The following is a 227641-nucleotide window of genomic DNA, read 5'->3' as shown; positions in this document are numbered from 1 at the left end:
AAAGTATTAATGCAAGGGGGCCGAATAATATTGCACACCCCACTTTTCAGGTTTTTATTTGTGAAAAAAGTTTAAAATATCCAATAAATTTCGTTCCACTTTACGATTGTGTCCCACTTGTTGTTGATTCTTGACAAAAATTACAATTTTATATCTTTATGTTTGAAGCCTGAAATGTGGCGAAAGGTTGAAAAGTTCAAGGGGGCCGAATACTTTCACAACGCACTATATCTGCAGAATTGCTCAGGCTCCATAATAGAACTTCATAAATTGACAATACAGAGTGATTCTCTGCTAGTTATGACTACATGCGAAATACTGAAATTGTCCCTTACAAGGAACTATTGTCTGCTCAGCGTCGTGTATCACAGACCTGCAGTCCAATGCTGTAGAATAAAAGTTATTAAAAGAAACTGAGTTTGTAGTTGCTAGAAAAAAATGTAATCTTCACACATTTTTCCAAAAATAAATCGGTGTGATCTTGGAGTATTGTATGTTTACATAGTTCCACATGTTAAACCAAAATGGATATAATAGGGGGAAAAAAAAGTATAATCCCTTTCATAACAAAAAAAAAAATCCAATTTGAACATATTCCCTTTTTGTAATTCACGCTTCCATCCAGTAGAGGGCAGTAAGGGTCAAGGAATATTACCAAACATAGGCACCAATATAAGTGCACAGAGCCCTGGGTGGAGTAGGGACCTGCACCTGTGGGAGGATTACTGATCTGGCAGAGAATATGGTGTTAGTGAATGAGCTACAACTGACTGAGATGTCCCTTTTTACAAGCCATCTAAGGATCGTCAGCCCAGGTAAGTGGACAAGTGTGAGCACGCATGTTGCTTCCACTCAAGTTCAGACAAGATGTATCAAATACTGGCAATGTTCAGGGTTTTTAATTTTATGTTCAATTCTCAAAACAAACAGTGCAGATTAATGGTATTATAATGCGTCGGTTCATACTCGGTGCAAATATTGACAAAAAGCGGCTACGCGTGGACGAGTGTACAGAGGAGCCAGGCCCATTCAACAGTGGATAAGAAATTGTTTATTTGACTTGAACATAATTACAAGGAAACCAAACAGTCTGCAACATTCTAGCTTCAGTGGGAATCGCTCTAAGTGAATCACACTCAACACAGTAGGTCATCTCAAACTGCTTTTATTACATCTTAAATAACAGTACATTTTAATATAGTTTCTATCTTGCATCCAGCTTTCGGTTGTACACTGACTGACTTTAAAATTAAATACAAAAGGTGAAACGGGAACAGTGGGGGTGCAGAGCTCTACAGTTATTTGATGGAGAAAGAGAGAAAAGGAAAGGGAATTTAATTAATTTTTAATATTTTTTATTTCGTTTTATTTTTTGCCAACTCCAGGCCTAACGCACAATTACAGCACATTTTTTTTGTACAGAATGTCGCAGAGAAAAAACAGAATGGAAAAAATGTCACTACTGCTAAAGAAAGAGCGTCTCTGTTTACAAGGAGAAGGGAACAACAGAAAATTCTGCCATTCAGATGCTGCAAGATTTTTTTTTTTCATTTTTAATAAAGGACAGAAAAAAACCTGTTATAAAATGTTTCTTTGTAAATGGAATTTTGTTTGCTACAGAAGGAATGAAAATTTATTTGTTCCATTAGAGATTGTGTATGTTTAGGTGAATGAATGTACGTATGCATGTGTGTACAATTTAAACATTTACGTTACTTCTTAATTTTGTGGAATCCCTCCCAAGTATGGACCAAGGAACCAGTTATGTTGCAGGGTTTGCTTCTCGAGTGCATAGCTTTGACATTTAGTTGAATCATGTATGCACGGAGTAGCCAAAAACAAAAAGGAAAAAAAAAAGAAACAAGATAAAAGAAAATATAAATACCATCGTATTGATATATTCAACAGGTTATTTTCTTAAAGAAAAACATCAAAAGGACTTAATTCCATATGCACCTTTTAAGCAATTCTACAGCATGCGATTCTAAGAGATAACCCACCCATGGCAGACAACCAAAATCTTTTTTTTTCGTTTTTAACTTAAAAAGTTTCAATATCATTATTTTCAAACATTGATTTATACAACATGTCATTCACAGAGTAGTAACTGCATTTCCAAGCACGGAATGGGCACCTCTGTTAAAAGAGAAATGTCCGGATTGCAACCGGGCTAAAGTGGAGGTACTCCCTACCCGACCAATTCACATCACCGGTCCCAACCACGGGCAACAGAAACAAGGGAAAACTAAAGGAGAAACAAACAAACCAAAAAAAAGAATAGAAAAGGGTGGGGTGGATTATGATCCAATGGGTTAATCTTCATTTAATTATTCTACATTGTTGCCAGACAAAAGGTGTAAGAATGGTTAAAATGGTTGGTTTTTTTTTGTTGTTTTTCGTTTTAAAAACGAGCATTCATTATCATAAACAGCATGTGCTTGGTTAGTTAACTTTTTTCTTTAGACATTATTCTATATATGCAAAGTTTAATTTTTGTGCAAACAAAGATTTGTGGACTACACTGGAAAAAAGAAACAGTAAAAGTATCATGGGGCTAAATATACAGAAGGGCCAGAAGTGGCTTGAGGACTCCCTGTTGAAGCTGAATTCTCTCGCTTTGTTCTCCAGTGGAATAAAGCTGGATTTAAAATGGCGCGATCTGGAGGTTCTCTTCTTTTTCAACTTAAAAACATTCTCTAAAATGTGTAAAGACTAGGAAATAAAACAAAGCTTTGATCCTCATTTTAAACATTAACCGACAGTTCACTGATCTACCTCTGTTCAACAAAGTATAATAATGAAAACAACAAAGAAAGAAAAATAAACATGGCCAAAAAGCTATTAAGAGTTAGATCACTGTCATGTAATAACCTTCACTCAGACCTGTGCATAATGAGGACCCAGGACATATTTGCTTGGTGGCAGCAGCAGTGGGTTTTTTGTATTTTCACTTATTACAATACCAGACCATGGTCGTGGGAGGAATGCACAATTTTCTCCCTCCGTTCCACTTTAAAACCACTGAATTCCTCAAGCTTTTTTGTCTTTTTTCTTTTCTGTTGTAGCTGAATGAGTGACAGATAATTGTGCTCTTTTAAATGAGAAGGAGAGAAAGAGAGAGAGAATTTTTGCCCTTGATAGTTTTTTGGGGGTGTTTGGAGTCAGTATCATGGTGTTTTCGAAAAGATTGGATATGCAATAAAATTGAACATCGTGATGTTGGAATGCTCTTCCACTCAACTTTTGGAGTCCGGATGCCATCTGGAAGAAACAAACAAGAAAAACTCATTATTTCACTATTATTATTCAGCAACATTACTCAGACAACTGTAAAATTATTACATCATGAATTGGTGTCCAAATTTGATTTGAAATGTGTGTAATTTCATAATCCTATAAAATGACAACAACTTTCAGATGCAGGTCACGGTAAATTTAAAAAACAAAACATCACACTGGATGAAGAATCCTGTTTTCAATGGAGAAGACAGTAAATACAAATTCCAGATAAGGCATGATATAGCTGCTGCTGACACTCGGTCACTTCATCAGCTATCAGTTACTGCACATCAGAAGATGTCCCTCTCAGATCACCGTTTACCTTCAGACTCTAGTTCCAGATCTTGAGGAAGCTGTCCCAGGACCCTGTTGCCACTGCCATGCCGTCATCGGTCACACCCAAGCAGCTCACCCGGTTATCGTGACCAGCCAGTACACCTGCAGCAGCGACAGCAGAGACTGAGACACAGCAACAACCTGCCTTATCTGACGGATGCCACATGCTATGGCAGACTTGCATACGAGGACACAAAACATGGTGAAAAAAGGTTTCAAACCACAAAGAGCAGCACAGGTAATAGCTTAGCTTTAACTCTTTATTCAAGACTGATACTGACCCAAAAGGCTAACAACCAATAGTCCATCCACCAATGGATCAAATAAGTGTGTGTGAGCCTATTTGAAAATGTCTGCTCAGATGTGTGCCTGCTCTGATCCCTCTCCCACTATTCAGTCAATAAGTGTAAAGTATTCATGCCTCAACAGGGGCCCTGCTGTTGACGGATGATTGTATATATGCAGTACTGTTGACACAGTACTGCATATATACAATCATACAAGGACCTGTATATTGCATTATGTCCACATAAGTGGCACAGAGTGAACGTCTGGCTCTTTGGTGAGGGTCCATCTAAGTGGCTGTTTGTGGGGTGATGTGTATGGCACAATGTGAATCCCAAAGCCTCCTGTAATGTGTGTTCAAGTAGGGGCACTTCATAAAGAATGTTCAGAAAAATACAAATGAAAAACAAGAAAAATGGCAATATTCTTAGACTCACATTTTACCAGTTTAAAAAGGAACGTTACCATCTTAAGTTTAACCTATAAAAGTAGTAATTCCTCCAAAGTTGCTCCTGTATCTCCAGATCTCAATGAATATTTCTCAATATTTATTTTAACCCTGAAAAACTACACAAAACAAAACACCCTCCTAAATTCCACTGTTTATCAGATTCACAACCTGCAAAATAAATAAATAAATAAGGTTGGACATGTTTATTCCATTCTCCCATTCCAAAACTCAAACCTTGTTCCTGTCTCGGTATTTATCCAACATAATCCAGATGTGGTCTTTCATGATGACTTCATGCTGAACTAATCTGTACGTTTTCATGCAAATCTTATCTTACCCTGCAGTAAAGCTAATTTCTGCAACAAAATGCTCTTGTGCTTATCAATCTGTGATGGGGAATGCAATGAGTTCTTCTGTCATCAACATTTTGGGGCACACAATTTTCCTCAACACCCCCACTTTCATCAGATAGCAGTTTTCTACTCATCTAACAAAAACATCTTAGGACATTAAGATCTGTTATTAGGCTGGGAGTAAAGGCTGACGTGTACCTTAGTTTATCATACTGTGCTATCTGACAGTCTGAATAGAGTAAAAAGCTGCTTCAAGCTGAGTTCTGGTGTGAGAGCAGTGGACATGGTCATGCTTTTCACATTCTCGGAGCAGGGCTTGACTAAGAAAAAGATTTGGATGAAGGGTGGCTGAGATTTGTTTGTAGTCACAATATGTACTATAAGTCAATGCATTAACTATTTATTTTTGGTATGTAACATTGTTTGTGCTTTGGTGTGGATTTTTGCTAAAGTAGCTCCAAATTCACCTTGGTGAGGTAGCTCAGTCAGCTTACCTGCACGGTCGGCCTTCAAAGTGTCCCAGACATTGCAGTTGAAGTCATCATAGCCAGCCAGCAGTAGGCGGCCGCTCTTGGAGAATGCAACGGAGGTGATACCGCAGATGATATTATCATGTGAATAAACCATCAGCTCCTGGTCAGCACGCAGGTCAAACAGCCGGCAGGTAGCGTCGTCTGAGCCCGTGGCAAAGGCGTTGCCGTTAGGGAAGAACTGCAAAAAAGGGTCAAGGGAGAATTTTAGGGGGTTCATAATTCTGTTTATACATCCACTACCTAATTATTATGCAGATGTGGCAATGTATTCAATGAGCTAAAATTGGAACTGCACTGAACTTGTCAAGGTTAACTGTACTCTGTACGACTGTCATCTCTGTAAAAGCAAAGTCTGCGGTAAACTATTTTAGTTACAATTATCTAATATGCAAACTCATTATTTCTTTTAAAAGGAAATTGCAATAATTCCATTCAAATGCATCTCAGTTATGTGAGAAACACTGTAAACAAAACTTTGAATTAAAAAAAAAACTTTCAAATGTAGCGTCACCGCAGTGTCACCATCTAAAGGGCACATGATGTGAATCTTGACTTGCAATTTCCTAGTGAAACGTATATCCAAGGACCTACAGCTTTTTCTGGCAGACTTGTCTTGGACATGCCTCGGATAAGTTGAGGCTCTATTAAGATTGGCATGCTAACAAGTCACAGTATGTCTGTGTGTGTCCGTACGCAGATGGCGTTGATGTCTGACTCGTGGCCAGTGAAGGTCTGTCGGCACATTCCTTCTCGGATGTCCCAGAGCTTGGCTGAGGCATCGCAGGCTCCAGACACAAACAGCCGGGTGTCGGGCGCCAGAGAGAGACTCATGACATCACCGGTGTGACCAGCAAATGTAGTTGTCTGCTGACCAGTCTCAATGTCCCACAGAGCGCTGCAAGAAAGAAGAGAAAACATTGTCATTTTACTGCTGGTATACACAAGAAAACAAAAACATCTAGAACACTTTTAAATTCTTCAGTAGAGTAGAACTTTATCCCCAAGTGGTGACTGCGGATTTAAATAGGTGACCTGACAAACAGGCATGGCTTTAGTGTTTTCATAAATATTGTTGGAATCAATAAAAATCTGATAACTAGCAGGGACAATTTGCAGTAAAATGCTAAGAAATATGATAACCCTGTGGCTAATGCAATATTTTAGGCTTCTCAATATTCAAACTTTGATGAAACACTGTTAAAAAGTCATTTTTAAGGTTCTAATTTGTGGTAGAGTTGTACTGGATCGTATTGGGTGCAATTTCACAACTCACCAGGTGGTGTCTCCAGAGCTGGTGACAATTTGGTTGTCATCCAGGAAGCGACAGCAGGACAGGTATCCTGAAAGGAATGAAACACACTGATTGAATAATTTGTTTAATGTGACTCTCCTTTCTATAAGAACAAACAGGTGCAGGTGTTTCCTCCTTACTCTCTGCACACAGGAAAAAAAAAAAAAAAAAAATCTTACTCCAAATAATGTTCACATGCCAAAAGAATCCTAGCTGAGCTAGATGTGAGGGAGATGAACTGACTAATTCATGACCAAACTGAGGGAAAAAAAGCTGTGAGGCATCTCCTGCTTCATGACTTGCTTCCATAATTCATCCTTTACTAGCCGGCAGTGTGTACATACCCCTCCCTATAGCAAGGGAACTGGAACTAAAATGCTGACACACTTCCTGCATCATGTGACACTGATCAGATGAATGCTCCTTGCCCAAGAGCTCAACACTTTCATTAGTTTCAGCTCATACATTGCTCGACCACCTTCTGTTTTCAACAGAGAGACACACATAGTATGTGGTTGGCATCTTTTGCATAAAAATATTTTTTTTAAACCACTTTGTGGTTCAGTTAAAACAGCCATATATCATGTGTCAACAAACAACAGATAAATGACTTATGTTTGACTATCTGTAGGAGGATTCGTAAAGTACACCTCTTAGTGTTCCATGCTCACTACCTGATGCAAGCTCAAATAAGACAATTTTCAAAATTATGATGGATATGATCTCCTCTAGATTCAAAGAAAGGCAGAAATTGTAACTTGATTGTAAAATGCAAACAGTTTACAAAAATGCAGCAGTTGGTGTTTTACCATGACACGATTATCACAATGATATTGTATACCACTGTTCTACTTTAGACAATTTTTTTAGTCAAAAGCAATTCACAGCAGTTGGGGGAACATGAACTTGCCAACTGTGTATTGATGTTTCACATAATCCAGTTATTTCTTACTGCAATTAGAGGAAGCTAATATGTCCAATGTGTCATACAGCACATTTAACACAAATCCATTAAAATCAAAAAATCTTGAGTAAATAGTATGATAAGTTCATATCAGCAGTGACAAGTGACCAATCTTAATGCAGGAACAGTCAAAGTTGTTGTTGCTGTTTTGTTGAGCGCTCTCTTCTCCAGCTTGTGATGCTCAATCCTGACAGTGCTACATTTTGTTTTGTAGCTGACCACAGGTCAAGTTACACTGTACAGAACGCTAAGTGAACTTTCTAACAATGTCCTCATGCTCCTTATACCTTTCTATGACCTTGAAAAACATTCCTTTCACTGATGCGTAAATAAGTACATGCTATTGGAAATGTCAAACCTACCTGTGTGTCCAGCCAGCTCACGGCTGACACGCACATTTCCTTCACGGGTCTTCAGGTTGTAGATGGAGCAGATGTTGTCCAGACCACCACAGGCAACGTAGTTCCCAGAAGGGGCATAGGCGCACGTCATCACCCAGGAGGAGCGCAACGGGATAGCATGGACCTGGAAGAGAGGAGGAAGATTTAATATTAGATAGCATACAGTGACAGATGGAAGAGAGCGAGGGGAGGGTTTGTGACAAAGTCTGTCTGCAATATTAACTTAACCTTTCAAGGGCACAATACCCACTATAAATAGCATTACTTGGCTCTGTCAAACACTTGTAAAATGCATTATAATGAACTTTTTCTCAATCTAAATGAAACTAGCTGCTGGAAATCTGGGGGTAATGATCACCGCTGATTTAAGTGTTGATAAGCAGTAAAGACAATGATTCACTGGAGAACCACTTATCAAACCCTGTATTTGGAAAGTTGGTTAACTATACACATCTTTTCATGTTTAGACAATCTAAACTCATTACTTTAGTCTCAACTGAGTCACATATCTCTACTGTGCTTCATATTTTTGAAGTTGTACAAAAAGACATCTGATATCTCCTGTCCTCAGTTGAAGACTGACTGTAATATATTTTAATTTCATCAGTTGACATAAATTTTGCCCCTTGGCAAGCTAACCAACCAAGTGAAATTTTATGATGTCATCTTATCACTTTATTTGACCCCATCTTGGTGCAAACGTTTCCATTTATTATTCCACTGGCACCTTACTTACTGTTCACTAACGAAAAACAGACAGAGGAGAATTCATAATGTTTGTGTTTGTACATTCAAGCACATGAATGCCAGGAATGCTGTTCTAAACTCAGGAAACATACTAGCAATGCATATGAAAACTAACTGTATGCAATAGCTTTTACACCCAAAGACCAAAAAAGCACCAAATTTACAGACAATTGCAATAGTTTCATTTATTTGAACATGATGCTGCATTTACCTTGTTCGTGGTGTAGCTGTCCCAAATAATGAGTTTGCCATCCTGGGAGGCACTGACCAAAAGCCTGATAAGAAGAAAGACAAGATTACTTAAACTATGCGACAGAAAATGATTAGTACCTACAAACAAAGAAAGAGCTGTATGTCCGTTTGAAACTGCAGAGAAATATAGCTGGGGTTGGTTGGTTTGCTGTTGTGATAATTAAACATGTATACAGTCATGTTGTGCACACTATTAAAATCTTCTGTTGTTGCATTCTATAGATGGCTCCAAGGTACATCGGTGACTACTGCTATCTGGGTGAATTGAACAAGTGTAACCACAGTAATGGTCCCAATGCACAGAGGAACAGGAGAAGCAGTGAACACACCAAGGACTGCTGGGACTATGCAAATCTTAACTACCGTTTTGACGGAAATGCACTCACATGCGTGTGCCAGTAGATAATAAGCCAGGGACAAGAGAAAACTCCTCATCAGCTTTCTGGCCGTAAAATTAACACATTAAATGCGACAAAAATCTTTGGAGTCTGAGATAATGTCAGAAGCACAGAGATGTATTAACTTCAGATCAGACTAAATCAAGTTCCTGTGAACTGTGAGAGTAAGTGTGTCAGCTGGGACAATGATGCAAAGCTTTGAGGTGCTCACCCTCTAAAAAGCAGCATTAATGTTTTGAAAGATGAACAGGTCAATCTATATTTTTTGTATTTATTCACCGCTCTCCATTGAAAATTTTCTTAAGTGTACAAAAGTCCAATTCTGAATTCACAATCAAACTGTGTTTCACAGTATTGATCAGATTTGTTTACGTAACTTGGAGGCTATCAAGTGACAGCCAAGTGCAGAAAGCAGTGTGCGTCTTTTTAAGATCTAATAAAAAGCAGCATAACAAGACAGAGAAGCATAATATGAAGTCACACTTTCCTTTAAAGTCTACTATGCAAATGTACACAGCTTCCACAAAAGTGCACTCGGATACCCACACTTTATTTACATAAATTGTACAATCTTTCGATGAATTAGGCCTTTGTGGAATACAATTTTGGAGGTCATGGGGAAAATTAAAATTTTGAGCTTAGTGGGTAGCATTAAGAGACGGCCAAATGTTTTTCTCCAAAAGTCAATCTTTAACTGTAGGTAAATTTTTAGTCCGTCAAACATGGTACTTCTGGTGCAATGCAAAAGCTATATATGAAGAATGGAAAGCCAGAAAATAGAAGTAAAAAGTAAAGTAACCGGGACTGATTTGGAAAGTTATGGCAACTGTAACAACTCTTTTACTAGGAGTGTCACAGAACAACAACAACAACAAAAGACAAACAACTGCTGGATCACGTGGTGACTGAAGAAATCTTTTCATGTGGGACATGAGTTATGACTCACTGAATTGAAGTCAATACAAAGTGCTATTGTAACAAAGTTTTGGAAAAACAAACAAAGCAAACAAACAAGTTTTTTCCCTATAAATAAAAAAATGTTTAGAACTCTGATGTACATTAGAAAAAAATAAAATAAAGAATTAGCTCTTTCCTTAATAAGTTAGGACTACTATAATAATGGGAACAGTGATTTGCTGACAGTTACTAATTTTCAGTGCAAAGCTGTTGAACCCAAACCTGTCGAAAGTCATATTAGTGAGGTGATGACGTAAGAGTGGTCAACAGCTGAGATGCTACACTAGGATGATCAGCAGTAACAATACATTTAAGTAATACTATAATAATTGTTAAAATTCATATGAAAAACCCTGCCAAAAATGTTTCTATCCATTCTCCATCTCTGCATTTGATACATGACTGACATTTTGCTTGACAGATTCTTGCTTTGGAAGCGGATTTAATGAAAAGGTTTCTTTCTCAAACTGCTATAGAGCTATCTGGTCTGAATTCAAGTAGTGTCTCCATATGGCTAAAAATAGCAGACCTAGCCTAGACTCTGGGTCAAAACATCTTTATGTGACCTTCTCTCTGGGTGGCTGGATCCCAGCAGGTAGTCTAATGCAGTGGTTCTCAACCCTGTTCCTCAGAACCCACTGTCCTGCATGGTTTAGATGCTTCCCTGCTCCAACACACCTGACTCAAATGATCAGCTCGTCATCAGGCTTCTTCAGAGGCTTGCTGACGAGCTGATCATTTGAATGAGGTGTGTTGGAGCAGGGAAACATCTAAAACATGCAGGACATGGGGTCCTGAGGAACAGGGTTGAGAACCACTGGTCTAATGAAAACTCTTCTGGAAGGTAAAACATTAACAGGTGCAACAAACAAATAGTAAGAGCGGACATTGGGTAAATATAGTGGGTAGATTTTCGTATTTATATGACTAGCAGGATGATGAGGTGACTGAGCAGTTTGCAATGGTGTCTCTGTGGACTGACATAGTGATTAGCTTGTTTGCTGAGGTGAGAGGTGTCTACAACTCTTGGGAAAAGGCTTCATATGAAGGGCTTCACTCTGCCGTGGCTATCAGCCTCAGCACTCGCTTTGACAAAGGCTGACTCCATTTTGAATATTTTCCCTACCCACATATCCAACCCCCAATACACACAAACACACAACACAGTAGACACACTCAAAGACCGAGTCTCTGATGCATGTCCAACAAGCATTCACAGTAAAAAAATGCATTAACTATTGTGCATGTACACAAACATCCGACTGTTCAACTGATAGGACACTGAGTATATATGAAAAGGACAGGTCACTTTGGACAGATCTAAAGAAAGAACTGTTTGGAGATGCAGAGTAGAGTGAGCTATTGTGACATTTATTGACTTGAGACCCTCAGGAAGAGGTAACTAGCACAAAGCCAGTTAAGGAAGCTTTTATATCCATTTCATGCATTTAGGAAAGGGGGGCTGGGCTGACAGGAAGAAATATTTAGTTATGGACCAAGGAGTTGAACGAAATTACCTTGAGTCAGTGCCCCAGTGCATGGCATAGATTTTAGCCAGATGCCCCCTCAGTGTTCGTCTAGTGCGCATCTGAATTCGGCCAACGGGGTCAATGTTAGCTGTGATCTAAATAGGATTTAGATGATAGAGAAAAAACATAAATCACATTGACACTGCTCTATATTGTTCCACTGTTTGCTCTCAAACCTCACGCAGCCAAGTGAAAAACAACAACAACAAAAAATATCGAACAAATAACAGTCTTCAAAATTAAACTCGGAAGCAGATTTAGCGTATTCTAAAACATATTTACTCCTATTTTAATTAGCAATAATGTTGAATCCAGACTATGGCATAAATATATTTCTTACCTGAGACAGAGTAGCATCCGCACACGCTTTCCTGGCATCCTGAAACAACAACTCAGTCAATTTCCACATCATACTTCAGTTTAACAGTCAGTGGGGTTTGTATTATATTTAACAATGAGCGTCACTCCATTGACAGTATCACATCTCTGGGGTCCTCCATCACTACAGCGCTATGTGACAGTTACATAATTGTGATATAAATGTGTGACGTCAGCTGAATTGCATTGTGGAAAATATAATAACTATTTCAATAATAATAAAAGTCATTGTTCAATTATGGTGCACCACAGGTGAAAAAAAATGGCAAGATACAAACTCTGCATTATAACATTTGAGTTATATTCAAGCTCAGTTGCATATGATTACAATGATGCCACTGTCGAGCCCGTACGGGTTTTAGTAGATAGCTTTGACTGAAAGTCGCAGCACTTATCTGAAATGTAGTACAGTGGCTCATAAAGGAATGCTGTCATGCCATGACTGTCTTTGATGGCTGATACACAGTATTGTAGGCAGCAGTTGTAAGAAATTGATAATTCAGACTTATGACATTATGTATGAACTTACTGTCACTGGCTACGAAACCTGTAAAAATATTTACACTTCTGAAACATTTAATTGAGACAGACCTCTGTTCAGACGCATAAAACATTTTTTGTATCCAGCAGGCTAACACTGAAAAATGACCTACTTTCCACTTGATCTTTATAATGTCAATATTAATAGAGAAGCACAAAAATAGGAAGCATTTTTAGTCTCCTTTCATCAGTGCGAGTCTGAGATCTGGAATACAAACCTTAACTGACAAAATTTCAATGAATTATTTCCAACTTAAAAGGGAAAAAAACAAACAAAAATAGGCTAACTTGAGGACAGTAAAGGACTTACTCTGATCTGGTTCTTGAGCTGCTCAGCCTCCTGGCGTAGCTGATCCAGTTCACTCATTTTCCTCTACTAATGGTGTGCTTCGCTCCGCCGCCTAGACTCTTGCTGATCTAGAAGAGACACAGAATGAAACGTTCAGCATACATACCACATGCTCCTGATTTCATGTTGGCAGTAATATATAAAATGTGAATAAGGCAATTCATACGGTTGCCTTTTACTATGAACTCTAGTGCCCAATTTACATGTATGATATTAACCATAGTGAAGGGATGCTCTCTCTTTGGTAAAAAAATTATGGACATGGCTACTTCAACAAAATGCAGCTAAGAATCCCATAGTGTCTCTTAAATCAATCTGTGAAGCCCAGACAAAATCGCAGGGAATCACTTTCTAGACAGCTCTAGACTTGTCCTTGCCAGCTTGAAACTGTAACCTAGCAACAAGCACTAGGCAGCTACTTTAGGCTTAAGATAACAATTTTGAGGGTGATGTTGAATTTGTTCTCTCTCCTTTCTTCCCTCACAAACAACTGCAAAATCATGGGCAAACATCTGGCCAAAATGAGCAGCTAATAACCTTTTCTCAACAAGTCAAGACAAAATGTAACTAAAAAAGTTTTAAAAAAACATTGGCCACAGAGGACCAAAACATACACCTACTGACTGTAAAAATGAAGCAAGGGTTAAGACTCCAGATATCAAGAAAAGAGAGCGGCAAAGAGACCCCTAGGTAGTCAGATGATAGGCAAGGTTTTGACAAAGGTATCAATGCTCTGGCCTCTGGACTCTAAACTGTTCTCCAATGTCATCCCCGTAATCCTGGGACACAGTTGATTCAGCTTCTCCAGCCAAATCCGGTTAAGACAAAACCTGCTGATGATCCTAAAAGCAGTGGCTATCCCGCTGACCCCAATCCTCCGGTTGACGCTCTTAACACCGATACTTTCATTATCTACACACAGACGACAAATTCTACCGAAAAGAAAAATACAATTTTAACAATTGTGAAGTCTGGTTTAGAGGTCTGAAAGCATGTTGGCCATTGATGACGACACAATGGAAGAGGTACAATTATTACTACTGTGTCAGAATAAGACACGGAAAGCCGGGAGATAAAACTTTCCAAAACAGCTCTGCATTGAAATGATCTTCACATGATCACATCTAGCCAAGTAAATTTGAAAAGAATATCTCTCTCCTCTCACCAAATATTACAATTCCAAGGACCATTTGCACTCACTTTATAAAATCACATTTCCTTTAAGGACATACTGCAAGTAACATCACTGCCTATCTGTCAAATACAAGCTCACAACAGCACCATTTGCACTTCAACACATCTTACCTCCCTGTTTCTCTGGGTTTCGATTTAGATCCTTTGTCCTGGAGAGAGTTGACACCTTCTGAATGAACACCTCATCCTTCATGTCCCTGACATCTTAGCAGCTACCTGTCACCTGATTGGCCAGTGCTGCTAAATGGGTCTGCATCCTAGCAAGGCGCCTTAGCCTCCTAATCTTGGTGATAAAAATGTCTCACGGTAATATCACTGGCTAATTCTTGTCTTCCCTGCAATAACCCTCTGTATACTGGGTAAAGAAACACAATGTTGGACTTTGCAACAAACTTTTCATACCAAACTGTAACACTTGAACATGGGAAAGAGCTGAGCTCGGCTAAGGATACTGGCAGATGAAGTCTAGGGTAGTGCGTTAAAAAGAAAGCACTAAGAAAAAATACTCCGTGTCAATTTAGTTTTTTTTACAAACATTCCAGCCAAAGTAACCCATTTCTTAAGACTGACTACAATCTAAAAAGTTTGTCATCACTGTCTATACACCAGTCTGCCACGATATTAAAACCACCTGTCAAGGTCTCCATTTGTGCGTCCAAAATAACTCTCATCCATTGAGGCATGAACTTCACAGATCTCTGGGGGTGCTCTGTAGTATCAGACACCAAGACCTTAGCAGCAGTTCCTGTAAGTCCTGCAAGTTTTGAGATGGGGTATCCATGAACCAGACTAATTTTTCTAGCACATCTCAGAGATGCTCTATCAGATGGATTTCTGGGTACTTTGGAAGTCACAATACCACCATGTACTCTTTGTCATGCTACCAAAACCATCCCTCACTGCCTACTGGGAACACCTGACAAGGCCTGCTGATTCGGTGATGCCACAACCCAGTCATCTAGCTCTCACAATTTGGACTTTGACAGCTACCTGGATTCTTACGCTGCCAATTTTTCCTGCTTCCAACACTTCAAGAATTGACTTCACATGCCAGTGTTTCCCCTCCTATATAACCGACGAGGCAGCCCGCCTCGCTGGAATAGGCCATCGCCTCATTAAAATTTTGCCGACACTGCCGCCTCACTGGTCCGCACCCAAAAAAAAAAAGTAATGCTAAATATTAGAAAGCATTGACATATAAGTCCGGTATATTCGCCGCTGAAATCAACAGAATGGCAGCCTTTTCTCGCCGTGGGTGAAGACAGCAGGCACATCCCTGTTGGTCGATAACACTCAGTTCTCGTATGACATCCCGCGAGTTTGTGTGTCAAATGTCGGTCGTTCCGATTAGCGAACAACGAGCATGGCAGACAAGAAGCGGCAGCGCTCCATCGTTTCGTTTCTCAGGGCTAAAAGCAGGTGTGTATCACAGGCATATGTCAAATTAAGTATCAAAACTATCGCATGTCATCAAAATAAAGTGAGCAACGCAGTGCAGGCATCGATCTCGCTTCCTTTACTGAGTTTGCTTACTGTTTTGCTGTCCGCGGCGATACGAATTGACAGTGACTGCAAAAATGGCTCCACATTTAGGCACGACAAAACCCGTTCTCACGAACGAAACAAATGATTTCAACGGAATATAAAGTTCCTAGTTTCTTTTGATAAAATGATTTATAGAGTGCCCGAAATTATATCATTCAATGGCAAAACAAATTCTGTCTTCAAATTCTAGTTCTGTGTTCAAAAAGGTAACAGTTTTGAAAACAGAACCAACTCCTTCAGAAAACCAGTTGTTAACCCAGAGTAAAATGAAGGTCATGACATAACCTTTTTATTATAAATAAAAATGAAGTGGGAATTTGGTACCTAACATGTAGTTGTTTTTAGAAAAAAAGTAAGTCACCACTTGATTCCAGATTCAAGTCCTTTGTCATCTTTTTCAAATTTGTAATAAGAACTGATGTGACATTTTGGAATGGCTTGTGGAAATCTGACCAGAATATAATAGACTGGACTAGTTGACATGTTTTGATCGCAAGGACAAGTGGGTTTATATTTGTCATATTTTCTCCCTATCATTAATTTTTAGAAAAGAAACATGAAAATTTTATTTAATTTAGTTTTTGGAAATGGCTACAAATACAACAAAATGTGCTCCAAATTGTGGCAGAATGCCCCATTTTGCATCTTGATTTTCAAAATTTTTACGGGGGGGCATATCCCCCGGACCCCCGAGTTGCTTCGTGCCTCCGGCGCAACCCACCCCCTCGCAGCCATTTCAACCCAGGGGAAACACTGCATGCCATCTAAGGGCTACTGTAATAAGATCTGTTAATCATGTCACCTGAAATTGGTTTTGATGTTGTGTATGATTGCTGTACATTTGTACATTTTTAGGACTGGCCCGAACAGCAATTTCTGGGATATACGGCCCCAATTAAAGACGAATATCCGAATTTTCAGATTGGTTTGTAACGTCCAAGGAGGAGGAGGGGGCAGAGAGACAAAGTAATGCGCCGAAAATTAGGATCGGTTTGTAACGTCCAACCGGAGGGGTTGGACGAAGAGATGAGTCAAATACCAAATATTTGGATGTTTGGATACAGCCCTACATATTTCATTCCATGTTTTTAATACTTTTACAATTGCTACTGAAGGTCAGAATTCCATTCTGCTCCCATCCTGGTGAAGCATGGTGGTCAATGGGGTGACTTTTTGCCAAATATAGAGCTTGAAATCTGGGCACTGCTGTTTATTTTTTCTTTCATAATATTAGTAATCTACTGTGTCTCTTATGCTGTCAATCTGAAAGTCTGTGTATGTACTTCTTTGTCACTCTGAAATGTTCATCCTGCTTTACAGTGAAACAATGCAAATGGACCGATCCTGATCCTAAAACATACATAGCTCTGCATTCCCATTGCTCAGGAACTTTGGGGTCGGTGGCTGTTCACACAAACCTTGTGGCTGCTACAACATGTGAACAGTATTCATTCTGCCTACAAACAAACACCGGCTGCCCTGATTTTAAATGACTGAAGGACAGAAGACATAACTCAGTCCCTCCAGGAATTTGCGATGTTGCGATTGTGCGAATTCACGCAAAATCAACAAATCTCCGTGAATTTTGCACGGCCTTGCAATTTTGTCCAATCACCGCAACTTTCCCACAATTTTGGCCCACCTCCCGTGAGTTCCACCAATCATAGCAGCTCCCAGCACAAACGTAATGCGCGTACGTCACCGAATTCACTTCCTTGTTTATGGTCTGAAGATGCAGACGTGCGATACTAATGTCTCTTATTTAACAAAAATGATTGCTGAAGACCGTGATAAACAATTAATTCACTGATGTTCTTCACCAAAGCGGAGCTAAACTGTTTTATACTAGGGATGTGCGCGACGAGTCGTTTAATCGTTTAACCGCCTACTCATTTATTAACCCTTTACGCTTCAGTGTGTCGTAGGTGTACCGCCGGCGGTACACCTACTAATTTGCATAGGAATTTCAAGAATGTCCGACGGCTGCAAACCCGATTATACAAACACTACACACCGATGGAAAGCTTAGATTCTCATGAATCCGCCGGTATAAACCACTTTCAGATGTGATTACCACAGCGGGTGAGAAAAACACATTTGTCCGACAAAAACGAATATTCATCCATCCGTTCTCTGTACACGGCTTCAACGCACACAGCGCGACTCACATTTCCGGGTTTATTATTACACACAGAAAAAAAGATTCCACAAAAAACGACCAAAATCCAACCTTTTACATCCAGACAACACAAGCCAGTAAACTATTTTATCCAAAACATGTCCTGAAGTCGGTATAAAATCCACGAATCGGTCGTTTTCAAGGAAATGCACCTCGCGATGTGTGTCCAATACTCCCTGTATTTTTCGTAATTTTTTTTATTTAAAAATAGAATATTAGCGATTTTTTGTACTGAAAACGGCTGGAATTGACTGAAGCTTAAAGGGTTAAACTTTTAGTATTTTACTAGTCGGTTAAGCGCTGCATTAAGCATCATGCACCTTGTTCTTTGTACGACTGCCTCGGCTTCTTTGGAAACAGGCAGAGCAGCCAGGGAGAGAATTGCTCCTCCTCCCCTCCCCTCACATGCACACGTAGCGGAGGGCAGGGATACAAAGTTTGGGGACGAAAGTTTGGAAAGGTAATGTGGGAAGATGGCGACGCTCCCGCGTAAGAAAATCAGCACCGTTTGGCAGTATTTTGACGCAGCAGATGACAACAAGGTCGCCTGTTGGCTGTGTAAGCAGAAACCAGTGTTGCCAACTTAGCGACTTTCTCGCTAAATCTAGCGACTTTCCAAAGCGTCCTAGCAACTTTTTTTGTCAAAAGCGACTAGCCACAAATCTAGCGACTTTTTCTGCCGTTTTGGAGACTGACAGGAAAACTCGGATCATTCTGCAGTTACTGTCTTCAACAAGCAGTAGCTGCTGCTGTGAGCTTCTCCCCGTCCTGAAGCACAGGCTGTCAGTCAAGTAATCCCGCAGCAGTCCCAGTGTCTGAGTGAGTAGGGGAGACAGATATCACGCCGTGGCCAGACGGCAGATGAATCGCGCATGTGCAAAGTCACTACAGATCCCATCCAGACTTACGGAGCGGAATATAAATGAAAATGTTTCTTCACTGTCATTATGTGGCTTTATAGACTAGTCGCAAAAATTTTTTTAGACTAGTCGGTTAGGAAATTAGTCGAAATTCCCATCCCTGTTTTATACTGTGCAATATTGTGGTGGAATACAAAAAAAAACAAAAAAAAAAATCGATTGATACACACTTTTTAAAAAACACTAAACATATTAGAATGGCTGAAATGAGCAGACAGCAGACCAGAAAAATCACCATGATGGAAACTATTGCATCCAGATCAGTTAGAGCACTCAAAGAATGAGGTAAATTAGATTAATTATTCCACCAAGGAACACGGCGGAGTTATGTGATGATCAGCGTGTGTGAAACATTCCTCTGTTACCAACATCACTCAAAAACTGACTCAGGGACTTGAATGAAATTTTCAGGGTCGGTCAGAAATGACACAAAGACCAAATGATTCGACTTCGGCGGTGATAGGGCTTAAAGTTTGGATCCACGGATTTGTTAAGGATTCATAGCGGCACGGCGTCTGATAGCGGCACGATAACCATGGCTACAAGTGAACGCGACCTCAGCGGCCTGCTGACGATCACATCATTGTGATCCTCCAACAAATCTACCACTGTGGACGTAGTGGAAATGACACAAAGAACAACTGATTAAATTGTGGGGGTGATTCGGAGTCCCATCAATTCCTGTCGCCCCCTGCATAGTTAGGTCACGTCATATTAAACCAGTATCTGGCTGCTGCTAATGTCCCACCATGGTGTGCCAGCTTTTGTGGAAATGGGTTGGAACGTTAAATAATTAATTTCGGAATAAATATTGTCAATTAGTGTTGAAACATGATCTACAAGCTGGAAAAATATGCAGCTTTTTAGCAATTGTCACGTCTCCCGCAATTTCATCACAACAAATAAGCTTAAAATATCGCAACTTCTATCGCAATTTTTAGAAAAGCTGCCGCGAATTCAGGCATTTTCGGCGGCAATAATCACGAAAAACGCCAACGACTGATACAGCCACTGCAGCCCTTTGTGAGGCAGCAAATTTTTCTATGTTCATGTTTCACATAAAATACACTTTGCAATTATACCTGCACAAATCACAAAAAGATGAAATGTGATTAAAATGCTTTCTTTCTTACAGGTTTCGTCTACGGTTCACTTTTAGATGATTCAACACATACTGAATTATTTCATTTTGGTATCTTTTTTTCTATAATTATTGTGCTTCATTAGATTTCAATAATCTACGTGCAGTCTTTAGACTCTGGTGTAAAAGAAAAAAAAACAAACACCCACTTTATTTATTCAAAGTGCAGTCCGTGCACAGTGTATAGTTTTAGTGGCTAAAGCATAATATATTATTTTGTACAGCACATCATGCATTTGGTTGAAAAATCTCGGCAATCAAAAACTGCCAGAATGTCACAATCCCCAACATAAACAAAAATTTGACATCTTTCCTGGTGATATTGTGCCATGCCTGGATTACAGCCATTTTAATTTTTTTATTATTTTAGAAGCTTTTTATTTTGCTATTGGTTGAAAAAAAAAATGCTCATGCTCATGTATCTGGAGATCAGATGACTGATGCAGCCATCAGGAATTCCACTGTTTGATCTGCAAAAACCTTGCAAAAAATGAATCCCAAGTTTTTACTCATCAGCCCCCGTGCTCCAAAATAACCCTCAAAAGTCCTCAAAAATGCAAAAAATTTCAGGAGCAGATCAATTTCAATTGGTTGAAAATTAAGAAGCTCTACTGACAAGAACAGAAAATAAGGCAGTACTCTTTACTGGTGATTAGTATTTGCATAAGAGGTGTGATTCAGAGAACTCTTTCCTTTTTGCTGGCGGTGGGAGTGTTGAAACCACAGGCAGCCCTACAGATAGAGCCTCGACTTTGCTGCCTTCTCTTTCTGCCAGCTATTTTTAGTGAGGTGGTGGGGGAGGAGGAGAAAGAGGAGGAGGGAAGCAGACTTCACATTTTCCAGCCACTCCTATCAGCTCCGACATCTCGAGCACAACACAGTGACAAGGAGAGAGGAAGTGTAATTTGACTCCACACACGGACACACACACTCTTCATTGGTATTTTTTCTTCCCATAAGGCAATGTACCATCCATTTTTACATACATATACAAATTTTATTACATTTTATTATAGAATTTTTATTATTCTGCAGTTGTTTGTTTAAATGGGGAATAATGTGTGTGTGTGTGTATATATATATATACACACACACACACACACACACACACACACACACACACACATCTCTCAAGAAGAACAGCATATTTGTCTCTTTAACCTTCAAACAAATATTTTACTTTTGAATATGCAGTATTAAAGAAAAAGTACAAAAAAATTTGTTATGTGACATTATGTCCTATTGGAGTACTCTATGTATCCTGCACTGCTGATTTTACTTGAACAAATAAGTGCACAGTTAACTAGAAGACAGACACTTAATTCCCTGGTATTTATTCATTTTTATTAAACGATTTGTCCTAAAAAAGAATTTATTTTATTTTCACATGAAAGCTAAAGAGAAACATGGAGGCATATGAGCTACAGAATGGTATAGTCGGGTTTGGCAGTAGATTTTTGGGGGAGACAAGAGGCGTCACCCTGATGACATAAGGAGTGGAGTAGGCAGCGAGATGTTCTGGTGCACAAGAGGATAGAGTCGAGAGAGGCAAGCTGGAGGACAGAGAGAGATTAAACTAATGAGAGTGAACAAGCAGAGGACAATTGAGAGGGTAGCGGCTAATTAACCCCTTGGTAAAGAGGCACAAGGTTTGGTAAGCCTCCCAGCATTTAAGACTGAAAATACAGCATACAAAAAAAGGGGGTGGGGGGGTGGGGGGGCTGGTGGTGGTGGTGGTGGCTAGTGGCGGAGACGGCCCGAATATTCGGATCCGTTCGTCTGGTCTCCCGGGTCCAAATTTTGCCTTTGTTTTGTCTTCAGTTAAACTGAAGAATTCCCAAACAGAGGAGGTCTTCGGCATCTTGTCTTGTGTTTATGCAACGAAGTGAAGCGTGACGTCAGAGTTGGAAGCCACCCGGCCATTCGGGTGGTGGTAAACAAACACTAATGGATGAGCCGAGATGAGCCGAAGTGGGCCGAAGGTCAAGGGAAGAGGCGAGCTCCGAATATTTTCGTCTGGGGGGGAGGAAGGAGTGATCACATAGACATATGTGTATATGTCATAGACATATGTGTATATGTTTATGTGATCACACGACGGGACGAGCCGATATGAGCCGAAGGCGGGGGGGGGTGTTTGGGCGAATATTCGGATACCGCTGTAGGATATTCGGGTCCAGCCCTACTGACATGTACAGTGATGTCACAATGGTCAGTGATCGGGTATTTTCCAAGAGGAGCTGTTGTCCTTAAAGCTCGTGTCCGGAGTTTCCGTTTGTTTTCAATTTATGTATCATTGTTTAACCCTTTAAGCTTCAGTCAATTCCAGCCGTTTTCAGTACAAAAAAATCGCTAATATTCTATTTTTAAATAAAAAAATTATGAAAAATACAGGGAATATTGGACGCATATCGCGAGGTACATTTCCTTGAAAACGACCGATTCGTGGATTTTATACTGACTTCAGGACATGTTTTGGACAAAATAGTTTACTGGCTTGTGTCATCTGGATGTAAAAGGTTGGATTATGGCCGTTTTTTGTGGAATCTTTTTTTCTGTGTGTAATAATGAACCCGGAAATGTGAGTCGCGCTGTGTGCGTTGAAGTCGTGTACAGAGAACGGATGGATGAATATTCGTTTTTGTCGGACAAAAGTGTTTTTCTCACCCGTTGTGGTAATCACATCTGAAAGTGGTTTATACCGGCGGATTCATGAGAATCTAAGCTTTCCATCGGCGTATAGTGTTTGTATAATCGGGTTTGCAGCCGTCGGACATTCTTGAAATTCCTATGCAAATTAGTAGGTGTACCACCGGCGGTACACCTACGACGCACTGAAGCGTAAAGGGTTAACAAAGCTTAAATGTGTTAGTCTAGCTCGATACTATAATATAATGTTAGTATGACGCGATATGAAAATTTATTCCTGAGCTCCGCCTTCCTCTCATAGACCCCCATGTTATTCCAAAAAGCGCCGGTCGCTGCCGACCAATCAAGTTCGAGCTTCAGTTTTGTCATGCTGTCAATCAACGGTTACGCGCACAGCAAGCAAGCCCATGTAGAGGTGGGGAAGCTACGCACTACGCAACCGCGAGCACATTTGTTTTGCTTGTGGAGGAGCTGAGAGAGCATCAGGGATCAGCAACTTCCAGAAAAGTTACCAATCCCACGGCTTGTCAGGCCAACAGACTGCAGGACGTTTTTTGGCTCGGGGTGCTCGCGTCGCTCACCGACCACGGCCTCCATAGCCCGCCTGACAGCTTCGTTTAGATGCCCGACCTCTGGAGGAAGATGTTGGGGCGTCTGGGACATACTCTTCGTCAGAGGAGTCATGCAATTCTGAACTCTAGATAGAAATAAATAAACAATGTAACACATATACATGCATAAATGCACTAAGTTTGATAAACAACGTCATCGAGAGGGATACACGAGTGTAATCACATATTGACACTTTACTCGTTCGTCCTAGCAGATTCATGTTATTTTGGTATTAGGACAAGATAGACACAATACAGAATTCTGACGTAATTCCTTTATTATTTACTAAATGTAGAGGAGTGGAAAACAGCAAAACAGGAAAGATGCTGCAGCACTCCGGGCACTCCTGTCAGGTACTGCGCACGTGCACAAATAAAGGGGCGAAATCAGAGGGAGGGTGGGACCAACAGTGTTTTGGGAGACGCTGCGATTCAAACTCCGGACACGAGCTTTAATTTTTAGGATTGACATGGTTGAAGATTGTCCTACAACTTACACTGAAATTGAGACTTTGACTGTCTCTTTCTCTGACCAGCCTAAAAGTGAAAATGCTATTTATTTTTCAAGTGTTGGCCCTCTGTTCAGACACAGCTGTGCCTGCCAACTGTGGGCAGAATGTGAATTCTATGATGCACCTAATCTTAGCTGGCAACTGAAGTAGAATCAAAGTTGGGCGAAAACTGTACATTCTTCAAAACAATTAAACTTCAAAACATTTTGGGGTGCCCCCTTTGACAGAATTTATTTACAAATGAAATGTAGATCAGTTACTAATAGATTCTTAAGAACTGGAAGCTTTGCTGTGTCTGAAATCACTCCACTGCTCACTGTTGCCTGTATTATAAATTCAACTACAATACAGTTTCCATTCATCCACTGGAAGTTTTAAGAGCAGGGTTTTAGTGATTATATGTTATATTTTAAATACACACAAATAAAATGGTGAAAATTAAAAAGCGCACAAGTGCACTTTTAAGAATCTCAATTAGTTTGAAAAGCCAAAGACTGGCCTTCAATAGACTTCACACACTAAAGACAAAAAGGATGCTGAAGCAACCATAAGGACACAGAATTAAATATTATGGACTCATTGCGAGTTTGAGGGTAAAATGTGTATGACCAATATTTGCAGTCTTCAATATTACTATTATTATTGTATTTTTTCCATTTTACCAAGCTATGACAGCCACACAGTCATGTATTAAGCACAAGGAAGTGTTCTAGAGGTGGGTTAAAGATGATGGCCTTAATAATTTACACCCTCCTGCTTGGATACCAGCTGCCCCACCCCTTTCCTTGTTGAGAGCTGCATCCCCTCTCACTCATCTGATTGTTCCTGCTGACTTGCCTCTCTGTGGGATCTTATATTCTCGTGCCACTTAGGCTGAGGTTGATGGGCTGCTTCTAGAAACAAATGAGCTGTAGCAGAGTATAGATGGGTTTGGTCTACATAGCAAGTCAGTGAGGAGCTGGCTTTGGCAGCGCCTGAGCCTCTGATCAACAGTGTCAGCATGCTGCCTCCACCTTAATACGAGAGCACAGATTCTCTAAGCAGGCGTTTCCTTTTTAAGGGTGTTTCCCTAGCTGTGCTCGTCTCTCTCTCTTCCCTTTGTCAAAACATTCAGCGGATGTGGCGACAGCGCACAGACACACTTTACAAATATACTTGCTCTGTGGTTTCTTCTACAACCATTGCACTTGCCAATGTCCATCCAGGCTGCATACCAGGCTTTGCAATCAATTGCATTACTGTAACAGGTTACACAGGACATCCTGACAGGCACGTTTATGACAACAGATAACTGAGGGGACAAAAAAACAAAGAGACAGAGGGGAGAGTGGATGATCGGCAGGAGGCAGTGTGTGTGTGTGTGTGTGTGTGTGTGTGTGTGTGTGTGTGTGTGTGTGTGTGTGTGTGTGTGTGTGTGTGTGTGTGTGTGTGTGTGTGTGTGTGTGTGTGTGTGTGTGTGTGTGTGTGTGTGGTGGACCACCAGAGGACAGGCTAGCACCTCATACAAAATTAGGTCAGTCTGACTTAGATTAGGCCTAGTCCATGCTGGTAAACAAATAATCAAGACTGACTGAATGCAAGAAGCTGAGTATACTAAGTGAGGATGCCATGAGACACTCTGTTGACACACTGGGACTACATTTTTACGCAGCAGTATTCACAATTACCCAGATACCTTGTAGAATTATGAACTAGTGTTTTTTACACTGAAGTTGATTTTGTTCAGTGAATAAAGGTGCAATTACTCAATTATTGTGAATATGATAATGCTTTAAGTACAGCATTCAAACTGTAAAGAGATCGGTTGTGAATTTGAGAAAAAGCAGAGAAATACATTTTGTATTTGTAAAATATAACCTAGTTAATATTTGTTTAAAGACTGTTTTTTGAAAAAAAAAGTCAGTTTTTTGAAATTGCAACATTTTCATTCCACCTTGTGGGTAGAGTAAATCTAGTACCATTAATGCTTTCTGCCTCACCAGTGTGGTCAGTACATGTCGCCATTACTCTAACAGAATTGGTCTGCAGCGTTAACTAGCGATATAAGTGGATATAGCTCGGCTTTGGATGTATAGGTCTAATTATTAAAGTAGTATCTGGTGACAACGAGTCGGCTATTTAGTGTAGTTTTGCCATATTTGTTTTCTCTACAGAACCTGCAGCTGATGGGAATATTGTTTTTCCTTTAACAATCTTTTGCCATGGCTTTACGTTTTCTGTGGTGACTGTGTCACACTACGGGAAGTTTTTGACAGCAATCTGCTCCGCAACACTCCATGTGTGTCTGCACCTGGTGTGATTTTGATTTCAAAAAATTACCAGAAAATGCAGACTGTAAGAGCATGTGTCTGTTACATTACAATATGTGTGTAAAGCAGATCTAAATCCATCCATATACTTAGCCTCTTGAGCACAAAGTTTGGTGTTTTTTTGATCCTACTCTGATTTAAACAACAAAAACAACGTTACATTGCTTTTTTTCAAATGTCAATTTGTATTTGAAGAATAAGATCTATAGCAGATAGGTTGAAGCAAGAACCGTGAAATGGCAAATGGCTCTGGATTCCCTGTTCCGAGGTATATTGGGATGTGCTTTCAGGTGGTGATGCAACAGGAATTGCTTTTAGTAAACCACTCTGAAGAGAAGCAACCTCATTTCATCTGCAGTTCAGCCATCCAGTGGAAGAAAAGTGCAATATTTAAAAGCATTCTCCCATCCCTCCCTTTCACTTCAGAGTTAGGCAAATCACTTTTCACACAGACATTCAACAATATGGAGCAAGCAATTTATAGCAGTTGTCCCAATCCAAATTCTCCACCATGTTTGCTGAACTGTATTGGTACTACAAACTCCAATCCTGTCCTAGTTCTTGTAAGCTGGACCTCACCTCTCAATCCCTGATACTGGCATAAAACTTTATGCTGGGAAAGAAAAGATGTGCAACTACTGCCTCAACCTTACTACAACATCATGATGCTTTAGTAACTTATATCCATCTTTAAGTCTAAATGTGTACTGCAAGGCTGAATGGTGTAGAAAACTACAATAATTCAGAATATACTCACCATTCAGTTGATATGAGAATTGTGCATAAATATATACCTAAAAATATTACCCAAAGTCTGATTTCTACTCCATGGTTAGATGATTGCACTAGCGTAAAACAGAAGCAAAGTGATACTGTAAGTGTGTGTGTGTGTGTGTGTGTGTGTGTGTGTGTGTGTGTGTGTGTGTGTGTGTGGTTCCCCCCTCTTTTGGTCTGGTTGGTGGGTGAGGGCCTGTGTAAGTGGTACGGCCAAGTGATGCATGGTAATTGTAGCTGAAACACAACCAGGTCACAGCCAAGGCAGGAACAAGGGGGTTGATGATGCAGTAAGAGAAGACAGAAGGGGATTGCTCCTGGACATTTTTTTTTTAAAGCCCCATCCAGTCCAACTCCCATGTCATTCTCACACATACTCCACACACACATACACACACTTTCTGTGGCTCGCTTTTTTCATACCAAATGCGAGGATAGAAGGCAACTACAGTGTTGTGGAAGACAAGGTGAATCCTTACTCCCTTTGTCCAGCGAGCATCAGTATGAATTAACGCAATTTTTTTTTTTTTGCTTTATGCTGGTTCCCTCAAAACGGTAATAATAAAAAAATGTTTTTGTGGAACATTTGCATTAAAATTAATAATCCACTGAAACCAAACTTGCAGGGCTGGTTTACTGGACGATTAAAGATCATGCTGACACAATAAGAGTGGAAGGTAAAGACAAAGTCACCTGAAATGAGCGACTCCACTGAATGCTTAACGTATGCGGACTGTTCAGAGGATAAGTTGACATCTACAGACTATGGTTAAGTGGTTAAGAAATGGTTAAGTGACTAAAAAAATACTACATTCAGAACAAACACCAACCTTAGCTCTGCTTATAAAGGGAAAAAAAAATGGGAAAACTACTGCTTTTTATGTTAGTGCTACTAAATTCCCTGCATGAGAGCAATTTTAGATGTTTCTGAGTGGATTCCCAGACAATGATGCCAAGATGAAGACAGTGCCTTGTACTGGATGCTCCTCATAATGATAAAAACTAGGCAGTGACCAAATATGAACAAATGTGGATTATTTTTTGAATCACTATCTGAGGAGAATGTGGATTTCAAATCCTTATGAGTCTCAAGAAGAATGGTTAAACTGAAAATGAATGGCCTCAGGCCCCATAACCCATTTTGCGCCATTGAAAGTAGAGCAAAATCCTGGGGCTACAAATGAGTATGCATAAGCTGACACAGTTCTGATCGTGATGTTCCATTCAGTTTAGGTGCAAAATTAACGTGGCAGAAACATAATCAAGAACAGCAAGCACTACACTTGAAGAGACCTTTGTGCAAGTAGTTTTGGAATTGTACTTGATCAATGTTTCCACTTTCCAACAATTCACATCAAATCAACATTTAGTCACTAAAAATATCCATACTGGACATTATGGGGACAGAAAAATGACATTTGCATCAACAAAATACTTACAAAATATACAAAATATCGAAGTTCACCAAAGCCTCTTTGGACAGTAGGTGAGAAGGGCTGGCTTTAGAAAAAAAGCTCATTTTACAGAACGCATTTGGGTTACATGCATGACACAAAAACCTTTCCACATCAGCACACTTGGAGCCGGGGGCAAGAAGCATATGACGAAACTCTTGCATTTCCTGGACAACGGTCACACTACGTACATGCTTAGGAAAACAAAGGTAAAGACACATCTTGCTTCTGGTACTTAAGTACGGTAATGAATGCAATGTTAAATCCTCTGTGTGTTCCCCACCTACTACTGCCCAGTTAGAGTTGGAAAAGGTTCCAGCCCCTTGCAACCATGCACTGCTTAAACAGGTATCAAAAATGTATGGCTTTATGAAATGACTGGATTTTATGATTTCATGAGGATGTTATGAGCTGCATTAAATCTGTACAATATTGCTTTTATAACTAGCATTTATTACTATAAAAAACACTTTACATGTGGCTTTTGTAAATGTATAGCTTGGCAATAAAACATGTCAGAGCTTCCTGAAAAAGGGTACATTTTTTACATTGCAGCACTGAAAATGATGCATCTTCAAAATGCTACCAAGAATGTCCACCATTTCATGTGGTCTTGCGCACATCTTTTGGTTAACATGCCAAAGAAGTACTTTGTTAAATGTATGCAAGCACACACAGGCCTGTGTATTTCGATAGTTTTAAAACCATACCTGGAACCAGAGCTGAGTATCTAATCTCTATTTAGCAGCAAAATTAGCATGATTTATTAAACCCAAAGCAGCTCCTGTCACATTGGTTGCTAACACACACACAGACATGATTAGCCAAAGCTGTTGCCTGTTTTTAACAGAACTTGATTGGGCTTTACAAAAGTAATGACAAAAAACATGGACTCTGCTAAAAGCCATTTTGTTTTCTGATTATTCATCTACATAGTCAATTTTTTTTTTTTTTTTTTAAATCTGTGAACTGTCCCTTTAACTGGACAAAATTTTGTATGCATGCTCCCTGAGTGTGGCTGCTCCTGTTAGTAATGTCTGATGATAGGGGACATAACATCAATGGGACTGACAGTAGAGTTTAATTGATTGATTAGTAAAACATTCCATGATGCTGTGTGCTCTTACTAGCCAGAGAGCAGTGCTGATAGAAATAGCAGGCACTTGAAAACTGTAGAATAAAGTAGTCTTGAAAGGTAAAAATAGCTTCAATAAAACAAATAATTCAAAATAAGCCGATCTGTAATATATTCCTGATCTTCACGACACAAAGAAAAAACTAAATCTGAACACAAGGTTGAAGCCAGGCATCTTTTAGCTGCTATTGCTTATGTTGAGCAATTTTTACCTCCGCCAAGGAGGTTATGTGACATAAACATCATAGTTTAGTGTGTCGTCCAAAATGTGACAAAAACGTCAGTTTAGTATGCCGTCCAAAAAATGACAAAAACATCAGTTTATTTTTTAGTATGTCATCCAAAAATGTTCTAAATCGTACATAAATGTATGTGAATACAATGTTCCATGTGAATGTCAATATCCTTAGCGGAGGTCTGCGCTCTGAGTGCTTTTCTAGTCTGTAAATGTCACTGCATGAAAACAATTGAGAAATTTGAGTTGAAAAGGGAAAAAAAGGGTCACATACATTAACAATGATATGTTTTGTGCTAGAGATAGCTACACAGCCATCTTTTCATGCAGGGAAATGAATGAGTTAGATTAAAAAAGGAAAGAAAAAAAGGGAAAGGAAGGTCAGGCTAGCCCAAAGCCAAAAGCATGACTTTATTTAAAACATAAAATATACTCCTTTGATTGCATTAATAATCATACCCCTCCCCCCGTGCTTTCTCCCCAAGCTTCCAAGAGAGAAACAAGTGTGTGTGAAGAGTCACATGACAGCTACCCCAGTCTTCTGCTCAAGTGACTGTGGCCTTTCTTGCTTTAAAGAGGAAGAAAATTCACTAATAGTTTGTCTTCACCCGTCATCTCTGGATTCAGGTTGGGTCACATTTTCTCTGGAGCAGTCAAATGTGAGGGTTAGAATGTAAATAGACAGCAAGACAGTCTTTATTCAAACCAGAGTAGGGGTTGATTTGCACATGCAAAACACTGTCAGGAGTGGTGATGTGCTTGCGGTAGGGTTACAGTATATGAGTGGTGACAGGCCTGCGTGTGGGTCACTAAGCGGTCCTGGTGCCATTACTTTGACTATTCAAAACAGTGGCCAAGTCTGCTTGGCTAGTGGTGACAAGCTATGCATGCATAACAGCACCTACAGCGAAACTACACACAAGTCTCCATAGTGGAAAGATGTAGGTAGAAGTTTTCTTGTAATGCTGACCCTGGGAGAAGCTTGGGGCAAAAAAAAGAACAATCAAAACAAAACAGGTAAGCATGCTGTGGATTGAAGAACACAAATCTTCAGTGTGTTACTTCACAAAAATACAAAAAACAAGTTAAAGTGAGATCAAAAATCAAACAGAATATATATCTGGTAGGACTTGCCGCATTGATGTGGAAAGGTTCCCAACTCTTGCAACTTGTCCATGGCAAACACTATTTAATATTTCCAATGCCTGTCATTTAACAGACTACCATCAATGCAACTCGACTGATACTCATTTGTCATTCTGAAGTCTACATGGCAACCTGTGTCAAGGGCTACATTAGCACCAAAGTTGACCTGAGTCAGACCTTCAACCCTGTTCATGAGGACTTTGGTGAAGGAAATGCGAAAGTTTTAAGTGTTTGACCAGTAGCACTGTGTAAATCTTTATGGGGCATAAAATACACAGAAATTCCGCAAAACTTTTGAAACATTAAAAAGCATCCGTATTGGCGGCATCCTGTATCTTACACTACCCACCTCAGGGCTCCTGACTAACCTTTTTACTGCTGGCGCCGGAGCGACCGGCTTTCTCATTTAGTCACACCTCTCACCTTGTCACAGGCAAAACACATCACTTGCCGAACATTTTCCTATTGAACATTCACCAATGTTCCCTGAACGCCTGACAGTACAGGCTGCGGTAGCTGCTGCTTGGTAGCTGTGGTGTGTTCAGACACGTGTATGACCAAAAATTATTGTGGAATAAAGAGTTAAACTAAGGTGTTCTAATATCAGATTCATCCAACATGAAATGGAGCGATTTTTTTCTACATGCAGCCTTTATTATGAGTGAAAAAAACAGCGTATATAAGTGCGCTCCACATTTCGCGAGAAGACCACATTGTAAATAGGAAATACCGCACTACACCAAAGTTATACAAGTACTACATTACACCATTGTGGTTAACAAAGTAACTGCCTGTACCGGTTAGAGTGACACCAATACAGCTTAATGATCATTATGCACTAGCACAATGCTACCACTTGAAATCTGAACTAGCACACTCTTAAAAAAAGGCTGCAAAAGCGACCACCTTGGTCGCAACTTTATAAACTGCAATTGCCAAATGACAAAGGGTTCAATTTTGAATACAAGATGTGTGGCTATTAATTAATGAGACTCATGTTGTAACGTGTGTTTAATTTGAGCAAACTGAATCGTACAGGGCTTGTTTATGCCCATTGATCAATGTATACTATGTACTTAGGATATGCATATAATGGTTTGATTGACATGAGTCCAGTTGTACATTTGGCTGTAAATTTGATCCACTGTTTAAATTGAAGCTTGAATTTAAAAAAAAAAATCTGTTACATATCATCGTATCTGTCAAAACTCCTAATTAGGCTTTTTCCTACAATCGTTGAGTCAAAGTGCACACAAATGCTGGTCACATGTCATCTGCACTACAAAACATTAGTTTTGAAGACATTACGTGTTTATAGAAATTTGGATATCTCATTGTTTACCAGTTCGGAGCAATACCATTGCTGAAGGGTTTGCTCAACAGCAGGCCAACATCCACAGTAAAACCAGCAGTACACTACATCCAAAGGCACCAGTTCATAAACTTTCTGGAATGCAATGAGAACTAAAACACAGTCATTCACCAGCCCACTCAAAACTGACACTTGTTAACATGTCATATGATTGAATGTGCATCCATATGTTTCCAATTTACCTGCTAGTGTGCTTGTGGTGGACCAGCTGTGACATGACAAAATTAATGCAAGACAAGTCAATTCTCAGTTCAATCGACCATGCTTTTTTGCCAAGTGTACAAATAGAATTTCACAGGTGATGCAAAAGTTACACGTTTCATGCAGTCATTGTAGTTTTGTGTACTGATTTAACTCAATCTGCACAAAACATTCATGAACACTTGTATATTTTTAAGGTAAACATGGAAGGACGATTGTATGCATCAATCGGATTAATCATGGCTATATCTTTAGATCAACAGCCTGATGAAACCAGAATAACTGAACTTACACAGTCAGTAGCTTTTAGAACACTGACAGCAGTACAGGACAGTAAAGTAACAACTACAGAATATAAAACCCTACTTAGTGTCTGAAAGACATTAAATAGATCATGTCACAATAATGTTGTTCGTTTTATCTAGAACCTTCTTTTGCTTGTGTTAACATAATTTTTAGTAGATCTAAAGCTTTGTTTGTGATTTCACTGTTGGGACTACTACAACCGTGCAACAAGTCCTCCAATTCATACGACCACACAGGTCGTATGTAACGTGCACCGGAATACGACCCATGAGAGCGTATTTATGTTAGCGCCCCTATGGGGAAAAGGAACGCATTACGGGATTTAATTCGCGAAACAGCTTTTTCCTCACTTTCCCAACACGGGTTTAGGGTTGGGTTAGGGTTAGGATTTAGGATTAGACAATTGTCTGTTACATGGCACGGGCCTACCAAACCCAAATAAAGGTTGCCCCTCCATAAAGGAGAGGCAAATAATGGAATAGGGGCCTGCCCCTATCATGTCCAGTCCTCTCCCAGTCCAGACAACCCAAAAAGAAAACCAAAAAGAAACCTCAGAAAAAAAATCATCTGTGCACTCCAGGGAAGATTACACTACCTTTGTGTGGTTTTGAACCCAGGGTCCTCAGCTTGAGAGTCCAGGTTCAAACCAGTGAGCTATAATCTGTTTGTTCTAATTTTAACATAAGAGGCCTAAATAGTTAAGGTTAGGGTTAAAAAGGGGAAAGACACACAACCTAAGGCCCAGACACTCATCACTAATCCAGCTATCCTCATGAGGTTTTGAAGTTGAAGTTGTGTGGTTTTGAACCCTGAGTCCTGAGTCCTCAGCTTGAGAGTCAGGGTTCCAACCAGTGAGCTATAATCTGTTTGTTCTAATTTCACCCTGAGAGGCCTAAATAGTTAAGGTTAGGGTTAAAAAGGGGGAAAGACACATCTTAAGGCCCAGACACCCATCACTAATCCAGCTATCCTCATGAGGTTTTGAACCCAGAGTCCTCAGCTTGAGAGTCCGGGTTCAAATCAGTAAGCTATAATCCGTTAGTTCTAATTTTAACATGAGAGGCCTAAATAGTTAAGGTTAGTGTTAAAAAGGGGGGAAAAAAGACAACATCTTAAGACCCAAACCCCCATCACTAATCCAGCTATCCTCACAGGGTTTTGAACCTAGAGTTCTCCACCTAAACGTAGAGATTCAAACCATTACACTAACAGTTTTTTGCTTCAATTTAAACTTTTCACAGGCTCCAATTAATTAAGATTAGGATACAAAAAAAAGGTAAGGAATAGAATGCACAGTGAAGAAATAAAAAAGTAAGAGAAAAAAAACTTATTTTAATCAGGAGCGGGACTTAATCGAAGAACTAGGTATTGTTCTGTGGTAAAGATTCATAAAAGTGTCTTTTATGAGTGGGCCCTTATTGGGCCCCAACCCCGTCAAAGAAAAGGTAAGATGGGGTTCCAACACGGGTTTAGGGTTATGGTTAGGGTTAGTGTTAGATAAAAGTTTGTTCATGGGGACGTTTCACCTGTGACACCAGAGTGTCGATATTTACTCAACTGCTAGAGGTCACATAACGTCAAAATGTAACACTCGGTCGTAATACGGGCATGTACAGATGACCTGTGTGGTTTTTTGTTTGAGGACAGGCTCCAACCATGACTACACCTTGTTCCGGTGTAACGTGAAAGATCTCATGTTGTTGTAAATGTGCTGGCATTTGTCATATTTGACCATCTTTGTTAATGCTTTTAAAATGTGATTTTGTAAGTTGTATACTGGAACCTTGAGCCTGCCAGAGGGGCAAACAAGTGCGTGCATACAGTGAGCACAGCTATACTGATGACTGGCACAACTAATAACAGGTCAAACTGAAATGAAAGTGGGTATTTTTAATGAACGCCTTAACTTCTAAAGGTTTTATGATAAACTAGCCTGTAGCAACAGAAAGCTAAAATTTTACAATCTTTGGCCTCACATTTGCCTATTAATGTCCAACACTCTGACAAAACCATTCCACTCATGTTCCATAGGAAGCTTACTGAGTGAAGAAGAAAAAGGATTTGGATTGCTAAACCACAAAAGCTAAGAGTAAGGTAATGGAAGCCATAATGCAGAGGCCATCACTAATGGTCTAGTTAAATTCAATACAAGAATAGCTGGGTTGATGAAGCCACCATTTTGAATGAAGAGAGCTGCATGTTTAAGAGCATGGATAATAAGATAATAATGGACAAGCAAAGGCCCATGTATTGTCAGATATAGTGTCCTGGATGTTTTTCTGCGATGCTGTCAGGCACCAGGCAACAGACGTTTGACAAAAAATTGAATGCTGATACATTTAGCCTGTAATGGAATGTAAGTATGGGCGAAGCCTGCAGAACTGGCTCATGTCCACTGCACTGCTGTAGTGAGATGAACAACTGGGAGGGGTTGTGATAATGGGGGGAATGTGTGGTACAGGTGCACAAGGAGGTGCACCCACATTTTCTTTAATTATTATATGGTACTGTGTAAAAGTATAACTGCAATTGTTTTAATTGCCTAGCATTTAATGACAAATAAATAACTGAGAAATATATTCAGCAGACTGATAAGACTTTTCCCCCTCTCTCTATCCCAGGTGGACTTTATGATGGTGATGTTTGCCGAGCTTGGAGAAACATCTCATGAACCAGTTCTCCACCTGCTGCAGGTTCTCGGAGAGGTCCTCCATCTAGTAATAAATCTCCCGGAGAGCAGAACGACGACGAACATCACCCACTTTAGTCAAAGACAGTGGAGCTCCAGTCTGTCTGGAGAGGCACCTGAATGACAGTGAAACAGGACTGTTGTTCTCTTGGGTGAATAACAAATGATAAAACCTGCTCAGATGATTTTTTCAAATATACTCTGGGGAATCATGATGCTTGGCTCAACAGTTTTCCTCTATAAAAAGGTTTTAGAGTAGAACTTTTAAAGGTGCCAGTGTTCAATATGTTTTAAAATGGATAAGATCACTGCAGTGTCCTCCAAACTTCTGCATTTTTGGAATGGTTTTAAGTTGGATAAGACTGTTTTAAGTGAAACAACAAATCTGCTATTCCATAGGAGCATTTTTGCCAGACAATGTCCGTTGTGGCAAGTTAAAACACAGGGTTTTTTACTTAAAGAATTTCAGAGTTCAATACTGCAAAAGTACTCAGAGAGTGCAGACCTCCGCCAAGGATAGAGAGGAAAACAGGAAACCCATGCAGTAAAGGATCATGAGCTGGAATTGAACCTGCGTCTCGGACACAGTTCTGTTTATGAATCACCTTCTTAACCAGTTGAGCTATCTGGACACCTTGCTCCAATTTGTTGGATGACATACTAACCTATGACGTTTTTGTCATATTTTGGACCACATACTAAAACATACTAAAAAATTCAAAGTGATCCAGAATCCAGGATCCTTTCCTGATTGCCACCAAAATTAAATCAGCTCTTCCTCTTACCATAGTCTACATCCCCTCAAAATTACATCTGAATCTGCCCAGGCATTTTTGAGTTATCTTGCTAACAGACAGACAGACAAGACACACATGCCGGGTGTCACATAACCTCCTTGGCGGAGGTAATAAACTTGCAGTTGCGGGGTGATAGTCTCAGATAGTGTGGCGTAACAAGAAAAACCACTGCAACTTAAGGGAATATAATCGTGTCAAAAAATGATGAATATGCACATTTTTTGGTTAATGTTTAGGTGGAATTTGTCACTAGTGTTCTTACTAGGGATGGGAATTTCGACTAATTTCCGAACCGACTAGTCGCTAATTTTATTGGCGACTAGTCGGTTCAGAAAACTTGCAATTTAACCCTTTAAGGACCAAAGTCACAATATTGCGACAAGCAACATTGCTGAACATAACAAGCCATAGCTTCAAATATACTGCCTCATGTGCCTCATGTACTGTACACCAGGAGATGGCGGACATCTGGAACTTCAATCTGAGCATCAGTTGTGGGCGTGTTTTCATTCAAAGTTTTGGAGTTTACGGAGTTTGAAAACCGAGGAGACGAGACTCACCGTCGGAGCGTATCTGAGCACAAGACGGCACATTTTAAAGTGAGAAAACTCACCATACCGAGAGGTCTGGTCAACGCTGACAAAGTACTTTGTCAAGTAATGACTTACTCATATTCTGAAGAGGAATATTCACCCTCTGATGAAGATGTTCAGTTGTCCACTGAGACAGAAAGTGCCGCTGCGTCTGTGCGTAATGGCAGCGGGTCGGTGTGCCATGACAGTCCACGAGCAGCACATACTGAAGCCGATGCTTTGCTTCGGGGTGGTAGGAAGGGACGTGGTGGGTGTAGCTGGAGTGGTCAAAACACCGCTAATGATGAGGGGGATAGCAGGGGTTGAAAAAAGAGACAAGCATATGCTATTGGCAGGATCAACCAGGTAGCCCAGACGGGACGAGCGTGCGGCGCACGGCCGAGCGTAGAGCTGCATGACGGCACCCGGTTGGGGTGGGGGGGGCACACTAGCGTTTAACCGACCAGTAAAATACTAAACGTTTAATAAATGAGTAGGCGGTTAAACGATTAAACGACTAGTCCGCACATCCCTAGTTCTTACCCACAAAACTATGTGTATGTGAAAAACATCACAGAACCAGTCAGTTCCATCTCACTGTACTTACACCCCATGTTCTCTCCTTGTTGCTGTTGCCTACCTGAAGTTAACAACACACCAATGTGTTCTTGCGGCATAACACACGTTAGGGTGACTGTCAAAAATGCTGGAAATCTTGGACAATGCTTACGTAGTCACACAATATTACCCGATTTAGGTTGAACAATAACAGTTTTCTTAACTCCAATATTTTTATCAAATGCAAAATATCTTAAATAAAAGGCTTAACTGCAGGAAGGTTTTGTGGATAAACTGGACACCCAGACATAATAGCTGTGGTAGTACTTTGGCTACTTGTAGTACATTTGGTCACAGAAATCAGAACTAAACTAGTAAATGAGACTAAAGTAAGTATGTCGTGTCATTGCCAATAAAGACAGCAAGATTATCAACTGAAGCTACACCATCAAATATTGCACGAAAAGAGAAATAAAGTCAAACACCAACCTATGGACTCATCTGCTAGAAAAAGCAACAAACATGCTCAAAGAAACACTGCAATCTTGATTTTCTGATGTTAATGGACACATCACACATTCTGCTATTTTTGTTTTGTTTTTTAACCAGCAAAAGATATGATGCAGATAATGTACGACTTAAAGTACAAAAATTTAACCAACAAAAGATGACTGACTGAAGTAAATGGTCAGTCAGTGAGAGCCTTTTACTTCAGTCTTGTTGTGAAACAAGCATACTACTTTACATTGTGAACTACCAACCAGATATGTTGACAGAAATATCTGCTGTTCTCTCGGAGCGGCTGGGGACTCTCGCAGTCGACGCTGTTAAATGGTTAGTTATATGTCAGGGCTGCCACTGAAATTACATTGTACATTACAATGTATAGATTCAAGACAGTACTGCATTTAAAATCAAATACGCATGTACTTTTACACTCTTCTGACTAGCTTTTACATCATTACATAGTTTCTCATCAGGTGCTAGTTCGCAAAGTCTCTCCAGACTTCCCTGCTCTTTACAATAGATGTACAGTTAAACACAAGGAGTGTCATGTCAGAGGGGATGAAAAATCAGCACTATCACTGACCAAAGCCGCATAATCCAAAAATGTGAAATCCACAGACTAAGAATTTAATCCTATTCATATCCTGCACTCCTAGATTAAAAAAAGAAAAAAATACACATAAACGGATGATAATCCTTGTTTAATAACAAAGACCCTCTCCCAGTGCAAAAGGATAATTACTCAGGTTTCAGCACATGGTCATTATCTTATGGTGACACTTATCCTACTGACAAGCTCTACTGTGCACAAATGCAGTCTCAGATAATGCAATAAAGGTTTTCAGACAGGCTGTCATAAATGACTTGTTTCCACATATAAGCATCAACAAATGTTTTAGAAATGTCCACAGACTATGCCATCACTGTCCACCAGGGCCACACGACAGTGTAGAATGCATTCAGGGAGTCAGTATAGTGTGTGTCACATCTAGGTCACACAAGCTGATCAACACTAAATGAAGCTTTTATAATGCTTAGTTTGATAACTAGATGATCTCTGATGTGCAAACAGGTTGCTCTCAAACCGAAAACCGTTGCTGACAAAACTTTAACCACCATCATTGTCCAGTACTATGCGTACACACATCTTATATAGTCATTGGTTTACAAGGTGTGCACATAAAGTCATGAAGTGCTGGGCCACTTTTTACACAAACTAATAACACGATTAATCACAGCAAAATCTTAAATTTCCTTGAAACTGAAACATTACAGAGGCAGAAGTTAGATGGCTGTCTTGTGGTGGTTTTTGTTCTGCATTAATAATATTGAATCAACACTTGATAAGTGCATGGTGCCACTGCAAATATGCAAAATGTAAATGAACAAAAGTACAAATGCACACAATCAAATCCACATGACACTGGCAAGAAGCACTGAGGCTGGTCTGTAAGGCACAAAGGAGAATTAAAAATATGGAAGGCTTTGAGCAAAAGTCATATCTATTCGAATAAAGTATTCTGACAAAAGAAACAGTGGAAAAAACTAACTGCAATCAAAACTTGAAGAATTGCCATCACTGGAGCTCTTTTTAATTTTTGATGCGTTTTTCTTTATCTGTTCATTCACATTTAGTTGCTAATTCTTGTCCCAATTTAGAAAAATACATCCAATATCTCTGAGGTGTGGTTATAGATGTTTCAAATCAGACATTAAGTTTAAAATCAACATTTGTAAATCATATGTGTATTTCTTACAAATCAAGTCATACAACTATTTACTTTAGTTGCCATGTTCGCAGGTATTCAGGTACACTGTCAAGATGTACAATACCCCTTTCCCACCATGTTGTCCTGTATCTTAGGAGGTGCACATACAGGATTAATCGGACCAGTAATTCTATCAGCCTTAAAACGTTGCAATGCATATGCGTTCTATACATTTTTAAGATAAAGGTAATGAAATACATCTAGCTTGCCAAGCCTGAACCCATCCGATGCTCGGCAGCTGCCTCTTTCTGTCTGAGAAAAAGCGGTGATGAAAAAGGCTTTGAACGCCATCTTGTTCATTGCAGCTGCTTGGGCCCTGAATACAGGAACCCATTCATTCGAGGAGGCGGAGGGAGGGGGCACACTGGCAAAATGAATTCATCTTTGTGAAACAGTAAATACGACTATCTCGTTTAGAAAATACGGAGAATTCCCCGGAACAATTACAAATCAAAAATATGCATCAGCGGATACTTTAAACATAGCGTGTCAACACTGCTGGCCGATAAGTTGGTAAAGGCGGCAGGCTACATATATCTCGCCTCGGTGCTGGAGGAGGCGCTCGGCGCGGCTTCCTGCGACAGCACGTCTAACTCGCTGCTAACCCATCCTGAGAAATATTTACCACTAAATAACAATCTTCGGTTTCGTTTCTTGTTATTTAACACCTTACGATAGTGTAACGACAAGAATTTGATTCTTCAAAGTGGAGAAAGCGTGCCCTTTTTCCGGACTAGAGCTCGAAATACTATGGAGCACCGCGGCCCGATGGGGCATGGTTACTGTAGCTGCTAACAACTTGCCCTGCGACAGCCCAGTGATCAGGATAAACAGATTGTCAAAATCCAATTAGACAATCTCGTTTCCATATCATTAAAACAAGAAGTTCAAATTAAGGTCGAGTTGTGTGTTCGCAAACTGACGCTGGTTTAGCACTCATGGCTATTTCCACAGCCGTGCTCGTCATTTCTCCTCCCGACTATTACAGCTGTAGTTCCACCTGGTAATCGATGCAAATTTGTATCATATCAAGGAACCGCGTATTGTAAGAAAAACGAAACAATCTAACGAATGAGCTCTTTGCTTTTTTACTGTGTCAGTGGATGGATGGCTCTGAAGACTAAACGTGGGAATGGGAACATATCGATGTAATATACAGTAGCCATAATCCATGACGGTTTCGATTCATTCAATTTAGTGCCAATGGTTCAACTAAACGGTTTAAACAAAACTTGCCCAATAAGTGTCCACAGCTCGGAATTTGGGCATTACCTAAATAATGTACCGATGACAAATATTAACGTTTCATTACAGAGTTGTAGATAAAAGCGGTACTCAAAAACCCTGTTCATATTTACTACAAATAGAGGAATGCTGTTCTGGCTACCATATTTGTAATATACAGACCCAGATCTGCCATACCAGGCTGCAAACGTAGGCTGTAGCCACTGCTGGCTAACTTGTATGGACTGGCTACGGAATAGTGGGGGTGGTAGTGATTCTGTTGGCGAAGTAGCCATTTTTAGACTCCCTTCGTTGTCAATTCCATGATGCTAGAGATTTTCAATATGTGTGGAAGTAAATCCAAACTGTGTTCACATTTCTTTCAGTTATGCAAGTTTAAGAAGTTGCCACCAAGTGGTATTATCTTGAACAGCTTGTCTAGGTTTAGCCAACAGTAATCTGAAAATAGCAAATATGCGAGCAATTAGCTTACCATGTAATCACTTGCTATCTATCGAGCAAAAAATGTGGGCCGCCAGGCAGCTCCAATATGCTGGCGATTCTAGAAATATGCACGGTGTTTAATGCACCGTGGATTTAAAAATTGTTCGAGTAAATGAAGTGCTGAAGCAACAGTGACACAGTTTAACGCAGACAGCTAATATTTCAAGAGAGGGAGAAAGACACCCGGACGTTGGAGATGGGGTGCTAGCTAACCTAACGAACTGTCACAAACTACCCCGCTAATTAACGTTAGCACAGGCCATTAACCCCCACCCTGCCGGGCAGAACAATTACATGTAAATATCGTTCTGATTAACGGACAACTATGTGAATGCAGTGCGCCGAGTTTCTGTAACAGTGACCCCCACCCACCGTCTTGGCAGAGACTAGCTAGCGGCAGGCTAACGGCAGCTAACTACGGAGGAGCCACTCAACCCAGTTTAACCCTTTTCGTTCATCTTCACTGCTCGACAGGCTAGCCAACTTGCACAGACACTTTATGCATTTCCTGAAGCGCAATTTCAAATATAAATACATGCCCTTACCCGCTTTCAGTCGAGAGTATCCGTTGTTTATATCACATTGACTGGAAACGGCAAAATCTTGACTCTCCTCTCTCCGCCCAGGCGCTCAGATTTAGCTAGTTTAGCCACCGAGGAGCGGCACTCCCCGAACCCAGTTTTTGACCCGCCGAGGGGGGAGACACACCGGCACAGAGGCGCAGAGACAAGGCGCTGTTCACCCAGACAGACGTGTCAGAGTCCTGTTTGAGCGCTCCTCCGTTTCAACACAAATTCCAACTCAAAGCAAAAATCCCTTCTTGTCTTTCCCACCGTCGTCGTCCCTCTTTATCTTCCTTCACGCCAGGATCTCAGTCGCTTCTTCCTCCGGCCATCAAACAGCAGAGATGGGCGCGGTAACCCTGCATTCAGGTCTGGGAAACCCCACGTTACGGCAGCGTCACAACGCACGGCGAAGGGTCGGCGACCACTCCGACAGATCAGGAAATACTGCCATCTTTGGTAACACCAACACACCTAGACAGCACTTACCTGGCAGAACACAGCGGCTAATCCTACAAATTAGTTCATTTAAAGATTTGAAATTAAATACGATCCGAGATCTGGCGAGCCAAAGTCAGCTGCAACACTGATTTCCAACCACGGGAGACTTCAGCAGTTGCCAAATGAGGCATGAAAAGATTGTACTGGAACGAAAAGTAGCATTTCAGTTTTGTTTATTAAAAAAAATACGCTTGTATTTTGAGTCAGGTCACTAAAACATTTTAGAGCTACATTTTAGGATTATGGTTTAAAAACAGCAAGGGACTGAACAGGGAAAAAGAACGAAAACAAATGAGCTACACCTTTAAAAGTAGCCTTTAAAAATAAGACAAACTGTTGCTGTATTTGTTAAATAGCTAATGGTCAAAACTGATACTTCATAGAAATAAACAGTAAATTGTTTAAGTAACAACAGATAATTGATACATGGTTTAAATCCTCCCTGGTAACTGATACATTTAAGAGATAAATGGTGGACGAGTCTAGCCTCTGCCTTTCTCAGTGCTGGAAATACAAACTGAAAGAAACCGTTTCCAACATTAACAATGTTACAATAATGTTTATACCACAGGTTGCTGGCCTGCACAGTTTTGCGGCTTGTGGAGGGAGTGCTTTCACTACAATTTACCACATACTATTCATTTAAAACAAATAATAACAGAAATGGCTGTTGTATATTCAAGTTTCATTAACATGATTTTATCTTACCATCAGACATTCTAAAATATCAACTGAATATGCTCCGAGTATCTCAAAAGCTGGATACTTGTCTAAGAGAGGCTTTACTTACAGAAAGTCTGACTTTCATGTCAGTACACAACTACTACTTCAAACCAAAAACACTGGCTCATTCTCAAAACAGATGAATGTGATTCATAGCTACCAGCATACATGATTAAACACACAAACACATACGACGTGTGCTGCTGATATAAAAGTTTTAATTTGACTTGTAGTTCAGTTACAAAAACTATAAATCAGTAGGCTAATTACTCATGAAATCATTATTTAAACTCTACCTCTGTCAACAGAAGTTTGATCCATTTAAGCTATTGTTGAACAATTTGTTGACAAATTCAGTTCTTTGGATATTACCTTTTGCCATATTTTATGCAGTGATGCCCATGGGCTCTAGTTCAAGTTAAGGAATCAGTAGGGATTTGCTTCCTATGCTGAGTGTTTGTGGGTGGATCGTCACTGCAGCACAGAGATGGCTTGATCATTATCACCAGTAGTCTAGGTATAGTGCTCAGAGGAGGGTTAATGCTCAGCGGGTTAAGGCGTTACTTGGAGACATGGAACACTTTGCCGTCCTCTGAGACAACAAAGTGTACATGGGCTTGGTCTGACGGGGGACACAACAGCATCATCGGCTTTGGTTTGAGAGAAGAATGCTCCTGAGAGAGTGCTGCTCTGTCTGTTTGTGTCAGATCTGTTAGGTACTGTCTTTTTAACAGTCGCCTTTTAAACTGATGGCCATTTTTGTGGTTTGGTTTAACTTGAATTTATTTACTCAGGAGAAGCCTGATTGGAATGGAGTGTGAGATGGACAGCAGTCAGCATGTATCATGATCAATTTGAATTCTGATATATACTTTTATATATGCACATAATCATTTATTTGAATGCAGTGATTAGTGAGAAATTCCAATAATGCTAATTATTGGACCCAAAAAGCATTAAAAGTAAGAGTAAATGTGCTCTCTGTAGGTGTCCCTCCCACTTCTGTAAACATTAAACCTGTAGGAGGAAACTGGACAGCTGAATTGTATAGAGAATCCTCTCCACCTTAGTGCATTAGTAGACCTATGATTAGAAGTATTTCCAGAGTAAATGTACAGCATTGTATCATGAGTGCATATGCATGTGAGATAAAGCCTCCCATAACTCATTCACTCATTTTTGTAGGTGTACCTACAGGTGTAATTCTTTAAAAAAAAATATTATGGTTATGGATTATATATCATACTTTAGGTGTCTTTTTATGTATTTAAAAATCAGTGTTACATAGACAAAGTACAGTTTATCAGATAGTGTTCTGGGTGTTTGTTTCCACTGGGACTCATCTGCCCAAGTTAATGCTGCTGAGATTTAGTTGCCCCTGGATACACCCCTGCCTGTCTGCATATATGTGTTGTGAAGCTTCTTTAGCAGAGCTTCAGTGCACCCAGGGGAGAAAGCATGTTGTCTGCATTCAGCCATTTGATGAGGACAGAGAAACAAGAGCAGTCCACACCTTGATGTGAGGGTAAAGTATTAGAATAAACTCTAATTTAGCTATGATAAATAGGATATGATAAACTGTGTGGGTTACTTTCATGATTTTATTCTGCATTTTGTTTAGTAACAAACATTCAGTTATTTTTAGAACGTATAACATTCAGTGTATGATGATGACATATACATCAGCCTATAAAGACTGCAGGTTAACATGGTTGCAAAGGGTTTGCCAAATTTTGTTCATTTTTGAAATAATTAGTGTATTACAGAGGTAGCTGCTGATGAAGTCAGAATTAACTGGAAAATGGTGTGTTCAAATACAGTGTAAATATAATTTATGGACATGAGCTTCAAGAAAGTCAACTTTTGAAGCATTCACTCTCCTGCATTTATTTAGTGTAGTCACATTTGCTAGCCACTCAAATACCAAGAAAGACAAACCAACACTACCCGTCAGCAGAGCAGAGTCTGTAAGTAGCGCTATCTCACAGTATTAGTGAGAGATCAGCAGATAAATCAGATTAGAAAAAGAGATGAAATAGCAACATAAATATTGGCTAATATCATCTTATACATTTCATAAAACGAGTGACATTACATGAGGCTAAGCTCATAATGACCTTGCTTTTTATAGGCAGGTTGGTGTCCAGTAATCTGATTTAGCATAATCTCCTGCAATCTCTGATAAATGCTTACGGCATGTATCTCTGAGAGAGGCCAGATCCTGCTGGTCCACTGTGAGGCATTACTGACATCTGCTGTTAACACACGCAGGCCCGAGTTCACAGGGTGGGACGGCTCTTGTAGTTCAATAAGTGAGGATTTGATTGAACTGCAGGAGTAAAGCTGGAAAAAAAATCAGTCCTGACTGTTGTTAGAACATGTCAAACATCCTACCGCACTGATGACTCTCAAGTTATTAAAGAAACTGTTTAACTGTGTGCACAGCAGTTAATGTAATTAGAACTCGCCTCTATGCAGGTCAAATATTTACTTCTGTCTCATATATTAATTAGAAAGCTCCAAGGATTTATATGTGTTTTACTTACATGCCATCCATATATATTAGATATGGAGTATGTAAATGTTTAGTGGGGAAGAGGCTGCTTAATAATTAGCTTTACTGGAATCTACTAGACTATTGACTCATCTTGAGATTCACAGGCCACTGAAGCTGAACTTGTTCTTGAGTTTCTATTTTACAAACTGGAACTGACTCTGAATTCCGTCTACATTCAGAAAAGGAACAAGAATGGGTTATCGTCCAACTAGGCCTGCGAACAGCATAGAATAGACATACATAGTGAGAGAAATTTATATATTAGTTTAGTATATATAATGTACAAACAGTATACACCGTCTCTGACAGTAGTGGACAGGATGAAGGGAGACAAACATAGGCAGGGTTGAACCTTAAGTCACCGTACGGTTCCCAGTGTGTCTTTTAAACCTCTTTCACACCAAAAGTACAACTTGTGTTTTCCATTTGTGTGTCTGGATCAACGTATCTGAACCAGGTCCTCTGCTTTCCTCTGCTGACTGGCCTAAAGACTGTTGGGCTTTGAAGAATCTACCACACTGGCTGAAGCACAAACCATAAACCTTCTGCTCCGCTAATGAGCTAGATATTAAACATATATATATATATATATATATATATAAATATATAATACAACACCACAGCTACAACCTACACACCACTGAATTTTATGTGTGTGTATATATATATATATATATATATATATATATATATATATATATATATATATATATATATATATATAAATATATATTTGATCACAATACCCACCTATAATCACCAAAACTCTGTCATATGTTACATGTTGCCAATAAGACCACATGAAAACAACAGGCAGATGAAATATCCATCCATTATCTATACACTGCTTTGTCCTATGTAGGGTTGTAGGGGGCTGGAGCCTATTTCAGCTGACTGAGAGTGAAGGCAGATTACACCCTGGACAGGTAACCAGTCCATGACAGGGCCACAGAGAAAGACAGACAACCAAGCACACTCACATCCACACCTATGGACTATTTAGAATCACCAATTAACCTCAGCATGTTATTGGACTGTGGGAGGAAGCCGGACAACCTGGAGAAAACCCACGCATGCACAGGGAGAATGTGCAAACTCCATGCAGATAGAGCCCAGGTCCAGGCTGGGATGTGAACCAGGGATTTTCTAACTGTAGGGTGGCAGTGCTAACCACCAAGACACTGTGCAGCACCACCTTTTCCCCTTCAAATTCATGAAACCCAGAAAACTTAAACACCTCAATTCAGTAGCAAACACAAGCTGCTATTTGTGGAGATGTAGTCTGGGATACTCACATCCCGTCTTTTAACTGAAGTTCATATTGTACCGAAAAGAAAACAGGTGACCCAATTTCTGAGGGATCAGGTGCTTTCATAGAACACACAGAGATATGCAAATAAGCTACATTTAGCTAAAGGATGAAATCACTGACCACCGACAGTTTCTGAAAGGTGACGGTGATACTACTACTTGGATTGATGCTGCTACTAGCTAATATTTGGACCACAAGCTTCTATCACTGTTATTAGTACCACCGCTATAACAGTTCCATCAATAAATAAGCTCACAGCTGGAAATACAAATACATCAACATGCTAGTATAGTATGTCTGAGTAACAGGTTTTACTTTCATATGTAGGTTTTACACCAAACCACTGTTTTTCATCACAGAGATTAATCTTTCAACTGCTCCTTGTTTGACCTCACTGTGAACTCGGCCTCCTTTCAATTCACAAGCCCAGTACCAGCAGTGCTATAGTATCCATCTGCTGGCTTACATCAGTTGACACGCCCTGGACTGTGGTGGTTAAAATACTGCTGCTTACTTGGCCTCACCTTCACCCCCTGGTGGTGTAACTATGTTCTACAGGCAGGGCCTTCAGTAAATTACAAATGGACTACAAAGGGTGGACAAGGTATGTTCTGGGTTTAACTGTTCAGTTTTTCGCTTAAGTATTGTGTTGGGGAAAGTGTTGGGCCTACTTTGAACATAAGGACCGTTGTTGTTACCCTTCCTCTGATTTGGAAGTCCCATTAGTCTGTATCTGCAAATCCACTTGTGTATTTCAAGGAAATAACAAACCACCCAGGTTATGTCCCCAGATACATGGTCATTGTAGACTACCAGGTTTTTCTAGTCTTATCAGAATAATAGCTATTGTAAATAACAATACAGAACTGTTGATTGATTTGACCAATTTTTTCAACATGTTAAGGCGAAGAACCCAAACGGGCTCAATTAAATTCTAGCTGTATTCCGCCATCCATCATAAATCACATGTTTATTTGTAGACAAAGAGAATAATAAATCAATGCAACATGTCTGCAAAATGTTCTCATTTCCTGTACACTGTTACGAATGTGAGTACTGCAATTCCTTGTCTTCCTTTTGTTGTAATGTGATGAATCTCTGTTACAGTATTGCCAAATGTTTTTACTGTTTCCTGTGCAAAGTTGCACGTGGCTAAAATCTAATGCTTGGAAACTGATGACAAGGCAGTCACGGTTGTCACTTCACCTCTTATAAAGTCTGTGCAGGCTGTATATTTTGCCTCATTGTGTTTGTATGAATGTATCTGTCCAGTAGTAAATGACCACTACAAACTTGATTTATGTGGGGATTTTGTTACTGCTGGACAACAAAATTAGATGACAACTTCATTTGAAAATGAAATAATGGTGAAAATTTATAATAAACAATAAGTATGTTACCATTTTGTATGTAATAAAAAATTTTGAACCCAAAATTAAGCCAGCAGCTTTTTTATTTTTAAAGTTTTGCACATGGTGGGAAAACTGAGCACAGCAAAGGCAAACTTTTGCAATGCATAGCGTGTATTTACAGTATAAATAAGAATGCAGGCCCTACAGTAGAAACTCAGTGCAACAGAAGTCAATGCATGTTTCATTATCAGCATTCAAATCTTTCATTCTTATCATATCCTGTATGTCCACCAGACACCCTACCCTCCAGTTTTGCCTCAGTGATTACAGTGTTTTCAATTTTGTGTCAGTGATCACAGATGCATTAGTGGTGTAGTAGGAGGTGAAGTCATTTCAGTTGTATACTTTATTGTGTGTGTGTGTGTGTGTGTGTGTGTGTATTTACAAATATCAAAGTATGTGGATGTCAAATAAGATCCTCAGACAAAACATTTAATAAAGAATACGTGTATTTGTTGATGTTGGTTATACACAATATATCACATGCTTTTATGTATTTTGTCTGTGTACGTGAGAGTAGACTTCCCACTGGCCACAGTCCAGGCATTGTAGAGGTCAGTCAGCACACATGGACACTGAAGCCATCAGGGTGACTCTGTAAACATTCGTCTCGTCGCCCTTTACAGCGAGAGGCACACACAACTGCACCACCTCATAGGGCTGTAACACACACAGACATACACGCTCATCAGGGCAGTGCACGTACAGAAATGCCTGAAGTACAAGTGAAGTTCAAAAATTAGGACACATGACTTAAAGGACTGATGGTGATGTTGATGTTAAAGCTGCTGATACAAGATATTTTATGCCAGTACTATAACCTTCAAATGTTCTCAGTACAAAATTTGACCAGGCGCCAGTGCTTTTACCATATTTTTTTATTGTTATGGTTACAGAGGCTGAGAAAAGATGAAACAGACATTACTAGAATGCGAAAACACTGAGGTAATAACATTTACTTGCAGCTTGTGATAAAGCTATATGTCAGTGTAGGAAAGTAGGGGATCCTCATATCTGTTGTAGATTTCATCAGAGCAACTATCACAGACGTATCTATAGGCTATTACTGATTTGTGAAAAGCTATGTAGCCTCTTCTGTGAAAAAAATGTGCAGCTGACTGCATAACAACAGTAAAAATGATGTCCTGCTCACCTTATATCCACTGTGAGGAGTCCATGTGATGGTGATGGTGCGTTTGTGGCTTGCCTCCACGTTGCCTTTGCAGGGCTCCACAGTGAAGCCATGCTGCTGCAGGGATGTCATGTTATCCCAGTAAAACTCCCCACTCTGAGAAAACCAGACAAAAGACGATTTGTTCAAAAAGACAAGACTGTTTTTTCAACCTCTGTAGGGATAACACAGGGGAACACTTTTTCAGTAACTTTGAGTTGCATTGGATATTTTAACTGATTCTGAAGGAGTTTTAGGCGCTGATTTCAAATCTGAAATTAGTTTTTCTCTACAAGCTCTAGTTTGTATGCAATTTGAGGTTAATGAAATTGTACAAATGTGAACTTGCGTAAACCTCTTCCCCAGGCTGAACTGAATGATTTAGTGCGGGATTTAGGTCTTTCAAAGAAAGCAGCAGAACTTTTGGCATCAAGATTACAAGGCAGAAATCTTGTTGATCACTCTGTTAAAGTATCATATTTCAGAAAGCGTGACCAGCTTTTTGTGACCTTCTTTTCAGAAGACAGACAGTTTGCTTACTGCCATGACATCCCAGGGCTTCTCAAAGAACTGGGTGTACCTTACTATAGTCCTGCTGAATGGAGACTCTTTTTAGACAGTTCAAAATGCCATCTAAAGTGTGTTCTTTTACATTAAAAAATAAATAAAAATGTCAAATTGCATAAAATCTGTAGCTTGCAGTCAAAAACTGACTTCAGATTTGAAATCAGCACACTCAAATTGACTATAGAAAAGTCTTTTTTTAAATGCAACAAAATGAGTGTTCCCCAGTGTAATTGTTCAATAATTATATTTAACATTATAACGTTAGTATGACAAATCCCTGCTTCAGTGAAGTTTTTTACTTTCCCATGAAGAATTACAGTAATAAAACACGATGCAGCAACTAATTGCATTATTTGAACCTGATGTTTCAGTGTCGATATCTGATGTCATCACAGTACCTTCTTAGTGGACTGAGTGGAGCGGATGCAGCCCACCTGCAGCTCCCTGACTGCAGGTGTGATGACACCTGCACAGTAGTTAGCCTGCAGGGTCACCAGCAAAGGGATACTGGGCCTCTCCACCGCTTCTGACTCTGCTAGATACATCAGAGTTTTGCAGGTTTTTAATCATTTTACAACAGAGTATAAATCTTTGCTACTTTTTACTGGAATCTGGCGACACGGTTCATTTACACCACAGCTATCCATTTTAGAAAACAGTGCTAGAGCATTGTAAAAATCTGATGTTTTTTATAAAGCACTAGTGGCAGATCAAATTTTGCAATTGTCCAAAACTATAAAACATTTGGATTTTTTTGGGCCTTTATTAAAGTGAACAGTGAGACGGGAAATATGGGGAGAAGACTCGGGGAAGGACATGCAGCAAATGGCTGTGGGTTGGACTCAAACTCATGGCCGCTGTGTTGGGGACTATAGCCTCTGTTTATGGGTCTCCCGTTCAACCCATTGAGCTGCCAAAGCACCACACTCGTGTTTACAACACCTACAAAACTAATCACATTCTGATCTTCACAGACAAGCTGGTCTGTCAAAAGTCTTCTTGGTTACATTCTAGATATACATTGGCTTCCATTCAGTTATTGCATTAAACTGATCCTATAAATATAACTATGAAACAGTTTTGCGGATTGTTTTTGAATGCTTTCTACACATTTTTACATTATTGCAGTGCAGAGGAGTCAAATTCAATCAACTCTTAAATAAAGTTGTCAGTCCAGAAATAAGCATACAACTCTGTTAAGACTAAACTGAGTGACATTTTTGGAACGTTTGGGTCCTGTGGACATACATTTGGTGCTGCACACAAACCCTTGCATACATGGGCACATGACATGGGCATTACACAGACCCTTGCAACCTTGGCAATATCGAAGCTATAAATTGGAATTATGTGCATTATCAATCAATGGGAATAAGACATTAACATTTGAGAAGTTTGAAGACTGCTAACTGATTTTCTTACAATGGTTTAATAGAAAGCGTACATAGCACACATTGCAAAATTGTAATCAAGCACACAGAGTTATGATCCTTTGATACTTGCCTAAAAATATGCAAATTTTAACAATGCAGATTTTACCAGAAGTGAATGGGAACTCTGCTTCTGGGACATAATCAGACCAAAGCTTCAGGTGCTGTCCAATGGCTGATGGTGCTTTAATGCATTGATACCTCCTTGATTTAGCAAATTTACTAAACCCTCATCTAGGAGGGGTGCTTAGTTTCACAAATGGATTTTGTGGTGAAATATGATCTGACTGCTGGTGAGAAGCACGTGGGCTGACAGCATGCTATGATTACCATGAATTAATTCATTACATATGCTGCCCTTACTCACATAAATCATGGAATCTGTCTGGATGATATTACTCATCTCTACAGTGTTGATCACATAATTTCCTGCCTCGCTAGAGTCTTCAGTACCGTTTGAGTACGCTTTGACTTGATTCCACGGATCATTTTCACAGATGAACAGTGCAGAATAGATCTGCTACACACTGACTATGCATTCCCAGGGTTTTTTCCTGGTTCATCATGTGCTACTGTGAGGTGACTGCACATGACAGCACGCATCACTGGTTCACATACAGTAAAGGAAATAAGTCAGTGTTACCTTTTATGGCAGTAATCGATGTATTTTTCTGTTTTTGGACCACTGGATAACTAGAAATGTCCAATATGCTTTAGAAAATGAAACAGAATTAACAAAGCTTTTTGTCACTGGTGATGTTCTCTTACATCCTGATTAAAATCTCTCTGGGGGGGTGTTAAAACCTCTTTTTGGAGGGTGCCAAAATCCCTCGATGCAGGTAAAACCCTAATTTTATTTGGCTACATTGTTTCCATCACACCAGAAATAATAATGCTGATGAGGAGATGAAGGCGGAGGCTTTGTTACCTGTGAGCTGAGGTTGATCTGTTATTAGCGAAGGGAGGAGGGACTCAATAGGCACAGTCAGCAGGTCTCCTCCAGATACATACATGTTATGTAAAGAGGCCGCACCTTTCAGATCCAGCACACACACTTTACTCTGGGAGAGAGGGATGGCAAAGGGTTAATGTTGTTACATCACGGAGGCCAAAGTGAGAAGAGGACATGCGGAGTGAAGTCGATCGGAATAACGTGACTGTATTGAGGGCAGCACTATGCAGGGACCGGGTGATCCCTTTTACAACCAGTGATTCAAGGCAAGGACATAAAGACAAGTGTTCCAGGGCCAAAGTGTGTGTGTGTGTGTGTGTGTGTGTGTGTGTGTGTGTGTGTGTGTGTGTGTGTGTGTGTGTGTGTGTGCGTGCATGTGTTCTCATGTGTGCCATTGAGCTGACCTTATTCTTGAGCATTATAGTGAGTTTGTCAGAATAGTTGACAGACAGGTGGTCTGGCTGGAAGGTGATGGTAATGTCTTGGCTCTGTCCTGGAGCAATGCTGCCCTCTCCTGGCACCACACTGAACACACTCAGCCCACTGTAGTTTTGGCTCCCTGTACAGGATACAGAGTATAATGCCGTGACTGTACCAGTTAAAGTTACATCTGCTGTTACTACTGCTGTTAAAACAATACAGTTCTGAAAATCATAAAAATTTGAAGTATCTTCTTGCAGAAACAGATGAATCATCCATCCATCCATTCTCTATACACCGCTTTATCCTCACTAGGGTCACGGGGGGGCGCTGGAGCCTATCCCAGCTGACTCGGGCGAAGGCAGGAGACACCCTGGACAGGTCGCCAGTCTGTCGCAGGGCTACAGATGAATCAGTGATTAAGAAATATGTGTATTTAATACACATTGTGAGATCTGTTTTTGTTCAGTGATTCTTTTTCATGAGGTTGTAAAAATATCAGCTGCAGTAAAAGCATGTTGCTGTCACTGTATATTACAACAGAAAGCGGTTCTTAACACATGCTGCTGATTATTGAACTCAGAATTGTCAATTTACTTCTCATTACAGCATTTTTTGCGCATTATATAGTAAAAAATAAACATTTTAATATAATGGTTTGAACTTGATCTAATCTGTGTACTATTGAAGTATATGAAATACATAAACAGAAAGATTAACCATTTTTACTAACGCAAATGCATTAGTCTTTTTGATGAGGTAGTGAAGCTGTGGTAATTAACTGGATAACTGTAACATTAAGGAATGCTCTATATGCATAGTTTTCTCATCTAAACACTTAAGCTGTGTCTAAAACTGTGTCTTAGTAAAATTTTGGAGCAGCCTTCAGAACAGCTTCAGTGCTGTATGTATAGATTCTCCAGTCTGTGGAACTCTAGTGGAGAGATGACAGCCATTGTTAAATGTCTTTCCTGGCTTGAGATCCTACAACTATCGAGTCCATAGCAAATCATTCCAATTATTTTCTCACTTTTCCAACCATTCGGTGAGCCTACGTGTTCTGGAGGTGTTTGCAGTTGTTGTTTTTCCACAACTTCATTCAACTTTATCCTTTAATTTGTTAATAATATTTCAAGTCTTTGGTCAAAACCATGGTTACAGTATATAGTAGAAAAGATGTATGAGAGCTAAAGCAGCAACAAATTGCTGAAAGGACAACCTATGCTCTGTCTTTACTTTTGGAGGTCTAGCAGTCAAAGCTGCCAGGATTCCAAGTGAAACATGCGTTGTTTATTCCATCTTACCTACAGGAGACTGGTCCCGAGAGTCTACGTATCTGTCTAACAGCAGGGCCACCCTGTCAGCTCCACCACAAGGCCTGGAAGGAGAAAGACTAGCCAGCAGCACCCTGAAACCCACGGCTAAAGGTGAGTCGTTCTGTAACTGCAGGAAAAACAGGGCTGAATGCCTCTGCCAAGACAGCCACGTCTCCAAAAACATCATATCAACAGCCAAGACACTTTCTCATCTCAGTTGGACTTTTTACAAAATGGACCTGAATGAAAAACGGAAATATTCAAAGCCAACAAGATCTAATTTTTTTTAACACTGCTGACTGACCTTCACAACTTGTGAGGTTGTCTCTTTTTCCAACACATAGCCAAAGTCAAGGAGACCTCCAGTGTGGGACGAGATGACAGCAGGGACAACGCCTTCCCCACGCAGAGTCATTTCCAACGTCATCTTCTGGCTTTGCACCTCCAGCATTTCAAGGTACTAGAGAAGAGTAAAGGTCAGGTAGGGCAGGTATTTCTCAACATTCAGTATGCCATTAGTTACTAAATAAATGTTTATGAGGTTTCTCATTTGATTATTTTCAAGTTGAGATTTACAGTGAGAAATCAGAGGAATAACAGCTCTGGTTACCTATTTGTCAGTCACATACATCCTACGAAAATGCCACTGTTTCACAGGAAAATACGCTGTTAACCCACCTTTTTGTCCAGAGTGGGACTGAAGGCCAGTATTAAAGTATGTTTTTCTCCAGGTCTTATGCATCTGAGAGCACTGAGAAGGGAAAAAGGACCTTGCGTGTCCAATACTGATGACCTCAGCTTGGAAATGGTTAAAGAAAAGCCGCAATAAACAGAAAGTATTATTATTTGTTTTCAGTGTTTTAGTAGCAGAAGCAATTCAACTTTGTGATATTTGATTTCTGGACAAGAAAGTAATTTGTGTAATGAGATGTCACTGATCAAATATGAACTGCATAAAACATGAAGGTAAATCTGTCAGAAAAATGTCTGGATTAACCTCACAAGTTTGCATCCAAAGAAAGTAGGTATTTGTTTGTACCTTATCATGAAAAGATTTAAAAAACAAAAGCTTTTACCATGTTACTATTTCATGCAGTTATTGAAGAGAAGACAGCAGAGACAGATGGGAAATATAATGAAGGGTATGATACGATGTGCAACATAAAGCCACAGCCTGAAGTGAACTGTGGATGTTGCATTCAAGAGTTAGAAACCACCACAGAAGCCTGCTTCCATCTCAGACCAAAAAAGGTGAACAGAATTTCATTTACGGGGCTCACATCATTCAGAATTTGTATTTAATATTGTCAGAGACAACATCAATCTACAAGTAAATCAATCAATCTAATAGTTAATATGGATAATTCACAGTGCACAATAAACACCTTCAAGCCCACACACAGTTGACATACTGACAACTATAACTGTAAGCACGAAAATATATCTGTGTAGCAGTATCATCTATTTATAAAACTCTGTATTTTTGATTAAAAAAAAACTTTGTGGAGAAAGGATACATCCAGTGATTCCTTTGAAATGTTCTGAACTGTTAACTTTTTAATTGCTTTCTCTCCTACAAATGGAAGACACAAATACAACACAATAATAAGCATGAAAAGTTGTTAAGTGCTACGATCAGTTATACACGAAGAACTTAAATTAAGTTTTAAAAAAAAAAAACTCACCCACTGCCACCTGCTGGAAGTCTATGATATTGTGTCCATTGTTGGAGGTCACCACTAGAGGGGGCTGTACAGCAGCACACTGGAGCTTCATGTAGAGTGTATTGATGGGACTGAGGAGATCAGATTAAATCAAATCAAATCAAATCAAATCAAATCAAATCAGATCAAATCAGATCAGATCAGATCAGATCAAACTTTACTGTCATTTTTTCTGTACATACAACAGTAGTGCAGGCAAGATGAGAGAGTGTTTCTCAGGATCCAATAACTTAAAGCAAGGCACCAACACTTATGCAGTTACACACCCGCCCACACACATACACACATCCCTAAGATGGAATTTTTACAAAATTGGCAGTTGAGTTGTTATTCAGCATCCATAGCAGCAGCCTGTGATATAAAGTGTACAACAGTTAAAGTGACCTTGTGGACTGATAAATAATTTTAAATCCTGAAACTAAAACCGAAAATATTAGAATTGGTAAGGTGCAGAAGTGTGTGCATATCTGGATCAGCAGTTCAGCATTCTGACAGCTTGTGGAATGAAGCTGTTGATCAGTCTGGAGATACTAGACAAGCTATGAAACAAGGACTGTGAGTAAGAGCTCTCACTGTTTTAACCAGAACACACAATCAGCAACTCTTTTCAAAGGTACAGTCTGATGCATACATGTGAGTTGTAAGTGAAGTTGAATAACTTCAGAAGGGTTACGATCATCATTCCTCGTAACACCTAAAGAATAATTCATTCTTGTCATTAGTGACCTCATAATGAATACCAAAGAGCACAACATTTGTTTGAAAGTGTGCCACAGGTTTCAGACTGTACTCTCTGAGAAAAGAGAGAATTTTAATGTCTTCATGGAGCCCTCTTTGAATTTTAATAAATGGGTCAGAAGCATTGGGATTGGCAGCTTTTGTCATTTCAGAAGCATCACCCATTTAAAACTGATTTTATCTCAGAAGGATCTGGAAACCGTTATCTATGCTCTTATTAGTTTGCGGCTGGACTTTAATATTTTCTGAATATGTAGTTGACACAGTCCACCCTTAGACGATTGCAGTTATCATCCTGGTTGTCACTCATTTGCCTTGGTTCTCAGTGAAATACAGAACTCCACAATACATTATCGACATGTTAACTCAGTTTTCTGCCCACAGACCACTCACTCTCAACTAAGAATCATGTTCTGGAACAGTCACCTATCCCACTATTTCAAATCTAAATTAAAATCTCACCTTATTTCCCTTGCTTTTAGTCATTCCTGAACCTGCCAGTCATGCCCACTCTTATTTTATTTATTTATTTATTTATTTATCACTGCTGTTTTGTTTTGTTTTGATCAGTTGACTGATTTCACTTCTTTTCTTTTGTGTTGCTATGATTTTTTTAATCACTCTACCTTGTTTTTAATGAGCCATTATGCTTTACCGTGGCTATCCTGTTCATATGGTTGTTTTTCACATGTGCTCATACTTGTGTTTTCTTTGATTCTTGTCAGTCCCTTCATGCACTTCTGTGCACTGACGGATGGTATTACTCCGCCAAGAAGGCAGAGCCTAAGCAGGGTTATGTGACGACTGGCGTCTGTCTGTCTGTCTGTCTGTCAGCAACATTTCTCAAAAATGGATTTGGGTGAAATTTTCAGGGAAGGTGAGAAATTACACAATGACCAATATGCTGCTCAATATGTGTCTTTGAATTCATTTTCTATGTGTTGAAGTACATAACATCGTACATCCTGAACATTATCATGTAAGTTAGTTGGGTTAACTTGAGTTATACAGTGTCCCTAAAGTCTGGACACATAGGAAATGTCATTAACCACAGATTAAATATGGCTTCATTAGAAAAAGAAAGGGCTGCACAGTGGAGTAGTAGTTAGCACTTTTGCCTTGCAGCAAGAAGATCCCCGGTTCAAATCCTGGGGTGGGCCTGGGATCTTTCTGCATGGACTTTGCATGTTCTCTCTGTGCATGCGTGAGTTTTCTCCGGGTACTCCGGCTTCCTCCCACAGTCCAAAAATATGCTGAGGTTAACTGGATACTGTAAATTGCCCGTAGGTGTGAGTGTGAGTGATTGTTTGTCTGTATATATATAGCCCTGCGACAGACTGGCGACCTGTCCAGGGTGTCCCCTGCCTTTGCCCGAGTCAGCTGGGATAGGCTCCAGCACCCCCCCCGCGACCCTAGTAAGGATACAGCGGTGTATAGAGGATGAATGGATGGATGAATTATAGCCATGATCAATTCTTTAGTTTGTCCATGACACCGCCCGTTTCTTTAAACTTTTTAACCAGCTTTGCCACCATGGAAAAGCCAAGTGGAATCCTCCTTGGATGACGTTCATTAAATTAATTTGCTGTCTTTTGATATGTCCATCTTTCATTTCCACTGAGAAGTACCAATTCAACTCTGTCTTTTAAAAAAAAAAAAAGCCATATCAATCTGTGGAGGCAAAAAAATTATAGTTAATGAGACTTCCTGTGTCCAGACTTCAGGGACACCCTGTACATAATATTGTAGGACCTTAACCTTAAAGCTTGTGTCCGGAGTTTGAATCGCAGCATCTCCCAAAACACTGTTGGTCCCACCCTCCCTCTGATTTCGCGAGATACCTAGTGACGCCCCTTTATTTGTGCACGCTTGTGATTACACTCGTGTATCCCTCTCGATGACGTTGTTTATCAAACTTAGTGCATTTACGCGTGTATATGTGTTACATTGTTTATTTATTTCTATCTAGAGTTCAGAATTGCATGACTCCTCTGACGAAGAGTATGTCCCAGACGCCCCAACATCTTCCTCCAGAGGTCGGGCATCTAAACGAAGCCGTCAGGCGGGCTATGGAGGCCGTGGTCGGGGAGCGACGCGAGCACCCCGAGCCAAAAAACGTCCTGCCGTCTCTTGGCCTGACAAGCCGTGGGATTGGTAACTTTTCTGGAAGTTGCTGATCCCTGATGCTCTCTCCTCCACGAGCAAAACAAATGTGCGCGCGGTTGCGTAGTGCGTAGCTCGCCCACCTCTGCATGGGCTTGCTTGCTGTGCGCGTAACCGTTGATTGACAGCATGACAAACGGAAGCTTGAAGTTGATTGGCTAGCTGCCGACCGGCGCTTTTTGGAATAACATGGGGGTCTATGAGAGGAAGGCGGAGCTCATGAATAAATTTTCATATCGTGTCATACTAACATTATATTATAGTATCGAACTAGACTAACACATTTAAGCTTTGTTAAACAATGATACATAAATTGAAAACAAACGGAAACTCCGGACACGAGCTTTAATATTAAATTTGCTGAAATATTTTTTAGGGGTTTGACAATACCATTTACATTGCACAGGTGCACTTACATAATAAATAACATTGTAGAGTCTTAGCCTTGATATTTACATAAACTTAATATTTGTTGGGTAAATTTGCAACTGCAGTTGTCTTCAATAGAAAAACACCTTGGATCAACGGCTGTTGTTTTATGTGTGTCAAATAAATGGCTTGACTTGACTTTTCTCGCATTCTGTGATATTTAATTCTATGAGGTATGTTGGTTTGCTTTAAAAATGAAATAAAGAGATTGTAGATCTGTATTTCATTTGATAAAGATTTCAATTTTCAAAATAAAAATAATTGAAATAAAATATCCTCAGGTTTACTATAAGTTGAATAGTCCTAGCAAATGTCCTCCCTAATACACCTCTCTAAACCTACATTCTGTCAGATGCTATTTCTGAATTGTTTGGAGCCACTGGACAAAACCATGACTGACAAAGGGGAGAAAAAGACTGGAAGTTGTGAGCAACAACTTTGTATGAAGTCTTAACTCTTTTCAACTGTAAACTTTCCACAACTGATGTGTAAAACTATTTCTGAATTTTATAATGACCACTGCGGTGATATTTTTCTGTTCACTGGCTACACATAAATATAAACACTACTGTGTTCCATAAATAGCAGAAATCTTGAGTTTTGGATAAAGTAAGAACATAAGCTCTGGAGACACTTATTTAATAGCAAGAAGAAAGCTAATGCTGATAAAAAATGACAGAGCGTTGAAATTTACAGATGAGCTCAAGATCGCTAACTAAGCAAATCAGGTAAGAAGCAGACCCTCAGAGTACTCAGAGTTTACTGAAGGACAATGGATTTTGTTTCAAAGTACAGAATGTTCATCTGAAAATTATTGAGTAAAATGATTAGAGCCTTGAGATGAAGCTTGGATTGTTACAGTACCTGATCCTGACGCTCTATCTTGTAGTAATATTTGTCTACTATTTAAATGTGATATAACCTCAAAAGTGCATGCAAGAAACGGTGAGACAACAGACAGCTTGTCAACTACAGACCATCTTCTCTATATTGAATAGTGTGTTGTACACATGTGCATAGACCGTTACCTCCATGTCGGCTGGGCCTGCCTGTCTTCCTCTGGAGGGTCTCCATCTGACACAAAGCAGGGGATGGTGTACTCTCTGTAGCGTCGACTGAAAGAGTACAACAGAGAGTCCTTTGCCTCCTCATACTGCTCGGACCTTGAAAAGAAAAGATTTGCAATTAATGAAGTAAAAAAACTGAATCCTTTTCATCATTTCATTAAGATTATTTAGGTCCAATGAGATCATACTATTTTTGATGTGATCAGTGCAAGTTAAAAGAAAATGGAACACTGAAGAAATCGATTAATCAGCGGACGAAAAGGGAATGTTCAAGTAACAGCTTTGAGCGCAATTTATATTTCAGCATGCTGTTGGATCCCAGATTCCTTCACAAAATTATTAACTGGGGTTAGCCTACTTTCCTAAAAAAATAAAATAAATACAGGCTTTCATGGAGAATGTGAAAGAAATTTCCTAAAGAATAATTCATTCTCAGCTGCACAGTGGAATAGTGGTTAGCACTTTCGCCTTGCAGCAAGAAGATCCCCGGTTCAAATCCCGGCCTGGGCCTGGGATCTTTCTGCATGGAGTTTGCATGTTCTCCCTGTGCATGCGTGGGTTTTCTCCAAGTACTCCGGCTTCCTCCCACAGTCCAAAAATATGCTGAGGTTAATTGGTTACTCTAAATTGCCTGTAGGTGTGAATGTGAGTGTGATTGTTTGTCTGTATATGTAGCCCTGTGACAGACTGGCGACCTGTCCAGGGTGTCCCCTGCCTTTGCCTGAGTCAGCTGGGATAGGCTCCAGCACCCCCGCGACCCCAGTGAGGATAAAAACGGTGTATAGAGAATGAATGGATGGATGGATAATTCATTCTCTTTTGGCAATGCTACTCCTTTATTGTATTTATTTATGGATTTACTTCACTGGCATTTAAGTCTAGCAAACATGACGTTTGATGACAATAAGTAAATATTCTCTGTGAAAGGGAAACTTACCCTGGCTGTATATTTGCAGAATCTGGTGATTCAGGTAGTTTGTCTGTCTTTGGGTCACCGGACATCTTGCTGTTCTTGGGATTCACAGATGCCTTTTTCCCTTTACTGGGTTCCACTGGGATCTCTTTTTGAGTCTTAAAACACACGCGAATGATGCATTTATAAAAATGAAAGATGTGGCTATATACAGTGTAAACACCGGTATGGTTCTGAAAATAAATAATCTGCAAGCTGCTAAAGATGTGATCACATTAAAAATTCCTGGCACTAGCAGAAGGTGAGTATAGTAGGGAGGTGGGCGTGCAGTTGTACCTCAGCATGCTTGTTTCTCTCCAGCTCCTTCTCACGGAGCAACTTGGCTCGGTGAAGGCGATGCAGTGCCTCTTCTTTGATCTCCTTGTCCAACAGAGTGGGACTAAATATCACCTGGACTAGACATCTCTAAGACAGAGAAGAGACAGTATTGTGTGGACTTGTTTGTTTGGTATACGTTGACTGTTTTTAATGTAAATCTCCACTGCGTATTATGATGTGGAAGTTTAAATTAGTTTTGGGCAGTATCCTGTTTTGGGGTTTCTCTGGTGTGAAATAACTCAAGTGGACTGAGGATGATAATCCCTCTGTTTTCCAATTGCAGGCTATTTACTGAATTCTCCCAGTGGGCCTCTGTTTTACACACACGCACGCACGCACACCAACAGACACGCACACAGACACAGACACAGACACACGCACACACACACACACACACACACACACACACACACACACACACACACACACACACACACACACACACACACACACACACACACACACACACACACAAATGAATACGAAATGGATTAATTTTTTCTGTATTGAGCGTCCTGAAAAAGGTGTTCCACTGCCAGCTGATTGAAAGTAGGTACTTTAAATTCAACTGTCACTATCAGCAACGATAATCTGCAATGATTGCCAAAATGTGGTGAAACATAAATTAACATTAAGAGTCACTGCTTTTTGTCTTATGTACTAAAAATAGTGCAAAAAAAGTGTTCAGTCAGTTCCATTAGGTTTCCAGCAGAGTGCATCATTACACTACCAAGCCGTCGGCTGTGACCCAGCAGCAGCTCCGATGGCTGTGCATCTCTCTGTAATTGTGAAAAACTGCACTGAGCTGAATTGTGGATGAAAGATGTTGTCCGAGATCCATGATGATGTCCTGATTGCAAATGATCATAACGACAAATACTGACATCCTAGTCGCAGGATTAGTTTTCTCATATAGAGAAATAAAAGGTTACATTCAGAAGCTTAACTCATACAATTCTAATTAAAGCTCAAATGAGATGTTGACATAAAAATGATCACATTCCTTACCAAACAAGAGCTAGGTATATCTCTGTATTTTCAAGTACAATGGAGTTGTAAATCTGGTGTCTGTGGCAACATCCCATACCATACACCGATAGTGATGATGCCAGCCAGCAATGATTAATTTGCAATAGGGCTGAATGATTTGGAAAAAAATATGTTATGCCGATATTTCTGACAGATATTGCAATTGTAATTTGAAATTCATTTTTTTAAAGTTAGGCCTCAGTCAGTATTTACTGTGCCTTAGATTTAAATCATTCCATGGAGCGTTATCATATGAGATACCATCAAAAGCAAGACTAGCACACAAAGAGGGAGCTGTGAATTCTTAAAAGGTGTGCGATAACTGGGCAGCAAAAAAACCTGAAATGCAATTGCAGCATTAGTGTCATTTAATTGCCACACCTTGCATATCCTAAATTGCAGCCATGATGTTAACTGCATTGTTTCATTGCTAGGACTATGCTGGAGTATATCAGCATCCAAAGAAAGTTCCTGATGCTCCAGATAAAAAAGAAACTTACTGTTCAGAGGAAGGATTACAAGCTTAAAAAGAAAGTAATCTATGGCGATGACATAAGCATATGTCAACAGCGTTTGTGTTATTATTGTGACTGCAGGGTTGAGATTACAAATAGAACTAAGATTTGCATTATTATGTTTTTAGTAAAAGGTGCTATGGAAAGACATTAGCAATGTATAAAATATTAAACACAATCTCTGGATCTTGATATCCAGAGGATTACTATGACTATGGAAACTGATAAAGGGGTTCAACTGGTCCTGACACAAAATGCAAAAAACATGTTGGATTTGACCAGATTTTAAAACAAATAATAAAGTATAGTATAGTATTTTACTCGGCAAAGTTGGGGAGCCATGACAGACTCAAAAAAAGAATTATCTAAATCAATGAAAGTCACAAATTCTGAATTTTAGCCTCCTGTATGGGTCCTTTCCCTTTGTGCATGAAATTTCACTCTTGGAAATGTAGCAGCCTGAAGATAAATCTTACCATATGCAGAACATAAGCATGCCAGATTTTCCCAGAGTTCTTTGCTGCATGTTATGGTCTTCATCAGCTGATAGCTTCCAACCACAACGCAATGTGTTTAGAATAAGCTAAGCAGAACAGTTGAACATTGTTGTTGCATTGATGTTAAAAACAGGATTTTGTCTGCATGGTGAAGCTTTGTAGTATCCAACCCAAGGAATTGTCAAAGCTCCTTCAGAGCTACAGAAGACATTGTACAGTTGCTCTTATTCCTCCAGGCAAGTAATTGACTCTTTACGTGTAAAACTAGTGGAGTGCCCTTTGACATGACTGTGAATATAAGAGGTGTGTTACTTCACCTCTCCGGGGAGAAGCCGTCCTGCAAGTGGAGTGATGGTGATGTCGGAATTCTCTGGTAGGGCAAAAGAAAACAGCCTGTGTACTGCAGGAGCCATGCTGTCTTTGCCCACTGGTTGTTTGGACTGGAAACGGTCAGTGTGATGGTTGGTCAGGTAAACTGTGGCAGTGGCGTGGTCACCTACTGCTGTGGCTCCAAACTGGACCAGGGAATGGGAGAGCTCCAGTGGCGGGTGGACGCCCACTGCTCGGCAAGGCAGCAGAAAATCTCTGATGACAACAGAAAGCAAAAAGTTATTAGTCAATTAATATTAGATTCGATCAAATAAACTGAATCATATCCATCATATAAGGTGTGGTGTCATGAAATCAAGCCCCATCATTAAAATCAAAGCCCTACAAATCAACAAATCCATTTACAATACATGACCTTTATTTACATGCAGAGTAGGATTACACATTAACCTGTTCATTCCAGACTTGCAGTTGAGTTGGAAATGGTATTTTTTGGCCATTTTAGCGCTGAAAATCAGATCAATCTCCAGGGTTTCTTGTGGAAGCAGAGTACCAAATCCATCATTGGGCTTGATCTCAATAAACTGTAGTTTGAGAAAAGATAAACATTTTTCAATGGCATTTATTAATAAATTCTAATTGCCTAAATTTCTAACTAAATTTTATAACCCTGAAGATTTTCAGGAAATCAAACTCAGATTCTGACACATTTGTGGTCGACATTCTTTCTGCAATAATCACTGATTGTATCTAGGGTTCATTTATTTTTATTTATATACTCTATTGATCTCACCAGGGGAAATGCTCTTTTCGTATATTCCTAACCCACCATTATCTCTTTGTATATATAATAGCTTTAATTGGTGGCAGTGGAATCCACCATTTCTCCACACTGAATTCAGATTGCAGACTCACAGGAAACAATTTATCAACTTAAAATGAGTTTGGGGGTATACTAGAAATGTTCACAACACACATTATTTTTATTTTATTATTATTTTTTAATTTTTATACTATTGGTTAAGTATTCATATTTTACTCTCTGTACCGACGCAGGTTTGTCCTGTAACCTAAGATCTATGAGTTCAGGCAGAGAGATGTGGTCCTCACAGAAGCAGCTCTAGTGAGAAAAAAAGGGCTGGATTGCTCATTTCTGCTCATGTCCTGTTTCAGGGTGTGGCCAAATTAGCATTACGCAAATATGCTACATGGTGACGTAGATGAGGAACCGAAAGGAAAACTTGGATTTCAAACAAGGCATTTCAGGCAGGTAAGAAGCAGAGTTATCTGTGGGAGAGAACAACTTCTTCTAGTATGGATTTTGAGCTTTGTACGTTAGGAAACCTTTGGCATACACACTAAAGGAGAAAGAGAACCCCTCAAAAATATGGCCTCTTTAATGCTCATTCTCTTTCATCTATATAATAGTTTTATTAAATTACTGTTGCAGTGCAAACTGAACAATTCCCATGTAAGTCTCCTAGACATCTAACATTATATAGAAAGACAACACTACCTATAGCATTGCTTCTAGTAACTTATATTTTATCCATGCCACTGTAGTTCACAAATACAGAAACATTTAATACAGGAGAAAGTATTCATGGTATTCATGCAGTACCTCTGGGACACCCACAAAGCCAAAGTCTTGTGGTAGGAGGGATATATTGCTAAGATGAATGCTGCTCTTGACCGACTGGTAAATGGAACAGTAGCCAAAGTCCACCTCAGTCTGGTCAAACTGCAGGTCTGAGGAGGTCACAACTGCGTGGACTGTGAAATGGGCAGGCTGCACCTGCACAAACATCAAGTACATTCACACATTTGTTTTTCTTAATTGGGTACATTTTCATAAACAGTGATGAACAGCAAAGAAAACATTTCTTTCATATATGCATATCCCCCTTTGTCCTTTATGTACAACAATCCTTTTGATCTGGATTCTCTTTATTTAATTTTACCATCACAAGAATGTTATCCTGTCTCAGGACAGTTTGATTTATAGAATAGAAACTGAGTGGCTGTCCTAAAATCTGTGATTCTGGTACAATCTTTTAAATCTTAACTCCTTTATGCCCGAATTTATCTACAATAAACGAAAAACATTTTTTATGTGTGTGTTTTTGCTTTCCAGTAGATGCTAAAATAAGTGGAGATTGTTAATTTATCTATTACACATAGAACATAGATATATAATAATAACAGATATATAATCATTAGATCCCACTCCAACTGGTCCTACGAGAAACCAGTGCTTGCAAATGGTTCCGAGGTACGTATTGAAAATGCACAGACCGGCATTGGGGGAATGGATACGCTATCTTGGCTACAGTCTGAATGAAAATGGTATGTTGCAAATTCACGACAATGGGCGTCAAGGGGTTAATTATGCATTTCAATATTCTGAAAGGGTTGCACAGTAGCTCAGTGGTTAGCAGTGTCGCCTCACAGCTAGAAGATCCCTGTCTTGCTTCTCAGCCTGGGCCTGGGATCTTTCTGCATGGAGTTTGCATGTTCTCCCTGTGTCTGTGTGGGTTTTCACTGGGCTCTCCGGCTTCCTCCAGTCCAAAGATATGCTGAGGTGAATTGGTGATTCTAAATTGTCCTTAGGTGTGAATGTGAGTGTGATTCTTTGTCTCTTTGTGTAGCCCTGTCATACGCTGGTGACCTGTCCAGGGTGTCTTCTGCCTTCAACCTGAGTCAGCTGGGATAGACTCCAGCCCCCCCATGACCCTAATGAGGATTAAGCACTATGCAGATAATGGATGGATATTCTGAAGTACAAAAGGGAAAACATGAGTAAATTATGGACGAAAGTTGTTTTTCTTTTCTTTAAATATGCCTTCTGACATCTGTGATTTCACATATACAAGCATACTTGCACTTGAAGAATCAAATGACTGAAATCCATGTTAAACTTTAGAATCCTTGCAGAAGTAGAACAATGCATTTAAGCAAATAGTCACACTTGATCACTGAACAGCCACAAGATAAAACAGAGTTCTGGCTCAAAGTGAGTTGTAGAAATGGAAATCTCGGCATTAACCCAACTAACTTCTTTTCAGTGACATCCCCTTTCTTCCCTTGGCTGCTGTTTTTCAGTTTAGTTTTCTTAAGCAGGACATGTACAGTACATTTGAGGGAGACTATTTAAAGCAGAGAATTAATACACATTTCATGCTTCAGTGAATATTTATGGAGGCAGGAAGATGAGTCTGGGACTGACTCAAAATAAACTGCTGTGGCCATGTTCACGGTAATGAATCAACATGTCACCCAGTGCAACAATGAGGTTCAACATTGTGCTGTTAATAGTTTTTGATGAACAATGGAACACTGTAACATAGAAGAATAAGCTACATCAGGCTTTGGCAATGAAGTTAACACTTTTAAAACTCAATTCATCGTGGCTTTGGTCCTTTCATTGGGTTTGCTGACAATCAGAAAAACACTGCCAGCCTTATCCTTTCACATTCCTTTATGTTGAATATATGTGAATGGCATGCTACTAGAATAGAAAAATAATCTCTGTAAGCAGCTAATCTTGTGATTTCATCAGCAGTGTTTTGTTTATTTTTCTGTTTGTTTAGAAGACGTTTTCTTGAGTTATGTCAGTGTTGAGCAGATGAGCTTGTTTAATGGTCTCTGTACCTTTGCTTTCCAGGCTGCTGTGGTGTCTGGTGACAGAACCTTGTGTGTATGAACATGTATGTGTTTTCATGGTTTAATGCCAGGAGCTCAGGGTCTGGGGGCAACAGCTTTGATGCTTCACAGGAACATCCTGATTTTGTCTTTGGCTCCTAGTCAGGATCCAGAGCCCTCTCCTCTCCTTGCCCTGGTAGAGACTAGAGGGAATAGTGGCTGGTTGGGGAGGGAGAGCGAGGTGACAATTTGGCAAGGGGACTGACCAGATTTAGATTTACTGAAAAAAGAGAACTGGCAACAATGCAACACAAATGTCTAAGCAGCTGCTCTGTGTGTTTTTTTTTAGTAAAGACTGCTGATGATGAGTTGAAGGAATCCACTTCAAAGACTTTCTAATGGACTGAACTTGAGAAAAAGGATATGTAGATTTGAGCCTCTTGTGAGAAATAACACTGAACAGCCTATCATGTCTTTGTAAATGTTCTTTGCATTGAACTTAATATGCAGTAAGTGCATTGAATGACATGATAGTACAATATGTGCTCCAAATTTCATAAGCCAAAGTAACATAAAAAAAACTCATTGTGTGTATAGCTTACAATCAATTGGGACTAAAAGACAATTTTGGCAATAACAGAAAATTACTAGTGGATGTTATAATAGAGATGGAATCCATATACTTGATGCCAGAATGGATCTATTACTACTAAGTGTTGTAAACATAAAGTAACCAGAAGTGGAAATATGTTTTTTATTCTTCCTTTCAAGGGACTAATTCTGAGTATCCCAGTTACATATGTACTTCTGAAGTATCACAGTATCAGAAACCTGAGGCCTGTACTATGAATCAGGCTTTGTGGTTAGTGAGGTAAACTCAGGTTTAACCGTGGATTTTCAGGATCACGGGGTGGTTAACTTCTTATTGGGATAAATCACCATGGCAACCTATGCTGCATACCCAACCTGCTGTGGAATAGATTATGTTCCAGATAACAGATCAACATGCTGCCTGCTTAGGCGTTTCAGAAAAAGGCATCACCCTTCCTAGAAGCTCCTGTAGAGCTGGATGTGCAGGTAGTGAGAGGGTCTCTCAGAGATTTTTAGAGGTGCAGGTAATTTCAAAGTCATTCAGTGTTCCATATGCTGATGCATAGAGATATAATCCTAAACAGAGAGGGATTAAAACACTAAAATGTTGAACTTGTTAACCTCAGAAGATTTGCAGTAAGCCTACTTACTGCTTTGAATTATATTTTAATATTTGTTGTTTACTTGCTCCCAAGACAGTTTCACACTGCCAGGGTTGCAGCTGAAAAAATGAGGCTTGAACAGTTTTTCACACCATAAGAATATATCTATGCAACACATTGATTTACCTGAACACACAACTGTAATTTTAGTCCGGTCCAGTCCTAACTTCTATATTGATAAGCCTAACTAAGTTTCACACAGTCAGCAGTTTTCTTGCCACTTTTCATTCTTGCCCTGGATGCATCAGCTGTGTTGCTTTTAGCTTGTATATATACTGATCAGCCACAACATTATGACCACTGACAGGTGAAGTGAATAACATTGACCATATTGGTACTATGCCGTGTTCTGCTGGAAAACCTTGGATTCTGGCATTCGAGTTGATGAGACTTAGACACTCAAATAAATGTTGGCCCAGAACAAGCACACTCCTTCATGCAAATGGAAATTCCAAATGTCACTGGAACTCTAGGCCTTTGCACGTGCAGTGCTGCTTATGACATAAAATGGCCTCTTATATACCCTGGGAGTACAATTACACTTAAAGCTCGTGTCTGGAGTTTGAATCGCAGCGTCTCCCAAAACACTGTTGGTCCCACCCTCCCTCTGATTTCGCCCCTTTATTTGTGCACGCGCGCAGTACCTGAGAGGAGTGCCCGGAGTGCTGCAGCATCTCGCCTGTTTTGTTGTTTTCCACTCCTCTACATTTAGTACATTTAGTAAATAATAAAGGAATTATGTTAGAATTCTGTACTGAGTCTAACTTGTCCTAATACCAAAATAACATGAATCTGCTAGGACGAACGAGTAAAGTTTCAATATGTGATTACACTCGTGTATCCCTCTCGATGACGTTGTTTATCAAACTTAGTGCATTTACGCGTGTATATGTGTTACATTGTTTATTTATTTCTATCTAGAGTTCAGAATTGCATGACTCCTCTGACGAAGAGTATGTCCCAGATGCCCCAACATCTTCCTCCAGAGGTCGGGCATCTAAACGAAGCCGTCAGGTGGGCTATGGAGGCCGTGGTCGGGGAGCGACGCGAGCACCCCGAGCCAAAAAACGTCCTGCCGTCTCTTGGCCTGACAAGCCGTGGGATTGGTAACTTTTCTGGAAGTTGCTGATCCCTGATGCTCTCTCCTCCACGAGCAAAACAAATGTGCGCGCGGTTGCGTAGTGCGTAGCTCGCCCACCTCTGCATGGGCTTGCTTGCTGTGCACGTAACCGTTGATTGACAGCATGACAAACGGAAGCTCGAAGTTGATTGGCTAGCTGCCGACCGGCGCTTTTTGAAATAACATGGGGGTCTATGAGAGGAAGGCGGAGCTCATGAATAAATTTTCATATCGCGTCATACTAACATTAGAATCGAACTAGACTAACACATTTAAGCTTTGTTAAACAATGATACATAAATTGAAAACAAACGGAAACTCTGGACACGAGCTTTAAGCATGTCAAATAGGACATAAAGTATTATGGAATCAGCTGCATTTTTTGTCATGTTCTTTGTATTCTTCAGGTAATATACCTTTAGTGACACAAGGCATCGAAATGAACATATACAAATTGTGATCCTACTACAAATCGACCGTTGTGGACTTATCAGGACTTATCCATCGGAAATAATACAAGGAACCAATGATTAAATTGTGAGAGTGTTTCTGAGTCCCATCAATTCCTGCCACCCGCTACATATTTAGGTCATGCAATCTAGTATCTGTACATAACGTACACATGCATAACACACGCCTGTGCTCAGCGCAAAGTCATTTTGTTTGAGGGTACATCCATATTAAAGGACCACATTCTATGTTGCTGTGATTTCTGATCATCAATGACTAATAAAAAAATGCTGCATTTCTACAAAAATATGCTGCATTTCTGACAATGCCAAATGGGGGAATGAACAGCCTCGGCGAAGTACTATGCTCTCTGAGTGCTTTTGTTGTGAATGCAATGTTAAGTTCACTGAAGCCAGATAATGAAAAGATATCATGGGTATGTTGAAAAATGCTTTGTAGCACAGGCTGCTGGATGAGTCTTTATCCTTTTTTTTTTTTTTTTAGAAACTTCAATATACCAACTATACAAAAGAAACAAGGATACATGTGATCCAGGTTTCTGAACCTGTGCAGGTGCAGCTTGTGCAGGTGCAGCTAAACTGCAGAAACAAAACCCTCTCACTTTCTGTGCAGTGAGGGAACACTGTACGGTACTGTACTATACTGTATGTACTGTTTGTTAAACTGTATGAGAAGGTACTATGAAACTGCTTTCTGTTTTCAGTATGAGATTGTATAGCATGAAATGCAATGCAAAAATAATTACATCAGCAAATCAATCACTTAATTAATACATTTGCTAAATTTAACACACAAGAAGTTCTCCATGGTAACACAAAAGAATAGATACATTTGTTTCCTGGTTTGTCGGTTTGCGCTACAGGAGACATTTTGAGTAAAACAGTATGGAATAACCTTTATGCTTGGCTTATTAGCTAACTGGGCCTTGGGGGTGGGAGATAATTTTAGCTTGTTACCAGCAAAATAGGTTACAACCTTCAGTGGCTCTGCTTCTGTTTAGGACAAAGTAGGACACAAGCACTGCACTGCACAATAAGTATACTGCTTTTAGGATCATAGAGATGCTTACTGTAAATAATGCATGTGGCATATGGATGTACACAGCATTATAATATAATACAAACCTGGTCTGCCACTTGCACTGTCATTGGAACCTCCAGAACTCCCGTATCACTATCAAAAAATTTCTTGGCATCTGTGGATAGGGAACGTCTGTGAGAGGGCAAAAAGAGAGTAGTGTGAAAAACACACACTTCGATGCACCCTTTAATTAAAACAGGTTAATTTTCATGTACAGGAGCAGAACAGAGCAAAGACACCAGCTAAGGGTTTCAAACAAACATGCAGCTGCAACAATGATTTTAACAAACATTCTTTTCAGATACATGACTGTTAAAAGCCACAAGTCACTGTCGAGCTTTTCAAAGAAAGATAAATTCAGACGGTGAAGAAACCCTTACTGTACTTTAACCCACGACTGTAGGATTGGCTCGCCAGGGAAAGCAGGAGAGAGATGTAGAGCGCGCCTCCACACTACTGTAGGTTGTAGCCATGGTGATGGGAGACGTAAGTATGATTCAAAGAGGACCAATAGTCATGCACAGGCTTATGTAAAACTCCAGTCCCTCAATAGCCCCGATGTCAAGAGCTGCTCTTGTGAAAACATACATAAGCAGTGCATATATGTACGTATGTCTAATTCATGACAGTGGTCAAATGTCAAATACAGTTTGTGCCTTCTATCCACCCACCAACTCTCACTTTCTCTTTTCCCCTCCCAACATTCTCATTACTTCCCTGCAATTCCTTTCTTCTGTTTCTCTCCTATCAGCTGTCTTCTCTGTCTTTCCCTCTTTACTCTTTTAATGCCTGTTGAAGGCTGGAGAGCTAATGCTGTAAATGTCAGTGGTTTTAAGGCTCTCCAGATGCCAGTGTGTTTTTTTTCAGTGTGCTAAAACCAAGTCGTGCCTTAGACAAATTTGTCAGCTTCAGATTTGAGGACAAGTTAGTGTTTTGTACTTTTAAGACCTCCTAGCTGCATGCCACTGCTGTAAACATGTTGTTTTACAGCAGCACCTTTCATGACTCAAAGCCAGAAAGGTCATTTCCTCAGCTGTCAAAATTAAATCTCTGCATTTACAAAGTAATTTTTTTCCCCTCCAGAGCTTGACCAATGAGCACAGAGGGTGTATTTAAGGAAGCACTCTTGTTCTGCCTGCTAATAGAATCGCTGCTGGAGAGTCACTCTTGAAATAGCTTGGCAGGGCAAAGTGGAAAAGCCTGGTGGGGCGTCGCCAGGCCCATATGCTCGGGAGAATTTTGTGGATGGATGGTGTTTCAGATTTGTCAGTGTCCTGCACAGATTTACTTGTGTACTTTTCCTCTCTGTAGCCAGATTATCCACAGTCCAAAAGTAATTCTCCTCCACAGTCTTTAATGGTACTTCTGAGATCAGTTGAGGACACAGTAGATAGTTGTTTTAACTTTGGAGCTGCAATCCATATGTATTTCACAAAAGAAATAAGTGAGCAGAACAGAATCCACTTTATTCTTTTGACTCATATGCATATACCTTCCTGAAAAAAACAGCACAATCCAAGAAGTGGTAATCGTGATGACCATCTATAATCCATGATGCAAAGCTGAATAAACTTAAGAGATGGATTTATGGACTTTAAGAGCTTAGGATTTCAGGATCGCGCTCCCTTTTACCTGATGGGAGCAAAAACAATATATTTATAACATATACATTGCTTTCCAGTGTGGACTCCGGCTTGGATTTTATTTCACCATTAAAAAAAGTGATTATGAAAAGGATTACAAAACGGATTAAGAGGCTTAAGGATTTTTCAATATGGGAAAATGGATGGGCAGAAATTACAGAAAATAACCATGAAGGAAATCTTAAAAGTCATGTTAATCAAACAGGTTATTTTGTTTGTTTTGTTTACTTGTAGCCTATTGCATCATTAAAGCTTCTGACACTGGCGTGAGTGGTGTACAAGCAGTAAAAGTACTGGTAGAGCTGTTCAGTGTAATCTGTCGTTAATCATTCTTGTAATCTCCCTTTTATCAGCTGGAACTGTCATGGGAGAACCCATTCCAGGCTTTTCAGAGATTACACCTAAAACCACTCATTCAAGCTATCCTGTTTTAATGATCCTGTTGTCAGGCTGACACAGAAAAAAATAAGGACGGAAAATTTCTTACAGTCTTTTTGATTGAAATTCTCTACATGCAGAATTGACCGTGACGCACGACTTATGATTTTCCAAACTATGTGTATTCCTGTTGTTTGGAAAGTGTTGAAGCCAGAATTCCATGACTGAGGGAGGCAGGTCACATTGCTTGGTAATACAGCTCACACCAAACACATAAATATGGCAGTTTGAAAGGTCTCTAGTTTCTTCATCTGGGTTAACTGTTTCACCAATTTGGAGAAACAACTGATAATTAATTAAAATCCCTCTCTAATCATCGACTAAGCCCCTAAACACTCAGTGTATCAAAGATGCATATGTACAAGAAAATAATCCATTCCTGCCTTAAAATGGCTTAGATGTATTTTTACACCATTGCCTTCTTTAGAAGATACAGATCTATTAAACCTTCACCTGTTTCTGCACCTATCCCTTGACCACTCGTTGCAACTCAAGCACACCAGCTCACCTATGACTTTGCTCAAACCCTGTAAAAACTGATCTGCGCTACAAAATGTCAAGTCCTAATACTGGAGTAATTCAGGTAACCAGAAACTGATTCTGAAGAAGAATGATGATACACAGAATGCCTCATCCAGCAAGCTGACAGGATTGATTTGCTCCTTGTTACCCAGGAAGTCTGGATCTGTGTTTTTCAGACGGTCATCAGTACACTGCAGTTTCGAGAAAAATTGAAAATGCTGCCAAGGTGTTGACTGCTTTTTACAGTTATTATGTGTCTTCCAGCATATATAAAACACCATATGGACATGTTCATGACCTAACAGAGACCTTCATCTAAGGGGATCTTTAAGATTAAAGGGGAACTTTGATTTTTTTCAACCTGGGGTCTCTTTCCATATGCCATTTCATACATGTGAGTGGTGGAGAAATGAATTTTTCGACATAGCTCCAGTAGTTAGCCAGGCAGGCAGCTTAGCAGCTCAGCTAGCAGCTCGGCTAGCGAAAAGTATGGGGCAGCTGGCCCCCCCGCGTCAAAGTCCGCCCTAACGTGATTTTTGCCCCACACTGACCGGCTCAGATAGTCTCAATGAGTGTCCCACAACATACTAGAGATGAGAAGTGAACGAAAACTAGCTCGCGCCAAAACACCGGTTTCAGAACGAGATTTGCTTTCTAGCGTCCTGAGATTTGGATACAGACCACAACAAAGAGCAATCGCCAGGTAATGTGGATCGCCAGGAATAATCACCTGCCATTGCCAAAACAAACAACAACAACAACAACATGGACTAGCAACAAGACTAGCGAGCTGCACAGACTCCTGCTAGCCACAGAGTCGCAAGTCACAGAAATAACAATACTTAAATTAGCAAATTTCTTCAATCACTGTGAAAAACTTTTCCAAGAAACTGCTATGACAACTTCTGCAAAACAATGCTAAAATGAAATAAGAAAATCCTTCTCTGCCAATCATAAATTGGTTAACAATAATGTAATTGAAAACAATGTCATACAGAATGAATGACATGACACACAATGGCATTTTAGTATCTCCTGCTGCTGTCCATCTGATTTCAAATGAGCAGCAATCCTCTTAGCCGAACAGGATCACAAACATGTGAACCAGTGGCCTTGGTATTGTACAGACAGGATTATGCAGTGTACCGAACAAAGCTGTGGATATCTTGAGGGAAGAGTGTGGGCTGCATGGTGACAAATGAAGGTGGAGGAAGACGAGCAGAGAGGGATGAGGCAAGGGAAATGATGTAGGCAGGTTGAGCGCAATCCTTTAGAGCAAGAAGCAAGAATGTGTTCACCCTCTCCCGAAAGCCTGTGGAGGGAAGGCAAGAAGCAAACACCTGTGCAAAGAATGAAAGCTATGAGTCACAGCAGAATCCAGATTTAACAGTACATGAGTGTGTGCGTGGATGAGACAGTGAGCGAAAGCAGTGCTGCTAATGAGGATTTGGAAATTCAATCACAGGCTCCGGCTGCAAGAATTGGCAGTGCCATTTTAAATGACACACTGCCACTGCATAAAACAATAACAAACCTACCAAAAATCAACAGATTGGAAGGCAAGATCCAACCATGACAGAGATGACACATACAGGGACACAGCTTGCTGATGAGCTGGAAACATAATTATTTTCCATTGCCAGGCTGAATTGTGTGAATTTCCGTTGTGGGTGGTGGACACTCTTTCGTACCTTAGGGCATCTTAAGTAATGTTGGTTGTGCTTTTTATAGGTTTAGGTATCATTTCAGTGTGTACTCACACTCATGTTGCCCCAGTTTGTGCGTTTTTGTCAAAATTATCAGTATGTTTAAATCAAAGAGCAAAGCCTTCATTTCTGTCAAAGATAAATGCAACCAACTACCTAAAAACCCCGAAGGTTGTTTAACAAGACTTAGAGACTCCTTAAAAAAAATTTGCAGACTCTCAAATGATAAAAAATAGACTAATGAAAGGGAGAAAGAGCCGCAATTCAGGTCATCAGTATACTGATAGACTTATGTTTTAGTCATGTCACTATGTCCCCATATCTTAGCATTCAACTTGGTGAGTTCAGTGTCATCATAATTGACAGAACTAGAACAAATTGTTCAAACCTACAAATATAATCCAAATTCTAATAAACTTTGTTATCATCTAAGAACATCATTGATGCCAGTGAGGTCACAGGGAACTGGGTCTGATGTCCTAGGTTATGTAAGCAAAGCCAGGGCCGGCATATAAGCAGTGGTGGATGGATAGAGCAATGAGAATGGTTTGATAATAACAGAGAAAGGCAGAATGGATGTTGAGTTAGAGGGGAAGTGAAGGAGCACAGAGACAGAGGACTGCAAAGAGAGAGAAACCCAAAGAGAAAGAAGTATAGTTAAACACAGAGGTGAGAGGCCAAGAAAAAGAGAAGTATGTGTGAGAGAGTGGGAGAAAACAGCACAGAAGCGAAAGAGAGATCCAGAGAGAAAAAGTGTGATACAGAGGGAGTAGGGAGGGGGTGGAAGCTGTTAGTGCTTGTGTACGATGCACCATCTCAGCAGCAGCACAAGTAAAGCTGTACTCTAATCCTCACATTAAAACCTCTGCTGATTCACTAAGGCAGATTAGTGACATTTTCCCACTTTCCTCTCTTGTCCCCCTACTGTACGATGACCAGCCATGTCCTTAACCTTTGTCATGGGCCAAGAAAAAATACCCACCTGTTATTTTTTTTCACTATCATTAAGCAATGCTGCTGAACTGTGAAGGGAAAAAAAGAGGGTGGGCAGAAGAATTCTAGTGCCCACGCTGAGTTTTTACATTCTGCACGCCTCTCACATTTGCCCTGGGGTTCCCCTGTCCGCTCTCCTGGCATTCACACTGCAGTTCAACTCCTGCCTCTCCATCTAAATATAGAGTCTGTATTGTTGTTGAAAGAATTACCATGCCCTTCAAAGTCATTAGAAACCATTATCAGAAGCCTTCATGGCTTTGCGCTCACAGTACGGGTGTGTGGAAGCAACTCTTTTATACCCACTGTCTATAGATTTTCTCCACAGCGCACTGTCACCAAAAACTGAAGTTAACACATAAGCACTGATGTAAACTAGTCACTGATTTCACAACAGACGTATGCAGTTGCTACTACATACATGGACTAATACTCCCACATTTCTGAATACCTCTATAGTCAGCTAGCCTTTTGCTAGTCTCCCAAACCCAGATCCTCCTGTATCTCATCATCATTCATTATAATGGAAAAAAACACACTGTGGCTTGTTAGTATTAAAAACTTATCACAGCAGTAGAGCTAAGCAAAGGATGCAACAACATGCTCCCTCAAAGCAGTGATGAGTGGAGTTGTTTGGGCAGAACATTTGCAAGCCAGAAGGTAAGCAATGACATTAAAATGTCTAATTTACATAGTAGTAGTAGTAGTAGTAGTAATAATAATAATAATAATAATAGTAGCAAAACTTAATATTTTTAGTGTGGTAGGTTGCATCTCAGAGGTTGTTGTTTCCATAGTGAAGAGGATTTTGATTGAGGTAACACTTAGATAGCAGAAGGAAAGGAGAAAGCAGTGGTAAATACGCAGCCAATGACAGCCTTATATCATGATCTAAACTCAGTGAATCTGATTGAACTACCCTTTTGTCAATGTAAAGACTGCTACTGTTAGCTCCAAAAAAGCTGTGTTTATATGGGCCTTGTGGTTGAATCTTAGGCGACTGTTTTTATTGACTATGACAGCACTGCATTCATCAAAAGAACTGCTGAGACCTGGGAGCACATTGAGCAAGTCCAAAAGGACACAAAACGCAAGTTGTTGAATGAAAGCTACATTATCCAAGAACTTTATTAAAGGTAAACACTTTCTGGGGTTACAACTATTCCTTAAAATTGACCCTGGTGTAATAGTGGGTTGGTTTACTGCTCACTACTACCACCTATATCTGTTTCAGCGAACCCAGAATACTTTGAGTGCAGTGTGGACAACTTTCAGGAAAGCTGTAGGTCTCTGCTTTGTTGAAGAAGCAGACGCTGGTCACAAAACTGTCAGCCATCCTCAGTACGTACAACGAATCTCCTCTGGAGTGAAACAGTTTGCACTTTGATAGAAGGCTGATAGAATCTTAACAAGCTTAGTCTAAAATAAGATTATCACTGCTCCAGTGATTCCATTATCATTGCATGCACTGTGTGTCCTTCCTTACCTCGGCATGAACTTCAGCTGGGCATTAAAGCTTGATTGAGCCTGGATGAAGCCAGTCTTTGGTAGGATCTCCATGTGTTTCCTCATTTCTGGGCATACTTCAAAGGTCAGTTTCATAGCTGTGCTGGCTCTGTTATGTCAGGGACATAATTTCATTAGTTCAATGCCAACACACCAAGTGCATTCATGAAATAATGGGGTCATTCCATGCAATCTCTACAGTTATAAATAGTGCACAGGTGATAAGACGGGCCAAAATGCATGGGAAAAATGGAACCTGCCGAATAGGGTGCAGGGTCTGCTCCCCTAATTCAAGATGCTTACTTTCCTAACACTTACTTTCCAACATGAAGGGGACACTGCTTGCTGTACTGCATGGTGTCTGATGTAAGTCTCACCCCAACCAGTAGACAGCCACCCAACCTGAGTTGGGCTCTGTTGAAGGCTTCTTTCTGATAAAAGGGAAATTTTCTTCCACAGTTTCATCAAGTGCTTGTTCAAGGTCGATTTGTTTGGTTTCTCTCCATAATACTCGGCCTTGATGTTGGTATTTTCAAGTGCCTTAAGATGGCTTATGTTATGATTTGGCACTATACAAACAAACTGTAATTGAATAGAAATCCTCTGTTGCAGATTCATTGAGTGGCCGAGTCTAATGAGGTACCTGTATGGTTAATTTCATAGCCTGTGGGTTTAGGTGTCTCAGGCTCCTCCTACACTAAATTCCATTCCTTTATAGCTCAGTCGGGTCGAAAAAACAGAAGTAACCACAAAAATGATCTATTCCAACAGGACAAACCTACTATCCCTCAACAACTCTGCAAGGACAGATAAAAGACTTTTTTTTTAGTGACACCAACAGAAATTGCCTTGTATGGAGTAATGTATCCCAAGATCCAATCATTTAAGTGACCCATTTTCTAGGAGCTCCAACAGATGGTCGTGCCTGTGGCTACAAGCTTCAGTTATAGCTGAGACATGTGATATAAATGACTCTTCACCTTGGGAATTCTCCAACAAATCCAACCACAGCCCACACCTTCAAAAAATGATGACAGTACAAACATGTAGGGGAAAAAAATTTGCTGGGGGTGATACGTATATACAGTGATAGCATTTTGTAGTGTCTACTTTCATCTTCAAAGCTACAAAGGTGATCCATGAGTGGGCTATGGTCAAATAGACTGAGGGACACTCCATTTTTCGATTCTCCTCTCAAATGAAATGACCCACTTTGAACAGTGAGGTCAACCAGATGGTTGTTTCCCCGAGGCAAGGACTCAGAGGGACACTGAATGGATATTAAGTTGCTGTCTTTTTCCAGCTAAATGATAACCTTTAAATCACTCTCGGAGGAATATTCATGGATACATAATCATTTAGTGCAATTAGGCATTCACATTAACAAGGGCATTTAGCTGATCCTGTCTCTTTTTGCAGGTGAACTGTGACCAGTTTATTTCTGAAGCAGTGTTTAATGATTTAAAGGTGAATTTACAGTAATTCACAATGCTTCCTTCCTATCGATAATATGTATGCTTTATTGGTAGTAAAGTTACATACGAAACTAAATGCTGATTCCTGTAATTTAGCAAAACAATTCTATAAAGACATAGATGAGAGATTACATATAGATATACACTCACTGGTCACTTTTTTAGATGCACCTTGCTAGTAAAACATTGGACTCCCTTTTGCCTTCAGATCTTCCTAAATTCTTGGTGTCATACTTTCAACCAGGTATTGGTAACATTCCTCAGAGATTTTTGGTCCGTATTGACATGATAACATCATGCAGTTGCTGCAGATTTGTCGGCTGTACATCCACGATGTGAATCTCTTGTTCCACCACATCCCAAAAGTGCTCTATTGGACTGTGATCTGGTGACTGTGGAGGCCATTGGAGTGCAGTGAACTCATTGTCATGTTCAAGTAGCCAGTTTGAGATGATTTGAGCTTTGTGACATGGTGAATTATTCTGCTGAAAGTAGCCATCAGAAGATGGGTACACTGTGCTCATAAAAGGATGGACATGGTCAACAACAATGCTCATGTAGGTTGTGGCATTTAAACGATGCTCAGTTGGTACTAAAGGGCCCAAAGTGTGCCAAGAAATTATCCCCCCTACAATTAAATCACCACCAGCAGCCTGAACTGTTGATACAATGCAGGATGGATCCATGCTTTCATGTTGTTTACGCCAAATTCTGACCATCTGAATGTAGCACATGAAATCAAGACTCATCAGACCAGCCAATGTTTTTCCAGTCTTCTATTGTCCAATTTTGGTGAGTCAGTGTGAATTGTAGCCTTAGTTTCCTGGAGTGCTACCCGGTGTGATCTTCTGCTGCCATAACCCATCTTCTTCAAGGTTCGACATATTGTGTGTCCAGAGATGGTATTCTGCGTTCTTTGGTTGTAACGAGTGATTACTCTATTTAAGTTACTGTTGCCTTTTTATCATCGCCAACCAGTCTGCCCATTCTCCTCTGACCTTTCACATCAAAAAGACATCTTCATTTTTGTGGGCCATTCTCTGTAGACCCTGGAGATGGTTGTGTGTGCAAATCCCAGAAGATCAGCAGTTATCTGAAATACTCAGACCAGCCCATCTGGCACCAACAGCCATGCCACGTTCAAAGTCATTTAAACCCCTTTTCTTCCCCATTCTGATGCTCGGTTTGAACTTCAGCAAGTTCTCTTGACCACATCTACATGCCTAAATGCATTGAGTTGAAGCCATGTAATTGGCTGATTATCTATTAATCTTACCAAGCAATTGAACAGGTGTACCTAATAAAGTGGAGGGTGGGTGTATATAGATATAACCAAGAAAAAAAATGCCATATGAACACTAGAGTCTCGACTATAGGCCAAAATTATGTAAACATCCTGCCTACATACATTCCGGCTGGGGCTTTTTAATTTTTTTAAAAAATGGTTTAAACCCTGGCCAGCTAATTTCAATTTAGGGGAATTTTAGTGCTACAGAATACAATGATATTGTACACAATGCTGTTTTCAAATTTGTGTTTGAATTTAAGTTTGAAGAGTCTTTAATGTTTCAACATGAAAATGGGTGTGGGAACAAATCAAAGTTCTGACTGAAATTGTTTTCTGAAGTTGATGTGAAAGGTCCTCACCGACCAGTACAGAGTCCTGATTACCATCTCATTAAATAGTGCAAAGTGTGAGCCAGGTCTTATTGCCCAGTAGCAGTCATTACTGGACAGCAACTGGTGGTAGTTGGCAGTCACACTAATGTTATTAAGGCTGAATGTCAGTGAACACCCGCATTGAGGTTACAAAATCTTATAGAAAACCCTCCCATAAGAATGGAGACTGTTGCAGCAACAGATCAATACTTATGATTTTGAAACAGGTGTAATCTTTGGGTGTCTGTATTATTTTGATGATGCAGTCTGGCGCCTAAAATTGTAGCAAAACCGTGGGTATTTCTTTTAATGTGTTAGAAGAACAAATGCAGCAAATAGCTTCTTCTGAAGTTAGGAAATGGTCCAATGAGCTCACGTCTCTATCAAGAATAATGTAATAAAGAGAGACAGAACAACAACCCAGCCTTTCACTGCTTTTGTAACACACAGAAACCTCAATGGGCTCTGTAAGGTAAAACAGTATCGTGGAGGACTTCAAAATTAGTGAAGATAAATCTCTCACTGTGGCCCTTTGGAGATGACATAGTCATATTCCCATTTACTTTATTTATTCATTTATTTGATCAGGGACCATGGAATTATCATAGAACACATCTGATATATTACATATAGAGTGTAGCATTAAGCTAATTTTCAACTCCCATCCCTAGTTGGGGTTTTCAGTAAAAGTAGTCAGAGGACCAACAACGGCAATAAAAACAGCACAGACAACATTATAAACCTATAACACTCATCCACCCACACACACACACAAACACACACAATGACACAATCCACAGTCAGTCGGACCTTATAGATGTCATAGGTGTGTACATTCTTGTTTTTAAAATGTAAAAAAATTTATATTTCACAGTGACACTACCAGCGGTGCTCATAACAAACACAGCAATCATGTCACTGTTTTTTGTGATCTCTGTCGAATGAGCAGAACAGAGTTCATAAGAACTTACAGTAAGTATTTACTTATAAATCAATACACAACATGGCAGAATGTGACAATATAGAGATGCTAATATACAATATAGAGATCTTCTTTTTTTTTTTACAATAGCTATGTTGCAAAGAAGTTGCTCATGCAAGGTCTACAAACAGCTGAATATGTGAGTGCCTGGACTTCTAGAGCTCACGGCTACGGCAGTGCCTGTGCCCTTTCTTAAAAGGGCCAGGTGGCTGTGCTTGTGCACTTCACATGTATTCCAAAGCCCCATGGGATACCAAGCCATCATGGCAAACGCTCTCGGCAACTGTCCCCATAATGCAGCACTGTCTGCTTACAGCACTAAAGTATATTTTTTTAAAAACAACTGAAAGAGCAGATTTTTCATAACATCCACGTTTCTATTTTCCCCCAAAGAAAAACTCAGCTCTAATATCAACAACACACATTCCTCAGATCAAATAAAACAGGATTCATGGTTGCACTGAGATGAGGTACAGTAATCACAGAAATACAGTAAACAGAGAAAGAGGTTGGTTGTGTTTTCGTGACCTGGGTTTGGGCAGGAGTGCTCAACTCCCCAGCTGGAGCCAGTGGAGGAGGGTTTGAAAGTCCAGACTCAATGTTTGAAATGTAGAAAAAGAAAACTCTGCCAACTGTGTTCAGAATATTTCGATCATTGGCTCATAAGCCAAAGTCAAACACTACATTTTAAAGCCTCTTAAAAATTCTTTCAATTAGTAGGAGTGAAATTCAAATCACTGGCTCACAGACAAGATGGACATATTCAATTATTCTTTGTGCTTTTCTCTCAAAAAATCGGTCACACACTAAGGAGGACTTGTGGGATATCTACAATCTTCTCAAAGGGAAAGCTGACAAATTGTATGATGAAAGCAGCAGCTCTCGCATTGTTTTCCTCAAAAGCCTGCCAAGCTATTTTGTGTTCAAATTATTGTCTTGGAAGCAGAGTGACACATTGCATGGTTTGCTGGTGCAAGCATTAGCATTTTTTTTTTTACTTTAAAAGCCGCAGTTCACACTGACGCTGTCATCGTCATATTGTCACATGTGCTTGTATGCCAGCACACCAGATGGCAGTTGTCACAAATCTCCCCCGCCCCCACACATACACTCCCTCCCCCACATGATGTGAAACAATGACTGGCTAGGTGATGGACCACACTCCTGCAAATGTCACTGCCCCTGGTGTGTTCTTAACCTTGGGTGTGCATCATAATATATCACATCCATAATCAAAAAGGATTTACTCTAGTTCTGTATGACTGTATAGATGAAAGAGAATCATCAGGATGTGCTGCTTGGTCCCTTACATCATCCATTGTGTAGTAACATTTATCAGCGAATACATCTATATTTTACTATATCCGCACATTGGTTGAATATCTCAATACGCTGTTTGGCGCTGAGCATAGTTGGGGGGGGGAGTTTTATATTGGGCTGAAAAGTAAGCAGGCGCTGTCAATTTTAAGGGATTTCCATGAGCCGTTTTTCTGTGAAAATGCCTGTTTTGGCAGAGACTGAGAGTGTGAGGGAGTTTTAGTATTGCATTCAGCAGATAAGCCAGCATGCTACATCAGCAGTCCATGCCACTTTCCAAACTCTATTTCAAGGATATTTCTTAGCATGACAACAAATAAAATGGAAATATGACATGCACCACTCAATTCAGTGGTCATCTCATTGAGCCAAGGGTTTATGCAAACTCCTATAATTCCTACAGTTTCATATAATTCTGCAACAATATATCAGATACAATGAATTGGGAATATACTATTTATGTTTTTGAGATTTAAGGTTTTCTAAAAACCTGGGAATGCCTCGCTTGTCTCATTTGTGCATGTATTTCCACTCTCATAGTTTTGTTTTACAGTGACTTTTATCTTGTAGTCTTGTAGGTCAGCATGACTCAGTTTTGAAAATGGGCTAATGAGGTATTAAGTAAATTATTTGTAGGGCTTTTTTGGCCTTCTAACTTACTTCAGGGTAAATAATTCTTATTCTTATCTTATGTTGTTTATGTGTGGGGATTTTTTTTTTTTTTTTACCTGATGAGACAAACAGAAGTAGTACATCAGCAACAGTGTAATACTGTATTTTAATGTGATACAGCAGTTAAACCAGGATTTACCTTAGACCCTCTTGCATAATCAGTTGATCAGAACTTATTAGTATAATTATACACACTAAACTCACTCAGCACTCAGCACTCAGAGAAGTGACAAAGTTATTACCTCCTCAGGCTTTGGGACCCACCTGCTTTGGACCACAATAGTGTCTTGAAAAAGACGATCAAATGTGCAGATCTTCAGGTCAATATTGGGCTCAACTACCCACACAGGGATGCTGACTGCCACACCCCTCACCTGGATGGATATCTGTTTGAACCAGATCTCAGTCACACATAGTAAACATACAATTTTATTCATGATGTGAGTAGAACTATGTGTGTTATCTATGGCTTTTTAAATCTGTATCCCATCTTCTACCTGTGACGTATGACAAGATTATCAACGTGTTGTGTCTTACTGGTGTGGTGGTTATGTCAGAGAATTTGATGTGAAAATCCAGTTTGTTGTCTCCTGGGACGGTTGGCGTGAATACAATCTCCAGTTTGATGCTTTCAAATGGTCTGACCTCTCCCTCTCTCACCTAAACAAACACATGTCCAACAGGTTAAAGTGTGATTTTTAAGTCAGCCTTACAAATGTAACATAGGCTTTCAATAGTACTGCAAACATAATTTTACTGGGCTGAAGTGTGGCACACACAGAACACAGCGTAGTTTTACCATGTTTTTCGAGAGACACAACCATTTTTATGCAGTTGTGCAACTTTAAATGAAATGCTACTAAATGTCTACAAAGCATCAAGGTGGTGAGAGCAAATAAAAAAACAAACTAAAGAGAGGAGTGAGCCATTGAAGCAGCATGCGACTCCACATTATGGAAACATGATGGTTTGATAGATAATCTGCCATTTAAGACACCAGCCTTCAACCATGCAATGTGAAAGTATCAGTCAAAATGACAATGATCGAGCCCAGGGCATGCAGGCAGGATGCAACACGCACAGTCACAATAAGCGCAGAGGGAGAGGTGATGCACCATTAGCCCCCCACCAGAGAGACATAATGAACCCTAAAAAACTCTGGAACTTCTCATGGGCCACAAGGCACACACAGCATCATTACTAAAAACAAAACAGAGAGGCAGAGGGTTCCACAGACAGATGATAGTCATAAAATGTCTCACAATGTTTCATAATTTGATAGGAAGATTACTTTTGATAAAAGCACACTAGAAATACACCCCTCTCCTGCCCCTCTCTAAAATTAGATATAAGAGTCAAAATTTCAACTTTACGGGACCAATCAGCATTATTACTCTACAAGGTGATCAATCTTCTTGGGTGAAATAGCCCCATAGCATTTCGATGTCTTAGAACACCCTCAAGACAAACATAATTAGTCTTGCTAAGAAGAGTCAATTGTATGCTTTTAGTCCGTTCTATATAACATGCTTTATACAATGAAACCTCTGGGAAGCCCAAAACAGTTAGACAAAACTGTCCAGTTGTAGTGTCATTTAGCCAGCCAATTCTGTAGTACATAGCACATAATGGGCTGAATGTGTCACACTATGATTCTGCTATAGAAGATAAACCCTCAGGCTCCAGCTTCGGTGTTCCCTTGAAACAGTGACGGGTGGAATTCTCGTTGTGGCGAGGGAGAAAAGAGTACTGTGAATAAAATGGAAAATTCACTGAATTTTTTTCACAAACTAGCAGAGCTGCCTGATTGCACAATCCAAATCCTCAGCAAAACTTTCTCAGTCTAGTAGGTAGCTGCTCGTACACTGTTGAGGGGCCAAGAAAATAGTGGAGAATGGAGGGAATGCCTACTTAAATGACCAGCAAATGGCAGGCTTTTACGTGCAACCTCTCAAAAACTAAGTTATTTCTGCATTGACGAGGAGAGTATTTAGTCTTAAAAACACTAAAATACTTTGTAAGGACTACATTGAAAATACGGGTCACTAAACAACAAAAGTATTTACACCTGTGATCTGTGACACACAAGTTAGAAAACCTGTGATCACTGAAACAAAACTGAGGGCGGCTGTGATTTCCAAAGAGCCTAACTGCATGAACATGATTATACACTGAACTGTAAAGACCAGAACTTTCTCAGTTTTGAGCATGTGGGCTGTGTCTACCTGCATGTCTGCATCGTTGCTGGAAAAGAATTGCCAAATTCTGGTGGTACTCAGGAGGTATAGAACCAGCCATAGTTCCACTAATCAGAGCTGCAGTGGTGGTGCTCTTAAAATGATGCCATGGACAGAGTGCTATTGGCAAAATCAACCTCAGGAAAAACAGATGGGTAAGTCCTTCAGAATTGGCACGGGAGTTATCAAAAGAAAGTTTCTATGACAGTTCAGAGAGTGTGACAGACAATTCACAATGTGAACCTCTATGGACAGCATCCCAGAAATAAAAACATTTGCTTGCTCTTCGGCAAAAAAATGCAAGACGAAACTTTGCAAAAGAACATAGGAACCTGATAAATACTGGGGGCATTTTCTTCAGTTAGATGACACCAAGATAAATCTAAATTTGGCACAAGTATTTTAGTGTATTGATCCACAGTACACTGCCAGAAACAGACAAGTGTTTTTAATGCAAAAAAGATGAAAACTCATTTTTCATGTGACATACTTGTCCAGATCATATCTTGAGAAGTATGCCCCTGACTTGAATCCAATAGAACATCTTAGGTGTCCTAATGTGAGAGGAAGAGCAACTCAACCACGGAAAGAAAGAGTCTCACGGGAATGGCAGGACTTCTGTCTAGAAATCTGGTATCCTCCATGCCAAAGAGAACTGAATCTGTTATCAAAAATAAAAGTGAATTTATGTAGTACTAAAATAATAAAATATGGAAACTAAAATGTTAATTTCTAAATTTGCACAAGAACAAATACCCTGCTGTTAAAATGAAATATAATATGAATAATGCAATTCTGAATCATCAAATGATATCAAACAGGCATGTACTTATTTCTACTGTATACTGTAAGTGTTTAAGTAGTGCCCAATACTTACATTTCCTAGTCTTATGTCACTGGAGTCTGAGGGGCTCTGGTCTGTCTGGATGTTGACATGTGAGGGCAGGTAAGCCTCTGGAACTGCTTCCGGGCACGTCACTGAAGCCTCTGATGCTGCCACATACAGATATAGAGACTCTCACGGTGCAAAACCTGATCATAAGTCTTTTCAAGTGTTGAGTGGTTAGATGGTCAACATGGCAGCTTTTCAAACAAAACTAAATGAAAACATAATAAACCTGGGTGGGTAAATGAAAGAAAAGTACAGAACAACCAAGATTCGGTCTTACGATGGATGGCACTAAGGTAAATCTCCGAAGGATGATAACGGTGAACTTGTTGAGAATATTGAGTACAATCAGTAAGACATGAGCAGATAGACCATTAAAATTCCATCAGTTAGGCCACTAAAAATTAAGCACCACTTCTTTCTCCTGCGAGCATAAATGGCAAATTGTAAGCCAATATACAATCTGACTATAACTTAAAAAAACATTTGTCTCATTAAAAATGGCAGAAATTTCTGAATCCTGCCAGCTTCAGTTCAAAAAGCAACTTCAACATCCTTAAAATCTGTGAACTATCAGAGGACCTTTCACGACAATAATCAATTAAATTAAGAAAGCAAAAGAAACAGTCAAGTCAAAGCAAAATTTCCACAGCCAGCAAAGGAGAGACTCAGTACTGTGACGCTTATCAAATCATCAGCAGTGGAAAGTGCTGAGTGCAGCGATGAAGACTTCCCATCAGAACATTGAAGAGAAGATGCTTCCCTGTCGTCAGCTCTGAGAGCAAGGTGAACCCTCGGCTTTCTGTGTGTGTTCTTTCATTTTTGTTCTTACAAGGACCAAATGTCCTAACAGGAACAGAAAGTAGAGGAGAATCATCCCCAGTGAGGAGATTTTGTCAGTCATCATTTCCTGTATTTCAGACAGTTGTAGGGAACACTGTTTCCTTAATGTTCTGTTCAAACACAACTGTGCTGCACTGTGATGCTGTATTTAGGCACAGCAGTGCTTTGAGCTACATGCTCTTGTCAAAATGCTGCTATACTCTTGATGTTTAGCAGGTATATATATTTTTTTACTGTGTTCACAATGTCATCAGTAGTGTCGATATATAGTCATAAACTATATACCATACCATACCATACCATACCATACCATACCATACCATACCATACCATACCATACCATACCATACCATACCATACCATACCTATATTGGAGGAAATATAGGCTTCATATTAAATATTTTTTTGATAGTTAATGAATGTCTCACATGTTCCCAAAACACATATTTCAAGTTTCTGCTCAAAGTACTCCACAGAACACCATGCCTATAATACATCTGATTGTAGCGCTGTTCTAGAAAGTTTTTTTTAGTGTGTGTAGCTTTATATTCAACCGAGCCACCTCTGCCCACACCCCTTCCAGGGATATTTCTACATCTCTGTACATACCACCAACATGTAGCATAACAACAGGCTGCAAACCTGAACGGCTCATTCAAAGACACATTTTCTAATCCATACACAAGGGAGAGAAATGAGGGTTTGATCTTTTCTCATATTTTGTGAGGCTCAAGACATACTGGGAACATGTAATTATGTTCAAAAATGGAATTTTACATAATATGGCCACTTTAAGATTTTGACCTGATAATGACACCACACAAATTTAAACAATAAAGTTAATAAACAAACTTCCTGTATTTTCCACAAATACACACGTGGACAAAATTGTTGGTACCCCTCAGTTAAAGAAGGAAAAACCCACAATTCTCACTGAAATCACTTGAAACTCACAAAAGTAACAATAAATAAAAATTTATTGAAAATTAAATAATCAAAAACAGCCATTACTTTTGAATTGTTGATTAACATAATTATTTTAAAAAACAAACTAATGAAACAGGCCTGGACAAAAATGATGGTACCTCTATAAAAGATTGAAAACTATTTGACCAGAGTGACATGATTAACTCAGGTGTGTCATTTAATTGACATCACAGGTGTTTCCAAACTCATAATCAGTCAGTCTGCCTATTTAAAGGGAGACAAGTAGTCACCCTGCTGTTTGGTGAAAAGGTGTGTACCACACTGAACATGGACAACAGAAAGCGAAGGAGAGAATTGTCCCAGGACATCCGAAAAAAATTATAGACAAACATCTTAAAGGTAAAGGCTATAAGACCATCTCTAAACAGCTTGAAGTTCCTGTGACAACAGTGGCTCATATTATTCAGAAGTTCAAGACCCACGGGACAGTAGCCAACCTCCCTGGACGTGGCCGCAAGAGGAAAATTGATGACAAATTGAAGAGACGGATCGTTCGAATTGTATCCAAAGAGCCCAGAGCAACCTCCAAAGAAATTAAAGGTGAACTCCAAGGCCAAGGTACATCAGTGTCAGATCGCACCATTCGTCGTTGTTTGAGCCAAAGTGGACTTCATGGGAGACGACCAAGGAGGACACCACTGCTGAAAAAAACTCATAAAAAAGCCAGACTGGAATTTGCAAAAATGCATGTTGACAAGCCACAAAGCTTCTGGGAGAATGTCCTTTGGACAGATGAGACCAAACTGGAGCTTTTTGGTAAGGCACATCAACTCTATGTTCATAGACTCAAAAACCAAGCATACGAAGAAAAGAACACTGTCCCTACGGTGAAACATGGAGGAGGCTCAGTAATGTTTTGGGGCTGCTTTGCTGCATCTGGCACAGGGTGTCTTGAAAGTGTGCAAGGTACGATGAAATCTGAAGACTATCAAGGCATTCTGGAGAGAAATGTGCTGCCTCGTGTCAGAAAGCTTGGTCTCAGTCGCAGGTCATGGGTCTTCCAACAGGACAACGATCCAAAACACACAGCCAAAAACACCCAAGAATGGCTGAGAGAAAAGCGTTGGACTGTTCTAAAGTGGCCTTCGATGAGCCCAGATCTGAATCCCATTGAACATATGTGGAAGGAGCTGAAGCATGCCATTTGGAGAAGACACCCATCAAACCTGAGACAACTGGAGCTGTTTGCTCATGAGGAGTGGGCCAAAATACCTGTTGACAGCTGCAGAACGCTCATTGACAAATACAGAAATCGTTTAATTGCAGTGATTGCCTCAAAAGGTTGTGCAACAAAATATTAAGTTATGGGTACCATCATTTTTGTCCAGCCCTATTTCATTAGTTTGTTTTTTTTAATAATTATGTTAATCAACAATTCAAAAGTGATGGCTGATTTTGATTATTTAATTTTCAATAAATTTTTATTTATTGTTACTTTTGTGAGTTTCAAGTGATTTCAGTGAGAATTGTGGGTTTTTCCTTCTTTAACTGAGGGGTACCAACAATTTTGTCCACGTGTGTACTGCCAGTATCCATGTATTTCAGTTTGAGGTCCTTACAGAACTCTAGATGAGGGCAAAAACTGTTTTATTGAATTATACTGTGCATGTGCTCATATGTACAATAGTTTTACCTGTTTGCTCCTCCTGTACTGTCTCAGAGAGCTCCTCACTCTGTTGCTTTGGTTGGATTTCTGCAGCGTCCTTGTAGTTATTAGATGCCGTGCTCTGACTGCATGTCACCTATCAGTGAACAACACAATCCTAAATTGGATTTTACATGTAATTGTTCATATGCACATTGTCAGACCTGGATTTCTAACTATCAAAATTCAGAAGTGTTAGAATCCTCTTATACATATGTATTCCTTCAATATTTTTACCAGTTGTATCAGTTTTGCCTGTCAGTCTTAGCACCAGTTCCAGCACTACAGCACACGGTTGGGCAGAAAAACGGCAATAAAACATATAATGTAAAAGAAAGAGTAAATTGAGCCATTTATGATAGCTGGAATAAAATGTCTCCATCGGGGTAATTGAGGCACAGAAACTCTTGAGGTCCACATTGATGTCTGACCTGGCAGGTTTTGGCTGAGACCTGGGATGGCATCTGGACATCTCGAGTTTCTGGACTGAGACACGGGGACGTGTCCAGGCTGAAGAGGGTGGCCAGTGCACCCTTGTTGGTCAAGGTGATAGTCCGTGAAACAGTCTGGCCCACGACGTGCGACCCAAAGTCAATGAACTGGCTGTCAACCTTCAGCTAGAAAAAGGATATATTCACATGCTGTAATTAGCATGAGCAAGTGAAAAGCTGCCAGTTTGAGTACATACTTTTACATACATTAATACATACATAAATTGATTAGATAGTCCACTGAGCATATGAAGACTGTTATATAGAGATAGATAGACAGTGTTGTTTCTATGTGGTGTCAGGGTTCAGTGTGATACACTGAATTATTCCTTTTTTCCACATAATAATTATCATTGCCACATTATTAGGTCTAAAGAATGCAAAAACAAAAAAAACACAAGACAGAACTGTATGAGTTAATCACAAGCAAAATTCCAATGAACAATATGTCTAATTGTTTTCTGTAGGTTAACTAAACTACTCACGTTACATTTCTTTATAGTGCATCTGATGGGCACAGAGAAGGGACCAACTGCTGATGCAAACTGGATCTCTCCTTCTAAGTCCTTGTTGATCTGCAGGGATCAGATAATGGCACAATGTGTTGCTGTGACTCCAAATAAACTGTTGATAAAACTACCGATATTTGATTTTGCCCTATTTACCCCCATAAATGATGTGCAATCAAATCTTAAACTAGAAACGCACTTAGAGAGTGCAGATCTCTGCCAAGGATAGAGAGGAAAACAGGAAACCCATGCAGTAAAGGATCATGAGCTGGAATTGAACCTGCGTGTCTGACACAGTTCTGTTTACGAATCATCTTCTTAACCAGTTGAGCTATCTGGACACCTTGCTCCAATTTGTTGGATGACATACTAACCTATGACGTTTTTGTCCTATTCTGGACCACATACTAAAACATACTAAAAAATTCAAAGTGATCCAGATTCCAGGATCCTTTCCAAATTGCCACCAATTAAATTAGCTCTTCCTCTTACCATAGTCTACATCTCCTCAAAATTTCATGTGAATCTGCCCAGGCGTTTTTGAGTTATCTTGCTAACAGACAGACAGACAGACGGACACACAAACGCCGGGTGTCACATAACCTCCTTGTCGGAGGTAATAACATGACTTCCTTTGACATAAAAACTCTACATTTTAGGAAATGCACTTATCCATCCATCCATTCTCTATACACCGCTTTATCCTCATTAGGGTTGCGGGGGGAGCTGGAGTCTATCCCAGCTGACTCGGCGAAGGCAGGGGACACCCTGGACAGGTCGCCAGTCTGTCGCAGGGCTACATATACTGACAAACAATCACACCTACGGGCAATTTAGAGTAATCAATTAACCTCAGCATATTTTTGGACTGTGGGAGGAAGTCGGAGTACCCGGAGAAAACCCATGCATGCACAGGAAGAACATGCAAACTCCATGCAGAAAGATCCCAGGCTCAGGCCGGGATTTGAACCAGGGATCATCTTGCTGCAAGGCAAAAGTGCTAACCACTATTTCACTGGAAATGCACTTATATTAATCTTAAATATAAGAATACAGCTAGCTTGATCTGACCAAAGGTAATAAAACCAGCCTACAGTCCCTCCAAAGCTCATTATTTAACATATTGTGATTTGCTGAAACCCTGTGAAAAACGAGGGATTTCAGGAAGGGACTACTGAGAGCCAAGAAACAGTCTCACAGTGAACTGTCATCTTTACACGTAGAATTGCGCAGATTAAGCAAGAAAAAAAAAATCTGACATGCAGTAAATGGTGAGCAGCTTAAGACAAGTCAACTTGACCAACAGTGGCTTGGTGGTTCGCATTTTTGCCTTGCAGCCAGAAGATTCAAGGTTTGCGTCCTGGCTTTCCCAGAATCTTTCTGCATGGAGTTTGCATGTTCTCCCTTTGCATACTTGGGTTTTCTCCGGGTACTCCAGCTTCCTTCCACAGTCCGAAACATGCTGAGGTTAACTGATGATTCTAATTTCCATAGGTGTGAATGTGAGTGTGACTGTTTGTCTCTCTGTGTAGCCCTGTGATAGACTGGTGACCTGTCCAAGTTGTCTCCTGCCTTCAACCTAAGTCAGCTGGAATAGACTCCAGTCCCCCACGACCCTAATGAGGATTGAGCAGTGCAAAGATAATGGGTGGATGGATGGATGACTTATTTAGGTTGATTGTGTAGTTAGTCCTGGGTGTAAAATTAATTGCCTCTCAAGGCATAAGCAATCTAAACATTATAAGATATTGGTGTCTAAAAGAAGTGGTAATATTACTAACCATTGGTTGGAAAACAACCTGTAGATCACAAGCCATCCCAGTAGCCAGGGAACCAGGAGGCTCAAAGCTGAAACACAAACAAGTGAGTTATAAATAGAACAATATGTGAATAAGACCTTTATATACAATGCAAGTGGCATTACCACAGAGACTCTAAATGGTTATCGCGCTGCATATTGCTGTACACAGTTACTGGCCGTACACAATGTGGTTGCCTATTTTTAAATGTATGACAGCAATAACATAAAAAAGACATAACAAAAACATGTCAAACCAACACAGAATGCAAATGCTCTTTAGAAGGATATCCAATGTATCCAGCAAAAGATCAGTCACTTAAAATGAAATACTGAACAATGATGAATCTAGTGAGAGTGGAGCAGATAAGCAGAAGACATAGCTGAGGTCAAAAGTCAACCCGATGCTCAGTTTGCACACCACAGAAAACAAAGAGAAGAAAAAGACTGCTGTTTTAAATGAAGGCACTGCAATATGGAACAGAAGGGTCAGGCATTGTTTCACAGTTAATTCTCATTACATCATGCTATAAACCATACAAGAAGGCAAAAGTTCATTTCCAGACGAGAAAAGAAGCATGAGGACTGTGAGTCATTTCAAAGCAACATGTGTATCTCACAGCACATGTTTAGACCAATCCTAATGCTGCCCCAAGGAGCTTGATGACTTGCCACCCTTCCAGAGATACAAGAGGGCGATCAATATAAATACAGCAGGCAGGCAGCCAGAGAAGCAGCAAAATTCAATGAATATACAAAAAGTTAGAAACATTCAACTATGAGCACAATTCAGAATCAGCTACATTTACAGAAAATGATGGGCTACCTTGTTTTTAGGTTTTTGAAATAGTATTATCCTGTTCCAAAGATAGAAAATTTGAGTCTGAGCACAACCATGCAGCTGTCATTGTTTGTAAATGAGATACATTTTGTGCCAAGTTGAGGATTTTTCCTGAAAAGACAAAGCTGAGCATCATAGCAGTTATTTTTAGTTTGTCCATTTGCTAACTCTTTAAAGAAGCAGAATGAATATTACATTTTTTAAATAATAATTTGGCAAAAAAAAAACTAAGTATGAAATGCTGTAGCAAAACAAATGCATGCAGCATATAGCAAGCAAATAAGTGAATAAGGGATTTCCATCTTTAATGTTACTATTCTTCTTCCTTGCTTAAAACAGGTTGTATGAAAAGACATGAGAAGGAAAATAGAACAGTTCACTTGGGATTAAATGCTGAGTGAGGCTGTGTTTGAAAAAGCCTGCCACAGCCAGATATAAACTGCTGCAAATGAGGCCATACTGTACAGTATATATCCATAGCAGAGCAGTAATGTGATGATGCTGAAATCGTGGTTGTACAGTTTTATTCTAACTATACTGTGTGTTAATTTATACATTCTTGTCATTTCCCATCAACTTCTCCTGCAGTTAATTTCTTAATTCAGGTCAGCAGAGCTAAAACACTCTTACACTCACCCACCTCTGAAGCAATCTACAGTGAAGAATCACATCTCTGGCTGATGCGTGTGAATATTAATTAATCTTGTTCTCTTTGAATCTGGTACCAATAATAAAATGTATATTTTTATGTTTGCAGTTGAAGAAAATAGATGAAAGATCTTTCTAAGAGCAACTTTATAGGATGATTTATTTCAATATTTAGATTTTTCCCTTAGTTTTTTTTTTTGGGGCAGAGGACGGATGTTCCCATCAAATATTATTTATAGACAGAAACAGACAGAAGATTAATAAAACAACTAACTCAGCTAAGTGCGGTATGTCACCAAAATAAACCCTGACAGATTTCAAGCACTTGTGGATATAAAACGAACCTCGTCAACTTGCTGATTTCAAGAAGACACAGTCAAAAAACTGATGTATATAAGAGGCTGTCAAGGTTTCATCTATTTCACAGTCACAAAATCTTCTGGACAAATTAAAAGGGTACTTAAAAGTTCCATCTAACAAGATGAAATGGGACTTCTGACCTCATTTACAGTGTGCATGCAAGGCCAACCGACAAAATGAAACTTGACGGCTTGCGGTATTAAGCACAGCAAGCAAAGAAAGATGTAGCATTTTGTTAATGTTGGCTTTGAAGAGTAAGGATCGCACCATTTGCCATCTAAGCTGACTGATGGAGACATTTGCACGTTGCAAGCAGTTCACTGTGTTACAGTTGACCAACCAATCAGTTGATGAGCTTAGGTTAGAAGTGTAATGTTCACAGGTGGATGTCCGAGAACTTACTGAGCAATCCAAGGTACAACACAAGATACGTTCTTGCTTTGTCCTCCCAGTCAGCTTCTTGTGCTGGACGTGTCTCCCTATTTGCAAATAGGTAATGTAGTTTGTACTGCAACTCCAATGTTTTTTTTAGATTCCGCTGAGGCTTTTCAAAAGTATGCCAATAAATTTTGTACTGTCTTCACAACTGACATGGCACCTGTAGAGATATTGTTGATTTGGGTGATATGTAATGACCTCACTTCCTGATTCCTTGATTCTTCTAGTATCATCATCAAGTAAGAATTTTAATACTTGACCGAGAAAAAACTTAAATATGTACAATTGACATTCCTACTATTACCTGCTAAACATTAGCAATTTTACTTATTAAAAAATAAGTAGCACTATTTCCTAAATATAGCCTTACAAAGCTGTTACTATGTAGAGCAGCTCTGCTATTCCATGTATGTCTGCACAGGATACTTCTATACAGGTCACCTGCATTCTGGGAGCTCTGAAAGCCCACACAATTCCCATATGTATGTGCATAAAGCGCACAAAAATAGACTAAGGTGTAAAAATATGCTTCAGGTTACCTTTACAGGCGAGAACAAAAAGTAAACCATTTCACAACCTGTGCTGACAGCTGGACTCATTAATTAATCATTAATAAAAATGCAATGTTTTTCCTGCTGTGTTCTCTCTACAACTGCCGCCCAGCTCTTAGTCAGTGTTACTGTCAGTCAACTACAGCACAGTGAGGGTTACTGCTTCATGCAAATGCAGCTACAAAATGAATGAAACTAAAACTATAAAAGACATTTTATCCTTTATAGAAACTATAAAACTTATCTCCCTTTGTAGTACAGACATTTTAGAGGAGAACACTGGACATATCATTTACAAAGCACAGCTGTACTGTAGAGGTCATCTTGGCTCATCTTGGTTTCTAATAAACAAGACTTGATGTAACTTACTGGATCAAAAATGCACAGAATTGGATTTGGTCAAGGAAGAATCGCAGTATATAGTGTTTAAGTAACATGTTTAAGAGTGGATCTCTGCGGCAGCTCTGATCACCCACTGCTGCATCATAATCAACAAGCGAAAAACATTAACGTAGCAAGAAACTGAGGGTCTAAACATGCTTGTTAATTAGCAGCAGATCATGCTCCAGGTGTTGATGTTGTCTCTGTTTTTGTGTTTGATTTCATGTACACTGGGTTCTTGTAGGTTTTACATGCTTTGCTTCAAATTGGGTTCAACAGTTTAAACTTAGAGATCTCCATAATCATAGAATGTAGCAACAAAAACATCATATTTGCGGTCGAACTTAAACATTTGATTCTACTTTATATGTTCTTTTAACAGTTTTGAACTTCAAAAGATTAGACAAAATGTAGGTGTGATCACACCCTCAGAACTTGCAGAGTGAGTACCATCATTTCTACTACAGTCACAGGCTTTATCTCGCTGTTGAGCTCAGGAGTATACAGACCTCAGAGGGGTGTCTTCCTCTCAGCCAGTCATTTACAATGCATAGTAGGAAGTGACACTAATTCCAAAAACACAGCATCTATACAATCACTTTTCACCAAGTCTGGCAAGTCCGAGCTGTTGCGTTTTTTTGTTTGTTTGTTTGTTTGCTTTATCCCAGTAGTGAAAAGATACAGCAGAGCCCATTCTGGCACAAATGCTCCTACGCTGGACAGGAGGAGGGGGGGGATAGAGCCATTTTTAGAAATTCAGGGGGCGTATAGGGAACCATGGGCTGGTGTGAAAAAGCCCAGTGTGTTCCTAGTTCACGTTTCTCTTTCTCCCGCTGTGCTAATGTTTTCAGTTGAGTGAGCCATGAAGACTTCGTCCCTGTCACGACTGATCTCAGTATTGTAGCTCTAAATCTGTGAATAACCAACATGTTACACACAACTGACATTGAGCAGTAGAAGCAGGCTGTATAACAGGTGTATTAGTTCTCCAGCGTATATAAGCATAGCTGGATTTGAAAATCTGATGAGTCCTAAAACCAGAAGAGACGAAAGCCCAAAATTTGAATTTAGTGAATAATTCTTTGCCTACATAATTTGTATTTTTATGACTTTCCACTTGCCTGGCATAATTTTCTCCACCTTATAAGTCACATCGGTGACCGCCTACCATCTGCTTGGTTTCAGATTTTCAACACTTGTCCTGTAACAAATTTAATGAGCTGCCAAGTGATGTCCAGGTTTTGGGAAATTGCCACCCAACAGCATGATGTGGAGCATCGTGATGGCCACCATCAGGTACCGGTCATATTAGAGCATGTAAGGCTGCAACACTCCTGAATGGACTGAACTGGGTAAAGGTGAGCGATACAGCATATGTATTTAGGTTTTTATTCATAAGAACAAATGCTGTTTCTTTACTTTTTAAGTTTCATAGTCATGCTGAAAATAACCACAAAAAATAATCTTCCAAATTATGGCAAATGAATAATGAGTAATAAGCAGTTAATATCTATTTTACTTTATGTAGAAAACTGGCAGCATACAGCACCTATTTTTAGTATCTTGATTAATTCCATAAATTGTATTTGTATTCTTTTTCAGAAACTACAATAAATATATATATACCTACGCATAATTGCAAAAAAAAAAGAAAAAGAAGAGTGACTGCCTGTTCTTCAGTTGCATGAATGTGCACCTGTTTTACCATTTATGTTTTGAGGGAAACCACTATTCTCCCAGATTACATTTGTTTGTGGCATATCACAAATCTGTTTCTCGTCAATAAGCCTTTTCCATTTATTGTGTTGCTTTCCAAATGTCGCCACTTCTCAGCCAACCAATCATATATTAAACGGGGTGGGACTCAGCCTGATAACCATGAAAATAGAAGTTTCAAAGAGGTATATTAAACCCAAAGTATTGTGTTTTCCTAACACTACCCAAGCAGATTTGGTGCCTAAGCTAGTTAGCTTAAACAGCAAATCAAAACAAAACTTCAGTCTCAGAATAAGGGTTCCACACAGGACATAAACTCCAGTCTCTATCAGTGGAAGTCATGTGTTACAGGTATACCACCACAACTCATCCATCCTCTTACTACGAACGTAGAGGCTCTTTGATAGTGAGACTGTTTCCAACAATATCATATTGTTACATTACACAGAGAAAATACATAATATTTCTTCCATGCAACTGAGAATACAGTTTAGTTGTATCAGAACATGATTTTTGTGTACAAGGGTTTGAATGGGCGATACAAGATAGTGAGTGGGTATTATGTGCAGTATACAGTATGTGTGCATTCGTTCACTTGGCATGAAAGTGCGCGTTTGCTATATGTGAGCTCGGAACAGAGGACTAGAAGGTGATATGTTCAGACAACTGGTCCCGCACAAAGGCTCGAGAACATCATCAGTAGTTTCCAGTTGACCCTGCTGTGTTCTGCAAGACTCTTTACTCAGTCAGGCAGAAAGAAGAGAGATGAAGAAACCACATCAAGTCATGGGAGAGCTGATGGGAAAGTGATACACAGCGAGTGACCTGGAGAACAACGCTTCTGTGCTCGGCCTGTGGGCTGCTGGCAGGCTGAGAGAGAGGAGATAGAAGAGACAGTGACTGACTCACTTAGCTGAGCCTCATAAGAGGAGCTGTGAGCGTGGTGATCCAAGCTGGCATCCATATGTGGGAGGACAGGCTTTGCTTTTACGTCCACTCCGTCGTCTTTGAAAATGACAGGAAGTGACTACATCTCTCACTGGTGATGCATGTGCAGATGTTTCTATGTGATAAGTGAAGCTGTTCAACATACAGTGAGTTCATAAGACCTTTAACACTTATTTAAACACCTCTAGCTCTTGTGTTGTCAGAAGTGTGTCTTTGAAACCAAATCTTAATAGCTATATTAGATAATCACAACGACTGCAATACTTTAACCCACGGGAGAAACCGTGACACAGTACTACTGAACAACAGAGGCTAATGTTATGTTTATTTGGGTGTCTCCTTCGTCTCTATGAGATAGAATAGTTCTACAATTTTCTCATGTGGGATTTAGTGTTGGTTCTGGTGGGCTGCTTGATGCTGTGATATATGTTTGCCCCCACAGAGAATGATCTTCCCTTCTATGATTCATAGAAACGGAGTCACTGACTTCTTTCTTCAGATCTCCAGTGTGTAAATTTGAAATATGCAGAGTAAGCCTCCATATGGCAGGTTGAGAGGCTACAGGGACATTTCAGCAATTTAGGCAATACACCTTTTGTGTCTGAAACCCAGAGTCCAAAAAATCCAGATCACTTTAACCCCTATAGGTTTTGTAGAAGGTTCAGCTCACGTTATGTGTCACCTGGGCGATTTGAAGCAAGTGCAAACTACACATCTTCATCCAGACTTGAATCATTATGCAGAAAATGGCACTACTTGATTTTCATCATATTTACAGCCTTTTCCTCTTTAGATGTATCAGAACTCAGGAGACATGCAATTATATATGTTGTTTACATTTATACTATGATTATGTACTCATAAGTATTAGAATTACTAGTATTGCATAATGGTTTTAAGGTTTTCTAGGTCATTCGACTTCTTATTCATACTAAAAGGAATTTTCTTAGTTGAGACAAATTAACTTTTTTGTTTTGCATTTGCCTGGATTTTTATGTTTCTGAGGTCAGTCAACATATAAAATGTAAAATACATGTGATTTACACTACCGTTCAAAAGTTTGGGGTCACTTAGGAATGTCCTTATTTTTTAAAGGAAACCATTTACTTCAATGAAGATAACAGTAAATGAATCAGAAATACAGTCTAGACATTGTTAATGTGATAAATGACTATTCTAGCTGGAAACGGCTGAGTTTTAATGGAATATCTACATAGGGGTACAGAGGAACATTTCCAGCAACCATCACTCCTGTGTTCTAATGCTACATTGTGTTAGCTAATGGTGTTGAAAGGCTAATTGATGATTAGAAAACCTTTGTGCTATTATGTTAGCACATGAATAAAAGTGTGAGTTTTCATGGAAAACATGAAATAGTCTGGGTGACCCCAAACTTTTGAATGGTAGTGCACATTATATTTCTGTTCATGGTTGTCTGGATTTCCAGTCCACATGCTTTGTACTGAGGCAACGACTGTCCTCTGTATGTTTCTTTGCAGACGTTAATGCAAAAATCTTACTTGATAGAGATAAAGTCCTTCAGCTGAGCGGAAACTCTGAGAAGCTTGCAGTGGTTAACGGTGTAGCTGATGTTGGTCAAGATGATTTTCTTCTTATACTTTTGTCCCACTTCAAAGTTCTAAAACAGATCATTTAAAATACTTAAAACTATCCGGTTGCTATTAAAACCTATTAGCAACACTTGAACAAACAAAAATCACCTCATTAACATTAATTTTGCAAAAAGACATGGATTCTTGTTACAAGTATTTTTGGCAGTGGTATTTAAAAAAAAAAAAAAAAACAGCAACAACAAAACAGTACAGTGGTACCTTGAAGAGGATGACCTCTGGTTTACTGATGAAGAAAGGCACTTTGAACTCTTTTCCATGAACTTTTTTAGCAGATATGTTGAGCTTCACACTGGTCTTTTCAGGCTCCTCTTGCTTTACTTCTCTTTGCATCTGCTCAGACGTCGCCTTGAAGAGCGTCTGTGAGTAGAAAAGGAAGCAACAACTGGAATTAAAATGACACAACATTGCCCTTTTGTATAGAACACAGACAAAAGCAATGCAGAAGTAGAAAATGTAGTTTAATAATAATAATTGTTTGGTCACTATGAAATAAAATAGATTTGTCTATCAACACAGAAGTTTGGTTATTGTTACTTATTTCTGGAAATAATGCAGGCCCTTTATGCTTAGTTTGATCTCCTCTATAGTAGTCTGATTTCTACTAATTTATCAGTAAATACGGACTACCACTATCAGTGTCGACCAATAAGTAACAAGAAACTGCAGTACAACGCATAGTTCAGTCACAGACATTCATTTATTAGCAGGAAGCTATTACTGACCAAAGCATATCAGAGTTCTCACGTTAAATGATGTCTAAACAAAAGCAGCTGCATGTGAGCTCTGCCTATAAATAATATACATTCTAAGATTACTAACGCAGACACAAAGACAGAAAATCCAAAAGTATTTTTCTTCAACATGCAAAACTGTGTGGCTCAGGAGGCTGTCTTATTCAGCATTTTGTATTTTTACGCTGTGTTTTGTTCTGTATTGTAAAGCACTTTTATAACTTTGTCACAAAGTGAAGTGCTGACATTTAATCATTGTTCTCCCCCTGATGAATCATCTCATTAGCTTTGTTGCATCGCTGTGCTCGTCTCTTGTACTGGCCATTACTGCGTTGAGAAGTAGCCTGTTAGAAGGCATGAGTCTGAGCTGTATGTTAGGAGGAGAGATCATTTCCACTTGACTTGTCACTTGTTCAGCCCTCTGAGCTGTAACACTACGCTCACTCTGAGGCCTCAAAGGCATCAGCACAATGAGAAGTGATGCCTGTCACCCCACATTTCAAGTGCGTGGAGGTGCTGGGTGAGACAGAGAGCCGACTCACCTCCATGACAGTCAGCTAGTGTAGAAACACTTCCACCTTGATCTGCAATTCCCACAGAGCAGTCTTTGAACAAGGCATTTCATCTTCACATTGATGACAAGTCAGAACTGTCACTGTATGACAGATTGATATTGTATTTACTGTAGAACTGATTTCTACTACACTTGTCTGTAGGAAGCTTGTATCTTTACTACAATAAAGTATCTATCTATCTATCTATCTATCTATCTATCTATCTATCTATCTATCTATCTATCTATCTATCTATCTATCTATCTATCTATCTATCTATCTATCTATCTACAATACTGGTAAGTGTAGCCATCTATTAGCTAGACCTAAATGTGTGCAGAAATAAGAAAAAAATATCCAGCATTCATTATTTCTAGCAAGTCTATGGTGTTCTCAGGTGGGAATAGATACACTTAGTAAAATTAACTTAAAAAAATATGTCTGCGAACTGCCAGTTGAGACATTGGTAATAGAGCTGCAACCAAATAAACAATAATTTTAATAAGTGATCATCTTTCGATTTGACATTCTGATGAATTAATTAATCAAGGTGATGTCTTCAAAAGTGTTCTTACACAACAAACACAAAAATATAAATATATAAAGCAGTCAAAAGCATTAAATTCTCAAATTTGAGAAGGTAGAATCAAATATTTACTAAATAATTTATGAGATTATTTACTAGAACATTGATGTCAACTAAAAATGGATTGTCAGCATTGCTGTCATTGACTATTCTGACTATTCAACTCGTGAATTAATCAAGGAAACGTTTCACCATTCACAAATTCTGTAAGATTTTTAATTGAAATAGATGAGTTCCGATATGAAAAGTGTTAGTGGCAGACATCAAAGACTTATATAGCTGAAGCTCTTCCTAATTCTCCCAGCACTTAGTTCTCATTGTAGACTTTTCGAAAGACTTGTGATATCTGACCTGACACAGTGTCATGATTTGTCTCTTCATCTGCTACAAATAAGGTTCCCTTTTATTACGTGGAGTTTCATGTTTCCTCTTCCAGATCCCACCACCTTAATGCATGTGCATGCACCAACTAGCAGAAGACTCTAGTGCAATGCCTCTAAAGATGATGTGTCTGCTGAATAATACATGATTTATGGGTGTTTAGATTTAGCAGTGTGCATGGATTTATTTTTGGTTAGCAGTGGCTGTTGTTTAACTGCACCTTGTAATTCTGGTCCCACAGTCCAGAGAATTCAGGCTCGGCAAGGCTGTGGCGGTCCACTTCCTGCTGGATGTTTTCCTCCAGGTCCTCAACATCAGAGGCAGCTGATGATGAGCTGCTGCTGTCACTAAACTCTCGTAACCGCTGGACAAATGGACACGCACACACGTACATTATGTCATAATAGTTAAAAATGCACTCTGTACATGGTCATTTCACAAATGACATCTCAAATGTTGCAGCCCCTCACAGTTGTGTCTCTCTCCTCGGGAGCTGATGGGGGGATGGGATCCAGGTAGTACCAGAGCTTCTCTCTGGTCCTCCTCAGGGCCTGGAACTTGTCAGTGGGTTTGAGCAGCATTGTCTGGTTCCTCTTTTTGCTCCTCATCAGCTGGTCCTGCTGATGGACTTTTTCTATAATCTCCACCCTCTTTGACTTCTGGCTCTTCTGAAATTCCCTGAGAACGGTAAATCGACAACACTGCATTATATCAAAATGGGGTCATGTAATCCTCAGCACATACTGAGAGAAAACACCCACACGCCGCTGCATGGAGTGGGAGTGGAGGACATGCGTGTGGGAAAGGAGAGGAGAGGAGAGGAGAGGAGAGGAGAGGACATACTCCTGTTGTTGTTTTATCTCCTGTAGTTGTTTAAGTTGGTACATTTGTTTGATACTGTTGATGCCTTGGGCCTGCAGGGATTCTCTTAGTTGTCTTTGGTGCTGTTCTTTCTTCTGGACGTTTGCTTTTGCTGCGCTTTGCTGGACCCGCAAACTCTCCTAAAGAAACAACACCAGATTAATAAAGCTATATTTGGCTACATTCAGCATGAAGTATTAAAGTGATCACATGAACAGGGAAAAACGGGTGTTACAGACATGCTTATTTCTAAAATATGCAACAAACCTTAAAATGTTATCTTGAATCAGAAAATATAGCAATAAGCATGATGATTACAGCACTGGACAATCATAATGACAAGTATGTAAGTGCTGTGAATTTACCCTGCTGAAATGTAAAAATGTAGCATCTGCTACACGTTTATTCTGGAAGGGGAGAGAATCTGAAGCAACCGGAGTCAGTAAATCCAGGTCTTAGTGCATTTATTTAGTACAATGCATCATGTGCATTATGCATGTGAATGTATTATTAAACAATACAGACACTGGTTTGTAAGCAATTATGATCACCAAACAGACATCACAAAATTATATTTTGTTTTCCAGGTGTTTTTAACAGCAGCATAAACTCACATGTGTGGATGTTTCTTATCCACTCATAGCACGCTTATACTAAATTGTCTTTAAGTCTTTATAGCTTCAAAACTGAACACAGTAATGCTAATACTATGGTATTAGTACGACATGGCTCCATTGCTTACTTGGGTGGCTGCTATGTTTGATTTCAGTGACTTGACAGCCTCTATCCTCTTCTCCAGTAACTCCCTCTTCTGCTGCTCCTTCTCAGCCTCTTGCTGATGCATCCTGAATGAAATGGGAAATTTCAAAGCATGCAAACAACGTGTTATTACTGCCTGACATTAAAATTTCCATGAGCTGAGCAAAAATGACAATTTTGAGAGGCCAGCTCACCAACCTCAAGTAACTAAAGACTCAGCAGAGAAGCCTACAATAAAGGCCAATTTTACAAAGTTAAATAATTGATTACAATTATTATTATTATTATTGTTATTGTTATTATTCAAAATGAATTGCAGATACTGGGGATTTTAGTTTATAGTCAATGTTATTTAAAAGGAGCAAACACCGCATTTTAGGTGACTATTTTCTGCTGCATATCTGCATCTCACCCCCAATCAAAGTTGCACCTCTGTGCAATATTACTTAATTGTAAAACTGTATCACCTCTCAATCATTAGGTTTTCTGAGCTGGAAAGTCCGTTATTTCTTCTTATGAACAATCAAAAATTAATACTCTTGAAAATATCAGCCGCAAAGTACAAAGTCAATGCAGCAAAAGTGAGTACAACTGTGACTTCTGACGGAGAAGTCAGAAAAGCTTGTCCAGTCAGCCTAACTGCATGAACATTATTTTTTTTTAAACTCACTTTATTTAGTGTCACATTTTACAATAACAGTGCATACTAATCAAGGGCGTCAGTTTGTTTTTAAAAGTGGGGGGGATGGAGACCACAGCACTTTCAGAAAATGTCGAAGAACGGCGGCAAAATGCCACAAGCTGGGCTCGAACTCACAACCACCGCACCAAAGGCGGAGGCTCAAGCTGTTGAGCTATCAGTACATGTCGGTAAAAGGGTCTGTGGGCCACTATAGTACTAATTCTCCCGGGCCGAAATTTTGCCCCTGCACGCCTCTGGTCGGAGCTTCCACTTGGCACAGGCGCAAATTTAGCATCTGCGCGTTTTTTTTTTTTTTTTTTTAACCTCACGAAGGTGTGCTGCGTGTCTGTGCAACTCTCAGCCGAGTGCGGATGGTGCGTTCATGAGTGTCGGAATTTTCTATACTACTGAAAATAACTGGGTTTACAACGGCTTACATGTGAAGAATTTGAATGTGTTGGAGACAAAATGACCCCTGACAAAAAGTGGGGGGGACACGTCCCCACCGTCCCCCCTAAACTGACGCCTATGATACTAATAACAAAACTAACATTCCTTGGCAAAATTGCTCTTCATACAAACATTTGTTTGGATTCCAAGTACAACTTGACAGGCGACCATCGTCTTGTAAATAAGTCACTTTTCATTCTTAGTTGTGCAGTGAGTTTCTCCATGACGTAGATGTCCTTTAAACGGTTAGTCCATTGTTTGAGTGTTGGAGGTGAAACATTCTTCCAAGAAACTGTTATCATTTTTCTTGCGACCAATAGCATAATATGGACAAGGTATATTTTGTCTCTGTTCGTATTCAGTTCTTCTGTAGGTATGCAACCCAAAATGTAATATGAAAGTTTCAATGGTAGATATATTCCCAATATGTTAAATATTTCATCCCTAATATCCATCCAATACTTTTTAATTTTTTGACAGTCCCAGAAAATATGACTGTGATCACCAATCTGACCACATCCTCGCCAACATAATGATGACACTGATGGGAAGTATCCATGTAATATCATTGGTGTTCTAAAAAATCTTACTTTAACCTTTCAATCAAATTCCCTCCAAGTAGGTCTATTAATAATTGAATGTGTTTTTAACAAACCATCTTCCCATTCATAGTCTTCAACAATTATATTGGCTTCCAGTTCCCATTTTTCTTTAAGGTTGTAAGTGTTTTCCATATCACATTGCATTGCTCTATATATGCTTGATATACAATGTGTTTCTAGGATTTTCTTTTCCATTAAATTTATAAAATATTGTTCTGTTCCTATTGGAGGTCTTTTAAGCATTTCCCATTCTTTATGAGTAGTTATGTAATGTCTAATTTGGAGGTACCTGAAAAGGTCTTTTGAGGGTAAATTAAATGCTTGTTGCAATTGTGCAAAGGATTTAAAGAGGTCTTTTTCCAATAATTGATTAACAGTTTTTAAACCTAACTCCTCCCATTTTTTAAAACTTGGATCTGATAAGGATGGTTTCAAGTCCGGATTATTTGCAATTGACAAGGCTCTTGGGGGCTTCATATTTTCTGCGGACTGTATCCCAAACATTCAATGTGTGAAGAACCCAAACATTATTAATTTTAATTTTCTTCCACATTGATTTACTCAGAATTATTATAGATCGAAGAGAGTAGTCCGGAATGGAATTTTGTTCAATCTGTACCCATCCAGTCTCACAATCATTTTTAATCCAATGTATCAAGGTTCGTAGTTGAGATGCCCAGAAATATTTTTTAAAGTCTGGAAAAGCTAAACCACCTATCTGTTTTGATAGAAGAGTTTTAAGTCTTATCCTGGGTCTTTTTTTCTGCCATATGTACTGAATTAGGAGTGAATCTAAGTTTTTAAAGATTTTGTTTGGTATATGAATGGGTAAAGACTGAATAAGAAATAAAAATCTAGGAAGTATAGTCATTCGTATCGACTCAATTCTACCCAGCAAGCCCAATGGCAAAATGTCCCATCTGGCAAGGTCTGATTTGAGTTGAGAAAATAGTTTGCCGTAGTTAGCCTTGAAGAGATCAGCACTTCTAGGAGTAATAGAAATTCCCACATATTTAAAGCCATTTGTGGCTTGATGAAAGGATGCAATATTATTTAATTGATCTAGCCAACATTCAACTATCATCATGGCCTCTGATTTCTTCTCATTGACTTTGTATCCAGATAAATCGCCATAGTCCCTGAGGGCTTTCACCAATACAGGAATGGAAAACAATGGATCTGACATATAAAGCATTATATCGTCGGCAAAGAGTGCGATTTTATGTATCTTTCTGCGTTGATCAGCTATCCCTTTAATCTGTGAGTTTATCCTTATCATTTGTGCTAAAGGTTCGATACTAATAGCGAACAACAATGGTGATAAAACATCTCCTTGTCAAGTTCCTCTGCCTATTGAAAAATAATCAGAGCAGAAGCCATTAACTCTCTCTCCAGATTTAGGCTCTTTATATAGTGTTTTTAGCCACTGTGTAAATGTATCATTGAACCCCATAGTTTTTAAAGTCAATTTGAGATAAAGCCAGTCTACTCTATCAAATGCCTTCTCGGCATCAAGTCCGAGAAGCACTGAGGGAGTCTTTCTGGTAAGGGCAATTGACTGTAAATTTAAAGTTCTTCTTATGTTGTTTTTCCCATGACGTCCGGGAAAGAATCCCGTTTGGTCTGGGTTAATGAGTTTAGTTATATATTTTTGTACTCTTTTGTTTATTATAGATGTCAATATTTTAAAATCATTGCATCATAAACTAATGGGTCGATATGAACTGCATTGTGTTGGGTCCTTTCCTTGTTTATGTATAACTGATACAATGGCTTCTGACCAGCTCTTTGGAGGGTTATTTTTGCTTAAGGCGTAGTTAAAAACTTTACACAGAATTGGGACCAATTCAGAGGAGAACTGTTTAAAAAATTTACCTGGATATCCGTCTGTCCCTGGAGATTTATTATTTTTTAACAATTTTATGGTTTCAGTGATCTCTTTTTCAGTAATCGGGGAGGTCAACTCATCCGCTTCTGCAGGTGATAATTTAGGAAGATTGACATTAGCAAAAAATTGTATAATTCTTTCTTTTTTATTTTCTACTTCTTGTGTTTTATATAAATTGGTGTAATATGTGGCAAAGGCATTTGCAATATCTTGTTGTTGTGTGACTATAACATGTGTGTTTGGGTGTTTGATTTTTGATACAACTCGGCTAGATTGTAATTTGCGTAACTGGAATGCCATCAGCTTACCAGCCCTATTACCCATTTCATAATATGTCCGACCAATAAATCTAAGTGCCCCTTCTGCTTTATATGTCAACAATCTATCTAATTCGTCTTTGGCTTTTTTGAGATTGTTAAGATCTTCACCACTCCTGGTTTGTTGATGTTTCTTTTCTAATATTTTTACATTTTCTTCAAGATCTAGTTGTGACTGAAGACGCTGTCTCTTCAAGGCAGTTGACATTGAAATAATTTTCCCCCTCAAAACAGCTTTCGCCCCATTCCATAAAATTGATGGTGATACATTACCATTATCATTCATCTCAAAATAGTTTTTTATATCATTACAAATCTTTTCTCGAATGGTGGGATCTGACATTAGTGAGACGCTGAATCTCCAATACTTGAAAATTCTTGTGTTGTCCAACTGTAATTCAAGAGTTACCGGTCCATGGTCTGAAATGGTTGCCAGTTCAATATTACAAGTTTGTATCTTGCCTGAATCTTGCTTAGAAATACAGATTAAATCAATACGAGAATAACTTCCATGTACTCCAGATCTAAAAGTAAAATCTTTCCCCTTCGGGTGGCAGTAACGCCATGCATCTATAAGACCCATTTCATTTATTAATGCTGTCAATGTTTGAGATTTTTTAGATAATGGACCCAAATCTGGAGGTAGTTTATCAATTTTAGGGTTAGGAACACAATTAAAATCTCCAGCAATAATTATATTTCCTTTAGCATTCTCAGCCAACAATGAAGCTATATCTTTGAAGAATAATGAATTGTCTTCATTCGGTCCATATATATTTAAGAGTGTCAACTCTAATCCTGATATTACACCAATAACCAGTACATATCTACCTTCATCATCAATAGGGATAGTGTGTTCAGGGTGATGAGCTGTGTTGCTTTTACGCCAAACATATCGTTTTGCATTGTGGCCAAAAAGTTGGATTTTGGTTTCATCAGACCAGAGCACCTTCTTCCACGTGTTTGGTGTGTCTCCCAGGTGGCTTGTGGCAAACTTCGAACGAGACTTTTTATGGATATCTTTGAGAAATGGCTTTCTTCTTGCCACTCTTCCATAAAGGCCAGATTTGTGCAGTGTACGACTGATTGTTGTCCTATGGACAGACTCTCCCACCTCAGATGTAGATCTCTGCAGTTCATCCAGAGTGATCATTGGCCTCTTGGCTGCATCTCTGATCAGTCTTCTCCTTGTTCGAGGTGAAAGTTTAGAGGGACGGCCGGGTCTTGGTAGATTTGCAGTGGTCTGATACTCCTTCCATTTCAATATGATTGCTTGCACAGTGCTCCTTGAGATGTTTAAAGCTTGGGAAATATTTTTGTATCCAAATCCGGCTTTAAACTTCTCCACAACAGTATCTCGGACCTGCCTGGTGTGTTCCTTGGTCTTCATGATGCTCTCTGCACTTTGAACAGAACCCTGAGACTATCACAGAGCAGGTGCATTTATACGGAGACTTGATTACACACAGGTGGATTCTATTTATCATCATCAGTCATTTAGGACAATATTGGATCATTCAGAGATCCTCACTGAACTTCTGGAGTGAGTTTGCTGCACTGAAAGTAAAGGGGCCGAATAATATTGCACGCCCCACTTTTCAGTTTTTTATTTGTTAAAAAAGTATAAAATATCCAATAAATTTCATTCCACTTCACAATTGTGTCCCAATTGTTGTTGATTCTTGACAAAAAATGACAATTTTATATCTTTATGTTTGAAGCCTGAAATGTGGCAAAAGGTTGAAAAGTTCAAGGGGGCCGAATACTTTCACAAGGCACTGTACTTCTTTCTTTTCAGTTGCAGATTTTTGACGAGTCTTTCTTCCGGATGTTTTCCCAGTCGACAACGGCTAGGTTAGTTGTTTCCGGTTGTTTCTGTCAGAATCGTCGCGCCTCTGTCGTCACTTAGTTACACCCACCTTCTGACTCTACACTTCATGGTGATTCGTCCGGCCAGTTTTAGGAGCATCCAACCTCGAGCCTTATGGAGGGTAACTAGACCCACCCTGGCAGATAATTAAATTCGTTGCCGTGGGTTGTCTAGCACGGCTAGGCTAGTGAATGAGATCTTTAGGATCAAACTTTCTCCTAGCCTAGCCGTGCTAGACAACACACGGCAACGAATTTAATTCTCTGCCAGGGTCGACAACAAAAACGACAACAGTCGTTGAGCTCTATTAGCACCGACTCTGAATAATCTTTCTGTTAACATGTCTGTAATATACTTGAGCTTCACACATTGACTGTATAAATAAGGCTTCACCGAACTGCCGCATCCTCTGATTTCCAGCACTCTAGGAGCCTATTCGTTGCGCTGATTGGTTGTATACCTACCCAATTGCTGCAGAGTGATTTGATAGACAACCTTTTAGCCCGCCTCCCTCCCTGTCCAGCGTGCCTAGACCCTTGTGCCTTCAGAAACATGGGTCTAGCTGGCTAGGCTAACTTTCTCCTGATTTAATGTCAGACTTTGAACAGGTTTGACTGCAGGAGTGAATTGAGCAAAAAATTGAACAATTACAAATCAGTGCAGAACTAGCCGTACATTCACTAATGAGACCATCTTCCTAAAATGATGCCACAGACAGTGCACTATTTCCACATTCTAGCTCTGAAAAACAGATGAACAAGTGCTTCAGATTGGGCACGGGAGTTATCAGTGGAAAACAGAGTTTCAGTGAGAGCTCAGACAGTGTGAAGGACACTATATAAAACCGTCATGCATCTACCTCCGTAGACAGCATTCAGGAAAAAAAACCTTGATTGATGTTTGGTACAAAACTGAATGAGTTTTTAATTTAACATAGGAGCAAATACCCTACTGTTCAACTTAGAAATAATGAAATTGCTGTAAAGTGATACAATCTGGAATTATTTGACATTTGTGTACTCACAGTAAAGAATAACACCTCACCTGTGCAACAGTGTGGTTTGTTAGTGTGTTTCTATTTTATTTTTTCATCAGCTTCATCTTTTAATCACATTGTTTGAAGAAAGCTTACAGAAACTTGTGCTTCAATAAGCAGCCCTACTGGACACTAAGTTAGGGAAAGGCATATTCACGTTTGTCTCCTATCACCCAGGAACAGGATACATCCATCCATCAATTAGCAATGTCTGTTTTATCATTTAGATGATCGTGGGGGGCAGGAACCTCTCCTAGCTGACATTGAAAATGACATGCGGTACAAGCTGGACAGGTTTCAGGGCCAAGACAAGGAGACTGACAACCATGTTTGCTCACACTCACACCTACAGCTGATTTGAAATCACTGATTAACCGAACATACGTGTCTTTGGACTGTGGGAAGAAGTTGGATCACCCACAGAAAAAGACACAGGATACAGGGAGAATATGCAAATCCAGGATTATCATACACCAACACAAAATGTGTATTTCATTTGCAACTCTGGTTTTCTATAATAAGTGATTTTTTGGGATATATCAAGACTTGAATCACTTTTTTTTTTACTCAGATCTTATCTGTTGTTCTCAGCTTGAACATTGGAGCATGAATCTGAGCTCCTTTAAGTGTCATGTCTTCCCTGCTTGTCATACATTCTGTCAGCATGAGTGAATGATCAATAGGACGTGTCGACTCTCCATTGAGTCCTCGAAGATAAATCATATCTTTGTTCTGCTCTGACATTGTTTATTGGTTTAAAATCTGATTACCTTTTAATGGTCTGTTTCAAGTACTTGGCAGCTATCTTGTGGCTCGCTTGGCTCGCTTCAATTTTCTTCTGACATTCAGTCTCCTCCTTCTTCACCATGGCAGCCTGTTTACTATCAGAGCACAACCACAGAACTTATACACAAAACACTGTCTTCACATTAAAATAATGACATAACTTTATGGGGGAAAACATGATAATAATAATAAAATACACATTACAACATTACAGTGTCCAGACTGGACACATAGGAAATCTCATGAACTATAATGTTTTTGCCTCCACAGATTAAATAAGTCTTTGTTGAAACAAGAAAGAATTGAACTGGTACTTCTCAGTGAATGTGAGGGCTGGACATATCGAAAGACAGTAGATGAATGTAATGAACGTCATCCAAGGAGGATTCCACTTGGCTTTTCCATGGTGGTGAAGGTGGTTAAAAAGTTTGAAGAAACGCACAGTGTCATGGACAAACCCCATTCTGGACGACAATATGTATGAGCGGAAACTAAAGAATTGGTCATGGCTAAAATTTATGCTACTCCCAGAAATCACTTACTTAACCCTATCTTTCCATCGATTATGTCCACTGAGAAGTACCAGTTCAACTCTTTCTTCTTTCAACAAAGCCATATTTAATCTGTGGAGGCAAAAAAATTACAGTTAATGAGATATCCTAAGTGCCCAGACTTTAGGTACATCCTGTATATTGTATCAGATCTTACTTCAGTGCATAAGATAAAAAGCTTTCCATATACTGTAAGTCATGTTTGACATGTATGAGATGGAACATTAGTTGGTCATGTAAAAATGTTTGATTTTGTATGCCTAATGAAGCACTACACAGGAAAGAAAATGCTGTTTGAGTGGAAAAATGGATGCCTTCCTCACTTCCTGAGTTGCTGCATCTTGATTTGCAGGTTCTGGTTGACTCTCCTCTCCTGCTGCAGCCTTGCTGCTGCCTTCTGCGTTTTAAGGACCTGGAAGAGTTGCTCCTCTTCCTGCACCTCCTGTCGCAGCAAGGAGAACTTGCCAAGCTCCACCTCCACCTCACTCAGCTCCAGTCTGAGGAGCAGACACATCGGTGTAGATAGAATCAGATTTAATTAATACAAAAATGATGGAGTTTTGAAGCTAAATACCAACCTAAACTGAATCAATTTGTTAAGATGCAAATTTAAACCTGCAGCATTGAGGCTATTAGAAGACAGAACATCACTATAGAAAGACACAGCAATGAACAGTAAACAGATTACAGACTTTTCAAAAAGGAAAATCATTCACAGCCTTTATTACTGTGATGCAGCTGAACAAAGTATTAAGTAACCTGGCGCTCTGACTAAAAAGTGCGCTGAAAAAAACACAAGGGGCTGCAGAGGTGTAGGTGTGTTTTATCAGATACTGTTGAAATGCTGAAAAAAGTCCAGGCAGGCTTGTCAGCGAAGCATTTTAGACTAGATGTTACAACTTTGCACTGGTATTGTGGTAGAAATCATTTTATCCTCTGTCATGACAATTGGTATTGTAACTCAAAGACCCTGGTCATGGTATAGGGTTTTCTCTAAGGATATTCACATTGTGAATACAGTGCTCTGGGTACCAGATGCCACACTATGCTGTGACAAAAGTTCACACAATTTAACATTTTTTCTGGATGACCATCCCTGTCTGTTTTGTTTGTTCTTTTTCTCTGAGCCTGCTGTGTTTGCTCCCCTGGGGTTGAAGCAGTGGTCCAAGCGAAGCCAAAGAGGGGGCTGCCCTTTTCACATAGCAATACTGAACAAGACCTGACTGTCCAAGCATTTTCCTCTTGGACTCACTCTTGTTGCTTCAGTTCGGCGCTGATGTGGCCCTCCAGTTCCTCCTCACTCTGCAGCTTCTGACACAGATGCTTATGCTGGGTTCTCAATCGAAACACTGCCACACTGCTGAATAATAACAAGCCAAGAGAGGAAAATACAGGTGTTGACAAATAACAAACTCTTAAATATGAGCAAAACCAGTCACTGTTTTCAAATTCTGAATTCACCTGTTGTCTGATGCTTTCTGTTGCTCTATTTTACTCTCCAAATGATCCCTCTGCTCCAGCAAACTTTCAATATTCTGACGCCAAAGATTCAGCTTTTCTCTGGGGGAAAACACCCAAGGTAGCAAAGACAAGCTGCAGTGTTGACACAGAGAAACAGCCCAGATAATAAACATCTTTAAGAGAGTTAAAGAGGAACGTGTTCAGAGCATCAGGCTAATGCAGCTACTTGTGGCCACTGCAACAAAAGACAAGTACTTTCTGTTGGCTAACAAGGCAATCAAATGAAGATACTGGAATGCTGAGAGTGGACACACACCTCAGCAGCTTTGAACTGCAAAGTGTTCTTTTTGCAGTGTAATGGCGTGAAACACAACAATCTATGACTGGGGGTAAAGACTGTTAAAAAAAAAGAGTATTGTAGCACATTCTACAATAAGAGTTGCAGATTGGTTAAAAACCAGGTGCACTTAGGTTCCATTAAACTCATGTTTAATCAGCACAGCAGTTCCACACTGACCACTGATGCTTGACGCTGAAGGAAAATGACAGACATTTTAGATGGGAACTGTACCACAGATCATCAGGTGCCTAATGTTTTGGAGTGCAGACAAATAAAAAGAGGGAAGAAAAGTGGGGAGAGAGGACATTATGGGAAATGTTCTCTCTTCAGCTGAAATGATTTCCTGCAAATTGCTGAATCAATTGGTACAGAAATGATTGGCTGTGTGTGAGGAGGGCAAGAGGGGAAAGACCTGAGGAAGGTGGAATAACACTAGAAAAAAACTATCTGAATTTGAAAAGACTGGGCAACAGCCTGCCACAAAGAGACATGCATGTTTCTGATATACTTATTAAATGGAACAACACTCAAAAAAAAACACTGTTTTCTTTTATGTCTGCATTTTTCTGTAGAGTCTAGAAAGGCACTACTGCAGCTCTAGAGGTCTGTTGTTGCCAGGTCCAGACCTGGCTTTCAGCACGTCATGCTCCTTCTGTCGGTGAAAGCAGTCCAGCTGGTCCAGGTTTCGTCTCAGCTTGAACATCCGTGCTGTCTCGGCATAACTCCTCTTCTTACCAATGTCGGGCGCAACTGCAAGGTCACCACCAACATCCCCATCATCCTCACTTGGGGCAGATGCAAAATGACCTTTAGGAAAGGCTGCAAGTTTCATGTAGACTTGTACTATGTATTATGGACAATGTAATAAAAATATACTACAATGATGAGTGCCTGTTTGTATTGAGGTATGTGATAAAGAAAAACATCCGTAACCAATACTGGAAGAAAATACACAAAACTGAACTTCATTAGAGTTACAATTTCATACTAAGAATCTCTGTGAGGCACTTTGTCTGCAGTAGATAGTGAACGACAGATAACTGGATTAGGGAATGCTATATAGGCTTTAGTATGTCACTGTCTAAATATAATATGGCTCACAAAAAAACACAATATATACCCACTCGGACAATTCTTCTAACCACTCAAAGTCAGGAGGAAGGGCTGGTTCTTTATCTTTAATGGTCTCCTGAGATGGATCATCATCTGAAATATATGCATATTAAATGAGGATATCAGTGTGTCATAAAACAGTAAAACAGGCTCTTATTACTGTGTGTGCATTTGTGGTTATGTATCGAGCAAAGCAGTTATCTCTATGATTATGGCTGGGTGATTACAGATTTTGAGGACATTTGGGCTTCAAAATTTTTGAAAAATAAACCTTCTCTTTTACAATTGTATGCTCCATATTCATCAGCAATAGGTAATAAACTATCAAAGGCTTGATTGACTCAGCTTACACATCAATGGCATCATTTTTATCCCATATTTTATTTGTTGTTTGCTCACCCTATTCTAATCACAGTAACAGGGTTGTTAATCCATGCTAATGTTAGCTTTTTCTCAGTAGTAGAAGTTAGATATTTAGCTAGCTGTTACTGCTGACCAAGAGGACACTGATGTAGAAAAGCAAAGAAAAAAGTCAAAACAATTTGTGTTAACCTGACAATATGAGGTAGAGTGAGAGATATAATCAAGGCTGACAATGTGACAAATATGAAAAATAGAAGAGCAGACACAGACATACCATTCTTTTGGAAAACTGATGATAGTAATTCCAGCGTATCATGTGATTCACTGTTTTCTTCTTCTTCTACCAGCTAAAAAGGTTATGCTAACAGGGTTATTGTGGGGCACATGTGTCCCATGCATAATAATAATTATTTAAAATATTATGTTGACAAAAAAACCAAAACAATTCCAACAATTACCAGAGACATCAATGCAAAAAAAAGGAGATTTAAATGTCATTTTAACTGTTTCATTTGAGATTCAATTTAGTCATCAGTCTTTTCTCCTGTTTTGTGCTGTTTTTGTCAGATTTGGTGTCAGGACAAGTAAATTTACACAACAACGGCATGTTTTAGTATTTTGTACATGGATTATTTGAAATTTTATGGGTGGGACATAAAATATCCTCCAATTCTGAAATGACCCATTCGCAGTTTGAAAACCAGGCAGTACCAGGAGCTGCTACTCACCCTGCAGCTGTAAACAGTCTGACTCCACATCAGATGGGCTTCCACTGGCCTCTCTGTCCATCTCACCGAACCGATGAAAACCAGTCACACGAGCGAACACACCGATTTAGAGCTGACGTTACAGCTTCCCACACAAGCTCTTCACAAACCTCTTCGAAATTTAACGCTGTCGCTAAACAGTTGGAAGGCAGCACTTTACGCGGTTGTGAACTGAAGCTAACAAGCTGGTTTCATGTAAATATACATTTGTGCACACTTGGACAATGGCGTGTCGTAGTTTAGAAAGCAGACAGCCAAACAACGAACGTGCCCTTAGTGCTGAGTTTAGGCTGTGTCCCGTTCTAATTAAAATATAAATAAATGGAAACTACAAAACAGTACCTGCTTTGCTAGGCTTTTCTTGTCTTGGCTATACAAAATGACTTTCTCAAACAAGTTTAACCCGCCATGTTTGTTACTGTTTCCATGGAGACGGGACTCAAAGGGAGGAGACCTGAGCGCTCCTGGATCCGTCTATCAACTGAACACCTGCCGGAAGTTAACGGCTGGAGGTATAACTGACGTTGATAGTCATTTCAGTCGATATAATTCATGAAGGTTGCAGAAACCAACGAGTAAAAGGTTGAAATGTTTAAATATTTTCATTTTGGTTCAATTATGTAAAGCACTGTATAACCTGGTTGTGCAAAGTGATTTATGAATAAAATATATTATTATATTACAAAAAGAGGGGTCAAAGCAAATGTCTCACTGCACACTGATAAAAAGCAGGTAAAGTTTAATGTTAAAGAAGGAGCTAGTGATGTATAAACTAATGCTGTTGTCCTTCTATTCACAGCACATAAAAAATGATTTTCTACTAACAGAGACACTTAGTTGTTCCGTGACTTCATCTCTTTCATGTTGCATCTTTCAACAGTCTCTGCAATTTTCTTCACACACACTGACTGATTTCTCTGGACTGACATCAGTCAAATTGCACCAACAGAAATATCTCAGCTGATTCACAGAGAATTATAAATCCTTGTGGTATGCAAAATCTTTTGTCAAGCATGCAGAATTGCTCAGCCTCATCTGATTCATCCTGGAGAAAGATTTTCAAGTTGATCAGTGGTTTATTGCACATGCACAATAGGCTTTTGACTGAAAAGCTTCTCTTTTTTATTTGACACACTGAAGCTTTCAAAAGAGGAATGAGAAGTGTGTGTTCTGCTGTATAAAACACTGAAGTCGTGGTAATGAGGAATATTTGGTATCACCATGGGAGGCTTGATAAATAAATGCTATGATTGTTTGTGCATATGAGTGAATAGAATGAAGGATAGGGGGCATACTTTGTTTTGTTGGGGGGTTTTTTAAAGTGAGAAAGCGATAAAGAAGAGCACAGTAACTGAAACAAAGACAGAGACCCCTGCTGATATAAAGAATGGATCAATATGAGGGAAAACAAAGTGATCAGTGAGAAATGGAGACAGAGAATACATAAGGGTGAAAAGAGTAAAGGGAATAAGAAATAACTTGTGGCTGAGAGAATACAATTCCATGCAGTGTGTTGCAGCATGTACTGTAGACTGGTATCTTCATATCAAAAGAACCTGCAGTGCAAATCCAAGTGAAGGTCCAGCGAGACAACAGTGTGAATCCTCAGCCACCAACTGACTCTTCTCCCTGTGGTGAGACAACAGAAACCATGGCAGGCACACTGCTGCATCTATACACTGAACTACTGTCCCCACAGCACATAAAGAGGTTAGCTAGAGGAAGTCACATCTTGTGGTGTGATAATGTTTAATCAAAATGTATGTTGACATTATGTATTTGGGTCCCATGCACATCATTTTTTTATAATAGCATAATTCCCTGAAACTATATAAAAGATACATGGTTTTATTTACTTATTTATTTGATAGCGACAATGCACATTAATGAACATCTATTTAGACAGCAATAGACATAAATATGCCAGATTAAAGCAACAATGCTCATTTACATCCACAGTCCCTTGGCAGGTAAAAAAAAAAAAAAAAGAAAAAAAGATAACAGCAAAAGATATAACAACAGGTCACAATAAAAGCACATTACAAAAAGTACACAATGAAGTTAAAGGTCAATAGTCACAAGACTGGTTCACTTTCAACCACTAATAAGAATCTGTGACAATATTTGACAAGGTTTCTGATATTTGGTAATAAAGAAGAGGCATCAAACAGTTCAAAATCATGATTTTCCAAATATTTCTAATGATTGAAAGGGGTGAGGGATAGAAGAGATGACAAATGCTTGCTTTATTAAGCCTTCCATCACCATACTTTTTCTTTTTCTTTAATCACTTTGGTTTTGTGTCAGGAATGGTCTTCCTTTTCTGATATTGTATCACTGCTGAGTTGCTTTAAAGACCAGATCTATTCAAAAATGTGGTCTTTGATCTCTAATATGAAAACATGTTTGATAACCAATGTCTAATTAGGACCTTTTATGCCAGAAATAGTACTATCTACACACACTGTGAAACAGAATTATATATGAGTCTGAGATCTAGAGCTAGATGTAAGACTGAAGACAAATATTTTTTAAACAAGATGAACTTAGCAACTTATACAACAGAAATGAGTACACTCCGAGCAATGTCACTAAATGTAAAACAATTTAACATTGTATCACCTCTATTTACACTGTCACCCCACACTTAGAAGGTCCTGAGTTCGATTCCTGGCCTGGTTCTGGGGTCTTTATGGGCGGACTTTGCATGTTCTGCCTCTGGGTTCTCACCAGGTTCTCTGGCTTCCTCCCACAGTCCAAAGACATCCATCCATCAATCCATCCATCTATCCATCCATTCACTGGCTACACACTGCTTAATTCTTGTTGGGGGAGGCTAGAGTCCATCCCAGCTGATTTAGGTGAAGGTAGGGGACACTGGACAGGTCACTAGTCTATCACAGGGCTACACATAGAGACAAACAATCACACTCACTGACACACAAGCTTTTCTAACTTGTGTGTGGTCATGAGTTTCTTCATTTTAGTTGCACCAAATTTCTCTTTTGGAGAATTTATTTTCAACGTAGTTTTTCTGAAGTGTTTTACTTTTAGGTTTTTTTTATAGGAAGAGATCAAATTCTACACGGTGACCGAAATGTAATGCAATTCTGAAGATGCTGAAACTATTTTGAATGATCTGACATTCAAGTGGAATTGTATATAGGTGCACTCACATCTGCTGTATACTGTAGCTTAGATTGGTGGTGAAACTGATCATGAGTCAGTCCAAGATCTGAATAATTTCTGGGACAAATTTAAAGCTACATTTTACTAAATCACAATTAGGAAAGCAGGACATATGACTGAATGCGTCCTGTGAGGAAGCTGATTTCAATGTACAGGCAGAACTTTGATTTAGCAGGCTGATTTGTACCACCATTGATCCTAGAGAGGCATTGCTCATTCTAACATAAATACTTACTGATTTAATTGAGTGCTGCACAGTGGTTTGGTGGTTAGCACTTTCACCCTGCAGCTAGAAGACCCTGTGTTGCGTCCCGGCCTTCCTGGGATCTTTCTGCATGGAGTTTGCATGTTCTCCCTGTGCATGTGTGGGTTTTCTCCGGGTTCTCCGGCTTCCTCTGACAGTCCAAAAACATGCTGAGGTTAAGTGGTGACTCTAAATTGACTGTAGGTGTGAATTTGAGTGTGACTGTTTGTCTCTATGTGTAGTCCTGTGATAGACTGGTGACCTGTCCAGCGTGTCCTCTGCCTTCACCCTAACTCAGCTGGGATAGACAGTGTATAGTTAATGGATGGATTTAATTGAACACCTACTAGTACCTACTACTTGATTTTTTTAGGGTTTTTTTTTTTAGTTTTTTTTTTTTTTACATCAGTGAAGGTTTCTTACACACCACCAAGGGATCTGTTGCCCCTGTTCACACCTGGGTCCCCACTGGGTGCCCACCTGGCATCCTATGGTGTTTGTTTTCAGTAGAGAGAAATACAACTTCACTTGAGACACTAATTACCTAATGGACATGATTCAGATGTGTCAAACATTACATAATATATTGAAGTCCTATGTTCGTGACATGCCTTCCTGCCGCCCTCCGCCTACCACCATGGCCAGATTGAATCTGACGTTTAGAGGCCAAGCAACGGAAGGATGGACAGATTAGTGAGTCTCCCTCCTCCTTCCCTCCCTCCCTCCCTCCCCCTCCCTCTCTCTCTCTCTCTCTCTCTCTCTCTCTCTCTATCCCTGCCTCACTCTCTTTCTGCTCTTTTGCTGGATGACAGGCGGCAGCGGCGGCGGTGGATCGGCTCGTTGGTGCGGTCGAACGGGGGGAGTTTTTTTTGGCGTTTTTCTCTGGTGCGCTCCGCTGCTGTGCGCTCGTGGTCTGGGAGGAATGTGGGAGCTGATCATGGGGTCATCATCAGCATCAGCTTCTGCAGCATCAGCACTACACTTTACTTTGTTCTCCGCAGCGCCATATCACGAGGAGAGCGCACTAAAATAAGAAAGAAAGAAAAACTGGGGGTTTTGTCGCTGATTTTCATCGCGGGAAACTTTTATTTTTTTCCCTTTTAAAGAAAACTAAACAACAGCTGCATACATATATATTTATATATTATTCTTATATCGTGTGGAATGGAGATCCCAACTTTCCTGCTGTGGAGTCTTGCTCTGCTGTTCGTCGGAGGGGATATTTTCACCAGGTAAGATCAGCCTTGCGGGTGTCTTATTCCAATGTAACCATTAAAAAAAGGCTGGAAGAAAGTTGGATTAACTATAAAGTCAAATCAAAAAATCTGAAAACTTTACAGTCTCGACATCCTCAGTAATATCACTGAGTTACACTTTTAGATTTTAATAAAATGCTAGTATTTTATTTTTATAACACACCAGTCAGTTTAATTCTTCCTTGTTGTGCATCACCTCCCACGACTTTATCTCATCAATATTAACGCTTAAATCTGGGTAAAATGAATTTCTGTGCTTAACCTCTACATGCTTATATAAAAATACTCCTCCACACCCACATTCTGAAGGCAGCTTTTTTCTTTGTTTTCCCTCTGGCACATGAACCTGGTGACACTATTTGCATAATGCATATGCATAGAAAGAGGTGATTGTTTTCCCTTGTTTTAATGGAGATGAATACCAGGTGAGTGGGTGTGCTTCTGGGTGGCAGATAGTGTCACCCACCTCCAGGCCTGTTAAACAGAGGTCAAATATATCAGATGGTGCCATGATACACGTGGATTAGAGGGAAGACAAAATGCATTAGATAGAGCTGCATGTAAGAGAAGGAAAGTGTGTAGGTGTTGTTTATGTGATCAGATGGACAGCTGTCATCATGAATAGGAAAAAAAAATCAAGATGATCATGCATGATTTTCAAAAAGCGATTCTTTCAAAATGAACCCATCCTTTTTAACCACGCATCCAATGTGAGGCGAAACCGACATTTTCAAGAAAATCAGTGAAATTTTACTCCAAACATATTCTGTATTCGCTTGAAATGTAAAGGGTCTTTTTACACAGATTTTCTTGGAGACATGACAATCTAATTTTGAAAGCTGAATTATTCACGTTTCTATAAAGTTTATATTTTTAGTGGAGGCCTACATTCATGCGCACATTCAAAATCCCCTCATGCTCTTGGCCATAAGCTTTCACAAGCTTCCAACTCATAGGATAACCAGCAGCTACGAGTGAGGCTCAATCCCCCCAAAGCCAGATACTGGCAAGTACTTCCACTGAAAAGGGCAAAGGGTGAACTACTTAAGCTTTTGGGTGAAATTTTGGCAAATCACTTCCATTGTCCCTCTTGGCTGTTCACCAGTAGAGGGAGTAATAGCTATTGTAATTGGATTTTCCTGCCTCTAGCCACTGCTGTTATTATTATTTTGTTCTCAGTACAATGCAGAGTGTAGGCTTTTCCTTGCACCTCATTATGTGTCAGCTCTCTCCCTCTCTCACGCACACACACTTATTGCTGTCCTGCGATTGGTGGCTGAAAGTTGCAAACTGCGTTGTTTCCTTCGCTCCTCTATCTGAACAGAACTAGTCCGATTCTCTTTTTAGCTCCTCATTTATCCATTTCACAAAAAAAGTTGCTTAGCTAAGTTATGCCTCACCACCTTTGGTGTTGCGTGAATTTCACAGCTTTTCTTTCCAGCTGAAGTGTTACTTACCCTTAACTTTACTGAACACAATCTGCATGGAATCGATGGTGTAATAACTGCAGCAGAGACCAACTGGGCTATATAAAGACAGCAGCCTAACAGATCCACCATTTGGTCATCATTTGGCCATGATGAAAACATATATTGTTGTAACCAAATCGCACAAAAGGACTAAAAACAAAAATGAAATGAACATACTAACAAGTGTTCCCTGTGCAACTCAGACCGTGAAATATTATAGTTTAAACCTCCGTTGTTGTTTAAAACTATTCCTGTTTGTTCCTGTATGAGTCACGCTTGCAAACCACTACCTTGCCAAATGTTTCAGGGAATGGCATAATAAAATTAGACTGACCACAAATGGTTCTGACTAGTAAAAAAATTCTGTTCAGTTGGTGACAAATTCTCAGCCACAGAGTTAATCCACACACTAGTCATGTGTGGTGTTTAAGGACAATCACATAGTGTGACCACAGACACTTTTTTGACTAATAACTGTAAAAGTCCACTTTGATGAGAACATGCTGTCGGCATGCTGGATGCTGGTATGTCAATTAGGGCTGTAGCCTAAATACCCGCAACTCCACCATTTGTTGTCTTACACACGTGGACAAAATTGTTGGCACCCCTCAGTTAAAGAAGGAAAAACCCACAATTCTCACTGAAATCACTTGAAACTCACAAAAGTAACAATAAATAAAAATTTATTGAAAATTAAATAATCAAAAACAGCCATTACTTTTGAATTGTTGATTAACATAATTATTTTAAAAAACAAACTAATGAAACAGGCCTGGACAAAAATGATGGTACCTCTATAAAAGATTGAAAACTATTTGACCAGAGTGACATGATTAACTCAGGTGTGTCATTTAATTGACATCACAGTTGTTTCCAAACGCATAATCAGTCAGTCTGCCTATTTAAAGGGAGACAAGTAGTCACCCTGCTGTTTGGTGAAAAGGTGTGTACCACACTGAACATGGACAACAGAAAGCGAAGGAGAGAATTGTCCCAGGACATCCGAAAAAAAATTATAGACAAACATCTTAAAGGTAAAGGCTATAAGACCATCTCTAAACAGCCTGAAGTTCCTGTGACAACAGTGGCTCATATTATTCAGAAGTTCAAGACCCACGGGACAGTAGCCAACCTCCCTGGACGTGGCCGCAAGAGGAAAATTGATGACAAATTGAAGAGACGGATCGTTGGAATTGTATCCAAAGAGCCCAGAGCAACCTCCAAAGAAATTAAAGGTGAACTCCAAGGCCAAGGTACATCAGTGTCAGATCGCACCATTCGTCGTTGTTTGAGCCAAAGTGGACTTCATGGGAGACGACCAAGGAGAACACCACTGCTGAAAAAACTCATAAAAAAGCGAGACTGGAATTTGCAAAAATGTATGTTGACAAGCCACAAAGCTTCTGGGAGAATGTCCTTTGGACAGATGAGACCAAACTGGAGCTTTTTGGTAAGGCACATCAACTCTATGTTCATAGACTCAAAAAGCAAGCATACGAAGAAAAGAACACTGTCCCTACGGTGAAACATGGAGGAGGCTCAGTAATGTTTTGGGGCTGCTTTGCTGCATCTGGCACAGGGTGTCTTGAAAGTGTGCAAGGTACGATGAAATCTGAAGACTATCGAGGCATTCTGGAGAGAAATGTGCTGCCTAGTGTCAGAAAGCTTGGTCTCAGTCGCAGGTCATGGGTCTTCCAACAGGACAACGATCCAAAACACACAGCCAAAAACACCCAAGAATGGCTGAGAGAAAAGCGTTGGACTATTCTAAAGTGGCCTTCTATGAGCCCAGATCTGAATCCCATTGAACATATGTGGAAGGAGCTGAAACATGCCATTTGGAGAAGACACCCATCAAACCTGAGACAACTGGAGCTGTTTGCTCATGAGGAGTGGGCCAAAATACCTGTTGACAGCTGCAGAACGCTCATTGACAAATACAGAAATCGTTTAATTGCAGTGATTGCCTCAAAAGGTTGTGCAACAAAATATTAAGTTATGGGTACCATCATTTTTGTCCAGCCCTATTTCATGAGTTTGTTTTTTTAAATAATTATGTTAATCAACAATTCAAAAGTGATGGCTGATTTTGATTATTTAATTTTCAATAAATTTTTATTTATTGTTACTTTTGTGAGTTTCAAGTGATTTCAGTGAGAATTGTGGGTTTTTCCTTCTTTAACTGAGGGGTACCAACAATTTTGTCCACATGTGTACATATCAGTTCAGGCAGCTCTGAATGTTCAAGAATGATAATGACGCTGTGTTTGAAGTCCCGTCTTCAATCATTGCACCCAACAAACTCAATAATTTACTGTATACTGAATGACCATTTTTTGTATAATCACTAAGAAGATGAAAATTATCAAAATCTGAAATTTTTGTAGCAGTAAAGTGTATTAAAATTCCACGGTGACATTGTTAGAACAAAGCCGCATACTTGCCCTGATCACTGCTTGTTTTGTTCCAGTGTGGAAGACTATGAAGGCCGTGGGAAGCTTCAATCTCAGAATTCAGATAAATAAAACCACAGAGAGGAAATAAACTGCCTAACAAAACAGCTGATTCCACACTTTGCTTTTACATTATATTCATGACTTTGAAAAATACTTGTTTTTCACTCTAGCGCATAGCTAATTGATGATATAGTAGCACTGACTCTATTGTATTTAGGTGCATATATTACTAATGTTATTGTTTACACCTGTGCTTTTTTGCTATCACATGTCAAAATGTCATTAAAAAGGAGCATTGTTTTTTTTTAAATTAATAAATAATAAATAGCGAAGAAGTCATCTACACTTTTACTGGCAACTTCTTTTCATTGATTTAAATATTTTTTATACCATTCTTCTTTTACAATATTTTCAGCTTAAATTGATAATGAAACAAACGCAAATCAAAATTCAGATGCATAACATCTTATTCTTTTTAAATGAATTTGTTAATAACCTTGTTGACTACATACGCTTTCAGAAGCTGTGTAACAATAGAAATCTTCCAACGGTTTACCAGTTTGGGAAGCAGCAGAAGTGTTGAGTCTGCAGTGTTCATTTAATTACATTTGATTCAGCTCTGATGTGCAGCAGATAAGTCACCAATGAGGCTCTTATCTGGTCACAAAGAACAGGGACATCAAAACTGTAACCAGCAGATGAAACGTCATTTTCCGTGAACTAATACAGACGTGTCAGTAATGGAGACCATCAGGTTTTGACTCTACAAGCAGAGGCTTAATTGGGAATCACTGCGGTTAGTACCAGCTCACTAGAACTAGAAGGAATATGTCACAGTTTATGATTACAGGCAACAGCGGTAGTATCTGAAAGACCAGTAACAGAGAATGTAACAGGATGAAACTAAAGCTAAAAAAATTTGAAAAATGAGGATCAAAATAATTCAGGCAGGGCATGGGTTGTAACAGGCGTGCACTAAAATACTAAAAAACGTGAGTATTTCATTGTTGTGTTAACATTATGACACTATAGCTGATATGATGCCATAGGCCAACGAGTAAAATCTCATTAGAGTAAGGCTAGATTACCAACTGAGTAAAGCTGACCCTTGGATTGAAAACCTTCAGGATGTAGGTCTTGGTTCCCCAGACTCTAAGGGGCGCCAATTAAATTCTAGTAAAGTGCACAGACAGTGTGAGGAGTGTGAGGACTCATTTCTATCCTGGAGCACAATAGCAGCTTAATCTGGCCCTGCATGGGAGCAATAAATGCTGAATGCTCGTAATCTGATGATATTTTACTGACCAATCCAACAGACATCTTAGGGGAATTATTGGAGTAGATATTTAGTATAATGTCTAAGCTTTTCAGAAGTGCAGAGGAGGCCGGACTGCCCTTTGTTTCCATGTGGGCATACAAGAGATGTCAAAAAGTGGGAAGATTATACTTTAGCAAAATGTGGCAGCGAAATGTAATGGATTTAATCCCAACATGTCACAATCTTTCCAGTCTGTCATGTTTGTCCTTAAACCTGTTCTCAGGTGACACAGTTCTCCTGACTAATCTGTGTGAGAGGCTGAGTCAGCGGACAAATCCCCCGTACTGTCCCCAGAACACATTCCCCAATAGCACAGTGATTTGATCATGTTCCTCTGGCTGCACGAACCAGCTCTAAAGACTCTGTGCTGGCTGTCAGTGCAAGAACACTTCACTACGACCACTTATAGCCTTCTACTCAGTGTAAGGTAGCATGCTACATGCAAACAGCAAAAAGAAGTTAATGCTAATTGTTTGTGCCATCAAATATGCTTACAAAGTCTTAATTCTTGATGATTGAATACATTTGAATTGATTCATTTGGGAAGTGTTTTAAGAATTAAAAACAAAACCGACAAATATAAAAACTACAAAGAAAAAATACACAATTCCACTTGTAACACATCAGAAACTTACTAACACATTTGCAGTTTACGAAGGACACAGATAATTCATAGTGAAAATACGTCTCTTTAATAACACTCTTGTTTTAAATGTGTTTTATGTAGTGTAAGTATTACCAACAATAAATAATTTCAGGGGGATGCACAGTGGATCAGCGGTTAGCACTCTCGCCTTGCAGCTAGAAGATTTGTGGTTCAATTCCTGGCCTTCTGCATGGAGTTTGTATGTTCTCCCTGTGCATGCGTGGATTGTCTCCGGGTACTCCGGCTTCCTCCCACAGTCCAAAATTATGTTGAGGTTAATTGGTGATCCTAAATCGTCCATAAGTGTGAATGTGAGAGTGATTGTTTGTCTGTATATGTGGCCCTGCAATGGACTTTGCCCTACGTTAGCTGGGATGTCCAGTCTATGTATAGATCATGGATGGATGTAAAAAAAATTGAGCCTAACAAGAAGTGTAAAGAAGGCTCTAACTCTAACTGTGTTTGGTGTTTTCAGTCATGACCTTCAAATTGTAGTGTTTTTAGGAGCTGTGAATTCTAAAATCACAACATTGACAGTAAAAATCATATTTGTGTGTCCTGTTTTGTCCAGTAAAGGGGCATTTTTTAGCAACATAATGCCTGTACTATGCATCAGTGACGAAAGGTACTCGGTGACTATTCAAATTTGGAGACGTTCTGTGTCTTTAGGCTTTCAAAAATAGCACAGAATCCTCACTGGCATGAACATGAGCCCTGCAGCATTTTCCACTCTGATAAGGACAGACCTGTTCTACTGTGAAGCTTCTCCAACAGTAACTCTTTACACTACCAAATCACGGTTTTGATCAAGAGGGGATAGAGACCTTGTGTTCAAAAACACTACTCTCTGCCTACAGGATAAGGATTCACACTTTCAAACTGCTAAAATGTCCTTGAGCAAAATAATGATTTCCTCCCAGCTGTTTGATAGGTGACCTTTGACCTCCCTGTAGAGGAAGAAACACAACACAGAATACATTCTCCTTATGCTCCCCTTCTATGGATGTCCTGATCAAGGTTATTTGCTCCCCATATGATCTGAGTCATCTAATATTTAGTATCTGCCTATATCCGGTACCATTGTCCCAGTTAGTATAAACATATTGTATACATGTTGGCAAGCAGTTAAAGTGGCACCATGAAAAAGTCTCCTGAGATGATGTCAGGCCAGCGGACATGTTTAGGTGCTCTGTGATGGATGAAATCTTGAAAAAATTCATGGCAGAAATCACGATACCATAGAATGTGGCCATTTAATATAGATGTACTCACAAACAAAATGACCTTGCACTGAGCATGTGTTATGCGTTATGCATGTGTACGTTATGTACGGATACTGGATCACGTGACCTAAATATGTAGCGGGCGGTGGGAATTGATGGGACTTGGAAACACGCCCCAGTTTAATATTTGTTCTTTGTATCATTTCAGACAGATAAGTCCTGTTAAGTCCGCAGCAGTTGATTTGTAGTAGGATCACAACCATGCGATCATCAATAGGCAGCTGACAAAGTGTTCACTTGTTGTCATAGTTACAGTGACGCCATGCCACTATCTCACAATGATGCAGAAATCTTTCTGTGGATTCAGTTGCGTCAATGCCAAAATCCAATCAATTGGCCCTTGTGTCCTTCTTGACTTTCCCTGAAAATCTTATCCAAATCCATTTGTCCATTTATGAGTAGAAAAATAAAGCAATTCAACTTGAATACTTGAAATATAGGCAAGTGGGGCAAGACAGAGTTGTCCCCAGTGTCTTGAACAGCAGCATTTTGATTGCAATCTTTTGTTCATTTTGAACCTCTTTAGATAGGTTTCAGGGCTGCACAGTGGGGTAGTGGTTAGCACTTTTGCCTTGCAGGGAGAAGATCCCGGTTTGAATCCCGGGGTGGGCCTGGGATCTTTCTGCATGGAGTGTGGGTTTTCTCCGGATACTCCGGCTTCCTCCCACAGTTCAAATATATGCTGAGGTTAATTGACTACTCTAAATTGCCTGTAGGTATGAATGCGAGTGTGATTGTTTGTATATGTAGCCCTGCCACAGACTAGTGACCTGTCTAGGGTGTGTGTCCCCCCCCCCCCCGCGACCCTAATGAGGATAAAGCGGTGTATAGAGAATGGATGGATAGTTTCAGACAAGCTTAAAATGTGATAGTTTGATTTGATTGGAGTGATACAGTTAAGGTTGTACGTAGCATTTGGTCACAAACATTCAAAGTCTCTTGTGCCTTTCCTGAGAGCAATGTTTTGCATAGCAGGAAAATAAAGCTTATTTTGCAGAGCCTCAGATAATATAATATTTGCTGTACCATAAAATCTAGTGTGGTTGGCATCAATCTCCAGTTTAGATTACAGAAGAAAGAGATAAAAAAATAAATAAAAGTATAAACACATACCATTAATAAACTGCCAAACAAAAGTTGTTGTTTTTTGAGACCTAAGGCTCTGCCCTGTCTACACCCTACATAAACACTGTCCATAATGCCTTGATGATATTCCCTTGTGGATACCATGGACGAGTAGTTGCTGTTAGTCTACTACTTTTCTAGTATGTGTAGTCTAGTCAGGAGCCCACTTTGAGAATTCTGGTTCATACATGTGCAGAAGGTTGTTTGTCTCTATTACAGGCGTAATAAGTACTGCCACATATGTGCAACATTGTCCTAGCTGCTGCACGGACACAAAGTTTGGGAAGCATGGACATCCTTTAGGGAGTCTTATAGACTTGGATCGATGAAACTGCCCTTCATACTGAAACTCACTGGGTATGGCATCAGAATACTTGCTTAGGGACACATCGTTGCCTTAGTTAAGTTTTGGAAAATGCATCTACTTGAGAAATTTGTTTAGTTTTTCAGTTATTGTTTAAAATTCTAAGATTTTTTGCCCACCTGTCTGAACTCTTTGACCATTGGAGGCACTATGAAGGAAGCTTTTGCTTGTGCATGTGCACAAAGATGCCCATTAAAGGTGAACATAATTAACACAGCAATTCATTCAGAAGAGCTTGGCAACGCAAATTATTAGCATAGAAATTCAATTTCTTGTAGACAGAATTGTTGGGACACACTTGAATAGGTTTAATCAGAGACTAGTCATTCTGCTCCTGTCTCAGCAGCCAGCCCATGTTAGACTGTTGTAAAGTTTCTAGAGCACTTTTTCCTGTTATTTTAAACTTTTTAAACAGTCTTTTCACACATCCAATAAAGACTTAGGATGGCATGTTGGTTGTGTTCCTCCATCTTTAAGTGTCTTAATTGCAACAAACACTATCAGAGCACTAATGTCGTCGATTAAAAATCTGTTTGCTAGAGCAGACGCAGACATTTTATTATTAAAGTTAATGCACTGTAAACACACTTAGAAACACATTCCTTATTGATTTTACTATCTGTTTTTGTCTTATTATGATTTATTCAATTGGATTTTGATGCCACCGTATTGCAGTGCCGCTCATCTCACACCGGTGCTAATAAAACAAATTAAACAGTGAGGCTCAGGGGACTGACACTCTACTCGTGTTCAGGTAATGAGCAGTGTCAGTATATAAAAACTAATTTGGCTTGTTAGTGTGTGCTGCACATTACGGTCGCAAAAAGACGCCATAAATTTGAGTGAGACTGCCGCTCTTTGTCTTTCCTCTCCTCCATCTCCTCTCCCCATCTGTTTAATGTTAGCTCATAAACAGACGGCAGATCCAGGCCCCGGGAGAGCCGTTTAATGAAAGTGAAATATAGAAGGAAGACGAGCGTCTGCAATCGCACGCTCTCAAATGTTTGTCATGGATGGAGGGGTGAGAAAATAGAGAGGTGCAAATGTTTAGTGAAACATTTGAAAGTCATCAAATGTTCAAACCTGTGCATGTCTTTTCCCAAAATACAGTGATGCTTCTTTTGGGGCAAGAAATAAACTTACATTTTTGTCAGACAACCTCCCATCAATTTATAGAATCAGAGAAAATCTCATGTCAGAAATCAGCAACATTTTAAATAAATGTTTATTATTCATATCAAAAATCCGCAACACAAGATAAATTCCGTCGATAAAAGCTTTCACATGTTCAGCATCTGCTAGGTGTTTGGATTAAGAATCCTCTCGTGCATATAAGTGTCACATTTCTGATGTGCTCAGAATAAATAGAGGGGGAGCAGCACATGAGCAGCAGCTGCCGTCATTGCATACAGTAGAATTACCAAAAGTCAAAATTAATCTGAAGAAAACACGTTTTAAAGGCTCCCACACTGTGACAAAAAGAGGTAACATCACTGTCCTGTGTGACTGGACATTTACATACAGCTTGTATCAGGAAAGCTATTGACCATGATACTATTTATCCTAAAAATTCACAGCAAAACCATAATTATGATTCACTAGCACATCAAGGTTCTGTAACATGAATATTACATTACAATAAATAGAGTCGGATTTGTCCCCAGCAGACATATGCTTCCACACAGTCTCTTCCCCTCCGTGTGAAGAGGCCTGTCTGACCTTGGCGTATAAATGGATTTCTTGAAGGAAAAACTCTTTATTTCCAGATTTAGACACTGCCAATTAGTGAATAAATCCAGGAGTCACATAGTGATTAATTAATTCATTCAGTGCCCCCATTTTTTCAGACATGACAGTGATTGCCAGACTAAAAATAAAAGTCTGGATGGATGGAGCTATGGTAAAAATGCTAATGTCATGGCAGAAATATTGATTCCTTCTCCTTTTTCTTATTTCTTTTCTTTTTTGTGTTTTGTTGTGGAGGTCAGTTTACCATGTAGCCGTGTGCTGTAACGCTGTGCTCTCTAGGAAGCTGACTTTCTTCAAATGTCAGCTCTATTTCAAAGGTCATCGAATGGCGTTTCTTTGTTGGTCAACAAGAGCAAGCCCTAATGTGGCCCATTTTTCTGTCAATTCCCCCCAGTAGCCTTTGTGACTGTGAATGTCAGTGAAACCTTGAATTTTATTTCCATTTATTTATTGCAGAACAGTCAGCTCTTTCGATTCAAGATGATACCATTGCCCCAAAATGTAGATTCTAATCCACTATGTGCATCTGAAAATAAGTGTTGATAAAGCTGTGCCTGTTTTCAGTGTCCATCATGTGTGCTTGTATATGTGCATGCTGTTTGTGTTGAGGCTGCTGTTTTAGAATACAAAACTGCCACCTGGTGGTGTCTGAGCTGTGCTGCTCTACATCAAAGCTGTGGCTATCAGTGGGCTCTGGGCTCCCAAGCACTCCTAGACAGCTTAAGAGGAAGGCCCATCAAAATAATTAGTTAAATGTTTACTCTTATTACCCTCCTGACATGTTTAGAGGAGAAAATACACAAGAGCTGATTTAATTGAGAAATCACTGTCTTGAAATTGACAATGTCCAAAGTTGCTATCTTGTTCAAAGATATTTTCCGTGCTTGTGTATAGTCTAGTATAGTCTAATGACAACTTATTTTGAGTAAACTAAAATAATTTGAAGGTTTCTGGAGTGAGGTACAGCGTGTTGTTCCATCTGAAGCTGCGCTGGTCGGTTCTCTGCTGTCAGCCTCCTTGTGGACGAATGCACCCCGTGGAGGCTCGGCTGAAAAAGAATACACCAACCAGCCTTTCATCAATGCAGCTTTTGGACGGTAATAAAAGTAGAGATTTTTGAAAGGCTACAGCTGATGGTTGGAGTTTTCCACCAACATTTTTCATCTCAGAATTGAATCATTTTCATTCAAAAACGGTGTCATCAAGACAATAAATGACAAAATCATACATTTGTTGTTAACGATGTTGCTAGCTGAAGAAACTCACTGTAATTTTCAAATTTAATCATAAAGACTGGAGAAAGATAGAAACTTGTGTTGATAGTATTAGTCATACTATAAAATTGACCTCAAATAAGTAAGTGTACTTTGCTGTTCTTATTTCCATAGTTTAAAGGAATAATTATGATTACTAACTACACTACTATTCAGAAGTTTGGGGTCACTTAGAAATGTTCAAATTTTTTGGAAGAAAAGCATTTTTAAAAAAAAAGAAAATAATCCTATTTGAAGCAGAATTTTAATGGAATATCTACAAAGGGGTACAGAGGAACATTTCCAGCAACCATCACTCCTGTGTTCTAATGCTACATCGTGTTAGCTAATGGTGTAGAAAGGCTAATTGATGATTAAAAAGCCCTTGTGCAATTATGTTAGCACGTGAATAAAAGTGTTTTCATGGGAAACATGAAATTGTACGTATGGGTGACCCCAAACTTTTCACTGGTAGTGTATATCATTTAACTCTATTACCACAATAGTCATGTATTTTCTTTCAGAATGCTGTTGTGTATGAAGGTTCATACAATGAATCTTCACCATAGAAACGCATGTATGATTTTTGTGAAATCTAATTAAGGCTGAAGGATTTGGAGAAAATAAGTAAGGTAAATAAGATATTTATGACATATTTAATTTGACTTGCAAAATAGTTTTTCAAAGTCAAGCCTCAGTTCAATAATCACTGTGGAATAAATGTAAAACATGCGATAGAGCGTTAGCACATGAGATGTAATGAAAAGAGTAGCTGTCACCCAAGGAAGCCAACATGAATTTGTAAAACCAGAGACAGCAGTTTAAATTCTGGTTCAGAGCTGCTGCAAAATGTATGAGGTGTGGATAATACATAATGAAACTGGGTTCATGTCAGACCAGGGTGTGCTTGTCTGAACCATATACTATACACTGATCAATGGATATTTATATTCCTGAAAATTTTGTTTGCTATATTTATAAATAGTGTCATAGTTCAGTAGCCACACGTTGTATATGCTAATATGTAGTCAGTTAAATGAACAGTTTCAAATTGTGACTTTGATTTGAAGTCGCTCAATCATTCTGCCCTAGTGACTAAATCGATTTCTATTAATATTTAGTTCTATCCATATTCTTCAACACAGTGGAAATGATGCAATAGTCAAATTAAAAATATAATAATTGTATATACATAAAAAATGCATTAAATTTGCAATGTGTCATCAATTTAAATGACTGCAAAGACACTTTTCATTTTGCATTTGCTCTTTTAGCTCTTTGTTTCTATGTCCTGCACCTTTATTGTTCGTGCCTCATTGTAAATCACAGCTGACAAAAAAAATCAGTAATAAACAAAACTAAAATTGTCATATTAGCATTTATTGAGATTTTTGGTTATTTTTGTAAGCCAGTTTCATGGTAGCATTTGATGGTTTTTGCAACTGCACTTGGGGATATAATCAAAGTTTTTACAATTTTCCAGACTGACTGACCTTCAATTCTTAAAGTAATGATGGACTGTTGTTTCTTTTTACTTAGCTGATTGATTCTTGCCATAATATGGAGTCTAACAGTTGTCAAACAGGGCTGTCAACTGTGTACCAACCTGACTTCTGCACAATACAAATGGCGGTCCCAACCCCAATAAGAAGGCAAGAAATTCCACAAATTAACCTTGACAAGGCACACCTGTGAAGTGAAAACCACTTCAGGGTACCTCATTGAGAGAATGCCAAGAGTGAGCGAAGTAGTAATTAAAGCAAGAAGAATCTAAAATCATTTAATATATAACATGTTTTATATATGTATATATATATATATATATATATATATATATATATATATATATATATAGGTGGCACCAACTGATGAATTTACATGACTCAGTGATGGGGTGTTTTGTATGAATAAGTGATACTTCTGTTACATCTTTGCAACATAAAAAAAAAGAAAAAAAACGTGGCCATTTTACTTTTTTAAAACTTACTGAAGTTTTTTTTTTCTTTTAATCATTAAGCATCTTGAAATTCAAGAAAAAAAATGTCAATAGTTGAAACTGGTCAAAAAGAGAGAACCAGTGTTCAGGGGTAGAAAGTCCTCTAGATTAAAATTAGAACATTTATTCATCAAAGTGTTGTAAAGACACAGTTTAGAATTTGGGGTGTTAAAATGTGCAGGGTTTGTCCACCAGCAGTTCGTAGTACCACTCAGTGGTTTTAAACTGAATTTGCAATGCCACAGGTGTAGGTCAAAGAGGGTTTAGTTTTTAGAAGTTTTTTGTTACAGAAACTACTAAAGCTTTTTCTGTCCTTGTAAACAGTCCAAGATTATTACTTACAGACCAGTTAACCATTAATATTGTGTCATATTATGAAGTTTGTTTACATGTATGTCTCTAACTGTGTCTGAGGCTCTGCCAGGTTTTCCTGTGGACACATGGTGTGGCTTGATGACTGCTGAAGGCTGCTATGTTTGCTGTTTGTCTCCTTCAGGGCCATGCTGAGTGACATTGGGGACTATGTAGGTACAGACATTCAGATATCCTGGTTACCAAATCTGGATGATTTAATGAAGGGTTATGCCAGAAATTTTCGCCCTGGGATAGGAGGTGAGTATGAGATCTACTGCTTGTGGTGTTGGGTTGTATTTCACCTTCTCACATTTACAGCCATCCTTAGCATTACCCATCCCAAGTCCAAGTACAGGAACATGGATGTTTACATTTCATTTCCATTAAACTCAGAAGTGTCTTTGTTTTTGCTTCTTCTTGTATGACATTAGAACAGAAATCTGTGTTTATCTCATGTAAATACCTGCTTTACTCTCGTGTTAACGATACAAAATCATCTGGCAAAGCTTTGCTGAAGGGATTATAAAGGACGATGCCCTTCAAGGACAAGCTGGAGAGGAGGGGCGGCACAAACAATGTGCGCCGCTCTGGAGACTTTGCTAAGAATGGCTGCAAAATGTGAAACATCCAATGACCACAGCGATAGATTTCTCAATCTCACAGCTTAACTCAGCTGAGCAAAGGTGAAAATATGAGGCAAGAGCGTTGCTATCACACCGTCCTGTGCGCTACACAGCCCATCATTGCACAGCGTCATGTGGTCACTACATGCTATTGATGTAACATTACAATACGCTGAAAATAGAAGATGAAATGAAGGGCTGTTGTGATCATCAGGGAATCATGTCTGTTATTTGAGTCTATTCACCTCATTCACCTCACACCCCAAAGCGCTTAAAATGGAGTTATAACTGTGTTATAAACATAAAGTTTAAAAGGGATTTATAGCGTTTTGTACCCTGCAAATCAAACAAAGTATGACATAGCACTGACAAGCAAATGTGACTGATAAATATTACAATATTTGTAAAGTTTTTTTTAGTAAATACTTGTGCATCTTGTTACCAGCATTGTTGCAATGAACACAGCAAGCCAATAAAATTGCACACAAATTGATTTGTGTGATTTGTGAAAATGGAAAACCATCCTAATTAAGCAAAGATCTGTGAATGGCATCGGTTTTTGGAAAACATTTTTGCATTGCATCACATTTCATTTATTTGTCTAATGCTTCTGTCCAAAGTGGCTTGCTACATGTGTGTTCCACCTCCATAACACAAGTGCTCTATGTCATTAAAGACCAGAAGTGCATCCCTCCCAAACCAACAACTAAAGCGCTTGTGAAGTGCTACAATGGGACGCTGATGTGATTCATTAATGCTGCCCAAGAGAGCTTAAGCTTCCCAACCCTTAGAAGTTTTTGGCAATTTTCTGCTCCTATTACATTTTTTTCTCACTGTGGGCTCATTCTTCACTGCAACATAAAATCCTAAATCTCTATGGAAACAGCAGTACCGGCTAAATCACTAATGGCTTCACAGTTGCACCGAGGAGCGCATTTTTTTTTTTAAGTTTTAGCACAATCTAGTTTGTACAGATGATTCATTTTTAGCACATTTTTAATGAGACATATCCAGTAAAGTGATTTTGATGACATCACAGTTTTCCACTTAGATTTAATTAACTTTCCAGATGGAACTGCAGGCCACAGATGAGCAGTGCTACAACAGTTGAAAATCAGACTGTTCCTTCTGTTTTTACAGTTTGGGACTAATAAATAGAGTAATTTTGCAAATTTTTCAAATACAGCATGTTGTTTAAAGGTGCCTATGGATTTTTGGGTTCGGAGGGTTAAGAAAACAGAAACAAAGAAATCATTTTTTGCCATATACACTAGTTTTCAAAAGTTTGGGGTCATCCAGGTGTTTTAAAGTTTTCCATGAAAACTCACACTTTTATTCATGTGCTGACATAACTGCACGATGGTTTGCGAATCATCAATGAGCCTTTCAGCACCATTAGCTAACACAATGTAGCATTAGAACACAGTAGTGATGGTTGCTGTACCCCTATGTAGATTTTCCAACAATGTCTAGACTGGATTTCTGATTCATTTAATTCTATCTTCATGTTAAAAAAAAGGCATTTCTTTCAAAAATTCAGACATTTCTAAGTGACCCCAAACTTTGGAGCGGTAGTGTTTCTAGAGTTCAAATCTTATTTGCAAATGCAATGTTCCTGTATTATATTAACATTACAGCATTGCATTCATCTGTTTAATCTGATATTGACTAATCATGCACTTGTAAACAATGCACGTTTATCATTAATCTGTGCACCTCCTTAGGAGACTGTTAGGGAAGACACACCTGTTCTGGGAGTATGCAAACACTTTCTAAACTTTCTCCTGTATACTTTGCCATACAACATACATGCCATTGTAAGTCACCTCACGGACATGGAGTGTGTGGTCAATAGAACGGTGGCTTGCCAGAAATGGGTATACAAAGGGGTTGAATGACGGGGAATAGCAATATATGATTCCTTAATGTTCAGCACAAATAGCCTTTCTGTTCTGCATCATTGAGCTCCCCTGTAGTTTCTGCCCTCCAGCATCCGATCACTGAGCCACACTCCATGCTAATCATATGGCAAACTGTTGAGTAAAAACGCGGCAGTGCATTTGTGTTTATGTGTGTGTGCGTGCATGTGTGTGTGTATGTTGGCAGAAGTTCACTCTGCGCGAGTCCATGAAAGCCCAGTGCTGTTTATGAATGCCCACAGTGTGATGTGCCACTTAGCATGGTTAAACTGGATAATGCCTAATCTCTATGCACTGTAGGAGTGTTTGAGACGTGGGAGGACAGTGGGTGGGAGGAAAACAGATGGGTGATGGCGTGAGGATGGGAGGGACCGATTCAGAATGAGTGGAGAAAGGGTGTGTGTGTATGTGAGTGTACGCGTGGGGGTGTGTTGGATGGGGAAGGTTTGCCCTGTTTCTCACTTCTTCCTCTGCAGGTCCACCAGTGAATGTGGCCATGGCTATTGAAGTGGCCAGCATTGACCACATCTCTGAGGCCAACATGGTAAAGTATTCAGTCACTTTCTCAGTTTTTTTCTCCTCTGAGATTCTCTATCATCATGTAGCTTCATTTGTGCAGCAAAGATCAAAGATTTGCTATTTGCATAATCCTGATTTATCCCACTTGAGGCTTTAGAAGTACTCTGTATTAACATGTGTGACACGTTGGCTGAGTTGCTGGATAATTTGATATTTTTATAAATTTTGTACACTAAGAATCAAATCTTGTGGGACCATTCACAATATGTATGTGGCTCTGATTATATCAGTATTATGTGAAACTGCAGCCTTCTCTGGTGCACTTTCAGGGTTGTTGAACTTACTTGTTTTTTGTGACAGCGCCACTCTAGTGCATGATTTATGGCTATAAAGGTTTATTCCAACCAAACAGTGCTTTCGAACCAACAAGTTCTGGTTTGTTACTCACAATTTGGCAAGGTAATCATAACTTTGCTGCTTAACTGAAGACTTCACAACTGCTTTCATCATTATAAATGAAACTTCACATTTACATAGCATCTGTAATCGTTTGCTGACAATTACAGATGCAGTATTAGGAAAGGTGTCTTGTCAGCTGTGCAAAATTTACACATTTCAGTTAGTCAGCTTTGAAGTCTGTGTTTTTACTTGTAAATTACTGAGAGTCAAATAAACTGAGTTTGGGTCAGATTTCCACAAAATTTCAGCAACTACAGAGGGATTTTGTCAGTTTCAGTTTTTACTTCCGGTGAGTTGACGGCAACAAAGAAAACAGACTCAGACACTATGTTGAGCAAAAATACTAAGTAATGACAAATCATCTTCAGAGCCTCAAAAGACATAGTTCAGGCTGAGACGAACTCCTCGTGACTAGCAAACTCATCTTATGTATGCAGGTGTCTTACTTTGGGTATTCTTATTTTCATAAATGCACAGTGCACACTTTGCACTAAGGTCACAGTACACTTGAATTCATGGAACTCTATTATACTTCATTAGTCTTTGTTCTGTAGTAAATTTCTTTTTTGCCGGATTTCAGCGTTTCTATTTTGATGTACACTACTGTTCAAAACTTTGGAGTCAATTAGTAATGTCCTTATTTTTGAACAAAAAGCTTTTTTTAAAATCTGAAGATAACATTAAATTAATCATAAATACAGTCTAGACATTGCTAATGTGGTAAATGACTGTTTTAGCAGGAAAGAGTTGATTTTTATTGAATTATCTCCATATGGTACAGAGGAACATTTCCAGCAACCATCACTCCTGTGTTCTAACACTACATTGTGTTCGCTAATGGTGTAGAAAGGCTAACTGATGATTAGAAAACACTTGTACAATCATGTTAGCACATGAATAAAAGTGTGAGTTTTCATGGATAACATGAAATTGCCTGGGTGACCCGAACTTTGGAAAGGTAATGTATTTTGGCAACAATCCACCAAAGAAAATTCCTTATATGTGTGAATGTCCTCTGTAATCAGTAAGTAACTGATGTGCATTTGAACTGTCTTAGTTAACTTTATTTCTTTTTGATAAAAAGTTTAATAGAAACAAAATAAATTGATAATCTTTTTCCTGACAGGAGTACACCATGACCGTGTTCCTGCGACAGAGCTGGCATGATGACCGGCTGTCCTACAATCACACCAACAAGACTCTGGGACTGGACAGTCGGTTTGTGGACAAGCTATGGCTGCCTGACACCTTCATCGTTAATGCCAAATCTGCTTGGTTTCACGATGTCACCGTGGAAAACAAGCTGATCCGCCTGCAGCCCAATGGAGTCATTCTATACAGCAGCCGGTATAAACAAACAGCTTATTGTCTTCTCTCTTCTCTGCCTGAAGAGAATTATCAGTCAACTCTGCATTTCCCTCTTAGTTAAACAGAGATTTTCAGACTCTTCCAGATCATTGTTTTGCACATTCATGGTTTTTATTCAGTCTTAGTTTTCTCATAAGCATTGTTTAAAAAAAAATCTGAAAAATCCACTGTATGTCCAACACCAGTCAGAACACACATAAAGTCAGCTGGGGAACACAGTGGACTATTTCACTGAAGAGTCAGATAAGAGGCAATATTGGAATTACATCAAAATACGACAAGATAGAATTGATGTCACCTCACAGATGCCAGGGGCCTCTACTTTGAAGCTCAGCATGTTCAGGGTATCCTTTCATGATCTGGCTCCACCTAACAGCCACGAGCACGCTATGTTTTCACACTGCTGATCATTGATTCAATAAGTCAACCCAGGGTTTCTAAATCTAGCCTTCAGCACTCTCCATGTAAGAGAGATGGTGTTAGCACCAGATGACCGACCACAAACATATGAAGGTTGAGAACTGCATGTTTTTCACAAGAAGAACAAACTGTAATCCTCAACAAATGCGGCATTAAAGATGTATTACAGGCTGCAAGCAACAGCTGCTGCAGCCAAAGCAGGTTAATAGGTTTACCACTATCGCTGACCCATTTAAGGCACAAGGAAGTCTGATTACAGTTACAGTTGTGTGTTCCATAATGCTGCATGTGCTGCTTCGATATTATCTATCCTCGTTTTAGCCTTATTTTTTTCAGCTGCAACCCTGGAGGTGTTGAATGGTCTTGAGAGCAAGCAAAGAACAAATACTAAAACATGATTCAAACTAGTAAGTAGGCTTAATGCAACTCATATAAGGTCAGCGAGTGCTTTATGACTCTCTATTTTAGGATTATATTTCTTTACAAAGGCCTATAGAACAGTGAAATTGTTTTAAGTTTTTTACTGTCAACCACATACACACAAACACTAAAGTAAGAAAGACAGAAGCCCTTTGTACTGAAATTCTATACCTGTTATGTCTGTGATCATCAGAGAAAGAAAAGAGTATGGGCAGTTTCTAAAAACTCTTGACTTCCTAAGAGACCCTCTCGCTGTTTGCGCAAAGAGTCATTTTAAAGGAGAACTTATCAGTAGGTGGTTCTTTTATATGTGTTGATCGTTTATCTGGAAAATAACCTGCTATGCATGTGGTTAGGTGTGCAGCATATGTTCCCATGATGATGTAGCTTGGTGAAATGTGAACCTGAAAATCCAGAGTTATACCTGAAATTACCCTGTTAACCTCACATCCAGCTTCATAGTACAGACCTCAAATCTAAATGGCTGAAACTATGCCGATAAAGTGAAACTTCTGTTGGTATACATGAAGTTTGATGTAGCTGTTTTGTTCCTAGCATCACTTCGACAGTGGCATGTGACATGGACCTCACCAAGTATCCCATGGACGAACAGGAGTGTATGCTGGACTTGGAAAGCTGTAAGTTGAGATCTCAAACATTTATCAAACTTCCTCTCACCATCCTTTTGGAAATAAAATGTTATCTCAGTTCATTATTGTAATATTTCACTGTCCAAACTGTGACATTTATAAAAGGTTGCAGTGTTGCAAACTCCTTCCATTCTTTAGTTGAAAGAAAAAAATGCTACATGTTGAATAAACCTCACATTGCACGTCTTTGTAGGTCGGGATGGATAAAATGTCTTGTTGTCATATGTTTTTTTGTCTTTATGTTCTAGATGGTTATTCCTCAGAGGACATTGTGTATCACTGGTCAGAGAGTCAGAGACACATCCACGGTCTGGACAAATTAGAGCTTTCCCAGTTCACCATCACAGACTACCGCTTTGTCACCGAGATGATGAACTTCAAATCAGGTGAGCAGCTATCTTTTTTCTCAAGTTTTTCTTCAGTTGTCAAGGTTAGTGCTGGCACAGCTGTTCTCAAGGCAGCCAATCCTTACAAGTCTGTTATATGTTTTGGACATCATGTACTATTTTGAGTATTCTACTTGGCTTGCTTCTTGTGCTTGAGAACTCTCCACATTCCTTTTGAAGCCAGATCGTTTTTCAAGTTCTGTGGTTATATTCTATGCATAGAAGGAATGGATCAAGACAGACTTGCTGCTGAGCCAGGCAGGAGATTTAGGAGATGACAGGAAATGCTGCTGTGGAGATGCAGTCTGCAGCATCATTTTCTGTCTTGAATCTTAAATTTTGCCACTTGGGGCCTGAGTTAACAGACAGATGTTCCAAATATCAGTGCCTGTGAAGAACAACAGATACTTTCATGATGGATAATTAGCTTCTTGAGTTAAGAATATAAATCGGGTTTCTTTTTTCTGCTTCCCAGCGGGACGATTTCCAAGGCTCAGTCTTCGCTTCCAGCTGAGGCGCAATCGGGGCGTCTACATCATCCAGTCTTACATGCCTTCAATATTACTGGTTGCTATGTCTTGGGTGTCTTTTTGGATCAGCCAATCAGCAGTCCCTGCTCGTGTATCCTTAGGTTGGTATTAGTTTGATGAAGTCTATCTTAACTTTCCTTCTCACATTTTTCTGTCATTTCTTTTACTGCAATAAGACTTGATTTTCAGTCTCTTAAAAGGTCAAATCCTGTAAATGGGATATTTTATTGTGGTTAGATGGTACAGCTTGTTGAGTAAGCGAGAAGACAAAATTCAGCAACTGGAGGAAATCTAAAATTTAAAGATGAAACCCATGTAGCTGGTCAGACACAAGTCACTTAATAACACAGATAAACCTCATGGTGCTTCCTGGGACTGTTAAAGTCCATTCACAATGATCAAGATAAATGACAACCGTCCATAATTGCTGAGTTGTTTTTTTGTCTGCTGTACTATGGCCCATCAACTGACTAACAGTTTGACATCTTCCTTAGTTTACAGAGGCCTAGTGTGACTCATCGGTTGTAGACTAAGACTACACAATTGTCATGTCCACCACACGTTTCATATGGTTTCCTTCTCCCCTATGTGTGTGCAAAAAACATTTCAACAATGTGTGAGCACCAGGCTATATGCTGATAATGTAAACTTTTGATCAAGGTTTGAATTGTACAATAAGGAACGCTTGTTTGGTTATTCCATTTAAGATGGAATAACCCCCTATAACATCACCCAGAGGTTTCCTGAGGAGCAGTTTTGAAGCTCATTGGTGGCTCCTTCTAACTCCCAGCTAATGCAAAAATGAGCAAAAAGATGGAACAGGAATGAAGCTGAGGAGCATGCATGCGTGCCTGGGTCATAGACTATCCTACAACAGTACCAAACTGTCACTCAAAGTGGCAACATCTTTAATTATGTATAACTTATTTAAATACTTATTGCAATTCATACCTGTTAGTCAAATGGAAGTTCACCCCTCTACAGTCGTAGTGATCAAGGAAACAAGTTATAGAGACACCTTCCAGACTGTTAACATATGCATTTCTAATGTAAAATTGGACATTTTAACATGGGGGTCTCTTGGGACTGAGTTGCTTTTGAAACTCGACTCAAGTGGCACATTCGTGTTGACTGAATTTTTCAGCTGCTCATTGAAATATCCATTTGATTCCCTGTACTAGCATTCCTGCATGTACAGAGTTGCACCAAAACAATTCCTCCATATCTATTTTTTAGGGGCACTGGTGCTGCCAACAACAACCACAACAAAATTCACATCAGAACATGAAAATTTTGCTTGGGATTTAGCTCCTGTAGATTTTTTTGGGGGGTGCCTATCCATTTAATGACAGTGTCCACTTCCCTGCATACACCAAAACAATCCCTAGCTTCACTGTTTTTCACTGTTGACTAAGGAACAGTGCTTCTGCATACTCTGCTTAGCTCTGCCCACTGTGATTATGATTGGTACAACGAAATTCAAACAATCTAGAGTATGTTTCCCCTTTAGCAGAAAGATGATGAGGTGCAGTCAGACCATCCTCGAGGTAGGTCTGGCTATGTGAGACTAGTGCTACTAGTACTTCACTGTACTGTACGATGTGATTGTGTTCTTTTCACAGGAATCACAACTGTTCTCACCATGACCACACTGATGGTAAGCGCCCGCTCCTCCCTGCCACGAGCATCAGCCATCAAGGCGTTAGACGTCTACTTCTGGATCTGTTATGTGTTTGTGTTTGCGGCCCTCATTGAGTATGCCTTCGCTCACTACAATGCCGACTACCGACTTAAAGAGAAGGCCAAGGTGAAGGCCAACAAGCTCAGCTCTGAGGTGAGGAAATCATTCCCATCATGTAATCGTGACTGGCGATAACAATACATTGCTGCAGGGGGGTGCTATGAGTAATGTGCACCTGGCAAACACAGACCTGGGCCGGGCTTCAAGCCTTGGTGTTGACAAGCATCCATCCCACTGACCTTCAGCAAGACAACAAATCTCACTAGATCATAATAGGAAAATAGAAGATTTCCCTACAGAGTATAGCAGTGCTTCTCATCATACTGTCTGCTTCGTTGGTTGTTGATGTCTATCTTAACTGGCGTGTGCCTTCAGAATAACACTGGCTGTGCACTTTTTGTAAATGACATTTTTATGAATTCAGAAATATTAAACAGAATTGATTACCTGCCAGATTATATGACAAGGCATATGATGATGAGGGAAGTGATTAAAATCAAATATCACAGCGGTGTGATTGAGAAAGTGAGCAGACCCAGTTTGATGTAAAACAACAACGACAATGCTGGATGCCACAATCTCAGCAATTATATAGTAAGTACAGTGTTCTCAAAATTTCTCAAACTAAAGGCTGTACCTCTGAGAATGAGATTGAGACATAAAGAGTTTATAATCTAATGTCTGCCAAATAATCTACATAGCTACTCTGTGCAGTTCTGTACTGTCATTCATCTATATGGAAATAACTAATGCTGTTGAAAATACGCCAAAGTGTCAAGACCAGATGTGTCTATTGCAAAAATGAAAGAAGTTAAAAATACCAAGAAGTAACAAGTTCTTCTGTGGTACATTAAAATAACCACAAAGTGCAAAGTCAGATGGTGCAGCAAAATACAGAACTGCTTGCCTAGCCGCGCTAGACAACCCACGGCAACGAATTTAATTCTCTGCCAGGGTGGGTCTAGTTACTCTCCATAAGGCTCAAGGCTGGATTCTCCTAAAACTGGCCGGACCAATCACCATGAAGTGTAGAGTCAGAAGGCGGGCGTAACGAAGTGACGACAGAGGCGTGACGATTCTGACAGAAACAACCAGCGCACAATAAACAGTTATCTTTCGACTCGGCTTTGGCCACAGCCCTTAAAGATTTGAAGCTAAAATTCAACTTGAAAGATAAACAAAGGACGGCACTGAAGTGTTTCATTGAGAAGAAAGACGTATTTGGACTTATGCCGACGGGATATGGCAAATCCTTAATATACCAGTTGGCTCTGCGGCTCCGCTGGTTGGGAAGCTAATGGGACTTAGCCACAATCCGCCGGTGCTCTCAGAACTACGTCAGCCTATTCGTTGCGTTGATTGGTTGTATACCTACCCAATTGCTGCAGAGGGATTTGATAGACAACCTTTTAGCCCGCCTCCCTCCCTGTCGAGCTTCCCTAGACCCTTGTGCCGTCAGAAACATGGGTGTAGCATGGCTAGGCTACAGAACTGCCTTAACAGCAAGTATTTCACTGTGAAAAATAAAAGTAAAAATAGGTTTTTGAGGGCAAAGATTTCTACTCTTTGTATAATAATTATTGCCCACTGTTGTCTGGTCTAAACAATTGGTCAGCTTTAATTAAATTACCAGATTGTCGACTGTCAGTTTTGTCTGAGCTCACTTTTTTTGTGTGGTCAGAGAGGACATACACAATGTTTGTAAAGCACCTAATTTAACTTTTATTTAAAAAAGTATCATTTATAAGTAATTATAATAAGAAAACTATAAATGTAGCTGCTGCTTTCAGCATCACAGAAAATGTGTTTTGTTTTGTTTGACAGTGATTGGTATGAGGAAAGTTTGTCCTATACTCTATCCTTTAAGTTAAAATGAGTAAAGTTTATGACATTTCGCTGCCACGCTTCACACTTGATGGCGATGGCAGGAATAGCATGTCGGCCAATATCTTGTGGTCATTCCCCCTCATACATGAGTCATACATCACTGACAGCCTAATTTCATGTGCAATCTCCCAAAATTTCACAAATCTTGTTTTCAGAGAAGCAAAAAGCTCCAGTGTAGTTTGAACACTGGTAGCATGTAAAACCTCACAAAGTGCTTTTCTCTGTCTCTCTGTCTCTCTGCAGTCTATTGTGAAGAATGGAAAACAAGCTATGGTTCTGTTTTCCTTGTCAGTCACCGGCATGAATCAGGGTGTGGTTATTTCTAACCGCCACGGGCGGGCCCAGCGCTCAGGCAGTGAAATCCCCGGTGAGGGTGGAACAGAAGAAGCCGAACCGAGAAGGAGAAGGTCCAAGCAGGCAGAGGAGAACGTGGAGGAGAAGAAATGCTGTTCCAAGTGTGCCTGCAAGCCCATTGATGCAGACACCATCGACATCTATGCCAGGGCTGTGTTCCCTTTCACTTTTGCTGTGGTGAACGTGATCTACTGGGTGGCATACACCATGTGAAGAGGAGGCAGCAGGTCTGTGTGAATGGCTGCCATCCAGATCTGTACATAAGAAACTGCTGGAGCTGTGCCACTTTAATACTGGCAGACTGGTGCAGCTGAAATATACTGCAGGCCACAGCTAAGATGAAAAAAAGAAAAAAACTTCAGTGGAAATAACAGCTTGTGAATAAGGAAAAATGGTAAATAATGGAAGTAGTTCTGAGTTTAGAAACTGCTAAGAGGACTTCAATATATTTAAATGCAGATAGTGTTGTATAAAGGCAAAGGACTGTGCTGCCTGTTGGAGGTTCACATCCACAATGAATAAAGCCTAACTAACAATCAAGATTTCCAGATGCCATCCTGTTGTATAAATTGAACACAGGACACTACAAGAAATCATCTCATTCAAACACTTGTACTGACCACAAGTTCTCATCTAAAAAAAAAAGTAAGACTAGAAGCCACGCTACAACCCCCCATTATCTCAAAAAACAAAAACACCACCCAGACAAGAGGATACCGAGACGAGGTGTTCTGCTATTCTGCATGGCTGATAATTCATTCACCCCGCTCCCTCTTTTTTTTTCTTTCCTTTGATCCCCCTTATTTTGAGTTCATTTTCACGTTAAGGACACCGTCTGGAGTGTCTTATCTCCTCCTGCAGTTCTGCCTGTTTCCTTGCCATTAAAGGACTTCCTCCACTACCTGTCTCTCTCTCTCTCTCTCTCTCTCTTTGGCTGCAAATGATCACTTGAACAATAAATCCACAGAGTGACTAAAAACGAACAAACAAAAAACCACAGCTGAAATCCCTTTTGACAGATGTAACTTTGCACATTCATGATCTTCAAAATCAACAATATTTTAAGGGATTATGAATAATTAACTTGTTGGTTATTATAGGTCAAGGACTATGCCCTATTAATAATTTCATGCTTTTGTCTGTCCTTTGTCTGAACTTGGAAATTGATTTCAGGAAATTTATGGATGAGAAAGCCCAGTAAAGAAAATGACATTGTTTTCTTTTGAGCTTTTACATTGCAGCGCTGGCTCTGTGACAATCACTGCATTCTGTGGTAATCATCTTAATTTTTTCCCGTACACAATATAATATGACTCACAGTTGGAGCACTCTAACAGCTTCAGCGTGAAACTCTCCCGGCCCAAACATCAGCACAAAAGATTAGGAATCTGTTGGAAAATGTCTGCTTTTTGTCAAATTTCCGAGGCACAAGCTTTTGTGCACAGAAACCCATAAAGCTGCATTTTGTCATCAGTTGTATCGATGAAGTGTTGTAAATTTGCTGCTGCTGTGATTTGCTCCTCTCACTGCCTTCTTCTCCATGGCAACAGCAGCCGAGGCTCTTGGATAAAACTGGAGTGCTGTGTTTCTGTGTTCAGTAACTTTGAGGACATAAAAAAAAGAGAAAACCTGCAATAGGGAAACATTCTCAGCTCTGTGGGGATTTAGAGACAGAGACAGATATTTATTATTGTATATTTATTCATGTGTTATTTATTTAAAGAGCAGGGGGAGACTAAAACAGAGCTTTGGCAGAGAATGGGTATTAATGATGGGAAGATGTGTGTGCTCGTGTTGCTCCATGCTTGCTGGATGCATAAATTCTAAGTACATTGTTGTTTCCACTGGCTCCAAATGGACAAACAGCATATGTAAAGCAGGTTTAAAAAGGCCTCTGCCATGTCCTCTCTATGATGATAAAATATCTTACCAGTGTTTAGAATTCAACCACTGACCAAATTATAAAAAGCATCTTTTCAGTCATCTGTCTCTGTTCCACTTTAGTGGATTGACGCTTCTGGACAGCATCAACCCACGCAGCATCCTCATTCTGATGCAATAGCAGTAACATACCCACACACTCCACTAGTGATCGCTCAGGGGGCCATCAGCAGCTCCTTTCCCTCTCGTCGCTCCATGTTTTTGTGTGCACAGAGGCCAGGGAGCAAGGCTGTTATCAGGGCAACAATACAGAGACAGTACAGGCATGGGTGGGAGCAGGGCAGGGCTGGCTGCTCTCTGAACAGGGAGCGCGGCTGGATAGTTTCTCCCAGGAAGATAACTTTGTTCTCGGCCAGAGAAGATGACATCATGACGGATGGCAATGAAGATGTGGGCTCAAGGGGCAGGAAACGTTATCTCCTACGGTGGCACCACGGGGACGGAGACACACACACATGGATCACACGACCGCTTACTGATACGCAACTCCAGTGAACAGTCACTCCCCATTGAACACAGTCAGGAACACACAACTCTGACACGTCTCGTCTTCCAGTCAGTCTAGGAGGTGTCTGTCATTTAAAAGGCAGAATCAGACAGAAAGAGGCCAGGTCATAGTGCGCTGCGGGATTGCCACTTTCCTCTACACACCAAATTGTGGGACATACACTGAAGAAACAGAGCTCAGCAAGGAGTCCAGCTTGTACTGCAGGTTTGTATTGCATGCCACTACATTATAGAGACTGTATGAATTCTGTTCAAAGTCTATTAATATGCACAGTAACACAGCACATTCTGTTTTTGATGCACAAGAACAGAGTTGAATAAATGTCTAATTCCATTAATATTATAGATTAGTTCTTATCAGCAGGAGTTCAGCCCAAAATAAAAGACATTTCAGTGCTGTTTTATAAGATTTTACACTTAAGCTTTAAAATATAGCTTCTACGGATAACACTTTTGCCATTGGTATTTGGTTTCTTCAACATAACACTCCTTAGAACTTTTCAGTGCACCAGTAAGATCAGGAACCTAAAAGCTGATCTTATTAAATCTGTTATAGAACAGATTTGTAAAGCATTAGTAAATCACCTATTAACCAATTCTAGACACAAATAAAAAATACAACTTTTTTAGAGGATGGTGATCTTTTGATCATTTGCATAATTAAAATATAGCAAAGGTGTAGATACTGACAAGTACTATTTAAAGAGAGAAGGGCATGACATGCAGCAAAAATCCCTAACCAGAATGGAACCAGTTAACACGATGAGCATTTTAATAACTAGACAGCCAGGGTGCCCACATTTTAACACCTCTTTCAAGTAATAAATCATTCTAATAATCCACAGAGACTCAGGGATCAAAAACAAGCAAACCCGAGCAAAACCCCAGGAGTGCTTTAAGATCAGTTTGTCTAACTCCTGCTTACTAATCATTGCTTGCTTTGAATTTCCCCAAAGCTCGGAAGCTTTTATCTGCTGTAAAACTGACACTCAGGACTGTTTGCACACTGAGACATCATGCAATAATAATTGATAACAAAGGCTGAGCTGGGTTTTGATGAGTGATTTTGCAGGTTACACAGGCTTTTACTCATTTTTCATGTTTGGTTTGGTTTCTGGAAGTCTAACAATTCTGCGTGGGTTTACACTTAATGCAAATTGTATTCAAATTGTTTACTTTGCAAATTCCATGTGCCAACAACACTTTATTAGGTTAACGGTATAGAATAGAATATGTAAAATATAATGTAAATATAATAGAAACATATACAAAATACATAATAAAGTGTAAAATATACTGTAAATACAATGCACTAAATTGAAAAATGCATCATAAAGTGTCAAATGCGAAAAATAAAATATACAGAAAATAATTAACAAGTGAATAAAGCAAACAGTAAAACTTTACTGTCATAAACTTTCAACCTTGTTAACAAAATTAGTTTTACTGGCAAATTTTAAACCAGTTTCATATTTAAATGTGTTCATTCCCAACTTTAAATGTATTGATAACCTTTTATGAACTATTCTGAACACTTTTGTACACTTTTTTGCCACAGTGCTGTATAAAAGTCAACTTTATTCAACTTTGTAGGATTGATTAAAATGCAAATACGGCAGACAAGTAGGATTATACTCGTCATTCCCTATTATGTCCCACAGTCTTTACCCCTTAAATTAGTCAAGGCCAATAATACGGTCACTGAAAAGAACAAGCAATCTAAACAAGCAAGTTTCTGGGACTAAACCCTAAGCGTTGCAACATTTCTTTTTGACTTTTAGGAACTAGTTTGCATCATTAAGTTAGAGTGATCCTCATTTAAACTGATACGAAACTATCTTCTACACAGGTTTTTGATGGTGCAGGATGTGTCGTCTCCTGAACGTCTTGCTGGCATTGCTGAGTCGCTTCCTGTTTGCGGTCCACGGGGTGCTGACGGTGTGGCGTGTGGTGGCTGTTAAAGGGGAGCCACTCTACTGGCTGCTGCTGACGGGTGTGGCTCTGCTGGGAGTGGAAATGGCTGTCACTCTGAAATGCACCCGTAACGCTGAATGGAAATGGTAACGCTGGTATATTACACTACACAAGACTGCATGTATGTATTTCTATATATTTTATCCATCAAATAGAACTTGTAGGAGCAGAGCAGATCAGGAGTAGCAGCACTAACAGCAGTAATGAGAGTAGTTATACTGTGTACATTAAAGAGAGGCATTAGTAGCGCTCTAGAAGATCTTTGTATGTCTATGCGGGAGGCACTCAGGGTCAATATTGAGTTGTCGGTGCTCTGTAGTACACCTCGATATTATGTCACTTAAATATTGTTTTTCAAAATTAAAACCTATAATTGCCTTATTCCTAAGTTGACAAATAGTCTCTGACACACAAGTTAGAAAACCTGCCATCATTGAAAACGACAATGAGTGCAGAACTGTGCGAATATCTGATTTTCATTATTTTTTCTCTGCTTTGGACATATGGGATGTACATATTTGCATCATGGCTCCAAATAACACAGAATTGTCAGAGGCACTGAAAAATCTGATCGTGAGACTTCCCAAAGATGGAAAAGGATGCAGGAAGATTGATGACCAAATAAAAATCTGTGGACACACAACTGCAGCAGTGATCAGGAAGTATCAGTACCACTTGTCAGAGCTGCAGTGGCCATTCTCGTGCAATGTACTACTTGATCAATCCAGCTCTGAAAAACAGACAGGCAGGTGCTTCAGACTTAGCAGAAGGGTTATCAGTTTAAATTAGCGTTTCTGTAGCAGCTCAGACAGTGAGAAAAACATTGCATAACATCAGAGTCTATGGATAGCATCCAGAAAACAAAGCCGTTGCCCTTAAAGGACATTTCTTGGCATGGACAGCGTTCAAGAAAAACAGGCTTGCTTGCTCTTCAGCACTAAAACTGCAAGATAAAACTTAGCTGAACAACATAAAAAGAAGCTTGATGAATATTGGGAGCACATTAAATCAAGCTGTCCTGGAGACAGCTGGACTGATTAAGATGGGAGCGTGTAGATGTAGTTTAATGTTGCGCTAAACAAGATAAATCAATCATCTACTGCATGCTAACCCTTTGAAACAGCTTCAATTATTAATGCTACAAATAAAAAATAAATACATTCTCTCCGTTCCTCTTTTTGCATTTTATCAAAAATGTAGAGTTGTGTAATACGTGTGCTTTGTGTAATTGCAATATTGATATTATACCAAGAGGAACTGTGCTCCTGTCACATCATTTTCCCAGCAAAAGAAGGTGTAATAGTAATAAGAGTCGCATCACTGTACTGATAGCAGCTGTAGCACGACATGGTCACGATCTTCGTCCCAGGTGTCGTGTTATAATGTTAGCTATTTTAGTTTACAGCATGCTAACATTGCTAATTAGCACTAAACACGCAGTACAACAGAGACCAATTAACATGTCTTCAGATTTGCATGCATGTGATCAAAAATGAAAAAAAAACCATCCTGATTGAGTCCTGTGTAAATAGAGGGAGTCCCTTTAGATCGACTAGTTATTAGATACTTTATTGATTCCTAAGGGAAATTGCAGTGTTGCAGCAATAATTTACATGTCACAAAACACACCTGCAGGCACTGAGTTGACATGAGGTAGACAAGAAAAACAGAGTTTTAAAAAAGGATTTAAAAACAAGATGAGATAGAACTCCCCAAGTGTAAATTAAAGTTGAATGTGCAAAGTTGCCCAGAAGTTAAGTCTCCTCTCTTTACACAGAGGGAACCATTGTACATTATTTATCTTGCTTGACTTGTTTCTTAATATAATTTGACTTTATTTTTTGATGATTAAATATAACATAACATCAATTTAAATAATTCTCTCATATCAGCGTGATTAACAAAATGTGGATTAAATTGGCAAGTTTAAGGGACTGTTTTTCTCCTTTTAAAGGGGTGACATGGGGATTGAGATGTAGCAGGAGGACTTTGTAAACCTGTTTTCTGTTGGGAGTAAATAACTTCTGAGCTTGTAACTGTGTGAACATTTTACAACCTATCTGCCCAGGGCTGTGAGAGGCAGCTTGTGTAAGGCCTATAATATTCTCTCTTATCTTTTGCAGCTCTTTCTCTCCTTCACTGTCTATCTAAAACAAATCTATTCCTTTGCTGTGTTATTGCCCTGTCTTTCACTGAGCTGATACTGTGAGCCTGCCATCACATCTCTGTCGCAGCCTCTCCTCTCAAGTCGTGGAGAAAATGTCTCCAGTGAGTAATTTCTGACCATCTAGCATTTTGTTTAAAAAAAAAAAACAAGGACAAAAAAAAACCCCAACTTGGCTTGAGTAAACATAAACTGATGTCAACCTTTATTACACAAGCCTCAAATGGATATGAGCATTTAGTGTCACACCTCATTCAACACCAAGCTATGTCTCATTGAAAAGCTGTAGCTCTCCGGCACACACAGACTGAACATCCTCAGACACAAGCTTTCTTCAAGCCTCTCTCTTTCTCACTGAGTCTTACTTTGAAGTTCTCTCCTCATGGAGAAGGCTTTGCACTGTCAAGTGGGATTTGCATATATGATGAGAATAATTGCCTGTCTGAAATTCGATGCTTCTTTTGGGAAAAAAAGGGACTCTTTCTTCTTTAGCGGGTGGCAAAGTAAAAAAGGCATGTCGCTAAAATAACCTACCCCACCTAACACCCCCTCCATCCCTCTCCGCTGGTGGTCCTCTTTTAGGTTCTCCCCCATGGTTTTTCTCTACCTCAGTAGTGTCATCCCGTCCATTTGGTTTCTGGAGCTGAGCCTGCTGCAGTCCAAGCTGCCCGTCAACAATTCCTCAGGCCATGAGCTTCATTTGCTGGCTCACATCCCAATCACAGCGGTAGGTGTCCCGCCACAAAACAGCCCTCCCCGCCTCACCCTCCACGCAGCCACATTAAAGCAACACCTGATATCAGATAAGATTTAAATCTAGCAAGGGGGTGGATAAACTATTAGCTGCAGAAGATGTCTAATAGACACATTGAGATGAGGTCCAGATAGGCTCCTGCTTGAAAACTCTCAGATCTCTCCCCTTCTGGGATCGTTTTAGTGCAATTTCTTTCATGTAGGATTTAGGAGAGTTTTGCCCCTTGGCTGTACTTGAGGCTGGGTGGCAGCTTTTAAAACTTGAAGACGTGCTGTTTCAGGACTGAAGTGAAACATTAAGCGGTGCTGTCAGGATAACCTGAATGAACCTTGTCACAATGTGGAGCTGAATCAAAAGACATTAAGTGTGATTATTTTCATTTATTGTAGTTTTATATTGTAGCATTTCTTTTTTTAAAAATGGTGGATCAAAAAAAGAAACCAAATGACTGATTTGACTGTGAATCTTTGCAAATGCATTCTCTGGGATTAGACTGTGCTGTTTCCTTCACCCAGGGCATTGTGGAGCTGGACCCAGAGAACTGGGTAGCTGGACTGGAGCAGACCATGCTCATAGTGCTGGTTCTGGGTCGCTGGCTAATGCCCAAAGGCGACATGTCACGTGACCAGCTCTCGCAGCTCCTCATGGTTTATGTAGGACTGGGTGCCGACATCCTGGACATCTTCGACACCTTCAAGGAACCTGAAGTCAAAACCAACCAGATGGTTGTCATCATCGGCCTAGCTCTCTTTTCTTGGGCTCTCATGCAGTTCCTCTGGTTCTCACTCAGACACAACCTGCAGAGGGTGAACCTCCTCAGGGGAGAAGGGGTGATCTCCTCTGCTGCCCTGAAGCTCCACCTTCATTTGCTTCCTGCTGCCTCCAGTGAAGTGTGGAGCTTGCTGCTCACGGTTGGACTCCAAGATGGCCCGTTCCTGCTTTACGCATCTACCTCATGGTACAAGAGCAAGTACTCAACCAGCTCATGATTTTCTTCACCTGCAAGAACATCCTTATTGTTGTTTTGGAGCTTTACAGAATCTTTGTGGTTCAGTGCGAGCAGAAGGTTCGAGAATCAGGGTTGAAGAGGTGTGCTGCTCTGCTGCCCCACTGTCAAAACCAGGAGGGCAATGAGGAGGAGGAGGAGGAGGAGGAGGAAGCAGGTAAAGAGGAGTGTTGTGGAGAGCAGAGCTGTCATATAGACATGAACAGGGGGACAGAGAGGGAGGAAGATCAAAGAGGTGTCCAGGTAAAGAGAAGCTCAAAATGCCATGAGGCATGACTTTGGCTCTGGAGGGGAGGAAATGGCTTTCACACACCAAGAAAAAAGTCAATTCCTATCTGAAATCTCTTGCATTTCAGACTTGTTCAGAGACAGCCTTGACTCTCTGGAGGTTCACTGACTGGAAATAGACCTCAAGAGAAGAGAAAAAGTCCCTACTGAAAAGATCAGAGATGAATTTATGCAACTCCCTTTGATAAACCTTTCATAAAAGTGGTGTTTCAGTCACAGGAGGTTCCTCCACTCAAGAAAATCAGTTCAACAAGTTTAACTCAAACTGTCACTCTTTGTAATATATGTAGGAGGTCACAAAGTCTCTGAAACCAGATGAATGCAGCTCCGTGCTTTACAGGGATATTAAAATGCCATTATGCTGTGTGTGTGTGTATTTCTTATGATGAATACTTGATTGTTTTTTACATTTTACAAAGACACATACGGAGGCAGAATGAAGGTCAACATACATCAATAAACACTGTAAGAGTTCAGCTTACAATATACCCGCATGCACACTCTATATGCATACACACAGTGTGTATTTTTAATTTAAAAAAAAGGGTGGTGATAATGGCATTGACCAGAGACAATATTAAATGAATTAAATGATTTAAGTGAATGACAACATGTTTTCTTAATTAATTCACCTTTTCTAATAAAGATATTTCAGAGAAGCACAGTGCTCTTTGTTTTACTCTGACCACCATGAGATGGCAGTGTTGCCAAGTCAACCAAGACACCATGATACCCGTCTGCAAAATGCATGCAAGTTACAGAGAAGGACTGTGAGACAGCAGCACAACAGCACAGCAGCAGTGATGAACTTCAGCATTTGTCGGGTTTAGGTATGAAAATCTCTTTCATTGTGTCTCTTTGTAAGGCCTGATGATACACCAAGGTAGCAGGAATCTCTGTGATAACTGAATGTGAAAGATTTTGTCACCTTCAGGCACTGATTATGTAATTAATAATCAGATGTAGTCAATCTAGAGACACCTCATAAAGTATAACAAGTAAGAGCAGACTGAAGAGGTTTACCTCACTTTCCAAGGTTCATTTTCCTCTTGAGCACAATCAGCCCATGGAAGCCTGTTTGAGAGCTCACTGCATTTTTATTATGTCTGAAAAAGCACACTCGTGATTATGTGGGAGTTGTTTAAGCTCGACATGATTGGCTCTCACTTTCTCTCTTTTGAGAGATGGAAGGTGCTTTTGAGATATTTCTCCTCAGCCCACAAAAGCAAGAGACTCTTTGAGAGCCTGCAAGGACAGAGAAATGTTCGAGCCGAAGCCCGGAGTCTCAAGGTTTCGAGCCACTTTACGGTGGGACAAACAGCTGCAGCACAGTCGCCCTCTCCCCATTCCATCCAGACAATACCTCTCATGTCAAATGAGGGCAAGGATGCAGGCCTCTTGCATTTATGGATGACCCTCTCTCTCTCTCTCTGCCTCATATACTGTGCTGGGCAGGTTGGGAATGAAGAGCAGCAATGGCAGCGAGTGGCAATTCAATCAGAGGCCGATTCAGCACGACAGTGTATCTGTGTTCATCAAATTGCTGCACTTCACCTGTCTTGCAAGACGATGAAGGAGCTGAGGCTCTGAATGAGTGGGCCCTCTTTGTTTCCAATGAGTTGCCAATGAAGCAAGATAGAAAGAGGGCAGAGAAGAGAGAGGAGAGCATTTGTGTGTTTTTCTCCCTTTGCTGTCTGTGCTTGGCTATAAAAATGCATAGATTATGAGCACGATTTCCTAAAACGATGACTGTAGGCTACCTCTGAAGGATTTGCTGAGAGCATTTACTGTATTTCCTCTGTGCAGTACTTTGGTCTAAATTATTGATGACAGAGCCAACTTTTAAGAGAAAGAAGAGAAAATAATAACGGAGTCCCCACTGAGATGTTATTTCTTCCAGATACAACGGCATCTATGCGGCTAGATAATTTCCAGTTTATAAAGGCAAATGACATCGGCAGAGCCAGTGTGAAGGTGCAGCTTCTCCTAAGCACCTGAGTTTTGAGAGAATCCAATATTCGTGTGACAATGTCATGTGGGCAATACAATGGGGGTGATGAAAGCGCTGCTTGCTTGTGAAGAGAGTCCTTTTCCTCTTCAGATTAACTGCATGCTTTAACAAGATTGTGTGGGTATGTGGGAGGATGGGGATGTCAGCTGATCCATGGGCTGCCCTACATAGATAGAGAGAGAGGAAGAGAGCGTGGAAACTCAAAGCCTGCAACTCCACTGCACATAGATATAAAAAAGTCAACCCTCACAAGCCCTCAACTGTAAAATATCTGTTCACATGGAAGAGTGATTCTGCAGCTCCATCAGGTGCTCCTTAAAATCTCCTCCATGAACATCCCTGATTACGTCACTTCATTAAGCCCTACAGAGAGGCTGGCATTGTGATATCATTTCACACTTAATCTTTCAGACTTGCTTATGTGATCGTGTTTCTGAAGACAAAGTGGAATGGCTGATCGCTGACAACATATCATTTGGTTGAGTGATGAGAGTATTAGTCATACTGAATGTACTGAACAAATAGCTTTGCCTCTGCTCGTTCAGGCTTGCCTCATATGTAAACATACACTAATGTTGAAAAATTTGGGGTCACTCAGGCCATTTCATATTTTCCATGAAAGCTCACACTTTTATTCATGTGCTAACATAACTGCACAAGAGTTTTCTCATCATCAGTTAGCCTTTCAACACCATTAGCTAACACAATGTAGCATTAGAACACAGGAGTGATGGTTGCTGGAAATGTTCCTCTGTACCCTATGTAGCTATTCCATTAAAAATCAGCTGCTTATAGCTAGAATAGTCATTTCCACATTATTAATGTCTATACATTGTCTATAAAAGCTGTAGGTTCACTCCAACTCTCACTTCTTTTATATCAAATCTCAGGACTTCTGCTTTCCTATTATAGCTTATTTCAACTTGTCTTAAATGCAAATTGCAATTTTATTTTTTAATGTATTTCTAATTTACCTTTTCTGTGTTTTATTTTATTTGCCATTTTAATTGTGCTCTTTTATGGTTGTCTGAATGGTCCATGCTTTTAATGTTTTTGATGTAAAGCACATTGAGTTGCCCTCGTGTATGAAATGTGATATACAAATAAAGCTGCCTTGCCTATACTGTATTTCTGATTAATTTGTCTCATTGAAAAAAAATGCCTTTCTTTCAAAATAAGGACATATCTAAGTGACCCCAAACTTTAGAACGGTAGTGTACTTCTGTGTTTATTTTTGTGGTGCCAATTTTGGTTTCAACAATCTGTGTTGAAGGCAAAAAAAAAAATCACATTTATTAACTGTATAATGTAAAAAACATAACATCAATACAACACTAAATACTAAGGTATAGAGTGTACAACAGAAGTGAGTACACCTTTGTGGAATATCACCCAAATGTTAAATGACCTTATAGTAATTGCATTTACCAACATGGTAGTTGCTCTTTGTGTAAGAGCATCCTCGGGGCAAGGCGCTGAACCCCTAGTAGCACCCTATGGGAGGCTGGCTGCAGCTCTGCCATTATTGCTGTGAGAGTGTGTGTGTGAACTGGTGAATGAGAAACACAGTTTGGAACCTAGGTAAAACAAAATAAAATAAAATGCTGTATAAATGTGGCCCATTTATTGTTCAACACAGTATTTCTAAAAGAACTGTTTATGATTGTCCATTAGAAATACTGCAGTTGTTGAGACTAGATTAAATTTTGTATAATTTGACATTTAAGTGATATTGCCGACTGTGGACTCACTAATAACTATCACGAAATCTGTTTTGCAATCAAACATTTAACTAACTGCATGAAAAAAACATAGGAAGTTAGTGATTGCCATATTGAAACATGTTTTCCAATGATTGTTTTTTTTTTATGCTTGGTAAGTCTGGTATTGATATTTCTAAGACAACCTGAAAGGTGTTAAAGTCAAAACGGGAACGTGGGAGAAAGAGAACAAGGGAGAGCAAGGCAGATCCAGAGAGAAATTCATTCAGCCTGAGCAGGTGCATTTCCCATGACAGTGTGGAGCGTTTTCACCACATGCCACAATTTCCCTATTTTGTGTCAACTAATCAGGAAGTCCAAACACGCCAAGGTGCGCCTCATCCAGCTTCCACTCCTACAGATAAACCCGTCAACATGCCACTGAATTGTTGCAGCAAGAGAGGAAGAGTGAAAACAAAAGGCAAACTTCAAATGAACGCCACAACTTTCTGACAGGCGGCTGAGGATCCAGCTCACATCGTCTCATGTACCACCATGGATGGAAGCTAATGAGCCGTACTTCACTGTTTGCGGATCAGAGATGTTGTGTAGTTGTCTTGTTCTTGTTTTGATTGAATGAGAGGTGATGGGTGGATATGCCATATAGATCTAAGTGATGTCAAATCACATTATATGTAAATATCTTTAAAAAAAAAAAGAATTTTAAACAATCTTTTAGATAATGTAATCATTCCTTCTCACACAGAGGAGACCAACATATCCAAGGTCTGCTCTGTGTAGCTTCTGTAAGTGAAGAGCAGCAGTGCTCCTCTAGGATCTCTGAGATCCTACCTTTATTTGACATTGAAGCAATATTTGTACACTTACTTCTGTTGTATACTGTAATGCCGTCACGATTTCATGGTTTTTCAGTTCTCCTCCCCCTCTAATTTACTATGACATTTTCTATTTACTGAATCTAAGTAATTTTCTTACTTCTTAGTTTTTCTTACTTACAGTATACCTTACATTGCTTTTCTGGTTCTTCTGTTGCATATCTTAAGAATCCTCTGCATAGGGGCATTTTTCTTTCAACATAAATTTGGAAAACTTTTGGAGATCCACATTTTGCCGTCATAGTTATACCCGTCACTGTGTCCCTTTAAGGTGGATTTTTTCCCCATACAGTTCTATCACAAAAATGTCAGATTCCTGCAGCCACGATGTATTTCATCCATTTTTTTTGGGCCAAGATAATGTTTGTGAATTCCTCTAAAGCAATGAAAGAGATGAGGCATTAGGTTCAAAGAATTCAGTCATCTGGCTGTGGTATCCAACCTGCTTGACAGGACTGTGTTTTTTCCAAGTCTCTTCACACTCGCTTCAGTGCACACTGGAGATCAGGGTCGACAGCAGTGGTCTTCACAGTTTTTCCACAGAAGCCATATTGTCAGGATACAGGGAATAAGAGAGTCCCTTTTGCCTAAAAACACGCAAAACAAACAGCGATGGCCATAGTCATATGTGCTGGTATTATCCCAGTTATGGCTCGCCCCTCATTAGTTTGCTATCTGCACAGGTTCATTTCATTTACAGTCAACCACATTCAAATGATTAACTTCATAAAGTTTGATTTTTGAATCTGTGTATTTGCTTTCAACATTACATTGTTTAAATTAGATCGTTGCTTATAGAACAAGTAATCAGATTATTGGTCTATGCAGTTCTCTGGGAGGGGGGGGTTAGCTTGCTATACAACTAAAGATACAAGCATATGGATAAAACAACAAGAAAATAAGACTTTGAAATAGGAAATGCAGATGCTTGGGATAAGAGTCTCTCTGTGTCTTTCATTGCAGTGACAGTTCGTGTCCTGTGCGTGTTCATCCTCCACAAACACTTCAGATATGATGTGTTCTTCTTGATGCTGGTCCTGATAACCTGGTGTCATAGGCTGAGTGGGGATCATCTCTCCAGTAATGCTGAATTTCCTTGATTTTGAGGATTTAAAACTGTTCAGTTCATTGCTGTAAAAAAAAAAAAAAAAAAAAAAAAAGGTGTTAGGAGAAGAGGGTCACGAAATCATAGAGAAGACTGCAATCTCGTCTTCTCCAGAGGTGTGGTTATCTTCACAATAGACACTTTGTGACTATTACCAGGTTCTGGTGGAGGCAGGAGACGTCCTGTTGTCTCTAAAAGAGCTGTGAGTGGTCATTCTGAAGTAGACATCTGACTTACATGTTCCATTTGGGTGGAAGTTTTAGGCTTGCTGTTTCTGAAATAGTTTCTGTCCAAATTTACAGCTGTGAGAAAGGGTCTGTTGCTTTGGTATGTTCTGCTCCTTTGTCTGCTACAGTGTGCGGATCTATGAAAGCTTTGACTCTCTTTTGAGGCACTGGTGAAACCTTTTCTCTAATAGGTGCATGTACCGTATATTGCCTTTGTTTATTGATGCATCCAGCAGTGGTCCTAATAAAATTAAAATGGTCTGCACTTAGGTTGCAATTTCAAAACCAATTGGTGCCAAAGCACTTTGCAATGTGTTTCTTATTTGCAGATTTGTACACACAGACACATATACCAAATGGACAGCTTAGAGTTTAATGCCTTATCCAAGAAGACTTCTGCATGTGGATCTAAGGGAATGGGGACTGCATCAACCCAGCAGTTTGTGGACAGCCTGCTCTACCACCTCAGTCTTCTGCTCTATTCCAAACTCCATCTATTCATGTCAAGTTATTTCCCCAAAAGCCAGAATGTCACTCTCATGGTGGCATTCATTTAAGTCAGTAGATATAGAAGCTGGAGCACCCAAAGATGCATGTAAACTCCACTCAGAAAGGGCTAGCTGACCAGCAGCCTCATCTTTGCTGTGGGGTGAAGTGCTGCACCACCATGCTGCCACAGGTTGTACTCATAGTCTTAATAGAAATTTAGGGCATCACCTCCTATTCTGAATTAGTTTCTTCAGTTTGACTTCTTGCTAATTCATGGCCCAAACACAAAGCAACTTTGGGAAATATCATTAGCTTTTCAGGTGTGTGATAACTTCAACTTGTTGTCTCTCAGCCTTATTTGTATTCATTTCATTTTTTTCTCCAGAGTTAATTGTCTCTGTAACCAATTTTTATGCAGAAGGCAAAAGAAAGCAATGAATATGAAATCCGTTTCTAAACAGAGCATTCTGAATTCCTACCCACATGGCAGTTTGGAGATAACTGCTCTGACAGCTAGCAGTTTAGTCAGTCAATCTCAGGCCACAGAGGATGTATTGTTGAAATATTAATTGGCCGCCTCCTTTGCCATCCCCCAGTTCGTCTGAGCTGGGAGAGCTGCCACTTTACCCATTTCCACTCTACAACATGGCCTCTGGTCATAGAGGCTGAGGCCACGTCGGGACACCAGTTCTAATAAGGAAATACAGTCGATTGTCTGACTGGACAACATAATTAGGACAGTTGAGAGCACTCGATGAACAAACACATTTTTGACTTCAGCTCAAGTGTTGTGTGAGCCATATGCCTTGTGATACCCCCACAGTGTGATGCTGATGTCCTAATTCTGTCCTCCACAAAAGAGACTGGCTACTCCTGACTCATTTGCACTATATTTTACCAATGCAGCAACTCCTTGCTGGATAAAGAGTGGCGCCTTCATGGAGGAACCTAGTGAGAAAAGCACAGAATGAAGCAGTGATTCTCAGTTTCACTGGAACAGAAGTAGAGAATGTTTAAGAATGTACTTAAATCTAATTTACTATCACTACTGTTATTGCCAATAAGTATAAACATAGCTTTCAAACAAACAAAAAAGTCAGTCCATTAAGACTGAACCTTCAAATGGACACAGGTGGGATTTGGGGGTTGAGGAATATTAATCAGGCAACCACACTCTAACTGCAATGTTTCATATCTTCTGTGACTGTGAAAACAGTCCTTCATTCCACATTCATTCATTGCATTTAATCCCACTGGTGTTTTTTTTTTTGCTTTTAGTTTTGGCTGATTAAAAATCTGTATGAAGTTGAGCAAAACGATTCCATGTACATCACAAGGTCATTGACTTTCTTGAACTAATTAAATCCAACAGAGCAAACAGGAGAGTCAGGGGGATGTCAATCAAAGAGTCTGTGCACTCACACAGACCTGGTGAAAGATCTGATCTGCAAGTTAAATCACTTTGACCTGTTAGATATATTTTATATGCTAATTCAATGGACTACTAACATGGATGAAAGGTTTAGGGTGTAGGTATCATTCAATAATCTGTGATTCATGCTAATTCAAAACCAAAAACAGAAAAAAAAAAAAGCATTTTAGTTGTCAGAATGAAAAACTAATCCAAAAAAATCTACTTTAGTGTTTGGGGAACTCCTTTTTCATTATTTGTTTGGAAACCAAAAACATTAAAAACATGGACTTTTGTTCTTTCATTTAAAAGCCTCTATCCCTACATACAGTGCTGTAAAAAAGTATTTACAGAAATCTTCTATTTTTGCATATTTGTAAAACTTGAAAGTTTCAGGTCAGCAAACTAATTTTAATGAGACATAGATAACCCAAGAAAACACAAAATGCGGTTTTTCAATGATGATTTCCTTCATTGAAGGAAAGACGCTGTCCAGACCCATTTTGCCCTCTGTGAAAAAGTAATTGCCCCCTTAGCTACTACTGTATCAAATGACCAAATTAATTTAGCAGTTGGATTCAATTTCACCAGCCACACCCTCATATGATTACTGCCAGGCTTGTGGAATCTAAACATCACTAAATAGAACCTGTCTGTTGTTTTGAAGCTGTCACACTCTCCACTTCTGACACCAGGTAGTAGTAGACTTTCTCCATTGTCCCTCCGTACTTCCCTCTCCAGGTGAGTGTGAAGTTGGTGTGTGGTATTCGGGCACATGCTACCAATCTGTGATCTCCTGAGGAGTCGGACGAGCAGGTTCTCAGAGTTCAGCCTTAGTTAGGTAGATTGGTAATTGTATTTCATTTGAATGTTAATTCTAGTATCCTGTTCACTGTTTTGGATTTAGTTATTGTTATGTTCTGTGGTGTGTTTTAAAAAGGAAAGAAAGATTGTGTTTTTCTTCTCTCTTTTCCCTGTTCCCAGGTTACACCTGGTGGGAGTGGCTAGATGCACCTGTGGGTCCTTACAATCAGCAGAGATGGTTACATGATGAGCCAAACCTGATTGTCGTTGCCTGTGGGCCAGAACAACTGCCAGAGTGTGGTGTCGGTGTTGATTTCTCGTGTTCTGTTTAAGACCAAGGGTCTAATTGTTGAAGGGCTGCGTGATAGGGCGCCCAACTTTGTATTTACGAAGCCTGTTTTGTTCATGGATTCAAGGATATTTATTGTCAATACATTTCTGCAATGAAACTTTGTTGGCACCTCCAAGGACAAAAACAAAAACAACATAGTGTAATAAAACAATGAACAGCTGTACAAAAAGTATTAAATATATATACAAATAAATAAAACAAGTATTTTAAAAAAGTTAAAAGTGTAATAGTGCAATGAGGTGCAACGTCTGCTTTAACGTGTCTGATGCAAGTGAAATGCTTGATATGAAATGGTTGTTGCACATGAAGATGATTATTGTCCATCAGTGAGTCTCTGTTTGAGAGGGGGGCAACAGCTCTGGGGCAGAAGCTGTTCCTCAGCCTGGTAGTGTGTGTTTTGATTGGCCTGTACCTCCTCCCTGATGGCAGGGGGACAAACACGGAGTGTTCTGGGTGGCTGACGTCCATGCAGATGGCCTGTGCTCTTCTCTGCATGCGCTTAGTGTACACAGAGTCCAGGTCAGGGAGCTCAGCTCCCACGATCCTCTGTGCCACCTTTACCACCCATGACAGATCCTGTCTGTCTTTTGTTGTGCAGGAACTGTACCACACTGTACAGCTCTGACAGAGGATGCTCTTGATGGTGCTTCTGTAGAAGTTTCTGAGCACTTGTGGGACCAGATCAGCCTGCTTCAGCTTCCTCAGGAAGAACATCCTTTGCTGGTCTTTTTTCACCAGTGTGGAGGTGTTTAGTGTCCATGTCAGATCCTTGGTACTGTGCATGCCAAGGAATCTGGCTGAGTTCACCCTCTCTACCTCTTCTCCTCTGATATGGAGTGGGGACTGCATGACTCTCCTGGTCCTCCTGAAGTCTATGATGACTTCCTTCGTCTTGGTGGTGTTGAGGACCAGGTTGTTGTCTGCACACCACCCTACCAGATCTTGGACCTCCTGCCTCTACTAGGTCTTGTTGTTGTCCCTGATAAGGCCTACTACTGTGGTATCATCAGCAAACTTTATCAGGATGTTGGAGGAGTGGGTGGGGACACAGTCCATGGTGAAGAAGGTGGAGAGTGCTGGACTAAGAACACACCCCTGTGGTGTGCATGTGTTCATGATTATGGTGCTGGATGTCAGGTTCCCCATCCTGACATTCTGAGGCCTGTTGGTCAGAAAGTCCATAATCCGTGAGCATAGTGTGGTGGAGAGTCCAAAGTTGGTGAGTTTATGCACCAGTTTATGGGGGATTACAGTACTGAAGGCACTGCTAAAATCCACAAAGAGCATCCTGATGTAGGTATCCAGCTCCTCCAGGTGGTTAGGACTGTATGAAGTGCAACTGAGACAGCATCCTCTGTAGATCTGTTAGGCCGGTATGCAAACTGATGGCTGTCCAGATCTGTAGGGATGCTTCTTCTGATGTGTGCCAGCGCCATCCTTTTGAAGCACTTCATACTGACCGGGGTGAGGGTGACTGGGCGGTAGTCATTGAGGGTTGTGATGATAGACTTTTTGGGCAGGGGGACGATGGTGGTGGATTTGAGGCAGGTGGGGACTGCAGTTTGTTGTAGGGAGAGGTTGAAGATTGCCATGAACACCTCAGCCAGTTGCTCAGCACAGGTCCTCAGTAGGCGGCCTGTCACTCCATCCGGTCCTGCTGTTTTTGAGGGGTTAATCCGTTTCAGAGTGGATCTCACCTGGTGCAGCTGGAAGGTGAGTGTAGGCTCCCCGGTTTTTATGGGTTCTTTCAGCAGGCTGGGCTCTTCCCTGCTGCTTGTCAAAGCGAGCAAAGAAGAGGTTCAGGGTGTCTGGGAAATCTCTGTCCTGACTGACCTGTATGTTGTTGCTTTTGTAATCATTCAGGGATTTAATACCCTGTCACATGCTGCGGGGGGCTGTTGGAATCTTTTTCCTTTTGGTAAATAAATTCCTCTTTGTTGAGGTCACAACCATTTTTTCTGCCGCTGTATGTGTTCCTTCACTCTATTTGTTACTCCCCTCATCCCCTAGTTCTTGGGGACATAACATATTCGGGGGTTTGTCCGAGATGCAAAAGTTGCAGCAATGTTGTCCTACCCAGTTCCCACAACCAGACATTACCTGAGACAGTTTCTGGGTGTGACGGGATATTACCGGTGTTTTTGCAAAAAAATTCTCTGTGGCTGTTTGTAAAATTACAAATCAATTATGGGTTATACCCAGACCAAGAGTTTGACATGCTTGACTAAAACAGCACCCCTTTCCAATACTTTTGAATTTGAAATCAACTCTAAGTCAAAATGTGATGCTAAGTATTAAAAACATACCACAAGATGTCCTCTGATTGTTATCTCTCTTGATTACAGCATCTCTCTAGAATGGTCATCAGACGGACAGTTGCATTACCCTTCTTATGAGTCTCTGCGCTAATTTGCTTCAAATGCTACATGTGTTGATTTATTGTGCTAATTTCTCTGATGGAATATAAAGGTCTAAAAACATGCAATTGTCAGAATTCTGCCAAAATATTTTCCAGAACTTATTTTTTGGTACCAGAGAGTGTTTCCTGATTTCTGTCTGAATTGACACGACTGACCCAGAGCAGTAACATCTGAGTGACATCAGGCCTGTGGTGATAAGTCATTTTTTGTACAGTTTAAAGCTTACAGCATTGCATTCTGAGAACCAACCATCAGCAAAAGCAATATCCTGCAAAATGAAATTCAAGTTTTAAAATTGACAATATACACCAGAGGGAGTGACATTTGGCTGCTGAGAACCAAGTCTGAGACATTTTCTCTCAGCTTTCTTGGAAACAGCGGGCATTAGAGGAGCTGTGAAGAATCATAGGCTAAATAAACTTTATGAAATAAAGATCTGGTCTTAATGGTGATTCTAAGCACCACTCTGGGCTGGAGATTGTTTGGTATAAAAGACACAGTAAAGCACAGAGTATTATCATTTGGATCTCATCCTACATCCTGTGAAAAATACCAAAAAGCATTTCGAAAAGACGTGAGATTCTCGCATGGTCTGTTATGCGACCATTTAATGTGTCAGAAAGAGGGCTTGAGAAAATGCTTTCACTTCACTTTATGTGTGTCTTTATTGACCTGACAGGCTTAGCGAAGGAAAATGCTCCTAGGTTTAATGGCACAGATCACTAAAAAGCTGGAGTCGTAGGTGTGTGCGTGTGTATGTGTCTGTAATCTAACACTTTTTAAAACCACAACAACAACAACAATTAAAAACGGAGGAAAATGAGTGCTGTACCCACTCACAGATTGAACCACGCTGTAATGGCACAAGTGGTTCCCAAGTGAGTCAATATAATCAATGGAGGCATCACAGATGTGAAAGAGGAGAGCCTGTTTCTTTTAATGGCTCATCCAATGAGCTGTGTTACAGACATGCTGCAATACAGATAAGACATGCAAAGCTGCTCATCCGCCCCAAACCACTATTATGTTTTGCTTTCCTTAAGAAAGCTTTGCTCATCTCAGCTTCTCTCATCCTCTATCCATATTCAGATCTTAACTAGAATTTAAAATGAGTGAAGTGCTCTATGAAACATGTATGTGGCAACTGTACTGCTTGGCCTGCAGTATGCAGAACATCAGTGGGATGTGTGTGTGAGTGAGAATATTATGGCAGCAGTCCACTGCCTACCACAGAATGATGAGCAAGCCTTTCAAGGGGCATTTCAGAAAGAGTCGAGCACCAAACGGTTTGCATGAACGGACAGAAAATAGCTGTTGTTTGGGTCTCAAGAAAGCAATCTGCTGTCAGAGAAGGCACAGGGGAGGGCTCTCTTACATGATCCTCTCAGCACTTAGAGAACGCTGGGACACTTTTATCCATAGAAAAACGTTTTGATCCATATTAAAGAAACACTCACATAGGCGATTCAGCCCTGAGTGCGCTGTGCTTCAATACATTCCTGTGCATTTAAAGCTGTCTCACTGATTATCTGCCATTGATTGCGTGGTAGATTGTGTGGTGTGCGGGTTCTTTCTCTTGGTTTGGTTTACATAATTACATTATGTAGGACATGGGCAGCCAGAAGCGCTTTTTCTCTTTGGAACACTTCAGAGAGTGAATGGAGCAGATCTATTTCAGGAAGTGGGTTAGTGGTGAGGGGAAGAGGTTTGATTCAGAGAATAAACACATAATTTACACATTAAGATATTTGTTATTGCACCATGCAGCCCCTGGTGTCCATGAGTCTGTGGATGGTGGGATAAACACTTTAGCTGGAAGTATTTCATTGCTTAGACTGTATGTTTGCTGATGGGTTCCATTGCCAGCTTTACATGATTAGCTTAGTCTAGCCTAGCTTAAAACTTCTAAAAGGAAAAATCATACAGTGTATTTAAAAAAATGACATAGGCCCTGAAAAATGAAGCTTAGAACTGCATTCTATCTAATGGTCAGAGGATAATGATGCCACTTCACACCTGATTTATTACCTCAATAAACATTTTCCTCATGAGTTTATGGTCTCAATCACTAGTTTCAAGACTCTTTCAATCAAGCATGCTGTTCATTTGGAAAATTATGGCCCAGTTTAGAGTAGAGTAGACTTCTATTAGAAGAGTATGCTTTAGGGTGTGGCTAATTTGCAATTGAGAGGTTACTGTTGCATGGCCAAGCGAGTATCCAAAAATCTGAAGTCAGCTACCTCACTCATCATGTCGGGTATCAAAAACTATAGTGGTGACAAGCAAATGTCAAACTCAAGGATGAAAAATTATAATCCACGAACCAATAAATAATAACACGGTGGCAACGTCTATCTTTTACATACAGCCAATAGAAGTATACCACTTAAAATCCTACCTAAATAAATGTACAAAATTCTCAAAAGGAAAAATATTCATTCATTAAAACTTGCTCTGATGTTACATTGAAATTAATATATCACTTATCATATGTTAATATTGTCGTATTATTAAGGAAGACTTTTACTGTTACTTCTACAACATATTCATTCACTTCAGTCCAGCGGCTCCCAACTGAATGTGATTCCCCCCAAAGGCTTGCAAGTTATATCTGAGGCACTGTGAAATCATTAAAGTTCTTATTTCAAAGCATTTTCTAATCTTTGTTGTTTTCTGAAATAACAAAAGCTTTTGCCTCTTCAGGCTTTAAACTTATGAGCAGTTTGAAGAATCTCTTTGGTAGAACTGCAAAAAAACTGAAACATCTGAAATGTGACACTGAGGCCCTACTTTGTTGTGTTACCAGTAAGTACATCTGACAAATGTTGCAGTGAAGTGTACAAGTGCAATATCTCTTTCTGGATTGTAGCAAATGTATAAAATAGCTTCGAATTAATTTCCTCGGGCTAAGCACAAGCACCTCATGGTTAAGTTACACTTAAACCCATAGCGTGGTGGCAGTAATTACACGATCACTGTTGGCTCATGCTTATGATGGATGCCCTGTCATTGATCGCTATGCTATATGTCATAGTTCTCCCACATTTGCTCCCCTCTTCAGCTCTGAGAAACTATATCCTGGTTTTCAAAAAATGCCTCACTACTGGTCCACGAGTATAAGATTATCATAGCTCCAGCTGTAAGGACACTACTGCAACAAATATGCTTTCCACCACTGTGTACAGACATCGTGCTTTCATTTGGAATTATGTCCTGGAACAATCCTGAATCCCAGTGAGGCTGCAGGTTACACCACTGTTCTGGCGTGAAGAACAAAACCAAAACCTGTTTTTATCGACTATAATTGGTGACTTGGGTCATATGTGCTGCACAAGAGTACCGGATGCATGGACAAACTGCTCTTCTTCGAGAATAAAGATCCAATGCATGACTCCTTCAAATCACATGTTGCCTGCTTACATTTCATTGCCATACAAGTGAAACCAACAATAAACATGATACATACTACGCATGCAGAATCTTTAGAGGTGCTGGTAGGCATATATTTTTTTTCCTTTTCACTGAGCCGTAAAAACTGTTTCCCTCTGGTTCCAATCTATTTCCCAAATGGTTGAGCTGTTCTTGCTATATCCAGTGCAGGCACTTCACTACAAACAAGAAAACGTGCATTGCTGTTTAATCATGCCAAACAAGCATCAAAGTGAGCTGCAACTGTGTGAAGATTGAACTCTTTGTCATGTGAAACCCAAATAATCTGCCTGCATTAATTCAGTCATAGCATTCTTAATGTGCCGCTGAAGTATTATTGGACTTGTCCTTGAAACCCACTTACTGTGAATTGATAAAGTCTTTTCTTTTTTATGCACCACTCAAAGAGCCTCCCATGCAATTGTAGTGTGGGCTAAGACCTGATTTCCATTTCCATCACATGATAACAGGCTCGCCTCACTCTTACCAAGCGACAGATGAGGATAAAAGCAAAATCAAAGCCCGTTGAAAGCAATTTGACAAGCTAATGGTTTTGAGGGACTCATGTTCTAAGCCAAGATTTCTTTAATATGACATCATGTGTAGCTGTACTCAAAATCTGTGCTTAACCAACGGTGTGCTAGTGTAGTCTTCTGCACTGGTTAAAGCTTATTAATATGTGTTACTTCAATTGTAACTGATGGACTCACTTTGATGTAGCATTGTGCAGGTACATGCTAAACAAAATCCTTTGAAGGCAGACTCTGCAACATTCCCCCAGTGTGCTTGCCAGGAGCGGAGAGCAGAAACACAGAGGAAGGGAGTGGCTATATCACAGACTCAGTAATGTGGCTCATCTCCTCATATATTCCTGCACCGGCTCTGGCTCGCCTCAAAAAAGCCAACCCGGTCTCATATGTCACTGTCAGTGCTGGGCCACATGAATCCAATATGTACACCAATGAGAGACTTTGTTCAAACACATTATTTGGCATTGGATAACAAGCAAAGAGGCCCAAAGTGCATCTGTGTACGAATGAGTCACTGCTCCTCTGTGCGGGGAATAAACCTGCATAGAACAATACATTCAGAAGAATATACAACCGGCATGAGCAAAACAACGTCTAAGCTTCTCTTACAAAGTGAATTGTTTCCTTACAGGACATGCTGTGATTTGTGCCCCACAGCAAACTAAAAGATTGCTTAATCCAGAACAGAATCCCTTTTGCTGATCCTTTGTTTTTGAACAAATAATTGCATTCGCCTACCTCAAGCCTCAGGGATGGAGGGAAGAAAGGAAGATGGAGAAGTGGGGGAGCCATATCAATATAATTGGGACTATTAAAGGATATAGTTAAATCATCAGCGTTGCTAGTTCTGTCCCAGTCAGACTCATAAGCAGTAGCAGACACGGGAGGAGAGACAGACAAAAGCACTGAGCAGGGATTACTATTAACATTTCCATTAATCGAATCTCAGTCTAATCGGGAACCCCACTGAACCTCAAGTAATATGAAACTCAACTCACAAACTAAATTCAATATCTCAAGCACAGGCAGTAAGTATTAGGACAGTGATGCAGTAGATTTTTCATTGTTCTGACTTCGCACAGTGGATTGGAAATGAAACAATGGCTATGAGGTTAAAGTACTAACTTTTTGCTTTAAAGGAGCTCACATCCATGATGACTTTAAGATTTTCATAAAACGCTCTACAACTTTTTCACAGTTCATCAGATGTCGGTGTAAGCACCATCAAATTAAAGCTGAAAGACAATACTTTATCCTCAATGCTCTTTTTTTCTTTGACATTTTATGGAATTAAAAAGCGTGTGATTTGTTCACATTGTTGTATATTATTATAGAGACTTGACCCTCATAAGTTGGCATTTGTAATGTTTGTTTTTTGGCAGCATGGATGAGTTATTAAATGAAAGTAAAACAGAGATATTCCCATAGCCACACATCCCTATTTGCTGAGCAGTCTCCAGAAAATGAGAACTTAAAGGGGAACTTCGGGGTTTTTCAACCTGGGGTCTGTTTTCATATGTCATTTCATACATGTGAGTGATGAAGAAATTAATTTTCGACATAGCTCCAGTATTTAGCCAGGCAGTCAGCTTAGCAGCTCAGCTAGCAGCTCAGCTAGCGAAAAGTATGGGGCAACTTGCCCCCCCTCGTCAAAGTCCGCCCTAACGTGCTTTTTTCCCCACACTGACCGGCTCGGATAGTCTCGATAAGTGTCCCACAACATACTAGAGATGAGAAGTGAACGAAAACCTCCACATTACCTGGCAATCGCTCTTTGTTGTGGTCTGTATCCAAATCTCAGGACGCTAGAAAGCAAATCTCGTTCCAAAATCGTGCGATAGCAAAAACCGGTGTTTTGGCGCGAGCTATCGCACGATTTTGGAACGAGATTTGCTTTCTAGCGTCTTGAGATTTGGATACAGACCAGATCCCCGTTCTGTATCCCCACCTTCCCTGAAACTTTTTGCATGGAATTTGCATGTTCTCCCTGTGGATGTGGGTTTTCTCCGGGTACTCCGACTTTCTCCTACAGTCCAAAAACATACTGAGGTTATTAATGATTCTACATTGTCCATAGGTGTGAGTGGGAGGGTGATCGTTTGTCTCTATGTACAGACCTGTTTTAGACTGGTTGCTTGTCCAGAGTGTCCCCTGCCTTCACCTTAGGTGAGCAGGGAAAGACTCTACCTCCTGGAAACCTCATGAGGATTAAGCAGTGTATAGACAATGGATGGATGGATAATCAAGCAATACTTAAACCTCTCCAAACAGCAAGTGAAAATGACAGTTAAGTCTAAAAATAAATGCCCCACATGAGACCCAAACCCCAGGCTCCTGGGACAAAGTCTTGTGTCAGACCACTACCACCCCCCAAACCCCCGATGTGGATTTTGTGTCTCTTTGAAAGTGGAACTGCTTCCTGTAGCATCATACTGTTAGTTGTAGAAGACTCTAAGTATTGGGAGACAGGGTTGCATTTGCTCTGAAGTGAATCTTTAACTTTGTTGGAAAAGTTTGCCCCAGTTTGGTGCTTTGGAACTTATTCTCCACTAGAGAGTGACTTCTTGCAAACCACTCATTTGCTATTTATGAACAGAAATTCCATATGGTGGACTTAGATCTCTTTGCCTTCATTTAGTCCTATGCGTTTTTAGGCTGCACATAGGAAAATATGTAAGGTGACTGTTCATGTGGCTGCTTCTTTTGTGCTTATAAATACAGCATATATGGTGTTTTCATCTCCATTTCAATCCCACCTCTCAACAGGAGCAGAATCATCCAATCTGCCTGCTTAATGTGCCGATCTGCATCAAGTAACTATACTCATCTGCTCCCTGCAACCCAAGGTTTTTGTCTGTGTAGCCGTCTGATCTGGGGCAGGAGGCTCTTCTCATTTTTTAGGAGGGGAGTCACCTTCATGGGTCACAGCCTTTAGAGGATCTGGATCTTGTATTGAGGCACAGCTGGACTCCTGAGGTGCAGGTTTGCATGTGACAGCCTTATAAAGTACTTTCTGCACAATGCCTTGAGCAGAGCACAGTGCAATAACTACTTTGAAAATATTTTCATGCCGTCTTTAATATTTTGCCAGCACTCATCTTTACTAAGTGGAACCCGCAGACCTGCTGCTAATTGCGTGACCAGGTGCAACAATTCCCAGATGTAGTGGTTCATTGTTTTCCACATAGTGTTAGACTGAAAGCGAAAGAAGAGGAAATCATTGTTTCATTTTTCATTTTTTTGTTGTTTTAAAAAATTTTTTCAATCTATGTGAATGTCAAGCTATGTACGCAACAACTTAAAAAAATCCTCTCAAATGCTCAGATTAAAGTGTTTTGAAAGCACTCAGTATAAAAAGAATATTTAATTAATTCATACTCCTCTTCTTTTCCTTTCGGCTTTTCCCTTCAGGGGTCACCACAGCGAATCAATTGCCTCCATCTAACCCTGTCTGCTGCATCCTCTTCTCTCACACCAACTACCTTCATGTCCTCTTTAACCACATCCATAAACCTCCACTTTGGTCTTCCTCTAGGCCTCCTGCTTGGCAGTGGGAAACTCAGCATCCTTCTACCAATATATTCACTCTCTCTCCTCTGGACATGTCCGAACCATCTCAGTCTGCCCTCTCTGACTTTATCTCCAAAGCCTCTAACATGTGCTGTCCCTCTGATGTACTCATTCCTGATCCTATCCATCCTGGTCACTCCCAAAGAGAACCTCAGCATCTTCAGTTCTGCTACCTCTAGCTCTGCCTCCTGTCTTTTCCTCAGGGACACTGTCTCCAGACCAAACAACATGGCTGGTCTCACCACAGTTTTGTAAACCTTTTCTTTCATTTTAGCTGAAACTCTTCTATCACACCTGACACTTTTCTCCAGCCATTCTAGCCTGCCTGTACACGCTTCTTCACCTCTTTTCCACACTCTCCATTGCTCTGGACTGTTGACCCTAAGTACTTAAAATCCTCCACCTTCTTGATCTCTTCTCCCTGTAACCTCACTCTTCCACTTGGGTCCCTCTCATTCACACACAGATACTCCGTCTTACTGCGGCTAACCTTCATTCCTCTCCTTTCCAGGGCAAACCTCCACGCCTCTAGCTTCTCCTCCACCTGTTCCCTGCTCTCACCACAGATCACAATGTCATTTGCAAACATCATAGTCCATGGAGACTCCTGTCTAACCTCGTCTGTCATCCTGTCCATCACCATAGCAAACAAGAAGGGGCTCAGAGCTGATCCCTGATGTAGTCCCACCTCCACCTTAAACTCCTCTGTCACACCTACAACACACCTCACCACTGTCTTACAGTCCTCATATATGTCCTGCACCACTCTAACATACTTCTCTGCCCCTCCAGACTTCCTCATACAAAACCACAGTTCCTCTCTGGGCACCCTGTCATAAGCTTTCTCCAGATCTACAAAGACACAATGCAGCTCCTTCTGACCTTCTCTGTACTTCTCTATTAACATCCTCAAAGCAAATATTGTATCTGTTGTACTCTTTCTTGGCATGAAACCATAATGCTGCTCACAGATGTTCACCTCTGCCCTTAGTCTAGCTTCAACTATTCTTTCCCATAGCTTCATCGTGTGGCTCATCAGCTTTATTCCTCTGTAGTTGCCACAACTCTGCACATCTCCCTTGTTCTTAAAGATGGGCACCAGCACACTTCTCCTCCATTCCTCGGGCATCTTCTCACTATCTAAAGGCCCTGTCACACTCTAGCGTATAGAGCCAGCGTATGAGGAACGTATCGACTTTTTGGGAATACACCGACATATGCTGATACACGCTAGGGGTACGCTGGAATACGTTTCTAGTACACTGGGGTACGTCGGTATATGCTGATGTATGCTGATGGCCCCAAAATTTTTTGAACATGCACAAAAATTTTCAGCGTATGCCGACGTATGAATTTTACGCTCCTCATATATTCCTCATACGCTAAACACGCTAGAGGTACAGTGGAGGTACGTTACTCATACGTCGAGTACACTTCTCATACGTTGAAATTGAGTGGGTCAGGAAACCTAGCGTTAGAGGAGCGTATAATGAACGTGTGTCTGACATGTGTCTAACGAATGGCTAACGTTATGATGGTAGTTCTAACGGCAGTCTAACGTACTCAACTTATGCCTAACGTGTTCTGAGCGTACAGCCAACCTATCCCATGCGTATTTCCAGCGTATGGGGGGTATATAAAGTCTCACATTTCCAAATCTGTATCAGTTTGTACCAGCAGTTCAGAGATGGAGGTTGCTGTGCTGGAACATCACCAAGATTTGATACAGTTGGCAGTTGAGTATGCTAGACACAGAAGAAGAAGGCATAGAATGAGACGTGCAATCTGGGTGAAACCTTGGATTGGAAGGCGGCGTCAATTTGGCCTTTATGACCAGCTTATGGTTGGATTGAGAAATGAAGATCAGAGAGCCTTCAGGAACTTCCTACGCATGCCTCCAGAAATGTATGATGAACTGCTGGACAATGTTGGTCCCAACATCACCAGCTGAGTACGCTCATCATACGTTAGGAAGACGTTCCGCATACGTTTCTCATACGTCGAAGGTACGCTGATATACGTTACTCATACGTCGATATACGTTGAACTCAAATACACATCACATCACATACGCTCACATACGCTGACATACGCTATGCAGACGCTACTCATACGCTGACGGTACGCTAGGCTTTAACGGTCATTAACCGAAAATCAACCCCATACCCTGAAAAGTTGTGCATATATTTTTCAAAATATTCGATACGTTCCTCAGACCCTGACTCGATACGCTAGAGTGTGACAGTGCCCTAAGATCCCGTTGAACAACCCAGTGAGAACCTCTACTGCTATCTCTCCAAGACACTTCCATACCTCCACAGGTATATCATCAGGACCTTCCACTCTTCATCCTCTTCAATGCCCTCCTCACTTCATCCTTACTAGTCTTTGCTACTTCCTGGTCCACAACAGTCACCTCTTCTACTCTTCCTTCTCTCTCATTTTCCTCATTCATCAACTCTTCAAAGTACTCTTTCCATCTTCCCATTACACTATTGGCACCTGTCAACACACTTCCATCCTTATCCTTTATCACCCTAACCTGCTGCACATCCTTCCCATCTCTGTCTCTCTGCCTTGCCAACCTGTACAGGTCAGTCTCTCCCTCCTTACTGTCCAACCAAGCATACAAGTCATCATAAGCCTCTTGTTTGGCCTTTGCCACTGCTACTTTCATCTTACGCTGTATCTCCCTGTACTCCTGTCTACTCTCTTCCGTACTGTCAGTGTCCCACTTCTTCTTAGCTAACCTCTTTCTCTGGATCCACTCCTGCACCTCCTCATTCCACCACCAAGTCTCCTTATCTCCTTTCCTTCCAGATGACACACCAAGTACTCTCCGACCTGTCTCCCTGATCACATTTGCTGTAGTTGTCCAGTCATCTGGAAGCACCTCCTGACCATCCAAAGCCTGTCTCAACTCTTTCCTGAAAGTCATACAACACTCTTCCTTTTTCAGTTTCCACCATTTGGTCCTCTGCTTTGCCTTTGCCCTCTTCATCTTCTTCACCACCAGGGTCATCCTACACACCACCATCCTATGCTGTCTGGCTACACTCTCACCTACCACTACTTTGCAGTCACTGATCACCTTCAGATTACACCTTTTACACAAGATGTAGTCTACCTGTGTGCTCCTACCTCCACTCTTATAGGTCACTCTATGTTCCTGCCTCTTCTGGAAGAAAGTATTCACTACAGCCATTTCCATCCTTTTTGCAAAGTCAACCACCATCTGTCCTTCTGCGTTCCTCTCCTGGATACCAAACCTGCCCATGACCTCCTCACATTACCGTATAATATAGGAATACAGCAATGGCATCTGAGATGATAGCACTAATGTTTTATGAAGAACCCTCCATCGAAATTTTAAGGAATGATAACAGAAGAACTCTGGATCTATGTATTTGTTGTTGCAATTGTGCATGGAAGCCTTTGAAAATTATTTAATATCGTTAGTCAAAACCATCAGATGCTTCTAAAAATTGGATCTGTTTACTAAGTTGTCATGCCAATTGTTTACTTAGAATGTGAAAAAGATTTTTCCAGTTCAGTTTCATGACAGCAGTGACATTATTGTGTGCTTGAATAATTCCTACAACTACATAGAGATTGTGACCTCTGTAATCATTACAGTAAGTCGCTGTAGATAGATAAGTTATGAGTCATTACAGAATTGGAGGACATTTGGGCTTCAGAATTTTTGAAAAATAAACCGTCTCTTTTACAATTTCTGCTACATATTCATTAACAATAGGCAATAAACTATCAAAGGCTTGATTGGCTCAGCTTATACATCAATGGTACGATTTTTATTCCATGTTTAATTTGTTATTTACTAACCCTACTCTAATCACAGTGACAGGGTTGCTAATCCATGTTAATGTCAGCTTTCTCTCAGGAGTAGAAGTTAGATATTTAGCTGTTACTGCTGACCAGGAGGACAAACTTACTGATAGAGAAAAAGTCAAGAAAGAAGCAAAAAGAATTTGTCTTATTCTGACAATATGAGATAGAGAGAGACATTCAGTCAAGACTGACAATGTTATGAAAATATGAAAAATAGAAGAGTGGACATAGCTTTGATCTACCCATTCTTTTGGATAATTATTCCAGCATATCATGTGATTTGCTGTTTTCTTCTTCTTCCACCAGCTAAAAAGGTTATGCTAACAGGGTTGTTGTGGGACACACATCCATGCATAATAATTCATATTTAAAATATTATGTTGATTAAAAAATTTTCCACAATTGCAAGAGACTTCAATGAAAAAAAATAATAAAAAAGGAGATTTAAATTTGATTTTAACAGTTTTATTTGTGATTCAATTTGGTCATCAGGGGAGTGGGACAAGAGAAAATTGTCATTTTAGGGGGAACTCCAGACTTATTGGGTATTTTAAAAAATCTTTTCAAACATTCTTTTCTCCTAGGTTTTTTTTTTTTTGGTCTCAGGACAAGTAAATTTACACAACAACTGCATGTTTTAGTATGTTGTACATGGATTATTTGAAATTTGATAAATGGGACGTAAAATGTGTTTCAATTATGGAATGACCCTTATCATTAGGTTATGGATAGAATTATTAATATTTTGTCAGTTACACGGTCAGCAGATTTGATCTGATCATTATCAGTTATTTATTGGGGTATTGTGGTAACTATGTCTCTTCTCCTGAACTATTAAAAAAATGAGTCACCCAAATCACTGTTAAATAACATTTCTGAAGATAAGTACTTCCAAAGCACACGTTTATAGCTATGTAAATCTCACTAACTACTTCCTGTGATGTTAATGTTTAAAAGCATAGAAAGAAAGTAGGATGTTCTTACTTCACCTAGAGCACTGTGTCTCAAATTTGTACTCATTTTACTCTGAAATAGCTTGAAAATGATGCAATTATCAGATTAAAATTTAAAAATTTCTAGGCTGGGCTAAACCCCAAATGTGTTAAGATCGTTAAATCACCTCTGCTTTCCAGGGTGCCTTCAGCCTGTCCTACCCTGCATGGATCTCTGGAAATGGATCCACTGGAAACAAGCTACAATTGTGATACATGCAATATCATCATAATTAATGTAGTAAAGGTATTAACCAAAAATGTGTAGGTCTGTTTTTCGTCTCCACCAACTCCTGGCTCTTTCATTGTTAAATGCTCTTTGCTAGGCAGTCTGGAACTCTGGCTGTGCCCTGTTCTGGTGTTATGTACAGACAGATTTTGGAGTTTTGTTACTGAAATCAGCTGTCCGCTCCAGTTGAAAATAACTCTGCATGAATGAATGCATGCATGAATCTTTATTTTCAGCATATTAATGTGAGTTGTAGTGCACAAGCTCCTTTAGTTTCAGTTTTCAAAGTGTACCACGGTCTCAAAATTTACTTCCCTGCCTCGGCTTTGTACGCTTATTCACATTTTGCAGCCATGTGGCAAAATGTGTGGAACAGGACATGTACAGCTACAGGTCAGCCACTGTTAGCATCAAGCTCAGTGGTGGATAAAACAGGGGCAACGCAAGAGTACTCAATTAAAACTCAACTGAATGCTAAATTAAACACAAAGAATCAAGAATCTTTATTGTCATTGTGTTTCCACACAGCAAAACGAATACTACAAACAGAATACATAGAAGTAAGCACAGACAGTCGCAAATGTACACCCCCTGTCAAAAGTTTTAGGACACTTTCTCATTCAAATAAAATAGAACCTGTCCTACAACTTTTGACAGGGGGTATATATGGAGTAATCTGACAGTCCAAGTGAGCTGAATTTGACAAAGTGACTATCTGAAACCTTGTACAGAGACCAAGGAGTTCTATTCAGAGAGGGCCATGATACCATCATGTGTACAAGAACACGGTAAAGACTAGCTCGACTAACACTATGCTAATATCGGTCTCATGTGGCCGACATGGTGGGAGTTTATTGACAGTCCATTAAAACATGAGTGCTGGAATCCAGTGCAGTTCAAAGAAAAATGCATGTGTTTGTTTCCTTTGGGGTTTTGTTTGTGATAGCATAAAGGTTATTGTCTGTTGTTGAGGATTCTTGCTTTAGCATGTGCTGGAAAATGAGTTTTAAAGCTAAAATCTAGGCTTCAAGTCAAGTAATCTCTGAGGCACTGGGAAAGAGTGATCAACCCCTCACAAATATATCAGCACCATTTTGCGTCATGGGACAGTAAAATCCTTACTTATTGCTCCTCTAAAATGAAAATACCACTTAAATCTCTAATGTAGAATGAGCAGCAGTGCAGTTTCAGTGTATGATGGACGGCTCATATTACCTTAGCAGCACGACATTTCAGAGGCAGCGTTAAGGATATTTCAGAGCTGGGTCAGACGACAGAAGCACTTTTCTTTTGTCAAGTGAGAGTACATTGAAGTTTGATGAGAGATTTGTTTCGTAGTTCCCACTTCTCAGAGTTCCCAGTTCTGTGTCGCTTCAGTGCACATGGTGGAGCTCCCTTAGCACATGATCTAGTGTAACACTTAAAAGTCAGCCCACTGGTTTTATAAGCACATTAATCACTGTTGCTCCCATACGCTGGGCCAACATCCTCAGCCACTTGTGGAAGAAAGAACCCAGTGAGACTTTTCATGAATTAAGACCCAAGCAAACCGAAGGACAGCCAATGGTACATCCCACTGCCTCACATGATTTCTCTCCAACACCTTGCTATAAAGCTTTCTTAGTAAATTGACGTGCTTGTTTAAACTTCCCTTTTCTTTTTTCTGGAATTAGCACTGGATAACAGGACAAAAAAATACTGGGTTCGTAGAGGTAGTCATTGCGAAGTATCTGTAGCAAATCAGTTACTGTCTGTCCACAGAGACGTTTGTAGTTAATGTGTCTGCCATGTTTCCTGACAAAGGAGTCGAGCCAACGAATAGGGAGACAGAGGAAACTCAGGAGTGATAACGCTGTCTCCATACGACACAGCACAACAGAGACAAGTCCAATCAGAAAGGTGTCTTCTGTTTATGTCTCTGGCCTGACATGATATACATTTCCACTGACTATATAAGATGGATGGACCCTCTGTGACATCACCCACAGATTTTCTCAACAGCAGTTTAAAGCCCAATGTGGCTCCTTCTGTCACCATCTTGGCAGTACTTGACTCCTCCTAACTCCCAGCCAATAATAACAATGAGCAAAGATGTGGAGTGTGAGTACAGTGGAAGCCTATGCCTCAAACATCTCTTAACCATGGACTGTCCTGCACTCTAAATAAAACAAGTTTGCATCAGTCCTTTTTGAATTCAGACAACTTGAAATGAAGTTACGTTGAACCAACAAACCACATTCTTCCGCCTTATTTAAAAGAAAAGATTGTGTAGTACGTGCTTAATGACCATGAACACAAGTTTTTAGGTTAGCAAATACTGAACAGCTTAACTGGCTCCAACTAAATTTTCTTCAGCAGTTTTTGGATTAGCCATATTTTTTTCACGTAAGAAATGTACTAATTCAGCCACAAAATTGTTTGGTAATTAACATAAAAACTTAAAAGAAAGAAACAAACTATCAACACACATTGCACTATATTTAAGTATTGAAAGCAAAAACCACACAGACTCAAATTTCCCCACAAATTCTAAATACAAATGAAAATCCCTCTTCAGCTGGGCTTTGTGAAATAAATCTTTGTTATTGTTACGTACTAGTTTGCTGAACTGAAGGGTAGTCATTTTTCTTAATGCAGTAGTATATTTCCCATCATCTATATTGGCAAATGTGGCCTAAATTCTACAGTCATAGCACAACTGAGAATATTCCCAAATTCATTGTTTCAGTAGATTTTATTGTGTAAAAGACACAGTACTCACCATGAAATGTTCTTTGCATCATATTTGCGCAGCATACATGACCTCTATAACACACCATTTCATTTAGACACTATGTAGTTTCAAATCAACTAGCACAGCATTTTTTAAATAACAATAATAAATATTAAGGTAGTGCAACATTATTATGTCAACACAACTTCAAACTTTATTTGTATGGCACTTTTCATGCAGAACAACACAAAGTGCTTTACAAGAATTAAAAACAAAGAAGGCAATAAATAAATACAATTAAAAATAGAAGTAAAAAAAACAACTCTCCACCCTCCCTACATATAGACAGCCATTCACATGCACACACCCACGCAATCACACACATACACAGACCCACACACCCACACAACATGACATCATCAAGACAACTTATCAGAACAATGTTTGCAACTTAAAACCAGGCTGTAGAAATGTTTATTTCGACTGTAAAACTGGACGTTGTAAAATAAGGGTCTGTTTGGATTGACTTACTTTTGGCACCAGTCAGAAGGTTTATACTTTTCCACATTGGCTTGGTTTTTTGCCACTTGGTTTTTTCTCAGTGAGAGAAAGAACCAAGTGACAAACCTCTCTGGACTTCTCTTGAAATTTGTATTACTCTTAGAAACTCTGACAGCCATCTTTAAATAGCTTAATGCTGATTTTCTTTTTGTCTAAACTATACTACATTATAACTACAAGGTTGGCCATCTGGAAACCACTGAATTTTGAATATTTTTTGAAAGACAATGACAAATGACTGTGCTGTCAATAAGGTGTTCAGGTTGGAGCCATTCTTTTTTCCCATAATGGTGTGAAGCAAGTCAGAAAAAAATCAGTACCCATTGTTTTCTTTGTTAGTCCCCCTATTGGCAGGGTCCCTCTAGAAAAAAAGCATTTTTTTAAATCACATCCTGACAACTTGTTCAGCATGCATGACAGACCTGGCGTGTGTTTTAACCATCGACAGACACTCACTCAAATGACACGATGCTATGTGATGCTACGTGATGCTACGGATGTGTGTTGTATTGACGCCAGCTCCTCAACCTTAACATGTCCAACACTTCCAAGTCAATTTAGACAATATTTGAGGAGACAAATGAAATGTTTTTGCATTCACGCTTACTGGCCAAGAAGAACATTGCATCCTTTCTGTGGGACATGTGCTTATTGATAACCTTTTTCTCCCATTTTCTCTCCCAATTCTCTTCTCTTTTTACCTGCCACTCTAAGTTTTGCAGCCCTCTCACCCTGAAAATAACCAGAGACACCCAAATCCCCGCCTGTAACAACTGTGAGTGCCTCTGTTTGTTGCTCCCGCAATGCATTAAGTGTGAAGTGAATCCCCCTGCCTGCTTCCAGCACCATTTCACCATAACCAGCTCGCAGACAGAGGCACTTACTGTGCTGCGTGTAGAGTCAAAACCTCAACTGTCTGATTGGCACCTCATTTATTCCGCCTAATGGAAGGAGGTGGGCCCTTGGGTGAAAGGAGCCACACAGACACACAGAGTGAGTGACAGGTTTGTTACATTGTTAGAGACAGTCCCCTGGCCTTGACTTTGTTGTACACCAGACGCCTGCTCAAACAAGGCAGAATTAAAAAGAATCAGACTTAACAGCTTCTTCGTTGGGTGGAGTTACTTTATGTGAGGTGTCATGTTGCCCTTCTTTTGTTGTCGGCACTAAGCTCTTTGAAAGTGGGTCAAAGAGTAGGTTAAATGAAACAAGTCTACTGGGAGCTGTTAAGGATGTGAGCTAAAGTGTGTACGGCCCATTCTGGAATCAATTTGGAGGAGCAGATATGTCTAAACTGTAGAACTTTAAATATTACAGCTCTGTATGTGGAGCATCCACCTCCTTTGCTATCTTTGATTTGGTGCGTTTGGAAACACAAAGAGAAAGTTGTCACTATCTGAGAGGAAAAAAAATCTTTGACCACTCGACAGAGATAACAGACTGCTTTCTACAGCAAAGTTGAACTGTGTCCAATTAAAAAGGAAAGTTTCCACAACAGAAGCAAACATGGAGCTGTAGAGCTACAACAAAAAAAGAAAAACCTACACATTGACGCTGACATGGAATTGTATTTACACACACATACACAAAGCTGTTTCCTGGTTCCTGAAAGAAAAGCACTTCCTCTTACCTTGATCTTTTCCAGTGCTCACATGTTTGAGCAGCAGTTCTTTTCTAGCGGAGCTGTATAGGTTCAGTATGAGGAGTTTGAAGCACAAATAACCTTTAGCGGTGTACATCACTGACATTGAACAGGTTTGGTTACAGCTTGGCAGTGAAACTTATCTTTTACGTATATCCAAAGCTCTAAAAATCCTTTCAAATATTACTCTGGGAATTGTGAAAGCAGGTTTTATATTTTGAACAAAACTCAAATTGCCTTGTCATACCTGAATCAGTGACTTTACATACAGCTATATCGTCTTGAATGCTACCGTTAACATCCTATCAAATGCAATTTGTGCGGTTGTCAAAGAAACACGCCAAACTCAAAGAATATATTTGCGGTTCTCTCTGTTGCGAAAGGCTCGATCTGTCATTTCACGATTGCTCTGCCTAAACAGGCCATACTGTTGAAGAAGCTTTTCTGACAGTGCATGCTTTATGTTAAAATTACCTCCTGCTTTCATCCTCCTGTGTAATTTCAATTCTGTGGCTTCAGTGCCACACACACACACACACACACACACACACACACACACACACACACACACACACACACACACACACACACACACACACACACACACACACACACACACACACACACACACACACACAGAATTTATGTATTTATTCATTTCCTCCGCAGCTTGTTCAAAGCGATGTACACATCACCCGCTCTTGACGTGTGAAGCTCAGGTTTTTAATTATTCATTTGGCAATATCTAAAGCAGATATATTCCAGCACTTTTCTGCTGACAACCTGGGCTTAAAGCAGAGTAAAACAGAGCACAGTTTGAGTGTGCAAACAACTCCTGCGGGGTAGTAATATCATTTCAGCGCCGGGGTCTCTTCACTCTTCATCATCTCACTTCATCATGATTTTGAGCTCACGGTGACATGGTGGAATAAATCACTTTGCTACAAGATAAACTCGCTTTGACTCACAGAACATCCCAAATGCAGCAAGTTTTCATGAGTTCGTGGGTGATAAGTTTGTTCCACACAAGACGCGGCACAGATACGCCTCCACAGCCCTCTGTGCATTTTGATAATGTGTGTGTGTGCGCCGTGATGCAGACCCGTTCAATTTAGGAACTGAGGTCAAAGTCTCCTCAGGCTGAGTTACGTACAGCCTGCTGTGGGGTAACACTTTAATGCCTCTCTGGTCACTAATGGTCTGGAGCCTTTTAGTTCACAGCCATTACTTTGCATTTGCCTGTAGTTTCTCAACATGAACAGATAAACAAGACACATTTTTAGCAACAGGGCAGCTAAAAGCTAAAAAGAGACTGACCCTTTGGTAAATTGCATGAGTGACACACAGGCAACCTGAAGGACAACTGGCTACAGCTAACAAAGGAGGCCTTGTGATGAATGTTTTTTTTCATACATTTATGAAGCTCTCCTTCTCATGTTACAGACAACAGGTTCACTATTTGTAACAGTAAGTCCATGGAGTCATTCTCACAATTCTGATATAGTTTAAAACAAACAGAATACCACATCAAAGAATGTAATATGAGAGCAATGCTCGAGGAGAAAGAACAAGTTTTTATAGCTGGTTTCTTTTTTGTGTTGTACCAGAGCCAGAGGAAAAAGCTGTTACCGTAATACAACACTGTCAGGCAGCAGACAAAGCGAAGCCATAACATTCTTTTGTCATAACTGTGGCCATAAGATGAATATAAATCCAGTATAGACTGTATACTGTAACTCTGTATTGGTCTCCACCATCTTCTGAGAAACATACTGACCTGATAGCGAGCTGCAGTGATCTGTCTGTGGGTTGGCGCTGGGTGTGTTGTATTTTAGAGTTTTTTTGTGACAAACAGCTACTTGCTATTGAACTACAATATAATTCTAATATGTAACTACAATAAAAGTGAACTAATCAAAAGCTATGAACAGGAAAACAATGTGCTAAAAGGGGAAATTACAGAATCAGATAATGAGTCTTTGTGGGTTTGACACAAACAACTAAGCAAATACTTAATACTTTTAATATCGCACATTGTCTCTAACAATTGTTCCTCTGCCAAGGAACACAGCGGAGTTATGTGTGTCTGTTAGCAACATTACTCAAAAACGGACTAGAGGATTTAGATAAAATTTTCAGGGAAGGTAAAAAATGACACAAGGACCAAGCGATTAGATTTTGGCAGTGATGCGTCTTATAATCTGGATACATGGATTTGTTAAAGATTTCTGTATCATTGCGAGATAGTGACACAGCGTTATTGTAACTACAACTGAACACTATGTCAGCTGCCTGCTGACAATCACACAATTGAGATCCTACAACAAATCAACCGCTGCGGACTTCTCAGGACTTATCCATCAGAAATAATACAAGGAACAACTGATTAAATTGTGGGGGTGTTTCGGAGTCCTTTCAATTCCCCCCGCCTGCTATATATTTAGGTCACGCGATTCGGTATTTGTGCGTAACATACACATGCAGAACACATTCCTGTGTTTTCCTTAAGATAATTTTTAAATAAAAATTTTATCCGTCGGAAATGATACGATGACTGAGCAGCCTTGGCGGAGTACTGCACTCTCTGAGAGCTTCACTTGTTTGTATATACATATATATATATATTTATATAACTGCAACTTTAAAGGCACAAACATGTCAATTTGTCTGTCTGTGAAATACAAATGATTTCAGTCATTTCAATAGCCGGGAGTTGATTTAGCCTGAAGCTGGTAATAAGGGAAAGCATGGACACGTGCTCTTCAAAACATAAATTTGAACAGTAAATTTTAAGAAAAAACTGTTACCTCAGGCAAAGCCATGGTTGCATAAAAAAGCTTTGCATTTATCTGCTCTACATTGTACTGTAATCCAAATACATTTTTCAAAATACCCTGTAGCTGTATCTGGAAGTGATGATGATAGGGTCAACAAAACCAGAGAGCAATCCGTCTCCAAGGACTACAAATGTCCATATGTCACTCTGGTGATTGCTTACACTGACGTGTTGCTTTGACTACATATGAAAAAACAGACTGCCTGAGCATCCTGAGTGCTTTAGTGGGGCAAAACATGAAGTAAGTAAGACGAAAAGAGGTAAACTCCAAAAATAACATGCTTCTTTCTCTGTGGTGAAAATTCCATTAAAGAACAGCCGGCAACAGGAACAAGAGATGCTGTTAGTGCAGTAACATTAAGGTTGATTATGATGCTGATGCTGATGAGAATGATGGCGATTCTTCTTTCCACAATGATGATTGTTATGGTGATAAAAAGAAATAACACTTGTCCAGTCAGCATTTCAAGACACAAAAGCAGATGGTGAGAAGATGAATACCTGTGTAGTGGAGAATGCTTTCATTATGTTGTCTTGACTGACAATGTGACTTTTCTCGCAGACAAAGACAGATTATTTAACCTTTACAGCACAACAGAACTTTTTGAAAGACTGTAATCAAACTAAGTGTAAAGCAGCAGGTGAAGTGAAGGGTGATAATCGAAGGGGACGGATGCCCTCATGTACATACAGTATTTGCCTCAGGCCCTGTAAACACTGTGTTTGCTCCTAGCTTTGCTGCATCTTGCATTTCTCTGCTTTAGGCACCTTGCATTTTTGGTAGAGCGCCTTGAGCACCCCGGGATGAAACAGTTTCAACTCACTGTTTTTGTTTTTGTTTTGTTATTTCTTTCCTCTGTACACCAGTTGTATTAATGCAGAGAGGGGTCTACTGGGGGGAACTACAGCAGCTTGGAAGCAAAGAAGAACTGTTTTGTAACCATTCTCCTATTTTATATAATGCTCGTGTAGCCAAATCACACCAACCCAACACTATAAACAACAGCTGGCCGTGTGACTGACAGTGGATCGTCAGCTAGTCTCTAGTCGCCTGGCAACAGTGAAACAAAAACACGGCATGATGCTCCGTTTTCGTGTGTGTAGGTTTCTTCCAGAGATTTAAAATAGCAATCTGTTTTATTTCTGTGCTTTAGACGAAAAGACCTTCAGTTTGTACTGTTTGTCTGGTTCTTCCAGTACCTGATCTGTTTACCCTGTGACTGTCACTGCCAGAGGTGGCTACTTCACGGACAATTAACTACAATGGAATTCTCCATACCCTTAGTGATTACTTTTAATGGTAATGAGGTTTAATAACTCTAATGCTATCATTATTAAATTATGATGAGAGTCCTAATTAGTCAAACATGAATACATTACATGTTATTACTCATTTCATCCGTTGTATAATACGCAATTGTTATTTGTTTCATTCATTAATGTGTTCTTCCGTCAGCTAAGAGCCATATCCAATGTCTAATGATTGCATTAATTGTCCCATGTAAGCAGTCATTAAAATCAGGGTTATTTTTATCATAGTGGAATATTATAAGTCATATAATTAAATACTTAAGTACCTCATAATAAATATGGCATGCATAATCCTTAAGCCTTATCATGAAATATTCTATAATATGAACATGAGATTTACTGGTAGTCATGTTTCATACATTTAGACAACATGCATTATGATATATACATAAATGATATTGTGAATCAGTTTCAGGGTAACAAGTTTCACCTTTTTCACAATCTAATTACATTCTCATGTTTTAAAAATGTAGATGAGTGGAATTAATATGTGGTGAAAAGTTCTTTAGCAGCATTGCAGACAGATTATGTCAAGAAAACAACACGACAAAGTGACAAGCTTTCTAATTTTCTTAACAGCTTAGCAATATTTCGAAATTACTGTCCATTGCATTCTTGAATCAGTGGTTTATGCTTTTGTCTCATTGTCTCATCAGGACTGGATGTCTCTAATACTCTGTTTAAACTGCTTAACAATCTGTCAACGAAGACAGTTAGGTGGAACGTGGCGGCAACACTCAGCAGCCCACATCTGTCAAAAACACAGGACTGTAGACTCTGCTGCTCAGTTTATAAGGTTCTCCAGAATCCAGCTGTACTTTAACGGACTGATGTGTAGGATTTAGGGGGAACTATTAGCAAACATATATGTTCATGAGTGTTTAATCAGCTGCTATTATGAATAACTGCCCTTTAATTAGCTTACTCCTTCATGTCTACATTGAGAGCAGGTGCTCTTCTGTGAATCCTGCCACACTGTGCTGACATGTTTCTACAAAAGTCCAAAATGGTCAAATCAGACTCTGGCGTTAAAGAGAGCCTTTTTTGTTTTTGCTTTTAAGTGGCAGCCACCACAGGTTCTGCTTGCTTGAAGTGATGGTGGGGTACTCATCTGGTTGTAATCTACAACCTTACTGCTAGATGTCACTAAATCCTACAAACTAGGCCTTTAAGCTCTCTAGGTAGGACGCTTAGTTCATCCCACCAGGACTTGTATGCACACAGCATGCAATATTTGAATCAATTATGTGCATTCTCTGTAACAATGGAGAATAAATATTTGTTATTTCAACAAATGGCATCTCTGCAGCAGAATGGACATGGTGAAACAATCAGCTGGAAATGATGATGACCAGAATGATTGTGGAGTCAAAGACCAGAAGTCCCAAGTCAGTACCAGGTCACACATTTACAATGCATAGAGTTAATGAGATTGTTGATGCTGGCAAACACAGTGGAATGTTGTCCCACTCTTCCTGTAGGGCTTGGCAAAGTTGAAAGACATTTTAGGGGACATGATCAGATAATGTCACATCCATACACATCCAGAGCATTGTGTGACAGATTGTCTATTGTACCATGCTATCTGAAATGATTTCTTGCATGAGAAATAGTGGAGCCTAACTACGGCCCTAACTGGCATGCAGCATGCCAGAAGCCTGTTCTTGTATTTCTCGTGTGTCTGTTCTTGTCATCCATGGCATTGGGCCATTTGAACAAAGCTGCATTTTAAGGTGGCCTTTTCTAGCCAGTGGTCGATGGAGTGTCTGTGTACGGGTCAGGTTATCTAATCATTGTTCTTTAAGACACACCTGACCATGGTGTGGATTGATTAAATAGTCGAAACTTCATCACCAGATGAACAGTTCAAAACCTTTTGATGCACAATAACTTAAACTCAATAATATAAATCTGATTTTTTACCTTTTCACAAAGAACAAAAAGGAAGACCATTGCATGATGCATTCATATTTTTGTTCAGAGTCTTCGTGAGGTCAACAAGCCTCAAAGCAGTTAAAAACCCAAATATTTCTCTCAGAAGTTGGAAGAGATTATTTACACTACTGTTAAAAAGCTTGGGCTCTCCCAGGCAATTTCATGATTTCCATGAAAGTTCACATTTTTGTTCATGTGCTAACATAATTGCCCTAGGGTTTTCTAATCATCAATTAGCCTTTCAACACCACTAGCTAACACAATGTAGCATTAGAACACAGGAGTGATGGCTGCTGGAAATGTTTCTCTGTACCTCTATGTAGATATTCCATTAAAAATCGTCAGTTTCCAGCTAGAATAGTCCACATTAACAATGTCAAGACTGTATTTCTAATTAATTTAATCTTCATTGAAAAAACTGCTTTTCTTTCCAAAATAAGGACATTTTCCAAGTGACCCCAAACTTTTGAACTGTAGTGTATATGGACAGAATCATTTAAAAAATGTCATCGTTGATGTATTTCTGCTGGATGGAGGCACATCAAACAGTTGTTGTAGTTGTTAATAATTATCATTTTGAAGCATTAGGACATGGGTGTGGTCTTGTTTGCCAGCCTTGTGTTGTGTTAATATTCTCTGCTCCCTAGTAGCCAAAAATCAGTTGTAATGCAGCTTTAAGTTAATACAATAAAAACATTCATAGTTTTGTGATAGTGTGAGAACATTTTTCTTCAAGAAAAATGTATTCCTACAGCTTTACTGAACTCAAGGTGGCATAGCTTAAAAAAACAAAACAAAACAAAAAAACAGCAGCACCAGCAACTGGAGATAACATGATCTGCTTTCTTGTCAAAACCTGGCACTGATAATTCCCAGAAGCTATTCGGCTTGATCTGATTTGGGTAAGTTCTGTTGGTAGTGGGCTAATGCAGCCTGAAGCCTGGCCTCAAGCAGAGATTAGAAGCAAACTACAGATATCTGGTAGGCTTGCTCGTCTCTAAAGCCACACAGTGAAAATGTTTTATTTGTGACATCACTTGAGGCATTTATAATGCCACTTGAGGCAATTCAACAGATTTCGTGCAGCTCCATGGAGCTACATAGGGCTTTATACCACTTTATTCATATATGCAGTGCGCTTTCCAGGACCTTTAAACAGACTTTGATGTGGAAAATCGATGGAATTCCCCTTTAAACTGGGGACGATTGATTCATTTTACCCCTACACATCTCACACAACTTGCCTTTATAATGGGGAAAATTGCACAACGAGACAAAATAAATAAAAAAAACCCACAAATGTTCAACAGCTCTCAGTTTATATCGCTAGTGTTAGAAGGAATAAACTTTGCTGCTTCCAGTGACTTCACTATCATGGCTGGTATATTACTGTGTCACAATGAGCTTCTCTGACTTCTCCTATCCTTCAAAACTCCACACACCAGTGATCAACCTCCCAAGTGCTTTCATAATGTTTTGCAGCATGAGGAACAGATGTGGAGAAATTATGGAAGTACTGTGATTGCTCTGAGGATGAACAAAACAAAATGGTGCTGGGAGAAGTCAGCATTTCTCCAGCATATAGTGCCCTGGAGCAAAAGAAACTAAACACCACGGAAGACTGTACATTGTATCAATTATTTTTTATGATGCCAACACATTTAGAAGTATGTACTGAGTCATTCAACAGTGATAGGATTATGTTGTCCCTCGCTGCAAGACTGAGCAACAGTGAGCTCTGCAGCAATCAGTTCAGGACGCTTTAGCATCAGGATTCCCTAAACCGAAGATGTCCTGCACTTTGTCTGTACTGGTGGTACCACACAGTGAACACACTTCAGACCTGTCTACACTTTGATGGCAATCTTTCAAGAATTTACAGTAGAGGCATCACATCAGCCATTTACCATGGCCTTCAGTTTTATTTAGGGTTTTAGATTGGCACAAAGTGTTTTACCAGGGAAAAGTAAAATTACTCATTTAGTGACACACTTAAAGAAATTGATGTATGCTTTCCTGAGGAATAAAAGTGGTTGACATTGTTGATCGTGATATTTTAAAACTTAGATTCCTTCATTTGGGACTCTCAGAGCACGCAGTCACTTGGTTTACAAAGTGTTTCAGTAACACGACTATGTGCATTAGGTCTGTGGTCTGTGTTCTGAATTTGTTACTATCCAAAAAGGGATGCCTCAAGGTTCTTTATTAGGTCCTGTTTTATTATTTATTTACATCAATGATCTGGGTCTGTGTCAGGTGCTAATTTGCATTTTTATGCTGATGACAGTTATTTACTGCTGTGGATCAACTCTTATTCAGGTTATTGAATCCTTGCAGAAAGCCTTTGTTGCTGTCCAGCACTCATTACTTCACCTGAAATTTGTTCTCATTGCAGACAAGACTAAGCTAATGTTTTCCAATTCTAGGATGTGGCCACAAATGATTCCCTCAGTGTCCACACTTGAGGGAAATTAAATAGAGGTGGTTGACACGAACAAATACCCGGGTGTCTTGATTGATGACTCCCTTACTTTAAAACCCAACAAGTCCTCCAATTCATACGACCGTATCGGTCATTTGCACCGTGCACCGGAATACGACCTATGCGGTCGTATGAACGTTTGCGCCCCGACGGGGAAAACGAACTCATTACGGGATTTAATTCGCGAAACGGCTTTTCCGTCGCAAAACGGCTTTTTTCTCACTTTCCCAACACGTTTTTAGGGTTATGGTTAAGGTTAGGGTTAGGGATAGGGACAGGGATAGTGTTAGATAAAAGTTTGTTCACGATGACGTTTCACCTGCGACTCCAGAGTGTCGATATTTACTCAACCACCAGAGGTCGCATAGTCAAAACGTAACACTGGGTCGTAATACGGGCGTGTACAGACGACCTATGTGGTCGTTTTTGGTTTGAGGACAGGCATGTGGAGAAATGTGTGAGGAAGCTGAGGTGAAAACTGTATTGGATATTGGCTTCTGTTTACTCTGTACCTTTCTCATGGAATATGTTGCAGAAAGACTGGAAATTAACCAAGTTAACCCTTTAAGCTTCAGTCAATTCCAGCCGTTTTCAGTACAAAAAATCGCTAATATTCTATTTTTAAATTTAAAAAAATTACGAAAAATACAGGGAATATTGGACGCACATCGCGAGGTGCATTTCCTTGAAAACGACCGATTCGTGGTTTTTATACCGACTTCAGGACATGTTTTGGACAAAATAGTTTACTGGCTTGTGTTGTCTGGATGTAAAAGGTTGGATTATGGCTGTTTTTTTGTGGAATCTTTTTTTCTGTGTGTAATAATGAACCCGGAAATGTGAGTCGCGCTGTGTGCGTTGAAGCTGTGTATAGAGAACGGATGGATGAATATTTGTTTTTGTCGGACAAATGTGTTTTTCTCACCCGCTGTGGTAATCACATCTGAAAGTGGTTTATACCGGCGGATTCATGAGAATCTAAGCTTTCCATCGGCGTATAGTGTTTATATAATCAGGTTTGCAGCCGTCGGACATTCTTGAAATTCCTATGCAAATTAGTACGCACTGAAGCGTAAAGGGTTAATGCCACTGAGCATTTCTAAATCCAAACTGCGAATTCTTGAGGCTGACTCCACAACATGACCTTGTTTTTCATAACTTGCATCAAAATTGAATTGTTTAGATTTTTCTTTTGCTCATGTTAATTGTGTTTTTACTGTGTCATTTTGTAGCTGTATTTTGTATTTTCTGCTGCCTATCTTGGCCAGGACTCCTTGAAAAGGGGGTTGTTAATCTCAGTGGGATCTCTCCTGGTTAAATAAAGGTTAACAATAAATAATAATAACAAATTTCCTTTACAAAAATGTTTTGGTTTTTGAAAGAGTCATCAGACATCAAAAGAAGACATTGCAGGTACAGGTCCAGTGTGAAGGATTTGGGGACATTTTTTGGCATATATGGAATATAATATTCATAATTTTGTTTTCATCGGCTTACAGTGACCTGAAAATAAGAGCTGTAGGTTCTCCTCATGGACTATATACAAACACTCTGTTATGTCATCCGTAGGTTGACTTGATGATGGCTTTGAACGTCAGTGTGCTGACTCTGGCAGTCGTCATCTTGGCAGGCCGAGTGTAGATGTTGGCTCAATATTATGAACAAAACCTTCTTTGAACTGAGGAGATTTTGACCTTTTTTTTAAAACATTTTTTTTGGCTTATTTTGTTAACAGAATAAATTGTGGTTGGTGGTGATGTTTTTTTTCAATCAGAAAAGCTGAATGCATTCGATTACATATTATAAGTTTCATACAATACATAGTTCTTCTGTTATATATTAAAGTTGTATTTAATTCTTGATGTATTTAACAACAGAAAAACACCTTGTTAGTGGGATGTGAGGATTCTTAAATGTTTCCGGTCTGACAGTCTAAATATCTGACTCACTGATTGTGTAAGCCATTGCATTCTACTGTGTTTGACCATTTATCAATGATTCCTATTTATTTTTGCAGTTTGAGAGAAACGAGTCTTCATAGCAGACTTATAAGCTGTAAACTGATTCACATGAGAAATCATGTGAAATGGAGGTTGAACCATGATTTCCAGAACAGGGGCAGATCTTCAGGGGGGCAAGCGGGGGCAAATGCTCCCCTACTGTAGAGCCTTGCCTCCCCCAGTTGCTCCCCTAACATTTACGTTCTTAAAACCGAACTTGTAAAAACACATCACCACTATGTCCCCAAGTTTCACAATGCATTTAAGCAAAAGATAAATTGACCAAAAGTGAATAATTGCAAATATAATCTTAGTCCTCCACCCCTCAGAGACATAGCTACGGCCTCACAAGTAGATCACAAGTAGAGCGGCCTTCATGCAGACACACACTGTCAGACTGAGTCTGTTGGCAGAATGCAGAGGGAGTGACTCAGTTGACCGAGTATCTTCATGTGAGGTCAATTTCCTCAGGTGAAATTTAAACAGCAGCTTAACTTAAAAGTTACATTTGTAATGAACGTAATGTCTGTTAAAGGCAATGATTCAGCAATAAGAACATCCATTCATCTAAAATGTGAATTGCTAGCTCGGCAAACACAAGAGCTTGATACAAAGTATTAAAAACTGTCATGTTTGAATCCACAATGTTAAAGAGATCGCCGTTTCGGGACCGTAAAGTTATAACTGGTTGACTGATTGATCAGTTTGATGAAATTTTATTAAACTGGAACCGATCTAACAGAATGTGAGTGTGCTGTAACTTCCTGTAGGGACTGGAGGCTGCTGGAAGCTGTCTGTCGTTAGTGCAGCCTCTTGGTTCTGCCCCCTGCTGCTGCCTCCTGCTCTCGTCCACTCTTCAGCTGAGGTGCTATTCATCTCAAACAAGCCTAAAATTAAGGCTACATTCCAGTAGACCTAAAGACAACTGAAAATGTTAAACAAAACGAAGCTCAAAGCTCAAGCTCCCCCCCAGTGTGACACTCATTAGAAAGAAAGTCATCAAAAGCTAACAGAGCAATAGTATGGGAGTCTGGCCTGATACCATGTTTTCTATAATGCAGTTCTATAAAATTTGCGGTGATTCTTTTCAGCTGAGCTGACCTAAGACATGGAATTTCATTACTTTTAGAAAGAGAGAAAGAAAAGACAGAAGCCTTCCTAGAATCTGCCACAGGTATTGATTGTTCTTTTGATTTACAGATACAACCCCTCTTAAACCAATTTTTTTTTGACTGATTAAAGTTAAGTTAACAGCTTCTTGCAACAGGCACAAGAGCATCTAATATAGCCAGAGGACATCCATGGAGCTTTGATCAAAGAACGCTGCCACAGCTTGAACACCACTTGAGATGGCAAACCATAAGTAGAACATGGCATCTTACATGTAAATCATACAAAGCACATTTCCCTGTCTTCTATGATATGCTGCTAACAGAAATATAAAAGCATTAATGTAAACTTAAAAAGGATACGCAGCATGCATGTCTTGACAGGTGAATTGTTAATTCAAAATGGTGGTAGGAGAATGGGTTTAATTTTTTAACATGCTTCAATTGTATAGTTTTTTTTTTTTTAACAACAGACTTGATCCTCCTCAGCATGGAGATTGCCAGTGTGCATCTGCTCTTTGCTGGAGGGGTTGTGTCGCTCTGTCTTTCTCTTTAAAACACCTTAAAGATGTTCTATTGGATTCAAGTCTGACAATATACTTGGCCAGGTCATAGCTTTCCCTTTTCTATTTTATTTTTTGGAAACTGTGTGCTTTGGATTAACATTATGCTGGAATATTCCTCTTCTGCCAAGCTTCTGAAGACTGTTAGTCATCTTATCAGCCATTATTTCGGGGGTATCCACAGGAATTCATGGTGCCGTTTTAGAAATGTCACTTTTGTGCTAATGCAACCCCAAATCATCACACTCACACCTCTCACTGTCAGGACAATGCATTCACTGTGGGAGTCCTGACCAGGTTCATCCCAGATACGCTGGTCTCCATCTGAGCTGAACAATGTATCTCGTCTGACCAAAAATTGTGGTCGATCACAGTTTATATCAAGCACTGTCCTTCACATCGTCTTAGATGTCCCAGAAATTCTGATTCCCATTGATAACCCTTTCCTGTGTGTTATTCAGATCTAAATTGTTAACAGCACACTGTGCCGTGGCATCACTGCATCTGATTTGTGGTACTATGGCTCATTTTCATTGTCCATGAGAAGAACTTCCCTGCATGTCAACCTGGAAAAAATGCAATCATTGAAAGGTGAGGCAATTTGAAATTATTTGACATTTGACATCTGACATTGTCATTTTGCACAGGGTTGTACTCACTTCTGTTGATTACTCTCTGTCCACAGCAGCTTTTTCTGAAGTTTAAATTCAATAAAGTAACAGTCCTGTAAGTTAAAAAGGACATTTTTGTCATTGTTTCACTTTTTAACAAGACTGCCCCTAATGAGTCAGACACGCTGCCTGGGTTTCATCAGTGTGTGTTTTGCCCAATCAATCTTGATCAATTGAGGACTGTAACAGACAAATTCATCTCAGGTAATGAAGACGCTTAACAATGTTTTTCTGACGCTGGAGCACCCCAAGAAGCACTCGGAAAAATACTGCTTGTCTGGTAACTTATCTAATTGCCACAGGGCATCACCTCTGCGTTAGATTTCCTTTATTAGTTTTCCAAGCCCAAACGAGGCTCATTAGCTGGCTTGCTCTAATTAGAGGACATATATCAGAACACTCTAGGGTTTCTCACACTGCATGCTGGGAAAAATGAAATGCCATTAATCAATCTAGCCTCCTGTTTAATGTTCTGGACAATGGAAACAAACGAAATGCTGATTGAGTCAGTGATGCAGAAATAAAGTTTGTTCAATGCACAAAAAAGTAAAGAAAGCAGTGAAGCATTGCAGACATGCTTTTGTGGAAAAGTTCTCAGAGGTCTACTGAAGTCTGGTATATTTTATTAGTATTTATATGATTTTTAAAATTTCTTTTTGTTTACATTCAAGTTAATTAGCTGGCTGAATTTAATTTAAATATTTCCTGATATTTAAAACATTACTCTGACACAGAAGTGTTTTAGGCAATTAAGGGGACAGACTTCATATTTCTCTGTGCTTTAATTGCAAGAAGAGTTGGGGGAAGCTCTAATCTTACATGGAAGGAAGACAAACGCAGTTGCTGGAAATCTGGAGATTCCAGTTCAATAAAGAGAGCAGAAGACTAAGAAGGCCATTGTGTGCTTTCAGATATATTACGACAATTTCACATTTCACATAGGGCTGTATGCTGCGCTCAATGTGCCATTTCTGTTTTCACTGACACTCCTTTCATCTCTTTCTGTGATTGAGACACTCATGCATTTGAACAGCTTTCATGTCATGTTCTAAAACGACTCTATTACCCTGAGGGATATTTTGTAATTTCTTTTTTGGCCTGTTGCAGAACAACAACAACAACAACAACAAAACTTCATTTTTAATCTATCTGACTAAAAAGAGCTCATTATGTATTTCAATTAAAAGCCCAATCTTGGTAAGTTTTTAGATACGTATTTTTTCACTTTGAAGTTATTCATATTTTTTACATAAAGTGTTCACTTTGTTATGCCAGGGGACTTGATGTGTCAGTTGTCATTAAAGTCCACATGGATGCCATTTTTTAAGCATGAAAGGAAGTTGAAGTAGTTTCCTGTCTTTAGGCAACAGATCTCCGCAGCAGTGTAAAAATAAATAAATATATACATTACAAAATTTGTGTATCAGTTTGTGCCCCATGTTATTCTTACATCTAGCATAGATATATGTGTGTTAACCTTGACATGCATATATTGTTCACATTAGCCAGGAGTTTCAAACTTTGGAAACCCTGTAGACACTTGAAGAGGCTGAAACTGTGTAAGATTGTATTATTTCATTAATTAATGGAAAACAGTTGGAAATGGCAACACTTCCTTGGATGAAGGCATCCTTGTTTAAAAGTCAGTCGACCCTTCACTTGCTAATGTGAATTGACACTACACGACAAAAGTCAGTACACTTCCGTACAACATCACTTAAGTGTAAAATGAATTAAGATTGCATTACGTCCTGGTTGCTGCTCCTTGCTGTTAAAATGAGTAACATACAGTTTGTAAATACTATGTTCAATATATAGATCAAACAGTAGGAACTCCATGCAACAAAAGTCAGTACAAACTCAAACCTCATCACAGCTGTATACTCTTTGGTTGGACTGACTTTCTATTTTGTGAAGTGTGTTTTCAGTGTAGTCTGTCTAAAGTTTCTGTTTTTGATTATTCATAGCATGAACTACTTCACTGTTCAAGTTAGAAATAATGCAGCTAATGTGATTAAAATCATTCGACATTTAAGAAATTTTAGATCGTGTGCCTTCAAATGTAAATACTAAGTCTGTCTTATATAATGACATTTCAAATTTATAATCAATAACACATACCCAGGAGCAAATGTAGTTCATTGGTAATGTGACACTCTTGCTTAATTAGGTATTAATGGTGGCTAAAGTGAGCTAGCTTTGTTGTTTTATTCTTTGTAACAAATATGTCCATGTTCCATTACTCCATTCTACTCCATTCATCTAGAAGCACAGGGGGGGCTCATCCCAGTGTCACTGGTCCCTGGTATGGCTCTGGGAGAGAGCCCTCTAAGCCCTTTTGCAATCTCTAATGCACTGAAGCTATTGAACAGGCAAGGCAAGAAGGGTATTGACTTTGATCTGAATTGAGCGACTTTCATGGTCAATTTTACACGGGCTGCAAGCTCTGCGCATCAGTTCACCCCGAGCCTTTAGCCGCGAGGAAATGAGATTCTCTCTTCACTTGAGGATCTACTGCAGCGTGAAGACCCGATACACGCTCACTTATTCAAACACGACATGATATTGTCTTCTGAAGACACAGTGCACACACTTACACAACATACAGTTGACCTTGTACTGCAATATTTGTGAGACCTTCAATTCTAATACAGTCATTCCATTGCTGTACCCACTTAATCTACCCAACCTCCCACCACGGAGGTTTGGCTTATTAATACTAAGTCTCACAGAATTTTTGTGAAATGGGCCTGGATTTGGAGCATTCATCTCATTCACCAGAAATGGGATTATGCAACAAGAATGGTACATCACATATAATTAGAACTGAGCAGACCACCTTCTGCCTTAAATCATGGATTAGAGCAATGAAAATAAAAAGCAGTCATGTAAACATATCTTGGTAAAACATTCTGTTGGTGTCCTAAGTTTCCTATTGGGCCAAAAATAAGATTGTAAGGTAATATCAACCCTCCAACTTTTTCGCTGTTTTTACACACGACTTCTTTTAACTGAAAACATACAGAGAGATCTTGCAGAGCTTCAGAAGTTGATGCACAGACTGGCAAACAACATGATGTCCTGAAATGAAATTGGAACTCGTTTCTACCTGGAAGCTCTGTAACACTGTCAGTTACTCCATGATTCAAAAACATATTGTTACTCCACCAAGGACCACGGCAGCGTCATGTGATAATCAGCGTACGTTTGTCCGTCTGGCTGTCTGTCAGCAGCGTTACTCCAAAACAGACTGATGGATCTGGATGCAATTTTCAGGGAAGGTCAGAAAAGACACAAGGACCAAGTGACTAGATTTTGGCAGTTATGCAGCTTATAGTCTGGATCCATGGATTTGTAAAAGATTTCTGTATCATTGTGAGATAGTGACACAGTGTCACTGTAACTATGACAAGTGAACGCTACATCAGCTGCCTGCTGACGATAGCATGATTGCGATCCTACTGCAAATTGACCACGGCGAACTTATTGGGGCTTATCCATCAATGTCACTCAAGGAACAATTGCTTAAATTGTGGGGGCGTTTCTGAGTCCCATCAGTTCCCACGGCCTGCTACATATTTAGGTCACAATTCGGTATCTGTACAACACGTACACAAGCGTAACATGTGCCTGTGCTCAGTGCAAGGTCATTCTGTTTGTACGCACATCTAAATTAAATGGACACATTCTATGGTGCCGTGATTTCTGCCATGATTTTTTTTTTCAAGATTTCAGCTGTCAGAAATGATGCAACTGAGCAGCCTTGGTGGAGTACTGTGCTCTGAGTGCTTCTCCTGTTGCAAATGTCACTGCTAGGAAAAACAACTTATTAGTTAATATTAACCCTTTAAGCTGCAGTCAATTCCAGCCATTTTCAGTACAAAAAATCGCTAATATTCTATTTGTAAATAAAAATATGACGAGAAATACAGGGAATATTGGACGCGCATCGTGAGGTGCATTTCCTTGAAAACGACCGATTCATGGATTATATACCGACTTCAAGACATGTTTTGGACAAAATAGTTTACTGGCTAGTTTCGTCTGGATGTCTAAGGTTGGATTATGGCCGTTTTTTGTGGAATCTTTTCATCTGTGTGTAATAATGAACCCGGAAATGTGAGTCGCGCTGTGTACGTTGAAGCCGTGTATAGAGAACGGATGGATGGATATTCGTTGTTTGTCAGACAAATGTGTTTATATTACCCGCTGTGGTAATCACATCTGAAAGTGGTTTATACCGGCGGATTCATGAGAATCTAAGCTTTCCATCGGTGTATAGTGTTTGTATAATCGCATTTGCAGTTTCAGACATTTAGCAAATTGCTTATGCAGATCTCAAAGTGTACCGCGGGCAGGACACTGAAGCGCAACTGAAGCGCGACGGGTTAACCCATCAGTGGAAGAGGTGGAGCTAGTGGTGAGGTATGACGAACATTGTTTCTTGTTATGGGAAACTTGGCTTAAAATAATATTGAAATTTAACATTTGGTGTGATTACTGGACTCTGACAATTTTGAATATATGTTTGTGTGATAAAATCACAAAGCAACATATAAAGTACTGAAGTTTCAAATGGGGCCAACTACAAGGTAGGAAATCAATCTAAAACTTAGGGCACACTTTGACAGATTATCCAGAAAGCCTGTCCCCAAACAGTAAGAAATATACTGCCAACAAAAATAGACCACAAGAAGGAGAAAAGGATGCATGATAACTGCTCTGTAAAGAAATATGCCTCTCTCTTAACTAGTAAATAAACAGAGCTGTATTATTCTACTTGGAACCTTGTGCCTCTTAAGGCTAGGAAAAACAGTCTAATTGAACATATTCACATTTTGTAGCTAAAAAGATGAACATATAAAAGAATACAGTATGATTGTCCAAAGCTTTGGTCATGGAACATTGAAACAAATTCTCCATTCTCAAAATTGTATGTCCTCATCTTATGCACAAAGAATTGTGTTGTATTTTAGTCAATACAAAATGATAAAAACATTTTCTTTAAAGCAGGACACAAACTACATCCCATAAGTTGAATTAGTCATCTGCAGCACCATCTACAACACACACACCACATATTTTATATAGCAGAGGTTAAAAGACTGTTATCTTGCAATTTCTTTAGGAGCCATGTGATGCAGAGCGTCTCTCCCAGTGGTTCTCTCGCTAAAGAGCTTTGGCAAGTGGGAGATGCAGTGGGGGTGAAGTGTAAGGATGAATTGAATTAAAAATGCAACAGAACATCAGCAGATTCCTTTCTCAAAGCAGCCACTCTCACGCTCTCTTCTGGTATGTGTCACTTAAAGTGCATTTTCAAATACATCACAGCTGTTCTCATTTGGTGTTACAAGCTGACCATGCTTGCTTCCGTCTGGCACTGGAAAGAGCAAGAAGAAGAGGAGGAGGACCATCATAAAAGTGTCAACACAGAACTTTACTTTGACTGCCAAAGAATTTTAGAATTCTCTTTTGGTGAGCGTCAAGCCCCAGTGTGGATTATTCAATCATCACCCTGAGGAACAGAAAATTCTAAAGACAAGACTGAGCTTCTTTTCACATCCAAATGAGCTTCTACCTGTTTTACAGAGAAATAACTGCTCTGTCAAGTCTTTGCCTTGGCTTTTTGTGTCACTCCCCAGAAGATCCTTGACCTTGGCTATGTATTCATCAAACTACAATGATTCAGAGATGGACTATTAAAGTCGTATTCTGAATATTTCAAACATGCTCATGAGTTTCTAGGAATTGACTTTGAAACTGATAAGATAAAATGAGATAGATTACAGTGTGCGGGTATGTGAGTGGAGGTAGTGCATCCTGGACTGTAATCCGTTCTTAAACTGCTAAGTCAAATGGATTTGGAATGCATAGGGATGCACTAGGAACACTTACAAATAGTAAAGAAAGCCACATGCTACAGAATTTGACAACGGCTACAAATACTAGAATTAATACTTACACGTCTACAGGAATACTAGCGCCAAGTGGCAGAACATAACCTAGAAAGCACTAAACAGCAACTATATATGAATGAGGTACAGAGACTGAGCAGGTAACTTAACTGAAGACCGACTGGGGGAAAAGCGGAGCTAGAGAGGACAGGTGGTGTGTGGCTGGATCAATGACGGGAACTGGACAGGTGCTGCAGCTGGACGGTGAGTGGGGATTCCGGCGGCACAGACGACAGAAGTCAGATGAAGGCTCCAGGTGAGTGGTTGCAGGCAGGTGGAGGTCCAAGACTAGCAAACAAAAGAATAGCTGTTAGCAAAAGCAGAGTTTCTAGGGAGCAAGACGGAACTATGATCAGAGTACTAACAGAGGTAGTTTGGCAGTCCAGCAAAAAGTAATGAACTGCGTCTGGCTTATATGGCAGAGGCGAGTAGTGGCAGCTGATCATCTCCACCTGCTTGTAATCACCAATTGTAAGCACCTCTCCATGTTGCTATATACCACGCTCACACCCAGCTGAGAGAGGGAGAGAGAGAGAGATAAAAATGCCACTAATTGGCACTAGATGTGGCAAGCATTACAAAGAGATCGTATCCAGTACCCATTGCACTAAAACAATGGATACGGTCCACTGTATGTACTATATATACATATATATACACACACACACATACACACACACACACACACACACACACACACACACACACACACACACACACACACACACAGACATATATATATACATATATATATATATATATATATATATATATATGGCATGCCATTTAGGAAATTATATATATAATGAAAGTCGATAAATATTGAATGAAAGTCGATATATATATAATGAAAGTTGATATATATCAACCCGGTCTCACGGGGATTCGTGAAACTGTCACGTAAGTTTTAGTTTCGGTTTCGTGCGCACCAACACGATTTCGTCATGTTTTTCGTGCCGCTCACCACGAAATGTTTTTCGCTGTGGTAATCACATCTGAAAGTGGTTTATACCGGCGGATTCATGACGATCTAAGCTGTCCATCGGCGTATACTGCTTGTGTGATCGCGTTTGCGGCCGCCGGCCGCCGGACATTCTTGAAATTCCTATGCAAATTGGTAAGTGTACCACCGGCTTATGGTTAGGTTATGGTTAGGTTATGGTTAGGGTTATGGTTAGGGTTATGTTTAGGGACGATGTCATGCAAAATATAGCGTTGGATTCGCCACGGTTTTACATTAAAAATATAATATACACATTCTTTTGAAATACGTTCTGAGTGGCACGTAAAGTCCGCCGTTTAAAATACATTGGTGCGTATTTCGTGGTGAGCAGCACGAAAAACATGACGAAATCGTGTTGGTGCACACGAAACCGAAACTAAAACTTACGTGACAGTTTCACGAATCCCCGTGAGATCGGGCTGTATATATACAATGAAAGTCGATATATATTGAATGAAAGTCGATATATATATATATATATATATATATATAATGAAAATCGATATATATATATATATAATGAAAATCGACATATATATATATATATATATTCAATGAAAGTCGATATATATATATAATGAAAATCGATATATATTGAATGAAACTTGATATATATATAATGAAAGTCGATATATATATATATATATATATATATATATATATATAATGAAAATTGAGATATATTGAATGAAACTTGATATATATATATAATGAAAATCGATATATATTGAATGAAACTTGATATATATATAATGAAAGTCGATATATATATATATATATATATATATATATATATATATATATATATATATAATGAAAGTCGATATATATTGAATGAAAGTTGATATATATTGAATGAAAGTCGGAATACATGGAATGAAAGCCAGAATATATATAATGTTCAGATTTTCATTCCATCTATTCAAAGTTTCATTCCATATATTCAGACTTTTTCCTACTGAGCCCCAGAAGGGACATGGCAAACAAAAACAGGAACCTTATTGGACGTTTGCTCTTCAGATGAGCTCTGCTGTGATTAGCTATCTGTCTTCATCGCTGTCACAGGCAACAGCGACTACGTTTGAGAAGGCAGGTAATTTTTAGAGATGTTTTGATTCTGAACACTGAACGTGTTAGCATTAGCTTAGCTACTTAGCTTCGACTACATTTGCATCCACTACGTATAGGTTAAACACACGCTATATGTTGATGATAATGATAATATCTATGTTTATCCTTATAGCTGGTCTTAAGGCTAATTACGAGGCAGAGGTCAGCCGTTGCCTGGACACATCCATGATCACGCCACTGGTGGGACACAATTGTACTGGATTTCAGCTGAAGGCTGCTGTTCTGTCCAAACTGTCATGAGACATTTTTATTATGATATACCCTCCACTGTTGTTAGCTTTTGATTCAATAAAATGTTTTGAGATGAGGAAATCACTATTGCATGTTTCTAGTTAAATACCCTACTTTTATGATATATCACTACAGCATGCACTTTTTACACTTTCCATCAATTTCACCCAAAAGTTGAATAACTATTTGTGAGCAATGTATGTAGACACATAATAGAAGCACATTTCAATAATATGTCTGCTGCAGTAGTGCAGTTTATCTACCTAGATTGGTGTAACAGTAAAAAAAACAACAACATATGCTACTGATGTTTCTGACTAAAATCTGCTTGAAAAGCACAACTGCTTATCTGTCAAAATGTGTGTAACAAAAGTGTGCACTGAACACTGAATAAAGTCTCTGTAGATTATAGACAAAATTTGCATCTCTCATCACAAATTTCTGTTTATTCACCCGAACTGCATGAGTAAAATACAAAACAGGTGAAGTTAAATAACTATAAAGTAAAGGAATTTACAAAAAAAGATTTATTTTCTAGTGGACAATGCAGTTTACTTCTGGGACAGTTGCTCCAGCACCGACACCATGCGTCCCATCAGTCCAACCAAGGTTTTCATTCATCTTCTGGATGTTCTGGAGAATGGCAGAGGTCACGTCTTGGTCTCTTCTGATCTGTTCCAAGAACCGTTCCTCTGACCTCTCCAGATACTGCAGCAGATCCACAGCAGCTTCCTGCTTCCCTTTTCCTGCATAAAAGCACCAAAAAGTACTAGTTGTCAGTAATTATTTTCTATTTTCATAAACACATTAACTTAAAGTAAATGTTATATTTTGTGATTTTAGGATGGGCCAAAAGATAACATATTGATCATGCCTGCATAGTCTAAACAGATCTTACTAGATTTGGTTTGTTGAGAGGAGGACGGCGTGGAGGAGCTGCAGGATGGGACCAGCGAGCTGCAGACTAACGCTCCTGGTAACTGGACCTCATCATCCAAGGCCGACAACTAAATAAAATGAACAAGACATGCTGTTGATAGCATCTATAATACAAATCATTTTCTCCATTAACTGATTAATTATTGCTTTGTCCATACAATGTTAGAAAGTGTTACCAAAAATACCTGTAATCATTTCCAACAGCGCTAAATGCCTTGTTTAATTTGCCAACAACTAAAAACCAGCAAAAGCATCTGTGTATAAGAAATCAGTGCATTGAATTTCCACATCTGTAAAGCTGGAAAATCACACAACAATCAGAATTTTACCTTGAAATTATGAAAATAGCTGCAGATTACCAGTAATCTTTACTTCATTGTGTTAACTTGACCATTTGAATCAGTTTTTTAGACTTGTATTACTGATACAAAACATAATCAACACATAAATTAAAATGTGTTCACAAAGAGTTCACTGGTTCTTCAAGGGAAATTTCAATGATCACCATATAGTTCAGTAATATGATTAATGGGTCATTGTGTAACAGCGTGGGAGGTTCTGAATACAGGTCTTGGACTGAAATATTGCTGCTGCTTTCCTCCGGTTTTATAAGGAGTTGTTTCACAGCTTGTTAGCTTACCAGCGGCTAACTGGCTGGCAATCAATAGTTCAACGCCAGCCTCCTCTAATCACTGATCCGGTGTCCGGACCGCGTTAGCTGGCGGAACGTTCATAATACTGATGTGGGACTGTTGTAGCTAGCGTATTCATAGTAGGATAACAGCAGGATGTACACACGTGGACAAAATTGTTGGTACCCCTCAGTTAAAGAAGGAAAAACCCACAATTCTCCCTGAAATCACTTGAAACTCACAAAAGTAACAATAAATAAAAATTTATTGAAAATTAAATAATCAAAATCAGCCATCACTTTTGAATTGTTGATTAACATAATTATTTAAAAAAACAAACTAATGAAATAGGGCTGGACAAAAATGATGGTACCCATAACTTAATATTTTGTTGCACAACCTTTTGAGGCAATCACTGCAATTAAACGATTTCTGTATTTGTCAATGAGCGTTCTGCAGCTGTCAACAGGTATTTTGGCCCACTCCTCATGAGCAAACAGCTCCAGTTGTCTCAGGTTTGATGGGTGTCTTCTCCAAATGGCATGTTTCAGCTCCTTCCACATATGTTCAATGGGATTCAGATCTGGGCTCATAGAAGGCCACTTTAGAATAGTCCAACGCTTTTCTCTCAGCCATTCTTGGGTGTTTTTGGCTGTGTGTTTTGGATCGTTGTCCTGTTGGAAGACCCATGACCTGCGACTGAGACCAAGCTTTCTGACACTAGGCAGCACATTTCTCTCCAGAATGCCTTGATAGTCTTCAGATTTCATCGTACCTTGCACACTTTCAAGACACCCTGTGCCAGATGCAGCAAAGCAGCCCCAAAACATTACTGAGCCTCCTCCATGTTTCACCGTAGGGACAGTGTTCTTTTCTTCGTATGCTTGCTTTTTGAGTCTATGAACATAGAGTTGATGTGCCTTACCAAAAAGCTCCAGTTTGGTCTCATCTGTCCAAAGGACATTCTCCCAGAAGCTTTGTGGCTTGTCAACATGCATTTTTGCAAATTCCAGTCTGGCTTTTTTATGAGTTTTTTTCAGCAGTGGTGTCCTCCTTGGTCGTCTCCCATGAAGTCCACTTTGGCTCAAACAACGACGAATGGTGCGATCTGACACTGATGTACCTTGGCCTTGGAGTTCACCTTTAAATTCTTTGGAGGTTGCTCTGGGCTCTTTGGATACAATTCCAACGATCCGTCTCTTCAATTTGTCATCAATTTTCCTCTTGCGGCCACGTCCAGGGAGGTTGGCTACTGTCCCGTGGGTCTTGAACTTCTGAATAATATGAGCCACTGTTGTCACAGGAACTTCGAGCTGTTTAGAGATGGTCTTATAGCCTTTACCTTTAAGATGTTTGTCTATAATTTTTTTCGGATGTCCTGGGACAATTCTCTCCTTGGCTTTCTGTTGTCCATGTTCAGTGTGGTACACACCTTTTCACCAAACAGCAGGGTGACTACTTGTCTCCCTTTAAATAGGCAGACTGACTGATTATGAGTTTGGAAACACCTGTGATGTCAATTAAATGACACACCTGAGTTAATCATGTCACTCTGGTCAAATAGTTTTCAATCTTTTATAGAGGTACCATCATTTTTGTCCAGGCCTGTTTCATTAGTTTGTTTTTTTAAATAATTATGTTAATCAACAATTCAAAAGTGATGGCTGTTTTTGATTATTTAATTTTCAATAAATTTTTATTTATTGTTACTTTTGTGAGTTTCAAGTGATTTCAGTGAGAATTGTGGGTTTTTCCTTCTTTAACTGAGGGGTACCAACAATTTTGTCCACGTGTGTATATATAATGAAAGTACGACTATATTGAATGAAAATCGGAATATATTGAATGAAAGTCGATATATATTGAATGAATATCGGAATATATTGAATGAAAGTACGATATATGGAATGAAAGTCGGAATATATGGAATGAAAATCTGAACATTATATATATATATATATATATATCGACTTTCATTCAATATATTCGTGCTTTCATTATATATATATCGACTTTTATTCAATATATATCAATTTTTATTCAATATATATCAACTTTCATTATATATATCGACTTTCATTTAATATATAATTTCCTAAACGGCATGCCATATATATAAGTATTTATATATATATATATATATATATATATATATAGGGGTGAAAAGCGAAATAAAATAAAAAATGGCGAAATAAAATTCAAAGACGCATGTAATAAAAGCATGAAATAAAAAATGCAAAGGGGCACCGCACACCACTGAGACTGATGATTTTTGACCCTCCTCGCCTACCGTAGCAAAACACTCGCTTCAGAATGGAGGAAGACGAGGTTGAGGAATTAGCTGACGCTCCTTCATCAAATATATCGGTTGTGTGGACCTATTTTGGCTTCCTATGTAAACGACGAGAGAACGGTGAGCAGACTGCGGATAAAACAAAAATCGTATGCAAAATATGCCGCTACAGTTTGCCGTATACTGCGGCGAGTACAACTAGTTCACAGTTCAGACATTTATAGGTCTAGACTGCAGCTCCTAGGACTGCTATTTGTTTTTCTTTTCATTCAAGAATGTAGTTATCCTGATCATCACAACAGCAAAGCACTTTTTATTGAGATTTTATGTTTGTATTTGTACTGTAGTCTAAATAAGGGGAAAAAACTACAATTTAGTTTTTTTTCAAAGAGCATTTATTTTGTACTGATGCAGCATTACTTTTTGTATGTCTGCATAAAGAAGAAAATAAAGAAAATGAGATTTTTGCATAACTTCCTACTGTTGGGGATTTTCTTTCATCTTTATTTCATATCGTGAGTATTTCGTATCGTGAGCCCTGTTTCGTATTTAGTATCGTTTCGTGAGTTGACCATTTCGTTGCATCCCTATATATATATATATATATATATATATATATATACACATATGTATTTTAGAGCAAATTAGTGAAAGTCTCACATACTTTCAGATCAATAAACTACAAACATGGTTCATTACACTGTCACTATATAATCCCTGATTTTAACCTAGTTCCAAACAGGCTGTTTCAGTGACTGTTGCATAAATGCAGTTGAGTTTCTCCTGTCCACAGTCCCTTCAGGAAGACTCTATCTGGATCGGTGATTGACAAACAAGTGACAGCACTGTAGCTCACAACTCAACTCCCAGACATGAGTGTGTGAGACCAAGAAATGTTGTCACCCCTAACTTTCTCTCTAGATGATCATTTAACATGGAAGTAACACCAGATTCACAGCACAGCCGTTGTTTTTAACTCATGTGCAGGGTGAGTTTGTCAGATAATGTTGCAGTTACAAAATCAGGAGTTTTCAAAGCAGCAGCTCTGAAATGAAGACTGATTAACATGTAGTCTGCATGGACTGCATTTTAGTCTGTGTTTCATACACACCCAGTTGTCTGACAACAGAAACAAACAAGAAAAATGTAAAAAAACAAAAACAAACAGCTTTATGGGGAAATTGGTCGTATTAAAATATAGTGTAAATGAGCACAGAGAACATGAGAGAAGTAAACACATGTAAACAGTGGTAGAGCTGAGCACAATAGGCAATTTTAAAAACATGGTATCCACCCAGTCTTTGTTAACTGATTTCAAATTGAAATTTTCACCCTCAGTGTCATATTTTAAACAGAGCTCGGACATATGGGCATATAATCAAAACTAATGATAAAGTTCGTCATGCAAGTGCTAAAATTACTATACCCCCTTACTGTTGGGACATTGCCATCAGTCACAAAAGTAAGCCACTGGATCTTCAAGTCTTCAGATGCTCAAGTGTTCACTCCTGCAGCCAATAGCAGAACATTTGGTGTGCTTTGCACATGGCTTAGACATTTTAGAGTTTGCAAAAGCAACTCTTGAAGGTAAATAAACCTGGTGGACTGAGAGGCAGATGCTCATTCGAAATAACTCACCTGGAAGCAGTGACGGTTCAGGATTATTCTCATTTTTAAGTTGGGAACTATTGATTTTGAAGTTTTTACACAGAGCATGCAAAAAATTCTGACTGCCTGGTAAAGGCAAGAGGCCATCTGGTTTAGAGGTTGCAAAAGGAGCAGCAGTAGGAAGTGCGGTCATATCGTCACAGCTTTTGCTTTACACCTCCAGGTTTATGAAATGTACAACACACAAGAATGGATTTTCACCAGTATGAGACCTTTAACACCAGGCTGACAAGCAGCGTTTCATTCACCTCTTTGGTCTGACCATTTCAGCCTGCTTCACTTTCAACTGCACCCGTATCACTGATTCATTGGTGTAGTTCAGCATGTTCTCCTGCACCTGGCCCCTCATTCTACAACACAGAACAACCTGATGTACGCCTCCGTCTCCCTGCAGCAAGGGCAGAAATTCCACCGTTGAAGGCACAATTTTCAGTCTTTAAGATTAAAAGATAGTGATTTTTGTGGTCAAAAAAATTGCATGCTAGGACAATCTTTCAGACTCTCATGGTGGTTATAGCTTTCTGAGTGGTTTGAGCATATAACAACAACACAAAGATCAATGAATTACACAGAGCACATTGTTAGCAACTAGTACCTTCAAATATTAACATCCACACTGAATTTCCACTGAGACAATGTGGGAAATGAAATCACAGTTTAGGTATTTCAAATGATAAGCACAGCAGCATCTTTTTTTTCTCTTACTGAAGCTTTAAATTCAGTCACATCAAAGGTGATTAACAACAAACTGTGTTGGCCTCAGACATGAACCTCTGTTTAATATTTCATCAACTCTGTCCAAAAGGGTGAGGGCAGTGTCACCCATGGAGCTGGATCAATGAACAATGTGTCACTCACTGAGGATTACGCTTTCGATCATGCAGAATTGTTTGCTGTACTCTTTCTGTTGTCAATATTCAAACACCAGCATCCTGATGTCGTCCGCTTAACCATGCAAAAACAGAGGAAGAGTCTGGCTGTTACATTACTCTGAATCTAATCCTGATGGATTTTTTTTTTTTCTCTTTCTTGCGTATGTAAGCCTCACAGACCATAAAATCAGAGACTTCATTGCTAGGCAACTAGTCTGTGCACAGAGATGGGGAGGGTGTTCAGTGTTTACTGTCGGAGATCTGCTGCTAGTGGGAGTGCAGCCTCTCCAAAAGAGAATAGATAAAGCAGATACCAGTCATTTGTGCAGACTTTAAATAATTCCAAGTAATTCCCATATCCCACAGGAACATGTATGACTTGTTCATATTAGAGGTCTGTCGTTGCTTGTATCGTTCAGTGCCCGCTCCAAACGCAGTATATTAAAGCCTCACAGTGAGGGACGGCCTCTGGATTACCGAGCTGTAAATTTACTGGGCAGAGTACAGAGGGAGAGGAAGCTCTCTGGAGAATGGGAATGATGAGGTAATCATTCACCCTGATCTGAATTAATAAGGCCTCATTAGGCAGTCAGAGGCACACTGCAGCGCTGAAAAGAACCACAGTGTGGATTTACCCCATCATCTCCTCCAGTCAGATTTGGCTTCTGCAGCCCGCCGGCACACACTGTGTTCGTTAGAGATCTCCACGTCTCCTTCCTACTCGTGCATTAGGCTGATCTGAGATGCATGTGAAATGTACAGTGTGTCGACTGCAGAAACAGCCTTGTGTTACATCCTCATGCTTTGTTACAAGATAATATGGTTACACAGGTCTTCTTTCAAAGAGGCTGAGCATATGAGATCATTAGACTTGATTTAGCATTGCTGATTTTGCTGCTGATTACGTTACATATTCCAACATATTTACCTCCACTTGAATGCTCTACCTTGTGCATAAGTCTTTATTTAGAGCCAGCTGGTTCAGATGGTATGTTCTGGGTCAGCGAGAGAAGGCTTAAGGCTCCAAAATTCCCAAAAGGTAACTTGTGACTACTATCATTCCCTTCAGCTGTCAGCAGCCTCTCTGGGTTTGCACCCCGATGAAGTGAACCAAAATGTGCGGACAGCCCCATAGAAAATCACACAGGGGATTGATTAAATGGTCAAAGACCTCCCCACAATCTAGATTTCATTACCCGGAATAAACATGTTGCATCACGGCCTGGGCTTTTGTCTCCCTGCCAGTCTGTTTTGAAATTCAATAGATTGTAGTGGCAGATCTCTGAGGAGTGGCAGAGAGAATTGTTTCATGGAGTGGAAGCCTGTGGTTTTGGTTTTATTCCCAGGGAGTACTTGCCCGAGCAGACTGAAGGGCACTTTGGTTCAGAAAGCACCCCACCTCACCTCAGCCTAAGTGGATGTGACAGGTAGCCATGAAAAAAAGAACGCAACAAAGACACAACAGTGGAATTACTGACATTAAAACCTCTGCCTGCCCTGCCTTTTTTTGTTCTCCTCCCTCTCCGTTTTACATGCTGTGGCATTTGCAGCACAGCCAACCAGAAAGACTAGTAATAGGACCAGTTCCAGTTTGATACATGTTGTTTATTTCCATTTACCTCAACCTTGAAAATCAAAATGAAGCTATGTGATAGTTTTAAAGATCAAAATAGGGAGATGAAATAAAAATGTGGTCATTTCATTTAAAGTATTTGATAAAGATGCTGTGCATTACCACAGTATCATTCATAGCTTTTTTAAAAAGAGGTGTGTTGAGCAACCCGAAAGCAACTTTGGGGGTAAATTATTGACGACTTAGTCATTAACCTACTTCTGCTGTTTAGACAAAATTAGCCACAACTAAGAATAAAGTAAGAAATTAGGGCCATACACTTGGAGACATGACTGGAATAAGCACATTGTGTTAAGATTTCAACTTTTCAGTTTTTCTGTCAGGAGGTGAATGTCCAAATACTGACAGACAATTTGATCTGTGTTACCAACCCAGTGCACATCACAGTCTGCCTTTTACAACACAGCACACTCATATGCCTGGATCTGTACGGTTCTTACTGGGCAGATGTACCGCTGTGAAAAGAAGGCAGAATTCCCAGAGGAGAGGTCATTTATAGGACAGAGCCACACTGTCTGTCAGGGCAAGGTTTGCACTACTCACCACACCGACAGAGGATGAAAGCAGAGGCGCAGAGAAGCCAAAAGTGAATCTCTTTGTGACCGATCGACTCAGGTCATACAAAAATGTCAAAATAGAGACTACACTGTCAGTGAATTAAGGAAAACGAGAAAGAACAGTCAGCTAGATACATGACAGTCTGAAATAATGAACTACTGTAATCACATTTGTTTCCCTGGAAGTGTCAAGGCAAGTACTCACGTATCGATCCATGAGCTGGAATGTTACAAACAGCCTCAAGCCTCTTTAACTCTATTCCATGGTGCAATATTTATTGACTGATTTCATGAGCCACCCTTCAGGTCATGTGTAGAAATATTGGAACTATAAATGGATTAGACATAACTGAACCAGCAAAAAGGTAAATATGTTTCTTAAATTGCAGCTTATGGCAAATACTTTTTTCAATTCTTTCGAAGAGACAATTGATATTACTCTGACAACCTTCTCTTTAGGCTGCAAGACTAGTCCACAAGACTGGAAACAGGAGAAACAGCTAGTCTGGATCAGTTAAATATTGATTATTTGCCTAATTTCTCAGGACCAGTCACTTCCTGGAGTTGTCAGAGAAAGACACAGTTTGACACAAATTCCGTTTTGAACGGAATAAACAAATAAATGAGTCAGAAATAAAATGTTAATTAGGGAGCTTTAGAGATGCTGCTAGGCTGATTCTGTTGCCATTATTAAATTTGTTTGTGCTACGCTAAGCTAACACTTCACCATTGCTTCTACAGTAATTTAGAATAGAAGACTCTGCGGGAGACAGCGGTCAAGTCAAACTGTATTACCCAAAGACAACTATGTGTCAAAGTCAGGGAGCATTTAGATAAATGCAGGTTGCCACAACTGACCAACAGCTTCAGCACCTTCTGGTGTACTCAGAGTCTCTGAACTCTCTTTAAGGATGTACAACATTTATTTGTTATTTTCTTTTTTCTTTTTTTCTTACAAAATGCATCTCTAAATTGATGGTTTTTTTGGGGGGGGCGTTGAGACTGCTGTGCTACAAAATTCATTTAACTGTGTTATTAAATGAAAGACAGCATTAATACAGCCTTTGTTCCAACAGTATGGTATGTTAGTATGATTCCCCTTCCCCTGTCAGTCACGGAGTTCACCAAGGTTCGGTGCATGGACCCCTCCTCTTCACAGTTTACATGCCCCCTCGGTCAAATCATTCGCCACCATGGATTTAACTTTCACTGCTATGCCGACGATACCCTACTTTACGTTTCCGCTAAATCCATCATCTTTTCTAACATAACCAACTGCCTATCTGACATGAAAACCTGGATGGACAACAACTTTCTAAAACTTAACACCAACAAAACAGAACTTCTTATCATCGGACCCAAATCTCTTCTCCCCTCTGCTCAGAATTCACACTCCTAATGTCACACTCCCTGTGCCAGTGCTCTGATTCGGCTAATTTGGAACAGCTGAGGAGAAACTCAGCTGAAGAGAAGCTCAGCTGAGGAGAAGCACAGCTGAACTCAATGCACAATCAGCTCAGTATAAAGCCTGGATCTGCCGACAGCTCCAGTGCCGGTTCATTGCTCCATCATCCACGCCACGACGCACTCTGCTATACCCTGCATTCGGTCCACCATCTCCTGCATGCCGCTTCCTGGACTCAAGCTTCCCTTTGGACTATTTTACCTGTTTTCCTGGCCTCGCCACATTCTCTCCATCTGCTCCCTCCGTTCTGCCCACTTCCGGCTTCCACACCCTGGACACTCCGTGAGTCTCCCCTCCCCGTTAATTAGTTTTGTTTTATGTTTAGTTTAACTCGGCCTTTGGGTCCGCCCTTAGTTTAGTTTTTTTTAGTTTACCTTACTCCTCTCCGCAATTTCCCTCCGGCTTTCTTTATTCAGCATCTTCTGTTCATTTATATCCTTATTGTTTCATTAAATCATTATTTAATCTCACCCACCTGTCTGTGCCTGCTGCTTGGGTTCTTTCCACCCGCATTCGTGACACCTAATTGACAGTCACCATGTCACCCCCTCCCCCTCTGTACGCAACCTCGGCGTCATCATGGAGCCCACCCTCTCCTTCCAATCACATATCAAACACGTCACCAAAACGTCTTTCTTTCACCTCCGCAACATTGCACGTCTCCGCCCCTCACTCTCCCTCACCACTGCTGAAATACTCATTCATGCTTTCATTACCTCCAGACTTGACTACTCCAATAGCCTTCTCTTTGGTCTTCCCTCCACTCAACTGCAAAAATTACAATATATCCAAAATTCTGCTGCTCGCCTTTTCACTCACACCCGCTCCAGGGAGCACATCACCCCCATCCTCAAACAGCTTCACTGGCTCCCGGTTCAATATCGTATCCATTTCAAACTCCTCCTCCTCACGTACAAGTCCCTCCATAACCGGGCCCCTTCTTACCTCTCTGACCTCCTCCAACACCACCGACCCTCTCGTCACCTTCGTTCTGCACACTCAAACCTCCTGACGCCCATCATCCGTACTAAGCACCGGACTTTGGGGGACCGAGCCTTCGCAGCTGCTGCCCCCTCAACTCTGGAATTCACTTCCACCTCCCATCCGCAACTCTGACTCACTTTCGACATTCAAAACTCTTCTAAAAACCAACTTGTTCGATCTGGCTTTTGCTTAAATTTTTTTTTAATTTTTTTGTCCCCTGCCCATCTTGTAAAGCGTCTTTGAGTGACCAAAAAAGCGCTATATAAATTTGATGCTGTATTATTATTATTATTGTTATTATTATTATGTGGCTCATTTCATACAGTTTACAACAGGAATACAACTCTTGTACAACATCACTGGAAAATCAAATGATTCAAAACTCTAACACTTTCCAACATAGCAGGGCGCTTGCTGTGACGTCATTTTAGAAGCTCTGATGAGTGGCACTATGTCTCATTCTGGTCTCAGCAGCCTATACCTGATTACTCCTGCAATTTGCTTGTAGTGATTTTTAGTTATTACTGACCTTCCTGTATCATTTCCATCTTTGTGAAGTCTAACAATCAGTTTTTAGTTCCTCTGATAAACTTTGCCTGTGTGGAGCCATGATGCAGACATGGAGATAGACAAAACTGGTGAAGTCTGGTGTTCACAGCTCATATTATTACGCCGCCACAGAGTGATGGGCATACGTTTGTCTGTCTGTTTGCAACATTACTCAAGAACTGATTTGGATGAATTTTCAGGGAATGTCAGAAATGACACAAAGATCAAGTGATTAGATTTTGGCAGTGATGCGTCTTATAATCTGGATCCACAGATTTGTCAAAGATTTCTGTATCATTGTAAGATAGCAGCATGGCGTCATGACAACAAGTGAACACTACCTCAGCTGCCTGCTGACGATCACATGATTGCGATCCTACTACAAATCCACTGCTGTGCACTTAATGGGACTTATCTATTAGAAATGATACAAGGAGCAATTGATTAAATTGTAAGATGGTTTTGAGTCCCATCAATTTCCACTGTCCGCTACTTAATTAGGTCATGCGATTAATGCACACGTGCACAACACGTGTGTGTTAGTACGGCGCTCAGCACAAGGTCATTTTGTTTATGGGTACATCTATATGAAATGACCACATTCTAAGTTGCCATGATTTCTGTTATGATGACTTATCATGATTCTATTATTTATGCTGCTCAACGTCTCAAAGACAAAGGAAATGATTACAGATTTCCGCAGATCCAAAACCCCTCTTCATCCAGTGAACACTTGTGGTGTGGACATTGAGGTGGTGACATCATATAAATATCGCGGTCTCCACCTTGACAATAAATTAGACTGGTCTAAAAATGCAGACTTCATCTACAAAAAGGGCCAGAGCCGAATTTTTGCCTCAGAAGACTTCGATCTTTAGACAGTAAAGATGTTTTATCAGTCTGTGGTAGCAAGTGTCTAGTTTTATGCTGCAGCTGAGGAGGCAGTATAAAGAACAAGGATGCAAGGCGTCTGAACAAACTGATTAAAAAAGCTGGGTCTGTGGTTTGAATCAGATTGAACACATTGGAGGATGAGGTGGAGAGACAGGCACTGAGCAAGATGGAGGTCATTCTGACAAACATGGATCATCCACTTCACATCTGCCTCAGTGAACAACAAAACATCGGTTGACGGCTCCTATCCCTGCGCTGCAGGACTGAAAGGTTCAGGAAATCTTTCTTGCCATCAGCAATAAGACTGTTTAATTCAAAAGCAAAAAGATAACACCAAACAATTGAATTTCTCTTCGGAGATCAATAAAGTCATTCTATTCTATTCTATTCTATTCTATTCGGATCATCAATAGCTAACAAACAAATGTTGTATTTCAAAAATAAAAAATAAAAATGCATTTCTGGCAAAACCATATGGGGGAATTAACAACCTTGGCGGTGTACTGCGCTCTCTGAGTTCTTTTCTAGTTTCATAACTGGGATCATGCAGTTAGGCTGATTGGAAATCAAAGCTGTTAGTTTAGTGAGTTAGTTTCAATGATCATACTGTTTCTAACTTGTTTGTCAGTGTTCAGGTGTATTCACTTTTGTTGCACTGAGTTTCTAGTCAGGGGCTTGTATTTTCAATATAGACTTTCTAAAATACATCTTTTGATTGCTTGTAAGACAAAATACTCTACTCATCTATTTAGAAATAATCAAACACTGAGAAGTGTTTAAAATCATTTGACATTTAAATGGCAGGGGTGCACTCACTTCTGTTGTGCACTGTATGTTTAGGTAAGGATAATATTTTTTTGAATCTGCTGTCCTTTAACAAGAAAAGTGTTCCACAGGACCGAAATGTTTTCAAAACAAATGGTGCAGTTCAAAAAATTCTACCTGAAGGAGTCAAAGGGCTCATACATGGGTGGCTGCAATAACAGCAGGACAGAGAAAACCAAATGCTTTCTGGACTGCAGAAAGCTGAAAAAAACCTACATTTGAAAAGAGTGTGGCTTGCATACGAAAGACACAACGATGTAAGTACCTACGCTTATGCGCTTGTTTTTGTTTAGCCTGGTTAAACTTACAAAGGTAAGTTTAACAGATACCAGTTTGTCTTTCATCTCTTCTCTTCTGTCCATAAACACTACCGTTCAAAAGTTTGGGGCCACCCAGGCAACTTCATGTTTTCCATGAAAACTCACATTTTTATTCATTTGATATCATAACTGCACAAAGGTTTTCTAATCATAAATTAGCCTTTCAACAGCATTAGCTAACACAATGTAGCATTAGAACACAGGAGTGATGGTTGCTGGAAATGTTCCTCTGTACCCCTATGGAGATATTCTATTAAAAATCAGCTTTTTCCAGCTACAATAGTCATTTACAACAATAACAATGTGTACCTTCATTGAAAAAAAAAAAAAAAACGCTTTTCTTTCTGAAATAAGGAATATTGAAGTGACCCTAAACTTTTGAACGGTAGTGTAAACTCCTGCTTTTACACTTTTAGTTATTCCTCTTCCTTTTTTCTTGGCTAAATCACATCAATCGACCAAAACTGTTTCATGTCAGCATCAATGTTCTGGGGGAGACTTTAAATTTAGAACTCCAACTTCGTCAGGTGAAGCTTGAGTCACTGACGATGATGGACATTTCTTTCAAATGCAAAACCTCTGAGGAACCATCTATACCGCTCCTTAAATAACCACAGTTAAGTATGCATGATGTTCCAGCAGCCTATAACGTTAATGCTGAAAGGTCAGAGGGAGACGAGGCATGTGGACGTGCATTGATATAGAGCCATTAGTCAGGCGTCTCTGGAGAATTCTCACTTAAATATAAAGCAGCTTATGTGACAAACGACCTCAACAGCATGAACCCCCCTTCAAAGCTGATGTGTCTCTTGTGATACACAACGCCCACAGCTTCTCAGCAGAATGTGGAGAAACAGCAGGCCCTATTGGTTCCTGCAATTTTCCCTAATGGTTTTACATAGCTCATTCAGTGAAATAGTCACTTTGATTTACCTGAGCAGAGCAGACAGCTGGGAGGACACTGAGATTCCAGCGGATGGGTGCCATGTACACCAGCGATAAATAATCCAGAGGGTGTGTTTAACAGATAAATGGCTTTTTGCTTGAGTGCTATCCCTCCTGTGAAGACTGTGTGGGCCTGAAAGGGCTGCCGTGATGCCGTCCTACTCTGTACACTGTTTGTTCTTACTGTCTGCAGCTTTAATGTTTAGCTGCGTTTCTTTCCTTTTTCTCTCTTGAGACCATTCAAGTATACCCTAAGAAAAGTCTGACCTACCAACACAACACAGAGTTAATACAAGTTTCAGCATTTGCCATTCTGAATGCTTGCTGGCAAATAGCTGTATCAGAGTGTTCTGGTAAAATATGTTTGGCCCAAAAATACTTCTTCGCCCCTGGGATGTCTTCTTATTTTCACACCAGGCAAGAAATGTCATCAATTAACATTTTAATTTCCCTTACTGATGGCTTCTGAGACTGAATGCAAAAAGAAAATTGAGTGAATCTCACTCTTTGCTTCTTCATGAACAGAAATTACACGTTGTAGTGGTAATTGTAAGTGTTATTTTAATGCATAAAACATTATTTCCTTTAGCAAGTTGTCAGACTACTTGTCACTTATCTAAGACAAATTTCCCCTTAGTAATCCCCTCAAGTGATATGATTTCTCACACAACACTGGACAAAAAAAAACCCATTTTGATACAAAGTAAGTGATGGGTTTTTGCATTTTCAGTTTAATTAAATCAAAAATCAATCTCTGCAGCATCCCTTCACACAAGCTGTTGTTGTCTGTCATCCAGAGTTGATTTCAACCAATAGGGAGTCTTCAAGGCAGACTGAATATCAGTTCTGAGAAAATCTAAAAACAATGTGTTGGTAGATCTACGTAGCACTTTATGACATACCACTGATGAGCGAGGGATTTTAGAGCTGGTTATGTCTCTGAGTCTACAGCCATGCTCGTGTTCACATGAGGCTGCACGGGGCCACTGCTGTGATTTCAACTATATGCTAATGATTTCTGCAAACAGCAACAATGATAACATGGAGTTCTAATGTTTTCTGCTCTCACTATCTTAGCTGCACCCATCGACCTCCAGCAGGGATTTCTACGTTGATTTGTAGCTGAAAATTGGGTGATAAACAATTTAGATTTATTTGGAAAACAGACAGGCTCCACAGTAGGGATCCTACAAAAATCATGACACTTTCATTAATGAGATTCAAATCTTTCACTTTCTGTATCCTCCTTTATTTTTGATGAGAATTGAGGATACCTATATCATTCTTCAGAGATGGCCAAAATGATCACAATTCATCCTGCGCGGAAATGAATGCACGAACCAAACGTCCTGACAACACTGTGCTATAGAGTGGACTGAACAGGTGGAGTCACAGTCACTGCTATCCCAGGAACCACACAGCTGGCATGGCAAAAAAAAAAAAAAAAAGACTTGTACGTAGTCATATTTTCTAATTTGATCTAATTTAATCTAGGGGCGTGGTTAACACTTTCACCCTTGCTGCTAGAAGATTTCGTGTTCCGTCCTTCTGCATGGAGTTTTCATGTTCTCCTCGTGCATGCGTGGATTATCTCTGTGTTCTCCGGCTTCCTCCCACAGTCCGAAACAAGTTAACTGGTAACTAAATTGTGCTAGACTGGTGAGCTGTCCAGTGCCTGCCTTCACCCTAAGTCAGCTGGAAAAGTCTCCAGCCCCCGCACGACCCTAATGAGGATTAACCAGTGTATAGATAATGGACTGATGGATGGATGGATGCTTCTGACATCCATCTCGACTGACATAAACACAGATAATGATACTTGTGGTTAGCTGAAGTCTTTGGCCTGTAGTTCTGAGATAGAATCCATGGGTAATGAAGTCATTTTAAAACGTTGGAGCCACTCTGCATGTGTAATATTTAACAAAATGAAAGCTACCACTGAGGACATCGAATGCTTGTCTTCTGTATTGTTTCACCAAACTGAAAGGCTTTCTTGCACAGTTTGCCATTAAAAGTTGTACATGAATAACTTTCTATTTTCACAGCTTAAGATAACATTGACGTTGTTTGAGTTGGCCTTCGTTCACCAGGTTGACATATGATTTTCGTTCACCTACATCCCTCTGCTTCCTTTTATACTGTCAATGACTAAAGAGTGTAGGTACAGTATGCACGTTGTTATTTTAAGTTTAGGCTTGAATCCAAAATTTCTCTTTCCAAACAAGTACAGAGAGGAGGCCAAAATGCTCTCCTTCAGTGTGAGGTGCAGCCTGCGGTTCACTTCTGGCAGACAGCTGCTGGATAACAGCTCAGGCTTTTGCTCCCCGCTCCAGCAACGTGTCAGTAAATGGTCTGCCATCACAGTACAGTACTGAGGTGCAGACAGGGGATTTGTTTGGTTTTGAAGAGTGACATAAATAGTCTTTGACTCAGTATCTTTACCGACGTTTCAAAATAAAATTCTGAAGGTGCATAACGGCGAGTATATTTTGCCGTGGTTGAAAGACAGCTACTGTATTCCATAGTTAATCTGACTGATGAAATAACTGGCAAATAACTGCCTGCCAGACAAAGTGAGCGGCTGCAGTTCTATCAGAACTTTTAAAACCAACTTAAAAAGTCAGCTAAAAGCTGCTCATGCCTGCACTCGCTGACTTTGATAATCTATTCTATGGGCTTCATGAGCTGTATTTATCTGACAAGTACTTGATGTGCTATTGTGTGTAGTTTTCTCTTTAGTGCAGATTATTTTCTGTATGATTTTGTATTCTGTTACAATGATGTCCCATCAGTTATTGTGTTTTGATTTTTTGTTGTTTTTCTGACCTGCTAAGGGACCACGTATGTGAACTACACCGATCACCCATAACATTATGACCACCTGCCTAATATTGTGTTGGTCTCTGGCAGTGAATTCTGTGGGTCATGTGGTTTGCAGGGTGGGACCTACCGAGATCAGGCTTATCCAGGCAGATCCCACAGATGCTCGAAAAGATTTGAATCTGGGGAGTGTGGAACCTGGGTCAATATCTTAGCTCTGTTGTGTTCCCTGGGCTGCTCCTGAGCAATTTTTACAGTATGTTGAGGTGCATTGTCCTTCTGAAGGTAGCAACTAGCATCAAGGACTGTTGTTGGGTTGTTAGTGGGTTAGGCGGTTGCTTGACCTGAAGTGTTTAGGTGGATGGTACATGTCAAACATCCACATGAATGTCAGGACTCAAGGTTTCACAGCAGAACACTGCATTATAACAAGATGGTTGATGTTATTCACTTCAGCTGTCAGTGGTCTTAATGTTGTAGTTGATCAGTGTGTACAACAAAATGCTGTTTTAGTACTCATCCTCCCACAAAAACTGTGGTTCCAACATTCACTGTCCTGATGTTGTGACTTATCAATAGTCAACCAAATGTGTCTAAAACCCTGCCCAGCTGAAAATAGAATATTCCATGGTGCATGTGTTTGTCTAGGTTGTGCTTTCCATTCTCAGGTTTATTTCTTCTTGTAGTCACTAAAGCTACAGGCACAAATTAAGACTATAATAAAACATACTGCATTTTATTACAGATGATCAAATAGTTAGGCTTTATTTGTGTAGCACTTTTCACACAAATGGAATGCAACACAAAGCTCTTTACAGGCAAAGAAATAAAACACATCACAGTAAAAACAATACACCCACCCCACCCCTTCCACCATCAATAACCACAGATGAAGGACTCAATAAAAACAGGGACTGAGGAACTGAGGAAACAAATGTCAGAAAAAAATTGAAATTAAATGAAAGAAAGCAGGAAACCACAGAGGCGGGATAAATCAAATTCAGAATTAAAAAATAGGAGAAAAAACAACAAAGTGATAAAAGAAAGACACATTTCTGTAAAATGTACAAGTAAACAACTGAAAATTTAAATAGTTAATACAAATTAACAATAAGAATAAGAAACCATCCATTATCTATACACCGCTTAATCCTAATTAGGGTCGTGGGGGACTGGAGTCTATCCCAGATGGCTTAAGGTGAAGGCAGGGGACACCCTGGACAGGTCACCAGTCTATCACAGGGCTACACATAGAGATAATCAATCACACTCGCATTCACACTTAAGAACAGTTTAGAATCACCAACTAACCTTAGCATGTGTTTTGACTGTGGAAGTTGGTGAACCTAGTGCAAACTCCACACAGAAAGACCCCAGGCCCAGATTAGAACCCAGGACCTTCTAATTGTGAGGTGACAGTGCTGACCACTGCCACTGTGCTGCTCAATAATATATATTTTTTAAAGACTGACTACAAAGGCATCGGTTTTGTGTTTGCTTTAAAAATTATCGACAATCTCTGCAGCCCTCAGGCCTTCAGGAAGGCTGTTCAGAGATGTGAGCCATAATAACAAATGTTGCCTCAGTGTGGGTTTTTGGTTTGACTTTGGGGGCCATTAAAAAGCCACTACCAGAGGACCTTTGAGTTTTAGAGGGTTCATCGGATAAAAGCAAATCTGATAAATAGGTAGGACCAAGACCATTAAGAGCTTTATAAACCAATAAAAGGATCTTAAAATCAGTTCTAATGCAGACAAGCGGCAGTGCAGAGGCTTTAAAACTGCTTTAACGTGTGCTGTCCTTCTGGTTTTAGGCAACAGAGTTCTGAAGCAGTTGTAGTTGTGATACTGAGCATTACACTGACCACGCACAACATAATGGCCACCTGCCTAATACTGTGTTGGTGTCCTTTATGCTGCTAATACTCCTCTGACTCAGTGGGGCATGGACATAGAACCTCTGGGGATGTCCTATAGCACCGGGATGGTGGCAGTAAATTCTGTGGGCCCTGTGGGTTTCAGGATGGGACCTACCTAGATCAGGTTTATCCTGGCAGATCCCACAGATGCTCAATAAGATTTGGATCTCGGGAGTGTGGAACCCAGGTCAACATCTTAGTTCTGTTGTGTTCCCTGGGTCACTCCTGAGCAGTTTTTGCGGTGTTTTGGGGTGCATTGTCCTGCTGAGGGTGACAACTGGCATCAAGGACTGCTGCTTCCATTGGGGGTTGGGAGGTTGAGGGGTGGCGTCACCTGCAGTGTTTAGGTGGGTGGTACACGTCAAACATCCACATGAATATCAGGACTCCAGGTTTCACAGCAGAACACTGCATTATAACAAGATGGTTGATGTAATTCACTTCAGCTGTCAGTGGTCATAATGTTGTAGTTGATTGGTGTGTACAACAAAATGTTGTTTTTAGTACTCATCCCCCCACAAAAACAGAAGTTCCAACATTCACTGTCCTGATGTTGTGAGTTATCAGTAACTAACCAAGTGTGCCTTTAAAAACATTGCCCAGCTGACTATAAATTATTGCATGGTGCATGCGTTTGTCTAGTTTGTGCTTTTCATCCTCAGGTTTATTTCTTGGCTGATTGGCGTAAGTAGACAGTAAAAATAAGACATTATCTTATTTGATGAAAGTCTCCTGTTCATGTGAAGGTGCACGTTTCTTAATTTTGTTCAAAGGATAGCCAGTTGCACTCTGTGCTCTGCTGTGTTGTTATTCACAAAAATAGCCCAATCCCAGTCTCTGCAGTGCTCCTACTAAGTGTGTGAAGGTTTAGGAGTGTTCCACTGTCAAATCCTCAAGTGCATGAGGGCTCTGATGTGGACTTTTGACTTGTATTATGTGCCCATTCAGTAAATTCGCAGATCTCCTTACTTTCCTGAGACTTGCACATATGTCATAACAAATGTAAAAATGTGGTAAATAATCAATATGTTGCCTGTGTATGTGGAGTTTGTACACAGGCTATAGATGAACCATGATGTGATCTCCTTTCTCCAGAGGAGGCAATGGTGATGAGATGTATGCCTTCTTGGTGTTGGCTTACAGTGAGTCCAGTGTTTTATTGTCTCTGGTGTGATAGGTGACATACTGGCAGGTAGTATGGCCGCATGCTAACAGTTAGCATTATCAGTAAAAGGAAGGAGTTGGCAAAAAGCATCTTGCTTACCCAAGGCAGTTAAGGGGACAGTGTTACATTGAAAGGTACAATAGAGGATGCTGAAAAGCAAAAGTTGCCTTGCCAAAATGTGTGCCCTGAATGTGTTGAGGTACATTTCCCCCATTTTTACTTCTTGACAAAAACTAAATGTTCAGCATTTAAATGAGACCTTCAACATTTGGAGTTGTTGAAATGTTCTGAAAAGTTTGGGTGACTGCTTTCTGCCTCTCTCCTGAGCATCGTGGCACAAAAATAAAACTGATTTTGTATGACTGTTGCCAGCAGAATAAACAAATATTCCAATATGTTGGACTGTTCCAATATTAATAGATTTGATTCTTTTTGTTCTGATCCAAATCTTCACAGACACAAATTATCAGTAGGTCTCCTTAGCTATTAACATATCCCATCTGCCATCCAGTTTCTCCTTCAAGTTTCTATTAATGGTGAAATGATGTTCCGTGAACCTGCATATTAAAAGTCTCCTTGTCATTAATTACTATGCGGGAGAGATCAATCCAAACTACAGTCACACTTTAATGAGTGATTGTTGGCTAGCCTGCTGTAAAACAAATTTATTTTGGAATGGCCTCAACAACCACTTATTGATGAGAGCTTGTGGTTTTCATACAGGAGTGCCTGACCTTGTTAAGTGCTCGGGGAGGTGGGAGCAGATTTTCACTCAGATTATGCGTTCATTTATGCATTGATCATGCAGTCATCTACTTGTTAACATCAAGTGTTGTATGGTATACTGA

The 227641-nt window shown here is 39.7% G+C and overlaps 4 protein-coding genes and 1 long non-coding RNA gene across 8 annotated transcripts; 3 read left to right on the top strand and 2 right to left on the bottom strand.

Moving 5' to 3' along the window:
• Window positions 1–1028: 1028 nt before the first annotated feature.
• gnb1a (guanine nucleotide binding protein (G protein), beta polypeptide 1a) lies at window positions 1029–42298 on the bottom strand. Its single transcript, XM_051949407.1, has 11 exons — window positions 41892–42298; window positions 13005–13111; window positions 12117–12155; window positions 11765–11871; window positions 8852–8915; window positions 7855–8017; window positions 6511–6577; window positions 5931–6132; window positions 5199–5415; window positions 3602–3717; window positions 1029–3261 (listed from the first exon to the last, which is right to left on the bottom strand). Exons 2-10 carry the CDS (start codon window positions 13059–13061, stop codon window positions 3611–3613), a joined length of 1023 nt encoding a protein of 340 aa, XP_051805367.1. The 5' UTR covers window positions 13062–13111; window positions 41892–42298; the 3' UTR covers window positions 1029–3261; window positions 3602–3610.
• Window positions 42299–48437: 6139 nt separating this feature from the next.
• cfap74 (cilia and flagella associated protein 74) lies at window positions 48438–117991 on the bottom strand. Of its 4 annotated transcripts, none has more exons than XM_051949340.1 (38): window positions 117508–117991; window positions 116428–116509; window positions 115930–116088; window positions 114964–115062; window positions 114755–114862; window positions 113826–113999; window positions 112936–113046; window positions 105304–105406; window positions 104544–104701; window positions 104171–104378; window positions 103921–104064; window positions 101647–101805; window positions 101335–101453; window positions 93915–93981; window positions 92110–92199; window positions 91565–91750; window positions 91122–91230; window positions 87647–87762; window positions 85070–85192; window positions 84797–84918; window positions 78408–78536; window positions 71664–71751; window positions 65675–65848; window positions 64504–64637; window positions 64041–64308; window positions 61641–61769; window positions 61329–61462; window positions 60353–60487; window positions 55956–56065; window positions 55788–55843; window positions 54949–55068; window positions 54575–54730; window positions 54259–54397; window positions 52939–53093; window positions 52511–52643; window positions 50551–50687; window positions 49568–49702; window positions 48438–49074 (listed from the first exon to the last, which is right to left on the bottom strand). In XM_051949340.1, exons 1-38 carry the CDS (start codon window positions 117566–117568, stop codon window positions 48970–48972), a joined length of 4935 nt encoding a protein of 1644 aa, XP_051805300.1. In that variant the 5' UTR covers window positions 117569–117991; the 3' UTR covers window positions 48438–48969. The 4 variants fall into 4 exon arrangements, with proteins under 4 accessions (XP_051805300.1, XP_051805301.1, XP_022069685.2 ...); XM_051949341.1 differs by having other exon boundaries at window positions 50551–50684; XM_022213993.2 differs by having other exon boundaries at window positions 114755–114859.
• On the top strand, window positions 58455–70092 carry LOC127534396 (uncharacterized). Its single transcript, XR_007942508.1, has 2 exons — window positions 58455–58768; window positions 69937–70092. It is a non-coding gene; the product is annotated as an uncharacterized LOC127534396 (long non-coding RNA).
• Window positions 117992–121764: 3773 nt separating the features above from the next.
• Window positions 121765–148425, top strand: gabrd (gamma-aminobutyric acid type A receptor subunit delta). Its single transcript, XM_022213994.2, has 9 exons — window positions 121765–122211; window positions 136391–136506; window positions 139267–139334; window positions 140895–141115; window positions 142532–142614; window positions 142875–143012; window positions 143488–143643; window positions 145165–145376; window positions 147414–148425. The coding sequence occupies exons 1-9, from the start codon at window positions 122144–122146 to the stop codon at window positions 147735–147737; spliced, it is 1386 nt and encodes a 461-aa protein (XP_022069686.1). The 5' UTR covers window positions 121765–122143; the 3' UTR covers window positions 147738–148425.
• Window positions 148426–148534: 109 nt separating this feature from the next.
• On the top strand, window positions 148535–156353 carry LOC110965072 (transmembrane protein 26). Its single transcript, XM_022213997.2, is given in 7 exon segments — window positions 148535–150177; window positions 151822–152032; window positions 154693–154837; window positions 155380–155632; window positions 155635–155744; window positions 155746–155806; window positions 155809–156353. Coding segments are annotated over 6 exon segments (1101 nt in total). The 5' UTR covers window positions 148535–150177; window positions 151822–151838; the 3' UTR covers window positions 156147–156353.
• The last annotated feature ends 71288 nt before the right edge of the window (window positions 156354–227641 follow it).

This window comes from Acanthochromis polyacanthus, chromosome 6 (assembly GCF_021347895.1).
Source record: "Acanthochromis polyacanthus isolate Apoly-LR-REF ecotype Palm Island chromosome 6, KAUST_Apoly_ChrSc, whole genome shotgun sequence".
Classification (NCBI taxonomy): Eukaryota; Metazoa; Chordata; class Actinopteri; family Pomacentridae; genus Acanthochromis; species Acanthochromis polyacanthus.
This window is presented reverse-complemented; position numbering and strand designations above follow the sequence as displayed.

Coding starts and splice junctions, on each gene's coding strand:
- gnb1a (XM_051949407.1), bottom strand. CDS start 13,061: ATGAGTGAACTGGATCAGCTACGCCAGGAGGCTGAGCAGCTCAAGAAC. Junction 8,018..8,851: donor ACAGCTACACCACGAACAAG/GTAAATGCAGCA, acceptor CCTCTCTTCCAG/GTCCATGCTATCCCGTTGCG. Junction 6,133..6,510: donor AGCTCTGGAGACACCACCTG/GTGAGTTGTGAA, acceptor TCTTTCTTGCAG/CGCTCTGTGGGACATTGAGA.
- cfap74 (XM_051949340.1), bottom strand. CDS start 117,568: ATGGACAGAGAGGCCAGTGGAAGCCCATCTGATGTGGAGTCAGACTGT. Junction 61,770..64,040: donor GACGGCTTCTCCCCGGAGAG/GTGAAGTAACAC, acceptor TCTCTGTCTTAG/AGATGTCTAGTCCAGGTGAT. Junction 53,094..54,258: donor TCGGGACCAGTCTCCTGTAG/GTAAGATGGAAT, acceptor TATCCTGTACAG/GGAGCCAAAACTACAGTGGG.
- gabrd (XM_022213994.2), top strand. CDS start 122,144: ATGGAGATCCCAACTTTCCTGCTGTGGAGTCTTGCTCTGCTGTTCGTC. Junction 142,615..142,874: donor TATGCTGGACTTGGAAAGCT/GTAAGTTGAGAT, acceptor TTTATGTTCTAG/ATGGTTATTCCTCAGAGGAC. Junction 143,013..143,487: donor GATGATGAACTTCAAATCAG/GTGAGCAGCTAT, acceptor TCTGCTTCCCAG/CGGGACGATTTCCAAGGCTC.